Source organism: Callospermophilus lateralis, chromosome 3 (genome assembly GCF_048772815.1).
Source record: "Callospermophilus lateralis isolate mCalLat2 chromosome 3, mCalLat2.hap1, whole genome shotgun sequence".
NCBI lineage: Eukaryota > Metazoa > Chordata > Mammalia > Rodentia > Sciuridae > Callospermophilus > Callospermophilus lateralis.
This window is the reverse complement of record NC_135307.1, coordinates 151,631,121-151,919,478: the sequence shown is the minus strand read 5'-3', so window position 1 is coordinate 151,919,478 and position 288,358 is coordinate 151,631,121.

Genomic DNA, 288,358 nt, shown 5'->3' with positions numbered 1-288,358 from the left:
GGATAATACAAGAAGTATTAAAATATTGCTTCTTTCTCTTAGTGAGGAAATATTAAGATGGCTCAAAATTCCATGGAATTTCTTATTATGTTTCATAACAAAACTTCTAACAACTGTATTGGCTATTCAAGTTATGGTAAGATATATAACTGGAAGAACGTGGGAGAAGAGAACCTTCATCTGCAGCTGGTGGAAACAAGGTCAATTTTTTGTTGTTGTTGTTGTTGTTTTTGTTTTTGTATAGAAAACAAATTTCTCAGAAATTCCACTTTTGGGAATTCATATTACAGAAATAATACTATCCAGATTATAGAAATGTTTTACATTTAAGGATGTGTTATTGTAGGCTTGTGTTTGGAAATGGGGAAATAATATCAATATTGTGACAATGTTGATAATGAATCATATTTATCCACACTAGAAAATTATAGAGTCATTAAAATGAAACAAACACTCATGAAGGCTTTTTATTGAGAGAGACAAAATGCAAAGAAGTGTGGTTGAACTGTGATTAGACAAAAGAGGGCAAAGGCCCAACATATAGACAGCTCTGTATGTGCAGTTTGTATGATTTTATGAATAAAGCCATTTAGTAATGGGTAGTGGAATGCAAACCAATAACATAGCAGGGTCACAGGTTTTTTTTTAATTGCTTTTAAGATTAATGAATAATTAAGTAATTTATAGAAAAACAACAGGTGTATTAATCCTGAGAATAAACAGCTGGAAACAAAGGAAATTGATTAAGAAATTTGTCAAGAAAGAAAGATGGATGGGGCTAATTCCTGACAGGGATCATTGTTAAGTTAGGATGTGTGACCATTGGGTTCTCAAAGTATATTGGAAGGGAAACTTCTTTACTAGCAAAATAAAGCAAATAAGATGAAGTTTACTGGTCATTGACCCCAGCACCCTCATTAGCATAGAATTGACTTATAGTTGAAGCCCCTCTGGATGGGATGGTCACCAAGGCAATTCTGGAAAGGACCAACTAAGGTAAAAACTTCCCTGTCTGTTGTAACTCCTTTGTGAGTTAAACATTGGCTTGGTGGAGACTGCAGAAGGTGGACCCCAACTCTCCTGGTAAACGTCAAATAGTCATAAATTTGTAAGCAGTATTAATTTTCCTTTGTTGTTCTCTGCTCAGAGATGATCCACTCTCTCTTGAGTGTTCTTTATTTGACTCTCATTTTGTTCTTGCTCATATCAAAATTATCTTGCTTGGCTTTTCATGTCTGACTCAAAATTTTCTTTTGTTGGGACACAAGAACCGAGGTTTGGAGCTGCAGCTCCCCATGACATGTGCATGTGCCTGGTGATCCCAGGAGCTTGGAGAGGTTTACAAGAGCCAATGTGGGATTGGGGAGTAGTTCCAAGCAAAAGGAGAGGAGAAAAGGAGGAGGTAACTAAAAAGGGAAATAAAAATAAACCAAAAAAAGATTGTGCATTTATGACATGATTCATTTCAGCATAATTAAGTTTGTGTAGAAATAATCATCTCCATGGTCACTGTAGGGAAGTTTTAAATTTTCTCTGCTGTCTGAAATTTTGATAATTTAATCCATAAATAAGCTAATGATGCATAATAGGAAAAAATAAAGAAGAATCTTATTATGTGTGTGAGCCCGGGAGCTCAAGAAAGGCAAGATGGCTGAACCTTGCATGGAGATGAACAAGTGTCCAGGGCTTGGGTATTTGGAGAGAAGGATTATGTGGAAGGCTGGGAAAGCCTTGATGTGAACAGCAAGCAAGTGTTGCCTCCTGATGCAGATGAAATCTCCCTGGTAACATCCACCATGGTCTTATGCTGTCAGATGTCAGAACTCCAATCTCTTCTTCCTGTGAAGAAGATCTTTTTCCCAACCAGAAAGGAAAGGTCAGATAGAAAATTAATTTTCCCCATTTGCTATTCACTAACACAAATAGTGTTAAACCTCTTTTATAAAAGGAAAACTTTTCATCTCCGTTTCCATGTCTACAGAGGTCTGCTTTATTCTAAATAACCAACTAGAAATAGGCCAGAGAAATATATTTGGGATGGGATATTTTACTTTTGTACACCACTCACTAATGAGGGTGTCCATGACACACTGTTAAAAGGAGAAAGCAATTAAGTGATAGTGTATAAATGTGATCTGTTTAGTAAAAAGGAAATGGAGAAGCAAATAGAGAATGAATATTTCAAAAAAAAAATCTTGAAAAAGATGAATGAAGTTAAAGTTCTCACCATGATTTAAAAATTTACTGTAAAGTTACAGTAATCAAAGCAATGTGGTACTATCATAAAGACAGACACATAGACCAGTAAATAGGAGGACCCAGAAATAAACTTTCATATATAGTCAGATGATTTTCAACAAAGGTGCCAAGATCATTTAATAGAGAAAAACAGTCTTTTTAACAAATCATGCTAGGAAAACTAAATACCCACATGCAAGAAAAAAAGAAAGAAAGAAATTGGACCTTCACTTTACATTATATACAAAAATTAACTTAAAATGGATCAAACACCTAAATCTAAGGTCCAAAATTATAAAAATCTTAGAAGAAAAAATAAGGGAAAAGACTTATAACATTGAAATTGGCAGTTATTTCTGTATTATGATACCAAAAGTGCAGAAAACAAAAGAAAAAAATTGGACTTCTTCAAAATTAAAAAATTTTGTATATGAAAGCATACTCTCAAGAAAGTAAAAAGGCGACCTAAAAGAAGGGGCAGAGACATTTGTAAAGCACTATTTGATATGGAACTAATATATAGACTACAGAAAGAACCCCTACAACTCAACAATAACAGCAACAACAAACCCAGTGAAATATAGACAAAGAATTTAGATGAACATTTCTCCAAATAAGATGAACAGATGACTAACAAGCACACATCAAGATATGCAACATCTCTAATGATTAAGGAAGTGTAAATCAAAACCATAAGATATCACTTGATACTCAGTAGGACAGCTATCATTTAAAAAATCAGAAGATTACAAGTGTTGGTAATGATGTGGAAAAATTGGAATCCTTGAGTATTAGCTGTAGGAAATAAAAAGGTGCCTGCTACAGAAAACGGTATGTGGTTCCTCCAAAATCCAAACAGAATTACCACGTGATCCAGTAATTCCACATTGGAGTATTTACCCAAAAGAATTGAAAGCAGAGATGGATACTTGTGCTTCATGTTCATTGTTGCTTTATTCACAATAGCCAAGATGTGGGATGGATTTAAGTCTTTCATTGGATGAGCAGGTAAACAAAATGAAGTATTTACTTAAGTGATATATCATTTCCCTTTAATAAAGAATGGAATTCTGATATTAGCCACAATATGGAAGAACCTTGAGGAAATTATGCTAAATGAAATAAGGTCACACAAAAAGATAGAAATTGTATGATTCTACTTATATGTGGTACCTACAGTAGTCAAATTCATAGAGACATAAAGTAAAATAGTGGTTGTCAAGGACTGGGAGCAAGCGAAAGTGGGGGAGTCACAGTTTAGAGTATAGATTCATTTGGGAAAATGAAACAGTTCTCCAGATGGAAGGTGGTGATAGATTGTACAGCAATGTGGTTGAAATGGTAAGTCATAAGTTGTGTATACTTTAGGATAATAAAAAAAAGTGCCTCAGAGATGTGTGCTCAGCCTTCTGTATGTGTGTTTGAATCAGGGAAGGGGCTCAGAGTGGGATATCTTCATGAGAGAATAATACACCTGAAAGGAGACATTCTAAAAAATTCAATATTGGCTTTGTTTCATGGGCCATAAAATATGACATAATTTCAGAAATTAAAATATCATATAAGAAACATTTTTTTTCTTTTAACGACAGGGTAAAGGATGCATGTATACAACCTAATAAAGGATTAGTTTTTCTTTTTCTACTATGCATGTGAAATAATTATTATGTCCACATTAAGAGTTTTCTTAACCCTGTAATGAAGCTGCTGAGAGAACTTGATTTACTTTACATTGAAGACTGATAACAATCAGGGCAAGGACTAGAAGCTCACTCTGGGTTCCTGTTGAAAGACCTGGGCTCCCTGCAGCCTGACTGGATAATACAGTTACTTCTAGTCAACAGAGAAGAGTCCCTGTGCTCACCCGAGATACAAGATCAGGGCATGCATAACTGAGTCCTTCCTCTCAGGATCAAACCCTCTGGAAATTACAATCTGCTATAGTTTGGAAGATCTTGAACGTCCCTGAGAGGCCCATTTGATGAAGACGTGGTCCCTGTCCTCTGGCACTACTGGGACACAATGGAACCTTTAGAAGCTGAAACCTGCTGGGAGGAAGGTAGGTCACTGGGGCATTCCCTTGAGGGGAATTGTGGGACCCTGACTCCTTCTGGTTTCTCTCTTGGCTTTCTTGCTGCCATTATGTGAGCAGTTTCGTCTGCCACTCACTTGCACCATGATGTGCTGCCTCGCAACAAGACCAAAGCCAATGAATGGGGCCAAGCAAGCATGGATGGACACGTCTGAAACTGTGAGCCAAACCAAACCTTTCTTCTTTATGCACTGATTCTCTCAGGTATTTGTTACAGTGATGGAAAGCTGACTAACACACCTCTATTAAATGAAATGAGAGAGAAGTTCAAGGTTCATGAATAACTAAGCACAATACAGGGCCATATCTATTAAGGGAATCCATTGGATAGAACAATATTCTGTGTCCAAAGCAGAAGAAGAAGCCAGGACTGGACAGGGTTGAAGAAGTCATGAGTTGGGAATGGGATTGCAGTTGGAAAATCAGAAAGATTTATGTGGATTGAAATGGGGAGAAGGATCATGTAACAACAGCACATTCAAAGGTCAGCTCTGGGATTTGTGTTCCTGGTCAGGGCACTGTGACGAATGACACTGAGTACAAACAGGTCCTTATGACCTAAGGAACACATGGCTTCTAGGAAGGTAGGGTCCAAGTATCCACCATATAAAAGGGCATGACAGCTTTCTATATCTTGAACTGAAAATTTCTGAGTGAGCTGAGTAGTTTGGGAGATAGAGAATGTGCAGAAAACCTTTATAGCTTAAGGGAGCCTATTTTTTTTTTTTTTACTTAAATTCTAACAATATTTCATTTTCCTTCTGCCATTGCTTTGTCCTTCTTATGGGTAAAAAGTATTTAGAATAATTGCTCTTAAGTGTAGAATATGTTATTTGGTAATGGGGAAAGAGTTATAGGAATATGAAAAATATAGTACACCTGAAAAGGTTATGATTTGAAATTGTAGAGGTAGTGATCATGCCTGGTAGTGTTTTTCTATCTAAATGAGAATTTGTGAATTCTGAAATTGGAAACAAAAATTAGAACCAGATAAATAAGTCACATTGATAAGGATGTTCTAGAAGCATAGTCTCTTGTTATACCAAGTGCTAAGATACAACATAAATCTACCCATATCACAGCTATTTTTATTTTATATCAAATTTAAAGACCTTCTTTTTTATGCAACACAATCTCTTAAATTTATAATTTGATGCACAAATATTTGTTAATATTTTACACCTGGGGCTGTGGTTGTGACTCCATGGCAGAGCTCTTGCCTAGCATTGTGTGAGGCCCTGGGTTTGATCCTCAGGACCACATATCAATAAGTAAAATAAAAGTATTGTGTCCACCTACAACTAAAAATAAATAAATAAATATTTCACATCATGTCAGGGGTTATGAGATATGCTAAGAAAGTTTAAGACTGTGCCTTTTTACTCAAGAAGTTCAATATTTAAACAGGGAGTGGTGGTGTACACCTGTAATCCCAGTGACTCTGGAGGCTGAGACAGGAAGCTCATAAATTGGAGGCCAGGCTCAGCAATTTAGTGAGGCCCTAAGCAATCTGGCAAGACTGTCTCAAAATAAAGAAAGGGGAGTTGGGGATTTGATTCAATGGTAAAAGTGACCCTGGGTTTAAAAAAATGTCTAATATTTACAGAAGAAAAAATCACAAGCAAACCCAGCAATTTTCTTAGGTTCAGGAAATTGGATTCTGGATTCTGTATCCTTTTTCCCCCAGGTTCTTGTGCACCTGCACACCTGCTCTTCCTTGGTGTCCACCCCACATAGTCCAGGCAGATACACATGATATGAGCTGAGGGGACCTCACAAAAGCTGACAAATTCAGAAACAAGAGTGGTGCTTGGGGCAAGGGCAGGAAGCATGCTCCATTTCTCTCAACTTGATCAAGCCGCATCCTAGAGTCTAGCAAATGGATTTAGAACGTTCATTTAGGTTTCAGTTTTTTGAAGGAGATTCATATTGGTGTGAATTGAGTCTTGATACACTTTGGGGAGAAACACTGAAGAATGCCCACATAATTGCCCATGCAGACATGATGACCTTCTCCCTTCCTTCAGTTGAAATGTGTCAACAAATGCCATTATTTCCACTGGTTCTTACTGTTTGCTTCTGTATGTGACATTGAAGGCCAGGCTTTTGAGTTGGGGCTCAGCGTTGCCCCTTTAGGGACTAATAAGTCCTGGAGCCTTTTCTTCAGTTTCCCAAGATTTTAAAATTGTTTTTGTGGGTCACATTCTATTTTGATACAATTCAAACTTTCAGGAAAATTGCAAGAATAATAAAAGAAATCTCCATTATATGCTTTACCCAGATTCATGAAATGCTTGCAATTTGTTTCGTTGGCTTTACCATTCTCTCTCAATAAATATGTAAATACAATATGTAAATATGTACTTTGCACAATATATAAATCTTTATTTTATGTAAAAGATAAAAATAAATATGTATTTACATATTTGTGCATACTTATGTAGGAGATGTGAACATGTATTTAGATCTCATAAAGGTATATATATTATACACAGATATATACTCAAAATGTGCTTTCTACTGCCACAGTAAGTCCATTACTACAAACTTTAATGGCTTAAAACAACATACACTCTTTCTGCTGAAGATGTGCAGGTTAGAAATCTAATGCTCAGATGTGCTCCTTCTGGTGAGCGTAACTCTGCTAAATGGTTGTCATGTCCTGAGCAGCTTTCCTCTGCCATGCCCTTTCACCATGAAGTTCTATCCCACCTTGGGCCCAGAGCCGCAGAGTTGGCCAACCATGGACTGAACTTTTGAAACCTGAGCCAAAATAAACTTTTCTTCCTTAAGTTATTTTTGTTGGCTGTTTTGATCACAGCAGCACAAGCCTAACAGATGTGCGTCTCTTCCATCCATTCATCTTTTTACTCAACCATTACCCACCCTTCTAGTCTTCTATCTATTCTATCTCTCTTTTTATCTGTAGATTTTGATATATACTACCTACACCTATGTACGCACATGTAGATAAATGTGAAATAATATCCTCCTCCTCATCCCCCTCCTCCTCCTCCTCATCCCCCTCCTCCTCCTCCTTTCTTCTTTTTGGCCCTGTGTATTGAATCCAGGGTCTCATACATACCAGGTAAGTGCTCTACAACTTAGCCATATCCCAAGCCTCATCTGCATCTGAACACTGTAATGTAACCATAAAAATGCAGCATACATTAGTAATGAGCAGGGAACTTTTGGTTAGATTCAAATCTTGGCATTGCCACTTACAGGCTTTGTGATTTTGAGAAGTCTTTATTCACCTGTGCTTCAGTTTCATTGTTTTTCATATGGAGACAATGCCTACTCTGTAGGTTTTATTTTCAGTAGATTAAGACTTGATAGAATGGTGCTAGGCACATAATAAGTGTGATGCTATTTGCTAGAATACTAATTTAACGATCAGGTTTTGAGATGTGACTTAGTGACAACTGCCTATTTCAATTATCTGCCTTTCTTCAACTACTCACATTTTGTTGAGTCACTTTGTGTGTGTGTGTATGGGTTTACAGAGTGACTTCGTGGAGTCACTTTGTGTGTGTGTATATGGGTTTACAGAGTGACTTCGTGCTTTACTGAAGAGAAGAATTCAGCCTGGGCTGACTCATTTCTTATGAAGTCTGCAGACAGATCCTTCTGGGAACCCCAAACAGCAGGTCTGGGACTACCAGCTAGTATGTCATTCCTGCCTGCATTCTTATAACATCTGATAACTAAGACTCCCTCTTCCCAGTATTCTGGATATGCTGGGTAGGCAACCCAGACTAAACAACAACGAAGTTTTCTGTGTGTGCATTTATTGTTTTGACTTTCTAATCTCATGGGACACTAATGTGCTAATATGACATTTTTGCTAAAAAATGTGGCTATTAATATATCTGTCTTTAGATTTCTCTCGCTCTCTCTTTCTTTCTCTCAGTGAAAAACCTCTATGGGAAATAGTTTCTAAAAGAATTTTATATATTTGCTGGAGAAATAAGATTCAAGAGAGCAGATTTTCACACCACAGCTCCAGCATATGGTAATGGTTTTCTTAGAGGATATAGGCATGGTGGAGGGTTCTCTGTTCTTGGGATTTACTTATCTTATTGTGACCTGGGTCACCTTTACTGCCCCATCTATAATCCACACAAAAGCCTAGGATGTCATTGATCCTATTGATATTCAATGTTGTTGAGGTAAAATTTACTTTTAGTAACATTTCATATATTTTCCTGAGCAGTTCTGAGTTTTGACAAATGCACATCACCTGTAACCACCATGATGAAGATGCATTCTATCACCTCAAAAGTTAACTTTGTCAGGCACAGTGGCATATGCCTGTAATCCCAGTGATTTGGGAGGATAAGGCAGGGGGATCACAAGTTTAAGGAAGCTTAGCGAGACCATTCCTTAAAATGAAAAATAAAAAGTGCTGAAGATGTTGCTCAGAGGTATTTCAATCCCTAAAATTGCAATAAATTATTTTTTTTAAAAAAGTCAAAAGTTACCTTATGTCCTTGTGTAGTCTAATCCTCTTCTCAGCTGGCAACCACCAATTTGATATCTGCACCTTATAGTTTCACTTTTTATGAAATGTCACATAAACAGTCAGTGGACATTTTAAACGAAGTTGCCTAATAGTAGTGTGACTACTATTGCTTTTTTGATATTAAAAAATCCAGTGGTACAAGAAAATAGGGCTGGGCTGGGATTGAAGCTCAGTGGTAGAGCACTTGCCTGGCATGTGTGAGGCACTGGGTTAAATCTTCAGCATCACGTATAAATAAACAAACAAACAAATAAATAAATAAATAAATAAATAAATGTCTTTTAAAAAGGAAGAAAATAGGGCTTTGCCTGATTCTTACTCCCAAGGGCTGAAATTGTTAAAAATATATTTTTCTTCCTTTTATCAGATTCATTGAGTTCAAATTCTAGTACTGCCATTCTAGTACTGCTTGTATTTGGGTATTTTACTTTAAATCTCAAAAACTTAGTTTCCTGATCTATAAAATTGAAATTATAGACACCAATATTTGGAAATAATCAAATAAATAAAAACATCAAAGCAAAGAGCAATAAATCCAAACAAAATGCATTGCCTTTGGGATCTTAGAAAATAGACTATCTGGAATTACTTTATTTCAAAATTTCTTCAATTGGTAACAGAGAAATGGTACTTGATGACCTTGGAAAACTTAAATTCTGTAATCGTCAAATTCTGTTGTGTAAATCGGAGGAAAATATATACCTCTGCATTGGATTGCTGTTGTGAGAGTAAACGAGATCCCTCCCCCCCGCCCCAGCTTCTTATTAGTGTATTATAATAGTGGGATTTATTGTTACATTTTTGTAAATGCATGCAATATAACAGTGTACTTTGGGCTTTTTATTAATTTTTTTAAATAAAGTTGAGTTTTAATGCAAATGTTCCAAAAGTCATCCTTTTAAAGTATTCAGTTAATTGTAAATATATTCAAAGAGTCATGACCCATCACCATTATCAAATTTCTAATAATTTTCATCATGAATGCAACCCTTCCTATTAGTGGCCACTCCCCATCCCTGTCTCAAAACAACTCTTAACAATCACTAATCTATTTTCTATTTCTCTATATTTGCCTATTCTACATATTTCATAAAAGGAAACATATTTTATGTGGCCCTTTGTGTCTGCCTTATTTCACTTAACATATTGTTTTCAGTATTCATGCATGTTGTAGCAGGTATCCATAATGCATGCTTCTTTACGGTTGAACAATACTTCTTTGTTGCATATACTACATTTTGTTTGTCCATTCACCAGTTGATAAGTATTTGTGTTCTTTCCAGTTTGGGGTCATTATGACTAATGAGTGAAAATTTGTGTACCTGTTTGTCTAGGGGTAAATGACTCAGTTCTTTTGGGTACACACGTAGGCATAAAATTGCTGGATCATATGACAATTTAATGTTTAACTTTGTGAGGAGTTGATGACCTGTTTTTTAAAGGATCTGTACCATTTAACATGTTTTACAAGTAATAAAGGGGGGTTTCAATTTTCCCACATCTACTCCAACACTTCTAATTTTCCATATTTTGTTGTTTGTGCTTTTGGTGTCATAGTTCAAAAAATATTGCCTAAATCCAAGCTCATGAAAATTTACAAACAATGTTCTCTTCTATTTCCTTTTAAGGCTTTATAGTTTACATTTAGTTCTCTCATCTATTTTGATTGCTTTAGTATAGTGTGAGATAGGGTATCCTCAATGAGGACCTCCAATTATCACAAAGTTATTTGTTGAAAAGACACGTCATACCCCATCAAATGATTTTGACCCTCTAATCAAAAATTAAATAATTATTCTTTAAAATTAAATAAATAATAATTTAAATTAAAACTCATTTTAATTTCCACCTTATTGATCTATACATCCATTCTCATGCCACCACCACACTGTGTTGATTATTACAGCTTTGCAGTAAGTTTTGAAATTGAGAAGTGAATCATGCAACTTTCTTCTTCTCTCCACTATTGAATGTGGCTCACTGGAGTCTTCAGCTGTTAATTTTAAATTGTCTGTTCCTCCCTTCAATTACAACAATTGCTATCTGTTTTGTGTATGTGTTGTTTGGGGCTGTTATTTTCACAGTTGCTATGTCTTCCTTTTGATTGACACTTTTCTCTTTATGAAATGTCCTTCTTTGTCTCTAATAACAGTGTTTGTCTGAAAGTATATTTCATATGTTATTAGATTAGGCTTACCTGTTCCTAGCCACTGTTTGCATAGCAAATCTTTTCCCATTCTTTCATTTTCAAGTGATTCCCATTTGGGCTGTTGTATTTGGATTTAAAGTGTTATCTCTTGTAGTGTGTTCTTGAATCATGTTTTTATTTTTTCCATTCATTTTTCCAACTCTAGCCTTCTCATTAGAATATTAATTATATTTATTGAAATTTCTACTATGGTGAGTTTATATCTCTCTCATTTTGCTGCTTGTTTTCTATATATCTTATGTCTTTTCTGTTCCTCTATTGACTTTTTATTGCCTATTTTTACACTTGATTTTCTGAAGTTTACCACTTAAAATTTCTTGTCACTTTCTTTTATTATAATTTGAATTATTTTCTTAATGGTTGCCCTGGGGATTACAAGTAGCATCCAATTTCATAGCAATGTAGCTTGGATTAATGCCAATTTAACTTTAATAACATATTAAAAATTTGGTTCTATATAGCTCCATTTTCCATAATTTTGTGCTATTATTATCATAGAAATCATATCTTTATACTTCATAAGCCTGTTAAAACAGTTTTGTAATCATTTTATGTAGCTGTATTTTAAATAAAATGCAAGAAAAATAGCTTTATTATACTGTCTTTTATATTTACCTGTTTCTACCTTTTCCAGTGTTCTTTATTTCTTCCTGTGGATTTGAGTTACTTTCCAGTGTCATTAATTTCTTTCTAAGGATCCCTTTTGTGTGTGAGTGAGTGTGGTCGGGGGAACTGGGCATTGGACCCTGCACTCCCACATACTAGGTAAGCACTCAGCTACATCCCCACCCCTTTTTATATTATTTCATTTTATTTTGAGTCAGGATCTGGCTAAATCGCCAGAGCTAACCTCAAATTTGTGATTGTCCCACCTCAGGCTCCTGAGTATCTGGGATTCCAGGCGAGTATCACCACACCAAGCTCTTTTTTTGGTATAATATAGATATACTATTTACAACTCTCTCAGTTTAAAAAATAAAACTGGGTTTGTCTTACTTTACTATTAATTTTTGAAGGATAGCCTTCCCATGTAAGGAATTCTTGGTTGACCTTTTTATTTTTTGCTTGATTGAAAATGTCAGTTGGCTGCCCTTTGGCTTCCATGATTTCAGTTGTGAGCTCAGTATTAATGCTACTGGGGACTTCCAATATATCATGGTCACTTTTAGTTTTCTATGTTCACAGTCCCTTGTCTTTGGCTTTGCAATTTGATTATAATATGTTTTGATATGAACTCACTGAGCGTAGACAGGCAGATTCATGTTTTTCATGACATTTCCTAAAGTTTTGGTCACTTTGAATTATCTTTCTGTCCCCCTTTTTTTTCTCCTCTTCTGTGACTCCCAACATGTGTATGCTGGTTTGCTTGATGGTGTCCCTCAGGTCTCTCAGTCTCTGTGTATTTTCCTTCAATTATTTTCCTTTCAGTCACCTGGCATGTATAATTTCAACTGACCTGGTTTCAAGTTCTCTAGTTATTTGTTCTTCCGTTTTAAATTTACTTTTGACACCTTTTCAGTAAATTTTTCAATTAAGCTACTTTGCCTTTCAATTTCAGAATTTCTAATTTTTTTAAAAAAATAATAATTTTTGCTGGTGATATGGACCACTCTTGTAATTCCAATATTTGGGAGGCTGAGGCAGGAGGATCACAAGTTTAAAGTTAGCCTCAACAACTTAGTGAGGTTCTAAGCAACTTAATAAGACCCTGTCTCAAAATAAAATTTTTAAAAAATATTAAAAAGGACTGGATGTAGGAGAAGGGATGAAGAGATGTTTGTCAAAGAATATATTATTACAGTAAGATAAGAGAAATAAATTTAAGAGATCTTTTGTAGTTTAGGGAAAAAAAAAAGGACTGGGGATATTGTTCAGTGGTTAAGCATACCTGGATTCAATCCCCAGTCTCAAAATATAAATGATGATGATGATGATGATGATGATGATAATCATAATCACATTCATAATCATAGTTTTTATTTATTGATGTACTTTACCTAGTATGACATAGTTCTCATACTCGCCTTTATTCTTCATATGAGGCTTCCTTGAGTTCTTTGAACATATTTGAAGCAGATTATTTAAAACCTTTTATTAAAGCAATCCAAGGTCTGAGCTTTTTCAGAAAGTTTCTATTGCTTTCTATTCCCTTTGTTTATTGACCACATTTTCATATTCTTTGCATGTCTTTTTTTTCCTTTTGATTGAAAACTGGACATTTTATATATAGTTCAGCAATTCTGCAAATCACATGCTTATTTTTTTCATAATTCAAAAATGTTTTTTTATTTATTTAGTGACTTTTTAGAACTAATGCTATAAAGTATATTGTTTGTCAATAGGTGGCCTCTGAAATTTCTGCTCAGTGAGCTTAGTGGTCAGCTACTGGTTAGACAGAAGTTTCTTTAAATGTTTCTTTAGATTTAAATCAATAAGTCTCCCAGAGTTTGCTGGGTGGTTCTATGTGTGTCTTGAGATCTGTCTTCCTCACTCTGGTAGGTAGTTTGCAACTCTGCCTTGGCCTCCACCTCCTGGTTGTGTGTACCTTTGAGGTCTGCCAGAGCTGAGATCCTGGAGTCTCTCGGGTTTTTTTCTGGGTGTGCTCTCAGTTCTGCACATGCACATGACCTTCCCCACAGCCAGGAATATTTTGAGGTTCTTCTAAAGTCCTTTGACTTTATTTCCCATTTTTCCCTTTTAAGTTTTGTGATCAGCTTTTTTTTTTTGCTTCAGCTGTATCATCACCTTAAACAATTTAGGTATGAAACAATTGCCACCAAATGTTTTAGAAAAATACCTGAGGTGGGGGATAGGAATGTTGTTCACAATGAGTGAACGCTGCCTTAGGTCCAATAAAGACAGATGTTGCAAATGGATGTTTCCTGAGAATTGCCAGGCTGGTCAGATAATGGAAATTCTCTAGGGTGAGACTTTGGGGAGTCACAAATGCGTCCTGTCCCTTTTCAGTGCCTGCATTTTTTTCACATCTACTATGATTCAGAGGTCATGGGTTTAAAGGGTACCACGGCGCTAAGGAGAGAGAGATGTGATTAGGCCAAATTAAAAACCATAAAAGGCACTGTTCTTACCAATATTCACCTATTTTTCTTGAATACACATTCCCTGGATTGCTATGAGCCTTTGGTCGATTTATAGAGTTCTGAAAAAGTTGATTTTAACCATGTTGGACAATGTTCACATTAATTTTGTGGAAGAAACTTGGAGATCTTTATGGTAGGTAATAGGAATAAGTATTGAAATGTGAACCCATAACATAGCAGGGTCATTGGTTTCTTTGAAATTGTCTTTAATGAACAATAAAGCAATTTATAGAACAACAACGGGTGTACTAACCCTGAGAATAAACAGGAGGAAATAAAGGGAGACAATTAAGAAACACAGCAAAAAGGAAAGATCAATGAGGCTAATTCCTGGCAGGGTCTACTGAGGTCGTTGTAAAGTTAGGATTTATGGCCACAGGTTTTCGACTTTTTTTCAGAAGGGAAATGTCATTTATAGTGCAGTTGCACTAATAGGAATTTTGTCTCGTCATTAATTTCAGCACCTGAAGTAAAGTAAGATTGACTTTGATGAAGGCCCTGATGGGATGGTCACAGTTCTGGAGAGGACAAATGAAGGTCAAAAACTCCTCACCCAACATGAAGGAGGAGATAAACATCTGATTGGTGAAGACTGCAGAAGGTGGAACCCAGTTCTCCCGACAAACATCCAACAGCAATAAATTTGGAGGCAGCATTGTTTCTTTTGTCTTGCTCTTCTCCATGACAACCCACTCCAAAGGGCTCTCTGCTTGAGTTTTATTTACTGTCACTTTACTTTCACTTATTAACAAATTCTCTTAAAGGGATACAGATAGGAAAAGAAGAACTCAAACTACCACTGTTTGCCGATTCTATATTTTGAACTTTTAAAAAATCTCACCAGAAGACTTCTAGAACTAATCAATGAATTCAGCAAAATAGCAGGATACAAAATTAATACCATAAATCAATGCATTTTTACACATCAGTGATTAATCCTCTGAAAGAGAAATTAGGAAAATCACCCCATTCAATAGACAACAACAACAACAATATATATATATATATATATATATATATATATATATATATATATAGAGAGAGAGAGAGAGAGAGAGAGAGAGAGAGAGAGTAAACAGTATTGTAAATCAATCTAACAAAAGAGGTGAAAGACCTTTACAATGAAAACTGCAGAACACTAAATTAAGAAATTGAAGAAGACCTTAGAAGATGGAAAGATCTCCTATGCTCTTGGGTAGGTAGAATTAATATTGTCAAAATGGCCATACTACCAAAAGTGCTTTACAGATTTACTGCAATTTCTACTACAATCCCAAAGATATTCTTCAGAGAACTAGAAAAAGCAATCATGAAATTCATTTGAAAAATTAAAAACCCAGAATAGCCAAAGCAATTCTTAGCAAAAAGAATAAAGCAGGAGGTATCACAATATCAGAACTTAAACTATAATACAGAGCAATAGTAACAAAAACAGCATGGCAATACACATGTATACCAATGGTACAGAATAGAAGACACAGAAGCAAACCTACATAAATATGATTATCTCATATGAGACAAAGGCACCCAAAACACACATTGGAGAACAGGTGGCTTATTCAACAAATGGTGCTGAGAAAACTGGAAGTCCAAATGTAGCAAAATGAAGTTAAATCTTTATCTCTTACCTTGCACAAAACTCTAAGTGGATCAAAGACTTAAGTACTAGAACAGAGACCCTGCACTTAATAGACGAAAAAGCAGACACAAATCTTCATCATGTCAGCTTAGGACCTGACTTCCTTAACAAGACTCCTAAAGGGAAATAAATAAAATTAAGAATCAAAAAATGGGATGAATTGATACTAAAAAGCTGCTTCTCCACAAAGGAAACAATCAATAAGGTGAAGGGAGAGCCTACAGAATGGGAGAAAATCTTTACCACATGCACCTCTGTTAAAGCATTAATCTTTAGGATATATATAAAAAAAAAAAACTCAAAAAAACTTAACACCAAAAATCAAATAACCCAATCAATAAATGGGCTAAGAAGCTGAACTGACACTTCACAGAAGAAGAAATAGGGCAGAAGAATAAAATAGACACTAGTATTGCTTTATGTATATACGTGGCTGTATAACCAATGTGATTCTGCAACCTGTACATTCAGAAAAATGAGGAAATTATACCCCATTTGATTCAAATGTATGATATGTCAAGATCATTATATTGTTATGTGCAACTAATAAAAAAAGAAAAAAAGAAATACAATTAACAAACATATTAAAAAATGTTCATCATCTATAGCAATTAGAAAAATGAAGATAAAAACTATTCTAAGATTTCATCTTACTCCAGTCAGAATGGCAATTATTAAGAATACAAAGAACAATAAGTGTTGAAGAAAAAGATACACTCATATATTGCTGGTGGGACTGCAAATTGATGTGACTTCTATGGAAAGCAGTATGAAGATGCCTTAGAAAACTTGAAATGGATCACCATTTCACCCAGCTATCCCACTCTCTGGTTTATACCCAAAGGACTTAAAATCAGCATACTACAGTGACACAGCCACATCAATGTTTATATAAACTCAATTCACAATAGCTAAACTATGGAACCAACCTAGATGCCCTTCAACAGATGAATAAATAAGGAAAATATGGTCTATATACACATTGGAATATTACTCAGCCTTAAAGAAGAATGAAATTATGGCATTTGCAGGCAAATGGATGGAGTTGGAGAATATTACGCTAAGCAAAATAAGCCAAAACCAAAAGCCAAATATTTTCTCTGATAAGGAGATGTGATCCACAGTGGAGTGTAGGGAAAAATGAAGGAACTTTGGATTGGGCAGAGGGGAGTGAGGGTAGGGGAGGATTTTGGGGGTGGGAAGGATGATGGAATGAGACAGACATTATTACCTATATACATGTATGACTATACTACCCGAGTGACTCTGTACCATGTACAGCCAGAGGAATGAGAAGTTGTACTCCATTTGTATACAATGTGTTAAAATGCATTCTACTGTCACATATAACTAATTAGAAAAAAATTAAAAATCAAAAAAAATTCTCTTGCTTGACTTTTTTTGCGTGTGTGTCTGACTTTAAACTTTCTTTCATCAGGACACAAGAAGCAAGCTTTAGAGCTTCCGCTCCCCACTCTCCTGTGACACTAACTTGCTGACATAACTCTTGCTTGATTTTGGTGTCAGGGTAATGAGGGTCATTATTCCTGAGTTACTCGCTCTGATATGTTATGAAAGCCACATCTAAATAAGCATGGGAGAAAACTTTGTAGTTTTAAAAAAACTCATCTTGTACTTAAAACAAAGGGTTCAAGGAGTGATGGCTTTCCGTTCCTCAGGAGTCAGTGGAGGGAGAGACAGGGGAGTTTTGTGGTCCTGCTCTCGTCTCTCGTAAGTACACACGGTGAGAGGTCTTTGAAGACTTTCTGACAGAATATGCTATGGAGGTCATAACTCAACTCCTGCGCCCTGGGTACTAGAGAAAGAAGAATAGATCTCTCAGTCATCACTCTGTGACAGTTTTTACTTCTTGAGAGATAATTTGACAAAACATATACTTCTGTACAATGAGATGAGATATAATAGTAAATATATATTATATTATATATATATATATTATAGACATCCTGTAACAGAGTTTTATTTCATGCTTTGCACATGACCCTTGCTGCTCTGCCACTGCAGCTTATTTTAAAGCTGTTACATATTTTTTTCCTTTCTCTTCGCCTTCCCCTCTTCCCTAGTCTTAGGAGAAGAAAGATTAGCCTTCTTCCCATCCTAGGCCGGGTTATCTATCCTTAAGCACACAGACCACAGAAATGAAATAATTCAGACTTCAGGGGTGGTATCAGAAGACCTAAGAAATAGTTTTATCTCTCAAGGCTACAAGTGAATCATGACCCCTGACAGGGCACAGCTGGAATGGAACCTTTGAATCACCTCTTTAAAGGCTCTCTGTTTCCCCTGACGGTTAGAACCACAGATTCTGCAACAGGAATCCCCTGTGTTTCTTCTTGGCTAGCAAAGCAATCAAACTTCCTTTTCCCCAAATCTTGTCTTTGTTATTGAATTGGCTTTGGGAAAAAAGGACTGAGCTTTCAGTAACAATCGCTTTACTCTATTTTCCCCTTAGAAGATACTTCTTCAGTTTTCCAAATGATTTTCATTTCTTATATAGGTTTTATATATTTATAGAGCAAATTTCTTTGTTTGCAAAAATGCCTGAATTTCTCAAAAACTTTACTGTTTCAGGCATCCTAAAGAATAAAATTCAAAGAAACATTTCTGTTTGCTAACTTCTTTGTGGCCCATCTTATGCAAAGCAGTGAAAGGAGGGGAGATATTGCAAGTGGAAATGTACAAATTAAAGCTGTTGTGCTACCATGAAAAGAAATATTTTACAGGTGATCTTTCTCAGTGATCTCTAAGCAGGGAGTTCATATTCATTTTCTCAGTGAACACTACCCAGTTACTAAGTTCCATGGGTTTTGGACATGGGTGGTGAGAGCTCCGTGGCACCATTTAAATGAAGATGAAATCAAGAAACACGGGTTCAGTTGTGTCAAGATCCGTGCAGACCTTCCAAGCAGCCAGTCAGGGGATTTTATTTATAGCCTCATCTTCTTTAGGCCATGGTTGAGATTATTTTAATGTTGAGAATCAAAGAGAGTGTTTTAATTGGATCGTCAAAAGGGTAAAGAAGGATATTTTTGGCATTGAAATCTGGTCATTGTGATTTAGTCAAGACTTCCGTCTGCCATTTGAAACTTGCCTATTGGAACAATTGCCATGAATTGCACAGAGTTCTCCTCACAAGTGAACCCTAAGGAGAAGAGGACACAGGGGCAGCCTTGCTCCGCTTTGTACGAAGATCCTTTTGAGGTTTCTTTCTTTTTACTTTCATTCTTTATCAAGAGCTCTTAAAATGCTAATGGGTCCTTGAGATCAGGGGCTACTTCTATTTTTACCTGAAGTGCATGGCAAGGAAAAAATTGTATAGAAGCGTATGAGTTTGTGGAATAAGTGGCGGCTTGTGGTCAGGCAGAATACCCAGTGGCAAATCAGATCCTCCTCATCTAGGGGGCTCCTTTGCTCTGTAGCAGCTCAGTGACTGACAATAACCTTGGGGTGGTCTGCTATGGTTTGGATCTGAAATGTCCCCCAAAGGCCCTATGTTGAAGGCTTGATCACCACCTGCAAATTATCTTTCAGGATGACATTCAGAAGGAAATTGTATACAGATGGTTAATAAAAGTTTTTATTAAAAAGCAAATTCATGAAAAAAAAAAAAGCGGTGCTATCGGGTGGTGGTAGAATCTTTGTGAAGTGTGACCTAGTGGAAGAGGTTAGGTCACTGAGTGTGTGGCCCTGAAGAGAATGTTTGGATTCTGACTTCTTTCTCTCCCGCTCTTTGCTTTCTGGCCACCATGGTGAGCAGTATTCCTTACCAAGAACTTCCCACCATGATGTACGGCCTCATAACGAGCACTAAGATAACATGGCCAAGTGACTGTGAGCTGAAATCTCTGAAACCATAAGCCAAATAAATCTTTCCTCTTTTTAAGTTGATTTTCTCAGGTATTTTGCCACAGTGATGGAAAACTGGCTAACCCAGAGTCTGAGTGTGCATTGACTTACAGTAGTAGGAACCAATTGATCATCTGGTCTTTTGCTAAAGATATATTACATTGAAATAATATTTCCTTAAGAAGGTAGTGCACATTTTTTTTTTTTTTGGCAGTGGTGGGGATTGAACCCAGAGCCTTGTGCGTGCGAGGCAAGCACTCTACCAACTTAGCTATATCCGCAGGCCTCCATACCTCATCACAAAATATATTACAGCAGAGACTCTGTGTCAAGACCAAGTCACTCAGGACCTTTATGGAGATAATTTGGGGGCAAGTGACAAGGAAATGGTACTTACTCCTCCATAGGTTATAATCACTTGAGACCATGCCACATGAACCATTTCCAGAGCTTCTCAAAATTTGCCTGCATTGGAATCACTAGGGGTTTCTTAGAACAGATTGCTGCCCTAGCCCTAGAGTTTCTTATTTAGTATGTATGGGTAGGGGCCCATGAATGTATGTTCTCACAAATATTCTATGTGAAATTTTGCTGGTCTAGTTGCTGTACCACTTCTTGTTTCAAAGGACCTGGGAAATACTCCCCACAACCTGCACATGGCTCAGGCCTGAATGCCTATGAACCATGCTTCACAGATTCCCTCTGCTGACATTGTCTCTGTGGGGGAAGGACCACAACCTAGACTAGAGAAATCACACCTTCCAGCTGTGTCCATGAGTATCCCAACAGGGGTTGACAGGCAGGTAGAAAGAGAGTGAACCTACCTGTGAGGGAATCAGAAACTGGAAAATTATTAAGAAGAACTTACAAGGGCTGTGGTTGTGGCTCAGCAATAGGGCGTTCTCCTAGCATGCGTGAGGCACCGGGTTTGATCCTCAGCACCACATATAAGTAAATAAAATAAAGGTACTGTGTCCATCTACAACTAAAAATGTATTTACAATAAAAAGAAGTACTTTCAAAATAAGGGAGTGTATAAATTGGGAATTTTTCACTTTTCTAAAAAAGAGAGAACTTGATAGAAACATACCTGTATTCCTCAAATTCTGGGAAGGTACCATGCAGAAGATCCATAAGTCTGTAGAGTCCCAGAGGAAAGGGCCAATGCATCCTCAAGGCTCCTGGGGTAGGTTCTGTGACTGTGCTAGGAAAAACCAAACATGCAATGGGTTGTCCGCAGAATGACTCACTGTACCTTAGAGTATTCAGCTATTAGCTAGAAAATTATCTTTCAGGATGACATTCAGAAGGAAATTGAGGCCCTTTCCATGTATAAAATTTGATGTTTCATCAAAAGCTCATTTGGCTATGATTAAAAACAAATTGTGAATTTAGAATGAAGTATTGAATTTTTATTTCATTGTATACAGATGGTTAACAAAGTTTTTATTAAAAAGCAAATTCATGGGAAAAAAAGAGAAAAGCTTAATTAGCTATCAAGGATTGTGGGATTCTTGCTAAGCTAGTGTCACACAATTCTTGCTAAAATCAAGTCAAGGACTTAGATATGAAGAGTGGGAGATGAAGAACTTAACCAGTTTTCAAGGGAGAGGAAATTGGCTCTGACTTTGCTGTAGATTATTTATCAAACTCTTGATAAATTGACCTAGAGGATTCTTGCTAAAACTGAGCTCCGCAGGCCAAGATTGAAGATTTGTTGAAAGTTTGGTCAAAGAAGTAGTCTTTGTCAGAGAAGGCAAAGAGACTAAAAACCAGAGCAGGTGTACCATATATTTTGATAAATGGAGGACTTTTCCAACACACTTAATTCTGAGTTTAGGGAATCAAAGGAAATGCTAAATTATCTAAAGGAATATTATAAAAATTTAAATGAAGATTAATTTTCTTTGGTTCTACAATAAAAAAAATATTAAAGCTACATATGTCCAGAGAAATCTTTTAAGATTGATGGAAGATGTGGTTAAATCAGCCAAATGACAAGTCATTAAAATTCCAAGAGAAGTTTGAAATTAGCAAGTAAGAATGGGACTGGAAACTGTTGGGCAATCAGTCTCAAGAGGAGATTATACCTCTTGAGATATTATATCAAATTAGATTGACTCTCAAGATATTTTCTGTGCAGCTGTAACTGTTTTTATGAATGGTCTGAACAATAAAGTTGAAATCGCCTTATGAAATTTTCAGATGGAAGCAATTTGGCCGTGATGACTGATACTTCAGAGAATTGAGTTGGCTTTCACAATGCCCCAGTGAGAGAGCAATGCAGGGTCCAAATCAAGAGAAATGACACATAATGGAGCCTGGTATGGAAGGTCGCTCTTGGAAGAGACACAATAAATCCCAAAATAACATTTCACAAACAATGAGTGGGTTATGTTCACAGGGGGTGGGGGGGGGAATATCTGTGGGTCAAAAGAGGTCACAGACATCTCTGAAATCTACTTGTTGAAATTCCCCAGGTAATGCTAACAAAGAAATTGACTTGGAGGACCGTGGAATGGAGGAAAGGTGGAGAGAAAATAATCCTCATCCACTTTGAGGTTTTCCTGGCCCTGGTTTTACTCAGAAACACTCTTGCTCATTGTCAAAGGAGGGATTGGTCAGTCTTCTTGGCTTTGCAGGTTTTATAACCCTCAAACAAGTCGATGGTGCCACTTCAAGCGTGGATGTTCTACTTGCCCCCATCTCTGGCCTAGGGATGTCAACATCATTGGCTCTGACTTTGCTGTAGATTATTTATTAAGAAGTATCTGTAGAGCCGTGCGTGGTGGCCCATGCCTGTAATCCCAGCAGCTCGGGAGGCTAAGGTAGGAGCATTGTGAGTTCAAAGCCAGCCTTAGCAAGTTGAGGCACTAAGCAACTCTGTGAGACCCTGGCTCTAAATAAAATACAAAATAAGGCTGGGGATGTGGTTCAGTGGTTGAGTGCCCCTAAGTTCAATCCCTGGTAAACCCCTGCAAAAAAATAAATAAATAAATAAGAAAAGAAAAAAGAAGCATCCATAGGACTAACTCCTGTGGCAGAATGAGAAGGCATCTGGACTGGGCAGAGAAGAGAAGTGGAGCTTAATATAGCTAGAATGGCCCTTCAGAGTGGTTCTGGGCTGGGATTAATGCAGTCAAGTCTTTACATCTGCACATCATTGAGTCCTAGGAGTTGATCTGTGAGCTGGGTAGGCCGTCCCTGCAGGGAATGACTCCCTCTAGTGCTCAGTAGCCTTCACTGAGAGACATCTTATGGTGTCTATCACAGTCAAATCCTTCACTTTCAAAGCTAACTCAAACTCCACCAACTACAAATGCTACTTATGTCTGGGTCAGCTTACTGTTTTAATTTTTTTCTGATTTATTGTGAATTTAAAGTGTGTCTGTTTCCCTAGTCTCTTCTCTTGAGCTGTGGGGAATGAAATTGTGGTTTGTTTTTCTTATGTTTTTTCTCTCCTTGAACTATTCACCTCTGGAGAACGAGGTGAATATTTGTCCACTGTGGACTCTATCCATGAGCACAGATCTAGCATGGCAGAATGCATGCTTCATAAAACACCTACCCTTGAACCAACATTTTTTTGGTAATGTCCTCATATTCCTAGTGCTCTGGGTATGCAGTTGATGCATTATTATAACTGATTGGAAGGCAGGTAATAGATGGGCATAGAGGTATACCTGTGGGACAAGTGACTTATCTCAGTAGTGAGAAGAGACACCTGATGAAATATTGATGACTTCTCACTGTAATTCCTTGCTCTGGAGAACATTTTATCAGTGTCTATGGAATGCCTGCATAACAAGGAAGACGAGTTGATTAATAAATCACAGACTCAAAACAATGAACCTCAGCAGGGACTTTCTTCAGGTTTGAAGAAGATAAAGCACTCTGATCCTTCTTGGTAAATGAGTGCCCTTCAAAATGAGGTTTGATGGAGTTGTATTGGGACAGGTGGTGATGGGCTGTCCAGGTTTTCATCTCTTCCAGGAAATTGCTACTTCCTGATGTCTCTTTGCTTTAATAAAAAGGGGTTTGGGTACATAGTTGGCATTTTTTTCCACAGAGCTTTGAGGTCAGGTAATATTCCAGTTCTTGGTAACTTAAGACATTCATGCAAACAGGATAGAGAATGGCAAGTCTCCTACATGCCCTGTCTGATAGGTACTCTTGTCCTGGGAAAACTTCCCTCTTTCCCACACGATTTTATCTCAAGGGGTCTGGAGCTCTGAGTTTTATATGACTAGCCTCTTCTGCACTGGCTTGTGGGTCATAATCTCATGGCACACAAGTCCTGGTAGTACCTGTGCTCCATAGTGCTCAACAACTCTTGTTCTTTTCTTCTTGCCTTGGCTACACTGGACATGTCCAGAATGCCTGATATTTGTAGCCATAACTCAAAGCAAAGACTTTGTGTTAGCTAAGGAATATGTCTATTTGATTTACAAATGAGCACACACACACACACACACACACACACACACACAGAGAGAGAGAGAGAGAGAGAGAGAGAGAGAGAGAAGATTTCTCTATCAACCTGTCAGTTCTGTCTTTTCTTTGCTTTCCCTTTACCATCAAGTGTGCACATTTGCACACACACACACAAAAAAACACAACAAAAAAACCCTCTTACTTGCACACATCAAACAACAGGACTCACAATGTGAAGAGCCACACTACTGTATAACTGCCCCTGGACCATGGGTTTCTGATCCTCAGCGACAAGAAAGGGGGAGATTCCTTGGGACATTCCTTATCTTCTGCACCTGTGGCCACAAGAACCAGTGTCTACCTATCTGATAATCCCACCTGACCTTCCCATGCCCTGATTGCAAGGGACCAGACACATATACATAAAGCACACAGTGATTCAAAAGTGATTCTGAATTGTGGCCCTTTCAATTATGGAAAACTCTCTGCCATGTGGCATCTATTAAACAGAGGTTTCCATTAATGAAGTCTTCTCCTTAGCAACCAAGCAAGGATAAGTGATGTTTTAAATGATAACCCAAGAACTGTGAAACTCTGAAGTGCTTTCTGAATTATCAAAGAGAGATTAACATTCCTATAATGTCCCTGCAATTCATTTTTATAGGGCAGCACAAAGAGCAGAGAATAGAGATAAGTCGAAAAGAATGCTTAGGAAACAAAGATGATGTTAACTATTAGATTCATAGGTTTAGAAATGGAGAAGCAGCTTAGAAGAAAAATCAAACATAACTTCACAGAAAAGAAAGTGAGGCCCAACATTTGCACAAAAACTAAAGCCAAATTTTGAACCCCCATTTCCCATTCCTTCTTTAACAGTGACCCACGTGTGTCACATAATTCATTCCTCACGGTAAACTTTTGAAGTAGAAAAAGTTGCTTTGGCATACTTGGGTCCTCTCCCCCTCCTTTGTTCCCTTTCGTGATTGTCCCACTGGGATAGAAAAATCAGCCCACAGAGCATTACCATCATACTACTGGTGACATAGAACCCAGGAGTGAAGGGTGCAGACTCAGGAGCCAAGTTGCTTGGCTCTCGAGCTGTGGGATTTGGGGTGAGTTATTTGATTTTGCTGGGTCTTTTAGGATTATTGGAAAGAGGAAATAACTGAATATTTATAAAGTGATTAAGATAGCACTTAGTATGAACAATACCTTATGTTAGTATTTCTTCAATAAATCACACTCCTAAGTGTTTACTTTAGAAACAGGAGTTGGGCAAGGAACAGCATTGCCTTGTTTAATGACTCATTTGTGCTGTGAATCCTGGCTTCAGTCGGGAGGAAATCTGGTCTGAGTACCTTATTGATTACATCCCAACCACACTGCTCAAGTGACTGTCCTGTGGGTCCAGACGTGGGCCTTGGTGATCACTGTTGAAAAGCAGGTTTTGCTAGAAAGAGGGAGAAATAATAAAAAAGGATTGCAACTGTGGGAAAGTAGTTTAGTAACTGCAACTTTATTTTCCTGCCTAAAAACCCTTCAAGAGAAACCTATCAATCAATCCAATTGATATGTGGCTAGAGGACCTGCTGTAATTGTCCTCCTTTCTTTCAGGACATGCAAATAATGAACCATTTATAACATAGTTGTCCAAGCAAGTGCATCTAGCATTTTTAGAGATGGGTGCAGATGGACAAGTATCATCTTTTGGAGAATTTTCTTTGTCCTGATGATGACTGATGACTGAATACATGGTTCATAGAACTCATGCATCTTTGAAATTCTAAAAGGCATGGCAAATGCACATTCATTTGACGACTCCATTCATCTGTTGAACACAATGGATGATGAACAACTTGATATACTATTTGAAAAGAGTCTAAACAATTTTATTAAGAAAAATGCACAGTGGCACACCCCTGTAATCACAGCAACTTGGGAGGCTGAAACAGAAGGACCGCAAGTTCCAGGACAGCCTCAACAACTTATCAAGACCCTAAGCAACTTAGAGTCTGTCTCAAAATTTAAAATAAAAACAAAAATGATTCATGATGTGGCTCAGTGGTTAAGCGCCCCTGGGTTCAATCCCCAGTGTCCCCTGCCCCATCCCTCCAAAAATGTAGTTTGAAGTTCAAACTTTCCAGAACATTATCTGGCTGCCACCTCTCACAGAGAGCTGGACAATTCATGTTTGCTTATTGGAAATATGTTCTTATTGTCATTAGGCAGGAGAGTGTGCAATCTACAAGGTGCCACCAAGATTGCCAAAAACAGTGACTCGGAAGCAGACGCAGCATTTTTACAGCCCTCCTCTAAAATCCAACGGGTCCATCTCTGCTAGCTTCAAAATGGAGGTTTGGTTGATTACCTGGAGATGCATATGCTCTAGCTATAAAGTCATTCTAACAGGAAGCAATATGACATCTGTGGTAGTCAGTTGACCATTACTATGTCAAAATTCCTGAGAAAAACAACTTAAAGGAAGAAAGATTTGTTTTGGTTCATGATTTCAGGGTTTTCAGTGCATGGTTGTTTGACTCCTTAGTTTCTGGGCCTGCAGTAAGGCAGTACATCATAGTGGAAGAGTGTGGTGGAGCAAAGTTTCTCATGGCAGCCAAGAAGAAAAGAGAGAAAGGAGAGAGAGAGAGAGAGAGAGAGAGAGAGAGAGAGAGAGACAGACAGACAGACAAAATGTATCCTTCAAAGACATATCCCCACCAACCCACCTTTCCAACTAGAACCACCGTCTAAAATTTCTTTCACCTCTAAATAGCAACACTAGCCAGGAATCTAATCCTTTAACACACTTTAATGTCCCCTTTGGGGGACATTACAGATTCAAATTATTACAATACCCCCTTTTTTTCTGTGGTGTCTGGCCACATGAAAATATCTACTTAAATTTTCTAGGTCATAATCATCATTCTTGCTTTATGAAATCTTAACTGATGGTTCTTTTCAGCAGTTGAAGTAGGAAAGAATCAACTTTTTGAGAAACATATTTTTTTCGGCCACACCCCACCTTCCTGAGAAGGTAACGCAGGCTATTCTCCAGATGAGCCTCTCCTGTGCAGGAGCTTCCCCACCTTGTCTTCTGTTTCCTGAACCATCTGAATCAGGCCCTGATTCTCAGTGAAAATTCCATTTTTTTCCCCAGGGAGATTGACTTGTAATTATTGATTGATGATCCACAAGTAGAAGTAACAGAAAAGATATTAGAGAGGGACCCATTAAAAACGGTAGTTCATCTCTCTCTTCAGATATCCTAAGCCAGACATCCTGTCTGTCCTTTTTGAATTCCCTTCACTAGGCTATGCTTCCATATTCTGCCCTTGCTTTTATTTAACCCAGATGTCGGTCTAATAGCATTTGATGTGGAGATGCTGCCTAGGAAAGATGCTATTGAGATTCCCACTGCACTCTCTGTGAGGCCCCAGGGAACAAAGCATCCCTCCAGGACTCAGTGAGAGGAATCCTGCTCCCTGGGGAAAGGGGATCCCCCTTTCTGTGTAAAAGAAATTTTGTCTCTGATTCTGCTATGACTTCCAGAAAACCTGAGATGGGCACAATCTCCTATTCTGCCTCCTCTGCAAACTCTGGCACTTGTGAAATCTTGAGGTTTCTTGGTGTTTTAAATATCATTACCTTTTTTTTTTTTACATTATTGAACACTTTGCGGCAAGTTGTCTCAAAATCTTGTAACTTGGTGAGCATATCAATCATTTAAACACTCAGTAAGGATATTAAAAAGGGAATTGTAGAAAAGGGTTGAAAAATGATCCCCGAGTTTCCTTTAAGCCCAGAGATCCCATCAAGCAGTAACTTTATCAGACTGAAATGCCCTCCTTTCCCACTGGTTCTGCTGAAAATATTTGTGCCTTCAAGGTAGGCCTTGACAACTCCTGGCTGTTCACATTTTTCTTTAATTTATAAGTGGTGATAGGTTTGCTTGCCACTCCACTGTCGGTGTTCTCTCATACAGCAAGTGCGGACATAAAAACCCAATGAATAATCAAAATAAAATATCTGAGCATGTTGGGTGAACTTCCGTGTGACACCAGCTCTGTATTCTTGTTTGGTGAAGAAGACAACTGCCCAGAATATTTCCCAGCAGGTGCCAGTGCCACAGAGAAACAGCCTGGTACGTGACCTTCAGCAGGTTATGCCCATCCCAGGTGACCTTGAGAAGGTTATGGCCATCCTGGATTTACTTTCTACATCACCATTTCTGGTTGTTGTTTTTTTTTTTTTTTTTTTTTTGGTTTTAAATGTTTTAAATGTTCTCTTATATTTACAAGCATTTCATGATTCAGATTGAAAATGCGGCACCTGGTGAGAAGTGGGGGTCAGGATTTAGAGCATTTGTACAGAACAGGAAGGGTTCTGGACACTCACAATCATCATCAAACTGTATTTAAGCCATCAAGTACCTCAGGGAGCACAAATTAATTAAAATAAAATGGATTCTGCCAGGTTTTGTAATGGAGATGTCCGGAGCTTGCTCACAGCTGGCACTTGGCTGGCTGGCAGGGCAGTTCGGAATGGGAGCAGGAGCAGCAGACTGAGGGAGTCGGTGTGTGCTAATTGACAGATGGCCAGCCAGCCACAGAGGCTGTTCCCATTCTGTTTCTACCTGTTGGACATTCACACCTGGAGGCCGCATATGATAAACCACGTGAGCCAGAGTTCAGAGGTAGGTGGTTTCTTCAAGTGCTTTAGATGAACATTCTTCAGCGGAGTGAGGGTTTACCTTGAGCCATGGTTGGGGGAGGTGATTCCCCTGCTAAAACTTCTAGAGGAAGGTGGTTCTTTTCTTTCAAAAGAGAACTATGGATGGAGTTCACTGGGTTCAAAATTAATTAATGACTTCATTCTTGCAGCACAAAACACATTTTCAGGCACAGATGGAGAAGAGAAGACCCACAGAACATGGCAGGACTAGAGTTCTAGTGGTCACTTGCAGCCCTGGACACTGAAGACTCCCAGTTGGTCCCTTCAGTCCAATCCTCAGCAGGGTGCACTTTGAAAAATGCAAATTTAATCCCAACAACTCCAGATGTAAAGTCGTCTAGGACTCTTTGACATTCTAAGGCAAGAGTTTAGATACCTTGACAGGGAAAACATGGAACTTGATCCGTGTTCCCCAAAGTCTCCCCTAGAAGACTCCCATATTTTCCCTTTCCATCCTAGAATCATGCTTCTTGCCTCTCTTCATGAAATCCAAATATAGAAGTCTTTTTCTACCTCCAGTTTCTGCTAAGACAAGTTGTAGGCCTTCTCCAGACCATGTCTTAAATGCCTCTGTTCTCACATTTCTTCCCCTTAATCTCTGCCTTTGTGCTGAGTACTCTTAACAATTTCTCCATCTGATTCAGTGTTTTAGAAAAATGTCCGACATACATGGTTTATAATTTCCATGTCAAATATCAGAGGTTGCATGAATTCTGCTATTCCTGCATGCATGCATTCAAATCCTTATTTCCAAGCTCTTGCCTCTTGAGAACTAAACTTGAATATTTATCTGTTTCCTAGATATCACTTCAGAGGTTACTGAAGCATTTATTAGTCACTGTGCTGCAAACTGAACTCATTCCAAGTAGTAGAATTTCATCAGCATAGATTTCCATGCTTTGGGTTTGAATTCCAATTCTGACATTGACTTGGACAAGCTGCTGTATTCTGTTTCAGTTCTTTATTCATACAATGGAATAATAATTCCTACATTCTAGTATTTCACAAGAATTCAATGAACCTATGCTTGCAGTGACTGGAATAGAGTAAATTCTCAATAACTGTTAGTTTTACAACTTCATCAATTCTGTTCCTCCCCCCATTTTCTGAAGTTAAGTTGTTGATTTTAACCTCTAAACAAGCAGCCCATCCTATACCAGCCATACATCATCCATCTACTTATTAGCCAGCAAGTCATCTATTTCTCCATCCATCCATCCATTCACCAATCAATCAGCCCATCTATCCATCTACTCCTTCTATTCATCCATCTATCCTCCCATTCATTGGTCCACCCATTTATTTACCCACTCATCCATCTAGTTATCTAAGTTAGATCCTTAGAAGAACATGGGGTGCTAAGGAAAAGATAAATATTTAAGGATGACTGAAGTGAAGGTTGAGGTCCTAGAGTAAATGCAAAATGAAACTGACAGTGTAGATGAAAAAGAATGGTGACTGACCTTGTTTTCTATGCTAATAAGAGTGGGGATGATCCTACCTTCAACGAGGAGTAATTCAATATTGCACAACAATGACTATTGAAACTGATGGCAAAGGCACTTGTAAAATGGGGACAGTAAAGTCAGCAGCTGGGTGAATGAAAACCCGTTGGATATGGTTGTGTGGGTATAGAAACCTGAGATCAAAGAATAGTGAAGCTATGAAGTGATAGCCTAAATAAAACTAGAAGAAATCAGCATTTTTAGAGAAAAAGTATTTGCATGGACACAGTGAGGAAAGTGAAAGGTATTTCACAATATTTCATATAAGAAACTTAAAATAAGGCAGAAAGATGAAAATGTGTGAGAGCCATGCAAAAAGTCAGAGTGTGAATGGGTTGGGCCTGTGTCTATCAACCAGTGGGTGACTGGATAACATGCAGTGAGGCATTCAAACCCACTGTGCCTTGGTTAACCATTTTTGGCATGAGCATGCCTCTACAGTAGCATCTGATACCTATTAAATGACTAGATATGTGCCTGGAGTCTTGAAAGCATTCACTAAGAACTGGTCAAACTAATGTCATGCATCACTTAATGACAACGATGCTTTCTGAGAAATGCTTTGTTAGGTGACTCTGTTACTGGGTGAATGGTTGACTTCTGCAAACTAAGATGGGTACAATGACACCAAGGTGATGTGATCTTATGGAATCATAATTGTATGTGGGGTCCATCATTGAAATGTTGTATAGCCCATGGCTCTATCTACAGGTGAAAGTATTCAATAGGATTTAATGTGATGAATAAAAGGACAAGGGTATTTGCATGATTAAAATATTTTAGGGAGGTTCTTTGTTCTATAAATTTGTTGAGGATATCACCTTTAGATGTATCAGTAAAATTTTGTAGGGGATCCTACCCCCTATGAGAGGATTCCAAGGCAGATTCACATGAAAGTGTGTGATTTTGAATAGTGACTGGAGGGATGCAGATGAGAATAACTGGACTTAGAAATAGCAGGCTGACTAACCAGAAAGTATGTGGAATATGATTAAATGGTTGTCTGTCCATTACTAAGTACCATGCATTATGTTACAGAAAGTAACCACAGCTCTGGGAAATTCAGAAAAGGAGGTAGAAATTCAAGGAAAAAAAAGAAAGAATAAGAAAGTTGCACATACAGTTAGTGAGTGTTGTTCTGAGTTCCCTGATGCCCTGGTAAAATCATATTAGGACTCTGGTAAGCATCACCCTACCTACCACAGGATGGATGGATGGATGGGTGGATGGATGGATGGATGACAGAAAGGTTTGGAGAGAGGGAACAAGAGACCTACTATGCATATGATATGCCATTCCTGGTACTATCTCATGTCCATTATATCATTTAATCTCTTTATTTAATGTATTATTTAATCCAAAGTATCAAAAAAACCCATGAATTTCCTACCATTATTACCATTCCTGTGAAGAAACAGAGATGAGGAGAGACCTCCAGTAAGTTGACATTGGCTCAATCCAGAGAACTTACTCAGATTTCCCCAGTTTTACATGTGCTCATGTGTGCATATCTATGCAGGTGCACAGCTCTGTGCAAATTAATCACATGTGTGAGCACCACCCAAAATGAAACACCAAGCTCTTTCATTCCCACACAGTTTCCCGCTACTACCCCTTTATAGTCACACTTGCCCCCCGCCACTCCATCCTCATCCTCATCTTTGGCAACCTCTAATCTGAGCCCCAACTCTATAATGATGTTAGTTCATGAATCTCACATCAAGGGAATCATGCATCATGTACTATTTTCATACTATCCTTTTTTATTCAATATATAGATTCATCCAAAGTTTGCGAGTATCAATTGTCCACATCTTTTGTTACTCGTTATTTCCCCTAGTATAGCACATTAACTTTTAAAAATCATTGATTTGTTCATTAAGGCAGCATTTAAGCAAGGTTCTGTACAGTTGTTAACCCACTTGATATGAGCTAAAACTTGAACAGGTCAGAAAATCTGGAAGAAATTAATCAGGACCATGTGAGTGATGTCTTATTAATATCCTTCCCACCCCAGGTAACTGGAGGCTAGCATGGAGGAGCTGCTCAGTGGCACAAGTGGAATTATTGAGTCTGTGAATTTCAGAGCTTGTGTCACATGTGTGCCAGGCTTGGGGGTCTGTCGCAGCATTGGAGGGTAAATAGTGAAGGCAGCTGAGTTCAAGGAACAGTGACTGAGGCAAGGATCTCTGCTTAACTACCAGATGTTATGGGTGTCAAGGACCTAACCAGGCTGTCAGAGCAAACTACAAGAGCCTAAGCCAGAATCAAATATTCAAGCATCAGACAAAGGAGAAAGTTCATTGTGTGTAATTGGAGCAGCTCAGGTCAGAATTTGTTTGGAAGGTGTATAGGCAAATGTTAACAGGGCTACAGTGGATGGTTGTGCTTTCTACACACTGCACAACTCCAAGGAGTGCTATATGGAGTCCCCCAGTGTATAGTACATATACTTTACAGTGATATAAATTACTCTGAATAAGGAAGAGAGTATCAGAGTCCCATCCAAATGCACTTGATTTTACTATAAGATTCTACTCAAAGGGGCAAAAAGGTCAAAAATGCCACCTGAGAATGTTGGTTGGCAGTGAATAGGACAAATATGACAAGATCAGCCTTCTGTGACTTCAACCACATTGGGTAATGGGAGCTCCAAGGATAATCAGGACTCATCTTTTGCGTGTCTTTTTTTGGGGTAGGATAGTTGTAAAGGAGACTTGGTGTTTGGTAGTCCTCTGAACCTTTGACTGAGGTTTAGAAGTGTGACTTGATTTTAAGTTAAATATGAGTAGGCGTGGGACCCTAGGTAAAGGGAGAAGGCTTTAAGGTCTATTGGTTTAAATTCTGCTTGGGTCTACCAATGGGGTTGGTAGTGGGTTGGTTTTCAGAAGACTGACAAGGTAGGACAAGGTCAAATAGAGAGCGATGGAATAAAAGTAGCTCAACTAGTCAAGTCTCATTGTAACTAACTCCTCAGGGGCCATAGAGAGGGCCTGGAAACATGGAATCCTCACATCTTTGCATTTTCAAAAGATTACTTATAACAATAACAACAACAACAAAAACTGAAAAGGAAAACAGGTTAGGGAAAAAGTTTCCTTGGATAACCAATGAGCATGTCTTGCTGGAACCTCAGTAACAAGGGGCTTTATGATGTAAGTGTGTTTGGCTATTGGAATATATTTTGAAATTTAAAACTAATAACAACTAAAAGAAACAAGTAAACTCACCTCACAGTTTACTGGTTTGTCCTTAAATCCACAAGTTCAATGACTACTCAGTCTTCTGTCATCATTGCTGGTGATGGCAAGGGAAGATGGAGGCAATGCTAAAGGCAAAGAACAAAGAATGAGAATAAAATCCCAAGGGTTCATCCCTCTCTTTCAGCTTTGATTCCTGGCCCTTATCAAGTTAGAGCCAATTCTCACCGAGCCTCAGCAAATCCTCTTACTTAATTCAGGTGCTTCCTCTGTGCACAAGGTTATACCAGGTTATACACACCAGGTTATACCAGTTAAGTAAACATCACAGAAAGCCACTGTTTTACACTGCGCTCCTGCCCTGGGCCCCAACAGACCACACAAAAAGTCAAAATGGAGTCATTCACACCCAAGTTCACCAAAACTGGGTTGTTACCAGACCTTTTGTAAAGGTCGGGCGAGCGTCGGAGGAAGAGACCACCAAGAGACTGTCTCATGCAACAGCAAAGGGTTTATTGGGGGTCCAGCATGCTGGGGCTCAGAGGTCACTTGAATAGAGCAGAGAGCCCTGAGAACAGCTTAAGCAGAGCTTATATACTTTCCTTGGAGAGGGCAGGGAGGGAAGTTTATTGATAGGTCAGGGCGAGTGGGCAGTTTGCGTGCAACTGGGTGAGGGAGTTGGGGACAGCACATTCTGGGAACAAGATTAGCAAACAGTTCTCAAGATTTCAACAGTGTTTTGTTAAGCATATAGAAAAACAGGGAGTGACAAGTACCTATTTTATTAACCTTTCATTTTGGAGTAATTAGGAGAATATGAGAGTTTCCTAAACAGATCAGTTTCAACTAGCATAATAAAGAAGTCCCCTGTACTTTAATCCTTTGTAAAATAAAAGCAGAAAGATCTCCTGTGATCCCCATTAGTTATTTCTCTCTTGTTCTGCTTGTTCATCCCTCTCCTTGCAAGGAGATAACTTTAAAATCACCAACGTGTTTTTGTTCTTTTCTGTTTTCTTCAGCTTCTCTGTGTATAAAACTAACCCATTCTCTTCAGCCCATTAGGACATTCATTCTACTTTACTAAATTCAGTGTTGCATGATTATAGAATTGCAAGTAAGCTAATTAAGCTCTTTGATTGAATTTGTTATAATTTTGTCTTTGGACATGCCAGCAAAGGAAGACAGTCATTAGTGCTACTGTCCTTAGGGGAAAGCATAGCTCTCTGCAGGGCAGATCTTGGGATCCTATTGAGATTGACATTTCACCCTAAGGCATTTTTTTTTGACAGCAGCCAAGCCAGGGCCAGAAAAGGGTGAAGTCCTTGACCCTTCTTTCTAATCACCAAATTCTCTGCAGTCTTATTCCATAGAATGTCTTAAATACATCCTCTTTTCCCCATCCCAGTCACATATGAGTCCAGGCCTTCATGAAGGGCCACCTGGATTTCAGCAAGAGCCTTGTCACCAGCCACTGCATATTTCAACTTGACAGGAGCCTCCTCATGCACATTAGACTATGTCACTTGGCAGTGTCTCTGTCTTCAGAATATTTTGGATAAAACTACTTTTTTTTTAATCCAACACTAACCTAATTTATCTCTAACCTAATGATTCCTATCTTGCTTCTTTCTCCCAGTTCTTGTTTGGGATAATCCTTCTAAATGGCAATCCTTCTTTCAGGTTGGGATGACTAAATTTTTTCATATATTCTTTAAGAAACTTTCCCTGATCTCTTAGCCTGCTGCATTCCCTGCCTTCCCTGTGCCTTTCTATTGTACATTTTATCATGAAAATATCCTTCTGTCACAACTATCCATTGACTGTTTGAATGGTCTGTTTCCCCAAAAGGACTGAGAGGACAGGGGGCAGATCCTACTCAGAACTGTTTCTAGCGGTCTACCACTCTGTCTGAATTTAAAATGCCCTGAAAAAGGCGCCTGTTAAATGAATGAATAAATAGACCCTTTCAAAGTAACGTTTTAAAATCATTTCAGAAGTCAAAGTTCAGTGGACGTTCAGAACGATGTTTTCTCTAATTTTTGAATTTTTCTGGAAAATCTGAAACAGTATAGGAATGAGAGTATGATATAGAAAAAGAAAGGAAGTAGGTAAAGATTGATGGACACCTTCCTGAGAGTGCATCTCTGAGGGCAGAATTTTTGAGATGTATGATGCCAATTAATGATAACAGAGAAATAAAACAAAAGTCAAATTTCTCTTCTGCTTTCAGTCAAATATTCTGAAATCTCCATGTCAGATGCCCTCAGGTTCACCATCACCTCTCTCAGAATATGAAGAAACTAGAGGTTTTGATAGATTTTGTTACAGATGAGGAACTCTCATAAAACATCCAGAACACTCCTATGGAAATGCCCCCAGGGGCAAGGGACTTGACGCCCAGTCTTTCTAAGTGGATCAACAAACTATGGTTAGAGAGAATGAAAACTTTCTGAAAACCCTTTGTGTAGTAAAAGATAATCAAGCTCTCAAATCTTCATGGCTGGAACTCACAATTATCTATTATTTCTCTCTCTCTTAGGGGTGGGCAGTTCTTCTCAGTGATACTCAATGTTGGAATTTTTGTAATGTGTAGTATCTCTTATAGTTCCAAACTGATTACTAATTGCCATAGCATGGATGACATCATTGGTAGGTCATAATGCAGCATGATAATACAGTAAAATCCCCGATTGATCATTAGCTGATATCCACAAGGTGATTTTATCACTTAATTTCAAGAATTAGTCAATAAGAAGGATTGATACAGAGGCATTGATTAATTCAGGGCTTATGCCATGTGGTATACTAATAACTCACATAGAAGATTAAGTTTTTGTGGTGCTGGGACTTGAACCCAGAGCCTTGTGCATGTGAGGCAAGCACTCTGCCAACTGAGCTATGTCCTCCCTCCAAAATATTAAAAATTTATATTATAGTCTGACTAAAATATTCATACAGATATCATTGGTCTATCTGATTCATGTACTAGGTAGATCTTAATTCTTTGGGTACTAGTAGTGCTTTATCTATTAGACACCTGATTTTGGCCAATAGCAAAAAAAGATACAAGGAGTTTCCAATAAAGATCATGAAAAGATGATCATTAGTCATTAGGAAAACACAGAGATTACAACCACAGTGAAATACTACCACATGAAATACACACAAACACACACACACACACACACAGCTGAAATTTTTTTTTTGAAGACTAGTAATTCTAAATGTTGGCTAGAATTTGAATTCAGATATTTTGAAAAACAGATTGTTTGGGCTGGGGATGTGGCTCAAGCGGTAGTGTGCTCACTTGGCATGCGTGCGGCCCGGGTTTGATCCTCAGCACCACATACAAACAAAGATGTTGTGTCCGCCGAAAACTAAAAAATAAATATTAAAAAAAAAAAAACACAGATTGTTGGTTTCTTATGAAGTTAAACATGATGCTCACGGCAAAAGACTCTCTATTTCCAGGTATTTTTACCAAAGATAATAAAAGCATATACTCACACAGAGAGTTGTACAAAAGTGTTCATAATAACTTCATTCATGAAAGACAACTTGGAGAAAAATTGTGTATTGGAGAAAAATTGTGTATCCAACTATTATAAAAAAAGAATGATTTTGGATATACACAATGTGAATGAATTACACATTCTGTTCATCACATCAGATACAAAATTACATACACATAGTATATGAGTCTATTTAAGTAAAATTCAAGGATATCCAAATCTAAACTATTGTGACAGGAAGCAGATCAGTATTTGCCCAGAGCTGGGGATGAGGGTATTGATTATAAAGAGCACAAGGGAATTTTGGGAGGTGATAGAGATGCTAGAAACTTTTGACTAGGAGGATTATTACATAGTGTATATATTTGTCAAAACCCATCAAACCGTGTGCTTTATAAAAGGAATGTATTTTAATGTATGTAGATATTTCCTCAATAAAACTTATTTTTAAAGCTCCCCAAAGTGCATTTGATAGTTATAATATTAAGCAAAATTTCAAAGGCATGAGTTTGGCATCCCTGCACTGCAATGCTCTGATCAATTAGGGAGAGCAAGAGGTGCTGCTCTGGGGCCTTCAGTCTCCACTTTCCTTAATTAGACATCGAGGTTCCCTCTGTTTCCACTTCATGTCTGCTTCCTGTTCTTCTCAGGCAGAAAGCACTCTGCTAATGGGATTTAGGTCTTCTCTGTTAGATGCCAGCAGTGATCAAATGATTCCTCCACGATTAAATAAAACCTAGTCTTATCCTGAATTGAAATATTGATTATTGACAACTCTGATTCTGCTCAGTCCCCAGAAGATCCTGTTCCCAATGAGGAAATGCCAGTAGCATTTTGTCCTATTTTTTAAACCTGAAGAAAGGGATGCTTTCCCCCAAAGTTGATAGAAATAATATCACTTACATTGTATTTTTAGAGATCAGTCACAGATTCAGCTGTTTTGTGTTGAAATAATTATTCAACAATGTTAGCAGGACAGAACATGATACTCACCTTTATCTATATGACAAGCAATGATTTCAGAAAATATTCAGTAAATAATTCAGTAAAGAAGATATTCTCCTAAATCCAAATTACAAAAAAAAAAAAACCTCTTTTTTAAAGCATTTTCTGATAACATGTAGGAAAGAAATGTTTCAAATCTGAAATGGATGCTTTGGACTGTGATAAAATGACATTGCAAAATACAGATTCCCCCAGGAAGAAAAATAACCTCTCTGAGAAAATTTCATGTTCTTCACCATAACCGGAGACCAGTGGTGCCTCTTGTGATGATGTCAGTTCAACCAAGAAATTACACCTTATTAAATCTTTTCTAAGGTTGACCCATCCTAAACTGAACACAGCAGGGAAATTCAAATCTCTGGAATAATGATTCAGCCTCTGCCTCTCACACCGTTTCTTGTGAGATGGTCCATAATATTTTTCAAGATGAAAAGGTCAGGCTTCTATCACAGTGGGAGATTTTTCAAAGGAGATGGTGTCCCTTTTTTTCTTATTTGATTCTGATGGCAAGTGGCACTGTGGATGTCAATTTCCAGGTGCAGAAATTGAGTTGGCCCAGCAGGCATTACTTGTGAAAGCACCAATCAATAGAAGGAGAAGTAGGCCCCTACTGTCTGAAGGTGGAGACCTTAGCCCTGTGCTCACCAGGACCTCTGTCTATTCTTAAGCAGGTTCAGAAAAGAGAATGAGGGGCTGAGATGGAGAGATGCTTCTATATTTCTACTAAATGGATTTCTCGGGTTCTGGTTCTTTTATTTCCCCTCCCACACTGAAACACTGGTGTGATCAGAAGAGAAACCTAAACATCCTACAGTCTTGCTTGCTGGTTATTATTCCACAAATTTTAAGCAGCTCACTGCTTTCTCCTCTGACATAAGACTAGTAATTTGAGCCACTGGCACTTTTCCCCATATAGGTGAGGAATTCATTGCAGAGAGGGGTGGGGGTTCCCTCTGTACACAAAATAGGCCCCATGGTCCAAGGAGTTAGCTTCTTGTAGAAGCCAGGGACATGAAGGCAGGGGTTTGTATTCAGTCATCCCAGACATCTGTGTTGTGAGACTTCAAACTGGATCAAGACTGGCCCTGCTGACTGGAGGAATGACTCATTGTCTTGGTCAGGGTACCTGGATGTCTGTGACAGGGTGAAGAACTGGGTACCAGATTCAGTTTTTGTTACCTAGGAGCTAGTCATCCTAAGCACCTTAGGTAGGATCAGAATTTAGCCTTGTTTAAGAGAAAGCAAGACCATCAGCAAATGAGATGGCTTGCTACATAGGTTCTGTCCAATCACTGCCTGGTGACAGGGTGAACCAATCAGCGCGCTGCTTTCAGAGAGTGGGTGGACAGCAGGAAAGGCAGACGTGAGGGAAGAGGAAGTGCGAGGTGGGGGATGGCCCTGGAAGAAGTCATAGTTGTCCACCCTGGGGCAGGGAAATGATGAGAACGTCCCCCTAAGAATTGTCATGACTGAAGCCCAGATTTCCTATGAACTGTCAAAATGGAAACAACCAAACTACCATTTATTTGAAGGTGCTGTAATTATTTGTATAGAAAATCCCAAAACTCTACAGAAAAATGACAAAAAGCAATGATAATGGAATCTATGAATCTTGTTTAATACCAGGACTGTATAGTCAAGTCGATGGTATTCTGTACTCAAATGACTGTGCAAAAATCTAATTAAGATTTGTTATTTAGCATGATTCACAAATATAAGTAACCAAGGAGTAAACTTGTTAAATGTTAAGATCTTAAAATAACAATGTATAACATTTTTTCTGAGCTTTTATAAAAATCTGAAGCAGAGAGACATGCCGTATTTCTGAGCAGAAATCCTCAACATTCCATAACTGTCAAATGTCATCAGATTGATCACTCACTTTAATATTATTCCAGCAAAAACTTCACTGGAGCTTTGCACAGGACTTGGCAAGCTGATTTTTAACATGTGTGCAGAAGGGTAAGAGGCCTGAAAGATCTGGTTTCTTCCGGTTGCCCTTCAGCAATGAGTGAACTTCAAACCGCAGTGACCATGCATGGGTGCGCTGAAAGGAAACAGCCCCATCCCTCCGCTTCTTGTCCCCTGGTGGGGCTGGCAGCACACCCCCACAGCCTCTGCCTAAGAAAGATCTCCAGCCACATCTCCCAGTGACGCACAAGCTCATGTGGCAGATACCCCCAGATCATTCCTTTGACTCCTCAGTCCAAAGGGTGTTGCATCCATGGGGAAGATGGCTTTTACCCGGCTGAGGGGGAGGCTGGCCTCCTCTACCTCTGGCCACAGCCAGAACGTTGCCTCAGAACTGAGGGGATAAGAAATCCTCATTGCCTCCTTGCTTACGCTATTCTTCTGTGTATAAACATGATGAGTTGCCCCTCTGCTGGGCATGCTGAACACATACTAAATTTTCCCTGCTTCAGAGCCCTTGTTCCCAAAAATGGCAGTGACCCAACTGCCCACTGGGGTGTCATGAGGATGAAATAAAGGTGCTCAGGTCTTAGTTGGTGGAACAAATAGGTCTCCTGATCCTAACTCCAGAGGAAAGCTAGAGGCACTGTGGTGGCCTGAATTCAGAGTACATCTGCCCTATTTCCCCTCTTCACTCTCCACAAGTCTCTCCTCCCCAGCCTGAGATGTCCATCCTGTGCTCATGGGTGGTGGGGGTGGGGCACAGCCTGTGGGGTCTACCTTGTAGCCAGATGCAGGGAGAAAGTGGACTGGTTCCTGCCCAGAACAAAGCAGTCCAAAGCTTCTGTATCCCACAGATCCCATGCCTCACCTTTTAAAACTGAAGTCAGGCTCATGGCCACTCCTTGAGCTGGTCACCTGCTTCACTGGTCAAATGGGGAAACTGAGGCTGAGAGAGGGGAACGTGCTGTGATGAAGAATAAAAGTGCCTCCCTGAGCATGTACCTTCAAGGCTTCCCTGGCCCTAGGGACAAGGTGCTGATCTCTGGCACCACTGGGGAAACTGTGCCCAAGAGAACATCCCAGACAAGTCATGACTCCAGAGCAAAGCAGCAAACCTGCACACCTGTCCTGGGAGTGTGGCTGTTTCCCTTCCCATTTGCTTTCAGGACATCATGGAATCTATTTCCTTCACCTCCCTGCACTTAATTGCTTCTTTCCTAGGCCCAGTCACCTTCCAGGGGTGTTCGGTTCGTGCCTGAAATCTCTCTTCAACCATTTGTTTCCATGGCTTTCTTTTGCTTTCTAATCAAACTCACAGATCTCACGTCCACGTGGACAGTGGATAAGGCTGCAGAAGTAATCACCAGAAAAATTGGCCAGACAGGCTCAGACAAGACATTTCAGGTCAGCCTAATTTAACGTGTGAACAAAGAGAGAGACCATCACAGGGAGGCTCTGGAGATGTAAGTAGATTGGTCTAGTCACCAATATATGACTGGGCTCCACCTTGCCTGGCACAAGAATGAAGGAAACGAGCACAGGTAGGAAGTGAAGAGTGGGCTCAGAAGGGAGGCAGCAAGAAGCTGAGCCAACAAGAGAGTAGTCTTCCCAAACACCTCAACTTATCCCAAATTGGTGGACACTGACAGTGAGTTACGTTTGGTGTCCATATAATCCCTATCGTCTCTAAGAGTAAGGCACATTCATGTGGCCTGGCTAGCAGCAGCAGGGTAGAAACCTCTGCCTGCTTCTACACATTCGGGTCAGGGAGAGTCCCACCAGGATGGTCTCAGGTACAGTATCTTAGTCACTGAGGCAGAGAACTGGAAACCAGGAGGGCTGGTTCCTAGCCCCAGTTCTGTCATAGCTAACCAGCTGTCTAGTTTTCTTCAAATGTCTATTTCTTTGAGACTCTACTGACTTACTCATAAAATAAGGTAGCTCACAAACAAACTACCACAATATCTGTTCTTTTAAGCACAAACATTCTATGACCCGAAAAATGTATGAGATCATGGCTTGAAATTCTCCCTTCAGTGTGGAGAAACGACAGTGCTCAGGGCTGGGTGGTGTCAATACTGGAGTGAACAACACTGAGTTTTTGCAGGGAGAGGGCCTGCACATCTCACGATCTATGCAGGTCTTTGAAGGAGTTACTGGCACCATTCATGGAGCACTTGTCTCCCATACTCTGGACCAGTAATTTAGTGTTGAACATTTGTAAAATAAATGCTCCCAAATCAAAACTTTTGAATGCCAATACAACTCCACAAATGGAAAATTCCACACCATTAAACCTTGTTTCTTGTGCAAAATTATTAAAACAATATCCTGTAAAATTACAGTCAGGCTGCGTGTATGAGGGGTTTATATTTAAAACACATGAATGCCATGCTTAGATTTGGGTCCCAATCCCTAAGACATTTCATTCTGCATATGCAAATGTTCTCAAATCCTAAAAAATCCAAAACACTTCTGGTCCTAAGCTTTTCAGAGAAGGTACATTCAACCTTTACTTGCCTCTTTCATTTTCAGCACCACAATACAACAATTATTCCTAGACCAGCAGCAACACCTGTGACCTTGTTAGAAATGCACATTTCAGTCCTGTTCCATCAGAGACTCTGAGCTTCATGAGCCTTACAGGTGACTTTCATGCCCACACAATTTGAAGAGCCACCTGGGCTACCAATGTGGATCTTTCTTAGCCTTCCCTGTCTGACCAGTTCACCTGTGCAGTTATTTCAAACCCAACTGCCAGTGAGCCACGGAATGTCCCGTTTTGCAACTCCACAGCTGACTTCAATGTGTTCAATATGGAAAACCTCAGAGCTAGTTCTGGGCATGAGTTCTGGAGCTCAGAGAAGCTTTTGCTATTTTCTTGAGAGCTTTTTGCCAAGCAGAGGCTTAACACAGGAGAGTCAGGATTTGATCTCAGGACTGCCCAGGTACTCCCACTATGCCAGTACTTTCCAAATTCAGATTTAGGAATCAACTTGATCTCTTGCCAGCCTAAGTCTTTGTATCCTCAGGTGAATAAATAGGATGATTTTGTCTCAGGTATTGGGTTATTGCAAAGAATAGAGACGACTTCAAAATCAAGCACTGCACATGGTGCCTAATAGAAGCTTTCTATCATTGCTAATGATAGGACCACCTCTCAAATATTTCACTTATACTAACTTCAAGCTAAGTGAAGAAATTTTGTTCTTGGAGACATTTAACCTTCTTTTCCTGGAGCAATCCAGGGGATGTTTATAGTTCTGCAAAGAACACTATTGATTTGTGTGATGTTGGAGGAAGGGGAAGATTTAGATGAAAGGAGGAAACTAAGCTGTCACAGTTGTCTGTGTTTAATAAACTCAGGAAGCTGATATAGCCCAGGATAGCTTCAGGTAGGGTTTTGGGAAAGGAAAAAGACAACAGTTTTAGTCAGCTTTTATAGTGCTATGATCAAAAGATTTGACAAGGCAGCACATCAAGACAGAAGTTGAGGAGGAAAGCAGTCCAGGACAAGATAATTAGGAAGAAGATAGAGATTCTCCTCACCAGGGACATACATACATCCGTACCCCAAAGGCCTGCTCCCAGTGATTCATCTCCTCCAGCCACACCTTACCTGTCTACAGTTACCATCTAGTTAATCCTTTTCAATCGATTAACACACTAATTAGGTTAGAACTCTCATAACCCAAAAATTTCATCTTTAATCTTTCTTGCATTGTCTTGCAATGAACTTTTGAGGAATACTTACTATTTAAACCATAACAACAATCCTATATAATGCTATGGTTTGGATTTGAAGTATTAGCCCACGTAGTAAAACATGTGGTCTCCAGTCTGTGGAATTATTAGAAGGTGGTGGGACCTTCAGGAGTTGGGGCCTATAGGTAGGATGACAGGTCACTGAGGGTGTGCCTTGAAGGGGATATTGTGTCCCAGGCTGACTCCTCCTCCTCTTCCTCCTTCCCCTCCTCCTCCCCCTCCTCCTCTTCCTCTTCCCCCTCCTCCTCTTCCTCTTCCCCTCCTCCTTCTCTTCCTCTTCCCCCTCCTCCTCTTCCTCCTCCCCCTCCTCCTTCTCTTCCTCCTCCCTCTCCTCCTCTTCTTCCTCCCCTTCCTCCTTCTCCCCCCGTTTCTCCTCCTCCTCCCCTCCTCCTTCTCCTTCCCCTCCTCCTTCTCCCCCTCTTTCTCCTCCTCCTCCCCCTCATTCTCCTGCTCCTCCCCCTCATTCTCCTGCTCCTCCTGCTCCTCCTCTTCGCCTGCTCCTCCTCTTCCTTTTCCTCCTCCTCCTCCCCTCTCCCCTCCTTCTTCTTTTCCTCCTTTCTCCCTCTCTTTCCTTCTCTCTATGCTTCCTGGCCACCATGAGCTGACCATCTTTTCTCCACTACGTGCTCCCGGCCATGTCTTTGCCTTGTCACAGGCCCTAGACAATGGAGTCAAATGACCACGGACAAAACCTGTGAAACCATGAGTCAAAATTTTTCTTTCCTCCTTTAAAGTTATTATCTCAGCTATTTTTCACATTGATAAAGAGTTGACTAATACAGAGACTCCCACTCCCACACACTCCTGCCCCCCAACCTACATAAGCATGCACTTGTGCACACACACACACACACACACACACATACTCAAACACACAGTCTCCTTAGGCTTCTTTTAAACAGCCATTACCTATTGGTATGGTTTGAATCTGGAATATGCCCCCTAAAGCTCACGTGTCAGGCAATGAAGCAGTGACCAGAGGTGAAAAGATTGAATTATGAGGCTCTGACCTCATCAGTGGATTAATCTATTTGATGAATTAATAATGTGAAGGTAAATTAATAATGTACTGGGAGATAATGAAAAACTATTGGAAGATGGGGCATGACTTGGTGGCTATAACTTGGCCTAGTCCCATGAACTAATGAACTATGGTGCTCTTCTGCCTTGAGGTTCTGACTATCTCAGGCCCACAGCAATGGAGTCAGCTGACCATGAACTGAACCTCTGAACCTGTGAGCCAAAATAAGCATTTACTCCTTTAAGTTGTTCTTGTCAGGTATTTTAGACCCAGAAGTGAAAAGCTGACTTACACGCCTATTGTTATGGTTTAGATAGTAGGTGTCTCTCCCAAAATCTCATGTGTGAGACAATGCAAGAACATTCAGAAGTGAACTGATTGGGTTATGAGAGCCTTAACCCGATCAGTGAATTAATCCCCTGATAAGGTTAATTGAGTGGTAACTGTAGGCTGGTAGAGTATAGCTAAAGTAGGTAAGTCTCTGGGGGCATAGCTTTGGGGTATATTTAGCATAATATCTCCATTTTCTGATTGTTATTCTTTAGCCACTTTCTTCCATCCCTCTTATGTTATGATGTGCTGCCTCACCTTAAGCCATGAGGAATGGAGCCAGCTATGGATTGAGTCCTCTGAAACCAGAGGTTACTGAATAAATTTTCCTCCTAAAATTGTTCTTGTCAGGTCTTTTAGTCACAGCAGCAAAAAAGCTGACTAAAATACCTATACTTGCTTTATTTTCTTTCTCAGGAAGCAAAATAGCATTCTGATAGAGGTTTGGAAGTGAATTTAGTTTTCTCCGACAAATGTGATTTCTCCATCAAGCCAGACAAACTAATTTCAGTTTTCCTAATACAGTATTTCCACTGTGTATCAAGGCCATCAGGTTTACATGAGGGACACCTCAGGAGCAGATTCTATTTGCATGGTCCATGCTGGCCCAGTGAGAACCCCATTAAACTGACTGTGGGACCTAGTTGGATTAATCCATTTGATGAATGGATTAATTCATTCATTAATTCACACACACACACACACACACACACACACACACACATTTCCTATTATTTTAACTTACTAAGTATGTGGGGATTGTACTGATTTCACCTAAAAAAATTACAGGGATAAGTTAGGTAACCACCAGCATCAAAATCCTGTGATTGTCAGAGAGAGAGCTGGGACAGAGGGAGTGAGGACAGGGATGCCTCTTGGCAGCAGGTGAGTAGACACCTCTAATCCCTTTCAAGCTGACCTCTTCCTCTCCTGAATTAACTCTGCCTTCAGTTCCTCACGACAGGATGGAGAGAAGAGGGATTAGTTTAGAAACTCAGTTCCCTTTTTTATTCTGCCTTTAACTACATAGCACTGTGGCCTTGGAGACAGTACTTAATCCTTCTGAGGATTTGTTTTCTCATTTGAAGAACACGTGGCTTCTGTATCCTTTCTATTTCTGACATTCTATGAGTCCCTGGACTTAAAACACTGAATCACAGAGCGATCTGAACTGTTCACTGTGTCAGAGATAAAAACCTCAGGGTTCCTGTGACAAAAAGCTCATCCCTGACTAAAATAATAAAAAGGATTTCTGTGAATACACCTCTCTGGTTCAACGAAAATTTCAGAGCAGATTTTGATCACTATCATGCTCAAGGAAGTTATTTCTGATATCTTGGGCTCTTTCTGTTCCCCCGGGGCTATCACCCTGGGGTTTCCTACATGCATAGTTTCAGAGGACACTGTGTTCTTGAACCTTTGAACTTCTAGCCTTGCCACTTTCTAAGCTTTCCAGCGGGAGACTGAATCAGATCACTGAAGTAAGACACATCGGCTCTCACCTGCTTTCTCCTTCCTGTTTTTCCCAACCCTAGCCCCAGTCTTTGTCCCAATGTGTGCATTGCAGAACCTCAAGGGAAAACTGGTGGGAACATTTTTCTGCCAGGTGAAGTACAGTTCGCTAAATTGAGTTATTGAGCTTGAATGGATACAATTCATGTGTATCCATTTTTTTTCTTTTTTTAATCAGTTCTGGCTGCTCAGCATTAGCACATTTTGTGGCCTTTAAGTTAAACAAATAGGAGAAATTATAAACCAGAGGATTTTTATTTCATGGGCTGCTGGCTAAGATGATTATGGACAGATGTGTGGAGTTTGGACTTCATTTATGTGAAAGCCTCCTGTTTGTTTCCTGAGCTATGATATTTGATTGTGTTTAACAGTTCCTGTTCACAATTTGGATTCTCATTTTAAAAAAAAATGGACTTAAATGCAAATTGTTTTATGCTCACTCCCTTACTTACATTTCATTTTGATGTTTAAATTTTGGCATTGAGATGTCCTTTAGAATTTATTGAAAAAAGATAACGAAGGAATGTATTTTACTTTTCCCATGGGCCATCAGAGAGACAAGTGATTAACATCTGCCATTGAGGCCCTCCAAGGACAGACATGCAGGTAAAGCATGACCCTGCCGAGGCCAGGCACTGTGGCAGGAGGAGGGGTCAAGCAGATGCTGTGGTCTGGTTGCTCTACGTATGATCCCTGGACCAGTCACTCCAGCCACACCTGGGATCTTATTAAAAATCAAGAAGTTCGGGCCCTGCAAAACAGCAGGTGTCAGATCTTGCATCTTAACAAGCTCCCTGCATGATTTATGTGCCCATTAAAGGTTGAAGAACTCCGGTCCTGACACAAGAGGACCAACATCAACAAGTATGAGATGACTGAAGAGGACCTCCCTGGGAGGTGAAACCAGAACTGAGTCATTAAGTTGGAGAAGGAGTGGGTGCTTGTCAGGCCTAGAAAGGAGAAAGCCACATGTTGGCAAAGGAAACATCTTGTGCAAAAGAAAGACCTTGCTAAAGAGCCTGGTTTGTTCTGGTAACTGAAGGAGTGTGAGGTAACAGAGCAGAGACTATTTTGTGGCAGTCGAGTCTGGAAAAGGGAGGTGAGCAGGGGCCACCCTCTGACGGGTCCTTGTGTGGGCAGATGGTGTTGTGGAATGTTGGATGGTTGGGACTCACTGCAGCCAGAATGGCTATTTTCCTATTCTGATATGGTGACCCACTGGCCGTGTGAGCATGGGAAATTTATGGAGCCTTTCTTTGCCTCAATTTCCTCTTATGTAAAAAAGGTGGTCATAGTAGCACCTTCCCAGAAGAGCTGTTCAAAAAATTCACTGAGTGAATAGACGTAGATCCTCAGAGGACCACATTGCACACCGTAAGTGCCATGTAAGTGATCAGTATTATTAATCATGCTGGCTGGAAGCTGGTTAGTCATGAGCCACGTGGCGAGGGTTAGTTGGTTTAATTTGTTTATTTCTTTAGAAAAGGTTGTGCTGGTCAGGTCTTTCAGTCACTACAACTAGAAATCTTACTAAAACAGTGTGAATTTGGGATGACTCAAGGAAAGTGAAAATCACCTGCATAAGTGAAACCATCTGTTTTGAAGAAGAGCAGGATTTCAGGAAGCTGATGTAAGAGACCGTGGCCAGAGAGCAGGCAGCTCACCAATGGCTCTGTCAGAGCTAGGCCTGGCAGGGCTAGAAGGGAATCTTGCTAAGACTGACTGCATAACAGTCTTCAGGAGAGAACGTTTTGAACATGGGTGAACTAAGAGCAGCTCCTGGGAAAATAGGTGAAGCTCTGAAATATTATATCTCATCTCCTAATTTCTGTCCTTTGCATAGGGCTATGAGAATGCATAAGGTATTGTTCTTCCTGGGCATGATGTTATTTTTTTTTTTTGAAAAAAATTATCTTCACATCCCCATCCACTCTTGATTCACTATTTGTTCATCTTATGAAGTAGATCATGGTTATAAAGAAAACTAAATTTTAACATAAGCCCAAATCAACCTGTTGTAAATTTTACTTAATTATTCACTATATTATACACATATGTTTGGCTTAAACTATAATTGTCTTGAAGAGACCTCTTATGGGGCTGAGTATATTGCTCAGTGGTTCAGGGCTTACCTAGCATGTCTATGAGGCTCTGGGTTTGATTCCCAGCACTGAAAAAGATGTCAGGGGCCTTATGATACAGGCCAGCCTCCAGTATTCAGAAACGGAAGAGGCCAGCTCAGTCTCTAGCTTGCAGAAGAGGAATTTCATAAATGACAGTTCCTTTTGCTATTGCCTCACTTTCTTTAGGACAGGAGGGAAGGAAGAGATGGCAGATATGGCAGCATAAATTGAAAGGGCTATGGAGACATAAAGAAAGAACACATCAATAGGAAATGCATGAGGTATTTTGAACATGCTGCAAGGTGCCAAAGAGAGGCTAACTCTCCTTCCTATTAACTTCTTAACCGGAAGTTGATCTACAATCTGTTTGATCCAAAAAGGTAGAGATATCTCTTTTAAATTCTGAAGTTTCTGTTCTAACTTTTTTTTTTTTTTTTTGTCACTGAGCATTAAACTTAAGGGCACTTACTCACTTAGCCACATCTCTAGGCCTTTTTATTTTTTATTTTGAGACAGGGCCTTGCTAAGTTGCTTAGTTAGGGCTTCACTATATTACTGAGGCTATCCTCCAACTTGTAGTCCTCCTGCCTCAGTCTCCTGTGTCGCTGGGACACATGTACCTGAGACCACACCCTTTTGTCTTCAGGTAAGCCATGGAGTCGGACCTTAGAATTTGGCTTTCTTCTCCCTTTTTAAGCCATGTGTCTTTTGAATTTTCTTCTTTTTAGAATTTTCCAGAGTAAAGATAATATCAAAAAGTTCAGCACTTAAGAGGGAATGGATTACTTGGAATAAACAAGCACAATTTTTTAAAGTACCAGGGCAGTGACACAGTCATTAATGAAAGACTGTGTCTTGAGATGACTAGGTCATCTCTCCCTCTCATCACTGCTGGAGGGTGGGTGAGAGCAGTTTTCTGATGAGGTTACTCTGCTGGCACCCCAGCATGTGTGACAGTTGCAATTTCTCTGCTAATTTGCAGGATGGGGGGAGGGGATGGTGAAACCCGTTGGCTGGATATGACAAGAGGGATTCTAGGATTCTGTGGCTGCTATGCTCATTCACAGGTTCTCTAAATGGGATGTGGTAGGTGTACAGAGGGGACAGAAAGGAGGGGATCTTGCATTAATTTTCCACTGAGACAACACCCTGACGTTCATTTGAGTTAGAAGTCAGGACCAACCATCCTGTTGATAAAAGTTGACTTACCGTGTAGAAGACACAGTACAGTGACAACCTAACCACCCATTTAAATGAGCAAAAAAGACCTGCTGTAACTGTGGCTGGATTGAGGGTAATTAAAACAGGTGCTGATCATTTGAAGGTATGACATCTCACCTAGGAGGGATGGGAGGGGAGAGGAGGAGAGCTGAAAGTGTGTGTAGAAAGTCTGAATAACTTGGGGAGAGATCAATGAGATACATAGCTAGTTAGTGGTGTAGCTCAGTGGTTGAGCACTTGCCTAGCATGTGCAAGGCCCTTGGTTTTATCTCCAGCATCACAAAATAAATAAATAAATAAATAAAGTGACCAGGTATGCTTCTTCCTCAGCCCCCATGGGTATATCAAAGTCTCATTTTTTTTGTTGTTATCTGAACTACTAACCACCTGCTAAGATGTGTGTGGAACCCAGCTCCAATCATATCTGTCTATATAAGAATGGCCACCATCAACTCTTGATGTTTGAGGGACTGTTGATGTCATGTGTGGTCAGGAAATGTGAAACCCTGGGACTTGGGCTAGTTGGGTTTTTTGTTTTTGTTTTTGTCTTTGGCGCTGAAGCTGTGTTGTGTTCTGCTACCCAGGTGTTGAATGCCCTCCTAGCTGGTTTAGTTGGTACAAAGCGCTGACCAAGTCTGTGTTACCATGGTGATTGATGCAGGACTTCCTACAGAGGTGCTGTGAGGTAAGAACACGGCAGAACAGATGTCGGTATGAAGAGAAAGATCAGTTGTACAGAGCTACTCCTCGCTCGCTGGCCTTTGCTCTGCTGGGAGCTGCCTGAGAAGAAAGGAGGGCTTTTCACAATGAGCATCTGAGAGAAGAACCCCAGACAATACTCCTCAGCACTGCCCTGCCTCTGTAGGAGGGACATTCTGACCCATCAAAGGGGTTCCTGCTAGTGGCAGAGTGTGGCATGTAGGAAGATTTGGGGTTTGCATTGCCCATGCCATGCCTCAGCACTCATCATTTTCTTCTTGTCAGTCAAATCTCTTTCATTTCAATTCAAAGTTTTCTCTGAGGATCAGCAAAGAGCAGCCACAAGCCATGCTTGCAAACTAATATTTAAATATCCCAAGAAATTAAATCTATACGTGGATGGATGCCATTTTCTATATAACAAATTTTACATATTTATTGATCTTCCCTATCTTTCACACCCTGTTTTGATCTCCTTTTATGCAGCATCATTCATCTTGTATAAAATGCAAAAACAATGCTGATCTCTTGGTTTCGTAAAGAAATGACTTATTGCCAATCATGGAAATGGAAACAAAATTTCAGGAAGGATCTTCAATCATCTTCCCCCCCCCCCTATGAACTAGAATCACAGCAAATGATAATACTAACAAGAAGGGACAGAAGAACCACTCAGGTCCCTCTCCCATCTCAGGCACTGTAATGGGCAAAAATACACCTTGTGTTAAGTCTGCACAAAACTGTAAGGATGAAAGAAGTCGGCCACAAGACATGAGAGCAGTGGAGATCCCGCAAGGACAGAAAGTATGCTGCTTCAGTCTCGCTGAGTAAATTCCACCTTGACATGGTCTCCTCTGTATCTGAGACTGGATATGATCCTAGGCTTCTGTGGGATCTTTAGTTGCTGAAAAGTTCAGCAATGACCTATGGATGAAAAAATGAGTGTAGAAGTGGTTGAGCGTTTGTGTGTGAAGTCCACCTAGCTATTTCCCACATTTTGGTATTTGGAATGCTTTCATATGGTTAATGACACATTTCGACCACATGTCAGAGTCGCAGGGGAAGTTCTCCTTTCTGCCGAGTCCAGGCTCTGTGATGAGATCCACACTTTTGCAGAGTCCAATACTGGACTCAAAGGAGTGAGAGGAAAAGGAAGAAAGAGAGACAAAGAGAGAGAGGGAAGGATAAAACCAACAAGGACAGAGAATAGGTTGCTTGATTTTTAGAACCAAAACAAAATGTAATGAAGTATTTCTAGTGATATTTGATATACACTGATGTGTTCACTAAATAGAATATTTGTGTGTGCAAATGTGTGTGTGCATGCCTCTGTGTGCATTTATGTGTGTTCATATGGAGGCATGCTTGTATTTGTGTATGTGTCTGTGCGTCCATGTCCCCTTGCCCCCAGCTGATACCAACTTGTCCACTGTGGAGTGTTTATTGGTGCCTCTTGCCCAGGTGGCTATTACTTGGCGACTAGTAAGTCCTCAGCTTTACTTTCCCTGGTGTCACCCTTGGCTGAGGGATGATGCCTCACCTGGAGAAGCTTGATGCCCACCCCCACAATCTTCCTATTACAAAAACTCAAACCTGGTGCAGAAGGGCCTAGTGTGCTGCAGCAGGTAGACCATCTCTCCAAGGCCAGCTGAGCTCCAGAGTTCTCAAGGACTCTAGTTTTCTATATGGAGTAACAGCCACCCCCAACTAAATGGCTTAACACAAGAAATACTTTATTGCATACCATGATCTTGCTGGTATCTGGCAGGGCTCAGTGAGGCGATTCCTCTGTTCCATGTGGTATTTATTGACTATGATTTCAGGGTTTAGCTGGCAGCTGGACAGGCCTAGAGTGTCCCAGACAGTTTCCATCATATGCCTGGAAACTTAGTGGGAACAATCAGAACGGAGACCCCAGCAAGAACACCATCTCAGATCCTGTTTCTAGGCACTAAAATCATCAATCTAACGTCTGTCTGTCATCCTTCTTGCTATCAGAACCACACTTTTATTGTGACTTATTGATGCAACCTCAAGCAACAGGTCATCTTGTTTCTGACTCTTCCAGTTTCTCTTGTAAGGAGGTGTGGGTCATATGACCTGGTTCTGGCTAACGAAAGGTAAAGGAATTCTGCTGTGGGACTTCTCCCAAAGTGTTGCCTTCTCAATAAAACGGAGCAGATCCAGCTGACATTCCCTTTTCCTTGCTTCTTTATTTCACCCTGAATATGGTTGTGAGAGTTGGAGCTACAGGAGCCATTTTGCAAATGTGAAAGTGGACTCAAGGGAATTCAAGAACTTTTAGCTTCGACTTTACCTAGATACTGAATCAACAGCAAAAATCACTTGCCTCCAACTTTTGATGTGAAGAGAGGAGAAATGAACTTTTTGTTTAGAGTTATATGATAGATAATCACATGAAACTTAAATTGATCATTTAAGGAGGATAAACCACCCAAATTTAAAAAAAAAAAGGAAGAATAAGGGAGACTACTTTTCTACAGTTCAAATTGTTACCTACAGAAGAGAGGTAGCTTTGCAAGATGACATTAATGAAGCAATTTGAAATATTGGCCTCATTTTGGGGACATTTTTCTCTTGAATCTCTATTTAAAGTTGGCATAATGCAATAGAGAAATCAGTCTGCTCCACTTTCCTTTGTCATTTGAGAACTTTTTTTTCCCCTCTATTGAAAAATCACTGATTGTCATTTCCACAGACGTGTTAGAACCTAGATGTCATTTTCAAAACATGGAAGAACAAAGTTTTGTTTCAAACTGATTCATCATTCTCCACTTAATTCTGCTCTTTACTCATCCTGTGCAAATGGATTTTAATAGGGTTCAAAGTCAGTATTAAAAGTGATTCAGATTCAGTGCCACCATTGGTGCAGCTCTTTTCCTTTTAATATGCAAGCTGCTGAGGGTATATTTCCCTGTGACAGTAACTTGCTCAACCAATGAAGAAATGAACTTGGGCTTACCTTTATGTCCCCCAGGGAGGTGAGGCCAAGGCCTGGCCACAACATCACTTCTAACTATATCCCTGTCATCTTATTTTCTCAATCTTTCTCAGTCTCTCTCTCTCTCTCTCTTTTTTTTCCCCAGTGCTGAGATGGAGCCCAGAGCCTCACGTGTGTTAGGAGCTATCCCTCCAACCACTTTTGTTTAATGCAGCACTCAGCATTGTGCAGATACCTTGGGATCACCAGGCACCACAGGACAACTGTCGACTTAGCTGGAGTTCCAGGCAGGAAAGCTGAGATGCTGAGCTAATAGTCTGACAAAGGATAATTTATTCGGGGAAAGTGATGCTTAGGGAATAAGAGTAAAATGAAGGAGAAAACCACACAAGCAAAGAAAGAGGAAAAAAAAAACAATTTTTGAGCCAGTTACCACGGTGAACAACTGGGGCTCATTCTTACTCAGCTTTCTCTGGGAATTTCTGAGGAATCTCACTCAGAATTGTTCACAGGAAGGATGGAAGGGGGGAGAGCTCCTCAGGGCTGCTGTACTCCAAATCATTAAGGGTACCCCTGGGACACCACTTCCTGGCACGGTCAAGTAGCACATCTTTGAATGCCAGGTGAGTTCTACAGGTGGCACTTGCCCTCATGCAAAGAGCAGGACTTTTAGGGCTCCAGGAAAGGGGGCCCTAAAGGGGGCAGTGCATTTTTTTTGCAGAGTTGATTGATGCAACAATGGCTGAGCAAGAGTGGGATGAGAGGATATGAGGCGACATTCAGAAAATGCCCAATACAGTATCTAGGAGGAGAATTTTTAAGACATCTCCTAGAGGAAACATCCATACAAAGATCAGACAGCACAGAGAAGCTCGTGAAAAATAAAAATCTTGTAGCACAACTGCAGCATTAATGGAATAGCTAAAAGAAAAATTGGGGAAACCATCCAAAGGGTAGGGAAAACAGGGAAAAGGATGTAAAAGAGGTTATAAATATTGGAGTTCTGAAATCAGAACCAAAATTATTTCCAAGAGAGCAAGGAAGGAAAAAAATGCACCGCAAAAAAGTGGCTTTGGATATATCGGCAACAATATTGGAGGATTGAAAATTCTGAAGAAAAATTATTTCCTACCAATAATTTTATTCTTTGCCAAAGAGGCGATAAATACAAGAATAAATACTTTGTAAGAGCAAATCTCAAAAATTACCTATCATATAACCTTTTGTAGAAGGCTGCTAAAGGAAAGGCTCCTACAAAACAAAGGGCTAAACCAAGAAATTGTGAGATAAGAGATCCACTGAAAAGGGTACAACTTGAGAGAGAGGTGAAGGGGATCCCCAGAATTATAGAGTGATCCAAAGAGGAGGGCTCTGCTCCAATCCCAGAAGATGAGCAGTCCTAAGAGGGCAAGTTAGAAAGTCCCTGAATTTGATTAGACCACACTATATGCATGCATAGAATATCTCATTGAATCCCATTAAAATGTATAATCAATATGTATTAATAAAATTAAAAAGCAAAAGAAAACGTAATTGATGGAATACTTGTTACTTTTCAGAATTTATTCCAGGGGTGGCAATTTTATATTTTCTTAAGGATTCAGGTAGTTTTCACAGGCTATGTGGTTTCCATTGGAATCCACTCACATCTCTCCTTCTGGGGAAAAAAAGCATCTGGAGACAATCCACAAACTGTCATTGTTCTAGTAAAACTGTTTACTGAAAGGGAACAGGTTTTACCTACAGGCCATTGTTTGCCGAGTCCTGTTTTGAACAACAGGAGGAGATTCAGGATATGAATTATTGGGGATTTCATAGGAAACTGAGCCCACAAAAAGCCAGCACAATTTTTAACTTTATGGAAAACAGATTTTTCAAAATTCACTGGAAAAATAAATTGCAAGATAATTGTGCATATCGCATGGCTCCCCAGTGAATGATCTTTATATAATCACATTTGTATAAACATTGAATACTCATCTATCCCAACTTTTAGTCTAACCATATGGGGGTATGAGAGATGGAAATTATGCATGTGTGTGGGGGGGTGAAAGTGGGTGAGAGAAGGAGCCCCATCCTGTCTGCTTTGGTGGGAAGCCAAAAGGTGATGTCTAGAGTAGAGAATCAGGAAGTAGTAATAAAACTACAAAATTAATTGTGGATCCTCACCAAAAAGAAATTCAGGGTGCGAAGAGCTGTCTCTTTGGACAGGAGTTTGAGGAAGTGTGTGATATCCTGGAGGGAGCTGTTCAAACTTTCCAAGTTCCCCCAGGGCTTCTTCAGGATCCTCCCCCAGAATATCCCTCCTGATGGTAGAACACACCTCCAACCTGCTATTATGTCATGTGTACCTCCCAAAAGGAGGGTAGCCACTGGGTATGACAAAACTGGACCAGGGTGACCACTTCCATGTCGGCGCCGCAGCCTACAGTGCAGGTGGGGCTGGTGGTGAAAAGAGAAGACACCTATGCCCACCACTGAATGCCACATTCTAGTATGATCATTCCCAGGGCCATAAGAATTCTAGAACACTTGAAGATGTATTTGAGGGCATTTGAAGATGCATGAGGACAGAGTACATTTTATCTCAGTTTGTTTAATTGATTTATAACCTTTGTTTAAACCTCAGGTAGATGAACTCTCATCCAAGACCCTGCTTGGTTGTCTTCATCCACTGCACAGCATGAAGGCCCATCCAGGATGTCCAGGTGGGTAGATGGGGTCCACTGGAACAGAATCTGGGGGACAGAACTCAGGCAAGGGATTTGTTGGTTTAATCACTGGTGCAGAGCCTTGGCCTATTCAAAGCAGAGATGCACTCCAGGCTGTGGAGAGGACTACCTCTATCTATTACCCTTTCTCTCTGTCTAGGTCTCATCCAAGGCTGTATTGATAAGTCCCTGTTGAGTCAGAGGCAGCAACACAGACCCCTGGAGAAGGCAGAGGTGAGCCTGAGGAGCATGGGTGGGCAGAATCCTCCAGCAGAGGCCATGAAACAGACACGATTCAGCTGGGGTCAAGTACTAGATCAAAGCAGATACATTGAGGGACACTGTGGGTGGAGTCTGCAGGCATATGAGAGCTGGGGCCATCTGAATCAGAGAAGGAGTCTGTGTAAAGTCGAAAGACTAGTCACATGCTTTGCGGATCTCTGCCCCTCACTGGCAAAGAAATCATAGCTCTGCTTGGGCAGTTTTGTGGGTCAAGCCCTGCATCTATGTCTTCATTCTGTCCTAAAGTATTTTTGTCCCCACTGCACATATAAGAAAACTCTGGTTAGAGAATGGAAGAGCATGCTCAAAGAGAAATGAGGAACACTGACCCCACAGCTGTCCCCAGCGGCCTCCAGGGGGTCCACGAGACTCAGAGCCTCACCTGGTAGCACTGGAAAGAGCCAGTTTCTGCCTGGGCACTGCAGGTCTGGCCAAGAGCTACAGATCACACTGCGACATTGGATGAAGCCCTCGCACAGCCTACAGGGGGTGGAACAGTGTTTCTCTTTGGTACTCCCTGCCTTTTATCTGGTTTTCACTTCCTCTTCATTCAGGGAATCATGACTTGGACAGTCTGTGTAACATAAACATCTTTGCTCAGAACCTGAAAGAACTGATTTAAACATTTTGGGTCCTTTATTACGGGAAATTGGGAACAAACCGATGCCTAGTATCACTGGGGAAATTAAACTATAAAAATATAAACTGTCTTACCCAGAATTAAACAGCCAGCCAGGGAGCCAAACTAAGCTGTATTATGTAGAAGGTGGACAGCATGAACTCTCCCTGTGTACCTGGCTGTGTGTGAGCTGTTCTGTGGAAGACCAGCAGCCCTTGTCTCTGTCCTAAGGAAGTAATGAGCACCCTTTTGGCCAGAATGCATTAGCCCAGTTTCCTGGATAATTATTGGGGACAGAACCAATAGTCAGTGATGAGAGTCTTAATTGAATATTTCACAGGGCTCAGAGAGGGGGCAGAGCTGGTGCACAGTCCAGTTAAGTAGTCTATGATGGCATCACTTTTCAAAACTATAAAGGAGGCCGTAGCACCTTGTTCTGAAGACATTGAGGGATTCATAGGCACTACCAGTAATGTCCCTACTGGGGACATGTACCAAGAATGCTAATTTCTTGCTGTTTTCTAAACCTCAAGGTGAAATAGCAAAGAGTTATAAAGAATCGGGCACTTCCAGGTGTGCTTTTTCTCTGTAGACCTTAGAACCAGCCCAGAGGATCCCTGATAATTGAAGGGCAGCATGCGGAGTCTGGCACTGTCCAGCAAACTAGCCATCAGTCCCATGTGGCTATAAAGTCCTTGAAATACAGCCAAGTACAACTGAGACAGGGCCTCACTAAGTTGCTGGGGCTGGCCTTGAACCTGTGATCCTTCTGCCTCAGCCTCCTGAGTCTCTGAGAATACACACATATACCACCATGCCTGGATCCAGGGCTTGACTTCAACTTAATTTCAACTATTTCACATTTAAATTTGAAAAACTTGTGTAGTGGCTACCATTTTGTACTGGGCCATTCTAGCATATCAATGAAGGGGCACCTGTAAGTTTTTGGTTTGATTCTTTCTAGGATGCTATTTCTGTGTCATGGGTCCCATTCTTAAAAACCCAGCATCATTCTGGTTCCACAGGTGGCAGCAGAGCTAACCAGGCCCCAGCCATCTGCTCCCAGAGCATGTGCACTGACAAAGGAGGGAGGGAATGTGCTGAGCCGCCGTGGGCGTACCTGCACATGTTATCCTTACTTGTGTCCTGATCAAAGGAGGGAAGGTGTGAAAAATTCATGAAAAGTATAAAGTGTTGGGGAAATATTAGTTACTATGATGAATAGTAATTATCAGGCTGACCTACTTTCCTGTCTTTCCCCTGTTTGTATCTTATGTTATTTTCACATCCCTTTGGTGGGGCCTATCTCCAACTTACAGAAGTAAAAACAGGCTGAGAATGAGGACATGGCTCAGGACCCACAGTGATTGGCGCAGATCTTAGAAGAGCCAGATCTCCAACGCCAGCAGCCTACAACAGCTGGATGGGGGATATGGGTCCCAATATCTCCTCGCCCATCCTCCTGTTTTGTCAGCTCCATATTAGGACAGTTTGTGCCAGGGTTTTTTTTTTTTTTCCTTCTTTTTCTTTTTAAATATTCTTTGAATGCCAGGTGCAGTGGAGCATGCCTGCAATCTCAGTGACTCAGGAGGATGAGGCAGGAGGATGGCAAGTTCGAGGCCAGCCTCAGTAACTTAATGAGGTCCTAAGCAACTTTGTGAGACTCCCTCTCAAAATAAAAAATAAAAAGAACTGGAAAGCAGCAGGTGTGGTGGTTCATGCCTATAATCCTAGCAGGTTGGGGGGCTAAGGCAGGAGAATCCCGAGTTCAAAGCCAGCCTCAGCAATTTTGCAAGCTTTAAACAACTTAGTTAGATCCTCTCTCGAAATAAAAATTAAAAATAAAAATGATCTGGGGATGTAACTCAATGGTTTAGCACTCCTGGGTTCAATCCCTGGTAACTAAAAAAAAAAAAAAAAAAAAAAAAAAGAGAGAGAGAGAGAGAAGAAAGAAAAAAAAAAATAGGAATGCGGCTGAGTAGGAAAGAGCCCCTAGATTCAATCCCCAGTACAAAAAAAAAAAAAAAAAAAAATCCTTGAATGAATTTCTTCTTCTATTTTCCAAAGATCAAATATATTATATCTTTAATTTTATAAAGCAGGGGTATGAGTCTGGTGCTCTGTGATCCTCAAATTCTAAATGCTTAAGAAATTATATGAGTTTAAAAGCTTGAATGAGGTTAAAAGCTGCTAGGCATACAACTCTTAAAAAAATCTCTTTAAAGTGGAAGATTTCTGGGCTGGCATTTTTCACTGTATTGGTTGGAGCCCTTTACAAGTTATAATTTATTAAGTTCAAATATCAACTCAAAAGCTTAGCAGTCATTATCCTGATATTAGTGAGAAGAGAACTATGCACTTTGCATAGACAGGTCCATTCTGGATTCCTCCTGTTTGTATGCCAAGAATGTGGACCTGGAATAGCCTGACACTGTGGCTTATTTTCACACGAGTTAAATGGCCTTTTTGGTGTCTTTGGATCACATCTCTCCCTGAGCCATCACTTTTCTTTATGTGGCTCCATGGGCTATGGACTGATGAGATATTCACTACCAGGGTGACAAGACTTCAGCCCTCTGTGCATGTCCCAGCCAGCACCATCTCAGGGTTTCCACCCAGATGATACACCACCATCCTTAGGGTTGCAGTGTTGAAAAGGCAAACAGATTCATTCCTCTGTGGTTCAGTTTCTACCCCCAGAAGCCAATGGGTTGCTGCCTGAGGCTTCTGAACAGGGCTTCCTGTGCTCTCAATACCTTACCAAGACCAGATGAAGTTGGGGCTCTTATGCCTCAGGTTGAATTTCATTTCCTTTAATTTATAATCAGGAATGTCCTCAGGATTTGGCAGGTGTATACTAGACGAAACAGTGCCCACTGAAAAGGGTTGTTTCTCCAGAAGAGTAAACAATACCGGTGCCTGGGAAGAAAAGGCTGTGAACTAGTCCAGGGGACAATGGAAGGAGAGAGATCCAGGACCTTCGCTTTGTTCCGGTATCCAGCAAGTCTGCCTGAGACAGCCTTTCCTTGGATGGTAGTTCTCACACTGGGACCTGGAGTGCTGTTAGCACAGTCAGTAAGTCACGAGTGGGGCCCAGGAATTTGCATCTCTGTCACTCTCTCTAGTGATGTTCATGCTGCTGACCTGGGAGCCACAGTGGGAGATCAGTTGCTCTTGGTCAGTGTGTTGCTCTTGGACAACACTTGCATAAGCAGAACCCATGGAAGTTCCCTGAGCCTGCTTGAAGATGAGCTCGCTGGTAACAGAGAGCGGGAAAGATGGAGTTCCAGTCCCCAGGCCCCAAACCATTCCCCACAGCCTGTGTCCCTGCCTCTGCTGTGGCTTCATCACCATCTTCCTGTCAATTAGGAACACCAGCCTCCCCTCAGCCCTGCATTCAGGGAATCCAACCCTTTGCATCTGATGGCAGACATTCTTCCCAAAGTCAGTCCTTGTCACTGATTCCATCTTACCCCAGGTCTCATTTCCATGCTTTCTTTTCTGGACTGGTCAGAACCTTCTATTTGCAACTCAACCCATTTTCTATCTCTCCCCCCCCTCCTGCCTGTCCAATGTGATGGCTTTCAGAAAACCCAGATTCCCTGTCTGGCCTGCCCTTGACAAGACCTCAGGTCCTGTGCTTGTCCCATGATGGCAGTGGTTCTGTGATAGAACAGCAAGCTACCCCTGCCTTGGTCATGGTCCTCCTTCACTATTCATCTGGCCTGCTATCCACACAGCACTCCTTTGGATTGGATGTGTCCCCATTTCTCCCCACTTAGAAAATATGCCTTCTCCCTGCAGAAGCTGCCTCAGATGTTGTGGGGTGATGGGAGGCTCAAACAGTTTGCCATTTCAAGGAAAAGTGGGTTCCAGCCACACCATCATCATTTAGGACCACGTATGAAGCTGGCCCTCAAGTGTCTTGTCTAACTGCCCACAGTGAGGGCTTCCAAGTGTCCTAAGTTATATATGCAAAGAGAATGTCCATGCTGGGAGGGAAGAATGGGGTTGGGCACAGATCTAGGTTATAGACCCAACCAGATTTGCAGGGTTACTCCAGGGACACTGTGCTGAATATCACTGAGGGACCCAGAGTCAACCAGCTCCCTGCACAAGCCAGGTAGGCTCACTTCCAGGAGGACACATCCTGGCTCCCACACAACTCCCTGTGCTAGACATGGAGATGGCCCACTCTCAAGGGGCCCTCGGAGGACCCCGGAGGCTGCTTCTGCCCAGTTCCTGTGGTTTGTCATCCTCTTTCCCCTTCTCCAAGGGCCAAAACTTAAAGCCTGGTTAAGCTGGGTTCAAAATCAAGGTTATTTTGAAGGTGAAAGAATTAAGGCCAGAGGAGTGGTGATGTGGTGGTCAGCAGTCACCATCTAAGAGCTTGGAGCCTCATGATGGAGGGAAATATAGGAAAAGTAGATTCTACTGCCCCAGAAGTCACCCACTGCCAGAGTTATGAATTAAATTATGTTTCCACAAAGATATGTTGAAATTTTACATCTGGTACCTCTGAATGCAACCTTATTCTGGAATAGAACATGTGTAAGTGTAATTAAGTCCAGATGAAGTCATTAGGATAGGTTCTCATTGAATGACAGTAGAGCAATAGTTTGTCATAAGCTATTCCGTTTTGAGTTTAAGTGCTGAGGTGGAAAGTCTCTACACCTTGTGTGTGTGTGTGTGGGAGGTGGGTATATATATATATATATATTGTGAAACATCAGTGTTTATAGCAGCACATCTTAATATCCAATAAAGGAATCAGCCGAAGTGCCCATCAATAGAAAAATAGATTAAGAAAATGTTATATATATATATATATATATATATATATATATATATATATATACACACACACACACACACACACACACACACAATAGTTTTACTCAGTCATAAAGAAGAATTAAATTATGGCATTTGCCAGTCAGTAGATGGAAATGCAGAACATTATGCTGGGTGAAATACATCAGACTCAGAAGTTCAAGGGTTCAAATTTTTCTCTCATATGCAGAAGCTAGAGCAAAGCAAGGCGGGGAAAAGGGGGAAGATCAGATATCATAAGGATATAGGGAAGATCAGTGAAGTAAAAGAAGGAGATTGAGGGGAGGGAAGAGGGACAGGAAAATGGAGGAAATGAAGAATATATTTTACAAAATTATCTTATGTGCAAGTATAAAATATACCACAGTGAATTCCATCTTAATGTATATATAGAAAGCATCAATTAAAACTAAATAGATAAACAAATAAAAGGGAGACCAGTAGAGTAGAGGAAGAGGAATAGGGGGAAGTAGGAGGGGAGGGAAAGAGAAGGCACCAGGAACTGAAATGGAGCAAATTATATTCCACGTCAAAATGAACCCAACTATTACGTATAACTGTAATGCTCCAATAAAAGAATGAAGAAAAGAAAAAGTGGGCACAAGTAAGTACATATTTATGAAGTAAACATTAATATTAATGGAGAATAAAGTACTATCAGGCAAGCTGATCAGGTGACCTGTGAGTATTGCCACCACGGCAAGTAATGTAACGTGTGAATTTACTGTTACTCAATACATTCTGACATTGTGGAAAGACACACACAGGTTTGGCCTACGTTAATGATGGAGTTCACTCACAGCACTGCCCCCTCCCCCAACCCAGCACACTCATCCCAAGCATTCCACTGTCTTGTGTCTGCTCCTTAACCTCTTTGCTCCCGGCTGCATACACCATTGCATTGCAGCCATCTGTGTTCAAAACAACCTCCCCTTTGAAGGGATTATTTGGGAGCAAACAATCCCACATTTCCTCTTTGTGCTTCCAAGGGTTGGAGCTCTGCACTTGTTTTGTTGTTTGTAGTTTTAGGAGGACAAACACCTGGAATTGGTCTGTGGATTGCAGGGACTCTGAAGGGTCATGAAGTTCATAGCTCAGGGAGCCTGTGGGAGTGGATGGTGGCTGGCCTGTGAGGGCTGGGTCCCAGGGGAAAGAGCAAACATTCTGCCTGGGTGCTGTCAGCAGCCCCCAGGACATGTAGCAGCCTGGAAGGAAATTTCTCTTCCTCACTCACCAGGAAGCCACCATGTTTCTCTTTGCTGTCATGTCCTCCCTCAGTGAGGAGGAAGATTAGCTGACCCAGTTCCATGTAAACTCTGCATGACCTTAGGCTCTGCTCAAGGCCTATCTCCCTGTCCATTAATGTCCGAAGGGGCCTCCCGCAAGGGGACAGAGGTACTGGCAGAAGAAATAGTTGCCCTGTCCCTGCCTTCCCTAGGACAGAAAAAGTTTCCACAAAGATCAATCTGAATTCCTATTTATTCCTTCCTCATTTTAGTTACAAAATTCTCATATTTTTAAAGGTTACTCAGGTTCTAAGTCTCAAGGGAAATATTTGTACCTACGCCAGCTCCCCTCTCCCTTGAACTCCTTGGAGGAAATGCTCAGCAGGGACACCCCTTCTTCTGCTGGTTTCCTTAGGGAAGTATCCTCTGCGCCACATAAGGAGAGCTGACATTCTTCTAAATTCAATCCCTTTCTCCTATATTTTCCTTATTTCACAATTTCTGAATTTGCTCTTATTTTTTTTAATCCTTGAGAACAACAAAGACATGTGTAGCTAAGACCCACCAGTCCTTGATCAGAGAAGCCAGATGGTGTGGTTAAAGCAGGGCCCCAATCGCTGATACTGATCTAATTCCACGTTGTCTCTCTCTAATCTGTTCCTTTCTGAAGTATTCTTTCCCTTAGTTTGTCTTAAATTCCAGAATCACAGGTCTGATAGACAAACATCCTGAGATAGAAATCAAAGCTGGCCATCTCCTTGGTGCTGATCATACTCTGCATGATTAGCTTCAGGGTAACAGTCAGCCAGGAGGAGACGTGACCAAGGTTGCTAACCATGCAAACTTTCTCAACTCTGGCCTTGATTCTTTCTTTATAAAACCCCAAAGCTATGGTTACACTCTGAAGAGGGATTTAGATCTGTCTTTTTGCTGCATAAAGACACTGCATAAAGACACACTGAATAAAGACTCCTTTTCTACTTCACCATTACTTTTTCTACTGGATTTTTCCTGTGGGATGAGTGACCAGGCCTGCTCTGTTGGGACTCTCTCAAGTCCAGGCCTTTGGCTAAAACTCAGGTAACAGACTCAGGATACCCCTGACCTGCAGTCTGACACCATCCTGTGGGAAAACCTGTCCCTGAGAAAGTCAGAGACCACTACACAGATGAAGTTCAAATGCATTCCCAAGGCCTTAACTCCATGGCCTGTTGTTACCAATTTTTGACCCTAAAGGCTGGGTCCTTTTTCCATCCCAGACCCGTGGAACCATGACCCTGCGCTGATGAAGCAGTAAGGGAGACTTTTATTCTTGGCCAAGAACTAGAAAAGCGGGAGACAAACTTTCAAGTCAATTTCCATTCTCCGGGAGGCTTGGAGTTTATAGGTATAAGGCAAAAGAAATAAGGGGGAGAGATTGTTTAATAAGGGGGAGGGGTATTCATGTATTTTATTATAATGAAGTTAGAGGGTGTCTGGGGTCACTCTAGCAGACACCTTAGACCAAACTGGTTTCCCCAATCCACCCAAAGGAAAAGTTCTGGCCTTCAGGCAGCCTGTCCTCAAAGACAAGCAAGATTAGGGTGGGGTAAAATTTCAGCTAGTCTACCGCATCAGTATAAGACCAGGGTAGGGTAACACTGTTACCCAATAAATGTATGGCATCTGTTCATTGTTACCCCCTTATTCCCTCCTAAAAATTTAAAAACAGGTGCATCTTAAAAACAAAAAACAAAAAAACAGGATGCCTTTGCTATAACACCTCTAAAATAAACTGAATGTGAAAATGTGACTGTTAGGGATTACCACTAAAGACAAAAGGCAAACCCTGGGACCTTAAACTGTTACTTATTAAAGCTGGGGTGTGTTTTTTCTTCCACCACCCCCCCCCCCCCGCCAAGTGCTCTCTTAGCAGCTACAATAGCCCTACCATTTTATGAGGCCAGGTTGTTCACCCAGACTGGCTGCACCAATAGCAGAAATACAACAGTTGCTGAGGGAAAAATGACCAGCTATTCCTCTAGGATAGGATGTTGGAACACACACACACACACATACACACACACACACACAAATTCCAAACTCTAGTCACCTGTGCAACTTCTACACATGGGTAAAAGCTTGCCCCTTTCTTTGTACAGGAAGCATCCTGATCTATCAGTGCTATCTCCCCTGTCATTAAGGTAAAGTTCCCAATTAAAGCTTTGTCTCTGTTCATATTCCTTGACTTGCTTTCATTTCTGTTGTTACTGAGTAGAAGTTCCCATCTCTGACATCATCCCTACCACTGGCTGACCATAACCTTGAGCAAATCATGCACAACCCTTCCCCTGGTTCTTCATCTGGGGATACACATCACGTCTAACGTGTTCTGAGGGCTGAATAATGAATGACCTACATATCAGGAATTCCAGAAGTGCCTGGAATTAGGTATGTTTCAATAAATGTCACCTATAATAGCTGGATAGAAAAGTAGACGGCATCATGCTTATTCATTTATACTTTCATATGTGTTGTAGTAGGAGACTAGGGGGTGTGTTAGTCAGGTTTTTGACACTATAACAAATGCCTCAGATAAACAACATAAAGGAGGAAAGGTTTATTTTGGCTTATGGCTTTAAAGGTTTTAGTTCATGGTTATATCACATGGCTTCATCACTTTGGGTCTTGCAAGAGACAGAATATCATGGCAGGGTACACGTGGTAGAAGAGAACTACTCATCTTATGATAAGAAAGAGAGTTAAAGCAAAGGGCCAAAAACAAAAGATACCCTTCAAGGGCACACACCCAGTGACCTTCCTCTATCCAGACCCCACCCACAGAGTTTGCACCACTTCTCAATAGCACCACAGTCTGGCAATCCTCCTGTAGTACTTGGCCTTTGGGGGATTTTTCTGATCCAAACCATAATAGGGAGTGCAAATTCTTATCCAAACAAAGTCCTTGACCAAGCAGAGCCAATATCAATCAATATCCCAGCCTGTAGTTTACTACTATCTCAGTAAAGTTAGAAACTTTTCATAACTTTCATGAACTTTGGAGAAACCCCAGTAATTGCCCAGCCCCCCTGGAAAAGGGCACACCAGGAGATGCTGAAGTCAGTAAGGAGTGTGGGCTGGCACATCTGGTATTTGTGCATGTCATTGCTCTCCCACAAGCTCTGCTAGCGCTGGGACCTCAAATAAATAACTTCATTTTTTCTCTTCCTCAATTTCCTCAGCTTTTCAATGGATTAATAACAGTTTCTACCTGACAAAGGAAGCAGGATATGTGAAGTAAACAAATATTCCATTTTTTACATCCTGCATCTAAGTATCAGAACAGCACACCTTAGGATTCCACAAACCTCCCTCCCATTTGGCTCATTTCCCACTCTTCATTTGATACTACTAATGCTTTCTGTGTCCCCCAGCCCCAGAGCTCTTTCCTACCTCACTTAAGAATCCATGAGGGCAGAGCTGTTTCCTAGGGTCTGGCTGGCCCCAAGTCCTCCTGCAGGAGGTCTCTGCACATAGCCATCAGGCCCCTCTGGCAGCCTGATCCCCCTTTCCCAAGACAGACACATGCTGGGTTCTTTCAAGGGTAAAGGGCTTCTTTTCTCTTGCAAGAAGAACAAGATCTTCCCCCCCTCCAGCAAAGTTGCTTTGATGTAAATGAATACACAACACTGTTGTTTGATTCTATTGATCTTTGCATCAGGCCCCAGAGGCTCAGATTTGCAACCAGATGCTGTTTGCTGGGCTCCTCCCTCACCAGGGCAGTGGAAGTGATAGCCTCCTTAGAAAGTGTTTCTGGAAACAGTCAAGAAAGAACACATTTTTGTGAAAGAAAGGGAGATGCAGGAGAATAAAACAGACTCAAAGGAGCCAAGGACTCAATCTGAGGTTAACAATTTATGAGACAGAGGTGTATGGCTGGGATAGCCACACCTGTCATTCCACAGTGTCACCTCCACTCTCCTGAGCAATGTCTCAGGGTCTAATCATTCATTCTAGGCTCTCCCAGACCTGGACCAGCATTGCCCCCATGGCACAGCACTGTGACTGTTGTCCTCTGGCCCCACCCCTTTTCCTCCCTAAGTCAGTTATAAATACCATCCAGCCCACTATGGTGTTAGGAAAAAGTCAGGTGTCTTCTAAATAAGGTGACTTGCTTTCTTCTTTCTCAAGACTGCATAGGTGAGGTGTAGATCTTGAGACTGAATTAATTACCATCATAGCTATAAGCAAGATTACCTCTGGTATTGTGCTCTCTCCCAGCACACTTGCTCACCATTCATGCACGTTCCAGACCTGTGCTCTTATCCCACCAGGAGAACCTCACCAGAAGCCAAGCAGATGCTGGAACCATGTTCTTGGACCTCTAGAACAAATTTCCCAGTCCCGGGTATTCCGTTATAGTAACAGAAAGCAAACTAAGACATTTACCAATGTAAAACACAATCTGGGTACATAAGAATTGTGTATGTATGACATTGACCCTACAGATATTTTACATTTAAATGATCAATTATTGTAGGTTCTGATGTATATGAGGACATTAAATATCCCCATTTCTATGGTCTTCCATTAAATTTGGTGTCAATGAGCTAGAATGTTGCGTACATATAATCTGATTTAGTGCAACTTAATCTTATTTGAGCCTCATGACCCTGTGGAGTATGAGGAAAGCTACAAACCAATACTCCTAAAAATGGCATGCACGTACAATATTGTCTACAGATTCACAGTATTCTTAGAATCCTTATCTACAGCCCACAGATGTGCATTTGTTCAGTTACCCTGACTGTAGTGCAGTTTCTCTTATGCAGGTGAGTAAACTGAGGCCCAGGTTGGAGAGGAATCTGTCCATACAACTCAGTCAGTGTGCTGCCAGGAAGTTTCCTGACTATCACTCCAGTCATCTTCCCACACCACACCCTGTCGGCTGTATTCTCAAGATAAATGAACAGCACAAACTGAAGGCCGTATTATCATCTGCGATGTAAGTTTATTACATTTATTGATCATGAAGAAAAATAAGTTCTCTGCCTGGTTTCCCCATTCAGCATTCATTTGCCACTCCTGAGCAGCATGTTATATCTCTGCAATTCAACTGAAGGGCTTCATTATCTTATTGTTACAGTGCCACCCACAGTGAGCTGCATCCTCCTGGTTAATCTGACAGGGCCTGTTCTGTACCAAAGCCTTGTTCAATTATCCAGCTCTTAGTTCTATTCAAATGTATTTTTAGGGTATTTTTCTTTCTACCTTCCAACTGTCCTCCACATTTTCTGCTTTTCTGGGGCCATCGTTTTAATTTCAAAATGAGCCAGTCTCTGTTATTTATAACCCAATTTCCTGGCACCTGTCCAGAATTTTCAGGATGGTGTTTCCTTGCAATGGTGAGGGCTTAGATTAAGATTTTGAGGAAACCTGACTTTTAAAAATTTTTAACTGTTTCTGAAATATTTTTTCTCTAAATGTATTCACGTTCTAAGCATCCAAGTCAGGACATTACCTTTTCTAAAACAAAGGTTTCTTAAAATAAATCACTAATTACATTACTTCTCTCCTGATGTCATTGTTGTTCTTGTTTCTTGTTTTTGCTCAATCTTTGTTTTCAGCTGATGTGTGTTAAGATTTGATTTCCCTTGAAAGGTATAACAGGTGATGATTGTGTGTTCCACAAGCAACCCAACATGGCAGATGAGGATGCTCATACCACTGGCAATGACTCATATTGAACTCATTTCCATAGAAAAGTCACAGCAGGAGTGGGAAATGCTTTCTAAAGGTGAGGGAGGTGGGAGCATGAAAGAAGAACCTCGGGAATAGAATCAATGTTTGCACAGATAATAAGCTCTTATATGACACAGATTTCTGTACCTTGCCTTGCCCAATGACTAGAACTTTGGTCCACTGTGGAGTCTTACAGTCAGAAAAGACATTAGAAATAAATAGAGATTCTTTCAGCCTCTCTAGAATTCATCTGCCAGATGACAGGTCACTCAGGTAATGTTTGAACCCTTCCAGGTGACCTTTGACCTTCAATACGTTGGAATCACATTGGCACATAACAAATTACCACTCAGGACTGTGGAGTAGACTGATAATCATAAAAAAGAGGATGCTAGGGTTTGGATTTATATGTGTGTCCCCCAAAGGTTGGAAACTTTCATCCCCAATTTAGTGATTAATGTTGAGATGGATCTTTAAGAGGTAGGACCTACTGAAAGGTAATTAGGTCATGGGGGTATCATTCTTAGAAAGGATTAATGGCTAATTCATGAAGCAAGTTAGTTCTCAGTAAAGCAAGTTTCTATGAAAACAGCAAGCCTGGCTCCTCTGTATTTTACTTCCTATCTCATTATACGATCTCTTCTACATGCATTCCTACCCTGATGCCATCTGCCATGTTTTGATATGGCCAGAAGGACCTCACTAGAGCCAAACCAATGATGGTGCCATGCCTTTCAACCTCAAAACTCTGGACCAAATAAACCTCTTTGTAAAGTCATAGTTTCAAGTATTTTATGATAACACAGAGGGACACTCCAATCCTCCAAGACCAGAGGGAAGGAGACAAGGATGGAAAAATTGTAAGACTTTAGGCCAAGGGTTTAAAAACTTGAGAGAGACTTCAGAGTCACAGTTGACCTCTGGGAATCAATCAAGCATCGTTTATCAGTCAGCCTTTTGTCTCTGTGACCAAAATACCTGACAAGAATAATTTAGAGTAGAAAAGTTTACTTTGGACTAACAGTCAGAAGTCTCAGTCCATGGTTGCTCAACTCCATTGCTCTGGACCTGATGGGAGGCAGAATACCATGATGAAGGGCATGGTGGAGGAAAGATGCTCAGCTCATGGTGCTCAGGAAGGGGAGGCAGGGAAGGGGGAAGAGAGAGGGGTGGGAGAGGGGCTGAGGACAGATATAGTCTCCAAGGCCTTATCCCTAGTTACCTACTTCTTCTAGCCACACCTACCCGCTTACAGTTACCACCCAGCAGTCCATTCAAGTTGTTAATCTAACAAACGGATTATTCACAGATGGAGTTACAACTCACAATCTTGTAACTTCTGTACGTTGCTGCATTTGCTGAACACAGGAGATTTAAAGGGGGATACTGTAAATCATAAAATCAGGAAGAAATGAATATTTTGAAATAAATCAGGGGTCTGACTAAGGAAAGAAAAAGGAGTAAATAGAGATAGCTTTAGGGATCCACCTGGAGTTGGGGTATGTTTTAATCAGCTTTTCACTGCTGTGACTAAAGGACCTAACCAGCACAATTGTAGAAGAGGAGAGGTTTATTTAAGAGATCACAGTTTCAGAGGTCTCAGTTCATAGAAGTCCAGCACCATTCTTCGGGGCTCCAGGTGAGGCTGAATATCATGGTGGAAGAGTATGGCAGAGGGAAGCAGCTCACATCATCAGGAAGCAGAGACTCTATTTGCCAGATACAAGGATATTCCCCAAAGCCACACCCCCTCCTACGGCCTTCAGCCACACCCTACCACTTCAATTACCATTCAGTTAATCCCTGTCAGGGGATTAATTCATGAATTGAGTTAAGACTCTCACAACCCAATCATTTCTCCTCTGAACCTTCTTGCATTGTCTCACATATGAGCTTTTGGGAAACACCTCACATCCAAACCATAACAAGGTGAATTTTGTTTTCTAATATGCACAGTTGTAAGATTTCTTCCAAAATTATTAACCATTGCTCAGAGCATGTATTTTCTTAGGATGGAAGGAAAAATGATACCAGGGAGAAAAAGGTACTTTTTAATATTAATTTAAGTGATCAACCATGCAGTATAGTCTAGGTAAGAGAAGAAAGTCCTGGAGCTACCGAAGAAGAGAAATCCCAAGATATTGAATAACCAAATGCAATCACAGAACAAGATATTGGGGAAGAAAAAAAGCCAGAAAGATAAATGATTCTTCAAACAGCGTGCATTGGTTTTATGTTTTCTTAAGTGGAGCCACACTGAGTGAGAATATGTCATGTTTTTATTTATGTTGCTCAGTGTAAGTATATTTGTCCTCTTTTCTCAAAGGAATGACATTCCTATTTTTTTAGATTTTATTTGTTTTGCCTTCTAAAAAATTGTCTTCCTTACATTGTTTGATATCTATTTGGAAAATAGTAACATCCAAATGTTAGAGATCAAATATGTAGAAAATTGTCACCGTAAAAACAATAGTAATGTCTGGGTAAAGTCACTCCTCATACTGAATGGAATTTTGAAGCAGTCACTTCCTGCTGAACAAGGGAAAATAGAGACATATGATATGACTGCTGTCACCTCACACTTGGAACAGCAGGGGCATCCCAATAGCAATTAAATAAAGACTAGCAAATCAGATTCTTTGCTTCATATTCATCAAGAACAAGCACAAAAGTCAAAACACTAAAGTGAAACCCGCATCTTCCTGCAGTGTCCTCTTCCCATCTATCCAGTGAGGTTGAGTATGTGCCAAAAAATGGCCCTTCCCTTCTGCTGGCCCTTCTCTGGATCTGACTTGTAGATTGCACCTAAAGTTGCCCTGACCCGGCTCCATGGTCACTGTGCAGAAGGAGCCCCTATCAAGCATTGCTTTGTTACTGGTCTACAACAGTGCAGATTCCCTGAATGTTATCAGACTTTTCTAAATCCTGCTGCTGTTTGACTGTTCTTGAGAACTTACATATATTTTTCTGGAGCCTAATACTGAACAATCTAAGTTAAATCCAGCTGTTATGGAAAAATCTGTCTTTCTTGTCAAATTGCAGCCATCCTTGAAAGTCAAATCTAGACTGCTGCAAGGGGTGCTTTTCTCCTGAGGGTAAATTCATCTGCCATACAAGCATAATCCTGGCTAGACACAGTTCTTTTTCTGAAAAACTGTTTGAATGGGTCTTATTTCTTGAACCCAGCTTTAAGCTCTAGTGAATGGAGCCATCCTGATGTAAAGATCCTCTTCAGAGCTAACATGAGAACCATGTTGCTTTGATGCTTATTGAAAGTGAGAACTCAACTGTTTTACTTGTTAGTGATGATCTGGGAAAAAAGTAGGAGGAAATAGATATTTACCAGATCTAGGATGTTAAGAAAATTTCCAAATGTTCTAGACCACTTGCATGTATCATATCCTTAGAGTCTCAGTCTTGGTCCTTTGCAGAACAAGCAAACACAGCTGCTCAAAGATCTCTGTTTGAAGTTTGGGCAGGGCTGGGTGCACACAGCTCATCTCTGTTCCTATCACCTTAGCTGGTGCAGCTTAAAAACTGGGTCCTCCATCACATGCCTAGTAACTGATGTTGGCTGTTGGTGGCAAAGTCTGCTGGGATGTCTTTCAGAAGATCTACACATGGCCTCTCCTAGTTTTGGCTTCCTTCTAACAAGGAGACTGGGTTCCAAGGGTGGAAAGAGAGAGATGGGAGGGAAGTCTATGTTACCTTTTATAACCTAGCCTCAGTAGTCACGTGGCATCAGTTCTGCTGCATTTTATTGGTCAAAGCAGCCATAAAATCCCAGCTATTTTTTTGTTTTTTCTTGCTTTGCTTTGTTTTGTGTTAGTGCTGAGAATTGAACCCATTCATCTGATTTTGAGGTGGAAGCATAGACTCCACCTCTTGATAGGGGTGAGATAAGGTTCTGGAAGAGCCCAGAAATTTTGTTGAGGTCACTTTTAGAAAATACAGTCTGCCACGGGGGGACATTAACACATTGTGAAATAACCCTGGATGTGAAATCATTTTTGTCTTTCATCTTCTGGAGGAATCATGCTGAGAATAATTTGAGTGACACACTCATATAAATAGTTGCCAATTGCATAATGAGTCATGACATTCCAAACCCAAGACTTCTGCCCCTTGATTCTGCACTGTAAACACCCATCTCGGATAAAATAACTGGTCACATATAAGCCTTTGCTTTCTGAGAAGTACAACTAAGGCAATTAGTACCAGAAGTGGACCTTGAAAACAGTGTCAGGATTAATTTCTGAGGCTGGATATGTTTTCACGCAGATGTGCCTAAGGATCCTGCTCATGGTTATAGGGTTGTGATAACTTTGGCACAGAGTGGCATCAATTAGGAAAGCTATCCCCTGTGGTTGTTTGACTTAAGGTGCAGATGGAGGGTGAGTAATGGGCTTATTGTCTGGGACAGGTAAGCTGTTTGGGGATAGGATAATAATAAAATTTGTGTAGTCCTTTAGCTTTTTGAAACTGGGTTAGTAAACTTGGAAAACATATGCTTAGATATCCCAAATGTCAACTCCAGGCATGTTTGAGAGCCTGAGGTTTTATCCCTTGTATTTCAGGGTATAAATCCCATGTTCCTCCTGTGTTAGGAACCCTCATAGGGAAGGACAGAAACTTGAAATGTGCAAATTTGCACAAAGGACTTTTGTGCAAGTGATCCTTGAAATCTAAGCTTGAGAATTGCCTGAATCTTTCACACTGACAGATGCAGTCCCTGTGGCTCTGTCAGAAGAAAACAGCCTTCCTTATTTTGCAGTGGAAAATGGGGATTTATCAACATGTCCTCACACATGGGTCAGCACTGACATTCAGTCAGGGCCCCGAAGTCAGTGCTAGCAATCTGCTCAGACAGCTCCTTGAATCTCAGGTGCCAGGATGAGCACAGATATGAAGTAGAAATGTTGAAGCTACACTGTCAAGAAGCGAAGAAGGCCTACGACAGCCCAGGAAGGCCCACAGAAAATGATTTCCAATGAGCAACAGCAAAGCTAGAGAGCAGACACTAACTTGTGAGAGACTGGTATCCACAGGGAAAGATGCTGCCATGGGCCAGCTGAACAGAAATGTGGTGTAGCCAAGGTCAGAAGCAAGAAGGAAATGACTGTCAGAGGCATGGAGAACATAATTTACCATAATGAGTGGAAAGGCCAGCAAAACAATCAGGGATTTGACTTACAAAGGCCACGAGTGGAGACTCAGGGGATGGGAGGGGATGTTACTTGCCAGTTGTTCCATGGATCAGTTCACTGGCCCAGGGCCCAGCACTAAAGAGAAGGAAAGGTGAGGAAGGACTCGCAGTGCCATCCTAAGCACAGATGACACATGTTCCTGCAGTCAGTTCCCACAGGCATCTGGAAAGGGGAAGCTCTGGAAATTTCAAAGGCTTTTGTATGTGGAGATCCTGAAATGTCCTGCTCCCCTGTGAAGGTGGGCTTATAGAGGTCAAGTGACAAGTGGACAGCTGATTTGAGCTCATCTCACACGCGTACTGCTGGGTATAGGGACAATCATTATCTGGCAGAAGCTGTGATTGTTCCTCTGTCCTGTGATGATAAAGTCATAATGGTAAGAAAGGTGAAATCAAAACCTTGATATTACCCATAAGCTCTCACTCTGGTCCAAAATGGTATATCAGAAGTTAAGCCACACACTGGGAGGATTTTTAAAGTTTAGCATTAAGTGGAAAACAGGTTATAAGTTAATACTAACCAAAATCGTTGGGTGTTCATTACCTATCAGGCATTAGACCAGGAAATTGAACTGTCTTGACTCACAACTGTGAGCCCAGCTCTGAAGTCACTGTTATAATCCCAGGATCGAAGAGTGCAGGAAAGCTGAAAGACCTTGCCTGAGGTCACATGGCTAAGAAGCTTCAAATAGGGCTCACAAACCAAAACTGGACCCCCCTTTGGATTCTGCAGCTTGTGCTCATCTGACATGTGCATCCAGGGGCAGCAGAGTCTCTCAGAACTTTGCCTCAGAAAGGGGCCTGCCAGGACATATTTCTGCCAGGCCAAGTGGCCTTCCACAGATGGTTTCTGCTGTGGGTGCTGAGTATCATGCAGATTTCCCTGAGAAGCAAGAACTTGTCTCCTTGCCATGACTTCTTCCTCAGTGCTTGGCAATCAGACATCATGTGTCCTCTGCTCTGAGTTTCAGAAGCCTTGTTTCCATCTTCCTCTATACAGTGGTTGGTCAAAGAGTGGTACATGTTTTACACAGCTGCCCAGCTACAGTCATAGGATGAATCTGAGGATGGTGCCAGGTGTCAATCTAACTCAGATACAAACTGAATTTCCTGCTCTGAGAACTGGCAGAGCTGAAAAGGGACCCATTCAGAGGAATTAATTTGGGCTTCCTGGTCACACAACAGATCCTGATGGGAAGGGGTAAGGTAGAGTGAGGTGTGGTTAGAGGAGTTGTCCCATGGAGGAGCAGCCCAGGTCCTGGGGCAGGGTCCTAGGGTGGACCTTGGCCTAATATCTATCCAAGAAACCTGAGCTTTGCTCCAGAGGTTCTTAGGTCATGCTCCTGAGGTACAGATGGGAGCAGGAGGTTTGATAGGGTCTGTCCTCAAGAACAATTCTGGAATCAAGGAGTGAGGAAGCAGAATTTTGCAGAAGGAAATGCTGTGGTACAGTTGGAACAGAGGCCTTGGCTGATCCTGTGGGGAGCTCAGAGCTAACTTGGTGTCCATGGAAGCAAAGGACCTGCCTTATAAGTCTTCATCAAAGAGGCACTGGATGCAGGGCACCCTCAGAGAAGGGCATGCTTCTGAGCCAGACAGCTCTCCTAGTCTGGGGTCAGTTCCCCAAAGCCTCCATGGTACGCTGTGTAGCCAACATTCCCAACATTGAGTTCTGTCCTGAAGGGCATCCAAGTGGCATCCAGAACCTCTGTGATTCTCAGCAAGTTCTCAGGGACACGCAGACAGCAGACTGTGACCCCGAATTCAGTGAAGAGTCCATAGCAATTTTGCCCTCTGGTGTCCTTGAACTTCTAGCTGTCCTTGAGCTTCTTGAATAGATTAGCCTGACATGTAATTGTGCCGGTGGTCCGCTCTGATGCCCAGAAAATGGTAATTATTTCTTACTAATTTTTTTTCATTGTTATAACTCATTTAGGAAACCACAAGTGAGAGGTCAAGAAACCCACCAGCTGCAGCAGACCATGAAGGTGTAATGTGGCTATGCTGCAATGTGGCCGAGAAAGGGGGTGTTCCCAACTCCCACCTGCCAGAGCTCTTTAGAAGCACACACAGGCATGCATCTGCAACACACACACACACACACACACACACACACACACACACACACATTTTTCTCTTTTTACTTTTGTTCCTCTGTCAAAAACTGTTGAAGGAAAATAAATGTTAAAAGCCCTTAAATGTTTTGGTGAGGTGCTGGAGTGCCTGTTGGGAGCTGGAGTATCTCTTTCCCAGCACCTTTCCTGTATCTGTGATGTGGCTGCTCTGGAAGAGGTAGCCTCAGATGGAGCTCCAGAGAGCTCTGGAAATTCCATAGACCTTAAGTAGGATCTGGAGCCCATTCTCAGAGCAGACAGTGCTGAGAGGGCCTGATGGAGACATCTGTCTACATCTGCCATCCATCTCCTTTGCCCTTTTATCTCTCTGCCTCTCTTCCTCCAGTCCCACAGCAAAGGGCTGCATGTGGCAGGTGAGTGGGGTCCATGTAGATCCCTCCTCCTCTCCATTGGACAGGAGACAGCAACTCATGTGGCTTTCTGTCTGAGGTCTTTCTCTTGGGTGGGGTCTAGAACAGTGTAGAGGTTCCAGAGGAATTAACCACCCTAGAAACAGCCCTCAGGCAGTAAGTGTTGTGGGGGTGGTTAGGTTAACTCAGGTGCAAATTCCATACCACCTCCTGGGATCCCAATGAGATAGAGCCCAGCCACCAAATGATATCCTGTGAGCATACATTCTCTAGGCCACTTTTCCTCTTTCCTTCCCTCCCCCCAGTTCACTTCCAGACTCTGTTCATATGTGTTCTGGGGGCACTTCCCAAAGGAAACTCTAGCTTCTTGTCTAAGATTCTGCTCCTAGGGAGTCCAACCATGGCCGGTATGTTTGAGACAAATGGTTGCATTAATGTTGGCATTTCTTTCAAGATAGTTAAAGCATAGGAAAAAGATAAGAGTATGTGTGTGTGTGTATATATATATATATATATATATATATATATATACACTTAAAACTCATCATTATGTATAATTACAATGCACCAATAAAAATTTAAAAAGACAGAGTCTGAAAGGAAAAAGAAATAACCGCATTGTGGTTATTCAGGATTCTTTCAAATGAGAAAAAAATAAGCACTATAAATTTAGTTTGCCTTATGAACATGAAATAATGACACTCTTTGAATACTAATATATCATAGGTTTTACAACAATGCCATGCCTTTGAATGAACTAGATTCTCACAGAAGCCAGAACAAGTAGAGTGGACGTTACTAAACCCATTTCTTAGATGAAGAGCCACAGTGGACTTAGTCACAGAGAAAGATGGATGGCCCTACAGTTCCTCACCCCATCCCATCAACACAGGTGCTTTGGTTGGATGACATATATCCCAAGAATATTCCCATTCATGCCACTGATAAACCCTTTCTCCAAAACTCCACAGTCTTTTGTCTTTACCTCTATTTGGGCATTTACCTTTTTGTTATGAACACATCTAATTCAAGAATCTCTTGGCAGAGGCTGGGTGTGGCTCAGTGGTAGAGTCCTTGCCTACCATTTACAAAGCCCTGGATTCAGTCCTTACATCAAAAAAAAAAAAAAAATCTCTTGGCAGAATGGCAGGATGTTCCCTTTCAGTAATGGCAAGGACTCATCTTCCCCTGCCTGGTTCTCCTCACTGAAGTGTGTTTGCCTGTGACAGGAGGCCAGTTTCCTACTGGCCCCTATGTCAACTTTGCTCACCTGCCTAACCAACATGTGGACCCCAAACCTGCTGGCAGTTCTGCACTCCACCTCTTTCATCCTTTTCCCTCTTTGTAACATTCTGCAACTCCTCCTCCCCCTTCTTTTATTTTTAAAAGCAAAAAAAGAAAAAACAACAACAACAAAAAAACCAGGAATATGAGACAAACATTTTGGGGTAACAGCAGCAGGTGACAGTACACCAGAATAGGAAAATGCTATCATATGTAGACTACACCAAAATTATTTAAATTTCCCTAACCCTCTAAGCTGTGGGGCATCTCTCAGGATTGCCTTCAAGGAACAGGGATGTCCTTCTCCCATGCTGGGCCCTCTCCTTTCTCCTAAGCCCTCTTCCACTTCCTCCTACAAGCCCTCTCTTTCTCAAACTGCTTAGAGATAATTTGCAAATTAACATGATTTTATTTTTCACAGCCAACTACCAATTACCTCTTGGAACGCCTTATCCCCCTCTCTCCTGCCTGCTCCCACATGCTCTTTTCTCCAACAGCCTCAAATAGCCTTTATTAGGGGGCTCTCTAAATGTGTCGAGTTCTCTTGCTAAGGGGAGCCCTGCAGTTCTCGGGGACTTTCACGCTGTAATCTTCTTTCCAGTAACAGGTACAGTTTTTCCACGGCTCATGGGTTTCCTCCCAGCTGTCTTATGCATCTTCCGAGTACACCTCTGGGCCATGGACAAGCTCCCATTCCCTACTTCTCAGAGAGCACTTTGGGATTTGTCATTATTTGGCTCTAATTTTACTTTGCCAAATATGAGATGTTCCCATGGCTCAGGACCTAGTGACCTTCCTCAGAAGACTCAAGCTCTCGTGGGCAAGGTGCATGGTGCTGGCTGTTAGACCCCCCAATGCCCACTCCAGTGCTGGATGCTCACAGAGGTGATAAGGGAAACTGTCTATGAATTGAAACCTGAGACCTGATCTCCAAAAATCACACTTCATGCCATTACACGTTATTTCTCTATGAGCCAATGGAGACCATTCTCTATAATGTTTTCAGAGATTTCAGCCAAGAGCTTAGACCTTAATTTCTGCAATAGTCTTTTGTAACAAAAAATTCTGAAATGAGTATTCTCACTTCACCCTTGGATGGGTGCACAGTGTGCAGCTCTTCAAGAGCCCCTTCAAAAATAATAACCAAAACCCCTTATTCCCCAAACATATTTTTTCGTGTAAAGGACACTTAAGGCTAAATTGTAAAAATAATAACCAAAATTCTTCTGAGAAAACTTCAAATCTTTCAAAAAACACAACACACTTTAATCCTTGCTGTTAATGTCACCAGTTCTTTGTAGTCCAAATTCATAATGTTGGAGCAATAGAAACACAAAATGCAGTCATCGGGTTCCCACTCTGTTTTGTGCAAATATAAAAATAAGAATGGTTTGACCTGATAAAGGGAAAATAAAAGGACATTGAGATGGGTCTCATGCAGTTGTTCTGAGAACAATATGTCTTGGAAGAAAGCAAAGCAGAATGCCCGTGGTCATGCCATTAAGTGTTTAAAGGCAATGCAAGCCTAGGAAATGGGTAGCAGGTGAGGCTCAGTGTTGCACAGGACCCACCTGGGATCCCAAAGGTCTTCTTCCTTTTCCCATTGTTAATATGCAGCAATTGCACAAATGATATTCATGAGCCTCACGTGTCCAAGGTATAAACAACAAACTTCTTTTCCTCTTCTCTCTCTCTTTCTTCATCCATCTGTCTGTCTATCCATCCATCCATCCATCCATCCATCCATCCATGCATCCAGAATGAGAGTTATGTATTCTATTGATTTTTGATGGTTTCACTTAAAACTGTAGCAGGAGTATTAAGTTGAGCGTATCATTCAGCCAAGCAATGAGGATGACCAATTATCCAAAGTCTGCAGAGAGGAGTGCCACATTGTTACTCTAACATAAAGGGCTTTTCAAAATATTGGGAAGTGGGGTAGATCCTTGGGGTCTTCAAGGTAGCAGATGGCACCTGTCAAGGCAGGGCTAACTAGACATCAAGTCCTGATAGAGGGGGGGTGGTGGTTGGTGTTTGGAGACTTTGTGGGTGTTTCCATCTCTGCATGCACCATTCATGTTATTGCATGTGTGTCTTGAGGTAGAGGTTGGAACAGTTTTATGTCCTCTGGAGAAGTTCCAGTGAAGGTGGAAAGTTTGCAGATACCAAAAATAGAGCCACTCTTATGTGGAAAGAGGTAAGCTGGAACAGGGACACAGTGCAACTGGCAGAGGTTGTACTTACTAGACATGTTAAGACTGCCTCTTTTACATTGCTCATTCATGAATTCCTAGAGACAGCCTGCATTCATTTTTATCTAAGAATGTTTTGGTCTTCCTGGCATTTGGGGATGGGTTGGATCTGGCATTACGAATGTTCTAAATGTGCTATGATATGGATTTCCCCCCAAAACTCATCTGCTGGAAACTTGATCCTTAGTGTAGTGCTATCGGGAAACGGGGGCCTTAGGAGATGTTTAGGTCCAAAGAGCTCCAGCCTCACAAATGGTTAATGCTGTTATAAAAAGGCTTCATTCTCGTCTGTTCTGCCATGTGAGGGCATAGTGTTCTTCCTCTCTTGCCTCTTCACCTTCTGCCATGGAAGGACACTGCAAGAATGGCCTCATTGGATGTCAGATCCTTGACTTTGGACTTTCCAGCCTCTAGAACTATGAGAAAATAAGTTTCTGGTTTTTTTTTTTTTTTTTACAAATTATGCAGTCTCCAGTTATTTTGTTATAGCAGCACAAAATGGATTAAGTCAAGGTGTTTGCTATGAATAGTTTGTTGTATTTTTTAATCATTGGCCTCTCTGACTATATGTAGTCTCCCTAGTGCTAAGAACTTTAAGGACCCTGAGAAGCATTCTATTGAATGACCAGTGCTCACCTTGGATCATTAGATCATCCCATAGACACACTTCTGTTGTAGGCCTGGGTCTCTTTGCAGACATGTCCTAACTATCCTAGTTAAGAGTCTTCTTATTATAAAATGTGACTTGTTATGGGCAGTGAATTCAGAGAGAACTGAAAAGGCAAGAAAATGGGTCAAATGTAACAAATGTCATAAAATTTGAGCTGGTCTTGAGCTTTCTATTTCCAGCTCCCACAGCTCTCTGATATTGAGAAACTAGAGAGGTATACTCAAGATCCTTGTGGCCTTCCTGATTTGGGTCTTTACTATGTATGAAGGAGATCAAGGTTAGGAGGTGGGTGTTGGTGCAGGATTTTCAAAGTGCCCACACATCCAAGTCTTCATGCTGAGCAATTAAAATTAGGGAGGGGAGAGTCATAACATCATGCCTCAGAGCAGGTCTTTAGGGTACCAGATGCACCTGAAAGGTGTATTCATAGCCATCCATACCATTTCTAAAGGATGCATTGAAAAAATAGTAAGATTGGCCACAGAAATGCGGTGCATTTAGCATCTATTATTTCTATAAGACTTCAAGCCTTGGCCTGTATGTTTCCTTTCTTTTGAACCTTACACTTTTCTTAGCTCAAGAATACAATATTCTTAAATAAAGATGCTATTTGGCAAGGAGACTGTTGCCTCTGTCATAGACTATGTTTCTTCAAATTTGGGGAATGTGAAAGGATGAAAATGGAATATTGAAATAGCCTCACAGGAAAGAGCATAATAGTTGATTAGCAACAAACAACATGGGCACAGGGACATGGGTGTAACTGCACATAAGCCTGAGTTCTCCCTTGTTAGAAAAGATAATAAGAGTTAGAGCCAGAGTATCAAGCTCTATACTAAATTCTGGCCTCAGGAGGGGGACCAAACCTCTTTAAAATTTATCTTTTTTTTTTTTTTTACTTAACTTGAACTCTTGAATATATTCACCAATTCTAAATGTCTCTGATACATTTCCCACCAAGTTTGTATCATCTGTTTCTGTCAGTGGAAAGAATCTTGGTTCCTAATGGAATCATTAGGGATAGTGTACCAAGGGCAGGATTTCAAATGGATTTTAGTTACTAAGTAGATTAAAACTTATGGTATATACTTAAAGTGACTGGCTGTAAGCCCGAGTTAAAAATTAGGACTATTTTCTAATAGCCTTTCAAAACAGTGATGAATGATCGTGAATATTTGGGGACAAATATTCAGGACTCCATATGAGATAACCTTAGGGCTCTACTGGCATCAAAACTACTGTGGAAAAAAGAGAGGAAAGAGAAAGGAAGAAAAGAAGGAAAAAAGAAAGAAGAGAGAGAGAGAGAAAGAAAGAAAGAAAGAAAGAAAGAAAGAAAGAAAGAAAGAAAGAAAGAAAGAAAGAAAGAAAAAGAAAAGAAGGAAGGAGAAAGAGTGATGGAGAGGGAGGAAGAAAGGATGGAAGGAAGGTCGTGGGGCAAAGGGAGGAAGGATGATAGAGAAAGGAAGGAATGGAGGGAGGGAAAATGTAGCTAGTTAAAAATCTAGCCAGCTGAGCTCTCCAAATAATTTAAGAATACTCAACAGATCATTTGATTTTCTTGCAAAGTTTGGGTTATGTCAGAGAATACTTCCAATTATAGTACTGGAAAGAAGTTTCAGTTGCCAACATGTTTTGTGAACACACCATCTCATCCCAAATGATATTTGGCAAGTCATGTGCAAAAGAATACATTCAACTGTCAATTCTGAAGTGGCCCTACAGCTGACTTTATTAGTTTGCTGTTGCCATAATTAAACAATGCAATAAACAACTTTAAGATTTAGCAGCCTGTAACAGTGATTACTGGTTATTGCTCATGTGTTCATGGGGCAGCTGGGGATTGACTGGTCTAGGCTGGTCTTGGCTGAGTACTTTGCTTCAGGTTATAGCAGTTAGGATACCTAGAGTTCTTTTCATTGCACTCTAAGTCATGTGTCATGACTCCACCTCAAATGTCTCATTCTTCTTGGGTTCCCCATGGAAGAGTCATAAAAGTTAGTGAAAAAAGGAACATGATCATAAAATAAGAAATTTTACCCACCTTCCATTGGCAGAAGCGAGTCACGTGGCTAACAGGTGTAACTGTCACTCCATGCACATTCCATTGGATGCAGTGAGTCATGTGGCTGAACACAAAACCCAGGGCTGAGAAATATATTCTGCTCTTTTTTTTATAGTGAGATGTTGAAAGTAAAGCAAGGTGAGATGCAACTAGAGAAAGAGCTGCAGAACACTAATAAAACACAAATAAGATCAAAGTAAACAGTGTGCTATGGTTTAATGTGGCCCCCCCAAAGTTCACTCCTTAAAAATTTAATCTCCAAATTCATAGAGTATGGTATTTGGAGGTGGGGCCTTTGGGAATTAATTAAGATTAGATGGATTCATTATGGTGGAATCCCTGCATTGGCATTTGTAGATTCATAAGAAGAGGGAGGGAGAGTCAAGCTGTCACTCTTGCTCTGCCTGGCTGTGTAATGCCCTGGTGCAGTAGAAAGGTCCTTTCCAGATGGGGCCAAATATTCAGAATTCCATATGAGATAATCTTAGGGCACCACTGCCCATACTTCTGAACTTCTACCCTCTCGAAATGTGAGGAAATCAATGTCTCTATAAATTACCCAGTCTGGGTTATTCTGTTATGGTAACACTAAATGGACTAAGACACAGGATTTTGTATGGACATTCTGCATTCTCTTTTGTATTAGTAGCAAGTTTCATTTAGCAACATAGGGCCTGTCTCATGCCATTCTTCCAGCTTTATCTAGGGTTATTTTGCACTTTATAAATTTCAGAAATTACTGCCAGATGTCCCAAATTTTATTTATAGAGTTTCTCTTTGAAAAGTAGATTGTATTGTTCCAATGTGGATAAGGGAGTGGATATAGAGTGGGATGACATATAAAGAGGACCCTTGTGGGTATTGATCAAGCCCCCAGTTATTTCCCCTATGGTTATTTTACCTGGTGCACCATTACAAAAGCAAATACTCTTTGGGTCAGACTGATAAGTCTATGAGGCCCATCCCTGTGGCTGCAAGGTAGAACAAGCTCACTGGTATAGTTGGAGTTCTAGAGCTCCCCAGAGGGCCAGACTAAACTTAGCCTCCAGTAGACATCATGTCTTCGTTCTTTCTTCCCCTTCTTTATCCTCTTCCTCTTACTGTGGTGCAGGTTACCTGTGAGAGCCTTGTCTCAGTGAACGATTGCCTGAAGATTTCCATCTGTGCTGGGGGGAACCTGTCCTTTCTGTTTATCCAAAAATAGACTACCATTTAGGTAAACAACTTGCCCACAGTCATATAAGTTGATAATGGTGGAGCAAAGATTCAATCTCAGGTTCATTACTTACAAGTCAAGTTCTGTTTTCAATCTTTATCAAGACTTCCTTTCATAACTCATCACATGGATGGCTCCATGCAACCAGCTGTCAGTACCGGACTTCAATCCAAGCAGTTAGGTTCTGATCAGATCATCTCCTAATGCATGACCAAGTGTATGAATGGAAACTATACCCATATAATTTATTGACAGAACACTTACCTAGCAAGCTTCAAGCCCTGGGTTCCATTTACAACACAGAAAACACATACACGTACACACATACACACACACACACACCCCAAAATGCAAGAGTACAAATGGAAGCCCATGTGCCTTATGTCCAAATATTCAAAATTATAAGCAAACCCAACACATTGCTAAATAAAATGGATCCTATCCTCTTACCTGGTTAAATATGCCTTTATAAAAAGAGATTTAATTTAAAACTCTCAGACTCCATGGAGTTCTAAGACAGAAGGGATCATGTGCCTTTAACCTCTGGTCCTTGCCCACTCTGGCTCTACATGCGTACAACAGTCTAAACATCCACATCTTACAAAAGCCACCATAGCCTGAATATACCTCCAATTCAGGGTATACACAGTAGTGGATATGGCCATTGAGCAGGCAATTCTGAGGTTCTGGGTACCTGTAATGTAGGTATAGACTACAGCCTGGCAGATTGTTTGGATGTGAACTTCACAATATTTTGGGTAGAACAGCCATCCTGGAACCCAGAGTAGGGCCCCTGGAATCCTAGTCAATGTAGTCATACTTCCTCTGACAGTGTCAGCACAGCAAGTCACTTTCTCTGGTGTCCAGTTTACGTTTATAAAATGAAAGCATTGGATTATACAGTGTCAAGATTCCTTTCTTACCTGGCATGTTTGTGGTTCTGTTCTCCATCCACACATAAGACTGGTAATAGCTATCTAAATAAACTGGTTTAAACAAAAACAACGGGGGGAAAGTCTGATACTCTGTAAATAAAGGACTTGGAGATGAGCCACTGAGTCCGTGAATTTTTTCTAGAATCACATGCTCAGCATCTCAGTATGAGACCTTTTTCCAAAACATGTGTTTCATGTTGAGAACCTTCTACCCAACTGCTGCCCTGCAGAAAGCCTGTGGGCATGTGGCTCTACTCCATGTGTCCCTGGATGTTTGGGAAGGGGAATGCTTTTTTCAATACAGGACTAACATGTAGAGTTCTGATAGTGCTGCACTGTAATATTGAAGGCCTGCCCATCAATATTTCATGTTAATTCAGTCTACTAATTAATATTTAAACCTGTTAAGCTGATCCTTAAGTAAAACATTTTTATTTTCACACTGGGTTCTTCAGAATCAGTGTTTTTGCTTCATTGAAGTCTATCATACATGTCAACAAAAACCTTGACAGTGTTGCTGGGAAATGCCATCACAGGACCATTAACCAGGGAGGGTAATGTAGCAAGGCTCCCAACACTCAAATTGTGCTCCAAGTCCTAGAGTAAGGATGTACGTGAGAGGAATGATGATAGGATGGAAAGAATCAAACATGGCATGCAAAAGCTACTGAGCTGTGGCTGCTATGGTCATCTGAGATCCCTTGTCAGAAAATAAACAGCCTATAGGTAGTCTGGGAGATACTGATACCTATACATGAAGCTGGGTGGATATCAGTGCTGCTTTTCTCCTGTGCAATTTCCCAGCACTGCTTGGATGGAGAGACCACATTAGGGATGGCTTTGTTGGCCAGAAGACAGTGGAAAGGCATTTGGAATAATTCAGTTCAAACCTTCCTCCAAAGAGCTGCATTCAGGGCAGAGACAAAGATCAGGAAGCACAGAATATAGGCAGAAGGTGGGAGCCAAGTTTATCTGCAAGCAACGCCACCCCATCTATATCAGCTTTTAAATACTGGTCATTCTGGTGGGGAACATTGTGCTAAGAAAGGGTTTCTGTTGCTCAAAATGAAAAATTGAAGTTCTGCAACTTTATTTCAATGTTATTACAAGGCAATCGAATCCTACAGAAGGGAAATAAATAGCTGGATATAGCAAGTCATATTAGAATGTCTGACCCTAACAAATGGAGAGGTCTCAGCCATATGAGAGAGATTCTGTGCATTCCTACGCGTCTCTAAAACAAACACTGCAGTGATGTTGGCAAGGACTGGGTTCCCAACTGCAAGGCAGTGGGTTTCCTGCATTACCAGTGTGTTTTAACACCACCTGTACTTAGGTGACTGTACAGACAACTTGGAAAGGACACTAGGACGTCACCTGTTCCAACCCAGCAAAGTAAGCTTTCAACTGCAGGAGACAGGGTAGTCAGTCCTATCATTAAACACCCCCAGAGTTTTGGGACCACACCAAAGCCCACTCTCATAGGACTCCTTAACATACACGGCCATGACTCTGGTGCCCCCTGCTGTTGGAATGTCATTAGGGCAGTTTTCTTCTCCAGTGAGGTTTAGGATTTCAATCTTCTCTCCCAGGGTACTGGAGTCTTCAGGAAAAGCCAAGCCAAGGTGCTCCCGATCATTGGCATAGCTTCTTAAGTCTGCTTCCCGCTGGGGGTAGGCTGAAATCATGATCATTTTACTGTTGTGTGTTTTTCAGTATTTCACAAAGAAATGCAAGACAGAGTCAAGACAGAAGCTATTTTCAATGTCGTATGTGTACGTGAAATAGCTTTTCTCACATATTGAAAGGATTTTTCACAAAGCTGTCCTTAGAGACCAACTCAAGGCTGGATATCTCTAGAACCAGCTCTGCATGGTTACTCAGCAGTTTGGGTTTGAGTGCTCAGGGTTCACTCTGCCCCAAGCAGAAAACTGCAGACTCTGCAATCATATGAGTGGTTTGATTTCTGATACTTTCCTTGAGTTTCAGGAAAACAACTGTGATAGAAATGTGTATAAAGGTATACCCACTGTTGGCAAAGTCAGAGAACGCACTTTTTGCACAAAGCTTGTTTTACTCTGGGACCCTGGGGTCTAGAAAATGGATGAGCAGCTGCTGTGCAGGCAAGAAATGATACTCATAACCTTGTCAACTTCATCTCCAGTCGGTCAGAGGCACAGGCATGAGGGGTGGACAGCATGGGAGGCTGTAGCACACCGTGCTTTCTTAGGAAAGCAAAGAAGCAATGTGTGACTTATAAACTTGGTCATTTTTCTCTCCTCACAGTCTAGGTTCAAAGCAAATCCAGGTGATAGTTGATGAATCTCCTACAAGAAGCATCATTGATGAGAAACTGGACTCTGACACTGAGCAGAGTTGAAAAGTTACAGAGTGGAAAAGGAGAGACATAGTTTAATATGAGGGAGCTGATTTTGCCTGCAAAAAGCAAGATTGAAAGAACATTTTTTTATCTTGACATTTCCCCAGGATATAATTCTGGCCTGTATTGTTTTATTTCAGAGCTTGCCAAAACAGAAAACAAACAAAAGAAATGACAGAAGAAGGAGAAGGAGAAAGAAAAGGAGGAGAAGAAGAGGGCAAAGGGCAGAAGGAAAAAGCAAAGAAGAAAAGCAAATAAATTCAGGGGCCTATGGTATGACCTGTCACTGGTATCCTGATTCTCCCCTGGATGAGGCAGAGCCTGGAGGTCCAGCCAGCTGGTCTGGGTGCTTAGAATAGTCTCCAGTATTATATACTATTGTAGACCCATTAAGGTACTCCAAAATAATAGAACATCTATTTATGTTTTATCTCAACCTGTTACATATTATAATGTGTTGCATACTTTATAAGGTATGTGAGTAAGTAAGTAAGTAATATGTAAGTAAGCAAGCAGGTTCAGTACTTTATGGCCATAATGAATTAAATAGCAAATACACACACATTGGACACATTGGAGTGTGTTACAACCTAGACGGGAAGCATCAAAGTGATTTGGGGCTTTGTTCTGGAGAGTCATCTATGATAGGGTTTGTCTGCTTGACTAAAGTTTAGAAAGGTTCCAAAAACTTCTCCTAGGCCTATCTGTGCATTTCTTAAGATAGGGCCTTGCTAAACTGCTGAGGCTGGCTTTGGGCTCATGATCCTCCTGCCTCAGCTTCGTGAACCACTGGGATTAGAGGGATGTACCATGGTTCCCTGCCACATACACTCTTGACACCTGATCATCCTCAATATCTAATCAGGTTCTTCATCCTTCACCATGTCCTAAGTGATGTCTGGCCTGCTTGCAGGAAATCTCATATTAGATCCATTTAGCCATCTTCCTTATTCTGATGTTTCCTCTTAGTAATTTCCATCCATTGACCCAGCTCCTTGGCTATCAGTTTCTACTTGTCCATGCTGTGTTCAGAATTGAGCCTCATTCTCTCCTTCGTTGCAGGACCCCCATTGCATTGGTCCCTATATTTATCATGATGATCCTAAATAATGTCTTCCCTACTATAGTTGAGCAAATATCATTAAATATTATTTTAACACCTGGCTGGTTGTGTGTAGTCTTGGAAGCTGGTCTCATAGCTCAGAGACTTTTGGAATCAGCAGAGTATTAGAGTATTATCTCCAACCAGGGCTTAACTCAGTGCCTCAAAGTACGATGACGAGATTAGAGTGGAAGACCCAGGAGGCAGGTATCCGTATGCCTGTCAGGACCACTGTAGACAATACATTCCAGCATGGGCAGGCATGCACAAATTTATTAACCAACCTATTGGTTGAACAAATAGGATTTTCCACTGCCAGTCCTTTCTGCCAACATATTACAAATGAAAAAAAAAAGAGAGAATATTACTTCAGTATAAAAGCTTTTGTCTATAGAAGTCATAAGCCTTTCGGTGTTGACATAAGCAGAAATGTAAAGTGTTTGTCTTTGGGATTGTCACAAATCTTTTTGTCCCCACTGCCTCACCACTATTTCCATCACACCTGTCCTGGAATGCTCTATCCTGCCTGGGCCTCCCAAGACTGTGCCTCATAAGCACTATCCTTCCCCCCCCCCAGGTCTTTAGGAGAAACTTTCCTGGAGGCAGAGGCTGGGGACAAGGACCCTGAGTCAGGGGTGTGACTACAGAAACCACCTGAAGTGCTCCAACTCTTTCCATCCTAGACACAGAGTAGCAGTCTCCAGTCCCTGGTGGGAGGCTACACCTTACATTTCAGATTGAAAGGGAAATAAATGGGGCCCTGTCCAAGCCCAGAGCACACAATACTGGAGGGAAGCAAGCCTTCAGGGTTCAAGGGGGCTTTGAAGGAAGCAGGGATACAAAGTTTATTCCCTGAACCTATGGCCAAGAAGTCCTCTGAGGCCCTCTGCCCTCTCAGTTCCTAAATGGAATTGCCTCGACTCACCCACCTGCTTGTTAATCCGCACTGTGATTGTTCTGGCTCCTCCCTGATGCCTTCTCCTCCACCTGCTTCCCTAAGGATTTGCCGATACTCCTCTTGCTTTCCCTCGTCTCCCTGACTTGGCTCTCCAGCCTTTCTCTTCTGCCATCCTGCCATGGGGCAGCCAGATGGACACGACGTGGGCTCCAGAGTCAGAATTCTGACTTCACTTCTTCCTCAGGCAAGAAACTGGAGCTTTTTGCCTCATTGTCCAGGTCTATAAAATGGGAATGATAGAGTCCACCCCACGAGGGGAGTAATAGAGACTCCGTTCCAGGCAGTCAGCATACCAGTGAGCACTCATGAAACACCAGGTGGTTTTTACCTCACCCCTATTTCCACTCTTCCCTGAGTCTTCCTTGAGATGATGTCAGACAGCCCAGGGCAGCACCCATGGCTCCCGGGCAGGAAATGTACATATCTGTATCAGCTGTTCTCACCTCTTTGCTGTGTCTTAGCTTTTCAGCTGCACACACTGAACACCCAGGAGCCCAACCTTTTTTCCATTGTTCTTCATCAATACTAGGCTGCTTCTCCTCAGAAATGGGGATGAAATCAGCTCAAAGAGTTCAGACGGAGACCTCAGAGTGGCCTTAGACATTTCACTTTTCACCTTCTCCACATTCAGCTGATCCCCAAGTCTTTTCAGCTCACATGCCTCCTAACCTTAAACCCTGCCCCGACTCCACCTCTTCACCAGCACCTGATTATCTCTGACCTCCTATGTCATACATGTATCAGAAAGATGGGGGCTAATACATGAGGAAATAAAATGCCAATACCTCCAGAGCCCTTCCCCTCCTCTACCTGTTGCCACAGATACCCGCCTCCAGGGAATTGTTCCTCAAGAGCAGGGAGTTGCAGGGGCTGTTAATAATGCCTCCTTGGGCCCCTCTGTTCCTTTCCCACCCAGGATTACTCCCCCTTTGGCCCACCTTTTGGCCCACTAGTCACCTAGACAGGATGGGGAGAAGGGAGAGGCACGATGGGAGAGAGGAGAGAGCATGAAGACCAAGTAATTCTAAAAAGGTATAAAAGGGGCAGGACACACTTACTTCCTTAGACTCCAAACTCTGAGGCTCCTTCTCTGCATTATCTGATTACCCTTTAAATAAAACTTGCTCTCTATGCATGCCTTGGCATTTCTCTGGTGTTCAGTCTTCAACATCCGGGGAAATGGGACTCAGCCCTGATTGATTCTCATCACCAGTATCACTCTCATCCTAGTCTCCCAGGACCATTTGGTTGTATTTTCATTGTGGTTAAGATCACCCTACTTTATCCTAAGATATTATTTTGAAACCTGGATATTTTGTTTCTTTATTATGAGATTCTACATCCTATATAAATATTGGTTTATCTGGCTTTCCATGATACCATTCCTATAATAAATGGTGTGCCTATATGTTCAAAAATCCAGGTTCCACACCAACAATATAGAGGGTGGGCTTGGTTACCACCTAGCAAGGATTTCTCCTTACATAAACTTTTCTGACACTGTCCTAGTGTATGTGGTGGGAGGTAGGGGTCATTAAACCTGAAAAGAGTGAAGTCTAAACACTACACCCAGTCTTCTTTGATAGGTGACACTGCAGGTAAAGGCTTGTATATGATGTTTGGCTGGAGTGGAGTGTAATGTTGTAAGATTACTCCTTTCCTAACAGTATGGAGATTACTCAAAAGACTAGGAATAGAATTACCATATGACCCAGCTAACTTACTCCTTCGTATTGTTAGATACACCAAGATGCTGCAAGAAATCAAACGTGTGCTCAGAAGGCATGTGGGCAAGGAAAACTTTACTTCTGCCAGAGGGCATACTACTGAATCTAGCTAGCAAATGCATATGGGTGGGCAGCCCTTCCTGCATTTATCCCTAAGGCAGCACTTCCCCTTACCCTGATAGGAAGAGTTACAGTCTAGGCAATTAGCTAATTTTAAAATTGGGGTGGGCAAAGGGAAGGGCTAAAATTAAAATGGTTGCAATTAAACCTTACATTCCAATTAAGGTTAACTACTATATTCTAAAATTAGACCATAGAATTTCTGTTTCCCACAAGTCTTCCCTATTTTTTAACACCTTTTCATCTCATTTTAATTTTTGTTTCTGTGTCCTTTGGACCCTCTAGTATTACTATCTGTCCTAGATCTATTAACTTTTTGAGGTGGAAATCTCCCATGACAATGAGTTCTCCCCTTTTTAGCATTTCAGATAGTCATCCCAGTGATTAGGAGCACCTACCTGTTGAGCTCAGCTGAAGCTTGTATTATTCCTAGTTCTTGGTTAAAATCAAGTTGCCAGTGTGGAAATGATGAATTGCAAACCCCAAAAGGGGAGTCTGAGAATAAGTTCATAAATAATATACCAGCCAATAAAAGGAACACAGATTGGTCTCAAATTCACTCAGAACAAACTTGTGACTTTGGCAGAGATTTTGTGATATCAGGCAGTATCAGGCAGTCCTATTAAAGAAAAAAAAACCCACAAAACAAAACAAAACAAAAACCTCTTTCTTTATAATCTCTCAGTTTACTACTTTTAGGAGGACTGTCACGAATGTACATCTCAAGTAGAAGAACCAGTATGTTATTTGTTAATTGTTCATGTATGACTGGGTTTTGGTTCTACTCTTCTGCCAGGTGTTTAAGACCAAGTTGATCAAAATTGACTGTTTTCTTATCTACTTGTAAGTTGAGATCTGTCAAGAATCATTCTTGGAAAATTGTGAGAAGCCTCTTGGCTCCAGTAGCTTTTCCTCTAGCAGTTGTGCCATCTATTAGGATAGGTCAGCGTCTTCCTGACCACATGAGGCTTCCCTTGGAATCAGAAATGTTTCCCTTTTTCAAATATGCCCTGGTTTGCTTCCTGTTCTCTAGGGTCCTCTTGACCCTCTGATTGGGAAGTCAGATGACTCACTGGAGTCAAAGTGCCCTTAAAGAAGTTCCATGGTTCCCTGAGGGTTAGCACACCCAAGAGTGCAAGAGCCAAAATATTGGCTATTTTTTTCCTTAGTTCTTTTACTTCTTGACTTTGGTCTCAGAGCTTTGGTTCTAAACATCTAGCAGGTCATTTTCACCTGTCTTATTGTGGGACTCATTTTCAGTACTAGAAGTTAACTTTATATCCTCCTTTCCTATAGGTGATGTCTTATTGTCTCAAATCAACTCAAGTTGTTCTATGAGAAGGAGTGGTTTAGCAAAACAGTAACAGGCAACAATTATATTTTTATAAGGGAAATAAAAACAAAAATTTATAAGAGCAAAAATATTCAGTTTGTATAATAGCTATAAACCAAGAAACATGATTTTTATAATCCTAAAACTTTACTTAGTTAGGCATTATATCCCCTGTTTATTTTGAAATCACAGTAATCTTTACAACAAAAATCTATCTTTTGAACGTAACTTTAAGACTAACTGATTTTGGAGCCATTCTGTCATGGAGTAGGATGAGAGGCAGAGCCTTATCTCAGGTAAGGCAGGACTCTTCACAATGATATAATACAAAATTACATCTGAAACATGACTCAAACAAAACCTAAGATATCACCTAATTTAAGCAAATTAGACTCTCCTTATTACCTTCCAAAACTACTTTTAAATTCCAACCCCTGTATACAGAGTAATACAAAGATATATATATATATATATATATATATATATATATATATAGTGTGTGTGTATATATATATTTTATGTATTTTTATATCATATATATATAATATTGGTAACAGGGTACTTTTATGCAGTTATAAAATATTAAATGACATAAATACCAACCAAATTAGTTATTTCTATATAAATCTGAAGAAAATTATTGCTACAGTCAATTTTAGTTTGGAGAACTTGGTAAAATGTTCTCCTAAGCTTTATACTTTAAAAGACAAGTATACTAGAAGAACATGAATACATCTAATATACTTAGAAGCCAGTAATGGTTAGGGTCACAATTACACAGATATCCTTATTAACTAAGTTCAAATTTTACATTAAAACTTAGATAAGGCAGTTCTGATGTGTATATGACAGTTGTTTATTTAGCCAATTGTAAAGTAATCATTTAAAAGACTATAACACCTACAAAACCTAAACCCTCTTAAGACTTAGTTTCCCTAAGTAATAAAACCTAACAGACATAAGAAATTATCTTGGTGAGAATAGATTAATGTTTGTTTCTAAATATAGAGAATTAGCATATTAAAAGTTAATCTTTAGGGAACTGGGGTTAGCTCAGTGGTAGAGTGCTTGCCTCGAAAGTATGAGACACGGGGTTCCATCCTCAACATTACATAATAAATAAATAAAATAAAGGTATTATGCACCTCTACAACTAAAAAAAAACTTTAATAACTTTAACTGTGCTGATTATTGCCAACTTAATCACATAGACAAACTTTTTGAGATTTACCTTCCATAATTTTTTGCAACTTAAGTAGACATTTTACATTGTGTATTTTACAATACAAAATAATTTCTCATTTAGAAACATTTCTTTTTGTGGAAAAAGCAGCAAAATGCTTCAATGTTTCATAATGTCAACCTTTAAACAAATCTTACTCCTTTTTAATAAGATGAAAAACATTTTTTACAGAAGTTTAATCAAAACACAGCTGAAACTTTTTGTATGCATGTAGAATTACAACTGCTATAATTTTAACTCCTAGTAACCTTGCTTTTAAGATCCAGAAGCAAGCAATCTTCAACTTTTTTTTCATTTACCAATTTATAAAAACACATTTAATAGACCCAAATATATGCTACTTTATGGAATTCAAGAAGCCAAGAGTACTTGAATTTATGCTTAGTTTATGTTTTAATATATTAACTTTGCGAATTAATCAGATGTCTCCTCTAATGCATTTATGAAGATTAATCCCACTATGTTAAAATTAGTTTACCTATTTCTAAATTAGGCTACCCATGAAAACCAAGGTATCAAACAAGTCTAGTTAATACTTTAAGTCAGCTATTCCTGCCAAAGAAAAATCCTTAGAAGCAATAGACATTGCACTTTAAACATTTTATAGAAACCAACACTCTGATGGGCTGTTAGCCTAGACAAAATGTGTTTCAAAAGAGTCTTTACTCTTACCAATTAAGATTGATACTTTCTGTTAAAGTTTTATTTAAGTCATATGAACCAAGACATTTGGATCCATTTATTAAATTTATGAGTACTCATTTATCTATGAGCCAATTTTGATATCGTGTTCATAATATATGGACACAAGTACGTAGGGATAAACAACAATAAAATATACAGATGGGCACACATATATAGAAAACAGACAGGAAACAAAGATACTGTAGTTTTTTAGCAGGTATTAGATTATCCATAGGTAGGAGACAATAGCAACAGATGTTTATTATATTCTCTTTTAGATTTAACCCTTTAGAAATTAAAATAGGACCTATCACAGATTTTTACATTATCACTTAAACATAGGGCAGGTCTGTACTGCTAGAAACATTAAGTGTGGGGCCTGGATGCCCTGGTGGACATCGAAATCAAAGGCGCAGGTGGCCACTCACCCTCTGTGGCAACATATTTACTCCCATCATAACTGCTATTTATTTTCCCTCCTTAAGACTCTCCAAAGGAAAAGGAGACATGTACATACAGGATCTTTCTATTGTTCTTCCCTGTCCCTAGGCCTAGAGTTTTTATTTGCCATTTTTGTAGGTTCCTGTAATTAAGTTTCCACCTGTGTACTTGACCCCTGCCTCCACTTAATGGAGATTTCTCATACACCCAGGCCCCGCCCTTCTAATTTCCTAGGTGTGATCTTATGTTTCTCAATAGAATCTCAGTTACTATCACACAACCTCTGCAATGTCCTGACCACAAAAGGAAAGTACAAAGGAAGTACTTCTCTCTTGAGCTCAAGCATAGATTTTCTCACCATATTCTATTCTTAGAGTTACCTGATCACTGAAGTGTTTTCTGGGCACTTTTCTGAAATGACAATCCACATTTTTTAAAAAATATTTTTTAGTTGTAGTTGAGATAATACCTTTATTTTATTTATTTATTTATATGTGGTGTTGAGAATTGAACCCAGGGCCTTGCACGTGCTAGGCAAGTTCTCTAGTGCTGAGCCACAACCCCCAGCCCTTGCCAATCCATTTTTTATTTTTGGTTTATATTTGGCTTCAGGGATTGCAGTTCCTCCCCAACTCTGAGGCCACCACAAAAAGGCAGCAAGATGGATCTCCTCTAAGAAGAGGGTACACACAACCCCCAAGGTGACATGTGGAGCCTCCCATCGGGTACCAAAATTATTAGAAATACCAAGGTGCCATGAGAAATTAAATACGTGCTCAGAATTGGGTGGGAAAGCAAACTTTACTTCTGCCAAAATGGCAAGCTACCAAATTGGCTATCAAGTGCATCTGGCAGGCAGTCCGCCTGCTTTTATCCCTGATGCAGCGCTCCCCCTTGCCCTGATAGGAGGAGCTCCAGGTTACCATCTAGGCAATTAGCTAATTTTAAAATTGGGGTGGGCAAAGGGAAGAGCTGTAATTAAAATGGCGATAATTGATCTTACATCCCAATTAAGGATAAATGCTATATTCTGAAAATGGACCATTGAACTTTCTATTTCTCACAGTGTTTATCCAAAAGTACTAAAATCAGCATACTACAATGATACAGGAACATCAATGTTTATAGCAGTGCAGTTCACAGTAGCCAAGTGATGGAAAATGCCTGGATGTCTGTCAACAGATGAACAGAAAACAAAAATGTGGTGTATGTACACAATGGAGTTTTACTCAGCCATAAAGAAGTTATGGCATTCGCTGTTAAATGGATGGAATTAGAGAACATCATGCTGAGTAAAATAAACCAGACTTAGAAAATCAAGAGTTAGAGGTTTTCTCTCATATGTAGAAACTAGAGCAAAATAATGGGGATAAGAGGGAGTGGATCTCACATAAATAGAGAGAGATTAGTGGATCAGAGGAAGGGATGGGGAGTGAGAAGAGGGAGGAACTGTGAAATGAAATTTACCAAATTAGATGATATAAATATATGAATATACCATAGTAAGTTCTATGTTTAGTATACACCACAGTAAGTTTCCATGTTCATGTATATCTATAAAGCACCATGTTTTGGTTGGCTTTTTTACTGCTGTATCTAAAAGACCTCACAAGAACAACTTCAAAGAGGAAAAGTTTATTTAGGGGCTCACAATTTTAGGGGTCTCAATCCACGACAGCAGGCTCCATTCCTTAGGGCTTGAGGTGAGGCAGAACATCATGGTGGAGGACTGTGGTGGAAGGAAGCAGTGTACCTGATGATCAGAAGCAGGAGAGAGAGAGAGAGAGAGAGAGAGAGAGAGAGAGAGAGAGAGAGAGAGAGAGAGAAACTGACCCACTCCACTTGCCAGATAAAAAATACATTGCCCAAAGGCATGTCCCCAAATGCCCACCTCCTCCAGCTACCCCCTACCTGCCTTCAGTCACCACTCAGCTAATCTCACCAGGGGATTAATTCACTGATTAAGACTTTCATAACCCACTGTCTCACCTCTAAACCTTCTTGCATTGTCTAACACAGGAGCTTTTGGGGGACACCTCACATCCAAACCATAACATACCCAAAATAATTAGAAGGAAGACCAATAGAATAGAGGAAGAGAAACAAGGGAAGAGAGAAGGAGAGAGAAAGAGGAAGAACTGGGTGCTGAAATAGGTCAAATTATGTCAAAATGAACCCCACTATTCATGTGTAATTATAATACACTAATAAAAACATTTAAAAATTACTTCTTGCCTTCTCTTTTGTCTACAAAGAGCAAGTTCTTTTTTAAAATTTTAATTGTGGTAAAATACACATAAAATGTACCATCTTAACCATTTTGAGTGAATAGTTTGGTAATGTCAAATATATTGATGTGCAACCAGTGTCCAGAACTTCCAAATACCTTGAGAAACTCAAACTTTATTCTCACTTAAACAAGAATTCCATTGTTCTAGCCATCCGGTCCTTGACAAAAACCATCCTACATTCTCTCTGTATGAATTTGGCTACTCTAACTACTTTGTATAAATGGAATTACATATTATTTGTCTTTTTGTGACTTTTTAATTTTACTTAGCATAAGTCCTCAATATTCATTTGTGTTGTTCAATAATAATTTTCTACTGTATTTATATGTCACATTATCTATCCACCCATCCATCAATGGACAGGAAGAAGGCTTTATTTTTGCTATTATTTTATTTTCTGCACTGATTGGCATTTCCAGGTTGCTAACTTCAGTTCCAAGTCTGGAATATAAGGCAAAAAGAAAACCAAGTCAACTCCTCACTGCCTGGTTATTTTTTGGGTCCTGAAGTCCCTAGCCAGTGTGCCTTCTCTTTACTTTTCAAAAAAATTATATTTCTTTTACACATGATTTCATGGTTTTAATTATGCCTCTTGGAGAAATATAGCTAAATACATCTGCTCCTATGTCCCAGAAGTAGAAGTGTTGTACAATTGATTTTTAGGTTAGTTTATAATGTGCACATTCTACTATTTGAAAATTTTGATGTTTTAAATATTCTTAAAAAAATCTGACTCACTGGTAACTCTAACAAGATTTGCTTTCTTTTTCATGTAAAGTATATATAGGTTTGGGGAGTTTTGGAAGGAGAGAGATTAGTTTATAAAAGGATTATAACTCAAGCATCCGTCTCCTTCCACTATTTACAAATGTTCATTTCATTTGCTAAAACTAACTGGTGAGTGTCTCTTAGTCCTTCATGTCTGTCGAATTTGAAACCAATGACACAAATATGTTAATAGACTGTGGTTTTCAAAATAACTAGGGGATAAATTCTTTCAAGAGTCTCCTAGAGTACTTAAGAGTCATAAATTTTGCTGACTTTAAACACTTCATAAAATTTAAACACTTTATTTCATTTGGCTGAGAAAACGATTTGTTATTTACCTTTAGAAAAAGTGCTGGGTTTCCCTACAAAACAGAGACAGGGCCTCATATTTCTCCCCCAACCTGTGAAGGTCCTGGATGAAAAATGGGAAATAGGGTATTTAACTAAATTAAGAACCCACTCTGACCTAGCACAGATCTTTTGGGAGCCCAATAAAATTGACTCTAAGTTAAAAATTTTCTATTTGAAGGACAGTAAGGAGAAATAAATCCTTAATTTATAGATTATTTTCCATAAAGATCACATGAATTTTAAAAGAAAACCTTCCTCAACTGGAAAATATAATTTGAGGACACTATAAAATAGTTTGAGGCATTACAATTACAAAATTTTGCCCATCATTCTGGGTAAAATGCTATGGTAAAACCCAAAAGGCAACAGGCATTATAACAGCTCAAATGAGTAAGTGCCTGGCTCCAAGGGAAAGATGAAAGTAAAACTAAATCATAACAATTTTCCTTGCTTCATGCTCCTTCAAGATAAAATAAAATAAAATAATCGAAATCAAGAGTGTCATAACTTTTATTCCTGTAGGGCTAATGTGAGAGAAATATCTCCATGTTGTCCTTATATAAGGCAGGAGTCACTAGGAGCCCAGCATCTGATTTTAAGTAAAAGGTCACTCCTAGATACCATGTTTAATAAGCCTCCCTTCAGATCATTGCTCTCAAAACAAAGTGGTCTTGAACAACAAGGCCTGGTGATATGGAATATCGACTAGGTATAAATCCCAATGCTCTCATGCATGGAGTTTAAAATAGAACTTTTGTGAATTGTGGAAACATCTTTATGTGCCATAGTTCCCAGACAAATGGCTGAAAGTCTGGGCTAAGACATGATTTCATGGTTTTAGTTTAATTTAAATGAAACTATTTGTGTCCCTAGTCAGTTATATCTCACTATATAGCAAACTATACCCAAAATATAGTTTATAAGAACCATATTGTTATACCTCACAATTTCGTGAGCCAGCAGTTCAGGCAGAGCTCAGAGGAGAGATTCTTCTGCTGCATGTGAAATGCCTGGGGGACTTGATGGAATTCAGCTGGCCAACTGGCTGGTCTGAAGGGCTGAAGACAGGTTTATTTATGTGTCCACCTCCTTGGTACACATGTCTGAGAGGCCAAGGTTAGCTGAGTCCCCTCTGTTCTTCCAGGTCATCTCAAGGTCTCTTCTCCTGGTCTCTCCAACAGAGGGTTCAGGCTTCTTCCTCAGCCATCCAAGAACAAGCATCCTCAGAGTCTCAATTGGAAGCTTCAAGACTTCACACGACCCAGCCAAAGAATTCCAGAACATCTCTATTGGCCAAGTAAGCATTTAAATGGCCAAGTAAGTTGCTAAAACTAGCTAACATTTAGGGATATGAGAACTTGATCCCACATTTCAATAGAAGTGGCAAAGAATCTGTGACCATCTTGAATGTCATAACTTTGTTTTCATCAACACAAATAGCAGAGTAGTTCTAACATTTATTTTTCTTTAAACAAATCATTATTAGTAAAAATTTCATCATGACATGCAAATATACATACTCTGTATTCTTGGTGAAATCCAGAAACTTTCAAATATTTGACTAAGCCTGAGAAAGACATTCACTGGAGATGACATTCCTAAGCAGACTATTATGATTGATAAGACCTTCCACAAATGCCTTAAAGGCAGAATATCTGAGGAATGTTCTGTTGGTGAGGAGGGTGAGCTTCTGGTGATATGACAATTGAACCATCCACCTACAGCTACTGCCACTAGTAGTGTTTGTTGGAAATTTACTGCAAAAACGGCCAGCGACCAGAACCAAAACAACAATAACAGCAACAGCAACAAAACCCTGATTCAGGCTAAGGGCTTTACTCTCATTATCTGTTTCTTAAAGTCTTTACAACACCCCTGTTGAATTTGAATGCTGTATAAACCATTTCATCAAGTAGATATTTACAATATAATGTTTCCTCTTTTCACTGAAATGTGAAGTTCTTCAAGAAAGCTATTAGTTAGCTTGAGCTGCTATAACAAGATGCCATAGCTGGATAGCTTAATCAGCAGACACCTAATGCTCACAGTTCTGGAAGTTTGGGAGTTTGAGATTAGTCTGCCTACATTGGTTTCTGCCTGTCTTCTATGCCTATCTTGGGTATGGCTGCCTTCTCCGTGTAATCTCACATGAAAGAATGTCACTTTAGTGTCACTTCCTCCTCTTCTCATCAGGATCCTAATCTCATCATAGGACTCTATCCTCAAGATTTCATCTAAAACTTATTAACTTCCAATGGCCTTTAACTTCTAATACATTGCATCAGAGGTTATGTCTTCAACATGAATTCAGAGAGGCACAAACATGTAGTTCTATTCTGTGTCTTATTCCTGTTGAGGTTCCCAGCATCCAGCATGGCATCCAGTCTATCAGTCAATGTTAGTTGAATTAATAAATGAATGAAACTCAAAAAAACAACAAAACAACCTGAAGTAGTATCTATTAAAAGTAATTGCCAGTTTCCAAATTGCAGGGCTGATGGCCAATTGAGATGGGCAGTGTGGCTGCTAGAAATAGGCTACACTGGGGCTAGGGATGTGGCTCAAGTGGTAATGTACTCACCTGGCATGCATGGGGTGCTGGGTTCGATCCTCAGCACCACATAAAATAAAGATGTTGTGTCCACTGAAAACTGAAAAATAAATATTCAAAAATTCTCTCTCTCTCTCTCTCTCTCTCTCAAAAAAAAAAAAAAAAAAAAAAAAAAAAAAAGGCTACACCTTTGAGTCTGCCCCAAGTCTGAACTGTGACCATGGTCAGGCCAGATGTGTGCTTTGGAGCTCAGTTGTACCACCTGTGAAGAAAGCATATTAAGATGTGTTTATCAGTTGCATTTTAGGCCTATGTGGTGAAGAACTTGAGGAAATCATAATGTTAAGAAGTATTAAATGGCCTTTGGAATTTCAGACAGACCTTGAGTGTCTTTTCAGATCACCTTAATGTTCTGGGCAAGGTAGGAATTTCTATCAGGCAGCAGCCCTGCTATTATTCACTCATCAAATGACCTTAAAGTCACGGAGCCCAGTCACTATGCAGCTACACCGTTTGAACATTTTATGAAGCCTTAAAAAATCAAATTTCATTATTAGCAGAAGTTTGATTTTAGTAGCTATCTATTTCTAAAATGTCAATGCTATTCTAAAGTAAACGGAAGCAGAATTTGTCTTCCCTGAAATTGAATTCTTGTTCAATAGATAAATCTTTATTGATGCTGCAACCTCTGAGGAAGCAAGAGTTTATGAGGCCTGGATGTGATGAGCTCAGAAACAGAAGTGATGAACAGGGACAAGGACAGATTTGCTCTTCAGCAATTAACACTGAGACTAAGTAAGACAAATAAACAAGGAGTGGAGGTTTCTGCCAAGGCTTCCTGGTAAGGTTTGCAGCTGTATCTCAGAATGATTTGGACGTGGGGAGAATGTCTTGTGGGATCTGGGACCCCAAACATCTAAGACCACCATGTCTTACAGACACAGGGTCTGTAAGGTATTAGGAGAAGGGTATGAGGGAGATTCCTAATTTGAAGAAGTTTAGCCTGCAAAGAGGAACTGGTTCTGGGGGGGCTGGTGCACACACCTCTGTCTAACACTCAACTTCAACCTCTAGTTATTGGCAGCTTTTAATATCTCAGACCCCTTTTGTCAGCACAGCAATCTCTCTAAGTTTCCATTCACTTATCACACTCATGCCTGACCTGTCCACCAAAGATTGGCAGGATATAAACATGGGTACATTAAAGATGAAACCTTCCTTTAGATCCATTGACTAATCCTGAGCTATCCTCTCTCTACCCCAGAGGTCTTTGCACATCCTCCTCTCTGTGCCAAGCATAATCTATGCCTGCAATGTCAGTACTGATTGCCAAGAGTGAGCACTGCTGGCCCATAGTGAATTCTCAACAAATTTAAATTGAATGTGTCAGTGGAGTTGGGAGAGTAGTCTATATGTTCATTATAAACTTAGGTCAAGAATAACATTAAATTAAATGATAACTGGAACCAATATACAATTAAGAAGCAGAGCACACTGGGATGAAGGTCCTCAGAGCTTCCACAATACAACTGAAGGATAAATGAATGTGATGGATAGCCCAGGTTTCTAAATCCTTGATAGGATTTTATGGCAATAACCACATACACGATCACCTTTTACAGAGTAGAGTACTGGCAACTGCGATCCCCAAGTGTGTGTGCATGTGTGCACACAAATGACCTGGATTTTCAAATTGAGAGATGGGTAAAGAGAATCTTATTTTTAGCTCATCTTTTGACTTTTACTGACTATAGTTTCAAGCCCTGCTCTTTTTGGGATCATCTATGTTATATATATATATACACACACACACACACACACACACACACACACACATACCCATGCATAACTATATATATGTTAAATATGGTAATAAATATATATACAAATATATATCTATTATATATATACACCCATATATATTTATTACTATATTTAACACATATAGAGATGTGTGTGTATGTGTGTATATATATATATATATATATATATATATATACACACACATAGATTTACCATACTAGAGATTGAACCCAGAGGTTCTCTACTACTGAGCTACATCTCCAGCCCTTTTTGTTTTTATTCTGAGACAGGTTATCACTAAGTTGCCCAGTGTTACCTCTAACTCATTATCCTGTCTTAGTCTCCTGAATCCTTAGGATTATAGGTGTGTGACAAAATATTAATGCTATGTTGTGTGCATGTGTATGGGTATGTGTGCCCATGTCTGTGCACTGTAGCTAAGCTGTTTATGTAGGTGGGTTGATACTAATAGTGGCCTAGAAAATTATTGATTTTTCCCTGAAGCCCAAAACATGATGTCCTAATTGCATCATTTACTTTCTTCAATAGTTGTAGTCCTTCAATAAAATTTCATATTTTTCACAATTAAATCTATTTTTGATGAGATATAACCTGAATATCACATCATCTCTTTATCCTTATCTCTTCTCTCTTTGACCAATGTAACCATAACATGTTTCAAGGTTTTGTCAGGATCAACAACGAACTGCGTAGCACTGCCCATTCCCAGGGCTTCTTGCATCCAATCTATCAATAAGCATTGAACAGGGAATGTCCACAATGGTAATCTGAATCCCCACACTACTCTTCAATCAGCTCCTGCCCAGAATTCTCCATTTCAATAAAGGTTACACAATTCATTCATTTGTTCCAGCTCAAACCCTAGAAATAGTCTCATTTTTGTTTCTCAAATCACATCCAATACAAAAGTAAATCATATTGGCCCAAACTTCAAAACATTTCCTAAAGTGGAAACTTCCTGTCACATCTGCATGCATAACCTTGGTTGATTCTTCATCTTTTCTTTCCTGGACAAACTCAGTAGCCTCTAGTCTTTCTTTTCTATAGTCAACTTCACACACATCACCCTAAATGAAATTCTTCTTTTTTTTTTTAATGAACACATTTTATATTTGTCAATCTCTATGTCAACAAATAGTGGCTATAAGCCTTCAAGTACAATTAGGTTATACTTAACATTTACAAATAATCTAATAAGAAAGCATTACTTTGGGGGATTTTTAAAAAGAAAACAACTGGAAAGAAATCTATATTAAGATTTAAATTTATGGCTAGTTCAGTATTTTTCTAAAAATGCTTTCAGTTAGTCCAGTTACAACCTTCTCAAGGAAAAAGTCAAATGAATTTCTATCTTCAAACCACTGAACTCCTCCTTGTAACCAGTTCTGCATCTTTAAATAAAGATATTAGATGACAAGAGTAATTTCCTATCTTGAAACAGAAATCAGAATCTCTAAGGTTGAGACCAATTTTTAACAGCATCCTGGTGATTCAGATGTACATTTCATTTTAGGTTCCATTGGATTAGACAAAACAGTGATATACTATGCATATTTATTTTTTAAATAAAGCCATGGAAACCCATTTTCAATCTTTTGTAGCTTTTTAGAAGTATATAATTCTACTCTGCTGTTCTGCTGAAGAACTTCCACTGAAAGAGAAAATGGACATAACCATGTGACTGCTGGAAATGTGATTTCAATGGAACTGCTGGGCAATTGTTCTAGAGCAAGATATGAACACTGCAAATTTAAAAAACGTACAAAATGACCTTTAAAATATTGAAGTTATTTAATGTAGAACATTTGATGAAGCAAAGAGTGCAATTTTTCTAAAATGAATTGTGTGCTGTTTTCTGGAGTGATATAGTGTGTAGACAAGTAGCTCTTACAATATTTTTCTTTCCACAGACACTTGCATGCTATGCAACATAGCACAATAGATAAGAGCATGGGCCTAAGTGATAGAACATTTGCATGCACGTGCACTCACGCACACACGCACACACACACCACACACACACACACACCATGGAGAAAAATGGAGTAGTTTGAGCCAATAGATTTTTTCAGGGGAGGCAGGTCCTAGGGATTGAAATCAGGGGCACTCAACCAAAAATTGAACCACATTCTGGCCCTATTTTGTATTTTATTTAGAGACAGGGTCTCACTGAGTTGCTTCGTGTCTAGATTTTTGCTGAGACTGGATTTGAACCTGTAATCCTCTTGCCTCCTGAGCCGCTGGGATTAAAGGTGTGTACCACCAGGCCCAGAAATAGTTCTTATTAATTGCACCTTTGATCACTTCTAAAAGTGGAAATCCTGACCTCTGGTGAAAACATGCATTTCCAAACTATTGTAAAGGGAGCTCTTTTTGGATGTTAAAATTATGAAACTTTCTGGGTGGAATATAGCATAGAGGTCATTTAATCCAACTTTTATTTACAGGAGTGGAAATTGGGATCTAAGATAATCTGCAACCCAGATCGCTTGTTTTTGAACTCTGATTTTTGTCCTTCTCACATACCATTCTTGGTCTTTGATTCTTGATTTTGAGAATTTATAGTGTGTTTGTGCGTGCGTGCACGCACACACACACACAAACACACACACACAAACACCCTCCTCTGAACCTAGTTAAATTAGACTACAGATCAAAAGTTCCAAATGTGTAACCAGCAAGTGAGCCTTGCTTGTCTCACACTATTAAAATATTTTCTAAATTAGTGGTCAACATTTAAATGTGTGAGATTTCATATAAAAATACATATTAAAAGTATCTTTTGGAAAAAAAAAAAAAAGAACTCATAAGTCTTCGTGATGACCAAAAGTAGGAAATGAGGAGCAGCTGCTCTTCCTCAGACAGGACATTTGCCCTCCATTTACCCTGGACCCACTGGGTCTGCAAGGCTGAGACCAAGTGGCAATTCTCAATGTTCCTCATTCCTTCACCTTTGTTTAAATTTTTTTTTTCTTTAATAGTGGAGTTAAGTGGAAATGGAAATATTTCTTATACCCATAATTCTCTCAAAATTGAAAAAAACAAAAGCATATTTCAGGGGAGAAATGATCCCGCCTTCTCTGGGCCTTTTATTTAGGTGGTGCGCAGCCCTCGCAAGCGCTATGGTTTTCAGGGCCTGCTAGACTGAGGGGGAACTCGGATCTCTGAAGCATCATCACACTTAAGGTCAGCGAGGATTCCGACTAGTCACAGCAGTGGTATCTGAGCTGGGAAGTGGACGTGCCAAGAAAGGGATGTGTTAAGTCCTTGCAGGATGAGGACTCAAAGTCGCCCTTCCCCTCTCATTGACTTCTGTGGGAAGAAGGTGCTTTTCCTCCTGCTCTATTTAAAAATCACTGTCTTTAATATCAGCTTCGAAACAGAATTTCAAATCTTATGCTCCATTTATGTATAATTTTAAGTCACCTATATTAAACTCCTTAAATTCACAAATTCCGTAAGTGAATTTCTAAAACTGCAAATCTGATCACTGCTACATCCCCATCCAAACCTTCCAAGGGTTCTTTTTCTGTTTTGGTACTGGGGATTTAACTCAGGGGTGCTTAACAATGAGCTACATCCTCCCCAGCCCCCCCTCAAAGTTTTTACTTTGAGACAAGGTCTCACTAAGTTTCTTCAGGCCTCACTAAATTGTTGAGGCTGGTTTCAAATTCACAATCCTCCTTTCTCAGCCTCCTGAGCTGTGCTAGGATTCTTATTACATTTGTATTAAAATGTTGACTCTTTACTGTGGCCCATTAGATCCTAAATTATGTAACTATGTGGAACAGATTGCATTTCCAAAAATGGTCAGACCTACATGTTCATGTCATCCTGCATGCTTTCTCCATGAAGAGACTCCCCTACCAACTCTTGAGGATTGGTTTGGTCTCTACTGGTCTGTACACAAGGAGTATACAGCAGAACTCATATTGCTTGACTCCTGATGCTTCATTAGTTAAAGATGCACTTCTGCTGAAATATCTCTCTCTCTCTCTCTCTCTCTCTCTCTCTCTCTCTCTCTCTCTCTCTCTCTCTTCTCTCTTCTCCTTTAGATCTCAGGAACCATGTTGTGCTCAACTAAGGCCCTGGCCAACAGTCAGGACCAACACCCCACCCACATGAAGGAGCTCCTTCTGCAGTAGATCCTTCAGTCCTAGTGAAGCCATCAAATGACAGAAGCTCCAACTGTTCTTTAACAGTAGTCTCATGTTAGAATCTGAGCCAGAACCACACATCTGAGTGACTCCTGAATGCTTGATCAACAGAACTCATAGACATGATAAATTATTATTATTATTGTTTTAAGGCACTGAGTTAGGGGCTGATTTGTTATGCAGCATTTAATAACTAATATTTTTCTATTCCTTGACTCAACTTCAACCACCCTCTCCTGCTGAAACAGTGGAAACCTGTTTCTAAGTCATGGATTTTGTGTTCTTTTTGTTTGTTTGTTTGTTTGTTTTCCCCAAATAAAATTTTCTTTTCTCTTTTCATTACATGGTTTCCTCATTAAAATACCTGAACAAATGATAGATACTAGGAAAGACCCCCCACCTCAGCACCCAAACAAACAAACCAAATGTCCCCTTTCTACCTACACAGTATTTTGTAGACCACTGGCTTGTTATTTTCTTCACTGCATGATGGCTAAGCCTTCACATCTATGTGCAGGTTTACATGTGACCTGTCTCTCATTAGAATGTAAACTTCATGAAGGCAGGGGTTTTAAATTTTTTTATTCAGCAGTAGATCTCCAGTAAAAACCTGAAACAATGCCTGACACATAAAAAGACATGAATGAAAAGCCTCAATTATTGCATGATAAATAGATACTGAAATAACTTTTTGTTATTTCTTTTTAGGACAAACTGAGTAGAAACATTTCTCTGGGGTGTATGATGAATTTCTCAAATGATTTCATTCAATTTTGTTTATAGTTAAGCACAGAGTTAGGTGATATATTTTCACCACAGTCCTTGAGATGTAGATTCTAAATAGTTTTTTTTTAATTAAGGATTTCTGAAATTATCTATGGGACAAACAGAGGCAACTATCAAACTTTAATCTTTCTGCTTGTCTAGTCCCATGCAAATGAAGGGCAACTAGGTGTGCTCTGAAAAGGACTAGGATTTTTATGTATCAACTTAAAGATAATAATAGTGAGACATGTTGTCCCTATGGTTAATACGCCATAGTGTGATACACCAGATTCAAGACACCACACATTCATACTCCTTCCATCATGAGGTGGCGTCTATTGCCCCTTTCTTTGAATCTGGTTGGAGTCTGTGGATACTTTAGCTAAAAAATTGTGGCACAAGTGATATTGCAACAGTTTGGGGGTTCAGAGCTTAAGGAACTGGCAGTATTCACTTCCCACGCTTTTGAACATTCCCTCATAGAACCCTCTAGTTTTCATGTGAAAAGTCCTTCTGCAGAGACCTTGAGATGACTTGGAGACAGAGAAAGTACCAACCAAGCCCTTTCTCTCAGTCTCTTCACTCACATGTCCCCAGGTACCAGACATGCAAGCAGATGCAGCAGACTTGACCCCCTACAGATCAAACCAGCTACTAGCTGAACACTATCCAGTACCCCCAATCAACTTTAAATAGAGCAGAAGAACCACCCAGTGGAGCTCAGCCAGTATCCCTTACCCACTGATTATCAGCCTAATAGAGCAATTTTTTTTATGGTGTGGGGTTGTTTGTAATAAAACAATAGTGGACAGGAACAAAGAGCTTCCACCTTTTCATCGGTAAGATTAGTAATCAACACTATTAATATTCTTACCATTCATCCAGGGAGCTGAAACCAAGGACAACCCTGGGAACCTCTGATAGAAGCAATTGCTTTCTTACTTTTTTTTTTCCTGGCAAAAAGCATAGATACATCAAGAAATAATTAAAGTCACACTCCCAGTTCTTAAGTTCTTTTAATTGAGATCATCAAAGAGAAGCAGATTTCATTACACACACAGCATGAGGCTGCATTCTCCAGAGTTCATGCTTTATTCATTCAAATGGTTACATTTCTCTGAGTGTTTTGTTGCAAATAAGTGACTGAAATTGGAAAAGAAGAGAGGAGAGAGTAATTTAAACTGAGCAGTAAAATCTAATACTTGAGAAGATTGTCCTGTCAAGAGTAAGACTCTAAAACTAAATCTTTAATGACTAATGTAAAAATTTAATATGGTGCATGTACCTCTAGAGAGACAATAAATTTAATTAAAATCGGACAACCAAGGCAATAGCATTCACTATAGAGATATGCCTTTGCAGTAAGTCTGCTCCTCTTTCGTATTGTCTCTTTAGGATTTTTCCCTTCTATTTTTAACAACATATTATTTTTATATTTTACTGTATCCCTGGCACTTTTATTGTTAGAAATGTTGGAGATTAGTGTAATGAAGGAAATGAGATTAATCTATAATTCTAGTGCCTTGTGCTAATCACAGTTAACATTTTCTTCTTCTTGTTATATTTCTATGTCTATTCATGCATATCCCATCTTCCCTTTTAGAGAGTGAAAGAATATATGTGTTGTCTTAAACATAAACATAAATGATTTTGCTGTGATTTATTTTTCCACAGATAAAATACACATTTATTCTATTGTACATAAAAAAAAAAAAACAAGTCAAAGTGGGTTTTCAGCCAGAAAGATAATTTGTCCTGAGCTGGCAACCATCATCATGCTGGGTGGGCTAGGCTGAGAGCTGGCCTGAGCCAAGCACCAGTGACCATTGCTATAATCAACAATAGCTATTTAGGCATGTGTGTGCTCTGCAAGGCAATGTAGAAAGTTATAGGTATGCCTAAAATCTGGCTTCTGCTTTTAAAAGACCAGAGAATCGATGGGAAAACACAGGCTAGAATAAGAGGATTTTATCTTAATGTGATAAATGCACGAATAGAAATATGTCCCAGTTGACAAAAGAGGGGAAGAAGGGATCGTTTCCTGCCCTTGGCATTGTTAGAGTTGGAACATCCTGGTTAAATGATATTAATTATCTATAATTAAAAGAAATAATTATTCCCAAACGGTTTAAACTGGAAAACAAAGGACATTAGACAAGAGAACAAGGCAAAAGTAAAATGTCAGACACAGCCTGAGACGACGTTAATCCACAAAGGACACACTAAGGTCCTTCCCGCCATCTGCAAATAAACCACACCTTAGATTCTGCTTTTCATCTTTCCATGTGATGTGACTGTGCGCACAATAACCAGGTTTATATGAAATGTACAAACCAGCAACTCCAGAGAAACGCCATTTTTTCCTTCTGGCTACTAGGTAGCGACCATGCACTTTAGCATATGTATCATTGAACCTCACTCAAAATCTCAACCAACGTCAGGATTTGGATTGTCTTTCTACTTTTGCTATCAAAAATTGCCTGACAACTGAAATGCAAAGTTGAAATCCATTTTAAATTTAAACTGCCACTTCAATGATTGACTTTATCCATAACAAGTATTTCGAACTTAAAGACACTCTTCGGTCCATGTGAAAGGTTTCAGGTTCTGGAATTGTATGACTGGGTTAGGAATCCTGTCCTCTAAAACCCTGTTGGAGGTGTACAGAAGGTCTTTTGTCTCAGCTTCTTCACCTATCAAAGGGGTAGTGAGAGATAGGAAGGATGTTATGGGTGTTGCACAGATCTGGGCTGGTAGAAGTTGGACAGTATCTGGGCTTCTCTCACTTGAAATATCTCATGAGCATCGTTCCCTATACCATTATGTCCCTATACCAAATTAGCTGAGATTTGCTAACTGACAAAGAATGAAGTTCTATTTGGCTCATATTATGGAGGGCATGATGCCAGCATCTGCTCAGCATCTGGTGAGGGCCTTCTTGCTGCATTATAACATGGCAGAGGACATCACATGGGGACACAGTTCAGGTGTACTAGTTCATGTACCTCTTCTTCTTCTTACAAAGACACTAATAACTTCAAGGGGGCCTTGTCCTCATGAGCTCATCTAATCCTAACTGCCTCCTGAAGACCTCACCTCCAGATACCACTAATGAATTATTTTGGGGATTGCTGCAGTCTGGCTGGGCACAAAATAACCGGGAGGTCACGAGCCACTTGTAGGTTCAAACAGCAACTACTTTATTGCCTGAACCCAATGGGAACTCCCCAGAACTCCACCGAAAAACTCCACCGAAAAACTCAAAAACTCTGCGAAAACTCAACGGGAACTCAAAAGTAGCGGGCACCCAAGGTAGCAGGAGCAGCCCTATTGCCGGACAGCAGAGTTCTACATATACAACTGAATATACAACTTGTTTCAATTTAGCATCATCCAGTTACAGCAATCAGTCATTATTTTAATAATTATACACAGCTTAACTTAATTATCATCATCTTAATGTCTTCCCGGTGTCACCTCTCAACCACTCCCTCTGGCAAAACGCCAGGTGCCATCCCGACCTGGCCGTGGCTCCCAACAGGGGATTAAATTTCCAATTTATGAATTTTGGGGGGGACACATTCAAATCAAAGCACACTGCCAACCCAGGCTCTGTCTGGAGACTTAGAGGTGGTGAAAGAGGTCCCTAAGGAGAGTTGTTCATCACAAGAACAGACTCAAGGGACCAGTAGCTGGATCTCTCCTGTGCCATCCTTCCTGCATTCTTCAGAGATGATTTTTTTCTTTCTTTCCAGCATCTATTCCTGCAGAGCCATTGCTTTCACTCTTAGAAACTGGAGAAACTGTTTTTGCTACAAAAGCCACTTCACCCCCTTGAGGCTTCTTCGGCAGCTCCTTGTGCCCAGACTTCAGAATTCTAAGCAGATGAATTAGACCAAGATGGTCTAATTCACCTGCTTAGAATGTTTGGGCATCACTTGCCCAGAAAATTTCCCAGACAGGCCACTGGAAGTGAAAACCTTATGTTGAAATATGGGTTCTCAGAGCTCTAATCTAAGTGAATTCCCTTCCATTGCTTCCTTGGTATTTAGGCACAGTTACCCACCTAGAGCCTCATGGAATCCTTAATGAATCTGCATTACACCCCCTCCACTTCCTTCATGCATTGTTGCTACAGCCTGCACCTGTGCCATTTGAGCTGGTAGAACTACCTGGAAGTTCACAGCCCTCAGCTCTTCCACCCCAGATTAGTGCTTAACCAATGACTGACTAGAGCAGAAGCACAAATCTCTTAGCCCTGGCTTCAAGATGGGCCAGACAAACCCTAAGGCACAATTTATAATTTACCCTCCAGCTCAGGCTGAGATTGGGTCTCCATTGCAATCACACTCCTTCCTTATTACATCTTATTCCATTACTAGTTTCTCCTGGGAGCATTTCCTTAGTGTATCATTCACAGCTGAACCCTCAGCTCAGTGTTGGCTACAGGAAAAATCCTAGTCTATTCCAAGACCATCAGTCTTTTCTATTTTTTTTTTCCCTAAAATCCTGCACTTTCTCCACCCTCGCCCTGATTCTATAGCCCTCAATAACATGAAGTGACAACTAATTTTATCTCTTTAGCCTGATCTCCTGGCACAACGGCTAAGTTTTAATACACGGGCAAATGAAGACACTTCTTTATGGGTAGTTTTCACTTGAATCTTATCAGTAAGTCACATAATTTCAGAGCCAGCAGTGGGCAAAGTCATCGAACAATAAAACATCTACTGTTTTTAAGTGTCTAACTACATGCTAGACACTTAACCTAGTTTGGCAAGTTCAGGTACTATTTATCAAATTCCCCTCCAGGTAAGATGTCACCCTGGGAAGCAAAGTATATGGTGATAAGAGAAAGGAAATATAGCCACTGCCTTTATGGAAATAGCAATGTGAAAAATTGATAAACTGTGCTGCATTCAGTCTTTTTGGTAACCTTGAAGAGCAGCTATTATCTCCCCCATTTTGCAGTTGAGGAGACAGTTTTCCCAGATTGATTTCCTGGTAGTCATTCATCCAGGAAGCACCCCAAGATATGGGTGGGTTCAGAGCTCCTAATCTTCCACTATAGGATTCTGATTTTCTTTTAAATTTACTTTGTCCCTTTAAGACCTTTTTGTCTGGCCCCAGCCTCCATCCCATGGCCACTGCCCTCACCTAAGTGAGCAAAAATGAATCTCAAAGAGGTTAAAAAAGAAAGACAGGAACATGTCATTGGCAGGGAAGGATGCTCGGATCTTCTGACCCCCATCTAACCCCATAAAGATTTGCTTCTGAAAAGCGCTATTTTGTGTCTCTTCAGTAAAACTGTAAATTCTTGAGAATGAGGAAAAAGCATCATTTTTATCCAATCCTAGAAATACAATAACCACCAAAAGTGTAAGTTGAATGTAGTAATGAATGAAGGGAGGTATGGATTACTAGCTTCATTGGTGCTTGAGAAAAATAGACTCCAATCAAAGACAGAGTTTACCAACATGGGGCAATAATCAGAGGTCTGTCACTAGAAATCTCAAGATCTATGCTGTGCTCCCTCTATGTATTATCCAATGTAAGTAACAGTGGAGGAAACTGAAGTAAGAACGAACTTCCTTGTCCAGGGAGCATAGTCCAATGGCAATGAACTGAACTCATCAGGAGGGGATTTTAATGAGGAGGTGTGGACAGTTGGCCAGAAACTTTCTGAGCCTGGGAACCAAAGAAACACCTTTTCTGCATCTGTATAAAGACTCACTTCAATGACCTCTCCTGGGGTAATGCTAATCTGAGAATGAGGTCTCATGCACTCTCTCCTGGGACCCCAACACACTGAATTTGCTGTATTTGGTTCATTTGGAGTTCTCACCCTAAATTAATAGTTGATTATTTTTTACATTCATTTGTTCTTGCATTTCACTTATGTCCATGTAGAACCTAATATGGGGCAAGCATTGCACATTCTTCTTCTGCCTCTCCCTCGGCACCTGTCTCTCCTTAAAGACATGATTTCCCACCACCCGACACTCAACAGCTTTTCCCTGCTCAACACTTTTCCATCTCTCCTCACTTAAATTAAGATCCTGGCCTTTACCCCAGGGATTTGCTTGGTCATGAGGAAGGTGCTGGGAACTCAAATCATCGCAAATATAAAACCACCTCAAGCATCAGGCTTATATATTGAACCTTAGGTAATAGGGATGGAGACACAAAAATTTAGTCATTCCTCAACAGATATTTGTAGTTGTTGACATTTAATTCATAGGATAAAATGAAATGATCTGCATTTCAGACATCCAAGTCAGACAGATATAGGAGATATTTAGTGATACAGTTTCTTCAGGATTGAAATTGAATTTCCCCATGAAAATGAACCATCTGCTACTTCTATTAACTAACAGGTGTTGATAGCACATGCTCAGCCCTGTTCTATATATTCTACCCTTATTAAATAACTTGATCTTTTTGCAACATATGTATGAGCTTTCTGTAATTATTATTCCCATGTTATAGATGAGGAAACTAAGGCACATGTTATAGAGTTTGCTCAAGAGACACAGATAGCATGTAGCAGAGTCAGGATTTGGAGGTAAACTGCTCTAAAGATTATGGCAGAAGGAATCCATATAGATTCCCACCAGCACCAAACACTGTGTGCATGAAGTACCCACTACTAGGACCAGATGGTGGATTCAAAACTAACATTCTCTTACATTCCTGACCTGCCCTCTTCTCAGGGAATCTACTTTAAATCTTATTAGGAATTTAAAATGTGTGTATATAAGTGATTTCTACAAACATATCTAAAATTGATGGAATGAAGATAAACTTGTTTAGTTCTGAAAGGAGAACTTATTGTGAGGTGGAATTGAGCAACAGCAAACTTGGTGGAGATGGTTCTTGAGAGTGAAAGGAATTTTTTACCCCCAGTTGCAGTCTATCAGATATCCTAATCATCAATTTTGATGTGGAAAACTTAAGATTTTGAACCATAAATATCAAAATATTACTCAGAAAGTTATGAGAATTTGAGACTATAAGCAAATACCAAGATTCCATTTGGGGTATGTTAAAAGATCCTTTGGTGTAAAAAAACTTCTTTGGAAATCACTATGATGAATAACTGTTGGATCCAATTGCTGGGTTGATTTTGCTCAGAGCAAACATTCTCAAGGGACATCTAACTTCCAAAACATGGGACATTCTCAACACCTCACTTACTCCCTCATTATTCAAATTAGCACACCTCTCTCCTATTTACTTTACAAATTGAGTAAGCCAAATATTCCCTCAGGGTCCTAAAATTATGCATCAAGATGCAGGGCCCAAGAGAGAAAGCTACAGAAATACAAACCAATTGGACCAGTGCCCATTGGCAGAATGTCTCAAAGACAAGGGCAAATGGCCACGAAGGAAAGAGGTACTTTGGTTTTTGCCTTAAAAACTAATCATACCCACTGCAGTAATGCTACTGGCAAATGTTCCCTTTCACAATTCCATATTTAAGAATATTACTTTGGAAGTTACAAATTGCCAGTTATTATTTGATTATCTCAGCTTGGAGCTTGCTACATAATGACTTCCTCAGTAGGATGCTGAGCTGCTAATTCGTAACCTCCTTCTGAAAAAAAGCTTTTCAGGAAATTTGTAACAAATCCATTAAATTAAAATGAATTTCTGCTATATTGAGAAGTAACTGAACCATATGGGGCCAATCCAAATGACATTCTTTTTATTTATGTTTTTCTCCTAACCGAAGAATATTCCATTTACTTCTCTTGAGCAAGGGGTATGCCCTATTCTTCAATTGTCAGGATCATTGTGATTTGTGCAGAGAGAAATAGAATCCTTTCATAAGATGCATTTAAAAGTATTTCATGTAATTACATATTTGTCCATAAAAGTCTGCCAAATTTTGGAGAGAGAGAAAACTGAAAATACTTCAAAAGTGCATTAATGATTGGGGGTTATCATTCTAAAGGGCAACCGTTTACAACCCTGGCTGCACCCGGGAACTCTCTCCCCCACCACTTTTCATGGTCCTGAGGATTGAACCCAGCACCACGTACATGCCAGGAACGTGTCCAGCCACTGAGCTACATCTCCAACTCCTGGGGACTTTTTAAAAACCCAGATGTCATGGCCACATTCAAGAACAATTATATCAGAGCCTTTGGGGGACCCAGGCATCAGCATTTTTTAAAAAGCTCATCAGGTGCTTCACGGGGCAGTAATAGAGCAGTGTTCTTTATCCTATGTGCCAGTTATCAGTATTACAAGGAAGATTTGGTAAAATACGTGTTTCTGTTCCCTTAGCAGGGTTTGGGTGAGGTTGAAAATTTTGCTATTGGTGTGTGGATCACATTCCCTATAGGAAAAACTGTAGATTCACTCAGAAAACCCAAGTTCAAATACCTAAAACCACTTGTGCCTCATTTTCAATATCTGCAAAATGAGACCAAGCAATTGATCCTTCCAGTATTTTCTGAAAAAATTGCGTGTAATATTTGTGAACACTCTTGATAAAACTTAAGGTTCACATTACCTGGGTTTATAACAGAGAATTACAGGCTGCTTTTTCTAAGAGCACCAATTCTTCACTTGGGCCTGTAGATGTCCAGCGGGTGACTGGAGGAAAGATAAAAGTCCGACATCTCTGCCTTCATTTTGTAGCTGTCTTTTTTTATTTCCATGAACTCTGGATGGGATTCCTGCTCAACTCTGCATTACAGGTATGTTAGTTCTTTAATGAGCCTCTAATCCACCCCCTCCAAGGATGGAGACAACAAGATAAGAGTAATCATGGTATTTTCAAAATTTTCAGGGACATTCAACTGCCAGCTTTTACAATGTCTGGTTCCAGAAACCTGGAGTGGTACCTAGAAGTCTGCAGCTGCTACGCTACACTTCCCAGGAACAGCAAACCTTTCCAGGAGATCCTTCCAGGATGAAACTGCCCCATGAAGCAGAAGAGATCATCTCACAGGAACCAAACTGCCCCCTTGCTGGATCACAAAGTCTGGTAGGTGATGAACATCATGAGCAGCAAACAGGGATTGCCTCCTCAAACGATAAGGACTTCTCCAGAGCCACCTCACAGAACCAGAACAGATAATAATCCACCTGACCACAGTTTTGTCACAGGAGAACAGACAGCTGAAGCTCCAAACCTTGGTTCTTGTGTTCTGATGAAAGAAAATTTAAACCCAGACACCAAAAGTCATGCAAGAGAGAATTTTATTATAAGCGTAGCTAAAGTGAAAGTGAGGTGAGAGTAGGGTGAAAGCCGAGTAAGACTCAAGAGAGAGAGATCACTCTCATGGGAGAGAGTGAGTGGTCTCCAAGCAGAGAGCAAAGGGAACAGGGATGACTCCAGATTTGTTACTGTTTGATGTTTGCCTTGAGAACTGGGGACCACATTCTGCACTCTTTGCCAATCAGGTATTCAACTCCTCCTTAACATGGGGCAGTGGAGTTTTTGACCTTAATTGGTTCTTCTCAGGGCTGTCATAGTGGTCATCCTATTCAGGGCTTCATCTACAAGTCAATCCTGTGTTAATGTGGGTACTGGGGTCCGTGGCCAGTCAGAAGTTACCTTAGTGCACCTGTGCCACTAAAGAAACCTCCCTTGAGACACATGGGAAGCAAGAATTAAAGAGAGGCAGTCAGTGTAAATAGGTAATCCTGTGGGATCCTGAAAATGGAGGCCAGTTTGGATCCGGGAAGCTGGAGACCGCCTCTGGAAGATGGGAATGTTAATGCCCCCAGAGAGATTTGATTACCAAGATTACCTGCCTATATTACCCCCGACCCCAGGAGGTTGTTAATGAAGCACCCCCTGAGCAGAAAGAGAGATGCTTAATTAATGCCCCCTGGACTGCTGCTCCCTTCCTGCCCTGATCACTCCACCTTGGCCCTTCCAGCCCACCTGCATTCTCACCTGTTGGCCATCCCACAGGCAGCTTCTGGGCCTGTTCACCTATGCAGGAAGGAGAGAGATAAGGGGGGAGAGGGCAGGAGAACAACAACAACAAAAAGTGTAAAAAGAGAGGATGCCCTCACTTGTTGGGATACCAGAATACCAGCTGTGGCCCCTTCTCTCTGCCAGGAGGAGTCTGTGCTACTGTTTTCTAAATAAAACCCACTTTATATGCGTGTCTCGGCATGCTTCTCTAATGTTCAAACTGCAACCTCTGAAGAAGCAGAACTGGTCAGCGATGATCAGTTGTATCATATGTATATGCCTGCAGCACCTCTTGCCATAACTCCTAGCTTTACCCTGACTAGTGGACCCCCGTCAGGAGTTAGTCCCTTTAATTCTTCTTTCATGATGCATCTCCTCCAGTAGTCCCTCCCCAGCCCCAGTTAGCTCCTTTGATTTCTATTTACCCTCAATGTCTGTGTACCCCAATGATTTTTACAGGTTCTTTACTCCAAGTTATTTACTTATGTGCGTTGAATGTAGTTTTTTAAAGACATTAAAAGTAATTTAAAGAAAACCTGTGACCTTGCCATGCATCTCACTGCTCCTTACTAACCACCACCTAACAGTTTGACCAAGACTGCTTAATTATGCATATCTCTTGCCCCTTTCCCCAGTTCTTCCCCTTTTAAAACCTAAAGCCCCAAAGTCAGGGCTGAGGCATTTGATCTCACTTGTCTTCCCAATATAGCTATATTGATTAGCGTTCCTTTCCTCCTTTTTACAATGACTTTTTCCAATTTAACTTTTGCGAGAGTTGTTGGACTTTATTTGTTGGAACCTCCACAGACAGGCCCCTGGCCTAGGATTTGAGTAACAGATTCTTTCTAAGCAGAAATGCTTAAGGTGTAATATGTAGAAAGATAGAATCATGACTTTAATGCAAATATGAAGTGTCGGTGATTTTATTTAACTCATCAATTAATGATGTAAGTTACAAAAATAAGTTCAAAGGAATATATAAAGAAAAGACATGTATTAGGTTCCAAGATCTGAGATGATTTTTTTAATAGATGCAAAATTGGATAATATTTTAAGCACTGAAATAGAATGTTTGAGAAAATAATAAGTATTTGAATCATCTTTCCCACAGGCCAGAAGTAGATTCTGCCTCCTCGGGGTGGGGAGATATTTGCATTGCCCTGAAAGGGAATCATTTGCATTGCAATGGACATAAAAGGTCTTTATTACCATCACCCTCTACCCCTACCTCTGCTTCTGTGGAATTGTGGAATAACTCAGGCAAGAATTGATGAAGAATTTTACCCCATAGAATCAGATAAACCTTGAAGGAGGAGAGTCAACCATTACAAGACACCAGTGATCTTTTCTACCCCTTTCATTGTATATCCAAATCTGCTATCCCTTGTTCATTGCAGCATTATTCACAATAGCCAAAATAAGGAATCAAATCAATCAAGGTATCCATCAATAGTTATAGATAAAGAAAACGTGGCATATGGTGGGATAAAATGGAATATTATTCAACCATAAAAAATGAAGTTCTATCATTTGCAACAACATAGTTGGAAGAGGTGGACATTATGTTAAGTGAAATAAGTCAGGTGCAGAAAGTCATGTACTGCATGTCCTCATTTGTGTGAGCCAAAACACTTGATCTCATAGAAAAAGGGTGAAATAGTGGTTCCTGGATACTAAGAGAGGAAGGAGGGAGAGGGAATAGATTTTAGATAATAGATACCAAAACAGTTGATAGGAAGAATTAATTCTAGTGTTCTATGGCACAATAGGGTAAATATAGTCTAGAACAAAAGTTTCCCAAATACTTAGAAATTATAAATGTTAGAGGAAATGAAAATGTTAATTACCTTGATTAGATAGTTACACATTGAATGTTTATATCAAATTATCATACTGTATCTCATAAATATGTACAAACATTACCAAATAAAAATTAAATGATAATAATAATTTTTAAAAGACATCATGATAAAAGCTACATAAAATAATGATGTTTTCCTGTTTTTCCAGAGGTTAATTACCTTGGCTTTGTTTACAGTCTTCTCCTTTCTCTAATTTTTTGCAAATGTCATGAGACCCTATACTTGATTTTCTACCAACAGGACTGGGAGGAAGACAGGAACGGAGAAAAGGCATGTTTAACCCCAAAGCACTACTTCAGGGGCATCCTATTCTAGCCTCTAGGTCTCTCCCTGAGACAGTAACTTCTTGCATTTCATTAATGCAGTATTTTTGTAAAGCAAAAAACAATCAGTCAGTTATCTGAGAAGAGAAAGCAACATTTCTATTTTTTAAAAAATAAATCACAGTGGAATGCATTACAATTCTTATTACACATATACAGCACAACTTTTCATATCTTTGGTTGTATATAAAGTATGTTGACACCCAATTCGTGTCTTCATATAGGTACTTTGGATAATGATGTCCATCACATTCCACCATCCTGGCTAATCCCCTGCCCCCTCCTTTTCCCTCCCACCCCTCTGCCCTATTTAGAATTCTTCTATTCCTCCCATGCTCCCCGTCCCTACCCCAATATGATTCAGCCTCCTTATATCAGAGAAAACATTTGGTATTTGTTTTTTGGGGATTGGCTAACTTCACTTAGCATTATCTTCTCCAATGCCATCCATTTACCTGCAACTGCCATGATTTTGTTCTCTTTTATTGCTTAAGTGCACAGAATCTCAAGAAAATCTAAATGGAGGGAGGAGAAAAAAAATAGATAAAATCATATAACTCTGTTACTTTAAAGAGGAAGGTGAAGAAGTTAAGCTTCTTATATCTACAGGATGAACACTTTTTGAAGGTAAAATCCTGTCAGAATTCTATGAGAGAAGCTGGTGTTTATTTTGTATAAAACCCCTCTGAAAACCAAAAAAAAAGTCAGAAATTCCCAAAAGAATTTGTACTTGAGATTTCAATGAATTTTTATCATGTTTTTCTTACAAGAGGAACGGTTGAGAAAAATATATTCCTGAAATTATTATAAGTAATGAAAACAATCACATCTTGCATTTATTGAAATGTCTTCCTTTTAAAAATTGGTTGCTGAGAGTGTCTTTACAATATCCCATAAATAATACCATCGTGAAAAGTCGATTCTTGTCTCCTGATGCACTGGGAAGAATTTTTCTATAATGTGTAATTGCAATGGATTTCCTGGGTCTTGGGCTATGCACATGTTCAATTTGCAAGAAAACAAACACTAAATTATTTTGAAAGTTCTTGTTTAATTTATACCCCTGGCAGCCTCTGCCCTCCATGTCTTCGGCAAGGTTATGCCCATCTAGTGGGCATCGCCCAGAATCATAGTGCAGCAGCTGAGGGTACTTCTCTGGCCAACTTTTCATTTATTTGACTATCTTTGCATCAATTTCAAGAAAAAAATAGCTCATGCATTTTAGTTTTTTTGTTTGTTTGGGTTTTTTGTTTGTTTGTTTGTTTGTTTTCCTTCTTGCCTCTAGAAATTCCTCCTGGTTTCTGAATACTACTTCCTTAGTTTCTATTATTTCTTTCATATATTGTGCAATTTATAGCTTATGTTTACTTTCTTCATGGGGTGTTTTAATAAATAGAAGTTCTGAGTTTTAATCTAATTTATCAGTTTTTCTTTGATGGTTAGCACTTTATATGTTTGCTTAGAAAGGAAAGCTTCCCCTATCCCCAAATCTTAAACATTTTCTCTATTTTTCTTCTGAAAGTGATTAAAATTTACCCCAGGCATTCACATCTTTTAACCAATTATCATTCATTTTTTGAATAATATCAGAAAGGATAAAATTTACTCTCCTCCTCTATGTGTATAATTTTATTAAAAACAGTTCATCCAAGGCACGGTCATTTCTGTCTTAGATTACATTTTCACACATGCATACATTTCTGGGCTTTCCATTCTGTTCCCTTAATCGCTGTATAAATGGATGTGCTAATGTCATAGTGTATTCGTTTACATAAAGCTGTAGTCAATGGTGATCACTGGTAGGTTAAGCCTTCGCTATTTTTAAATGTTGAGTCCTGATCTATAGAAATGCAATAAATTTATTTTATATCCATCATCTTGGTAACTATTACTAACTCTTGTAAATTGTTCTTTCCATTTTATTTTTTCACATTTAGTTAGTTTTCTTTTTTCATTTCCCATTTGTAAGTCCTGTTATTACTGTGCCCAGGCAAACCTCATTACAATGCTGAATAAAGGTACCAATGTGTATTCCTATTCATGCTGCTTATTTTATAAAGGATGTAGCTAAAGTTTCTCCCTTCAAACTGATGCTTGCTGGAGGCTTTTGGGAGATCCTTCATATTAGTTATGGGAATTTTCTTCTATTTTTCAAATAGAGATTTTATCATGAACAAATATCACATCTTATCAAATGCTTTATCAATATATATTGAAGCAATCATGAGAATATTTTTTAATACAGTGATGTAGTAAATTCCATTACAAATTGCTACATTAACTTTGTACTATGTTTTAGAACATACGCTTCAAATTGACTATGATAATTTAACATTGTAATAAGTTTCTCTATTTGATTATAGGTTGTTTATAGAGTTTTTTTCTATCTATGAACATCTATGTTCATGATTATGCTTAACCAGACATTTCTTGTTCTTATGCATTTTTTCTTACATTTTGATATTAAGGTTACCGTTGTCCAGGAAGGATTCTTATTTTTCTCTGCTCTAGAAGAGTTTCTTCATGTTAGAATGGTGTGTCCTTCAAAATTTTGATTCAACTTTTATATACTCTACTCTTTCTTATTTCAAGAAGATTTCAAAATCTGGAATAAAATTTCTTAAAACTTAAGTATTTTTCAGGTATTCTCTTTTTGAGACTCTTTTGTAAAGTTTGTTTCCTCTAGACATTTCCCATTTGATCTAAATTTTAATGGCAGAGTTTATAGTAATATTTTTACCTTATAATCATCCTTTTTATTCCCTGCTACATGCATTGCTATGCTGCTTTTTCATTCTTCCTTTGGTTTTCCAAAATGTTTTGAAATGCAAAACTTTTATTATGTTTAGTTGTAATTAATTCAAAAGTTTCTATTAATTTTTTTCTTTGCCTCATGGGTTATTCAGAAGTGTTTTACTTAATTACCAAGATTATAGCATTTCATTTCTTTCTTTTTTTTTTGTAATTCACTTCTAACTTAATTGCTTTAGGTCAGAAAATGACTCTGTGCTACTGGTTCTTTGAAAATTGTTGAGCATGTTTTTGACCTAATCTATGTTTGATTTTTAAGAATATATATTTTCTATCTGTCAAATTAAGAGTACTAATTATGTGGTTCAAGTCTTATAAATTCTTACTAATTCTCTGTGTAGTAGATCTATTAATAATTAGAAAATATGTAAATATATTCCATTATATTAGTAATTTGTCCTTTAACCCTAGAAACTTAGAAAATATATAAAATATATATCTTAACATACTTCATAGGTATGTAAAAGTTTTAATTTATTGTATATTTATTATTGTTGAAACCTTATAATTATTTAGTATTCCATTCTAACGTAACATTTTTGTAGCACATTTTTTTTAATATTATGATAGTGACTCCAACTTTCATTTGGTTAGTATTTGTCTGAACTATCTTTTTCTATTCTTTCCATGACCTTACTCCAGATCAAGAATACTGGTATTTAGTAGAAATTTCACATCCTGGGATTTGTCTGATGTTTTTTTCATGATTAAATTAGAAGTTCATTGGTTTTTGACAGGAAGACTACGGAGGAAAAGAAGTGACATTTTCATCACACTGTATCCAGGTGAATTATTTCAACATGACATATCACTCTTGTTGATGTGACTGGGGTATTGTTTGTCAAGTTTCTGTGCTGCAAAGCTAATTTTTCTCCCCTTTTTACTGAACTGTTTGGAAAGAAATCATTATTCATGTCTCATGCTTAAGGGACCAGGAGTTATGCTCCATCTCCTTGAGAATAGAATGTCTATATGTATTGCTTGGAATTCTTCTGCATGGGAGGCTTGTCACCTCTTCACCATTTATTTATTTATTCAATCAAGTCTCTTACGGACTCACGGATATTTATTTTGTACATTGAGTTACACTCCAACTCTGGTTTTATTTATGCTGTTATCAAACAGTTCCAGCCATGGCCATCGGGAACTCTTTTCAATGGCTCCTGTGTTTCTTGACAATCTTCACGTGGTTTTGTCTATTTTACCACTTTCTTACTTTCTTCCATCACAAGATGCTCCAGTATTAAATCTTCCTTGTCAATGCCTTAGAATCAGCTATTTTTATCAATAAGCCCTGGTTTCTTTTGTTGTAGAAAGGTATTTGAAACCAAGATCTAGGACTCTTTAAAGTGTGCTCACTGCTACTGGGATACTGTTTCTCCTAAGTGACCTCAGCCGAGAAAGCAAGGAAATGTGTGTCTATATACTACCCGCCTGCACACACCTATAAATACGTTTATGTAACTATTTGCATCTGTATTAACCAATTAAGTTCCAAATTTTTAATTCGGAAAATATTGAAATAAAATCGACACAGGTGCATTAAAATAGACTGGAATTCTTAATCTAGAACTTATTGATCCTTCATATAGTTTTCATATGTATATGAAATATGTATATATCTATATCTATCTATCTATTTTTCAAACCTTCTCATCATTCACCTTTTACTTTTCTCAAAAGAATGGAACTCTAAAAACAATATGTATTTCAAAAGTTCATGTAAGTGGTTTATTTGTTGCTCAATTTAAATATTTATAGGTGTCCCACATCTGGGATGAGAGGATTTAATGGTCTTTGTTGAACATGAACTACTACTGATGTTTCCAACTGAATCCAGTGTCATATGGATCATTCTAGTCTCCTCCCTTTACTTATCTGTAAACTCCCATTCACAGTGGGAAATCTGGCTTTTCACCATTCACCCTCTATTCACAGAAGTGTTAAATTGGTTAACACACATCAGAAGTGTTAAATCCTACTTACATGGGAGATAGTTTTATCAACTGGAATACAGTGCTTCAGGTAGACTCCATAAGGTAGAGCCTTCCACCTTATGGATTCTACTTACTCCCCAAGTTACTTAGGTCATTACCTTTCCCGACATCCCCTCATTTTAGACACTTGTATTGCTTTTATTCTTTTGTTATACCTGAATTCCATTCCAGGACTTCCCCAATCTTTAAAATAATTTTTTAAAATTTTTTGTATTGTCACATTCTAAGGATTTTGGAATATGTGTAGTATTATGCATCCACCATTACTGTATAGTGGCACTCAATAGTTTCACCCCCCTAAAATTTCACCTGGGCTTTACTTATTAAACCCAGAAGCCAGGGAAGCCTTTAGATGAGCAAGAACAATGAGGGAGTCCACAAGCCAGATGTCTATCAGGGAAGTGGTATAGAAAGACAAAGCAAGGCACATGTGGGACCCGCACCTATCAGAGCAGGACCATTAGGACATCATCTCCATTCCACTAGGAGACCAAAAAAGAAAGCAGTTACTCTCGGCAGGGCTTTAGCCCTAAAAATTACCTGGAGGCTAGGATAGTTATGGCAATGAGGCAATCTCTTGAGCAAACAGAATTCTCCTTGATTGCAGGTTCTTGAGTTTACAGAATATCATATTTCATTCTGGAGACAGCTGGGAAATGTTCCTTTTTAACTTAGGAGAGTCTTACTTTGTAGGAAAGTTATAAATGCTATCAAATTACATACCACAGCAAATTTATTGGTGATTATATTGGAAAGTTTAGAAAGAAAAATAATTACATGCTGTTGTGTGTGTGTGTGTGTATGTGAATGTGTAAAAAGAATGTGCAAGGACAGTTGTGTCGTTGAGATAGTCCCTCTTAATTAGGTTACAAACAATCCTCTTTTAAATATTCTAAAGGAGCTCACATTTAAAAGAACATTTAGGAGAGTCCTCTTACACAATTAGCAATTCCTTTTTAATGTGATTATCATTAAAATTACTGAGGATGGAATTTAAATTTTTTATTCTGGTTCTGAATTTGTTTCTAATTAGCTGCAAACCAGGGCAAGTGACTTTGACCTCATATAAACTCAGTGTCCTAGACCATAAAATTGGAATGTGAGACTAGGTCTTATTTCAGATTCCTTCCAAAATTAACATCCCAGTGGGAGATTAAGGTCAAAATCTCTGTCTATAACCATAAAAATTCTTCTATTGTCCTATAGTACACTGGCTGTGCTCTAGTAATGACTCTATGTTGTCTTCAGCTATAACGGGTGCTTAGGATGTTTGTTATGTTTTCTAGCAAAAATGAATGTTAATTAATATATTTATATACAAATTGATGTCATCATTTAAAATTTGTTTAGTGAAATGTGTGAACAGTTATGATTTTCCCCTAAAGTTTAACAGTTGTCCTAAAGATTGATATTGAGTTATATGATATTTAAAAAATTCTTCTTCATGATTTCTAATTTTACCTTTATGATCTGTATCCCATTTCAGAGCCTCTATTTGTTCCACTAATTCATGTTCTTTTATGCAAATATGCAAGTATTTTACTCATTATATCTTTATAATACATTGGTAGTATGTATACAATATCAATTTTACTATATTCTGAATTGTTTTCCCGGTTGTTTTTGTTTAATTTAATTTTGAGTGGGGTATTGGGGATTGAGCCCAAGGGCACTTTATCACTGAGCTATATCCCCAGACCTTTTGATTTTTTGAAACAGGGTCTTGCTAAATTGCTTTGAGTCTTGCTAAATTGCTGAGGCTGGCTTTGAACTTGTGATTCTTCTGCCTGAGGCACTGGGATTACAGGTATGCACCACCATACTGCCTAAAAAATATTTTTAACATTTAAAAAAACATTTATTTAAGACCAGAAAATTTTCTTCTGTTCCTTCACAGTTGTCCCTAACTACCACCTTGTACTAGGAACCTGCTTTCTGTCACTATTCACTGGCTTTCTCTGTTTTAGGATTTGATGTAAATGGATTCATACATACAGTGGGTTCTCTTTTAAGACAGGCATCTTTTACTCAATGTAATGATTATTGAAATCCAACTGAATTCTTATAGCATTGGTTAACTATGGTTTATTGATAAGTAGAATTCCATTGTGTGAATTTACAACAAGTTTTTGCACACTTGGGTTATTTTAAATTTGGGGTGGTCATGAATAAATCTTATATTGATATTATTATGCAAATTTTATTGTGATCATTTTATTTTATCTTTGAGAATAACTAAAAAAGAAGTTGCTAGGCCACAAGGTAGATGTTAACTTGTGTTTTTAACAGCACTATTAAAATATAACTCATACAATTCAACCATCTAGATGTATAATTCAATAAGTTTTAATGTATTCACCATTGGTCAATCATCAGAATGATCCACTTTAAAACATTTTCATCGCTTCAAAAAGAAACTGCATGACCTTTAGTAGTCACTCTACATTTTCCCCTAATCCCACAGCCTTGGGCAGTAACCAAAATTGGTTACTTTACATCTCTCTAGATTTACCTATTCTAGCAATTTCATTCCAAGGGAATCATACCATGTTATCTTTGGGGACTGGCTTCTTTTATATTTTCAGTCATATTGGAGAATGGACAGTAATTCGTCCATTTTTTATGTCAAATAATATGCCATTGGATGGATATAACACATTTATTTATCCATTCATCTGTTGATGGACATTTGGTTTTACTCCACTGAATTTGGTTTATTGCTATGAATAATAGAGTAAGGACCATTTTTACCAAGGTTTTTGTATGGACAAATGTTTTTATTTCTCTTGGGTATATACTTAGGAGTGGAACTGCTGACCACCTGATGATTCTATGTCTAATATCTTGAGGAATGGCCAAACTGCTTTCCAAAGCTACTGAACAACTTACTGTCCACATCAATGATGTGTAAATGTTCAACTTTCTTCACATTTTTATAAATGCTTGCTATTATTTTCCATCTTTTTAATTTTATCCATCCTAGTGGGTATGAAGTGGTATCACCCAGTTTTAATTTGTATTTCCCTAAGGAGTTACGATGCCAAGCATCTTTTCAAATGCTCACTGATCATTAGTTTATCGTCTTGAGGATCTATTTAGATCCTTGACCCAGTTTTTATTTATTTATTTAATTACTTATTTATTGTGGTACTAAGAATTGAACCCAGAGGTGCTTTCTCATTTACAGAGCTATACCCCAAGACCTTTAAATTTTAGTTTAAATTTTATTTTAAGAAAGGGCCTTGCTAAGTTGCCTAGACTGTACTTGCAATCCTTCTGCTTCAGCCTCCTGAGTAACTGGGATTATAGATGTGTGGTATTGGACCTGGCATTTGTCCACTTTTAATTAGATATATGTTCTTTTTATTAAGTTGAAATAGTTATTTATATATATTTGGATACTAGATACATAGACTCATATATGATAAAGTCAACCATCATTCCTCACACATTTCATAGTTTTGAATTTGTGTATTTGCTAAAATTTGATTGTAACTCCCAAACCAATCTTACAGTATTTTCACAGTTATTCATGGATATGTGCAAAGTTGTAAAATATATATATTGGTTGTTTGACATGCTCCCAAGCAGCTTGATCCAAGCTAAAGCTGAACAAAGCATGTTCTACCTACCTTGTTTTAGCTTTTATACTGCAAATAATTGTTCTTTTTGTGAGTATTTAGTTCCATGGTTTTTATATTTTTGTGCTTTTTAAAAAAATTTTTCTGTGTTTTAAATAACTTCTATCACAATACTGATAATGTTGCCTAGTGTCCTTAAGTGCAAGAAAGCTGTGAAGTGCCTTACAAAGGAAGTATGTGTTAGATAAGCTTCATTCAAGTATGAGTTATACCATTATTGGGTAAGAGTTCAACGTTAATGAATCAACAATATAGGTTAAATAAGACATCTGTGAATAGTAACATCCATAAAACAAGGCTATGTATTGATTGGTTGACAAAAATGATGAATCCAGAGCCTTTCAGAAATATGACCTTGCATTTCCTCTTGGAGCAACGTTTTAGTGTTTGCCCATTCAGTTTCATAGAGACAATTATGGAAGAAAGTTATTGCAAGCAATGATAAAGGGTCCATAGATGATATGTAGTTTCTTCCATCACAAATGTTGTCTTTTCACATTCTTTATGCTATCTTTTGAAGCACAGAAATTTTAAGTTTTGATAAAACCTAAGAAAACTTTTTTTAAGTCAAGATAATGAGATTCAGCTTTATATTTTCTTGTGTAAATTGTTGTGCTTTTTGTTGTAATATGTAGGCCTATGTATTTGTAGTTAATTAATTCCTGTGTATAGTAGGAGAAGGAGGTCTGACAGACCACAGTCCTATCTCATTATTGCCAGCTGCAGTATACAGCAGACACTGACTGCTCCGGAGTCAAGTAACCAATCCCATGTGTGGTATGAGGCAGGGATCATCAATCTTTTGATGTGGATAGTTGATGGTCCCAGGGCTATTTGTTGGAAAGACAATTCTTTTCCCCATTGAATTGTTTTGGCACCCTTGTTGAAAATCAATTTATCTTACACATAAAGATACATTTTGTACTTACTACTGCAATAAATACACATATACATGTATTAATGTAATGCACCACATTAATGGGATGGGGGTGTGATGATTAATTTTATATGTCCACTTGGGTGTTTTTGAATGAGATTCACATTTAAACTGATGAATTTAAAATAAAGCAGATTGCTCTAAATAATGTGAATGAGTCTAACTCAATCAGCTGAAGTCTTACAGAAGAATTAAACATCAGCCTCTCCCATTAGCTCTACTGGGTCTGTACCAGCTGGCCTTTGGACTAGAATTGCACCAACTCGCCTAGAATTGACCCTGCTCACCTACACTGGAAATTTTGGACTTTTGTGCTCCCATAATCATGTAGATCAAGTCCCTAGATTTCTTCTTACATATGCACATGCTATTGGCTCTACTACTCTGAAGACTTACTATTAATAGAGAAATTACTACCAAGAGTAGAACAGAATCTTAAATATTAATTTTCTGGATTAGTTCTGGTACTTCTGGAATTTGCTCTTCAAAATAATTATATTTAAGGCACTAACAACTCCAATTCTAGTAGTGAAGGGAGCACTGAGCATCCAGAGCATGATTAGCAATAGAGATACACACAGTGTCACCACTGGATACACCTAATGAGACACTCATAAGAAGCAATGATCTGAAAGACTGTGTATATGATACTTTCAACTATTTTCTGCCAAACTAACAAGCCTGATGAGATTGGCTGGTTGCTCCTAGTGTTGCTGGATTAGTAAGGAAAGAAAAGAATGTCACATTCTAACAACAGACACCCTGCAAGGCTAGAATTTAATTTACTTTATAAGTTAACCACTCACAAGATAGATTTTCAAATATCTCAGCACTGCAGCTAAAGAAAATAAGTTGTTAGAGCAGACAGATGATTTCTAGTAATTCATGCAGCACTTGAGCAGGAAATTTGAGTCCCAGAGTCCATCCTATCTTTATTTCTCCAGCTCTGTAATGCATGAATATAACAGACATACTCAGCAATTGCAGAATCCCCACATCAATTCTGTGACCTATGAGATGAAATCTTTAATGGTGGAAAAGCCGAATGGAACCCACTAGAATGTTCTCTACCTAGGAAAACAGTAATCCAAGATCAAGACTGCACTCTAGAAAAATTTCAGGCATCAATACCATCATCAAGGACTTGAAGACACAGGGTGATTCCCGATGTACCTCCAAACCACCTATTTGGCACATGCAGAAGACAGATGGAACGAGGAGAATGACAGTAGATTATTATAAGCTTAATTAGGTGGAGACTCCAATTGCAGCTGTTGTACCAGATGTGTTTTCACTGCTTGAGGAAATTAACATGCCTCCTGATACCTGGTTTGCAGCTATTGATCATGCAAAAGCATTTTTGTCTATTTTTCTTAATAAAGATTATCAGAAGCAGTTTGCTCTCAGCTGTAAAGATTAGCATAGCACCATCAACTGGATGTACTGGAGCATATCAAGTATCCAGCTCTGTCATAGGTTAGTTCTCAGGGATATTGATCACATTGTTCTTCCATGAGATATCACACTGGTCCATTACATTGATGACATTACACTGAATGCAGAAAGAAACAACTTCTCAGGACTAGTTGCTAAGACATTTTCATTCCAGAGGGTTAGAAATTAATCTAGTAAAAATTCAGGGGCCTTCTATCTCAGTGAAATTTCTAGGGGTCCAGTGTTGTGGGGTATGTCTTGATATCCCCTCTAAGGTGATGAGTATGTTGTTGCATCTGGCCTATCCTACCACCAAAAACGAGGCACAATCCACAGTGGGGCTCTCTGGATTTTGGAGGCAACACATTACACATTTGGGTGTGTTACTCCAGCCCATTTCCTGTGTAACCTTAAAAGCTACTAGTGTTCTGTGAGTCCCAAAATAGAAAAATACTCTGCAATAAGGGCAGGCTGCCATGTGAGCTGCTTTTTTCACTTGAGCTACATGATTCAGAAGGCCCACTGGAGCTTGAAGAGTCAGTGTCACACAGGCATGCTATTTCAAGTCTTTGGCAGGTCCTATGAGGTCAATCATAGCACAGACCCTTAGGATTTTGAAAACAAAACAAAACAAAACTTGCCACCATGTGTGGATAACTACTCTCCTTTTGAGAATCAGCTTTTTGACTGTTTCTGGGCCTTAGTAAACAGAACAATTGGTTGTCATGTGACCAGAGCTACCTACCAAGGACTGGGTGCTATCTGACTCACCAAGCCATAAATTTAGACATTCACAGCAGCATTCTATCACCAACAGACATGGTATAAATGAGATGGGACCCAAGAAAGCCCTGAAGAAACAAATAAACCACAAGAAGAAAGTGGCCCAAATGCCCATGGTTCTTACTTCTGCTACTCTACCTCTATTTTCCAGTCTGTACCTGTGACCTCATGAAGTGTCCTTGACAATCAGGTGACAGAGAAAGAGAAGATTTGGGCCTGGCCTAGGGGCTATTCTGCAGGATATTCAAGGACTACCCCAAAGTAGGCAGCTCTAACACTGACAGTGGTGAATGAAGTCTTCCCAGTAGACAGAACTCTGGGCAGCGTACATGGTTGTTCACTTTACTTGGAAAGAGAAATTCCCAGATGTACAATTCTATACCAGTTGACGAGTTATAGCCAATGTTTTGGCTAGATGGTCTGGAATTTGGAAAGGATGTAATTGGGAAATTAGTGACAAGGCAATTTGGGGAAGAAGTAAATGGATAGACCTTTAAATATGGGAAAAAAATGATAAGATATTGGTATCCCATATAAATGCTTATAGAAGGGTGACATCAGAAGAAGAGAATTTTAATAATGATTTCCTCTATGGAAAATCAGCTTCTTTTCTCAACTACCTCTTTCATCACCCAATGGGTTCATGAGCAAATAGTGACAGGGATGGAGGTTATGCATGTTCACAGCAATGTGGGCTTCCATGCGTAAGAATGGAAACCAACACTTAATTCTTGATATGGCACCATTTCCCTGGGTGATCAGTCAGCTACCTGGTAGCAGGTAGTCTTCCATCATGAAAGAGGTTCCTACTGGCAAGACACTTACTCTGGATAAATATTCACTTTTCCTGCATAGAGAACTTCTGAAAAAACTATCATCCATTGGACTTACTGAGGGACTAATCCCCTATTATGGTATTCTACACCATATTTATTCTGATCAAGGAACACACTTCACTAAAAATAAAGTGTAGCAGTGGCTCATACTAATGGAATTTACTGGATTTACCATGTTTGTACCACCCTGAATTAGCTGGCTTGATAGAATAGTGGAATAACCTTTTGGAGACTCAGTTGCAGTATCAGATAGATAGTTATATTTTGCAAAACTGGAACAAAGTTGTCTAGGAGGCTCTCTATGCTCTGAGTTAGCATCCAGTATAGGGCACAGTTTTTCTGTTGGAAACTGTTATTCTGATGGGTTTACCTTTATAAGTGATTGGGTGCTTTTCTCTGTAGGCCTTTAAGTCTTCCTTTGTATTGAATTGTTGGCATTTTAACTAAATAATGTTGTGGAGAAGTTCTTTTCTGATTTATTTGGAATTTAAAATGCCTCCAATACCTGTATTTCATCTCCTTCCCATGATTAGGGAAATTTAATGCATTATTTTACTGAATAAATTTTCTGTGCCATTAGTCTGCATCTCTTCTCCTTTTTCAATACTTTTGATCATTGAGTTTGGCCTTTACATGTTGTCTCAATGCTCTTGTACTTTGTGTTTATAGTATATTATTTTTTAGCTTTACTTAATTATTGTCTTTATTATAAGCTAATTATTTATTAATTCTTAATTAAAGAAATTATCTTATTTATTATCTTTATCCCTGTAGTTTATTTTGCAAACTTGATATTCTTTCTTCTACTTGATCTAGTCTTCTGGTGAGAGTCTTCATTGTTTTTTTTTTTTAAATTTAATTTAATTGAGTTTTTAATTTCCAAGATTTCTGTTATTTAAAAACATCTTTTTATTGAAATGATCTTTCATAGCCTACATTTTCTCCCTTAGTTCATTTCTTAGATCTTCCTTTAATTCACTGACTATTTTATCATTTTAATTTTTTGCCCAGCATTTCCTCCACTTCAGTGTCTCTGGGTTTAATTATTAATGAGTTTTGAACATTTGGAGGCAACTCATTGCCTTATTTTCTCATGTTATCTGTGTTTCTATGTTGCAATTTGCTCTTATTGAGTTGGGTATTTTACTATTATATGAGTGTAATGGTTAATCTCAATTGTCAACTTGATTGGATTAAGAGGTGCCAAAGATTAAGAGACTTCTGGGTCTGTCAATAAAGGTGTTTCTAGGAATGACAAACATATAGGATAGCAAACTAAGGGGGAGAGCCACCCAAATATGGCCAGCACTGTCCAATACATTGGGGGCCTGAATGGAACAAAAAGTTGGAAGATAAAAGGAGCAGAAGCAGATGCAAGCCCGATTCTTCCTGAGCCAGTGCTTACATTGCTGCTGCAATTGCCTGAGGATGTTAGACTCCAGTTTCTTCAGTCTTCCCAAGTGAACTCTGATGGATGACTCTCCGGGGAGTTTCCAGGCCTTTGGTTCTGGACTGTGTTTGAATCACTGATTCCTCTTGTTCTGAGATTCCAGCTTCTTGAATTAAGCAATTACTGATTCCTCTAGCTCTCCAGAATGAAGATGACCATTGTGGTACTATCCAGCTTCTGGTCATGTAAGCAAATCTAATAAATCCCATTTATACACACACACACACACACACACACACACACACACACACACACACACACATTCTGTTCCTCCAGAGAACCTGACTAATACAATGAAGGTCTTTTTAGTGAGCTGCTTTCTCTTTATTATTTGTCCTGTTCTGGGGGTTTATCTCAGACTCAATACACACACTCATGTGTTCAAAGTGAAATATTATAGCCCCAGCCTATCTTTGAGAGAGAGAAAAACCATTAGTAACAGCTACACCTGGACAGAAACCCACACAATAAAAAACTTACTGAAAATGTTCTCTACCACTCCATTAACCAACAAGAAGAAAAGTGGAGTGATTATATAAAATATCCTGAATAATTAGGTTATATAGAAAGTAAAATTAATATTGAACTACATAGAAAGTATCAGGGAAAGGGAAAGAAGTAGGGAGAAAGGGAAAAAAGGTAGGGGAGGGAAGAGGTACAGAAGAAAAGAGAAATAAAAAAAGAAGAAGAGGGAATACAAATGAGAGAGAAGAAAAATGATAAAAATATGTAATTAATGGATTAAAAATAAAGTTACATAAAATATGAAAATATAATTAGTGATACAAAGTTTAACAAACCAACATGTAAGATAATACAAGAAAATTCAAAAATTCACACGGAAAAGACTAATAGTCATCTTTGCCAAGGTGTTTCACATGTAGAGATTTTTGTCAGCTACTTCCAGTTTGGAAATCTACCAGGTATTAGAAGCAAGACTTGCCTTGGTTGCTATATTCTGGACAGGCTCTAGGAATGGAGGCAGCATACTGACAACTCAGTTCTGCATTAAAGTAGAGGTTGTATTTTTCCCACATCTGTACCAGGCTCTTGCTTCCAAAAACTGGGCAGCGCTCAGCCACTCTAGCCTATACATCCAGTCTTTTTGCCAACTTCCTTTTTAACTATGATTACCTAGTCAGTTCTAGATGCTCTGCTGACCTGTGAGCTGGCAGTAACTCAGGGGACTGTGTCATTCCCAGCCCAGTATCTAGATCCCTCTCTGATGCAGGTGGTAAGTTTTTGTGCTCCCAGGATTGACTCAATGTGGAGGAAGAAGCACCACAGACCAGGGTTAACCACAAAGATTTCACCCCACCCTCTTTCTCCAGTGTAGACCTAAGTGGCTCTTGCAATTCCACAGCTGGCATAGGAAGTTGTGATCCCCCTGTTTTTGCAGAGTGGTCTATGCCACGGTGTCTCCTGCCCAGCTGACTGAACCATCTCTGGTGTGGACTGGGCACCTTGTGTGCAGGCATTCAGGAGACTTTGGTATGTGGGAAGAAGCACTGTGCACCTGGCCAGTGGAATGGATCCAGCTCCACTCCCTCTGCCCAACAGTGGTTTCCCTGGCATGAAGCTTGGAAGACTTCATGGGCACCAGCCAGTGTCTTTCCTCCTCTTCCTCCTCCTTCTCCCCTTCCCCTTCCTCCCTCTGTATTCTTCCTCCTCCCTCTTTCTTCTTCCTTCTCCTCCTCTTTTTCTTCCTCTTCTTCCTTTCAGCACTGGAGGTTAACCCAGGGGTGCTCCGCCACCAAACTATATCCCCAGTCCTTTTTATTTTATTTTGAGATTAGTGCTCACTAACTTGTCCAGGTTGGCCATAAACTTGTGATCCTTCTCCATCCTCCTCCTCAGTCACTGGTATTATAGGCATGGGCCACAGTGTGTGCCTTTTCCATTCTTGATTTAAGTGACTTATATGTTCTTTTCATTAATCTAGTTAAAGATTTGTCTAATTTGTTCATTTTTTTCGAAGAATCAACTGTTGCCTTATTTATTTCCTGTATTTTCATTTTATTTATTTATTTTTATGTTCGAGTCCTTATTGTTTTCTTCTTTTCTTTTGATTTCAATTTAGTTTGTCTTCTCTTTAAGTGTCCCACCCTCTAAAAGTGTTCATTGATTTGAGGTTCCTTCTCTTAAAAACAGGAATTCCCAGCAGAAACCATCTCACCACTGCTTTATCTCTTTTTCATATGTTTTGGTACATTGTGTCATCATTTTTATTTACGTCAAAGTATTTTCTAAGTTAATTTTTGATTTCTTCTTTCACATAACTTGTTATTTAAGAATGTGTTCTTTAATTTCCACATATTTTTAGTTTACTTAATTGATTGTTAATTTCATTCCCTCATGGCTGGAGAACATATTTTGTATTATGCAAATCCTTTTAAATTCACTGAATCTTCTCAAATAACCTACCATGTAGTTTTTCTGGAAAAATTCTCTTTCAACATACATTTGAGAAGTTTGTATACACACACACACACACACAAACACACACACACACACACACACATATATTGTTGGGAAAACATATAATGGCGGAAGCACCCCAGAAAAAACCCCAACATGGCGCCTAGTGAACTTCTTTCTCCTTTTTTTTCCTTCCACTGGAGTGAAACATTCCCGCTGGCGCCAATGTTAAAACCCTGCTGGTGGGAAGCCTTAGCTCCAATAAGAATTAACTTCTTGAGCTCCGGAATTGACATATGGAAGAGCTTGCCAATAAATGGGCGACCTGTTATCTACCTCAGCCCTGCTACCTCTCCTTAGACCTATATAAACACACAGCCTTTTGTAATAAAGCGGAAACCTCTTTGGTGATCTGTATCGTGTGGTGCGGCATCTTCCAGTCTTACACATATTCTGATGTTATGTGTTCAAATGTTCTGTAAGAGTTGTTGACATTTACAACTATTTTTGTTGAATTTTCTATTACTTCTGAGTTGTTATTTATTATGTGTTTAGGGGCTCTGTTTCTATGTGCGAATACATGTTTCTATTATATCTTTTTTATGATTTATGCTTTTTCATTTTAAAATATCTTTCTTCAAATCTAGTTACATTTTTTTGTGTGTGTCTAAAAGTCTATTTTGTCTATTAGCATAGCCACTCTTTCTTATGATTGTTGCTTAGGAGGTACAATTTTTTCTGTACTTTTATTTCCATCTTATTTGTATTATTCAATGTTAAGTATGTTGCCCATACACAGTGTATAGTTGGAGATTGGTTTTTTTACACTATCATTTTATGCCTTTGGAATACAATTTACATAAAGATGTAAGTTGTAAATTTTGAATAAATTTACATTAAAAAATCCTGTCACAAAGTCAAGCACAGTGGCACATACCTGTAATCCCAGCAGCACAGGAGGCAGAGGCAGGGGGATCAAAAATTCAAAGCCAGCCTCAGCAATTTAGTGAGGCCTTAAGCAACTTAGCTTGTGTCTAAATAAAAAATTTAAAAAGACTAGAGATGTGGCTCAGTGGCTAAGGTTCAATCTCCAGTACCAAAGGGGAAAAAAAGCTAAAAAATAAAAGAAGCCCTGCCATAGAATACTTACAGGTAATGGTAACACATCTGTACCAGAAGGGTTTGATGTTCCTGCACACACCCTCTGCCTTCCTGTTAGCAACATCTACTTGTAATCTATTTCCCTCAGGTTTTATCTTCACCACTTCTATTCATGGCAGACGTCACATGCAGCCACGTCATTGTTCTCCCTTCTCTGAGATTATTAAGACAGGTTCCTATTACACAGATTTCCTTTTATGACTTGTGTCCTTTGAGGGCCGGCACATTTCAAAGCACATAATTAGCGAGGGACATTTAAGAAACGATGGTAAGAGCAATGATATGTCCTCTCACAGTGAAGAAATTGATCAATGCTTACAGAAATCAAAGCCAGGCATGGAGTGGTTTCTATGATTTTACTATTTTAATAGTTGACCACTATTGAATCTTTCTCTACTAACCAATTGACTGCTCCCAGTCCTGAAAATTAAAAAAAAAATATTTCACTCTTGGTGCTGAATGATCTTTGGATGTAAAAATAAATGTGATTACCAAAGGGGCACTCTGTCTGCTTTCTCCCAAAAAATACATACAGTTTTACGAGGCAGATGTATATATATCAGGGTATTTTCAAAGGAAAATCCTTAGAATCCTCCGCAAGCACGTGACCCTCTTTTATGTGTTTCTGTAAACTCCTTTGCACTGATGTCTAGCCTCAATGCCCTTCTAACTGTAATTTAAATAAAATTTATGATTCAAGTCAAGATCCTGATTACATTTAGTTTGCTGGTGACAGAATCAATTCATTTTGGCCAGGAAAAATGATGCATTGGCTGTCAGGCTTCCAATCTCTGGGACTTCAAGGTTTCCCAGAGCCATCTCTCTGCATTTTGGAGTGGCCAGCCTTTCCCTCTTGACATTTCCCAATGAGTAACGTTACCAATCCCGTCTCACCTGCTCGTAGATCAGGGGCAGTATATTCTGATCTATCATGGGGGAGAGCAAAGCACAATGACTTTATCAACAACAAAACAGATTCTTTACAAGGAAAATGGAATGAATAAGAAGAGGTTGTTAGTTTGTGGTAAAGCATTTTTTTTTTGATATGTTGATATTCTTGCATATTGCTGCTAGCCAGGATAAAAGGCTTACATAAGAACATAATAGAAAGCACGTGTGGTGCAGGTGTATGCCAATGGCCCTACCCTCAACTATTTTTTTTAAAAAGAGAGAGAGAGAGAGAGAGAGAGAGAGAGAGAGAGAGAGAGAGAGAATTTTTTTAATATTTATTTTTTAGTTTTTTTTTTTTTCGGCGGACACAACATCTTTGTTTGTATGTGGTGCTGAGGATCGAACCCGGGCCGCACGTATGCCAGGCAAGCGCACTACCGCTTGAGCCAATCCCCAGCCCCCTCAACAATTTTTAAAAGATTTTTTTCATATGGGTGACCACTCATCCAATTTTCACATAATTGTGTCAACCACAAACACTACTAATTTGCAAACAAACCTTACTTCAGGGCTTTTATGTTTCATAATGAGTTTAAACCCACAAAAGTTGAGACTCTTCACAGACCTAAAACAGTTAAGTGCACTTTCTATTTTCCTTTGAAAAGAGCTAAGCTGCCTCATTGTTCAGCAAGCTATGAGAGTGAACACTGATGACAAACACCTGGAGGAAAATAACACTGTCACTCAAAGGACAGGCCTTCCCTTTTCCTTTTCTCTGTCCACACTGGGGTAGCAATCTGCAATCCACTGTGGATCTCACGGTCAGTGATAAACCCTAGGCTCTCCTGTCAGTTGCCTGCCTGTCAGAAAAAGATAAGTTCACTGCATCCATCACAGGTATTGGGAGGTCTAGCAGGGGCTTGGGGACACCAATAAAGAGTCAGCCACAGAGACTAGGACATGGAATGCCTGCTGGCTGTTGAAGACAGGTGGGGATCTGTTCTCAAACATCACCTGAGCTGCTCTGTGGTGCTGATGTTCTGGTCAGCGTGCTGGACACTTTGTGTGCTTATTATCACATGTCCTCTATTAGAAATAAGGAAGATGGTTCCTCAAGGACAGGTTCCTGGGAAATGGAAAGTGAAGGAACTGGCCTTGAGTTGAAGTCTTCTGGCACCAAAGCCTGTCTGTCCTTGCATTGCATCACCTGTCAAGCTGCAACCCTGGGGCCTGAATACAGGTGACCTCACTCTAAAACCTGAGGTTTTGACCACCACTGGATTGCACTTCCTCTAGCAAGATGAAGATATTCAACTTCCCCAAACAGGAAGTAGGGAATGAATCCTTCAAGACTTGGTTCAGTTTCAAGGGATAGCGTTCCCAATTTAACAGAGGCATAAACAAGACATGCATCTGTTCCACCCTCACATGAAGACCCAGCTGCTCAACATGGAAAGGACACTTTCCCTTACCAGCAAACCAGGTTTCCCTACCGGGTTTCTCAAATTCACAATTCACGGTCCACGGTAGGCCTTCAGTCTTCCAGACAGCAAGATAAATGGAATAAGGAACACAGTAGAAGTATCACAAAGACCCACATCAAGGTCATCAACTGTGTCTTTGGTAAGTCCCCATATGCTTCAGCCAAGCTGAGACTTTTCCTTAATACCTCCTGGCCACACCTACCTTCAAGGGAGCTGGGAAACATAGTCTTTTTTATGGATGGCCTTGTGTTGGCTAAAAGCTTAGCATCTTAAGGAAAAAGAAGAGAGCTAGCTGTGCTGTGACAAATGCTAAGGGGAATGGCGGGGCAGGGGGGTGTCTCCACCTGCAAATAAATTAGAAAGTATTATCTCTGGAATCTCTTAAAAGAGAGACTCCACTCCCTGAACAGTGAAAGTGACTGTTTTTATATAGCATCTAGTAAATTGTTACTTAGTCTGTGCAGTGAATAACAGTGACTGCTTTCTGGATAACAGATGAAATAGGAATGGGATAGGGGCAGGGTCTTTGGCTGTGGGTCAAATTTTTTGGATGCTACTATTTTTTTTTTCATGGTATTGGTGGCCAGTTTGGTCAGGGAGCTTGTGTCAGATTGGGAAGTTGAGCCCTAGAATTCGTGTTTGTTTTCTGGAGATAGACAAAAGGAAGGAACATGAGTAGAGCATACCCAGCCAGCCACAAATTTCTTCGCCTCTCCAATAGCTATTGCTATTATCTACTCACACTTGGGAACCCCATGGACTCCTGGATGAAGGCCCATTTGCAAGGCTAAAGTAAATGATATTTGCATCAGCATAACCATATTTTGCCTTGAAACAAGCAACCAGGAGCACACCCCATCTCCTCCTCAGTCTTCTCTTCAACAGTTGATTGGGCCATGGTCCAGGCTGCTCCCCTGAGATTCTGCTTCTGTGGATGCTGGTGTCCTACGAGATGCTACTAGGCATGCTCTTTAGAGGCATGCTCATTAGAGGGGAGATGTTCTACATAACCTTTTTGAGCATTCACATGCCCCTGGGGTAAGAGTCTCTGTTTTCCAAGAACACAACATCTCTTAGAACGTCGTGGACCACCTGTGTGCTGGCTGGCACAGCAAAAAGTTCCTGCCTCAGTGTGGATGCCTTAATTTGCAAACATTGTGTTGTGTTGTGTTATTTATTTAAAACAGGAAATAGGTCACAGAGAATTTGTGTTTCTGTCTATCTTGGTGAACACTGTTACCCAAGCATCCAAAGAATAGTGTATGTGCTGGCAGTTAATTTCTGCAAGTTTAGAAAAATCACAGATAAAGGTTTGCTAAGGACTTCATACACCTAGAAGCAGTGGGAGAAATTCCACAAGAAAAGCCAAAAATCTTAGCTTATTCAACCTGTCCAGTGTCTCATTTTGTCAGCACAACACCTACTGGGAAATTCCATCTCCCTTGAAGATAACTTTTATTCCAATATTACCTCTGCTTTGCTTTACTTTCCTTGTGGCAGGTGACTTGGAGGGGCTCGCTATGGTACACACAGGCTCATCCTGTGGTACACAAAGGCAAGCACATTAAAAACAAGACATGGCTCAGGGACCAACCCAGAGGTGATTTGAGACACCTGCTGTAAATAACAGGACTGCAGGTTGACAGCAATTTGCTTTCAGTAGACTAGGATTTGGAGAAGAATGTCATCCAATGACATCACTGAGCTTCTGGTTCTGGGAATACTGAAGTTGGATACTGGGAGTTGTGTAAAAAGGTTGGATCTTGAACTCTGAACATTTGATCATCCTTTTTTTTTTTTTTTAGAAGGAGAGAGAGAGAGAGAGAGAGAGAGAGAGAGAGAGAGAGAGAGAGTGAGTTTTTAATATTTATTTTTCAGTTTTTGGTGGACACAACATCTTTATTTTATGTGGTGCTGAGGCTCGAACCCAGTGCCCCGTGCATGCCAGGCGAGCGCATTACGGCTTGAGCCACATCCCCAGCCCCCATTTGATCACCTTTTATCTTAGCAGCATTCTTGCAAAGTTCTAAACAGCAATGATATTGCACAGAGAACAGGTCTACTAAATACACATGTTTATTTTCTCTTAAACTTGTTGGGTCTTAGAGAAAACTGTTTCTGCTGATCCAGAGGTAGGGCCAGGGCGTGGAGCCAACCCACCTACTGTCCTCTTTGTCCCTGTTCACCCTGAACTACAATATTCTTCATCCTTCTGTTCTCATATTAGAAAAGGTCTGACCAGGAACAAGAAGCTCTTTTCTCACACACTGATGGGCTTTGTTAACATACAGAAATTCTTACCAGGCTGCAGGTGTGCCCAGCACAACCATAGAACCACCCTGCTGAGGAATTATTTCTGCAGATCAAGCCAAATCCAGCTATGCTTGAAATTCCTGCATCCTCAGAGAACAGACTCTGAGCCTCAGATGAGCACTTTTTCCTAAGGGCCGAAAGAAATGCAGGATTTTCACTTTGCTCCTGTGGTTTGTAGAAGCGATGGTGACGTAAACACTTCTGTTTTCAATAATGACTAATCTTAGGATACACCAAGACAGCCCAATCTATGCTGAAATTTGGATGAGTACCACCATTGCACCTTAATGAATGACATCCCAGTTAAGCTTTTTCCCTCCCCTATATTAGTCTTATGACAAAACACCTCATTTTGTATGGCTTTCTTCAGTAGCTAATGTAAGGTAAAATTTTAGAGAATTTGAATATTTGTCCTGTTTCTTGTCCTCTAAGCTGGATTTCAGCTTTGTGATGAGATAGCTCACATGTCAGGGTATCCCAGCCCACATGTCAGGGCATCCTAGCCCACCACATCAGGCCATCTCAGCCTGCCACATCAGGATATCCCAGCCTACATGTCAGGGTGTACCAACTCACATGTCAGTGCATCCCAGCCCATAGATCAGGGCATCCCAACCCACCAAATGAAGGCATACTGGCCCACTTATGTCAGGCATCCCAGATCACCATGCCAGGGCATTCTAGCCCACTCATGTCAGGGCTATCAGCCCACCATGTCAGAGACATCATCCTACTCACATCAGGACATCTAAGCCCACCATGTCAGGGTTCTCAGCCTTCCTTGTATTGGGGCTCCGAGCTCAATTTCTTAGCATCTCTTAAATCCACTCCCCCCTTCCTTACAGACATGATGGGTTTGCTAGATTTCTAGAATAAAAATAGATTAGATTCAGGTCAGTTCCTCTGATAACACAAGACTGCTCACAAACCTACATAGCCCGTGGAATGCATGGCCAGGAGGTGCTGCTGAGCTCACATGGCATTTCATCAGAAGTCCCTTTAGACTGTGCAAAAATATGAGCAGATCTGGTCAATGAGACACACTTGTAATAAATAACTATATCCACTACAGTCCTTTAGTACTGGTCCTTTTGATTAATAAAAACAAGTGGTGAAGAGCCTTTTTCTATGGCATTTCTCCTCCTTTAAAAACAAGAACCTTGAAGGCACAAATGAGTTGTCCCAGGGGAGCATAACAAGGCCCTCATGCAGATGGGAAATGACAATCTCGCCGGAGTGGGTAGTTGATATTCAGGCTCTGTATTTATTTTCTCTGACTAATGGGGCTCATTGCCGTTGTTCTCACATGGAGGCCCCAGCTATTAGTTAATGGTGAGCTGTAAAACACTCTGCAAATATGCAGTGCTAAGTTAGATGAGGAAAATCAATATTTGTTCCTTGTACTATTTTTTTTAACTCTGCATAATATAAGTGATTTTAATTTCAAAACCCATGGCTTTGAGAGGAGAATAACCAAAGACTACATATTTGCTGATTTTGGACATCAAGACAGAGAATAGATGAGTGGCTTCTGAATCTCAAATTATTTTAATATGAGTCAGTCCTTTTCTTACTTTGATGTGTCTAGAATTAATGCCACAGGACAGACAAGTGGGAAACTGTAGGCCCACTATAATAAAAGCAGCAGCAAACCGAAGCCAGAAAATGGATAAGTCACACAGCTGAAATGGGTTTCAAGAAAGCTTTGAATCTTCACTTTGGGTTGGTTTATCACCTGTGGTGATACAAGTGTGAAGTCAAGCTGCCCAGCCCATTAGGGCCCCCAGTTAAATTGGAAAAACCAAGGACAAGACCACAGACATAGAGAAGCTAAGACTGTGGACAAAGACTGTAAAAACCAGAAAGAGTAGAGAAAGAAGAAGCTGAGACTATCTAGAAAATTCCCAAATATGTAAGGTAGCAGGGAGCCCCTGAGCTCCAGGCTGTGAGTCACATTTAAGCTTCCTGCTGTCTGTGCTGGGACTTGAAGCTGCTGCCTGGTCCCTGACCTGACTCTCTGACAGACACTCAGGCTTGGCAGGCAAAAAAGGGCCACCACTTCTTGTCATCTGTGTGGACTCAGCCTGGAGGGACTTTGAGCTTCCTGTTGGGCTCTGGTTCTAATGAAAATCAATCACAAGAAAGACAAGACCATTAGATGAGCAAAGAATAGATTTCACAGGACTGAGGAAGTCTGTTGACAGCCATGAGCTTAAGGATTTAGTTAAGTCTGAACAGATTAGCCTCCAAGTTCTAGTTGAGTCCTTGGGAGCTCAGCTCAGCAGTTGGTGCTGCCATCCAAGATGAGAAGATGTCTTTGTCAACCCAACATGGCTTCTTTACACTTAAATGACCACAGAGTATATATCTAGCAGACTGAAAGTCTGAAAAAGTCAGATAATCTTCCAGAAATCTCATAGTTAAAAAGATAAACCGAGACGATAGAGTAAGGAGATAGGAAAATGTGATTTAAAAGCAGAATTGTGACAGCCCAGAGCAGAGCTTGATGATTGCTTTTCCCTTCAGATTTCAACTGTAGCATCTTGTTTTAACAATAAACCATTCCAACAGGTACTTGCTGAAGGTTATGCTGTTCAAAGCCATATAACAGGAGCTAGTCGAACTGTCCTCAGGGAACTCAGAGATTCTGAGTGCTGTTTGAGCTAAGTTTTGAAGTAGGGGCAGAATTTTGGTGAACATGGAAGAGAAAGGAGATGCTATCCAATAAGACCATTGTGAACATGTCTTGGGTAAAACATCCCTTTCATCTTTTCTTGATCTATAAACTAACATTTAATTCTCAGAAACACTGCACGGTTTGCTTCTCTCTACCTGTTTGGGGGCTTATTGTGGAATGAGGAAGGACGCCCCAACTGGCCTTGGGTTCAGAGTCTTTCTCTTACAGGGATCAAAATAGGAGGGTTAAAGGTCATCACTTTCTCACAGTCTGTAACTCTAGCACTTTCTCTGTTTCATGAGGTTTGGTACAACTCATAGGCTCTGTGCCGCTGGAATATTGAAGGATGTTTTTAACCCTACCTGACTCTGGTGGGAACTTACTGTGATCTCAGAATTCGGAGGTAGAGAGGAGCGTTAAGTGTCATAATCCTCCCAACTATCCTGCTGTCTCTCCAGATTGGTTGGGTGAGGGGGACACAGTCCTAGAAAACTTTAACAAATAAGTATCTGAAATGGGTCTCAACTTTCTGTGTGAATTTTAATTTTTTTCCCATGAAAAGGCATTTGGGATGGGCTGGAGGTGTGGCTCAGTGGGAGGCTTCTTGCTTAGCACATGTGAGGCACTAGGTTTGATCCTCAGCACTATACAGAAATAAATAAATAAAGGTATAAAATATTTGAAAACAAATAAATAAAAGGGGTTTGGGAGAAGTTAGTTGTTTCATATGACAGAGCTCATGTTGGTATAGAGATACACTTAGGGAGAACCTCAGATACAGAGATCTCTCAAGAATCCAGGCACAGGCTGGGGTTGTGGCTCAGCAGTAGAGTGCTGACCTAGCACGTGCGAGGCCCTGGGTTCAATCCTCAGCACCACATAAAAATAAATAAAATAAAAGGATTGTGTCCAGCTACATCTAAAAAATAAATATATAAAAAAAAAATCCAGCACAACTACAGACAGATAGTGGCCCCAAGGTGTGACTCTGCAAATGATGAGTCCTGGGGTCAGAAAGGACCCAACAACAAAGCAGATTTAACGCACTTGTGGAGATTAGAAATAAAAGCAACAAAAAACCTGTAGATCCATGATCTTGTAAGAGAAATGCTTTTCAAAATAAATTCAGATAATATCTGCTTCCTGTTTAAACCCCCCAGTGGGCATTCTCATCAATCTGGATTCAGTCTAAACACTGTGTCTCCTTCAGGAAAAGCCTTTCCATCACATTGCATTAACTCATGCCTCTTGCCTCCCTTCTCTCATTCATAGCCTCAGCCCCATTGGATAACTTGCAGCAGTACCTCAGGCCAAATTCATTATGGATCTCACATCTGCAGAACCTGCTCTTCTCAGAGGCAACTGAGTGAGCCTTTCTCACTCCCCACTCAGGCACACTGCCCATGGGCAGCCTTGGCAGGTTTCTTGGGTGCGGAATGGAACCCTGGATTCCTCTGGAGTCCCTTGGGAGCGCAGGTGCCTATGGAACCACATGGTAAGCCTCCAAGTGCATGTTTGATAGAAAAACAAACCTGCAAATAGAATTTTGTTGGCTGTAGGGTGTCCAGACATGAAAGAAGTCCCTGGAACCAAATGGTGGTCATATGATAAAAAGATGTGCATTCTTCTAGAGACTCTCATCAGGAACTCCACTCCAACTTGGGCGGAACACAAGTCAGTGCGTAGAAGGCTTGTTGTTTCTCAAGGGCTCTCAAGAATGTGTTGGGGGTACAGGAGGATATAAAAGGGTATAGACAGCCAGGGCAAGATGGCAAGTGAATAGGTGGGGGGCAGGCCCAGAACAAAGGAACATGGAAAGGGTCTTCTAACGAGGTCAACTTCCTGGTTGACAAAAGTACTTGTGAATACGAGTGGGACCCATTCAGACAGACACTTCTGTACTTGTGCTGCTGAGCAGGGAATCCAGTAGGGAAACTAAAACAGACCTATGAACAGAGGGAGCACTAATCAATAAAAGTGAAGAGAGCATGGACAGGGGAGGAGATAAGGAAAGGAGGAAATTCAAAAGACTAAAAAGAACAGGCCAAAACTCTCCAACCAGATTTCCAGCTTTAGGGCCACTTCTCTTTGGAGAAATCTTTGTCACTTTTGCAATAAACCAGATGCTTACATGCTATTTCTGTGGCCTGTTCTCCAATTCTTTGCTGAATGGAGACAACAAATCCAGCACCCCTAGATGGTGACAGGGGGACAAAGAGGAGGAAAACTGGCCACTTACCTTATCTCCAATTTTGGGTGGGGATCAAAGCACAAAGACCTTGGTTGTGAAGTAAAGACAAGTACTCAGAAAAAAATCTGAAGAAACCAGTTGGCCTGAAGTCTGTCCTTTCTATATTCCTCCAGCTTACAGGCATGGTGCAGCCCTGCATTTTGTCCTAGTCTGCTGCCACCAAGGAGTGCATGAATCATGAAATGTCCAAACCCTCTCCAGTGAGTCCTCCAAGTTCTTTCTTTGGAATCTTTAGAAATCAGAACACTTGGGCTTTTGCAGCCTGGTGTTGAATACCCACCTAATTCTTCTCTGACTGAGGGTTCTTCAGGGATCTACAACTGGAGGATGAGACAGGGGTGTGGTCCACCTGCTCAAACCACGCGTAGGGCACTCAGCGCTCTTGCCACCCATGACCGTGCAGCACTTCCTCTCCATGTGACTGACCTGATTTTGCCACTGCAGACAGATGCTAGAGGAGAAAGAGAGGGAAAAACAATCCACCACAAGGAAATTTTAAATTTAAATTTAAATGTGGAAACATTTGAAACCCTCTAGGAACTGAGACGTCAAAATTGAAGCTCTAAGGTACATCTTTGGGATAATACCTTTCACAGTTTTAGAAAAGTATAAGTGCCTGAAAGCATTAAAACAAGGCAATTTTCATAGAGGAGTGAACTTATGGTAACTCTCTGATTTATAGATTTCTCAAAAATTTAGGAATGACCAGCATGGAGGAAGAAACAAGCCTGGGGAGTAAGGCTGATCGTGGGGCTTATAGGTTTAGAGCTACCCTCTTTTTCCTTCCCTATGTCTCCTTTCTAACTATCCTATTCCTTTCATCTTCCCTCTATATAGGCAAAACTGATGTTTGAACTGTATTAAACAGTGTCTGCTTCTCTGGCCTTGACAAAGTTGTCATGTTTAAGATCTGAGCCCCTTCCTGTGTCTTTCTGCCCAAACGGAAGGACTGAGTGAGAGTGGGTGGCTATATTAATATATTAATGATATATTAATATCATGGCCCACCTGATATTAATATGTCCCTGACCTGCCTTAAATTGAGCTCCTTTGCTTTCTGTGGGATGAAAGGTGAAAACAATAGCTTCCCTGTGAAGTCACTAATTCTTGGCCACCCCCTATAGTAGGGTTCAGCTCACCAGAGATAATAGCCCCAAAAGGCAGGGCAAGTGCTACCACCTCCTCCGGAAAAACGTGCAGTACTGTCCTGTTTCTATTCCTGTGGACAGGGCAAGGTGACCACAGCAGACCAGATTTCCCAGGCAACTGCTGTTAGTCATTGAGAGAAATCCAGTGATCTGTCAGAGAAATCAGGTTTCCTCTTTGGGAGCAATTCTTCCCTCACAGCACTCTGGAATCTCCACTGATCCTCACCAGCCTTCCTTTGGGTGGGCCAGGGCACCTCCTCCCTAAACCATCTTCTGAAGGTCCAAAGAGCCAGGTAGGAGCAACTGATACAGTGATCTTGGGATAGAAATTTAGCTTCTGTCTTATTTGCCCGTCATATACTGTGGCTGGGAATATTTGCTGCTGTGGGTTACAGTGAAATAAATAAAGAAAGAAAAAAAAAACCCTTGTGTTAATACCTACAGCAACACCTACCAAAAAAAAAATGTATGCTATAAATGTTAGATCCTAAAACTTTTCCTGAAGTAAGGGGAAATAAATGGCTGAATGAAGGGAAGGACTCAGGACCAAACCTCAGATTTCAAAGGTCCACTTGGGTCCTCAGTTTGGAGAAAAGTCAAGCTCACTGTACTATTAAAATGGTAGGGATGTGGGTTGTGTATGTGAAGGTGAGTGTGTGAGAGAGAGAGGCAGAGAGAGAGAGTGTGTGTGTTATTGAGACACACAGAGATAGAGGGGGGAAGATGAGAAGGGAATAGACAGAGGGAACAGAGAAGTAGGTTGCTCTTTGGGATCATTTAAGGCAAAGTCTGCATCCAGGTTGTTTATTTGGGAATTTGACCCCCGTAGGCACAGGTGCAGAACAAGAAAGATGAGTCAGGAAAGAAGGCAAAGGTGACAAGAGAACTTGCCTTGATCATGATAGAAACAAAAACAAGTTAGGAAAGAGAACAAACAGGAAAGTATTTTATTAGGGGCTTCTCCCAAGAGAAGAGAGACACAGCACTGGCCAGTGTCTGCCTGGCTCCCCAACAAAGGGAGAGTTAATTTTATTCATATGAAAATGCTATTTGCAGCTGGATTTGGGAGGTGCATGGACATCTGTAATCCCAGCAACTCTGGAGGCTGAGGCAGGAGGATTGCAAGTTTAAGGACAGACTCTGTAATTCAGAGAGATCCTGTCTTAAAATAAAAACTACAAAGGACTAGGGATGTAGCTCAGTGGAATAGCATACCTGGGTTCAATCCCCAGTATAAAAAGGATGGGGGGCGATTACAGAGGGGTTGCTAAGGTTTAGGAATGTTAATTGTCCTTAGGTACATTTCAAAGACCTGTTTCCTTTTCTGTGGGGGCACTTTAACTCTGAGGCAGGCATGGTCGGATGGTCATTCTGAAGCCAAATGTTAGTTTCTCATATCAAGACTACAGGGTTCTCTGTCTGTGATGAGGTTCTGGTTGCTGTAGCTGTTCAGAGAACCCATGGGTGGGAAATGGAAGAGAACACACATCATAGCAAGTCCCAAGTTAAGGCATTAGGACTTTGCCATATTGATAGCTCCTCAATACTCCTTATCCTTTATGTCTGTTGTCCTCCTCAGAGTCATGGCAAGGGGACCCTGGCCCCAGTGAAGCCCCCGATCTCTAAGCTGGCAAGGTTGTTTAAGGGAGAGGGTAAGGCACAGACCAAGCTGTTAAGACCTAACAAGCTGGAGTTAAGATGGGAGAGCAAAGACTGTCAGGCCATGAGGTCAGGCCCAGGATCACACTTGTCCTTTGTCCCTTTGGTGGCCTCTGCCACCCACATGGACAATCATGTGCCCAAGGAGCCTATGAAAGCTGTTCCAGAATTGTCTTCAGGGAGATAAAGAGGGAAGACATTTTCTTTTTCTCCCACCCCCGTGGGCCAGGGTCCCTCTGTTCTTCCAGGCTATGCCCCCATGCATTCTTTCCCCACCTGGCCAATTGAGCACCACAAAATACAACCTTCTCAAAGACAAGGGAAGGAACACAGGGCATATCCAAACTAAAGCATACGTGACTGCGTCTGAGGAGTCACACACTCAGGACCCTAAGACAATGTAAGAGGGACAGAATAAATCTGAGGGGTGATGCCGGCCAGGGATAAAATGAAGTTCTCTTCCTCACAATGAAAAATACAAGCGTCCTAGAATCCAATGAAGAGTTAAGCTAAGCTAGGTGATAAATTTGTTTACAATTCCTCCAGGAACTGTATCACTATTTCTTTGGAGCTTTGGGAAACCTGAGATTTCTATATGTCCTGTTCTATTTGACCTTGCTTTTATGTGAATATTCTCTAATACTCCAGAAAGTGTCTGTGGGAAGTGAATGATCAAGACACACAGCAGGTTAATGGACTTGGGAAAGGCAAGACTTGGGACTTGGGACCTGGGAAAGGCAGGAACAGGCAAATAAACCTAATAAAAAAGCAACTCAGCCAGACAGGAACTGCACCCAGCCAGGTCCATGTAATGCCCCAGGTTCACTCAGCTCACCTACCCTGGTGTTGTTTACTGAAGAGAGTGCAGGTGGTTGCCATATCTGTTTCCTCTCCCAACCCCACCATGAAGACCTTGGGTAAAAGGAGAGATCTAGTAGGTCTCCATTATGCCCCAAGGTGGCAAGAACCGCAGTAGCCGCTGTGCCTTCTTATGATTCAAGGAGACTTTGGAAGTTCTGGCTTCTCCCACTGCTGAAGGACACAGAAAATTTCCTACTCCTTGGGAGCAAGCCTCTGGCTGTCCCAGGCTGAACTGGAGGAGGAGAAATTTTGTCTCATGAGAGCAAAAGCCAGGAGGACACAGGCAAATAAATTCTTTTCTCTGCTTTACTGTGGCAGGTTCTCCTATGTGGCCTGTCTGCACATATCTCACATGACAAGAAATCAGAAATCAGCCATGTTTCCTGTAAAGCTGTTTAGAAAGCTCAGGAACATTTCTCCTTCGTTTTTGCTCCTCCTCCATGAAGTGGTAGCCCATGAGCTTTGCCTCTGTCTTACTTTTTTTTTTTTTTTGTGCTGCCATAGTAAATACCCTAGATGGGAAAATTTATTTAAAAAGATAAATTTTTTCTTTTCACAGTTTTGTATTTGCTTGGTAAAGGCTGCTCTTTGCTTCCAAGATAGCTCTTTCTTGCTATACTTCTGAAAAGGAGAAATGCTTGGTCCTTACATAGCGGAAGTCAGAAGGACAAGTAGTGAAATGCTGTGTGAAGCTCTTTCGTCAGGGCTTTCATCTCATTCAGGAGGAAGGAACGCTCACAGCCTAAGTATATCTTAGAGGCCCCATTCCTTCATCCTACCACGCTGGCCTTTCAGCTTCAACATCAGAACTTTGGTGGGGACACACTCAAAACCATAGCCTCAATCTTTGATTTTTGCGAAGTTTGGTCTAAGACAAGTCTGAGAGTATAAATGGATAAAGAGCTGGGGAGCCAGGGTAAATCTAAGTGTTATGGGAGAGTGGAGAACTGAAGCTTTGAACCTCAGTTCTTGAGTCCTGAAAAAGGAAAATTTAGTCAGACATGAAAAGCCAAGAAATAGAAGTTTTATAAATAAGCGAAGGTAAAGTAGGTTCTAAAAACACTCTCAGAGAGTGGATCCTCTCTGAGAAGAAAATGACAAAGGAGTGAAATGCTACTTACAAATTTATTACTGTTTGTTTTTTACCAGGAGGACTGGGGTCCACCTTCGGCAATCTTCACCAATCCCATGTTTAACCTCCCCTTTGCATTTGGTGGGGAAGCTTTTGACCCTGACTGGTCCTTTCTAGAACTGTTGTGGTGACCATTCCATCCACCAGGGCTTCATCTACAAGTCAATTCTATGCTGATGTTGGTGCTGGGGTCAATGACAGGGCAAACTTCATCTTAGTGCACCTGGGCTGCTGCAGAAATTTCCCTTCTCACATTGAGAAACCTGTGGCCATAAATCCTAACTGTACAATGATCCCAGTTGACCTTGTCAGGAATAAGCCCCATCAGTCTTTCCTTCTTGGCACCCTTCTTAATAGGCTCCCTATGTTTCCCCCTGTTTACTCTCAGGATTAGTACACTTGTGGTTATTGGACAAGTTAATTGAGTGTTCATTAAAGGTGATTTGAAAAAACTTCATGGGCCTGCCATGTTATCCGTTCACATTCCACTGCTCATTACTAACTACTGCCCAACACAAGATAATAAAGGAAATTGACAGCAAGGCTCTGTGCTCAGAACACATTCCTTAATACCAGAAAACCAGTCTTGAAACCCAAGTTCTGCTTTTTCTTTTCCCTAGTTGTGAGAGCCTGAACCCTTCTCTGAGGCTTCTCCTTTACAGGTAAACATAGAGAAGGAGTGACACCAGCAAGATGGCAGGCTAGATAGCTCCAGGTCTTTGACTCCACTGAAAAAAAAATTAAAACAAATAAGGATGATGGCCTGCTTTTTCTTCTATCAGATGCAGGGTCTCTGGTTTTATTCCCAAGTCCTTGATCCACTTTGAGTTGAGTTTCGTGCATGGTGAGAGACAGGGGTTTAATTTCATTTTGTTGCATATGGATTTCCAGTTTTCCCAGCACCATTTGTTGAAGAGGCTTTCTTTTCTCCAGTGCATGTTTTTGGCACCTTTGTCAAATATAAGATAATTGTAGTTTTGTGGGTTAGTCTCTGTGTCCTCTATTATGTACCATTGGTCTAGCAGGCTGTTTGGGTGCCAATACCATGCTGTTTTTGTTTCTATTGCTCTGTAGCATAGTTTAAGGTCTGGTATAGTGATGCCACCTGCTTTACTCTTCCTGCTAAGGATTGCTTTAGCTATTCTGGATTTCTTCTTTTTCCAGATGAATTTCAAGACTGCTTTTTCTATTTCTATGAGGAATGTCATTTGGATTAGATCAGAATTGCATTAAATTTATATGGTGCTTTTGGAAGTATGGTCATTTTGATAATATTAATTCTGCCTATCCAAGAGCAAGTTAGATCTTTTGATCTTCTAAGGTTTTCTTTGACTTTGTAATTTTCATTATATAGATCTTTCACCCCCTCTTTAAAGTTGATTCCCAAGTTTTTTTTTATGCTATTGTAAGTGGGGTAGTTTTCCACGTTTCCCTTCCTGTGGATTTGTCACTGATATACAGAAATGCCTTTGATTTATGGGTGTTGATTTTTATATCCTGCTACTTTGCTGAAATTGTTTACTAGTTCTAGAAGTTTTCTGATGGAACTTTTAGGGTCTTCTAGGTATAGAATGATATCATCAGCAAATAGTGCCAATTTGAGTTCTTCTTTTCCTATTTATACCCTTTTACTTTCTTTTATCTGTCTAATTGCTCTGGCCAGTTTTTCAAGAACTATGATAAATAGAAGTGGTGAATCAGGGCTCCTTTGGCACAATAATCAAGAATCAATAAATCAAATAAAGAATCAATAAATGGAATAGACTCAAACAAAATAGTTTCTTCTCAGCAAAAGAAACAATCAGTGAGGTGAATAGAGAGCCTACACTTTGGGAGCAGATCTTTACCCCTCACACATCACATAAAGCACTAATCAAAAAGCTAAACACACTCAAAAACAACAACAACAACAACAATAACAACAACAACAAAAAAACAAACAACCCAATCAATAAATGGCCAAGGACCTGAACAGACAGTTCTCAGAGAGGATATACAATCAATCAACAAATACATGAAAAAGTGCTCATCATCGCTAGCAATTATAGAAATGAAAATCAAAACTACTCTAAGATTTCATCTCCAGTCAGAATGGCAGCTATTATGGAGACAAACAATAATAAGTGTTGGCAAAGAGTGGGTAAAAAGGTACACTCATACACTGCTGGTGGGAGAGCACATTGGTACAGCCAATATGGAAAGCAGTATGGAGATTTCTTGGAAAATTGGGAATGGAAACACCATTTGACCCATTTGGTCTATACCCAAAGGACTCAAAAACAGCATACCAAAGGGACACAACTTCATCAATGTTTATAGCAGCACAATTCACAATAGCTAAACTGTGGAACCAAACTAGATGCCCTTCAGTAGATGAATGGAATAAAAAATGTGGCATTATACGCAATGGAATATTACTCAGCAATAAAAGAGAATAAAATCATGGAATTTGCAGGTAAATGGATGAAGTTAGAGAAGATGATGCTAAGTGAAGTTAGCCAATCCCCAAAAAATCAAATGCAGAATGTATTCTTTGTTATAAGGAGACTTATTCATAGTGGGATAGGGAGAGGGATCATGGGAGGAATAGATGAACTCTAGATAGGAAAGAGGGTTTGAATGGGAAGGGAGGGGGCACGGGGTTAGAAATGTGTTGGAGGGTCTGTGGATGTCGCTTAAGCGGTAGCGTGCTCACCTGACATGCATGGGGCACTGGGTTTGATCCTCAGCACCACATAAAAATAAAATAAAGATGTTGTGTCCACCAAAAACTAAAAAATGAACATTAAAAAATTCTCTCTCTCTCTTAAAAAAAAAGAAAGAAATGTTGGAGTGTGATGATCATTACTATCTAAAGTACACGTATGAAGACAGGAATTAGTGTAGATATACTATGTATACAACCGGAGATATGAAAAATTGTGCTCTATATGTGTAATAAGAATTATAAGGCTGAGGATGTGGCTCAAGTGGTAGCGCGCTCGTCTGGCATGCGTGTGGCCCGGGTTCGATCCTCAGCACCACATACAAAGATGTTGTGTCCGTCGAAAACTAAAAAATAAATATTAAAATTCTCTCTCTCTAAAAAAAATGAATTATAATGCATTCTGCTGTTGTATATTAATAATAATAATAATAATAATAATAATAAAACAAATAGAGACAGGCTAAATTAGCTTTAAAGGAACTCCAGAAAAGAGTAAAGAGGTTATAGGAAGTAGATGCCCATTTAAGAACTAAACACATTTAAAAGCATAGGAAATGTGGTACCCTCACCCTACAACCTCGAAGGCCTGGTAGAGTCTGGAGGAAGTGAAAGTCCAATTCCTAATGTCTTTCTCCTAACACTAGGGAGAGGAGCAGACCTTATCGGAAGTGGCTTTACCCATCTGGGGGTGCTGGAAGAATTAATTTCTGTTTTGCTCAACTCAGAGCTCAGAATGGGAGAAGCAGTTTTGCTCAGATTTCAGGGAGGAAATATCTATAAAAAGCAGCAGGAATTGTCCTTAAAAGCTGCAGGGAAGCTATAGAGAGTGCAGATGCCTGGGGCAACAGATTACAAGTGGAGGCACACAACTGAACAAGAAGCAGCAGTGTGAGGGAGTTAAGATGTTGGGGGAGTTAAGACATTTAGAAAGAGCCATGCATACTAGAAAATTGTGAAAGCCACATGAAGGCTGAGAAGATACATGCTCAGGAAAGACCTGAGAAGACCTTTAGCTATTCCTTGGGCTGTTTCCAAAGCTCAGAACATGTCCTGCTAATTAGTGAGTGTCTTTTCCAGTACACAGCCAGAGAGAAAATACTGGGAGAAGTGTCTATTTTTTAAATTCCCAGTTCTCAACAACAACAACAAACCCAAGAAAATTACAACTCATTCAAGGAGGAAAAAAAGTGGGCAGAATATGTCCCTGAAAAAACATTCAAATTATTACCAAAAGAGAGTATATTAACTATATAACATCAAACAAAAATACATTTTGTGCAAAAAACTGTTACAAGAGACCAAGAAGGACATTATATATCTGATGAAAGAATGAATACATCAAGAAGCTAAGCTGGGGCTGGGATGTGACTCAGTGGTAGAATGCTTACTCAGCATGTTCAAAATCCTGTGTTAAATCCCCAGTATCACAACTTTTTAAAAAGATATGGCAATTTTAAACTCATGTACACCCTACAATAGACTCCTTAAACATAGGAAGTAAAGAGTTGAAAAAAGACAACTCAATAATAATAGCAGAAAATTTCAGTATTCCTTTTGTGAGAAACACACTCACCTGTCTAACCCCAAAGAGACAAGGTACAGGAAAAAGCAAGCTTTACTTGAATGATGATTTGCAAGGCCATGTGCTTAGTGAGGGACTCACATACAGATTGGGTACAACTAGCATTTTAACCCCTAGAGCGCAAGGTTCCTCCCCTAGTTCCTAATTGGCTGAGTACTGTGAAATATACAGTCCTCCAGAATATCGCCTAGGTTTTGCTGTCACCGATTGGGTCATTTAAAGAAATATACCTTTAGTTGTAGCCACCTTCCACTCTTCTTTCATTGTGGGAAAGTCCCCTTGGAATGAGTTCCTTTTGGAACACATAGTATATCTCTGTCAGCCCTTCCTTCCCACCTCCTACTTGTCAAGAAGCTGTGAATTTTTAAAATCTGGTGTTAACTGTTTGCAACTTTTCATTTTGTTCTCCCTTTCAGCTGCCTTTCTTATATCCCAACTGATTTTACATTTAATAGTAAATACTGTACTTTTAAAATGGCCCTTGAGACTCTGTATTTTTCACACTTTCAATAATGGGTAGAACAACCAGACAGAAGATAAATAAGGAAGCGGAGTGCTTGAAAAGCAGTACAGACCAACAGGACCTAACAGAAATCTACAAAACACTACCCAAGGGACTGGGGTTGTGGCTCAGTGGTAGAGCACTTGCCTAGCACATGTGAGGCCCTGGGTTTGATCCTCAGCACCACACACACACACACAAAAGAATAAATAAATAAATAAAGGTATTGTATCCATTTATAACTAAATATATATATACAAAAGAAAACACTACCCAAAATAAGCAGAATACACATTTTTTTTTCAAGATAACATGAAACGTTGTCTAGCACAGAACACATATAGGCCACAAAACAAGGTTTAATACATTTTAAAAGATTGAATCATATAAAACATCTTTTCAGATGATGATGGAATGAAATGAGAAATCAATTACAGAAGGGAAATTAAAAAGAGACATACAGATAATTACAACTTACTAAATGAGAAATTCATAAGCAGCAACCCTCATGGAAACATGTAAATTATAATTGACAAATTGCTAAAGTCTGAGGGGAAAAAATTCCCGAGGGACCCAGACCCTGGGAGATCACCTCCATTAGCAAGTCTCCTCTCCAAAATGTAGGCATTGACAATATGATATCGATACTGCCAGTTATCAGTGACAAGTTCCGATTCCTCAAATGTTGAAGTTTGAACATGAGAGAAGCACACTGAGATAAGCGTGTAAAGCAGGTTTTATTTAAAAAATAAGAACACAGACTTCTCTCAGGAGGGCAAAGGGGGCCGTAGCTGGTGTTCCGGAATCTCAAAAAGTGAGAGCATCCTGCCCCTTTTATACACTTTAGACTTTCTTTGTTCCCCTGCCTTCTTCCCTCTTTTCTCTCTCCTTCCTGAATAAGGGACTAGGCCCAGGAGCTGCCGGTGGGATGGCCAAAAGGTGAGAAGCAGGTGGGCTGGAAGGGCCAAGGTGGAGTGTCACCTTGGAGGAAGGGAGCAGCAGCTAGAGGGCATTGATTGGCAGCTCCCTGTCTGTTCAAGGGTGCTTCATTAACAACCTTCTGGGAGAGGCAGGATAGGCAGGTAATCTTGGTAATCAACGGGCTCTGGAGGCATTAACATTTCAGTCTCCCAGTGGTGGTCTCCAAGTTCCTGGACCCAACTCAGCCTCTGTTTTCTTGATCTCATCTGATTAACTATCTACACTGGCTGCTGTCTTTCGCTCTTGCTTCAATAGTACTAAAAGGTAATTAGCCGTGAGGAGTTCTCCCTTAGAAACAGGACTAAGGTCCTTATAAAAGAGGCTTCACACATTGTTAGTTACTTCTGCCCTTCTGTCTTGTGCTGGGTGAGCACACGGGATTCCTCCCCTCTGGAGGAATCATCTTGAAAGCAAAGCCTTGATCCTCACTAACCTACCAGTTCTTGAAATTCCCAGCTTTCAGAACTGTGAGAAATGTTTCTGTTCTTTATAATTTACCCAGCCTCAGATATTCTATTATAGTAGCATAGACAGATTAAGATACTATCCTCTGGAGACCTATCCAATTCACACAGTTAATACTAGAGAAAAATGCCCTCATGCTTCTGGCAGGAGAAGGAAAAGAATTACTTCCAAGTATATCAGAGCATTTTGTTTTCTTAGCATGGTTTACCCTTAGTTGAAACTGTTTAACCAGAGCATAATCTGCTGGGACATTATCAGAGCCTACTTCACTGGGGGGAAGGAAAATAATTAACCACTTATCCTGCTCCACCTAATGGTGGGAGAGAGACTGAGCATCACATGTGAAATCATTCCACAGAGGTACTGACTTACCCAGAGACTGAGAGCTAGTCATCTAATTATAGGACTCTAGACTATTTTCCTTCCCCCAACATTTCACCATCTTGAAGGGCATATTTACGGTGACTTACTGCAAATACCTCATTTCTGTCTAACAAAGCATACTAGACATTAAAAGGTTAAAAAAAAAGTTTTAAGAGATGGAGAAAGCTTCAAAACCACAATAAAAAATGGCAGGGATGTTGTCATTATCAGACTCAGAATTTAAAACAACTCTAACTGATATGCTAAGGCCTCCAGTAGATTCATCTAATAGATGTCATGAAAGAAGAGATAGGCAGTGGGAGCACAGAAATGGACATTTTGTAAGGAACCAGAAAGAAATGCTAGAGAAAAAAACCACTTTAAAAGAAATGTAGAATGCCTTTGATGGGCTTTTCAATAGGTTGGATACACTCCAGGACCGAATCTCTAAGCTTGAGGATAATGCAACGGAAACCTCCCAAACTGACAAACAAAAGAGAAAAAGAGTGAAAAATACATAGAACAAAATAGCAAATAATTGTGGGACAACTACAAAGCTTTAACAAGCTTACAATGGGAACACATGAAGGAGAAGAGGGAGAAAAAAGAAGAAATATTTGAATTAATAATGACTGTTAATTTTCCAAAATTAATAATCTGCCATTGAACCATAGATCCAGGGAGCTCAGGAAAGACCAAGAAGGGTGAATTACAGAAAAACTATACGTAGGCATTTAATTTTCACACCACATACACACACAAAAGTCAAAGATTAAAAGAACGATTTGAAAAAAGCCAAAGGAAAAGAAATTAGCCACAAAGAAGTAAAGGTGAAAATGACAACTCACTTCTCCTGAGATTCCTCTCAAGCAAAGAGAGAATGGATTTAAATGTTTAGTGTTGTAAGAGAAAAACATGGAGCAATCTAAAACTTTATTCCAGAAAATTGTTTTGCAAAAGTGAAGACATGAAAAAGACTTTCTCAGCCAAAAATTGAAGGAATTTAATTTTTTCCCAGTGGAACTCCCTTATAAAAAAGTAAAGTTGTTTAGACAGAAGGAAAATGACAAAAGTCAGTGTTATGGTTTAGATATGAGGTGTCACCAAAAAACTCATGTGTGAGATAATACAAGAATGTTCAGAGGCGCCATAATAGGGTTATAAGTTTTCATCACATTAGCTTGTGGAGGACATTTGAAATGCAAATCATAACAATGATCTGCTACTAAACTCACTTTAAATTTTAAAACACTATAGATTTAAAGTAAATGGGTTCAGAAAAATATACTATGCTAACAAATATCAAAAGAAAGTGAAATTAGTTATATTAATTCAAAAGAACACTCTTCAGAGCAAAAGTCATCATAAATAGAGGCATTACAAAATGATAAAAGAGAAAATTCTAAGAAATAGCAATCTTTCCTATGTGTATACCTAACAATGTAGCATCAAAATACATGGGACAAAAACTGATCTAACTCCAAGGAGAAATAGATGAGTCTACTTTTATAGTTGCAAAACTTCTCATCACTTTATCCAGTAGTCAGATAGTCATGAAGGACATAGTCAAACTAAACAGCATCAACTGATTGTAATTGATATACAGAGTGAAACATTCTGTATATGGAATACATGGAACATTCACCAAGATAGACCATATTCTAGACCACAAAACTCATCTTTTTTTAAAAAAGAATTTTAATTGTAATTGGACATAATTCCTTTATTTTATTTATTTATTGTTATGTGGTGCTGAGGATGGAAACCAGAACCTCACACATGCTAGACGAGCACTCTACTACTGAGCTACAACCTCAGCCCAGTTATACCAAGGTTGCAAGATAAAAAGTTAATATATTAAAGTCAATTATTTTTCTATATACCACTAATAAACAAATGGAATTTGAAATTAAAAGTATAAGACATCCTACATTAAAACCCAGAAAATGAAATATTTAGGCATAAATCTGACAAAAAGTGTACAATGTCTATTGAGGAAAACTAAAAATCTGATGAAGGAACCCAAAGAAGAATTAAAATATATAAATATTTATTTAAATATATTATATATTGTATATTTTTATATATCGTAATATATATTATGTTATATATTTTTATGTATTATAATATATTTTAAGTACATTATATATCTTGAAATATAACATAATGTATGTTATACATTTATGATATATTTAAAATTTATTATATATTTATACATTTATGTATATATACATGTATTCATGATATATAAATATATTTATTTATAATTAATATGAGATAAATATTTATATTATTTATAATATGTAATAAATATATGATGCATATATGGAATAAATTTCACATATTATAAATATAAATATCACATATCATAATATATGACAAATATAATATGAAAATATACTAAATAATACAAATATAATAAATAATACACACTTAGCCATAAGGAGATTTTATATTGTTAAGATGTCAGCATTTGCTAGCTTGATCTACAGCTTTAAAACAATATCAATTTATTTTTAAAAAGGAAGTTATTTAGTAGATAATGATAAACGAATTCTAAATTATATGGAGAGTCAAAAGACCCAGAAGTGTCAACACAATATTGAAAGAGAAGAACAACCTTGGCACCTGGAGATGTAGTTGTCATAGAGCATTTGCTTAGCCATGTGCAAAGTCCTGGGTTTGAGACCCAGCACTGAATAAAATAGAAGTTGGAGGACTAAAGGACTGACACCACTTGACTTCATGGCTTGCTATAAGGCTACAATAATTATGACAGCATGATGCTTGTTGAGAGTCGCCCCGGCTCCAAAGACTAACTTCCCCATTCCCTGTGAAGAGCCATCCAATGGTGAGCCCTGCTGTCTCACATGATCCTTACCCACCAATCAGACTAGCCCTGCTGGCTCACCTGATCCTTACCCACCAATCAGAAAGCACCCAATGCCAACTGTCAAACTGTTCAACCATTAAACTGTCATAACTGTCAGACCACCCCCGGCTCTATAAATATGCAGAGCCGTTCCTCAATAAACGGCATTTTCTCCGACAACAAGTCTTGTTCCTTCTTTCAATGCTAGTGAAAGAAAAGACAAATAGATAAATGGAACAGAATAGAGAGCTCAGAAATAGACTCACATTCATTCTGTCAACTGATCTTTGACAATGAACTCAAGATAAAGTAATGCAGAAAAAAATGATCTTCTTAACAAATGTTTTGAAAAAGCTCGGCATCCACATGTAAAAAAAATCTAGATATAAACTCTTCTAAAAATGAATTTAAAGGAATCATAGACATAACTGCAAAATGAAAAACTATAAAACTCTTGGAAGTTAGCTTAAGAGAAAATTTTGAAGTTTGGTGATGATTTTTATTTTTTTTTATTTTTTTATTATTTTTTTTAATACTTAAATTGGCTTTCTTTCTTTCTTTCTTTCTTTCTTTCTTTCTTTCTTTCTTTCTTTTTTGGTAAACAAAATTTTAGTCCCAGGGATTCTTACAAAATATTACAAATGAAAATGACAGCATGAAGAAAAATATCTTCTACAATATACCTTTAAACTGGCATTGGTATTTTGAATAATCTCAAATTTAGAATTAAAGAATGATAAACAAAGATATGTATTCATATATATCAGTTACATAAGCATCTTGCATGATCTAAAGTAAACATAAACTTTCCTGAAGCTTTTCAAATTCTATATCAACTGGACAATATCAACCTAATGTGAAGACTAGTTGGATTTTTCAAAAAGCTATAAGCTATTTTGATGGTATAGCTTTTATTCTAATCTCCTGGCTTATGTTCACAGCAACTTTTGAAGACTGCTTTATTCTTTTTTTCTTTTTATTACTCAAACCTAAGAGAGCAGAAAGAGATAAATGACTTATCATATACATATACAGTTATAACTATAGCTGTCTACCATATCCCATCTATGGAAAAAAGTAAATCTTAATTCAATGTTTGCCAGTTTTATTTCTTTTTTTTTAAATTAATTTTTATTGTAGGTTGTTCAAAACATTACATAGTTCTTGATATATCATATTCCACACTTTGATTCAAGTGGGATATGAGCTCCCATTTTTACCCCATATACAGATTGCAGAATCACATCAGTTGCAGAACCATTGATTTACATATTGCCATTCTGGTGTCTGTTGTATTCTGCTGCCTTTCCTATCCTCTACTATCCCCCCTCCCCCGTCCCCTCCCCTCTTCTCTCTCTACCCCCTCTACTGTAATTCATTTCTCCCCCTTATATTTTTCCTCCTTTCCCCTCACTTCCTCTTGTATGTAATTTTGTTACCCCTGAGGGTCTCCTTCCATTTACATGCAATTTCCCTTCTCTCTCCCTTTGGTGATGATTTTTATAAAACACTAAGACAAGGTCTATGAAAAAAATAAATCAATAATTGATAAGTTGAACTTCATTAAATTAAAAGTTTCTTCTCTGAAAGACAGTCTCAGAAGAATAAAAAGACAAGTCACAGACTGGGAGAAATTATCAGTGAAAGACAATATGATAAAGACTATTATCCAAATTTCACACTGAACTTTTAAATCTCAACAGTAAGAAAAAAAAATCAACTCATTTTTAATTGTATTGTCAACATGTAATATTACTCAACTCTAATAATAAATGAGCTGTCAAACCATAAAAAGAATGCTGGAAACTTAAATGTGGATTACTAAGTGAAAGAGTCCGACCTGAAAACCCTACGCACTACATGATTCCACCACTTAGTGGACATAATGGAAAAGGCGGCACTATGGAGACAGCCAAAAGGCCAGGGATTCCCAGCTGCTCTAACAGAGGGAGGAATGAGTAAACTGAGCCTGGAGGAGTGGGGGCAGCTAAAACACTCTATATGACACAGTATTGATTAACATTTATCTTTTACAAATGTTTCCAAAACCACAGGATGTGCAAAACCAAGGGTGAACCCTACTGTGCCTAACTGACTTGGGTGGTAATGATGGGTCAACGTGGACTCATCAATTTTGACTTTTTACAGAATTTAAAGCTGTAGATCAAGCTAGCAAATGCTGACATCTTAAACACATTAACACTCTGGCTTAGACTATTGAAAATAGGGAAGTCTATAGGGGGCAGGGGAGAAAGGGATATGGAGAATCCATGCATATTACTCAATTTTCCTGAGAATCCAAAATTCTCTGAAATATGAAGTCTGTTAAGCAAACAAATCAACACAGGAGAGTCAATCAATGGAATGCACCACATTAAGAGAATGAAGAGAAAAACCCACACACATGATCATCATGATTGATTCAGGACAAAAGCATTTGACAAAATTCAATACCTTTTCATGATAAAAACACTCAATAAACTAAATATTGGAAGGAAACTCCTTTCACACAACAATGACCATATATGAAAATTTCCCAAATGATGCCCCAGTTCATCCTGAACAACTGAAAGATTTTTTTTACCATCAGGCAAGAGACAATGATGCTTCCTTTCACCACCTCTGTTCCACATATATTCAATAACTCACTTTATAACAACCTGTCTTGAGGTTCCAGTCTACTGAGGGCAAAAATTTGCTTTCACAAGAAAAGCATGAATTCCTCTTAATCTCCTTAAAGACACTTCCTCCCAAAGCCAGGGTTTAGCTTTTCATCACTGTGACCAAAAGACTTGTCAAGAACAATTTTAGAGGAGGAAAGTTTATTTGGTGCTCATCGTTTCAGAAGTCTCAGTTTATACATGGTTGGTTTCATTCTTTGGGGCCTGAGGAAGGCAGAACATCATGATAGAAGAGTGTGGCAGAAGAAAGTAGGTCAGGATAAGGTGTTAGGATGTAGAGAGAACACTTTCCCCTTACCACATGCAAAATATATACCCCCAAAGGCACAACCCTAATGACCCACCTCCTCCAGCCACACCCTACCCAGAGTCACCACACCTAATCCCCATGGAGGGATTAATGCACTGATTAGGTTAACGCTCTTAAAACCCAATAATTTCACCTCAAAACTTTCTTGCATTGTCTCACACATGAGTTATTGGGGAGCACCTCACATTTAAACCATAACAGCTACAACATTGGGGACCAGGTGTTCACATGAAGTGTGGCAAGGACAAGCCAAATTAAAACCATAGCAGATATCTTTGCATCCTCCTGGGCTTCTGAGATCACAAGATCACATCATGGAGCTAAGTAAGGGTGAAGCTGATTAGCAGACACTTATCCCCAGTTCTTTGAATAACACAGGGAAGAGACCTCTGTGCTCCTAATCCTAAGGTTTTCTGGAACGTACCTTCCTTCTCCTGAAATATTGACAGTCTTTATTGCATAAACAAAAGTTTTATGAGAAAATGAAACACGATTTCCAGGTCTCCTCCCCATCCCACTCCTACTCTGGAAACCAACATGATGAAAAGCTGCCCCATCTTTCTGGCTCCTAAAGCTTCCCTTCCCCTCCTCCTTTACCCTTCCCATTCTTTAAAGAGAACTGGGAAGAATCCTTTGAGCCCAGTGAGCTCTGCCTGGAGTTGCCACCAGCTCCTTGCTGAAACCATCCAGACTTAGCATGGGCTTTATCATCTTCAATAGCCCAGAAGTTATGATGCTGTTGCTAGGAAGACAGAAAGTGAGGATGTGTCCCTCTTATCCTGAGGTGTTCGGTTTTTCTTTAACATGAAGAACAAGAACTTCCTTTACCATCAGGGTAGACACCTGCCAGAGCCCAGCCTCCAGCACAGGACCCTCTCTTCCAACCAGCAGACTACCAGGGGAGCCCAGGCTTATCCCAGCTCCGCCCACACCAACTTGTGCAGGACCCAGGTCCAGGTTAGGTCCAAGTTTCCCCCGCCCCTGATAACCACCACCAGGGAGCCTAAGCCTAACTCACTTCCATCTTGGGACACTGCAGTCATCACCATAGACTTCCCCACACAGTAACCCCTTTTCGACAGTAGAGAGAACCTAGAAGCAGCTGCATCTCAGAGCAGGCATCCCCAAAAGAGTGTGAGGCCCACTCTTTCAGCCTCATCTCTATAAGACATTGCTTCCGTCTTGGGGCACCTGAACTATTATCCCAAGTTATCTTAGCCATTGCTGCCCCCACCTTTAGATGCAGTAGCATCCATTGAGGAACATCATCAGGGTCTGGAAGCCCAACATCAAGGTAAGGTACAGACAGTATGCACAGGTACTACAAGAATATAGGGAAGAAACTGTAATATCTCAGATCCACACTGCAAGAAAGGAAGACACATAGACAACATGAAAAAACAAGGGTTCCTCCCTAAACAAACCAGGATACTATAAACACAGAACCTGGGGACAGCGAAGTTGAAGATATGTTAGAGAAGGAGTTCAGATGGTTCATAATTAAAATAACCTGTGAATTAAAGAATGACCTAAGTGAGCAAATACAGGCAAAAATTGATAAGAGAGCAAATACAGGTAGAAAAAGATTACTTCAAGAGAGAGATAGAGACTCTGAAAGAAAACTAGTCAGAAATCCTTGGATGAGGGATACAATAAATCAAATAAAAAATCTCAATAGAAAGTATAACCAACAGACTAGATCACGTGGAAGAAAGAACGTCAGATAATGAAGCCAAAGTATACAATCTGGAAAATAAAGTTGATCACACAGTGAAAAAAGCTAGAAACCATGAACAGAACATCCAAGAATTATGAGACAGCATCAAAAGACCAAATATATGAGTTATTGGGATAGAAGAAGGCACAGAGTTTCAAACCAAAGGAATGCATAATCTCTTCAATGAGCTTATATCAGAAAAATTCCCAAGCATGAAGAACAAATTGGAAAACCAAATACAAGAGGCTTACAGGACACCAAATGTACAAAATTACAACAGATCTACACCAAGGCACATTATAATGAAAATGCCTAGCATACAGAATAAGGATAGAATCTTGAGAGACCCATGAAAGAGAAATTAGATCACATATAGGGGGAGACTAATTCGTATCTGCAGATTTTTTAACCCAGACCCTCAAAGCCAGGAGATCATGGAATATCATATACCAAGCTCTGAAAGAAAATGGATGCCAACCAAGAATCTTATATCCAGCAAGACTAAGATTTAGATTTAATGATGAAATAAAACCAAAAATTTAAATAATTTACAAGTAGAAAGCCTGCACTACAGAACATCCACAGCAAAATATTCCATAAAGAGGAAATGATAAAACAATGATGAAAATCAGCAGAGGGAGGGATTACACTAAAAGAAAATCTAACCAGAGGATAAACCAATCACATTAAATACCAAAAATAAACAAAAATCATGCCTCAATAATAACCCTGAATGTAAATGGCCTAAACTCACCAATCAAAAGACATAGACTAGCAGATCAGATTAAAAAAAAAAAACCCAACAATATGCTGCCTCTAAGAGACACATAGAAAAGACATCCCACAGACTAAAGGTGAGGGGTTGGAAAAAATCAAACCACTCAAATGGACTGCAGAAGCAAGCAGGGATTTTCATCCTCGCAGCAAATAAAGTAGACTTCAAGCTAAAGTCAAACAAAAAGGATAAAGAAGGACACTATATACTGCCCAAGGGAACCATACACCAACAAGATTTAATAATTATAAATATATATGCCCCAAACAATGGAGCATCTATGTTCATCAAACAAATTCTTCTCAAGTTCAAGCGTCAAATAGACAACAACACAATAATTTTGGGTGATTTTAACACACCTCTTTCATCACTAGATAGATCTTCCAAACAAAATCTGAACAAAGAACTCAATAATACAATCAATAACTTAGACTTAACTGACATATAAAGACTATTTCATCCTTCAAAGAGAGAATATACTTTCCTCTCAGCAGCACATGGATCCTTCTCTAAAATGGACCATATATTATGTCACAAAGCAACTCTTAGCAAATATAAAAAGATAGAGATACTACCCTGCATTGTATCATATCCTTATGGAATAAAATTATAAATTAATGATTAAATAAGAAATAAAAGCTACTCCAACACCTGGAGACTAAATAATATGCTACTGAATAAACAATGGGTTGCAGAAGACATCAAGGAGGAGATTAAAAAATTTTTAGAGTTGAATGAGAACACAGATACAACATATCAAAATCTCTGGGACACTATGAAAGCAGTTCTAAGAGGAAAGTTCATTGCATGGAGTTTATTTCTTAAAAGAAGAAAAAGTCAACAAATAAATGACTTAACATTACATCTCATAAGCCCTAGAAAAAGAACAAACCAACACCAAAAGCAGTAAAAGACAGAAAATTATTAAAATCAGAGCTGAAATAAATGAAATTGAAACAAAAGAAACAATTAAAAAATGACAGAATAAAAAGTTGATTCTTTGAAAAAATAAATAAAATTGGCAGTCCCTTAGCCATGCTAATGAAGAGAAAGAGAGAGAAAACTCCAATTACTAACATGCATGATGAAAAAGGAAATATCATGACAGACACTATAGAAATACAGAACATAATTAGAAATTATTTTGAAAACTTGTACTTTATTAAAATAGCAAATATTGAAGGCATCAACAAATTTCAGGAGTCATATAATTTCCCCAAATTGAATCAGGATGATATACACAATTTAAGCAGATCAATTTCAAGCGACAAAAATAGAAGACACCACCAAAAGTCTACTAACCAAGAAAATCCCAGGACCAGACAGATACACAGCTGAGTTCTACAAGACCTTGAAGGAATAACTAATACCAATACTCTTCAATTTATTTCAGGAAATAAAAAAAGAGGCAGCACATCCAAACTCATTCAAGGAGGCCAATATCATCCTGATCCCCAAACCAGGCAAAGACACATCAAAGAAAACTTCAGACCAATATCTCTAATGAACATAAATGCAAAAATTTGCAATAAAATTCTGGCAAATTGAATACAAAAACATATCAAAAAGATTGTGCAGCATGATCAAGTGAGATTCATCCCAGGGATGCAAGGTTGGTTCAACATACGGAAATCAATAAAAGTAATTCATCACATCAATAGACTGAAAGATAAGAATCATTGGAGAATAGGGCCTACTTTTTCTTCTTTTAGATGCAGATGTTTGGTTTTGGCATCAAAACAGACTGATAGACCAATGGTACAGAATAGAGGACACAGAGACTAACCCACAAAATTACAATTATCTTATATTAGACATAGGCACAGAAAAACATGCATTGGAGAAAAGACAGCCTCTTCAAGAAATGGTTCTGGGAAAACTGGAAATTTATACGCAACAAAATGAAATTAAACCCCTATCTCTCACCATGCACAAAACTTAACTCAAAATGGATCAAGGACTTAGGAATAAAACCAGAGATGCTACATTTAAAAGAAGAAAAAGTAGGCCCTATTCTCCATCATGTGGGATTAGACCCCAACTTCCTCAATTAGACTCCTTTGGTGCAAGAATTAAAATCAAGAATCAATAAATGGCATGGACTCAAACTAAAAAGTTTCTTCTCAGCAAAAGAAACAATCTGTGCAGTGAATAGAGAGCCTACATCATGGGAGCAAATATTTACCCCTCACAAATCAGAGAACATTAATCTCTAGGGTATATAAAGAACTCAAAAAGTCAAACACACACACACACACACACAAAAAAAACCCCACAAATAACCCAGTCAATAAATGGACCTGAACAGACACTTCTCAGAAGAGGGTATACAATCAATCAACAAACATATGAAAAAATGTTCATCATCACTAGCAATTGGAGAAATGTAAATCAAAACCACTCTAAGGAGTGGGAGGGCAAGGGAGTGGGCATGGGGTTAGAAATGATGATGGAATGTGATGAACATTATTATCCCAAGCACATGTATGAAGACACGAATTGGTGTGAATATCCTTTGTATACAAAGGGAGATATCTAAAATTGTGCTCTATATGTGTAATAAGAACTGTAATCCATTCCACTATCATATGAAAATAAAAAAGTTAATGAGAAAAAGCAATAACTTAATGAATTTCTAAATGGTGGATGTAACTTGTGCTGATAAGGAAAACTGATCCAAATTCAGTATTCTTTAGTGCTTTGCATACCAAGTACTTCAGTCCTCAGTTAGTACAATATTATTCTCTTTGCAGACTGGAATGGATGAATAATCTGCACCAACCTGAACTGTATATATGTGGTGGTTTTTGGTTAAAGAGCTCTCATTGGATCTTGGGTTCAGAGAACTAAATGTCTCTGGGTTGGGAAATGCCCAGGTTATTTGCTTCATGTGCTTTCTTGCCAGTAGGTCAGCAGGACAGGCTTCACTGTCCATTGCCAGTATCCTAAATAGTATACACGGTGACCTGCCAAGCCCCTATTCTGAGAGGGATCAGAAGAAAGTCTGTAAGTGCAAGCCCTGGGCTAGCTCCTGGTCAGCCACTGCACAGCACTCAGCCCTGGTCCATTATGGAGTCCCAAGGAACTTCCTGAGAGGTGTGAGAAAGGGGTTAGAGGAGAACTTTGGGATTATGGGTATTAGATATAGAACATGGCAAACTCCAAAACAGTGTAGCCTGCAAAGAGGGAGTGAGGAAGAAAGCAACACATTAATAACATTGATTCTTTTCCAACACAATCTTTCCCAGTGACAAGACTCCTGGGGAGGAGATCTCCATCAAACCTGGAATGACAGTCTCTGGGAATAGGCCAAAGCATTAATCCTTCCCCAAACAAATCCTACCCAGACCTTCCATCTGGCCCAATAAAGATAAATTTCAGATACTGATCGCTAACCCCAGACCCTCCCTATCTCGCCCAGTAAAACAGATCCCAAATTCCTGAGTGCCCAAACTGACAAGTTCATTAATTAATTTACTTCTCAGTATAAACCTATATAAGCACAAACTCTCCCTTTAGACAGTGGCTCATTTTCCACCAGGAAAGTGGTTCCATCAGAGACATAACTTCATTCCTGAATATAGGCTTCTGCTGATCCATGAAGTTTGCATTTGGCTGTGCCCTTTTGTCCTAACAATGGGAAGTATGTACTTTGGATTTAAACAAGCTGTACATGTGTAAGAAAGGTAGAGATGCAGACGTTAACCAGAGGCCTAGTATCTATTATTTGGCAGAAAAATCTCTGTTCAGGAAACACATGTCATGCTAGTATTTTCTGTTGAAAAACTGCATAGACAAAATCCATCATTTAATAGAGTGCATTGGGCTCCTTGTTATCAAACAGTGTCATCAGTATGAAGGGATATACACTTTCCCTGCTCACAAAACTTTAGCATGAATTGAAAACACACCACCATTTCCCTGAACTAACTAATCAATTAATTTGTTTCAAACTGTCAATTCAAATGTAAGAAGTATATCAGGAAGTTTACTACACATGATTGAAAAGACTTACAAAGGAGGAAACCATATGAAAGGTCTGTTTTTTGATTCATTTGCTTATCAATAAGAAATTTCTGTTTCATGAGAAAACTTTCTGTTTGGAAATCAGTTTTATTATTTGACAGTATGTGTTACTACATGAATTCACCAACCCTAAGACATGGCCCTAAATAATTTATGTTCAGTCAAGAAATATACTGTATTTTTAAATGTATCAATGCATTTTATTCAAAACTTTTATGATGGAATACTGTATATACAAAAAAAATTAAAAAGATGAACTTGATATAGGTAAATGCAGGTAAAGTCACAAAGATTACATAATATTAAGAGAAGAAAGACTCAAAATAATCCTCGTATAATTTTATTCATATGAAATTTTAAAACAAAAAAAAATAAAACTGTATTGATCAAAAGTATTCCCCCCACATCAAGAAAAGTAAGGAAATGTTGATTTTATATATCAGAAAACTGCTTCATTTGGGGTTAAGTAAAGCTGGAGTTTTGAAATACATAGTGCAACTAGTTATTGAAATGTTAATATAAGTTTAGTGCAATTTTCTGTATGAAAGTCCAAAATTATTAAGGCAAATGAATGTAAATATGAAACGTACATTGAGAGGATGCAGATAAAAAATGTGCAAACTTAATGTGGAAACACGAGGGTTAGTGTATGATAACAAAAGAAGACAAAGAAAATTCACATATATATTAGGTCATATATGCAAAAAAAATACCTATTAAGAAAAAAGTATAATAAATATAAAATTATAATTATACCAACTTAAATATTATAAATCTCAGATACATTAGCAAATTCTAACTGTGGTTTGAGAAAAAAATTAAAAATAAAAAAAAAGTCTTAAATAATATGGAAAAATATACCTGATAATATGGAAACTGTATTACTTTTTGATAAAGAGAAAATATGTCAATACATCATGGAATGATAGAAGTCCATTATAAATTGAGTGTTACAGAGAATGAAGATGCTAGAATTATCAGAATGTGTTCGCATTGGCTGGGGATGGGGCTCAAGTGGCAGCGCGCTTACCTGACATGCGCAGGGTGCTGGGTTCAATCCTCAGCACCACATACAAATAAAATAAAGATGCTGTGTCCACCGAAAACTAAAAAATAAATATTAAAAAATTCTCTCTCTCTCTGTCTCTCTCTTTAAAAAAAAGAATGTGTTCCCATATAATATTATATACATATTTATAGGAAATAATTGTAAGAAATAATGAAGAATTGTGGATACAGATAAATTACTCCTACCTATTCTTTCAGAAATGATAAATCAAGAAGACAAAATTATAGTGATATTATAAAATGAAACAGTCAGAAATTACACATATCCTGGTTTTGCATTGTTGAACAGAGAAAAAGCTATAACACTAGAGCAAAAATGAGTCCACAATGAGGTTATGAGCTTTTTGCATTGCCTATGGTTGTGTGTACATTAATCTGCTGGAGAAACCTTTATGACAAGGGGTCTGACAGCAAATGAGTCCCTACAGAAAACAGTTTAAAAGAATACTGTCTTAATTTGACTAAGAAGGTTTATTATGGTTTAGATGTGGTGTCCCCCAAAAAACTCACATGTGAGACAATGCAAGAAGGTTTGGAAGACAAATGATTGGGTTTTAGCCTTAACTTAATTAGTGAATTAGTCCATGATGGGGTTAACTGAGGGGTAACTTGCGGCAGGTGGGGTGTGGCTGGAGGAAGTGGTTAATTGAGGGAGTGACTTAGAGATATATATTTGGATCTGGCAAGTGTTGTGTTTCTCTCTGCTTCCTGATCGTTATGTGATCTGCTTCCCTCCATTCTTCCTCCATGATATTCTGCCCCACCTGGGTCCCTAAGAAATGGAGCTGGCCTTCTGTGGACTAAGGCCTCTGGAACTGTGAGCCCTCAAGTAAACATTTTCTTCCCTAAAATTGTTTTACTCAGATTCTTGAGTCCCAGCAGAGAAAAAGTTGACTAAACCAAGGTACATAAATGGTAGCTGTGTAGATGTATAAGCCCCGAATAAGATTCGCACAAGTCCCAAATAAGATACAAATTAAGTCCCTTGCCTGTCATTTCGAGATATGAATAAGTCTGCTTGGCTCTTTCATGAAATCTGGCTGGGAGAGGGACAGGGTGGGAATCATGCAGGGATGTGAATAGCAAGTTGACCTTTTTTTTATTGTCTGTTTCATTGCTGGTTGGTTAAAATGCACAGAGCCTGGGCCGAAAACTATGAGCAGAGGAAGTCAAAAAACTTAAACACAGAGGAAGTCAAGCCCTGTGCTGTGCTGTCATTGTCACCTGTGCCCGCCAGTTGCTGTGGTGGGATTCCAGGCAAGCCCCTTCCTCACACCACTCATAATTCCACAGACCTAAGCTAATACATAAAACACTGCTTTATGTGGTTATGTGAATCCTATGAAGAATTTTTTTATCCCATTTAGCAGAATTAATCCTGAAATATTTATGCATTTGAAGAAACCAGGGATAAAAAATGGCTGTTAATTAAAATGATTACTTCAGAAAGAGTGAATCATGTGATGCTAATTTTTTATTATTATAACAGTGTGGTCTCTTTGATCACAGCAGCTCACTCGTACACAGTTGAGTAATCATGTATTCTTTAATTCTGTAATTTCTAGTGCTACCAGATAACTATGGAGAAATTGAAAGGCCCATCTTGTCAGAACTTTTGGAATTACAAGGAGCTTATGAACACTAATTGCTTTTAATCATCCAATGTAATGTTTTGCCATTCTCCTTAACAGCTTTCAAAATTGAGTCAAAGCACAATGGGTTGAAAACAGGAGAGAAGCAGGATCCTGATATCCTTGTGGGGAGGATGGGGCAGAGTGGACAGCATGCTGGCTGAGGCTAATGTGGAAGGAACTTGCAGACACAACTTTAAACTTTAGTCAATGCTTTTATTATTTTTTACATCATCTGCTTTTACCTATTTTTTCCCTCTGTCTTGTCTGGTGTTTTGTCTAAAATTTGTTTGTTTATTTATTTATTTATTCATTTATTTAAGGTGGAGTAATATTTTGTTGTACCTTCTACTGTCTGGTGTCCTGCTTCTATTTCCATGTCTTCAAAGACCATGTGAGGACACCCGCATGGGCACACCTGCCTGGGAGCACTGCCCTCCTTCCTGTCTGCAGCTTTCTAGTACTCCTCACCTGGCCAGATGGCTTTCCCACCTGATACCCTTCTTGTCCAAAAAACAGCAGCAGATGGGAGCAGGGGTGCATTCCTGTGCTTTGTTAGACTTCATAAATCTAAGCCAAGGGCCTGGACAATCTGGTTGGCCACACTGGTCTTTTCCTTGTCAATAGAATTAGTCTTGGTCTCCTTGCCCAGATTTCAAATTTGCCCTGTTTTCTGTATGACTATATTTTGCCTTTAAGCTTGTGGTTAGTGATCTCATTCTTAGTTAGTATTTAATATTGAAAATTGGCTTTATTTAATAAAAAATATCAAATAGAGCCAAAGTGCATACTATGACAATTAGCCCAGTTCCACCTTGGTAATAAGGTGCATAGTTTCCTCCCCAGAGACACTTAAGCCTATCAGCTTTGTTTTATGTTTTGTTTCATGTTACTTCACAGTTTTTATTTCATGTTTGCTTAACTTTTAAGAAATAATATATGAAAATACAAGTACTTTTATTATGCAAATTTTTAGGATAGTATTTTTCTATGCCCAAGTAAATTTGTTATGCAAATACTAGTATGCTTTTACTTCTACATCAATGAAAATATGTGTATTTTTCTGTATTCTACAGTTTTTATACTTTAAATTACATTTTAGAGATAATTCCACTGTATCAAAAATACTTTCTTTTTCTAACAAATGCTTGATGTTTCTTTGTAAGAACAACCCTTAATTATTAGCTAGTTCCCTACTGATTGTTTGCTTAGATCCCGATTTTCTCTTTCAAACTTATTCTTGTACATTAGTCTTTGCATAGAAAATACTATATCTACTTATTAAATTTCCAGACTGGAAATATATGTAGACCTGAAACCACCTGCCAATGCTCTGCCTGCTCATGCCTGCTGTGAGTGAGATCAATAGAGCTTTACCCAAACTTTCCCTGGACAAGAGACTGGTGTCTACTCCTTCTACCAGGGTAGGCACCATTCCTTGATCAGTTATTCCCACTGTTCAGATAGAGGGTCTTGTTTACAGTCCTCTGCCGGTGATCTGATAGTCTCTGAATGCTGAATGGAGTCAGGTCTGTGAGTTTCCTGAACTGAGTTTCTCCATTACAACTTTTTGCTCCCTTCTTTGTCTTTTCTCCGAATCTGTTCCTTGCTTCAGCTTTTAGATGTTTCCCTATATGGGCATACAATTTCCTGAAATATTTATCCTCTATATTATTATCTTCTTGTCACAAGTTTCTTTTGGGCAGGATAGCCCTTCTTCTGGCATATTTCGATAGCACATCTCAGCTCAGAGAGAGGTTCCTTAAGAATTTAATAAACTTCACAGCAAATAATTTTCCTTTGTCTCTTCTGTGACATATCCCTCTCCTTGCCAATATTCCAGAATTGATCTCCTCATGCCTTATTTTCCTGTGGTTTTCTGGCCAAGGTATTGTTTCTACCATCTTTAGGATTTTGTTATCCTCTCTAATAATCAAGACTGGGTGCTCTGCAAAAACCATCCTTGTATTATCAAGGACCTTCAGGAACCCAGAGAATACAGCTCTAATTCTTGTAGGGTCCTCTATTTTCTAGAATATCTAGGATGTCTTTCTTTTCTAACTCTCAAAGCTTTTAGTAAAATGTAATAAAAACTCCCAAATTAAAACCACATAAAAATATATAGATTTCAACAACTCTGGGAGGTTATAGGACAATATATGGAGTTATCTTCTCATTAATTTGCAAAGTGATAAGATAGATTTAGTATGGAAAATTGAATTTGACTGTAACAATCTGAAATTATTGTGGATAACTAGACACTATTGCCTTTTATTTCCTCTTTCACCTAAAGGCCAGCAAACACACAGGTCTATGAATGCTCATGAGAGCTGGTGAACTATAATCATATTGCTATACCATTTCTAAGTCATTCCATGGGTCAAACAGGTTCCAAACGTAGAAGAAAGGATTTTAAAAAATTTCACCATAAAGAAATGATACTTATTGGAGGAGATAGATACATGTAAGCTAATTTAGCATTACACAACGTATATATGAATTAATTAATATGTACAATGTTTATGTTTTTATGTACTAGGTAAAAAGAAACATAATTAGAAAATAAAATAATAAAAATATAAACCTACCCAATAAAGTAAAAGATAAACTGAATAGCATGAAAATGAAAATAGAACATATCCAAATTTCTGGGGCACAAATTTGAGAAAGATTTCTATCACAAAATGCAAGTATTAGAAATGAGAAAACTTGAGTTCATGTAAACCCTTACCTTAAAAACAAAGAAAAAGATTAAAGAAACCAAAAATGGTGAGAAAGATGAAAAGACTAAAGATGAGAAGGAAAACCAGTGAAATAGAACAGAAAAATAACAGAGAAGATCAAGTAAATGAGAATTTTATAGATTGGAAACACCAATGAAACTGACAAAAGAGGGAAGACTCAAATTATCAGTATCATAAGTGAAACAGTGGCCATCACTACAGACCTTTCAGACATCAAAAGGAGAAGAAGCCAATACTTAGAATAGCTCTGCACTCAAAATTCAACCAATTATAAGAGTGAAGCATTTCCTCAAAAAACATAAACTACCACTGGGTACAATGATGCACATATGTAATACCAGTGACTTGAGAGGTTGAGGTAGGAGAATCACAATTTAGAGGCCAATCTAGGCAACTTAGTGAGACCCTGTCTTAAAACGCAAAATAAAAAGGTCTGGGGATATAATGCAGTGATAGAGCACCCCTGGATTCAATCCCCTGTACCCACACCACATAAAACAAAACAAAACAAAATCTATGGCAACCAACTCAATAATAAATAGAAAATTCACATAGCTCTATTACTATTAAGGAAAGAGATTACAATTACTTATTCATTTTATGAATTAACCTAATAAAAAATCAGACAAAGTACTAAAAAAGGTAAAAATTTAGATCAATGGATTTAAAAACTTAAACAAAGTAAGAGCAAATACACAAAAATAATTAAGCACCATCAACAAGTGGGGTAGATTTTAAGGATGTAATCTGCTTCCATATTCAAAAATTAATCCTTATAATCCAACACATCAACAGACTAAAGAAGAAACCTGGCTTGATCATAGCATCCCATGCATACAATTATTGAACAGAATGGAACACCCATTCATGATAAAAGCACTCATAAAATATTTAGATCAAAACATCCTCAATTTGATAAGAGCATTTGCTAAGAGTAGCAGATGAAAGAAGCAGGATGAAAAGTGATATATTATGCAAATAGAAATCAAGGAAAAGCAGTAGTAACTTTTAAAATATGAGATATTATAGATTTCAGAGCAAAGTTTTTTTGTTTATTAGTTTGTTTACTTTGTTTTTGTTATTTTGTTTTGTTTTTGTTCTCTTAATTTGCAGTAGTGAGGATTGAATCCAGGAGTGCTCTACCACTGAGTTGTATTCCCAGATTTATTTTGTATTTTGAGACAAAGTCTTGTTAAGTTGCTGAATCTGTCTTTAAACTAAGGGTCTACCTCAGTCTCATGATTTGCTGAGATCACATGCATGTACAACCATGCCTAGCTCAGAACAAAGATATTAAAAGCAGAATCAATGAGTTAGAAAAAATAAATATGGTAGAAAAAATAAAAAAGAAATTAAAAATTTGTCTCTTAGAAAGTATCAACAAAATAGATAATATACTTGTAACCTTGGGAGAAAACTTATATAAACCAAAAAGAAAATGATAATGGAAAAATAAATGTTAAAATAAATAAAAAAATAAAGGGATGCCCTAATCCTCAGTTCTATACAGAAAGAAAGACATACAAATTGAAAATCTGAAGAAATAATTAATTTCCCAGGAAAAATATTATTTTACCAATCTGACCATGATAAAGATAAAAAAATCTAAAGAGACACATTTATCTAGATAGGGAACATATTCAGTGAGTCTGCACCCCACTTCATCCAGCACACCTACAAATTCTCAGCCCAGATGCTTAATAAGATTAACATAGGCAAATAAAAGTCAATAATGGTTAATACTAAAATGTCAAGGGTAAGACATTCCTTTACTATTTGAATTGTTCTCAATCATAGACAAAGAAGAGAATATCCTAACATTTTTGTCATGAAGCAAATATAATTTTGTACAAAACAGGAAAATACAAATAAATACCACTTATGGGCATAGTTACAAAAAATTCTAGACATGATGGTAGCAAACAAAATCTAACAGTTCTGAGATGAAATTCTAATCCACTACATTTCAAGAAAAATTACAATGAACCATGCAACAACTTCTGGAGAAAAAGCAAAACAATATTACCTTATGCAGAAAAACTTGTCAATAACCAATAACATTTTTTTTTGCATTTCCTTTTTGCCATCTCAATTCTAGGACTTTATCTTGAAGATTCCCCTGCAGAAATATGCATCAACTGATGTTCGTGTGTATTCATTGTGGCATTATATATTGCACCCATATATTGTGAACAATCCACACATGGACCACCTGAGGGCAGATACCTGCCATGGATGACAGACAGAATAAAGAGTCATCTCCAGAATGTACTGAAAAGTGAAAAAATAGAATGAAAGTAAAGCAGGTATAGGGCCATGTAAACAAAATGCCTCATTGTGTGTAAAATAAAAGGGGGAGATAAAATGTTGTGGTTTGGATATAAGGTGTCCCCCAAAACTCATGTGTGAGGCAATGAAAAAAGTTTAATGGTGACAAGAGTCTAAAAACAACAATAACAATAAAACACTAGGAATAAACCTAACCGAGGAGGTGAAAGAGCTCTACAATGACAACTATAGAACATTGAATAAAGGGAATAAAAAACTGAAGAAGACCTCAGAAGATATAAAGCCCTGCCATGTTCATGAATAGGCAGAATTATTATTGCTAAAATGGTCAAACTACCAAAAGCAATATACAGTTTAAATGCAATCTCCATCAAAACACCAATGACATTCTTCACAGAACTAGAAAAAAGAGTCATAAAGCTCATTTGGAAAAATAAAAGACTCATAATAGCCAAAGAAATTCTAAGCCATAAAAGCTTAATAAGATTAACATAGGCAAATAAAAGTCAATAATAGTTAGTAATAAAATGTCAAGGGTAAGATATTCCTTTACTATTTGAATTGTTCTCAATCATAGACAAAGAAGAGAATATCCTAACATTAAGTTGCTTACATTAAGATTTCCTAACAAAGAAGAGAAAAACATGCAGCTAGAGAGTATTATGTTAAGCAAAATAAGCCAGACCCAGAAGGTCAAGGGTCATATGTTCTGTTTCATATGTGGAATCTAGAGAAAGCAGAGTGGGGGATCCGGGAGGCATCACAATGCCTGACTTCAAATTATACTACAGAGCTATAATAATAAAAACAGAAGACACAGACTCATATCTAATCATTTGATCCTTGACAAAGATGACTAAAATATTAAAGAAAAGACAGCCTTTTTAACAAATGGTGCTGGGAAAACTGGTTCGCCATATGTAGAAAAATGAAAATGGACCTTTATTTCTCACCCTGCATAAAAGTCAATTAAAATGTATCAAAGATCTATGAATTATTAACAGAAACTATGAAACTTCTAGAAGAAAATATAGTCAATAATTCTTGCATATAGGCAAAGGCAACAATTTTCTCTGTAATACCCCTGGAGCTCAGGAAATAATACCAAGACTTAATAAAAGGGATAGCATTTAATTAAAAAGATTCTGAACAGCAAAGGCAACAGAAAATTAATAGAGAACCTATAGAATGTGAGAAACGCTAGCGACTCTTATGACAAAGGATTAATACCTAGAGTATATAAAGAATTCAAAAAACTTTACACCAAAAATCAGATAGCCCAATTAGCAAACGTACAAATGAAATAAACATACCCTTATCAGAAGAATAAATGCTCAACAAATATATTAAACAATGTTCAGCATCATTAGCAATTAGGGAAAGACAAACCAAAACTACACTGAGATTTCATCCTACACCAGTCAGAATGGCTGGGGAGGATGTGGGAGAAAGGGAACATTAGTATATCCACTATGGAAATCAGTGTGGAGGTTCCTCAAAAGACTAGGCATGGAACCACAAGATGACCCAGCAAGCCACCGGGTATTTATCTTAACTAAAGTCATCATACTACAGTGACACATGCATACAAATGTGTATAGCAACACAATTCATGAGAGCCAAATTATGGAAACCCTTGATGTCCATCAACAGATGGATGGATAAAAAATGTGGTATATATACACAGTGGAGTTTTATTCAACCATAAAAATGAAATTATATTATTTGCAGGAAAACGGATGCAGCTAGAGAGCATTATGTTAAGCAAAATAAGCCAGACTCAGAAGGTCAAGGGTCATATGTTCTCTTTCATATGTGAAATCTAGAGATTAAAAAAAAAGACAAGAAAGCAGGGTGGGGGGATCTTTTGAATATACAAGGGAGATCAATAGAGGAAAGGGACCAAGGGATGAAAGGTGGGGAGGGAGGGGATGCTGGGGAGTGATATTGGCCAAATTATATTGTTATATTGTGCCCATGAATGAGTCTGTAACAATAAACCCCATCATTGTGTACAACTTCAATGCATCAATTAAAAAAAATTTAGGAAAAAAAAGAAAATTCAGAGGTGATATGATTGGGTTATGAGAGCGCTGATCTATTAGTGCCTTAATTCACTGGTAAGTATTAACAGGGCAGTAACTGTAGGCAAGTAAGGTGTGACTCGAAGATCACTGAAAACAAGCCTTTGGGGTTTATATTTTGTCCCTGATGAACAGAGCTCCTTGTTTTATCATTGCTATGCCTGCCATACCTTCCTCCACCATGTCCTTCCACCATGATGTTCTACCTCACCTCCAGCCCAGAGCAATGAAGTCAGTCATGTATGAGCTGAGACCTCTGAAACCCTTCTCTACATTGTTCTTATCAGGTATTTTTGATCACAACAATGAACAGCTCAATATATATATATATATATATATATATATATATATATATATATATATGATTTTTGCTTTGTTTCAGCAAAGAAATACTGACAGAATACTATAGAATAGTCCTAGGCCAAATGGTAGAGTATAGAGAAGAAGGATAGAAATTAAACTTCTTGAAGTATATGTTTTTTTTTGTAGTTTTTACCATTTGAACCATGTAAATACCTTTTGTATTTGAAAAACAAGAAAACATGCTAAATTAAAAATGAATATACCCTAGTGTACAGGCTTACCTAAGGGATATTGGAGATTTGGTTCTAAATCACTGCAATAAAGTGAGTCCTGTGAATTCTTTGGTTTCCCAATGCATGTAACAGGTATGTACATACTACACAGGGTTCCATTAAGTATGCAGTAGAATCATGTCTAAATAATTACATACCATAATTAGATAATACTTTATTATTGAAAAATATTAACTATCATTTGGGCTTTTGAAAAAACAGTGCCACTGGACTTAATCAGTGTAGAGTTTCCATAACTTTCAATTTGTAAAAATGCATGATCTGTTACACACAATGAAATGAGGTGCAATAAAATAATGTATGACTGTGTATCAAATTAGAATCATCACCACACTGAGTAAATGTTTATTTCAAATCAATTTGAATACATCCCTCTAAGCCTGATTCTTGGTGTAATATATTCTACTGACAAGAAAAACTGCAAAGAAAAAATGTTCAGTCTCTGTTTCATTAGTAGCAATACTGATATAGAAATACTAATGCTATTTTATGTAAATTGCATGAAAAAAGACATTAACAAAGATTAAGGTTGTTGATTGTACTCTTAGGTGAAACACACACAACTCTACACACAACTGTAAAAGTTTAGGAAAAAGCCCCATAAGATAACATTTTAACTGGAAAAATTAAAAAGACCAAAAGCAACAAAACTTTGGAAGTAGGCATCTCTGTGTCCAGACTCTGAATTCTCAGTACCAGCCCACATATGCTGATTCCAAGTCTGGGGAAATGTTGATGCAAAGAAAACCTGGAATGTCTTGTTATGTTAGAACTCCAAAGGACAAATGGGGCATGACAAAAACTGCAGACACAAGTCTCCTACCAAGTAGATTTGTGACAATTTGAACAGCAAGAAAAATTACTATAAACAATTTTAAAACTTTGAATAAATATATGTGTCCTTAGTGATGGAAGTGGGAAAGAGCGAGAACAAGAAAGAGAACAAGGAGTGGGCAAGAAGGGAGAGGGAGGGAGGGCAGGAGGGGAAGGGGGCCGGGAGAGAGGTCTTTTGTTCTTAAGGGAGGTGACCTAGAAATCTCTTCTAAAAAGTGATTAAAGTAAAAACTTAATTATTCACACTGCCAGTTTAGGAAGACTTTAGTCATCCACAGTTGGCAAGGACAAACTCTTCTTCCTAGGAAAGCACCAATTAAAATAAATGACAGAATCAGAAAATATAGCCCTCAATAAAGTGATTGATTCAGGAAAGAATCACCAACAGATGCTTAATCTATTGGGTTATGTGTTATGAGGAAACTCCACAGTTAACTTGTTAATTCCAGTGGGATACTTAATTTTGCAGTGATGAGATGTGACTATCACCCAGTGAATCAGGTGACATTAGATAATGAAATGATATTAGCAATTAAGAGATGCAGAATTAATGAGATAGCATCAGTCATAAAATTTTCTTGCCACAGACATACAGACTAAGTCTATTCAAGCCTTTAGATGAACTTCTAATCTACAGGAAATAAAGGGAACAAAAGAATAAACTAAATGACACCACAAGGGAATAATCAGGTAAATATGATGTAAGATATTCTCCACATTCTGTCTTTTCAAAAAGATTGCTGTGTCATGTAAAAAAGAAAAGATAGTAGGTCTATTCTAGATTAAAGAACAAAAGTGACTACAACCAAAGATAATTGGACAACATTGATTGAACCAGACATTGGCCACTGGTCAGTCATAGGGCAGCACAGGGATGCCCTGTAATGATAGACAACTGCTATATTCACCTTGTCAGTCATGGGAAAAATTACCAAGGGAGGGATAGATGGGAAAGTTATCAAGGGAGGGGGAGAGAGAAATAACAGAGTTGAGAATCATAGGAAAGTTTCTAAATTCCTGAAGATTTTTTAGCAGTCTCATCATTTCTCCTCTTCTTTGAAATTTGAATTTTTTTTCCCCCGGGGGAGGGAGTTCTTTGTGGTGCATGCATTGAACCTAGGGCCTCATGTATGCTAGGCAAGTATTCTACCATAGAGCTATGAAGTTCCTCTTTGATTTTGACACCTGAGCCCCAATGAAAGGTTGAAGGACTCTTCATTTAAGATCCATCACATGTCTGTGGAGAACAGCGACAGTGATTGGGAGAGGAGTGTCTAAGACTGGGGTCCCTGATGACTTCATTACTGTGGCATGCTTGGTGCCTGGAAAAGTTTTTGTGCCTTGACCTAGCTCTCAGGCACACAGCTCCTGGGAATGAAGGAATTTTCTTGCTAAGACAACCACAATGTTTCACCGGTTCCACTGCTCCTGAACCTACCCTTGAAATAGTAACTTTAAACAGTGGACTTTCTTGAGAACTACAAAATGCCCCTAAAATTGTACATTGCAACTGAAGAATGTAATTAAAAAAATATCTGCATAATGTTGCTAACTCTGTAACTTTCATGAATACAAAGAATATTGCTTGCATAGTCTTTAATCTGGTTAATGAGATATATATAATAAAGATTGCTGGTGTAATTTTTTAGATCTGTTTCTTCATCAGAGAGCATTGCTCCACCTGATCCTAGCTGTTTTATCTTCAAGCTCTGCTGCGTATGTGACTATTATTTCTTCTAATCTCCCATTGCTCCTCACCAGAACCTGCTAGTTTGGCCATGCTGGTTGCAGCACATATCATTTTGAATAAAAGATTGAGATTTGAAGTCCTGTAGTTTTTTTTTTTTTTTTTTTTTATGTTCATGGTGTTGTTCATGGGCTGGTGTATTATTAGTCAGAGTTCTCTAGAGGAACTGAACCAAGAGACCTGTTCCTACATGTTTTGGCATACCCTCATTTGTCCTTTGGCTATCCTTCAGAGTTCTAACATAACCAGACATTCCAGGATCCCTTTGTATAATGAATCCCTTTTTTTTAATTAGTAAAAAAGGGATTTATTACTTTGGCTTACTCAACCAGAAGGTGGATAGTCCTACAATGGCCATGTGCATGCTGGAGAGCTGGAGAAACCAGTAGCTTTATTGTCCAAGATGCAGAAGTCTTAGAACCAGAAGGATTAACAAAGCTACCTCAGGCAGGACTGAAGACCTGGAAACTCCCTGGAGAATCACTGGCAGAGTCCACTTTGGAATAGTGAAGTTTGATGTCCTCAGGTGAACTTTAGATGTCCTTTAGATGAACTTCTAATAAACAGGAAATAAAGGGAACAAAATAATAAACAACCAAGAATTAATTCAAGAAGTATCAAACTTGCATCTGTTGCTGCTTCCTTCTTCTTTCAAGTTTTATTCCATCCAAGTCTCCAACCTATTGGATGGTGCAGCCCACACTTAGGGAGTGTCTCTGCTTCAGTTTGTCATCTCATATGCCAATTATTTCTAGACACACTCTCATTGACACACCCAGAAGCCTCTCAATCTTAGGCATCTATTAATCCAATCAAGTTGACAATTCAGATCGACCATTACAGTTGGCAATGTCAACATCACCTGTGTGCTTGTTATTTTAACACAGTCTCCAGAGGCACATTAAAATTCAATAAGGCCTAGACTATATTAAAATTCAGCTGTTCTGACCAAGCATTAGTTTTTAGAATTAGAGAGAAGGTGCAGTTGTTCTACTGGGGAGCTCAGATTGAGTATCACGATGAGTACACTTTCCAAACATTCTAAGAGACTGTATAGAACACACCTCAGGTGTGTCGGCCAGGATAAGGAAGAAGCTGATGTTTATTTGCCATCTCCTGTCCATGTTTGGTTGAGGGCTGCTTGGAGAATTAACTCCCAGAATTTCTTGCTGATCCCAAACAAATCCAACAATTCCATCACAAAGGAATTGAAATGTATGCCAAATAAAGGTCTATACTCCCATGTTCATCGCAAGCATTATTCACAATAGCTAAGATACCTAAATGAACTAAGTGTCTACCAAAGGATGAATGGATTTTTTTAAAAAAGTGTTATAAACACAAAATGAAATATTATCCAGCCTTAAGAAAAACCCAGAAAATTTTGTCACTTGCAACAATATGAGTAAGTTAGAGGAAACTGCATGTTAAATGAAATAAGCCAGGTACAGAAAAAAATGTCATATGAACTCATTCATATATGGAATCTAAGAGAGCCAAACTCTAGGAATAGAGTTCAGAATGGTGGTAGCAAGGCAAATGGAGAAAGGGCAGATTGCAATCAACAGGTTCCATGTTACAATTAGATCCAGTGAAATAAATTTGCATGTTGCCTATAGTTAATAATAATGTATATTTCAAAATAGTTAAAAATAGGATTTTAAATATCATTACTACAAAGAAATCACAAGTATTTGAGGTGAAGTCTATGTTAATTAGCTTGATTTGATAATGCTATAATGTATATACATGTAGAAACCATAAATATACATAATTATTATTTGTTAATTAAAAATGAAATAAAACTTGAAAAGATGAAATTTAATTAAATTTTTAAAAGAAATATGCAAGATGCTCTCAGGCTGTAGATAACTGTCTGAAGATGAGCACTGGGGAGTCGGAGGAGATAGTGCATGTTGTCAGCACCTGATACTCCTTGCATATACAGCACATCAAGTCAGAGAGTCCGGGAATTGTAATCAGGAATGGAAAGCTTGCGTAGATCCCTAATAGAGAGATGTGAGATGTCAGCAGAGGGCCTCTCTGACATCTGCCTTGCCCACAGCTGCATGGCTGGTGCAGTGGGAGCTAATTTGACAGAGATATTGGCTCATTTTCATCAAAACTTTCCAGCAATGGCCTACACACTACTTCTGTCCTCATAGCAATTACCTACCTCATGGGGTAATCATACCTAAAAATTATCCAAGAGAATTAATTTGGCACATTTCTAGTTGGAATCAAATATTGTCTCCAAGTCAAGTAACTGTAAAACCAAACATTGCTTTCATTTTTTTGGCACTTAGAATGATGTGTCCACAGCCCTAAAACAAGAGGAGATGCTGGTGCCTGTTCACAAAAGAAGGAAGAGAAAAGACAGAAGAAAATTCTGGCATTTCTATACTTTCAAGAAAGGTTAATTCACAGGTATATAACAAGCAGGAAAAAGCAAGATGGTATTTTTTTTCTGAAGTTGTTTCTGAGCCACTTTTAAGTAGGTTTGGCTACTTTTCTCATCAGCCACCTTTTTCAATAAGGGGGGAAGCATCGTCCCAATCTGCACCAAAACTCTAGAAACCAGAACTGACAAAAGAGGAATATCATCTCAGATATCACAAGAATGGATGATCGTAGTTTGCAGTTTATGGTAGATTTTCTAAAAGTAGTGCTAATGAAAGACCATCAGAGCTAGGCATGGTGGTGCAAACCTGTAATCCCAGAAGTTTGGGAGGTTGAGGCAGGAGGCTTACAAATTCAAGGCCAGCCTCAGAAACTTAGCGAAGTCCTAAGCAGCTTAGCAAGACTCTGTCTCAAAATGAAAAACACAAAGGGCTAGGGATGTAGCTTAGTAGAAAAGTATCCCTGGTAAAGTGACCCTCCCTGCCCACCCACAAAATAAAAATCCAGAGAGAAGAGTGTTCTATCCTTATGGACCAAGTGCTAGCAAGTCTATGGCATGCAGACAGTGATGGAGTAGCCTCAATTCACAGCATTTCCTCTCATGATGTGTAGGTCAGGTTGTTAGGGAAGTAGACATAAACACACGCTCTGTAGAGGTTCCCTTTGCTATTTGTTCACCCAGTGATCACAGTGGTAATTTCTCTTTTACATAGCTTTTACAACCTGTGGGTCTAATTCCTGTCATTAGAAAACTAAGGAAATTAGAATTTACAATCACTAAGGTCTATTCTCATGCTAATTATCTCAACTTTATGCATCCATTATTTACTGCTGTTGATATAATGGAATAGATAGTTATTTATAAAATAGGATACGGACCCATTGACTTTCACTCAGTGATTAAAGAGAATGAAGAGGGTGTAAAGACAGGAAGACAAAAAATAAACTAGGTCCAGAGACCTTGACAAAGGTGGTGTAACAAAGAAGATATAACAATAAAACCAGGACTTCCTGGCTACCCATTGAGGTAAATTCAAAGTTACATGGTCATAATAAAATGTTTTGGATAAACAACATAGAGAAAAACATGAGAAATGAGAGGAGGCAGAAATCAAGTCAGTATGAATCCAAAGACAAGAATTTTATTGTCATTCTATATTAATTATAGCTTATTTGTAAAACTAAATTTATTTGAAAAGGCTCTGTTAGTCGCTGATGATTCAGGAGTCCTCGGAGACTGAAGAAAAGGAAAAGTTGGACGAAACTGGCCAAGAAGGATCTTAGGTGATGGAGCCCATTGTGGGGCAGCAAGCCCTAGGAAGGGCCGAGGAGCTGAGACGCTAGGCAGCAGGAAGTTCCTAAAGAGAGATGATTGCTGGAATTTTGGCTTTTTTTGTTTGACAAGAAGCCCGTGAATTGACCAAGGCAAAGGCAGGGGTTTATGAATTCTTACCACCCATCTGCAGGAAGGGAGCAGAGCACCTGGTCTCAGGCAGGACAAAACTAAATCCTGGATTCCACAAGGGTGTTTCATCCTCCACCTCAGGTTTCCAACTATTGATGCATTGCAGTTTTCATTCCTTATTGACTATATCCCTCCCATGGTGGACAACTTTGCTACCAGAAACTCCTCGGACAGACTTTCTACAGCCTTGACACTCAAGTGAGCCAGAACCCACTGCCTCTGTTTCTTGGTGGTTATAATGCCCTGTGGAAGCTTCTGGTAATCCAAGGTCTCCATGGCTGCCCAACTCCCAAAGCAAAGCCTGAGATTGAGGTGGGATTGAGAAGAATTGGAAGATTTACCAGGAAGCAAAAGCAAGTGAGTTCAGAGGATGGAATAAAGAGGAGAAGCCACCCATGTATGAGAAATAGAAAACCCTCATAGTCCATTTTCAAATTACAGTGTTTAGCGTTCAATATAAAATGACTTGGGATATAAGAAAGGCAGCTGGATGAGAGAGAGAATGGAAAGTTACAAGCAGTTAACACTGGTGGAGTGTAAAAATTCACAGCCCCTTGACAAACAGGAGGTGAGAAGGAAGGTCTGACCTGACCAACAGAGATAAACTGTGTATGTGCCAAAAGACATCAACCCAGGGGGAATTTCCCATCACCAGGGAACAAAGAGAGGTGGGGACAACTAAGAGATATATTTCTTTAAATGTGAAGTCATACTGACCAATGAGAAGTGGGCAAGTACCCTATTTTCTTAATAGATGTTCTTGCCAAAGATTGTGCAGACTGCCCTGACCAATGAACAACAACCCAGTACCCTTGCATCAGGGATAAAGGCCAAGGAGATTGCTTGCTTGGCATTCCTGCTCTCAGTTTTGATTGCTGTATGCCCTTCTGCAGGTGGAAGTAAAATTTTTGCCTTGCTGACAGAGCTAATTAGTTTTTGAGTATTAATTTTTTTTCTGGGGGTGCCCAGGGCCCAAAATATTTGCAGCACAAGGTTGACCTGACCAGTTACTTGGTCTCAGCTTCCAGAATGCCTTACAGATATGCTCCTCTGAAGGATGGCAGGCTGGGGAATGGGTTACAACTCTGTACAACCTGTACAACTCTGTACAGGTTCTGGGATTTCAGATGAAAAGTATCCAGATGAAAAACCAAGACACTGCCACTACAGCGTAAGGCAGACACTGTCTGGGCACAGGGAACTGGCCCTGTACAGCAAGATCAGTAGCCTGATGGGCCACATAGATGGGATTCAATACCAGAACCATTGATGACATTCAATTTGAGTATAATGCTCCTATAGAAAAAGTCACTGCATAAACCCCATTAACTGGAGAAGGGCAAGTTCACTGGGTAGGTAACTGGTAGGAGATAAATTACTGGCTCAAAGAAAAGACTCTAGGTAGAAAATATGGGGTTCTACCCATTTTGGCCTAGAAGAGCAATCCCCAATCTCTGAGGTCCTCTTTATATAGAAAATGACCCAAAGGAGTACTGTAGGCCGTAAGTCCCATGAAAGACTGGGCTGTAGTGGCTAACTGATCAGGCATTACCTGTTGAAGGTGTAACATGCTCACCTCTGGCTACTGCTCCTTGAAGACCAAGGGGAAACCTCTCCACAGCAAGATATGAATTCAGCAGGGTTGGAGGGAGATGGCAGAAATGTCTATGTTCATGTTCTTTGAATGGCCTCTTCCCTGTGTGAAGGTTTTGACTTTATTTCTTCAAATCAGCAGAAATGAGTATTAGAAAATCCATCTCAGGAGGTATATGGAGGCTTCTGTTACATTTCCTACTTTGCATCTGGAGGTTGAGGATTATGATGGCTGCAGGTGACACACACAGAAGACAGCAGTGGAGCCAGTCTGAAAATTGTTGCTCAAGCTTCCTTTGCAATAGTTGTTATTCCATCCTTACATTCAGGTAAGGGCTTTTAAATTAGAACAATTTCATAAGCATCAAAGATGTATGGAAGCACTTCTGGCTCTCTGGGGAAATTAGGCCATTTAACGCTTTAGACACACATGCTGATTCTTCTCGTACAAATGCAGCATTTCCTTAATGGATTCCTTCCCACTACCCATGAACCTTTGAAAGATCACTCAGGAGGGACTCCAGTACTGAATTGAATTTTGGTCTCATGTCATCAGAACTCTCCTTTCTAAATGGTAACCTCTGGATTTTTTCCAAATATATGCACTTAATTGAATGATATGATTCAAATTCAATCATGGGAACTAAACGTCTCTGTCATTCATATTTTTGCATTTTGTAGGTCACTGCTAAAGATCATTCGAGAGTGGACAAGTAATCTTCCTGGAGTAAAGAAAGCTATATACCATCCTACCTCAGAGCTTGGACAGTGTCAACACACTATGAGTCTTTCCTTCTTAAGTTAAACATGAATAGACACTATTCCTCTGTCTGATATCAAGTGAGCTCCTGGCCTGGTACTAGAGAAGCATAATGGGAGTAGACTCACTTGACCCTCTTGTGAGAAGCTTGGGGTTCTACAAAGGGACAGTCAGTGTCCTGCATGATTGATCTCACTGCTGCTCTCTCATCCTTTAGCTTAAGAACAACCAGGCAATACAAACAGGGTTCTACCCATCCCAGTAAGCACAGGGACCATGTGGTCTACACAGTCTGTTATTTATACTCTGTGACTCTATTCAGAATGAGTTTTTGACCCCTGCTCTGGGCACAGTAGAGGCTCTTTTGGGGACATGGTTGTTCTCTCCTTGCTATGCAAATTTAGCCTATTCAAGATGTCACCATTAATATTGTTTGACAGTAGGACTGACAGATTGATAGAGACCAGTGTCATATAGAGAAGAAAAGACAATTTCTGGGAGGTCTGGTCACCAAGGGAGGCTTAACAGAGTCTATGGGTGTTGTCCAGTAATCAGCCAACGTGGGGAGAAAGTTAAGAATGGGCAGAAATAGCTGCAAGACTCTGAGAGGCAAAGGTTGGAAATGAGTTGGAAGTTTGATGTCACTTCCGGCCTTCTCACTCCCTACAGTCTCGTAGCAGGATTGCTTCCTCAAACTGGAAATGGTGGTATCCTGTACTCTCTTGGGGGGTTGGAGGGAAGCCCTCATTCTAGTTTATTTGGGACTTAATAACTGCTTGGGAGGCAGTCTTACATTGTTAAGACTGAGAAGATTCTGGAAAACCAGAATTTCTAAATTTAAGTTCCTAAGGTTAGCAAAGTAGGCTGGCATATCACCAGTGGGGCCCCCCAAAATTTGTGTTTGGAACTGTCCCAGGACAGAGGCTACTGTAGCTCCAGTGAGGCATAATTCCAGGAGTCCTAGAGACATGAATTTTGTCCCCAGTTCAGCTAGTTTGTTATTCCTGAACAACTAAAATCACAGAAATATTTTAGAGCAGGTTACTACTCTACTTCCTATTTCTTAAGGTTAATTCTCCTTATTTTAAAGCAAAGGTTAAGTTTTTTCTTTTTTTTTTTTTAATTCTATATCAGGACAGCTAGGTGGTGGTACAGTCAGATGTGAAAACTGAATCGTTTGGTTTCAGCTCCCATGTTGTCATCCCCAAAACCCACTGTCTCATAATTTAGTCTTGAACGGAGTTTGTTCGAGTACTTGGTATATACATGTTGAGAGCACTGGCAAGAGCTTCTGTGGCTCTCCCACATCTCTCCTAGTTTTCAGTGATGCTTGGCAATACCAGGCATTATTGAACACTAGGGTATACTGTTAGATTTACATATAGATTGAACAACATGAAATTTATCTAATACAGTTTGATCTTTATCTGAAATGCTTGGGACCAGAAGTGTTTCCAATTTCCTTTTTTTTTTTTTGAGTGTGGTGGGGGGATTCAAAAAAAATATTTGTGTTAGTCAGCTTTTTGCTCACTGTGAGTAAAATACCTGACAAGAACAACTTGAAGAAGGAAAGGTTTATATTGAACTCATGGTTTCAGAAGTTCAGTCCATGGTTGTCCCACTCTAGACTCAAGATAAGGCAGAACATCATGGCAGAAGAGCATGTCAGAGGAAGACAGCTCACCTCCTGGCAGTTAGAAAGCAGAGAGAAGGAGAGAGAAAGAAGAGCCAGAAGGATACAATATAATCTCCAAAGATATACTCCCAGGGACCCATATCCTTCAGCCATGTCCCACCTGCCTACAGTTGCCACCCACTACAGTAATCTTTTCAAATTATCAACCCATCAAAATAGCTTAATCCACTAATTAAGTTACAGCTCTAAAGTCCAATCATATCACCTCTGAACATTCCTGCATTATCTTTCAATGAGCTTATTGGGTGACATCTCATACCCAAATCATAACATAAATAATGAAATATCTTGGAAATGAAACCCAAGTCCAGACATCAAACTCATTTACCTTACACATATATATTCTGAAAATAATTTTGTATAATTTTAGTGTGTTTGCATTTTGGCTGAGAACCAACACATAAGATGAGGCATAGAAATTTCCACTTTGGGCATCGTGTTCTCACTCTAGAAGTTTTAGAGTTTGGAACATTCCAGGTTTGGGATTTTCAGATAAGAAATGCTCACACTGTAGTATCTTTAAGTAGAAAGAAAGAAAGAAAAGAAAAGAAAAGTGTCCATGGGTGGGGGTGGGGCAGCAGAATACGTCTATTTAGATTTTGTGCCCTAGAAACTGAGAGTTATCACTCCTATGGTAGGTACCACTCTGAAATATGCTTTCTATTTAGAGAGATCAAGTATAAAACACAGAGGCTGTAGTATAGAAAACGTTCAGCAGCATTTTGACTTGAAAAGTGCCTGAGTTATGAAAGAGAGCCAGAACCAGAGGTTTTGAAATTGCCATGTGATACATAATCAGTGCCCAGCACTGCATGCCTTAGAGCCTTGTTGCTAATCCACTGAAAATATGTGCTCAGAATTTTACTTTTAGGCACTGGACTCTCCCTTCTGTTGCTACCACATACTTGAATAAGGGTACCTCATCTTTCCACTTTGCACCAGGCATTGTACTTGATTCTGGAAGTAAGAAGAGAAACAAACCATATTTTGTGTCCTCAGGGGCTGTTACGTATGTTTTAGAAGGATTTGAATCAGGGCTCCAGAGATTATCACCAATTACTTCAGAGTACTTACAAGGAGTAAGAAGCACAAACTTCATAGAAGTTCTTCATAGAGATTGGTCTTTGAGCTGATTTCGGACAGAAAAATGTGTCTCCCAAGAGGAAGAGACAAAGTGAAGGTTGATCAATGTATGGAATTGGGGGACATCTTTCTTCTCATATGCTAATTGTTTTATTCAGCTTTCTGCTGCTAAATAGTTTGGTTTCAACTCCCATGTTCTCATCCTCAAAACCCACTGTCTCATAAAGTAAGTAAAAGAGACTTGACAAGGACTATTTTAGAAGAGGAAAAGATCATTTGAGGCTCACAATTTCAGAGGTCTCAGTTCATAAATGACTGACTCTACTGCTTTGGGCCCAAGGGGCAGAATATCATGGTTGAAGGGCATAGCAGAGTAAGATGCTCAGGACTTTTCACTGGGTAGTAGAAGAGGGAGGGAGGAAAGTAGGGAGAAAGGGAGGGAGGAAGGGAGGGGAGAGAGAGAGAGAGAGAGAGAGAGAGAGAGAGAGAGAGAGAGAGAGAAAGAGAGAGAGAGAGAACAGACAAAATATATACCCTGAAGGCATACACCAAATGACCCACCTCCTTCCGCCACACACTACCTATTTCCTATTTACAGTTACCACACAGCTAATGCCTGTCAGTAGATTAATGCACTGATTAGGTTAAAGTTTTTATAACCCAGTCATTTCACTTCTAAAATTTCCTGCATTGTCTCACGCATAAACTTTTGAGGGAACACCTAAAATTTTATCATAACATTCTGACCTTGGCCCCCAAAAGCTCATGCTTATCTCACCATGCAAAATATATCCAGTCCATTTTCAAGAGTCCTCATAGTCTCAACAGTTTTAGCATTGCCCAAAAGTTCAAGTCCAAAGTCCAAAGTCTCCTCTGAGACTCAGGCAAATTCTCATTGTGAGCTCCTATAAAAATTAAAAGTAAGTGATACATATTTATATAATAAGTATAAATTATTGATAATAAAAACATATAATAAAATTGCTATGTATGTATGCACAGAGTAAGCATTTTTATTCCAAAAGGAAGAGATAGGGGCACAGAAAGAAGGGGTGGGACCAAAAGCAAGTCCAAAATCCAGCTGAGCACACAAGTCCTGTAGTTCCATGTCTGACACCTGGAACACATGGCATTGTGACGTGTTCTCCAAAAGGCTTGTGTAGTTCCATCCCTATGGCTTTGCTGGTTGTAACCCATATGCACTCTGTTGGCTTGTCTCTGCTTGGTTCCTGCAGCTTTTCTCAGCAGACTTCCCATGTTACTGGCATTTTTTAATCTTGGGGGTCTCCACTGCAATTTTGTCTTTTTTCTCATTTCTCCATGAATTGACCTCTCAGGGAGTGCTGGCAGGGACTCCAACCCTGCTGCACTTTGCTTGGCCTTCAAGGTCTTCCTTTGAAATCTCAGTGGACACCTCCATGACCCCCTAACTCCAGCATCTTGCAGTCCTGCAGAACTAGCACCACATGGGTGTGGCCAAGGTCTGCCACCACCTGGAGCAGTAGCCAAGTCTCCAGGGATCATAGATGCAGCAATCTCTGAGTGCCTGTGTGGTCAAGCATGGCAAAACACCTTCCTAACCCCCCTGTGCAAGCAGGGTGCCTCACTAATCCCTTCCCAAAGGAATTTTCACTTTTATGCCATTTAGTCTGAGATGGTATGATCTTGTCAATTTCTGAGATGCCCTCAGGAATTTCCTTTTGTCTCTGGGCAAAGTCTTTAGGATTTCTTTAGTGGCTTTAATATATATATATATATATATATATATATATATATATATATATATATATATATATATATTTGACAGAAGAATGCATTACAATTCTTATTACACATATAGAGCACAATTTTTCATATCTCTGGTTGTATACATAGTATATTCACACCATTTTTTGTCTTTTTACCTTTCATCACATTCCACCATCATTAGTAACCCCATTCCCCTTCCCTTCCCCTCCAACCCCTCTGTCCTATCTAGACTTTGTCTATTTCTCCCATGCTTCCACTCCCTAACCCATTATGAATCAGCCTCCTTATATCAAAGAAAACATTTGGCGTTTGGTTTTTGGGGATTGGCTAATTTCACTTAACATTATCTTCTCTAATTTCATCCATTTACTTGCAAATCACATGATTTTATTCTCTTTTATTGCTGAGTAATATTCCATTGTGTATATATGCCACATTTTTTTTTATCCATTCACCTATTGAAGGGCATTTAGGTTAGTTCCACAGTTTAACTATTGTGAATTGTACTACTATAAACATTGATGTGGCTGTGTCCCCGTGGAATGAAATTAGAAATCAATGTACTATATTGCACATATTGTATAATGAGTATTATTATATTATTTTTATTGTATAAAAATAAGAAATAAACTCCACTCCAACACCTGGAGACTAAATAATATGCAACTGAATGAACAATAGGTTACAAAAGACATAAAGGAGGAGATTAAAAAGTTTTTAGAGGTGAATGAGAACACAGATACAATATATCAAAATCTCTGGTACACTATGAAAGCAATTCTAAGAGGAAAGTTTATTGCATGGAGCTCATTCCTTAAAAACAGAAAAAGGCAATAAATAAATGACTTTTAACACTAGATCTCTAAGCCCTAGAAAAAGAAGAACAAATCAACACCCAAAGCAGCAGAAGACAGGAAATAATTAAGATCAGAGATGAAATCAATGAAATTGAAACAATTGAAAAAATTGACAGAACATAAAATTGATTATTTGAAAAAAATAAATAAAATTGACAGACCCTTAGGCATGCTAATGAAGAGGAGAGAAAAAACTCAAATTACTGACATCTGCAATGAAAAAAAATATCACGACAGAAATACAGAAGATAATTAGAAATTATTTTGAAAACTTGTACTCCATTAAAATAGAAATTATTGAAGGCATCAACAAATTCCTAGAGTCATATAATTTGCCCAAATTGAATCAGGATGATGTACACAATTTAAACAGATCAATTTCAAGTGAGGAAACAGCAGCAGACACCATCAAAAGTCTGCCAAACAAGAAATGCTCAGGACCCGACAGATACACAGCTGAGTTCTACAAGACCTTTAAAGAAGAACTAATACCAATACTCTCCAATTCATTTCAGGAAATAGAAAAAGAGGCAGCACTTCCAAACTCATTTTATGAGGCCAATATCACTCTGATTCCAGAACAAGGCAAAGACACATGAAAAAACGAAAACTTCAGACCAATATCTTTAATGAACATAGATGCAAAAATTTTCAATAAAATTCTGAAATATCAAATATAAAATCATATCAAGATCATGCACCACAATCAAGTGGGATTCATCCCAGGGATGCAAGGTTGGTTCAACATAAGGAAATCAATAAATGTAATTCATCATATCAATAGACTTAAAGATAAGAATCAAGTGATCATCTCAATAGGTTTTAATGTCTTTAACAACACATACTCCTTAGCCCCAGTTGACTCAGGTTTCTCTGGCCAAACTGCAAGTTTTCAAATGTTTCTGCTTTTCATTCTGCTTCTGAATATTACAATAAACTTGGCTAAAAGCTACCAGCAGTATCCATGCTACTGCCTGAATGCTATGCAGCTTAGAAATTTCTTTTGCCAAATTAAGAAGTTTCTCAGACTCACAGAAAGTCTCAGGACATTGGCAAAATGTAGTCAACATCTTAGCAAGAATGTAACATGAATTGTCTTTAGTCCAATTTCTAGTAAAATCCTTCTTTTCTTCTGAAATCTCATGAGCCCTGTCTTAACTGTCTGCAGTCCTATTAGTATTTTGGTCTTCTGAAGCCCCACCAGAATCACCCATTAAGCTCCTCCTACAATATTTTAAAGATTTTTCAGCTTGCATCTCTATACTTTTTTAAAGTTTCTCCCCAAAGTTCCAAAACGTTCCAAAGCAATGACCCCATTCTCAGTACAAGTTTCTGTTTTAGTCAGCCTTTTCACTGCTGTAACCAAAAGATCTGGCAAGAACAATTGTAGAGGAGAAAAAGTTTGTTGGGGGCTCACAGTTTCAGAGGTCTCAGACTCTAAATGGCTGATTCCACTGCTTTGGGCCCATCATGAGGAAGAACATCATGGTGAAAGAGTGTGGCAGAGAAAAGGACCCCAGGACATTATACTAGGAAGCAGAGAGCCAGGCAAAGAGAAGTCTCTCCTCACCTGTGGAGGAGAACATGCTCAAGATTAAGTGCTGAAGGATTGCTGCTCCCCAGCTTGTTTGTCTCCATGTCTCCATGCTCAAAGCCATCCCCCAATGACCAACCTCATATAGCCAACGCCCTACCTGCCTACAGTTACCATCCAGTTAATCCCTGTTTACTGTTACCATCAATAAGGTTAAGGCTTTCATAACCAATACATTTCATTTTTAATTCTTCTTCCATTGCCTCACATCTAAAATCTAACGATAACATTAATCAAAAATTATTAGAGCTTCTATTATCAGAGCTAGCAGAGAGGGGACCCTATCACAGACAAGAGTTCAGATATGCTATAAAATTCTTCTTTGCTGCAGGGGCTCTTTATGCATTTCTTATTTACTGCCACCCAGGATCCCAAGGAATGAGCTGGAGGAAGAGTTTTAACCCCCCCTCATCCTCTATTCTCCACCTTATGAATACACATAATACATGCTGACAACACATAGCAGCTACAGGATAAGACTCTCTTTGTCACTCTTGTAGCCATGCCAAGTCCCCTTTGTGGAAATTCTGGAATGCTACCAAATTTCACTTATGAATTCATTCTATCGCATAAACTCTTCAGTCCAAATGTATGGCATTTTTATGCAACTGCCATACTTTGGGCAGATAACAAAGGCATGTTTCCTGTAAGATTCTCTGGATTATACCTGAGTATTTTGAGTCTTGATTCAAAACCCATCCAATCCTCATCTATATTTTTTGTTTTACAGAAGCTTTAAGTTAAACTTTTCCAGGCAAAACTGAGAAGTTTGCAATGTTGTGCCATAAGAACTGTGCTTGTGGTGTGAAAACACCCCTGAGAGAAAGTCAAACTTTAGCTGGGTGTTTGGATACATTTGTACATACTATGGAGTACAGGACACCAGGGGAGCTGGAACTTTCCATCCACTGATGGTGCCTTCCACTTTCCATCCAGTGTGTGCTACTGCATGCAAGCATGTATAACTTCTGACTGTTTAGCAAAGAAAATCTCTGGGAGGGAAGCCACTGTAACCTTTGGGAATCTTATATACTATCTGTTAGACCCAATGTGTCCTTTATTTCTTAGGCTGCCCCTTTAAATTGCCACCAGTTTAAATTACCAGCAATTCCTCCTTGATCCAGCTCTCCCTCAGCAGCAACAAATTAGAAAACGTAGCTGATGCTTGCCATAATTATTTTCTTTTATTGACTGTGTAGAGTATTTCATTTTTTCTTTATATCTGGAACTCCATTAAACACAATTCTTTCTATGGAGACAAACAAGCTGGGGAGCAGCAATCCTTCAGCACTTAATCTTGAGCATGTTCTATCTGGTTTGACAGAGTCTGGCTCCACAGGATAATGTTTAGCGCCTGTGTCCTCCTCATTTATCTTCCCTTGCCTGGGCAGCTCCTCTTAGCTTTGAAGACCTGTCTTTTTGTCTTCCTTTACACAGACAGTGGTAAAGATTTAGGACACCATGCTGAGTCACAGTATAATTTGATTTGAGAAGAATTTGCCTAAGGTTTAGGAGATTCTCTATCCAAGCAGCAGGAAGATGTCACCTGAGAGGAACCTGTGCTGATAGTGTTGGCAACTCAGCCTGGGATTATTTTTTTCTCTCCAGATCTTGCAGAAGCCTCCCTAGTGGACTTCTGAACTAAACTTCTAGTTTCCCCACTTCACTGTTTATCTTTTACAAATAAATTTTTTTTCCTTTTCTGTGATTTTATTCTTTTGCAAATCTAAGAAGTCTCACAAACCAGTCCTTCTTTCTATCTTAGATTTTACTTTGACTGCATCTTTAGATAGCACTAGTAACAGGACAGATGTTTCTTGATTTGTGATGATAGGGTTATGTGCCAATAAACCCCCTGGAAGTTGAAAATATCATTAAGTTGGAAATACATTCCATATATCTCACCAACTATATACACATCCTAACTCAGCAACACAGTGTACTGTAGACTATGGATTGTTTTCCTCCTCGTGATCAATGGGCTGATTCGGTAGCTCAAAAGGATATCCTACTACATATTGCCAGCCTTGGAAAAGATGCACATTCAAAACTTGAAGGCAAGTGGTGTAAGCCTGCAATCCCAGCAGCTCAGGAGGCTGAGGCAGAAGGATCACAAGTTCAAAGCTAGCCTCAGCAACTTAGCAAGGCCCTAAGAAACTCAGAGAAACTCTGTCTCTAAATTTTATATATATATATATATATATATATATATATATATATATATATATATATATATATGGGTTGGTATGTGACTTAGTGGAAAAGAGCCCCTGGTTTCAATCCCTGGTACCCCAAAACAAAACAAAACAAACTCAAAGACAGTGTCTACTAAACACTTGCCACTGTCACACCATAACAGAGTTGAAAAATCACATCATAAGTTGGGGACCATCTGCATTCGGGGGTTTGGTAGCCACAAACAGCATTAACTTACTGTGTAATTTTTCTGTATTTTAGGCTACCTACTGTACATACTCTCCTTTTCAGAATTTGACAGGACTTTTGAGTTCGTTCTCCTGGGAACAACCCCCCCCACCACCACCACCAAACATGTGATGAGAAAGCTTGTGTATAAACACCCCAGTTCCTTCACCCATCAGAAGGAATAATGCCCAAAAGGGTGTTTCATCTGGCTTCTTTTTTTTTTTTCAGTTCCAACTGGCTTTTATTTTTCTTTCAATATTTTTTAAATTTGTGCATTATAATTGTACATAGCAAGGTTTTTTTGTTATATATTTATACAGGCACACAATTTAACAATATAATTTGGCCAATATTGCTTCCCAGAACTTCTTCCCTCCCTGCCTACCTCCCACTCCTTGGTCTTTTTCTTTAATTATCTCCCTTTGATTTTCCTGAGATCATCCCCCCACACCTTTCTATGTCTTTTTCCATTCTAGCTTGCACATATGAGAGAAAGCATATGATTCTTGATCTTCTAAGTTTGACTTATTTTGTTTAATATTATGGTCTCCACCCATTTTCCTGCAAATGACATAATTTCCATCTGGCTTCTTGAGGCTGCCCAGTGAGGCAAAGCCCTGGTGCCCACCATGATGACTGGTTTGTAATGTATCCTTCACTGGCCCTTTGCCTGTTCCCAACTTTTCTTCCCATGCACAAACCAGTTCTTTCAGCACCTCCCAAATAAACTATGTGAACTCATCTCCTTGCTCAGGGTCTACTTTGGAAAGATCCTAAATTAAAACAGTGGGGCAACCAAGTTCTGCCTTGCTTCAGGAGCTATGGGTTTTAAGAATGTGAAATTTCATCTGTAGACTCATAATTGTTCAAATGGAATATATAATGCATAAAACAGGTTAAAGCAAAGTAACTGTAGAATAAATGACCCAATAAGAGATTCATCTATTACATATTTATTATATATGCATGTATCATATGTATATTATATATTTAAGGTATGTTAATATATAAATGTGTATCTGAAACATATGTGTAGTATATAATATATAGATATTAATATATACATACCCATACAAACATACACTAAATTCCAAAGATGCTAGTTCAAAATATTAATGAAAGAATTTGGTAAAGTTGCTGGACACAATAGTATATACAGAAATCTCTAGATATGATCCATTCCAGCAGTACGTAATTAAAAATAAAATAGGAAAAGTATTCCACCTATAATGTAAACAAGTATGTATAATAATTAGAAATGTTGTATAACAGGAAAGAACAAGGACCAATACGCTGAATAAGCTGTAGAATTTATACATAAATTCCTATGATAGGATGTGAGAAAAGAATAAAGTTAATAGGGGACATAAAATGGGAAGATTGAACATGGTAATAATAACATCAGTGCTCTCCAAACTAGTGTGTGAACAATATCATTATAATTGATGTCTCAGAGAGGTATTTTATTTGAAGTAGATAAAAATTAATGGAAAATGCATGTTTGAGAATAGTAGAGAGCAGTATATTTTAATAAAAATATCAGTTAGCATGGTTATGTTTTGCTAATTATTAGATGCTATAATAGAGACTAGTAAAATGAATGCATCACTGGTGGATTGTTAGAACCCTAAGAGCAATCAAATATCAGTCTTGTGTGAATATTGGGTCTGTCCCAAAGCACAATTCAGTAGGAAACATTAGATCACTAATAAATAGGCCTGTCACACCTCTCTGCAAGAAAGTGAAATTAGAGACCAGCTAACATCTTCTACATAACAAAAATCTAGCTCAATAATAGGCTTTGGTATAAACAATTAAATGATTAAAATCTTTTGAGAAAACCTGGAATAATACATGTGTATTTTGTTTGTGCCAGGCCATGATGAAACTCAAACGATATAAAAGAAATGATAGTGATATATTATTCAGTTGTTCAAAAACTATGGGAAAGATGTCATAAAATCATCTAAAGCATAGATGAGATAAATTGCTAAAACATGATATTAAAATGAAAGTTTTCAAATGGACCATAAAAAGAGAATACTTACTGAGAAAATGGGAAAAGAAGAAAAACAGAGAAAATGAAAACCACTCCAAATGGGCAACAAATATATGGAAATACGCTTACTGTCAGTGAATATGAGAGAAAGGTATGTTTATTAACGGTCAAAAAATCACTTGCCACTTTCATTAAAATGACAAGTACCACATATTTGGGGCAGTGTTATTGGGGAAAGGACTCTAGGGCACATTGCCTTGAAAATATACTGTGACAGAATTTTTGAAACATGCTGTGTTTAATTGCAACATGCATATAACACATCTCACCACTGGAGACAAATGTTCCCTTAGTATAGTCAGTAAAAGACTAGTGAAGGCAAAGTATCCAGTATTCAAACTCTGGAATGCAGTGTAATTATGACAAAGAAGGAAGCAGAACCCTCTATGTTGATAAGGAACATCTCCAAAGTATAAGAAATGGCATGTACCAAGGGGCTCCTCATAGACATAGACCTGTGAATCAATGAAGAACACCAGAAAGGGTTAATGTAAATGGTTAAAGATTTTCTGTGGGTGGAGGAATAGGACCTGGAAAGGGAAAGAAACTAAATTTTTATTTCATTTTTTTTGGTTTTTATTTAGTTTTATATGTGCTGAGGATCAAACCCAGTGCCTCACATGTGCAAGGCAAGTGCTCTACAGCTGAGCCACAACCCCAGCCCCTTTATTTCATTTTTCCTTGTAAGTTTTAGAAACATTTTGTATGTTTTTGTATGTTTTCATTTCCATTAAAAATAGTTTGTTTTTAAAAAACAACATATAAAGGCTAAACAAAGATGTCATAAGGAAATGAAAATTTAAAAACCAGGTCTATTCATGTTTCTACTCAGTGGAAATATGAATAACAGATCATAGGCATTGTGGATTGGATATAAGTTATTCCCCAAAAGCTCATGTGTGAGGCAGTGCAAGAAGAGAGGTGAAATGATTGGGTTATCAAAGCCTTAACTTAATAACTGGATTAATCTCCTGATGTAGATTATGTGAGTGGTAACACGGGAAAGTAGGGTGTGACTGGAGGAGGAAGGTCACTGGAGATGTGACTTTGGAGTTTATATTTTGCCCCTAGTGAGTGGAGTTCTCTCTGCTTCCTGGTCACAAAATGCTGAGTTGCCACACTTTTCCACCATGATGTTCTGGTTCATCATGGGCCCAGAGTTAGGGAGTCACTGGATCATGGACTGAACCTCTAAAACAATGAGTCACAAATAAACTTTTCCTCCTTTATGTTCTTCTTGTAAGGTCTTTTTGTTCACAGTGATGAAAAGCAAACTAAAATAAGGGGAGATAGTAGGAAAACAGTAAATACATAACTAGAGAGGATGAGCTTTCTGATCCTTCTGATTTAAGGATAAGATCAAAAGAGCCAGCCATAATACCAATGTTCCCTACCCCTGAAACAAATTGGCAAAAAAATGAGGTGGAAAAAAATAAGATTATTGTGTAGGTTGGGACATTGTGGGGGTTATGCCCATCAAAGAATATAGGGAAATAGGCGGGCAAAGTGGGGCATGGCTGGTATTCCACAGTATAATAGAATAATAATGGTCTACAATAATTTTTGATATATTTCAAAACAAAGAAGTGTCTATGTTTTCCAACACATTAAAATTATAAATATTTAAGGAGATAGAAATGCTAATTTCTCTGATTTTGTCATTATACATTGTATACTTATATCACATTATCATACTTTGTTTTATAAATTGCACAAATATTAACGTGTCAATTAAAAATATCAAAAGGTCATAGAGACTCACAGCCCAAGAGTTGTTGGGGAATAAACAGGTTGGCAATCGAGAAACGTTAAGGGGACCACCAGACTATGCCCCCAACAGTCTCTGAAATTAGAGCCATTCACTTGCTTTGAGAAGAGAGGAAAATGAGACACAGACGATTGCTTTTCAAACTTTAGTGTACAAACAGGTCTGGGATCTTGGTAGTATGCAGAATCCTATCAATGAAGTCTGGTTGGGTCCTGAGAGTCTGAATTTCTAAGGACCTCTAGATGCTGCCATGTACTAAGGAGTAGAATTTCCACATTCTAATTAATTTTCTTAATTAAAGGTGAAGGAAAGGGTTAATATAAATTAAGGATAAGATAAAGGGTTAATATAAATTAAGGATAGTACTTAATATAAGTTAAGTACTATCGAAGTCCTGTCTGTAATGGGAAAATATGCAATTTAATGGGATGGTTGTCAGGATCATGTGTTGTCCACCACCACCATCTACAGTCCACACTTAGGACACACCTAGAGGAACAAGGTGTTCAGATGGATTCAAAGAAGGTTAATGGTAACAGAGGGAGGTGGAGAATAGGGAGGCAATGAGTATAGATTTGATATTCCTCCCCCATGTTATCACTGCTGATATACTATGTTTCCTTATCCTCTTTACTTTCTTCCACTTTTTGTGTTTTGGCTCCTTGCTTTAATTTTGTGTTTCTCCTCTATGAGCCAGCTGCCATTCATGTTTGCATGTTTATAATGAGACACTTATGATACACCTCTCTTCATTTCTCAAGTCTTCCATTTAAACCTGTCAAAATAAATTCACGCATTCCTTTTGTAAAACAGAACCCCGTGTTATTAGTTTTGCAGTGCCTTTCTTCATTACTTGTACCTTTACAAAAATCTCATTCAACAAATATTATTGAGTACCTACAATATGTAGGCGCTGTCCTAGGTGCTAGAGAGTCATCAGAAAATAAAACAAAGGACCTGACTGTGGAGGCTCCCTTAGGAGATTCCACTGAAGATGAGGTTCCCTCAGGATGCATTTCTTCAGGTTCATTGAACACATTAATATATGTCATCTGTCCATGGGTACAATGGGTAATTCATCTCAGTTAAGGATTTTTAAGAAGTATTTTTAATTTTCTTGGAAGTATTAAGCTCAATCTTTCTGTTTTCCATAGTTTGATTAAACAGTTATGAAATAAAAGTTAAGTAATACATGCATCCTCTCCTCGGTCTCGTCTTTGTTTGATTTTTTTATTCTGACATGTATGTAATTGGTTAACTTTGAATGTCATTGCATGCAGATTCTCTGTTCACAGTTGCTATTTCTAGGCACATTCTGTTTGTTGTTTTTCTCTGAATTAAAATAATACATACCTAAATATATGACCATCGACTTGGTATCATTTGTCCCTTAACTTGCTTAGAGTTTTGAATTCCTTCAGTTCTAGATTGTAGCACTTTGTCTAAGGTGGCCTTTCACTTACCTGTCATCAGTTCCCTTCATCCTTGCATTTGTTATATGCTTTTCAAATTATCTTGTTCTCAAATATTCTCTGGCTCTTAGAGCTGCACCACATTTCTTTTCATCTCCATTTGTTTCACCTTTAATCTATTTCTGAATAGAACTTCAACCTTGGATGGAATGTGCATGAAGATATTTTGAGGCTCTTTTTGTTCTTTTCTCTCTATATATTTTTTAAAGTGAGGGCCAGAGCTGGGGATGTGGCTCAAGTGGTAGCGCGCTCACCTGGCATGCATGCTGCCCGGGTTCGATCCTCAGCACCACATACCAACAAAGATGTTGTGCCCGCCGATAACTAAAAAATAAATATTAAAAAATTCTCTCTCTCTCTCTAAAAAAATAAAAAATAAAGTGAGGGCCCATTTTTATTTTTTTTGTCTGTTTGTTTCTCTTTATTTTGTACTGAGAAATCCTTCTTTTCACCGCAGGGATGCAGATGATTTCTTCCTCTCTGCCCACTTCTTTTTGGTTTTGATTGCTTGTTTTAAAGATGCTTAAAATTGCCTGTTTCAGATATTTTGGGTAGTTTCATGGCACACTGCATGGGAAGCAACTATATTACTTTTGCAGAAGTCATTTATCCTAGGTGTTAATGCATTTATGTTTGGCAGTCAGGGTAAGATCATATGTGTATGTGCACAGGAGTCTCCTATAATAATGCAAAATTTATCTGACTCTCAGCATTTGTTGATGTGATTATGCTCCTTCCTTTAAGCCTTCAACAACCTTTCCTAACTGACTGTTCACTATCTCCTTCGAGGCATGGGCAGAATCACTCTATGGAGCCTGCCCACTTCATAGCTCTGGTGGACATCAGCCTTGTGTGCAGCATCAGCATCTGTCCTCAGAAGCTTTCAGGGAAGACAGGGGTGGCAGATGCATGAGGAAACCCCTACTCCAATGCAAAGGGAACAAGCCTGCATGCATGTGACTTTGTGTGAGTGATCAGAAATGTAAACTGTAGAAATGACATATGACCTAAAAAATGAGATTCCCAGAAAATAAAGTTTAAATGTTGCTTGACATACAGTAGACACATGGAAAGGAAAAAGAAGAACACTGCAATTAGAACAGGGAAAATGACAACCTTTAGAGCCACATGTTCTGCAGATTGTAGCATTGATAGAGCAAATAAATGGTACTTTGGAGCTTCCATAAATTTGGATCATCTTGCTTCTCTTTTTTCCACAGTCATTTAACCAAAGAGGAAAAGTCACAATAATCAATCAAGATATGATAAGAAGATAGATTTTTTATGGATGCAGAAAGATTACTCAATGTGTTGTATCTTTGAGAAAACGACCACTCTGTGTTGGTTGGGGAAAAACCCAAGAACTTGTTCATCCATCTATACTCCACAAAGTATCAGCAGCCAGAGATGGGGTAAAATTGTGTTGCACATTTAAAAAGCAAAAAAAATGAAAATTAAAAATCAACACTATCACTAACAAAACAGTTTGCATACCCTTAAACATGTAATAGGGATTATGTTAGCATTCCTTTCACTAGGAAAATTGTCCTGATTTGGACAATAAATTGAGGACTCTTAAATAAAATGAAAATCTGAACTTCAGAAGCTTGGAGTTCTTCCCAAAGTCCCTAAAATCCAGCAAGAAGACCAGAAAGCTCAACAAGAACAAACAGAACATATGTCCATGCAGACATATGACAAACACAAGCACACAAACACACGTGTGTACATGTATGCACACACATAAAAATGGCACACTTTTTCACACACACATATGCCCACGCACCCACTTATACTGCACTCATATACAAACATGTACATGCTCAAAATCACATATATAGAAATGTATATGTATGCAAACATCAGTATATGCATAGTTTCATACATCAGTACAGTAGTTTCTGGTGTAATTTATCAGAAGACTGTTAGTGACATTGCATGTTCAAGAGGCATAATGAGTTTCTCAGGAGAGACTGCCATAGTAGGACAGAAGGACTCCATCATAAAGAACTGGAAAATAATAAGCAATTACACAATGCTTTGGAAATTGCAACACAACTCTCAAATGGCATTTAGTTTAATCCTCATATCAACCTTAATGATGGAAAACAACACCCCATGAGGTGAAGTTCACACAGCTATAAATGGTTGAATATTAGCTTTACACAGAAATCACAGGTTCTACTTCGTGTGTCCTTTCTGCCTCCCAGGGCTGCTGGGCTGGGCTTGGAAGGCAAGAGAATAGCAGTAAAATTTTCACCAGCTCTCTCCTTTTTCTCTGCCAATATCCACCATCCAATATTAATCTTCCTAATTTTGGTCCAGGGTGATGAAGGTATATAACAAAGACAAAGATAACCCTAATGAAGCCTTAATAAGGGCTTAATTCCTTCAAATTAATGGCCCCTGCCTGTGTCTGAGGTGGGATAATAAAACCCTGGCATGATTGTGTGTATTCACACACACATTTGTACACCCATATACACCAATGTATTCATGCATGTGCATATACACGCACACAATTGCAAAAAACATAAATACACATGTGTATACATGTGTGTACATGTATGTAACTGTGAACATCCATGTACACACTTGCATGTGTGCATACACTTGAAGGTATGTGCATACACATGTGGATATGTGTGAATGTGCTTGTATGTGTGAAAATATACATGTACATATGTTTTTGAATGTATGCACTTATAATTGTATACATGTATGCATGTGTGCATATTTGTGCATACCCAATGTGTGCACACTCATGTGCGATATATGTGTTTTACACATGCATATATTTTTGTGTTCATGTGTGCATATATGCATACATGTACGCATGGTGTGCATATTATGTGAATGTGCTAGTTCATATACTAGTGTTTGGATGTGTGCCTGCATGCATGTACTGATGTATGCATACATGTGTGTTCATATATGTTTGAATCTGAGTACATACATGTTTGTATATGAGTGCAGTATCAGTGGCTGCATGTGCATATATATATAAGTGTATGAAAATGTGTGCAATTTTTATGTCTGTGCATACATATACACAAATGTGTGTATGTTTGTCATATGTCTGTATAGACATACGTGAGCATACTGATGTAGCCAGAATTAGACAGGCAGATAGGCAAGGGTTGGATCCAGAGAATGGAGGAATTGAAATTTTAATTTCTTCAGAGCCCTTCCTCCACCCTTATCAAGATAACCTGCCCCTGCTCCAACCTGTTGCTAAGGTAACCTGTCCCAGGGATTGTCCCTCCCTACAGGGAGTTGTTAATTATGTCCCCTTCCTTCCTGAGTCACTCCTCTCTGGCCCCTTCAGCCCACCTCTTTCCCACCTTGTGGCCCTCCCACTGAGCATTTCCTGCACCTAGTCACCTACACAGGAAGGAGATAAATAAGGGGAAGAGAGCAGGAGAACAAAGGAAGCATAGGACATATACAAAAGACAGAACACCCTCACGTCTTAGAATACCAGAATACCAGCTATGGCCCACTTCTCCATCCTGGGAGAAGTCTATGTTTAAAATAAACCCTGCTTTATATGCTTGCCTCTGTATGCTTCTCTAATGTTATACTTCAACAAGGAGGAAGCAGAACTCATCACCAGGAACCAGCAGTATTTCTGGTGATTCACATCTGTGCATGTACATCTGTTCATATGGGTACAGATATGCCTGAACATATTTCTGTGCATATGTTCCTATGCATACACTTATGTGAGTGCACACATGCATGTGTATGTATAGGTATACATGGTACATGAATTTGTACATGTGCATAGTTGCACACGTGTTTTCATATGTGTATACTTGTTTGCATGTGTGTGTACATTGTCATGATACATACATGTTTGTATCATGTATTTGTGATACATTAGTATGCATATGCAGGTATGCACACATTTGCATGCACATATAGATGCAGGTGGGTTCACACATTTTTTCATATGTACATTTACATGGTGAGTATGTTTCTACAAGCATGTGCATAGGGTGCATATGAGTACTCATGAAAGCATTCATGAGCATGTACATGTATACATGCACATAGGTGTATTTGTGTGTTTGTGTACATATGTGCATGAACATATGTGTACAGGCATGCAGTTGTATATTTGTTAATGTAAATGAATTTGTATATAAAATACTTGTATGTTTTTATGCAAGCAAATTGTATTCATGTGTATTTGTGTGTATTTGTATATAGGTGTGCTTATTTGCATAATTTGCACATGTCTGGACATGTATATGCATGTGAAGATGTGTGTGAATGTGTGAGTATTCATACCAGTGTGCATATGTTCTATTATATTCCTGTTTGTAAATGTGTCTGCTTGTGTGTACTTGTGAGTTTATTGTACACACTTGAGCATATGTGTGTGTTTATACAAATGTAATACACGAAAACGTGTGATTCACTCTCTGTGTAAATACATGCACATACATGTGAATATGCAAAGAGGCACACATGTACACACACAGACACACGTGCACATGTGAGCCATAAACTCACATAGAAATACAGTGGTACACACACATATTGCATGTTTATGCACTTACACTCTCATATGCATACATGGAGGTGTGGACATGAACACACTTTGTACACACATTCAAAATCATACACATGTGTACAAGCCATGCACCCACATGTGCACCACAGATACCATATTAAAAGTCATACATGTAAACATGCATATACACACACACCTATGTACCCACATAGGCATATATGTTTTCATGCATATATGTGTGTGCAGGTCCACATGCATGCCCACACATGTAAACAAACATGTACTTCTCCACATGCACACACATGTATGTAACCTCTGTACTTTGTGCCCACACATACACAGACATTAGTATACACAGGCATATCCTCACTCATACATACAATCACACATGTTTCTACACATGCATGCACAAATGTACATGCAAATATGTACATCTTATGTGCATAAATGTCAGTAATTCTTGTACATACACATGTATACTCATTTTGTAATGCTCATGTGGTATAAGATTATGCATGTACTTATGCACACATATGTACTTATGTGTGTACCTGCATGCAAATATACATGCATGTGTGTATATTTGTGTTCCTGTATGTAGGTGTGCTCTGATACCTATTCATGCATGTTTGGTTCACATTGACATATGAACATACATACATATACAAACACATACACATATGCACAAACATGTTCATATATATGCACACATGTGCATACACTCACATTTGCACAACAATCCTAGCCCTTCCAATTCTGGCTAGCTCCTGTCTTACACACATATATCTTCTGCATAGTTCATTTCTGCTTCCCTGCCATCTTATGACACAGCCAATGAGTCCTCATTCAGTCACAGAATCATGCTATTTGGTCTCTTTCCTATAAACAAATAAATAAACTTGTTGAGCCAAATAAACCTCTTTCTTTACAAAGTACCCAGCCTCAGGTGTTTTGTTATAACAACAAATAACTGAATAAGCCAGATGGTGTGGTTGAGGCTCAGAAGCTGTAGAAGATCCAGGTAACTGGATGGTAGTAGGGTCATAGAAAAGAAAAAGATAACTGGAGGGTAGGAGGAAGTCATAGAAAAGAAAAAGGTCCTGAATTGGAACTGGGGTCACTAAATAATGCTGAATAAAGACATTCAGCTACCCCGCAAGTCTGATAATTGGAATAATATAAGCAATTCTACTGTGAACTGCTTTTCACATTAAAAGTTTAACTGGCCTTTACTTCCTCATCATTAACCCCCACACTGAAGCACTACTCAAGAGGTTCAGAATCAGACTGTGGCCAGGCCACCTGGGTTCCCTCTTTTCATCTCTGATATTTCATGCAGATTACTTAACTCCTCTGTGTCTTAGTTTCCTTGTCTGTAAAATGGCATACACTAGTATCTACCTCAAAGGATGGAAATACTAGTGAGTAGATACATGCAAACTTCTGTTTTTGTTTGTTCGGTTTTGTAGTATCGGGGATTGAATCCAGAGCCTCACATATGCTAGGCAAACACTCCTACAACTGAGTATATCCCCAGACCACATGCAAACTTAAAACAGTATCTGGTACACATAAAAACACTAAAAAATGCAACCTATAATTTAAACAAACAAGATTCAAATGAATAGCTAAAGTGAAATAATTGAGGGAAAAAATAACAACAGAAGTTTTCATAGGGTCCTTGCAGTCCCATCCATGAGAAGATAGAGCTGGGTCTGTAGAACAATTAACCCCTAGAGAAGTCTTCTCCTTCATGGTGCACTGTTTTAGTCAGCTTTTGTGTCATTGTGATCAAAATACCAGACAAGAACAATAGGAGAAGGAAAAGTTTCCTTGGGGCTCATGTTTTCAGAGGTCTCAGTCCATGGACAGCTAACTCCATTGCCTGGGCTCAAGATGAGGCAGCCCGTCATGAGAGAAGGGCCCAGAAAGGAAAGCTATTCATCTCCTGGCAGAATAAGGAGAGAGAGAGAGAGAGAGAGAGAGAGAGAGAGAGAGAGAGAGAGAGAGAGAGAGAGAGATATTGAGATTATAGGAAAGACATACCCTTCCAGGGCATGTTCCCAGTAACTCACCTCTTCCAGCCATGCTCCACCTGCCTGCAGTTGCTACCCCATCAGTCCATCCAAACTAGGGTGAACTGATTAGGTTACAGCTCTTGCATTCCATTCACTTTACCTCTCAACATTACTGCATTAACAGGAGTTAATACACACATAAATATCCAAAAGATAATACACACATGTTCAGTGGAGGATCTAGAATTTAGGCTAGCTCCCTTGTTATGCTTACCAATCAGCATGGTCTCTGACAAGAGGAGTGTTTGAGATGATAACATTATATTTTTCAGAAAAGAATGCACTTCATTAGGAATCACCAGAATGGCATGATGACTTATATATGTGAGTTTACATATTATGAATCTGTACTGAGAGACTGCATATGCCTGGATTTAACTCAGGCATACTTTCTACAGGTATGGATCAGAGAGGCAAAGACTTAATATGATGATTCCACCATGTTGCTACTTTAGAGACCCTTCCTCAGTCCTCCACTTCTTCAGGGGTCTTCAGTGTGGAGGAATTGTCATATGGTTCTTAAGATGATCCAAGTAACCATGAAGAAAATCTTAGAACATCAGTGTAATCTATAGTATTAAAAATCACACGAGATTTAAATATTAAGTACATGATAAACCCACATGGAAGAGGTATTCACAGTGGTGTTCTTCGCAGCCCATTGTGAGACACTACAGTTTGTTGTTTTCAGAGCAATAGATTTTTAGTTTACATTATCATTTTTTTTTCTTTTTAGTATTAGAAATTGAACCCAAGGGTGGTATACCACTCACCTACATCCATAGCCATTTTTAAAATTTTTTGAGACAGTCTCACTAAGTTCCTGAGGTTGGACTCAAACTTGTGACCTACCTGCCTCAGCTTCCTAAGTAGCTGGAATTATAGTTATGCACCACTACACCCCATGCTTTATCAAGTTTCAATGAAACTAATATTTATAAAATGGAATTGTGGCTCAAATAGATTTCTGAAAATGTAGAGATAAAACTAATAACACAAGTCTGAGAAAGATAGACATTGACAAATGTGACTAATTCCTTCTACACTTACTATAAGTACTCATTGACTGTGTTACAGAATAAAAATAAAGACAACCTAATTTGATCAGAGGCTGACTATAGAAATGGTCAACTGTGTAGAGGGCCTCCCAGGCTGGGGCCCAGCATGAGTGAAGACAACACTCAGGAGGAAAACCAATGTGGGTACAGGGCACTGAAGAGAATGTCCAGGCAGCGGTGTATGAGAAGCAGTGGACTTCATGGTTGGTTATGCATGTTTGTGATAAGTTAAATGTGGGACACGTTCAGAGCAGAATACAGATGAAACCTTCAGGTGTCAATGTCAATCAGATGGCTGAGGAGAAAAAAACTTGGAGCTGAGACAGGAGGTCTTGGTGCAGGTCATGGATTTGGAAATCATTGTCAAGTAAATGGAAGAGGATGCCACTCACATGCATAAGACAGCTTGATGAGAAACCATCTCTGGAAGTGCCCACAGGGCACCATGTAGGAGACTAGTAGGAAATGATCGGAGAAAAGAAAAGAATGAGGAAATAAAGTTTCAGAGAAAATGTTCCTCGAGAAAACTGGCCATAACAAGAGGCAAGATGTGCTCCCCAGATTTAGCAACAGTGAACTCATTCATGGCTAATATCTCAGTGAAATGGATGACAGGAAAACCATATTTTACTGGGTTGAGAATTAAAAGGGTAGGAAAGGTAGACCCCATTGTTTACCATATTGAATACCCGGAGGTTACGTTTGCATAAATAAATGACTGAATAAATGCCACAGCAAGGATAAGATAGAAAACAAGATAAAGAGCTGGCTTCATAAATAGAGGAAATAAACTTTTTTAATGTGAAAGGACTTGATAAGCTTCTAAAAATGGAAGAGATAGTTGACAATACAGAATACAGGACGCGAGGACCACACACATAAAAATTTAATATGCTTGATTTCACGAAACGTCTGACTACTTATGTGTCATTCCCTCACAAATTCCCATGATTCTTTCATTATAAATTGGTGGGGAGTGATTAACTTCCCCCCAAAAAATATTCAGAGTGTTTTGGCAATTTATTGGTGTTCAAGGTAGATTCCCTGCCAGGACATCACCAGCTTGGAGGGGCATGCAGAAAGATAGGCCAGTAATATTAAGGAAGGCAAAGGTCTCCCAGAGGAAGGCCAGGGGATGTCATCTTACCAAAAGAGGTCACTCCAGGATATGCATAGAGTGGGCATGGAAACTGACTAGGGGAAGAGCTAGCATGACTGATTTATCAGGCTGTTATGCCCTGTAGAAGCTCCCTGCAGTTGGTGAGTGCAAAGTCTGCAATTGTGGGTAGCTACAGTTTCTGAGATATGAATGACTTGGCTTATGAGAAGCCAGAGGAGAGAGAAAATGATTCCAGACCACATGGGGATGTCCTGCAGAGACTCAGACCCTAGGAAGAAAGTTTGGGATTCTGTCAGTTGAAAAAAAGTTGCGAGGCACATTTGGGATGGTAGACCTGCTTCGTTCAGAGGCAGCAGTAGTCCCCAGAGTCCTTGCAATAGGCCTTTTTTTATGTGTAGGCCACACAAAGGTCAGATGACAACAGGTTGTATAGGTGAGCACATGCTCACAAGCAGATATTTATGGCATTGAGTACATATGTTGTATTAGAGTTTTATGACCTTTTTACATACTAAAACAGAGCAGGCTGGAAGTCTCATTGAGGGAGACTAACTATATCCATCTTGATCTTGCCCCTCATTTCAATCTTTAGGATTTCTCACTGTACAGTATACATAGTTGATGTCTTCTACAATGATTCCTTAGCAAGGAGGGAAGAAACCTGCATCCAGAGGCCACAGCTTCAGCACAAGCTGCAACAGCATACAACCAGAAGATAAGCCCCACTGCCTGGGATTATTAACAGCCAGGGTAATCTAGTAGTAGAACTCACAGGCACTCACTCACTCAGTGGGCAGATGCTTTTGCTATTCTGGTGTAGATGTATACCCAATCCATGACGGTGTTAAAGAGGACACATCTGTGAACAAAAGTACAAAGCAGTTACAGGCACTAGTACAGGTTAATTATGTCCATCTGGGAGAATGCAAGCCAGCTTTGAGTCCCAGGAAAGCACAGTCACCACCTGCAGCTGCTTCTTTGAGCGGTAATTCCACACTCTACAGCTTGGGCCCATACATCACCAGACTCTGTGTGCACCAGCACTGGAGAACACATAATTATCCAAAGGGAAATGCTAAAAATGCCCTTTAAAATCTGTGCCCCATATGTGGGATCTGGGCAGATAACAGGTACAGGGGGGCACTCATTGGTCACTCATAAAGTTAGTAGGAGATCATAATCCAAACTTCTCCACCATGGGGCTAACAAGGCTTCCCAACAGAATATGGGGAACTTTGTTGTCCAGAGCCATGGGTTCAATCAGTGGGGGCAGGCAAGAGAACAGTTTCTTGCTGCCTGAACCCAGACTTCAGTACAATGTCCTTTGTTGTCATTTGGACCAGTATTGGTGCTGTTGTATGGTGTAGCAAAGTTTTCACAGGCTGGTTCCCCTCGTTGGGATGCTCATTCAGAGTTTACTCAACTGCTCACAATATCTGTGCTCAGGAGGTGGGTTGATTGCAGTTTTAGGTCCTTGCTTAAGCAGGGCATTATATATTTTTTTCATGCCTGCAGCCCGTGGGTGATATGGGACATGTACCTTTCATTGAATCTGTAACTGAATTGCCCAACACTGCAATTCTGACTGTGAAACAGGTGCCTTGATCACTCTCTAATGTGATGGGCTAGCCTCTCAGGGTGCAATTATAGTATGCTGATTCTCTTGGCCACTGGGTCAGACAAACAACAAACCAGTGACCATACCAATCACCATTAAGGTGAGTATCCCCACTACCCGACTTCAAAAGAGGGTCACTGTAGTCAACCTGCCATCGTATCAAGGGGATATACCCATGCATTAACATGACCATCCATGATACCAAGGCAGCAAGGGTGAAGAAACTCCTGAGCATGAGTCACATGTGCCTGGCAAGCTTCTACCAGGGCATTCCATGTTAAATGGAGTCCCCACTGTTTGACTACATAATTTTCACTCCTGCATGCTATAGGCGGCAGTGCAACCAAGCCTTCAGGTCAAGGGAAGGTGCATCTTTCAAATATCACAACCCAGCCAAAGGATCTGCTGCATCATTCCCTCGGGTAATCAGAGGGACATGACCAGTTACCTGCCCTATAGTTACCTGTTTCCCGTGGCCTAGCTTCCAGAGCTCTTGCCACAGAACTTACCCCCAGTATAAAGTACAGCTTTACATATCACTGTGGGAGATATTTCATTTGCTACAACCATCCAGATAGTGTGTAGCTCAGCCCACTGGTTACTTTGTCCTGTACAAGTATCAAAGCAGACAGCATTTGCTCTACAGCCACCACTGTCCATGCAGACAGTTGTCATTGGCTGGATCCATCAGTGTACAAAGCACTGGATAGTATAGATACCTTACCTTCAAGGTATGGGCTTGTTTCTGGCTCACTTATATAGCTTTCAGGGTATAGATGGCCTCTACACCCTTCAACAGTTGGGGCCAAAATCCAATAGGCTATCTTAGACATTCTGATTTCTGCCACAGTCCCCATCCAAACTTTTCTTGTGTTATGCACACATCAAAAAGTTTTGAAGGATTAATAATGTGTAACGTATGGGGTCTTCTACCCTACTGGTTCCCAGAACCCTCAGGGTTTCTTCTCCCTGCCAGCACCTGGCATACTGAGACTCTCTTGGCCCCTCTAAATACCTCCATGGAGTTGACTGTTTTGCAACCTCTGCTGTGAGGAGAGTGCTAACCTCTCCATTTTTAGGGCACTGTACACAATGCGACCCACCCCTAAATCTGACAGGCATAACAACAAAGTAGTCAGGGGCTCTCCCAGTCTCTGTCTAAATTGCTTTCCCAAGTCCACCAACACTGCATGATGAGAATGTGGTGAACTTAGTTTCCTGGGCCTGACTTGCTGTTTACCCACCCAGAATCATCAGCTGCTGTAGTTTCATTTTCTGTATTACCATTGACCAGGCTTGCAGATGTTGATTCCCCTTCTCCTCCTCTTCTGACTGCATTAACATTATGGGAGAACCCAAGGAATCCTTCTAAGATATGGAAATCCTCCTCCAGTGACCTGACTCTTGAGTGCCACAACTCTCCAGTAGTTCCCAGTACTGCTCAAAGGTGACATACTCTTTGCCATGGCCCAGTTGTTCTTCCAATTAGTGCAAGAGCTCACAATGGCGCCTCAACACCATCATCTCATAGGGTAAGGTGGGGCACAATGAATTTGTTGCTTCTTGCATCTGGGTGGGTTCACTGGTGGGCAGCAGCATGAGGAGCTGAAGGGTTTGCTAGTGGTCAGGCTGAAGTCTGCAGTCCAGTCCTGCTGTGGGCCCCAGCCTTTGTTCCCAGTGGTTGCTGCATCATCTTTACTACTATTACTCTGAGTGTCCCTCCAGGAGTGGCCAAATAGTTTGTTAATAGCGTTGGTCAGGCTCCAATTGCCCAGTGGAAGAGGCTGACAGTGGCTGTACTTTGCCTTCTCCATTTGCACTCCCCAGGGCAGCACTGTGTGGATCCTCAGATGACCTTTCTGTCCTGTCATTGTCATCACTATTACCTTTGTCCTTGGCCACCAGCTGGTGCCTGCGCTCAGCCTCTCTGTTTGTAGCTCACCCTGCTGGGTTCATGTTCACCTCCAGGGCAGTGAGAAATATCCAATGCACTTGTCCCATTGCCTTCCAAGCAGCATCTCTCATAGGCGATAGCTGTTTGTAAAGCCTTCTCTATGCTCACAGAGGCTCCATCTATTGTATCTCAACTCTCCACAGGAGTTCATGCTAATAGAACCAAAGCAACTGAGTGCCACCTACTGCTAGTGGCCACATATCCCCAGTACGCCAGGGCAGAGACATCTCTCACTTACTTGGGATTCTGATTACTACACCAATTGTGCTGCAGGGTCTCAGACCCTGGAATGAAGGTTCCAGATTCCTGCAGGTGAAAGAAGATGTGAGGCACAATTGGGATGTTAAACATGCTTTATTTGGAAGTGGCAGCAGCCTCCCTGAGTCTTTGCAATAGACCTTTTTTATTTGCAGGCCTAACACAGAAGGTCATGCCAACAGGTTATATAAGTGAGACTATGCTCACAAGCAGATTTTTGTGATCTTGAATACACAGACTGAATCAGAGCTCTTATGGCCTTGACTGCCTACTAGAAGTCTTGATGAGGGAGCCTAACTAAAGCCATTTTAGGCCGACCCTACACAGGGTTTTCCAGAGCTTAGGAAGAAGGAAAATTTATCTCATAATAAGAAACATGCTTTCTCTTTCTGCAGAGTGGGTGCAACTATCGGCTTTCTGCTCTGTCATGAGGATATGAATGTGCCTACATTCCCTCCTCCCTCCTATCAACTTCTGTCAACAATTGTCACAGGTGAGGTTCCCAGGGAAGCAGCCTTGAAGACTAATTTGCAGGAAGTTTCCTAGGGAATTCTCCTAGGATCGACACCTGTGGAAGGGAAGGGGGTTTCAGGACAGATATGGCCAGAGGCAGAGGGAATGTCATTAAGAAGGAACTTTGAACCAGAGTGGCGACAGTGGAGGGTGGAGAAGTCATCCTATTCTAGATGTGTTTTGAAGGAGACAACAGCATTTACTGATGAATTGAACGTGGGGTGTGAGATTTTTTTTTAAAAATCAAGGATGATTTCCCTGGAAGAAAAGTAAGGATTTGGAGGGGCAATCAGCCATGGTGACACACACCTGTAATCCACTTAATTCAAGAGGCTAAGGCAGAAGGATTTCAAGTTGGAGGCCAACCTGGGCAGCTAGACTTTCTCAAAATACAACACAATACAGTAAAATAATACAGGCTCCGTGGCAGAGAACTTGCCTAGCATTCAATTCTCACTACTAAAAATAAATAAATAAATAAATAAATGAAAAAGATTTGGGAAGGAGCACAGAGGCAGCAGATTTGGGGAGAACTGGCAGGTCTGTTTTAAGCACATTCCACATTATAATGATTTCTCTCCATGGAGATCTAAAAAGTTTTGAATAATGTGGAAATATTTTCAAATCATTCCAGTAACAGTCCCAACTTCTTGCCTTCATTTCTTTACATAGCTCAGTGTTATACAGCTTTCTAACAATAACTCCAAGAGGTGTCCTTCGTTTCCTGAAGCCATTTAGGATTCTATTTTTCTCCTCCAAAATGATGGCAATAAAATTCAGGTTACTTCTTGTTCCTGACTGTGAGAGATAGATCACAGTGTCTGAGATCAAACACTACGCAGATGGAAAATGGAGCTTTGTCAGAGGGAATGTGTGTCCTGGGTGGAGGAATCTGTCGCCTCGGCCCCTGGCTTCTAATTTTACACAGCGAGAATCACATCATTGGTTGAATAAAACTTTATCTTGGAAGCTCTGCAATAAGGCTCAGCATGATATGGAAGACTGGGAGCTTGAATTATTTACATTTGCCCACGGCCTGCACCCCACATCCCTCACTTAGCAGGATTTCTGTCCAAGATGGCAGCTTGAGCCATCTGTTCAGAAGCGGCTAGTTTCCCATTGGTGGGTCAGACTGTGTCTCCTAAATGGACTCCAAGGAAATACTTAAGCTTGCTTCACTTTAAGAAGCCTTGGCATTCTCGGTCCTCCCACTACTAGTTTTTTGTGAAGGGCACTGTCAGCCCCCACCTGGGATCACAGACCCCACAGAGCTTCTGAGGGAGCCCAGGGATAGAATTTAGAGATGCCCATGAACTTGAAAGGAAAAACATGTGACTTTCTTTTCAGTTACTTCTAAGTGAGAATTCGAATATCCTTCCATTATAATTGTCATTCACAAAGGAAAAAACAACTTGAAATAGCAGTACCCGTGTCTTAATCACCAACAAAAATCACTAACTGGGTGATTTGGAAAAAACTCTGTTTCATTTAAAACTGTTTTTTGCTGGCTTCCAAGATCATCCTGCTTGCTTTTCTAAGCTGCCCTCATTCCCTCTGCCTCCCAACCCAATGCTTGTTCTTATTTTTCCATCCTTACAAGACTGGTAAACCTTAGGCAGCCCATGTATATAAAAAAGACAAGGAGCAATGTGACCAAGCCAACCCAAAGGGAAATGACCCCTGGGGCAGGGTCAGAAAGGGGCAAGCTATACTCTCTCTACCACTTCTTTTCTGAAGTTAGAGACAGGATCAAAGCCTATAAGAGTGGCTTATGACAGCATATGGAAGACACACACACACACACACACACACACACACACGCACACACACACACGCACTCTTTGCAGGACTAAATTGAATAGAGCATGGCAGGTCTCTGCGCTGAGAGTGAGTCTGGGCTCACTAGATGCTCAGCAGAAGTCTTGTCTGCTTCAGGATAACACAGACACTTAAAAGCCTCTGTGGGATGCTGCCAGTCAATCTGACAGATGACCAATCACACCCTTGAGTGATGTCTTTTGACTTCATATAAAAGAGGCAAAGAGCCCATCTGGAAATAATGCAGCCCATGAGGTAGAACTAACTAGGCAGAGAATTCTCTGATGTGCATCTTCATCTTGGGCAGGGACAAAGGGGAGACAGATTAGTCTTCCTTCATGCAAAAGCTCAGATGCACATTTCCACCCTGAAAGACATGAACACTCAGAAAATGCATAGCCGATTTGTAGGGGGAAAAACATTTTTTGGTGGATTTGAGAAAAAGTAGGAGATATGCAAATGATTAATAACATCCATGTGCTTTTTATCTCCAAAACTGCTTAAATTCACAGAAAGATTATATGCTGATTCCTCATCAATTATACAATGACAAGAAGTTTCACTTATGCCAAAGAATCTCATCTTATTTTAATCAGAGATGACAACTGGCCACTGTATGCATGTAAAAATGACAATGAATTAACTCAACAAGAAATGCACATGTGTATTATGTGTGACACACACATGCAGTGCTTTCTATATTACATTGGGGAGAGGAGTACGTGGTGATAACCTCACTGTTTTCACCAAGAGAAAATAAACATTGTGTGAAGTATACTGAGAAGCAGGGAGGCATGTGTGGCAGTCTCCTCTTCTATACAGGGACACACAGGGACTTGGATCAGAATGCAACCTCATTTCCTGCCATGTCAAGGGTCTGTATTTTGATGACTGGGCTGTTTTTGTTCTCCCTGTGCAGTTTTTCTTTTCCTTTGGTGGGGCTTATTTATTTTTTTCTACATTTTAAAATTTAATTTGTTATATATGACAACAGAATGCATTACAATTCATATTACACATATAGAGCACAATTTTTCATATCTCTGGTTGTACACAAAGTAGAGTCACACCATTTGTGTCTTCATACATGTATTTAGGGTGATGATGACCATCTCATTTCACCATCTTTCCTACCCAAGGGCCCCCTCCCTTCCCCTCCCTCCCCTTTTCCCTTTTTCCCCATCTAGAGTTCATCTAATCCTCCTATGCCCTACCACCACATCATAAAGCAGCATGCTTAAATCAGAAAAAGACATTCAGCATTTGTTTTTTTTTTAAGATTGGCTAACTTCACTTACCATTATCTTCTCCAACTCCACCCATTTACCATGGTTTTATTCCCTTTTAATGCCGAATAATATTCCATTGTGTGTATATATATCACATTTTCTTTATCCATTCATCTACTGAAGGACATCTAGGTTTGTTCTACAGTTTAACTATTGTGAATTGTGCTGCTAGAAACATTGATGTGTCCCTGTGATATGCTGTTTTTAAGTCCTTTGGGTATATAGACCAAGGAGTGGGATAGCTAGGTCAAATAATGGTTCCATTCCCAGTTTTCTAAGGAATCTCCATACTGCTTTCCATATTGGCTGCACCAATTTGCAGTCCCACCAGCAGTGTATGAGTGTGCCTTTTTCCCCACATCCTTGCCAACATTTATTGTTGTCTGTCTTCATAACAGCTGCCAATCTGACTGGAGTGAGATAATATCTAGGAGTAGTTTTGTTTTGCATTTTTCTAATTGTGAGAGATGATGAACATTTTTTCATGTATTTGTTAATTGATACACTTTTCTGAGAAGTGTCTGTTCAGTTCCTTGGCCCATTTATTGATTGGGTTATTTGGTTTTTTTTGGTGTTAAGATTTTTGAGTTCTTTATATATCCTAGAGATTAGTGCTCTGACGTGTGTGTGATAAAAATTTGTCCCCAAAATTGTAGGCTCTATATTCACCTCACTGATTGTTTCTTTTGCTGAGAAGAAGCTTTCTAGATTGAATCCATCCAATTTATTGATTCTTGATATTAATTTTTGTTCTGTAGGAGTCTTATTAAGGAAGCTGGGGCCTAATTCAACATGAAGGATATGTGGGCCTACTTTTTCTTCTAATAGACGCAGAGTCTCTGGTTTAATTCCTAGGTCCTTGATCCACTTTGAGTTGAGTTTTGTACATGGTGAGAGATAGGAATTTAATTTCATTTTGTTGCATATGGATTTCCAGTTTTCCTAGCACCATTTTTTGAAGATGCTCTCTTTTCTCCAGTGCATGTTTTTGGCACCTTTGTCTAATATAATTATAATTTTGTGGGTTAGTCTCTGTGTCCTCTATTCCATATGATTGGTCTACCAGTCTGTTTTGGCGCCAATATCATGGTGAGTTTTTTTGTTGTTGTTGTTATTGTTGTTGTTACTATTGCTCTGTAGTACAGTTTAAGATCTGATATAGTGACACCACTTTCTTCAGTCTTCCTACTAAGGATTGCTTTAGCTATTCTGGGGCTCTTATTTTTCCAGATGAATTTCATAACTACTTTTTCTATTTCTATGAGGAATGTCATTAGGATTTTTGATCAAAATTGCATTAAATCTGTATTGTGCTTTTAGTAGTATGTCATTTTGACAACATTAATTCTGCCTATCCAAGAACAAGGTAGATCTTTCCATCTCTTAAGGTTTTCTTAAATGTCTTTCTTTATCATTGTGTAGTTTTTATTATAGAGGTCTTTCACCTCTTTCATTAAGTTAATTCCCAAGTGTTTTTTTTTTTTGAGGTTATTGTAAATGGGATAGTTTTCCTCATTTCCTTTTCAGAGGATTTGTCACTGATATACAGAAATGTCTTTGATTTATGGGTGTTGATTGTGTATCCTGCTACTTTGTTGAATTCAATTACTATTTCTATAAGTCTCTGGTGGAATTTTTTGGGTCTTTTATGTCTAGAATCATATTGTCAGCAAATAGTGCTAATTTGAGTTATTCTTTACCTATATTTATCCCTTTAATTTCTTTTGTCTGTCTAATTGCTCTGGCCAGTGTTTCAACAACTATATTAAAGAGAAGTGGTAAAAGAGGACATCCCTCTCTTGATCCAGTTTTTAGAGGAATATTGTATTTTAACTAGAATTTATCTTAAAGGTATATTGGTTTATTAATCCAGTTAAGAAATGTAATGATGTAATTTTGGAGACCTGGCTCCCATGTCACTTTGTAAAGACATTCTCAAGTCAGGAATCACCTATTCAAATTTTGTTACTTTCAAAGATGTTGAGCATTCTAGCTGGTATTGCAGTCTTAGAGAAAAGGAATAAGAAAAAGTCAGTAAATACATGAGACTTTCCACTTGCTTTTGCACAGTGTGGAATTTACAGTCATATGGTTCAACTATCCTGCTTCTTAAATTTTAGGGTCACTGGTTTGAGAAATACAGGAAATTGAAATGGTCCCAGAGCCTTTGAAAATAGTATTATTTATTAAAGTAGAGAGGCACCCTGTTTTTTCTATTGTGCCTGGTAATCAGGCCCAATATGTGATTCTCTAGTGTCTTCAAGAGTGCCCTCCTGGAAGCTGGCACTAATGGACTGTTCTTGCAAAGTGAACTCTGCCTTTGAGACACATATCTTGTTCCAACCAATCTATGGAGAGAGAAACATAAGTTCATTACTCACTACATCCAAAGTGAACAGAAGATATTGAAATTAGCTAGCATGGGAGAAAATCATTCTAGTTGGTTCTTGGGGGCTGAGTTTTAAGAATATTCACAGTCTTGGAAAAGATTGCTTTAGCTTTCCCAAGAACAGCACAACCACTCAAAGCAGTGTGACTTTCTGCCTTAATGGAGAAATGCTCTCTGCAGAGAACTCTAGGGTCTTAAATGGGGTTATTTCATTACTTCAGAATGTTCTGAATCATTTGTATACATAACAGCTGTAGTGTCAGTGTGGAAAACCAAGTAATTCCTAAGAATTGTAAAAATGGTCAAAACCTGGATGTTGAAGCAAAGAATTCTGTGGCTCCTTTCAGTTGGCAATGATTTTCTTAATACCCAAAGGGAAAAGACAGCTGATTACTGGGTGGGAGTCACTACTGCACCTAGATAAGTTTAGATGATGTAGAAGATGGAGCACTGACATGAAGGGAACAATGCGAGATTCATACCATTGAGTGTAATCTGAGTGGCCTTGGAGGAAATTGTCTGATAATGTACATCAGTACATTAACTATATGATCCCTTAACTTTCAACTTTGTTGATATGGATTAACTAATAAAGAGGACATCTGTAAAATAGCCAAGTGCCATGTTGTCTCATATTGTATATCTCATTTAATGCTCTCTAATATTATTTGAGACCCAAATATCATTATATCAATATTTACAGAACTTGTAAGACATTAGATCTATTCACTGAGTTTATTCTAAAATTACTTTTAATTGAATTAACATGCTTCTGTATTTAATATTACATAGCTATTGAATCATATGTGTGTGTGAGTGTGTGTGTGTGTGTGTGTGTGTGTGTGTGTGTGTGTGTGTGTTAAAGTAAGCAATCTCACAAGCCTAGTGGTTAATGGTAGGATAGAAAGGAGACAGATGGGAGATGAGCAGGCTTTAATTTAAAATAAGAAATTAGAATATAGAAAACTATAATAATTTGGTGAAAACTATCACTATATTTGTCTTGGAAAATGGAACTCATAACTTTAGCAATAGGGGATTCACAAATTAAAGGCATCAGAATGTAAAACAAACATCATTAATAGTTGATTCTAAAAGAGAGTTGAAGGAAGTGGTACTTGATAAATGCATGTGTCTAGTGTAAACATGGAAAGTCAATACAATTAATAAATCTTAGCCTTATGCATAAAATGGAAAAGATCAAAGGCTTCCTGGGATTTCACTCAAAACATAAAGCCTCACTGTGAATCTGGAAAATAGTTCCTATGACGGTTTTCTTGAAAACAATTCTTCAAGGCAATGCAAATGCAAATCAGAGGAGCAGCTTCATCGTCTGCTTCCGGCCATGCACATGTTTCTGCTTAGAACATCAATCACATATGCCCACATATGACAATTACTGGGAGAATTTCATATATATGCAAAGAAACCTTTATTATAAGTAGGAGCTCACAAAAATTATGTCTTCTTCCTGTGTGCCCCATTCTATCCCCTCTTCTTGACTCTGCCCCTTCGTACACCTACACCTCCATCAAAATGTACCATTGCGTGAGTAAAAGAAATATAAACTCAAACCATTAACTACTTGCTAGAATCTCAGGTGAATGGACCTGAGAAACAGGAAGCTCACATCACATGAGTTGAAAAGCGAGTTCTGATGATGTGTGGGATTCTCTTGTCTTTACTTCCCTGATCCTGCCATAACCACATATAAGCATTGCAGGACTTGAATCTGACCATTGTTGCTATTCTTTTGCATTTATGATTGCAGAGATTTATTGGGCAAGCATACACCATGTTTGTAAGTCCAAAAAAACATTAATGTAACTGAGAAACTCACTGGGAGTCATATTTAAACAGATATGCCATGTCTTCAATTTTGATGGTCTCTTGGAAGAAGGGTCAGTCAGTGAGGCCAAAGCAGCAGTAGGCACTGAGGATCAACAGTGGCCTGTCCTGGTCAAGCCTGGCTCATCCCTAAGAATTGAGGTGGATTGGTCTATCCCTGGGCACTGAGAATCAGCAATAGACTCTGCTGGGCCAGCCAGGAGCAGACTCAGACTTTAAATGTCATCTACAGGTTGAGTGAGACCAGTTGTGAGAGACTGGGACAACCAGTTGGCTCAAGTGTCCCCAGGCAAATTATTCTGTTTCCAGCACCTGTGATATACTTGCTCACTCTAGCAGTGTCTCAGGCTTAATGACCCAACTTCTACTGGATTGCTCTTTATCAGCTTCTTTCATAGCTCCCATTAATACACCGTAACTATGAAATTTCACCATTTATTAACCCTGACGTATCATCTCTGTCCATTCATCTAACTTCTTCTTAGGGTAACCACCATGATTAAGGTTGCAAATTGTTTTTAAAAATAAAAAAAAAAAAGTTTGTTTTTGTTGTTGTTGTTGTTTTTGATGGGGAGTGGTATTATGGGTTGAACCCATGGAGCTTCACCAGTTAGCCATATCCTCATCCCTTTTCATTTTGAGATAGGGTCTTGCTAATTTGCTGAAGCTTGCCTTGAACTCATGATCCTCCTGACTCAACCTCCCAAGTCATGGATTACAGGCATGTATCACCTCAACCAGAATCAAAAATGACCATTTTTAGTTACTATCATGGCATTTTCAATAGACACTCTTTCCCTGGGCTCAACAATACTGAAGTTTTGTATGACTTCCCATATTATCATTTTAAAACTGCCTTTTCATTGACTCTTCTCTACTCACATAAACTATGACTCATTTTACCAATCACAAACAACACTTTCCCTGGAAAATGGGCAAAAATTTTCAAACTCAGAAAGAAAGTCAGGCAACATGAGTAATGGATAGAAATGGTAGTTATGCACTTCCTTGGTCTTATTTTAAAATCATCTTACTAAGTCATTTAAAAATACATTATAGAATCAGCATCTGTAAGGGAGAGTCACGATTCTGCCTATCAAGTGGAAATGCCAGGGTTTCCCAGGTGGTAGAATCACAACCAACAACTGGCCCCTTGTATGAAAGAGTACACAATACTTTCCTGCATTCAGGCATACAGCAGGATCCTCCTTTCTGTCAATCAGTGCACAGGCTCTTACAGCCAACAGCAGCATTGTTCCATGATCTTTCATGTGTAAGCATGCAGAAAGCAAACCTGCATTTTCCAAATGTAGTGATTACTACATTATTTAGAGCCATATTTTCTTCCAAAGCCAGGGCTTCAGGCCATTTAGTGCTTTTTTAAACATCAATAATCAAGAAGAGGTTTAAAGTTGAAGTTGATGTAGTATCTGCCAATAATATCTCCAGGGGAACATTCTAGAAACATCAATTTGTCTCATTTTTCCATAAAGACTTAAGTCCATTGGTCTAGATTGAGATGCTATACTTACTTCCTCAATATGAGGTTGTCCATCCTGGGTACTGTGCCAGATTGCTAATGGAATGGGAGGGCTCAATGTAGCTATGGCATGGGAATATTTGGTCCTATTCCTTCTTGTATCCCAGGTAAAGGCTATCATGGAATTCTCATGCTGTTAATACACTTCATAAGCTATACCTAGGTATCAGCTATAATGCTGGCAAAGAAAACTGCAACCCTATGAGAGGAACACAGTGCAGGACTCTAAAATGCTGTCACCACTCACTGTGATCAAATGGTCCTTAATTCGATTTTAAATGCCAGCCCAGCTCATGTCAAGTTGATAGAGTTACAAAATCAAGACTTAGAATTTTCTGTGATTGCAATTAGTTAAGCAAAGCACACTACTTTCCCAACTCCTTCATATGATTCCATCACCTCTTTTCTACACGGAGGCCAGCATTTGATCATCTCTTTCCTTATGCTGCTGAATTCCATGGAAGCTCATGGAGAAGACCACATGTCATGGAATTCTATGGAATTTCATGAAGAAGACCACATCAGCCAGAAGAAAATAAGCATTATGATAGCATGGTATATGGAAGGCCCTAGCTTCCTCCTCCATGCTGAGGCCTAAAAGCTCCCCTAGATATTTTTGTGGGGCACATTGTATACTTTGTGGGTATACAATGGGTCACTTCAAAAACTCTTCCGAGAACCCTTCACCACATGCTCCAAAGGAACAGTTTCTTGCTTATAGATGTTTGTCTGAGACCAGTAAAGAGACTGCTGTAACTTCTCTCATATAGGGACAAGAGAGCTGTTGCTCCAAAAAGGCAGCCAGGCACTTCAATCTGAGTCTGAAGATACAATCCTCTCTTTTACTCACACAGTGCCTTGAACTTAAAAGGGATACTGGTGTATTCAATCACATGACTCTCTGCTTCCAGTCTCCACTCTGCCTCCTGCTACCCAGTGCTTCTGCAAGACTTGGTCCATGACACAATTGTTTAGGCTTTTTACTCCTTTTCAATGGATGCTGGTTGCCATGGAAACATGGATGGCATCAGCTTTGGACAAGACTCATTTTGGAGCTCTTTATGGAACCAAATTACTGTTGGTCATTTCTCTCGGCTTTCTGCAGCAGTGGCTGACATACATCTCACAGCTGAACAAATGGGATTGGGCAATTAACCTAAGAGTGGCTGTGCTGATGTGGCATAAACACAAGGAGTTTGAGTTCTGCTTTTAGACAGGCTTACCTAGGGCCTGCAGACCTTTTCACCTTGTGGAAAAAAACAACCCTGTTGAAAGCATGTGAAGACCTCCACTCCTGCAGGAGATCTGCAGGGGAATTTTGCATTCAGTGGGAGCAGCGATTTCAGTAGGTAGAAAATGCAGCCTCTCTGCAATTCCCATGTCCGAAAGCTGACAAAGTGCAGCTCAGCACATAGAGGACTGAGCTGAATCAAGGAAGAAAGCTAGAAACCCCTAAAGTCGCAGCAAAAGAGACTCTACTTTTTCCTGCAAAACTTAATGGTCTGTGAGCCATGTGAGGAAATACTGTCTCCTTAGAAAGATCCTTTTATATATTTGGTAAGGCAGTGCTTCTGTATACACAGAAATGCTATTGTTATGGTTTAGATGTGGAGGCCCCCAATAGCTCACGTGTGAGACAATGCAAGAAGGTCTGAAAGAGAAATGACTGGGATTGTAAAAGTCTTAATCTAATTAGTGAATTAATCCCCTGACAGATTAACTGAATCGAAATGGTAGGGTATGGCTGGAGGAGTTGGGAATTGGGGTGTGGCTTTGGGATACATATTTTGTATCTAGAGAGTGGCAACTCTCTCTGCTTTCTGATCAGCCTGTGAGCTGCTTCCCTCCGCCACTCTCTTCTGTCATGATGTTTTGCCTCGAGCAAATGGACTAAGACCTCTGAGACCACGAGTCCTCTAATAAATGTTGTGCTGGTTGAGTCCTTTAGTCACAGCAGTGAAAAAGCTGACTAAAACAGCTACTAACTATAATGCTTTAAATCATAACAAACTCAAACTTATTCCAAGAACTACAGGTGAGTTTACATCTAGACATATGTGTGTAGCAAGGCCATGTTGTATTTCTAGAATGTGGCACAGTGGACCTTCTGGGATGTGGTATTATACAGAGTTGTTCCAGTAGCCTTCAGGTACATCAGGGTGACAGAGGTCTGGAGTCCGGCCTGAAAGAGCCAGACCAGAGACTTGTAGCCCACACTCACCCAGGACTGAAGCAGCAATGTGAATATTGTAATGAACACATGGGGGCCAAGATGTAGATGAGGAGTTTGGATTAAATGAGGGCCAAGGCCATTTTCAGAGTTGAAATTCTAATATGGGTCCTTGGTGGGGATCCTTAATTGGACAGGTCTATTCGGATTGTGCTGAATGGGTGTGCTAATCTCATAGGGCTGATATTGGTTGACAGGAGGAGACGTCTGAGGAGTCCGATTGAGTTTACTAACCTGCCAAGCACTGCTGCCACCTTCCATCTTGCAGCACCCATCAATCAGTCTTGTTTGGGAGAATGAATAGCCATACATAGAACAATTAAGTGATAATTAATTGCTAAACTCTATGGTGCTGACTGCAAATACCATGGCCTGACTGGATAAATTATCATGACAAATGGATGAGACCACATTTTTTTTTTCCAAATTTGAATGCGCTCACTGAGAAATGGGAACAGATGGCCTAGCACAGCTCAGAAGTGCATGCCACGACCTCCCCATTCTGGTGATCAGTGGTAATGGTGACTGGCACCTCCATGTCATGAAAAGTTGCTATAATTACAAATAGGTATATATTGAGTCTCAGATGTGAAAGCTATTATTTTATATTATTATTCTATCATCTCTTTTTAAAATGACTTTTTAGAAATATAATTCATATCCCATATAACCCACCCATTTATGGTGCATAATTCAGTGGTGTTAGAGCATCTACCACCAGAATCAAGTTTAGAACATTTTCATCACCTCAGAAATAAATCCTACACCCATTAGCAATCACTTCCAATTATTAATAATTTCCCTAAGCCCTCAGAAACCATTACTTTTCTATCTCAATAGAGTCTCCTATTCTGTGCAATTTATATGTGTGAAATAATGTGATATGTTGTCTTTTGTGACTGGACTCTGAGTTCTTTCATTTAGCACAGGTTACTAAACTCTATTCATGATATAGCATTAATTCATCTCATTTTATTATTTAACAATATTCTGCTGTGTGCATATGTTACATTTTATTAATCTATTCAATTGGTAAACATTTAGGCATATTTCACTTTTGACTATTGTAAATAATGTTGATACAAAATTCATGCATAAGATTTTGTGTCAACACCTATTTTCTTTTATCTTGGGTGTATAACTAAAAGTGAAATTGATTTAGTTAGGTTCTATACTTAACTTTTGAAGAATGGCCATACTGTCTTCCAAAAAAGCTGTGCCATTTTAACTTCCCAACTGTTAATTTGAATCTCTGTCCATTTTTAGATTGGCTATTTGTCTTTTTATTGTTGAGTTGTAAGAGTTCTTTATATATCCTATATACAAGTCTTTTATGATAAAATTATATATATATATATATATATATATATATATATATATATATATATTCCAATTTGAAGTTGGTTGGTATTCTGAAATATAGTCTTTCCTGTTCTCATTAGACTTTGAGCATCCATGTTGGTTTGGTTTTGTCCTGTTCTGCTTGCTTTGTGGAGAACCTGGAAGGCACTTAGTCAGGCCAGCATAGGTGATGGTGATGGGTTACAGAGAAGCATGAGGGAGCAGAAGCCTCAAAACAGAAACAGTGACTGTTCCTGACTCCAGAATCCTGCTAGACTTGTAAGTGCTTTTAAACTTCTCAGTTCATGAAATAGGAGTCTAATTCTTTACAACAAGAATGAAAATGCATTGAAGCCACAATTCCTGGGCTTATTTCCATGCAGGATAGGCCAGTAAAATCTCATGTAGAAATATTACAGAACAGTTTCTGGATAATTACTATAGATCTTTTATTTGTTTGTTTTATTTCTTTTATTCATGCATTGTAATTATATTTAACAGGAGGAATCATTATGCCAAACCTGTAGGTGCACATGACATAATTTGATCAATCTTATTCCCCTGTACCTTCCTTTCCCCTATCCTTCTCCCTCTCCCTAATCCACTTGTTCTACTGTACTGATCTCCCTTCTGTTTTTAAAATTATTATTTTAATTAGTGCATTATAAGTATATATAAAAACTACATTCATTGTGATATATTTGTACATGAACATAGCATGTCATCAATACAATATTTTTAAATGAAATAGCCTGTCTCCTTAATAACCAGGTTTATATTTTTCTGCATGTGAGTGAATCAATCAGTAAAATTGCTGACATGGTGAGTACAACCTCTATCCTAGCACCCAGGAGTAACATATTCAGTCATTTCCCATGCGGGGAGTGAAGTAAACTGAGCCAAATGGGAGCAACTATTAGTAGCACTTGGTAGCATTTGGGGAAGTGTTGAAAGATGCAAAGTTGAGGCCCTTGGAGAAGGAGAGAAGAAATGGACAAAGGAACTTTAAGTCCAAATAAAACCATGGGAGCTGCCAGCCCAGTTTCAACAGGACTGAAGAAATGTCCCCATGCTGTAGGGGTGAAGTAGGATGCCAGGGAGGGTGGAGAGTGGTTTTCCCTGGAATGATAGAGCTCAATTCTCTGAGGATGACACCTGACAACAAGAGAGAGTGCTGCTGCATTCACTGCATTAGACTGCTCTTCCCACAGGGCATGCAGGTGAGGATGATGGTGCCCCTGTTCCTCACGGCAAAAAGCTATTCATAAAGCCTGCTTTAATAAAGAGAACTAACTTTTATTTTAATTGACATTTATTACATTCCAGGTGCTGTGCTAAGCATTTTATAGACATGTCTTTTAATCCTTTTAAGAGCCATAAAAGGGAGATGGCATCCTTGTCCCCATCTGAAAGATGAGGAAACTGAACTTCAAAGTCTATGTAGCTTGTCCAACGAATGCCTTAGTGCTGAGCAACAGTGAAACCTGAAACAGGCTCTTGAGAGTAGAGCTTATGCTCTAATCCTAGTTGCCTGCCTGCTTTCTCCTGCTCACTGTAGCAACTGCTACTCTGCTGTCTGTCCACAATTGTAGACAGGAGGATGTTGGGGCTGGGTTCCATGGGATATAGTGGTCAGCAGCCCCAGAGCCTGCACACAGACTTAGAATCTGCAGCCATCAGTTATTTTCCTTTGAAGAGGCAACTAAACTTCCAGGATTCTTGGTTACTTCTTCTGTCCAAGGAAGGTAACATTAAGACATCTATTCTCATAGTGTCACTACAGGGATGCACAGAGGTAATTACATAAAGTAGAGAGCGTGTTAGCTACACAAACCAAAAGCCCCATAAATGTCAATGTTATGATTAACATGATTATTGACATGGTTGTTGATGTTTTGTTTGCAAATTATTATTACAGCTGGACCTGGTCAGAATCAAGAGCTGATTTTGTGCCTGTATCTCTGGATCAATAGGCTGGCTATATTAAATATGTTTTATTGCTGCTTTGAGGGATGAGATTGTTTTTGCAGAGAATGAAATTCCTCTCTCTGGATCTCCATGAAAAGGAGGGGGTAGCAGAGAGCAAGGGCATCCTGTTCCATTGTGTGCTTTGGGTACTCCTGTTCTCATCAAGGGAGCTACAGACTTTGCCTCCAAGTCCTGAGAGGGGGGTCATGCATTCCAAAAAGCTTCATCTAAATTCCAGACCATCATTGACAGAAGACAGTTGGACCACCTTTGTCTTTTTTTCCTCCTGGATGTCTTGGTGCTCAATTTATTATGACAAGACTTGCTCTGAGAAAGTAGATAAGCAGTGAAAACCAACTCTATGGAATGAAAGAAAAGGGAGGAGGAAAAAGATGGTTTTTGAGTGGGGTTGGCAGAGTTGCCAGTTACTGGCTGCTTAGGCAGAGTGCTTTGAATAATCTTTCTCATTCTAAGCTAAAACTCACTCTCTGTGACTTTTCAATAAAGGAACTTGCCTGCATGAGCAACAACCTTTACTTATCAATGTAGGCTCAAAAATTTAGAATATGGAAGGTGGAGAAAGAGACAGAAAGAGTGGATCCCAAGTGCATCCTTTCCTTACTACCTTCACACAATAGAATGTCTCCTTAGGAAAAAGCACACGAACTGGCAGAGGGTGGGTGGTGGTGTCTGGGCTAGATATCTGGGGCTGTTGTAGACTTAGGATAAATGAGCCAATCAGATGTGATAACTCACAGGATCTGTACCTGAGATTCAGTCCAGAGTGTAGAGTAAACACAGACAACCCGCAGCCTGAGATTGCCAATGGCCTGAGCTGGAATAAAACCTGTCCTGTAATGGAGCTTGAGACTGCTGTTCTCAGACTTAGGAACTCCACTGCCAATTCCAAGTAAGACTCACAAATCTGTGATCAGTTTTAGTTAATATTTAAAAAATGATTTCATCATGAACATCATACGGTGCTAATTGAATTGGTCTTTACTAGAGAAAGCCAAAACCTGAAATTTAATTTTGCTTTAAGGAACCTAATTCTTCAAAAACCCCTCCCAATAGCTTCCCATCATTGGTGGAATAAAATCCAATGCCATTCCATGGCCCCAATAAGTTTTGTGATCCTAATGCTACTTGGCCAAGCACACTTACAGCTTTCTTTTCTGTCCTCTAGACTGCTTTGGCCCTACAGAGAATGGAGGATTCAGTTTTCCAGCTTCTTCTCAAGCACAAATATTTGCAATGACCATTCCCTTTGCTTGATGGACACTTCTGTCAGAGCTTCAGCTACCCCATACTTTATTCAGGTGTCTGCTTAGATATCTCTTTGCCAGAAAGGCCCTTTGGCCACTGCTCCAAAATCATGCCACCACTGCCATTATCATCCCAGTTCTCCCTGACTCTGCTTTCCTTACCTGTCATCATTGCCTACTACTTTGCTTGTCCATGGCATGAGCTAGACCCAGCGTGGTGTCAACACCAAATATATACGCTTAGCTCACTATTAGTGTTGGTGAAACCTTTAGTGTTGGGGGTTTCTTTCTGCTTCCAGTCCTGTCTTGACCCATTATTGAATGCCTGGAGTTGAGAAACCAGCACTAGTGGCTTTTCTGGTATTTCCTAGATATACCTCAATCTCTCAATTGCTAACAGACATTTATGCCCCTCAGGGTTGAAAGAGAAGAGAGGAAGACTCCTACCTACCTCATACTCAAGGGCTAGCCACATCTTTCATGGAGAATGTAGTGGGTGCCTCTGAGTCCCTGAGATTTCCATCATATCAGCTATGCCTCCTCCATATAAGCTTCCTTCCTTCCTTCCTTCCTTCCTTCCTTCCTTCCTTCCTTCCTTCCTTCCTTCCTTCCTTCCTTCCTTCCTTTCCTTTCTTCCTTCGTTCTTTTTTTTTCCTTTCTTCATTCTTTCTTTCTTTTTACTTTCTCCTCTCCTTCTTAGATAGTTTTGTAATATTCTGCATTCCAACCTTATATCTTCAACCTCACTAAAAATATTTTCTGTATTTTTCTAATTTATCTATATGAGGTTTCACTTTTTGCTCTGAAAGGTTTTGACAAATTCATGCTATGTGTTCACCATTACAGTGGCATGCAGAAATGGTTTTACAGTCCTAATAAAAGTACTTGTGCTTCAATTATTTGATATTTTCTTCCTCCTGAATCCATGGTAACCTTTTTATCATTATTTTATTATTTTTATATTTTATATTATATTTTTATAATTTTTAATATATATTTTATATTATAATCTTATATTTTATTTTATATTTTTATAGTTTTGCATTTCCAAAATGTCACATTACTGGATTCATACAGTATGCACACTTTTCAGACTGGCTTCTTTCACTTAACAATATGCAGTTAAAATTCATATATGGTGCTATGTTATGGGATGTGGCTTGAGTGGGTGCTCCAAAGAGAAACTGGGACCCAGGTGTGGTGGTTTTGAGATGGTGGAAACTTTAAGTTTCCTAGTGAAAGATGGTTAGATCATGAAAGAGCCACTCTAGAAAGGGACTGATTGTCTTGCATAGTAGATTAATCCTTATGAGAATGGGTTGTTACAAGTACGTTTGAATGTTGTAGTGGTCTCTCTCTCTCTCTCTCTCTCTCTCTCTCTCTCTCTCTCTCTCTCTCTCTTCCTTTCTAGCAATCTCTCCACATTTCCACATGCACTCATTCCAACCATCATGATGCCATATGCTACAAGACCTGATGCTCTACCAGAGTCAAGTATATTCTGGTGCATTGCTCTTGAAACTCCAGAACTATCTTCTTTAGAAAGTAACCAGTCTTAGGAATTTTCTTATAGCAACAGAAGTTGACTAATACACATGATTTGATATCTCATTTAAATAGTCCTTCCATTGTATTGATTTACCAGTTTGTTTATTCATTCACCTTTGAAGGATATCTTGGTTACTTTTAGGTTTTAGTGGTTGTAAATAAAGCTGCTATAAACATTGATGTTCAGGTTTTTGTATGGTCATCATTTTCAATTACAGCAGGAAGATACCTGAAAATGTATTTATTAGCTTTGTAAGCAACTGCCAGACTTTTTGCATTCCTGCAAACTCTATACTCTCAACACCCATGAATACCATGAGTTTTGGGGGGTTTAACTATTCTAACAGATGTGAGGTAGTATCTTGTTGCTTTAATTTGCAATTGTCAGTGACAGATAATGTTGAGTGACTTCTGTGTGCTTATTTGCCATGTTTATGTCATATTGGTAAGATATCTACTCAAATCATTTGCCCACTTTTTAAATGGGGTATTTGTTATTTTATTGATAAATTTACTAATTCTTAGGATATGCATCCTTTATCAGATATGTGCTTTGCAAACATTTTCTCTCTGTGGGAGCTTTGTCCTTTCATTTTCTTAACTGTCTTTCACAGAGCAAAGGTTATTAATTTTAATGAAGTTCAATTTATCAACATTTCTTTCACACGTCATGTTTCTTGTGTTACATTTAGAAATTCATCAGTTAACACATTGTATAGATTTTTCGCTGCAGTTTCTTTTGGAAGTTTTATGTCTTACATTTTACATTTTGACATAGGATTAATTTTAAGTTAATGTTTGCAAAAGGTGTATGGTTTGTGCGTAGGTTCATTTTTTAAAAAATATAGATGCTCAAATTTCCCAGAACCATTTATTTTAAAGACTCTGCTTTCTTCAGTGAATTTTCTTTTCTCTTTTGCCAGAGCTCATTTTAAAATACTTGTTTGGGTCTATTTCTGGACTCTCTGCTCAGTTCCATTTATCTATGTGTCTGTACTTTCAGCAAGACCATGCTGTCCTGATTACTATAGCTTTATAGTGAGTCAGATAATGTACCTTGCCCTGACTTGGTTATTCTTCTTCCTCATAGGTATTCTGAGTCTTTCAGCTTTACATATAAGTGTTAAAATCAGTTTGTCAATAGCTTCAAAATCCCTTCCTGGAGTTTCGATTGAAATTATGTTGAATCTATAAATTAAGTGTATAAATTAGGTTATGTCTTGACAATGTTGTGTTACCCAATATATTAATGCTGAATACCTTTCCATATATTTAGATCTTTAATCTCTGTCATTGGAATTCTGTGGTTTGTCACATATAGATCCTGTAACCTGGCCATTTCTTGCTTCTCTCCGTCTTTGGGCTTCTGTAGGTCACTTCTCTAAGGTCCCTTCATCTGTCCCTGCAGTTCTCTTGGATGGGATCCTGTTCTGTTTTTCTTAATTGCTGGGAAATAGTTTTCTTCTACCTCCATGGGAGCATCCAGTTGTCCCCCGTAGAGCCACCTTTCTTCAGTCAAAAGTAAGGCCATCTCTTATGATTTGGATCTGGAATATCCTCCAAAGGCTCATATATCAAAGTTTTGGTCCCCAGTGCAGCAATGTCCAGAGGTGGGGGCTCTGGGGATGAGATCGGACCATGAGGACTCTGACATCTTCAGTGGATGAATCCATTGATAGCTGAATGGACTGCTGGTGGGTGGTAGAAATCATAGACAGTTGGGTCATGTTTGAGGAAGCAGGTCATTGGGGCATTTTCTGGAAGGGTTTATTTTCTATGTATAGACTTCATCTCCCTCTTCTCTCTCCTCTCTCCTTTCTCTTCTCTGCCTTTGCTGTTGTCTTCTCCTTCTCCTCCTCCTCCTGCTCCACCTCTTACTTCTACCCTTCCTCTCTCTCTTCCCTGGATGCCATGAATTGAGCAGTTTTCCTCTCATACATCCCTCTTCCGTGATGTTCTGCCTCACCTCAGGCCCAAAGCAATGGTATCATTCCACCATAGACTGAAACCTCTGGAACCATGAGCCAAAACATATATTTTGTCCACTAACTCGTTTTTCTCAGATGTTTGTCAGTAACAGAAAGCTGACCAACACCCTTTTCGGCTCTCACCTTTAGATTCCTCCTGGTGGGAGTAAGATTCTTATCTCCTCACCTGGACACTCTCCACAGGACTTCTGTATGGGTTTCTATGTGGTCCTTTTGATAATGGAAATCAAAAATTTCCCTTATCTTCCCTTCCTGGAGTAGAGATGAACATTCAGCATATAATTCTCTAAAGTGATCTTACTCCTCTGCCTCTGCTTTTTGCACACATTTCAATGTTAGTTTCAACCAACAAACAATATTCAAAATGTCTTCAGAGATCTAAGACGTGAAAGACTTTAGGCTGTTGGCTCCTTAGACTGTAGTACTAATGGGCAAGAACTTGGAGGTCTCAGATAAAACTGAAACAAAGTGTTTTAACATCCTGTTATTCTGATTTAGCATCTCTGTCATAATGAATAAATTATCTACAACTAAAGAATGGGGAAAAGACGAATAGTGACTGTAAAATATTATCCTAATGGCACTTGAGGAGAGGCAACTCAACTTAAGTAATTAGGAAAGAATACAGGAAACAAACCCTAATCATTGCAATATTTTCAAAAAGACAAATAGTGATGAGAAATGCTAATAAAATAATAACTCTATAGTAGCTTCTTAAATGGAAGTGGACATAGAACTGTGGACTTCAGTGAAAATAATCCCTGCATATGCCCTGGAGGGAGAAGTCATGGACAGTTTGCTCAAGTAATAGACATCTGACTTATGTCCTCAAAAATGAGCCAGATTTGGGGCTGGAGGCATAGCTCAGTGGTGGAGTGTTTACCTAGCATGCCCAGGGCCCTGGGTTCTATCCCCAGCACCAAAATCATGAGCAGAATTTCAATAGATCAAGAAGTGATGGACTTGGAAGTAGAAAAGAAGTAAAAGAAATAACATCTGCCAAAGAAGAAGGGGGAGAAAAGAGGAAATAGTGTGTTTTGTCCCGTGTTCACGAAAAGAACAAGAAATTTCCAGTGTCTGGACTAAATAATTTATGTTATAGAAAAGATGATGGAATAAAATTAATCCAGGCCAAATGACTGAAAGCCTTGTATATTCATGTGTGGGTTTTATTCTGTAAGCAATAGGAAACCCTTGAAGACGTGAAACAAGGCAACAGGAAGATGTGCCGGAGGGAAAGACCCAGTACAGGGAAGACTTGTCAGTCAGTGAAATGACACACATTGAGCAGTTATTGTGTTCTAAGTAATGGACTGGAAACAAGGGATACGTCATAAGTGAGAAAGAAGTGTTCCTGGATTACAGAAATTGGGTCATATTGGGATCCACTGCCATTGAAAGAGTAAGTGGTCATGAGGGTCTGGCAAATGGATGGAGAAAAGGGAATGATTAGGAGATAGAATGATTGACAGGGTATGGACTGAAACACAGACCAAGACTGAAGTTTCTAGCATGGGCTAATCAGATGTCAAGATGCAAACTGCAGGATAGATAGTGGAAAGAAGACTTGAAGAAGAGAAAGGATCAGATGTATCCGAGGAAATTATATAAGAAGTTGACTGAAGAGTGGTGAATCAGTGAAGGAAGAATAGACAATACATTGAAGTACAGAGAAAAGGAACAAATATTATTTCCACAGTACATCTTAGGAGCAAAAGTAATAATTTAAAAAAAAAAACCTGAGCAAAAGCAATGAGTGATTGTCACAGTGTTCAGACTTGCATAAATGTTCCCAGAGTCTGTAGATCGCTTGACAAAGGTCTGTGGCTTTGTTGGAATTTCCTCCACAAATCCTTACCAGCCCATCTCCTAACTAACTGAAACATGCCAATCCAAAGCAGCCAGAGAATGAGTACACATTCTACATAAGCTAAATGCAAGTTGTGAAAGTAAATATGGGTTAAGGACTTAGCACTTAAATCCAGGATATCTGCCACTGTTCCATGGTCCATTTGTAGTGACTCAATGGCAAATGAAGACAGAGCCCACAATGTTTAAATCCAGAAAATACAGCTCTGCCCAAACTCTTCATTCCTAATGCTCTTAGAGCTTTTTTTTCCAGTTTAGGCTTCTTCTGTCTTGTCTCATATCATCTGGTAGGACCTACATTTTGGTAAGATCCACTAAGGCAGGGAGCCTTATCAGGGAGCTGGCTAAAGGAAGGCAAAGAAGAAAAGGTACAGAGGGAGCACCCATGAATGTGGGTGAAATATCTTATATATGGCCATTTCTCTCCCCTTTCTTAATTGCTTCAAGGGTAGGATATTCCATGGAACAAGGAGCAATCATATCAAATTTCTACATTTACACTAAATCAGAATGAATGTTGAATAAAACAAATGGCATAGATGGGAGTCTAGATTCAACAAGTCTCTATACCTCAGCATCTAGCCAGATTTCATGGCTGTTCATCAAAAGTTACACTATAATTGCATATTAATAAGTCTCAAGGAATGTAAAAATACATTAATTCATTAAACAATTACATATTGAGTTCCTACTATAGACCATACATTGTACTAATACTGGGGATAAAACAGTGGTGAAAGACTTAAATCAACAAACACCAAGACAAGATTGTTGCCCTCATAGAGACTATGTTAGAAGGGATAGTGAAAAGTATACACAACTAAATATAAATATTTATGGCTGTACTTTAAGTGATACAAAACAGAATTGTATGGGCATTAATTATAAGATTAATTAATCTTATAATTAATTAATTGGAAGCCACTAAAGACTTAACAGCAGTTGAGGTAGTCATATCTGCACTAATACAACAGAAACAAAAAAGCTGTAGATTGTTGAGACATTGCAAGACCTCCTCCATGACTGGAGTTCAGTTATGCTGGGGGAAGATAGATGCTGATCATGGAAGACTCTTAAGCTAGACCAGTGCAATTTTTGCTGCATACTCAGGGAATTGAGTCACCCTAATTTTAAACAAGAGATGAATCATATTTGTGTAACATAGATTCACCCTGGCTGCATGAATGGAAAAAGGATTATGATTACAAAAGAAAAGAAGTGGGATTTTTTTTTTTTTTTTTTTTGGTGTGTGGTGCTAAGGATCAAAACCAGGGCCTTGTGCATAAGAAGCAAGCATTCTACCAACTGAGCTATATCCACAGCCCTAGAAGCAAGATCCCTACTGGGAGAAAAATGTAATAATTGAAGTTGAAGATAAGGATTCTGCTAAAGCCATATCAGTGAGGACAGAGGGAACCGGAAGTGTTTGAAAGACACTGAAAGGATGTGGTGTTGGAGAGGAGGGGACCCAGTGGGTGGTCATGGGTGATGACTTCCTTTTTCCAGTGTGGGTGTCCTGCAGGATAGTGCTACTCCCTTTGAGTGAGAAGGGTAATTATAAGACATAAACAGAGACAGAGACAGAAACAGAGAAGCTGATGATTCATAGTGCTACCTGTGAATACAGGTCTTCATATGTAAGTAAAAACTTTGGTACAGTGAAAAATAAACTAAATCCCATAAACCCCCATTAACTCATATGAAAACTAAAGAGCCAAGATAAAATCATACTTCTCTTTGTATTTTAACTGGGAACTTTTGCATCATGTAAAAGAGTTCAAGGGTATTTTTTAAAAAGAATGAAAAATTAATAATTTTTCCCTCCTTTTCATCAGTATTACCATTAGTTGACTTCAAGTAACTTAAATGTGATGTTATTGCCTTGTATGTGTTTTGCAGGACGCACATAGGTACTCATGGGGGCAGGCATCGGGGGCAATTGTTTTCAGCTTCTTGAGGCAATTGATTCATTTTCACCTTTCCCTCGCTAACTATGCCTCTGTGGCATCCTCTTGAGTTGTCGGTATTATTAAGGAACACTCTAATTCCCACAGGATTTCCTTTTTTCTCCAGATGGGCACAGGAAAATAAAATGAAAAGATCCCATATGTGCAAGTTTTCTTCCTCTTAAAAAAAATCCTGAGAAATTCATTGTCTTCTACATTCTCTCAATATCTGGGATAACTGTAATAGGATTGCACTCTGGTTGAATAAAAATGTTTTCTAAAGTAATTATGGCCATTTCTTTTTTGGGGAAAAAGCACAGTCTTTCTGAGCTCAGTTTTCCTGGTGAATTCACCTTTGGTCCTGAATTAAATTACTACATTTTTATTAAATTATAAAATGTAGCTTAAATTACTAGATTTTTTTCTCAACGAGTCTTGTTTTTGTCTAACAAGATTTTTAAACTCCTGCCTCAACCTTTTCTGCTGTTTTTTATTCAGAGACCAACTTTTCAAAGGTTAACTCTCAAATACATTGAACAAAGGAAGATCTCTTTTTATAGACTCAAAAGGAGGGAAATAAATAGTGATGATAATTGGAGTGAATCTGACCCTCATGGAGGATAAATGGGTACTTGAACCTTTGATTTTGTGTCCACTATGGCTAACAGACTATACCTTAACATTTCTAACTGTAAAGGCCTGTCCTATTTCTAAATCATAGAGTTAAAGTCTGGGTCAAGTTCCATTTTAACTTCCAAAAGGTTAAATCTAATAGAGTCTAATAAACATGTATAGTTTTTTTTTTTTTGTAGTTGTAGATGGACACAAAATCTTTATTTTATTTGTTTATTGTATGTGGTGCCAGGGATCAAACCCAGTGCCTCACACTTACTAGGCAAGTAAGTGCTCTACCACTGAGCCACAGCCCCAGCCCCTATATAGTTGTTTTATCTCCTACCTAAGGAGATCTAATGCCTGCTAAAAGACTATGAGCTTTGTTTCTTGTCTGTTCTCACGTATATTTGTGCACACTTGTTTATTGTCTACTGTTTCTACTATTTCTACGTATGTGCTTGTGTCCATATAGCATGTGCATGGTATCAAAGTTGGCTTATAGATAAATGAGTACTAGGTAGCCAGAGAATCAAAGCACTTATTTCTATAAAATGTTTGAAGTGCAATGTCCATTGCTTTAAAGAATTTTTCTTCATCCAAAACCACCATCAATTTCCCTCATCATGCAAGAGTTTTATCTATTCTCAATTAAATAAATCCTACTTGATTTACTCCTGTATTCTGTTATTGTCCATAGATTTTATTATTCAAATTTGTGAGACAAGAACCCAGAAAGAAATTGGTGAAGCAGAGAATCTAGTTTCATTTCAAACTCTGGTTTCAGTGTTATGTTATGGTTTAGCTATAAAATATTCCTCCAATAGCTCATGTATAAGACAATACAAAGATGTTCAGAGGTGAAATGATTAGATTATGAGACCCATAACCTAATCTTTGGATTAATCCACTAATATGGATTAACTGGTTGGTAACATTAGGCAGATGGGATGTGACTGAAGGAAATAAGTCACTGAGGGTATACATTTGGGATTTATATTTCATCCTTGCTGAGTGGAGCTCTCTTTCTCTGCTTCTTCACAGTATGGAGATTGCCAACCGTAGATTGAACCTCTGAAACCAAGAGCCAAAATAAATTTATGTTTTTCTTGTCAGGGCTTTTGGTCACAGCAATACAAAGCTAACTAAAATAGTGCATATTGGGGGTGGAGGGGGAGAGAGAGAAAAATCAAAACTTTACATATATATATATATATATATATATATATATATATATATATATATATTTTTTTAGGAAAACAATAAAAGACCAAGTTTCAATGTTACATACAGCTGTCAGATTCCAGAGTCAGGCTGGACCTGTTTACAATCACCTCTTACCTGGTCTCTTTCAGATTAACCCAGCTCAGAAAACTTTCCTTCCTTCTTTTGCTGATGACTAACAGAGAAGCTTTTCTCCCTAATGCTATGTGGTTTCAGCATACTTCCCACCAAGAGCACAGGAATTCCCTGAGAAGTTTAAAAAAAAAAATCTCGATCAGAAAAACAACAATTAATAGGAGTCATTCCCATAAAACTGAAGCTACTTATCAGCACCCCATCCAGTGTGCACACTTAATTGCTGTGATTGCCAAGACTTGGATTCTCTGTAGAGCATGTTAATGACTTGCCTGGATAATTGATGTTTCTGGGTGACTGCAGTGTAAGAAGGAGTTCCAGCCACACTTACTCCTGCAGGTCAGCTCCAGGTGCTAATGGTGCCCTTTCCTTACGGGGTCTCTCAAACATTTAACAGACAAAGATACTATTTGCCCTGCTGAGGAAGGTCAAGGATGACTTTCCCCTCTTCTAGAGCCATGAGAGCAATTACAGTGGAATATAGTTTTCCCTTTTACAGAGCTGCCTGTCCCTCATCGCAGGACAGCTTAGCAAGCCCTTGTTTTTCCTGCATCTTGTAGGATTTTTTTCCAGGTCTGATCTAAACCATCAAAAGCCAAGAATGAGAACTCCAATCAAAGTAACTAAGCCTTTTCTGACATCTTTATTCACAGCCAGGGATGAGATGAATCCAAGCTTTCTGACTAAGGATAGAAGATTTCCAGAGTTTCAGGCAGGAGGCTTTGCTTGGCTTCTCTTAAGACCTATACCTTGAATTTTGATTAGTGGAAAATTACAAAGTCTTGCTAAAGCCATGACTTCATCAGATCTTCCCTAAATACCACTGTTCTTTTCATATTGTTTTTTCCTGGCTTATTGTATCAAACCTGCAAGACTTCAAGAGAAGGAGGATCTGTCTCAGATTTTTCTCTTTACACAAAGTCAGGGACAAACATGTTTCTTGATTTGACATTTTATATTTCAATACCTCCTCCACAGGTATTAAAGTTGCAAGTATTGGAGGTCTGCCCATCAATAAATGGGGTTGCAATGCATGTGGCTGCAACTCCAGTAAAAAAATGCAGAATCCCAGTTCCAGTGTGGAACATTAGGATGCTCTACCTTGAAGATCACCCTTTCAGGTGGCTAGCTTACAAAATTCCTTTCCACAAGTCCAGTAGCCATCTTTTTCAAGACAGATGTGGGAAATGGAGATGCCTCTTTGAGCTCCCCTGGCACATGGGCTTCCTAGACTTTCAATTGCTATTTGCCTCTCTTCTTTGATGTGGCTTGGTAAACCTCACCCTTTTCTTCTGACCTTTCCCCAAAGTCTGCAGTTTTGAGAGATCCATGTGGACTGTGTTCAGAGGAAGGGCATGGTCCACATGCTCAGGCCTGCACTGAAGAAATTCATTTTCTGATTCTGTTTCTACAATTTTGCTGTGTCAATACAAGGGGATCTTTTTTCTTTGCTCTCCAGATACTGGAATTGAGGCATGTCCCTGGCCATGTATGTTAAAAAAAATAAATAAGTAGCAGATTGACTCAGAGTACAAACCTTAAGGACTGGATTAAACGGATATTAACAATGGGAAGCAGTTGTAACAGACAAGATATTTCTGCTGAGATTATGAAATTGCAGCCTCAACTAGGAAAATCTTGGGCTTCTCAGTTTATTATTTGAAAATTAGATGTACAGCCCTTAAGTGAGTGCTGTTTCTTTCTTTCATATAAGCCTGATGGTAGTAAAGGCACTTTAGTCTGGGTTGAGATATTATAGGTAATTGACGTCATTAAGAGAAATTTGATCTATTTCATTTAATCCAGCTCCAAGTACCATGATACAGTTTGGCTTGTATATTTGCTTCAGTGAAATAGAGGAATCTAACAGGGAAAGCATCTCCTGCCTCTCCTGGGAGCCACTGCTCAGAGGAGTTCCCTCAAAGCTATATCTCATCCTACTCTGAAGGCACCATTATGGTGGACGCTGGGTTACCAAGGATTTCTTAGGTAGGAACAAACCTGTACAAAAGGACCAGTGCACAGGCTTTCTGGTCCTAGGCAACAAAATGATTCACCTATGGACAACTAGAGATACACATGAGCTCAACAGTTATTTTGACTTGGAGCCCTCAGGCTGAGTGGATTGCTACCAAATTCATTGATTCTGGCATCACAACTCTGAGCAGGGACTTATAGATCCCATTAAATTCTACGAAAAGCACTTATTGCATACCCAGAAGACAGCCTCACCTCCAGTTTCTCCTTCTACTAATGTTCTGGGCAAGTCTATCATTCCCCTTCCCCCTAATCCTCTTAACAATGCCATGAAGATCATTAACATCCTATGACTAACATATTTTAAGGACGATTACATAGGCTCACCCTATTCCAGGCACAGTTCTGAAAACCTTACAAACGTCGACACAAATTTCAGAAACATCCTGTCAGGTAGGTTCCATTTCTCCAACTTGCACCGAGGAAATGGAGGTACAAAAAAGGTTAAGTAACTTTCCCAAGGTTGTGTATATGACTAGCATAACAGAATCATGACTGTGAGGAGACTTGGTAAACTTTAAACAATTTAAGGTAATAACCGTGATAGCTAATGTGTATTGATTACTTAAGCACTTATTTAAGCTAAATTGGTGGTGTTCAAATTTTTAAAAGTCAAATACTGTAAAAATTAATTTACTTTGTAACCTAGTATGCATACTGAAATAAAAATTTCACATATGTTACTAAGCTGGTTGCTATTGTATAACAAGTTATCCCCCAAATGAAGCCTTATTAAAGCTACCATTGTATTTTATTGATAAATTCTGGGGGTGAGGATTCAAGCAAGATATAGCCAGACAACTATTTCACTCCTGGGATATAAGTTTGAATTGGAGGGTTTCAAGATGGTTCCACTCACTTGTCTGGTGCCCAGGCAGGACTGGCTGGTAGCCTATAAATGCTGACTCTAAAAACCAACTTTTGACCTCTCCCTGTGGTTTGGGCTTCCTTGCACAATTGCAGCCTCCATGTCCTCTAACTTGCAACATGGCAGCTCTCAGGGATTCAGGCTTGAGTTTTCTCATTAGCAAGACAAAAGCCAATTTTCCTTTTTTTACTTTTCCCTCTTTCTTCCTCTCCTGCCTTCTTCTTTATATAATACAGCCTTAGAAACCACAGCATCACATCAAGTACATCCTATTGTTTAAAGTAATCTGAAGTCTGCCCAGATTTAAGAGCAGGAGAAATAAATCTCACCTCTTGATGGCAGAACAGGAAAGTCCTATTCTAGAAAAGCACATGAGATAGGGAAAGAATGTTGTGGCTATTTTTGAAAATAGAACATGCTATAAATACTTAGTCTCATTATGTTCAACATACTCTGATATTTTCTATTTTACACTGCCACCTTTTAAAAATTTTGGCCACAATGTGCTAAATTAAATTTATGACCCTTTAATGGGTTTTGTACAGCATTAAAAAAAGGAACAAGGCAATGTATGATATGCATATAGATCACGTAATGATTTTCACAATCAAATTAACATACCCATCATGTTATATATTAGATACTCAGAATTTGTTTATCTTATAATGAAAGTTTGTACCCTTTGGTCAGCATCTCCTATTTATCCCACCTCCCAGCCCCTAACAAGTTTAAATAAGTATTGAGATGTTTCCCCTTATACAGCAAATGCAGTGAGATTCAAGAGGTTACATAATGTAAGAGATGCAGTACTGAGCTCAGCTCAGGCAACATCCAAAGCAGATGTTCTCAGCAACCATGCATTCACAGTCCTGTGCACAAGATGTTGCTAACTTCACCCTGACATCACAGATTGCACCATGTGGCACCCAGTGTGGATTACAGGAGGGACATGTTAAAGTTGCTTGTGCATTTATACATGCTGTGTGAACAAATGTGTGTGTGTGTGTGTGTGTGTGTGTGTGTGTGTGTGTTTGAGCATCCACATGAATGTGTTCTTCCCAATGTGGGCCATAAGTTCTCACTACTAGCATGAGGCACAGAAAATATAATGCGGGTCAAGAGTAGAAACTTTCCTTCACAAAGAGTTAAGGGCCCCACTAGAAATCACAGACACATCACAGATCATCTGAGAGCACATCTCAGCCCACTGGCTGATCCCTGGAAGAAGATCAAGCCAACCATCGTGGGCAGAACTGCAAATGGAAAGTGCCACAACTCATTGTTTATCCATCTGAGCTATTTATAACATTTAAATAAAGACTGAGAGAAACCACCACCCCCAAAAATCATATCAGATGCAAAGTGACATTTTCTAATTGCTGGGTCTGGGCAAATGTCAGCTCTTAGGACACAGACATAATTATGAGATTGGTAAAACAATGGCAACGACAGCCCATGTGCCGGGAGGGAAAGTATTCACTGTTCAATAAATGTTAGACTCTGCTGACCATTCATCATGTCCACTCCTCACTCTTATAAGTGTGCACTCTCCTTTGGAAGGTTACTTGGTATCCCTTGGAAAAATTTAAAAACCATATTAATTACAGAGAAGAAATATTACTGCTATCCTGTGAGGTGCTTCTATCTCTCTCTTTCTCTCTCTCTCTTCTTCTTCTTCTCCCTTTTCCTCTCTTCCTGTTTAATAGAATAAAGGCTTAGGTGACCCCTACGCTTTCATGCAATGACATCAGACCCAAGACTGCACCAAACTTGGAATGTGCCAGCTGCTGTCCATTGGTGGCAGAGCTCCTCCCTGGTGACAGTGCTTTTGGATCCTGCTCCATCTTCATTCTTAGCCAGTTTGGGTTACTTTTTCTCCATGTACATAAAAATGCCTTTGATAAGTTCCTCTCCTTCCTCTGCCTTCATCCCTGTTCTCCTTTCTTCCTCCTTAAATCATAGTTATGTGAGATTTCTGTGTTGGTCTGGGGCATTCACCTCCCTTAGATGAGCTCCTCAGCCATCTCAGATGCTTCAGTGCCTGCATCCCTCTCAAAGTGATCCTTCAGAAGATACAGATGGGCCCCCAGCTGCTGTCATGCCACTCTGCCTTTGCTACCCTGCCTCTCCCACCTCCCTACGGTGCTGGGGATAAAACCTTTAGTTTGTGACTGTGAGATGTTGCCTTCCTCAACCTCAGGCAAAGGTGAATTTTCTTAAAATCTCTGTCCATCCAGGCCCTGGCACCATCGGTCACCTAGACACAAGCAAAGGAGGAGTCCATCCCCAGTAAGGGCAACTACAGTCTATCTACTGACCCATGACTGGCCTGGTGACATCTCATTATTCAGCAAGTTGTCCTTTTCCACAAAGACCACCTATGTGGACCCAGGTCAGGATTAAGCTGTAGAATGTTCATTCTCCATTTCCTGCCAGGTACCAGAAGCCCATACTGAATTGCAACCCACTAGCCAAGGCCCCAACCAGTTTAGCACTGCCACAGGGTTAGACCTGCTCCCTGACCTCTTAGCTCTGCCTGGAGGACCACTCCAACCAGATGGCCCACCTGGAAAGCTGGTGTCACTGCTCCAGCCTGGTCCCAGAAGCCAGCATGCTAGATACTACAGACATGCTGTCTTTGTTAGGATTAACCACAAATAGATCCAGAAATGAGGACTGATGCACACAAAGACTGTTACAAAGATGCTGCTAGTCAAGCACTGGAGAAGAGTAGGGAAGAGAGTCAGGGCAAGACCAAGGTCAGTGCAGGGTGTGCTATCAAGTAGCTTTCCACTGTGACAGCTGCAGGTCAGTGGAATACCCCAGGGAATGCTCTGTCTTGAGGTTTTCCCACCTAAGGGATGGAGTCTGGACAACTGCTCACGGATTTCCTTGTCACTGGTCAAGTTTGCCTCTAAGATATGTTGGCTCCTGGCCCTTCCAGTTGCTAGGTAGAGGAATCCCCTAGCCAAAGAGGTGCACTAGCAGGTAGCTGATGGCCAGTCTCCAAGGTAGGGGTGCAGGCAAGGCCCTGTCTGGGCCATGCATAAAGTCTAGAAACTGCTGGCATGGTAGCAGCGTGGGCCCCACAGATACTCCTACCTGTTCCAAAGTGTTCTCCTTATGGACTTTATTGAAGCTAGGTCCCTTGTAGCTCCATTCTAGACTTGACCCAGTTTTTCTCAATAGCCTCTCAGTTTCCCACTCATTCACAGTCAAGTTCTTTGGAAAAAAAAAAACTAATGAAAATAGGGTATGTGTGGAAACAGTTCTAGTGGACAAACTTTCTGTTGTTTATCCACATTGAATCCTCCACAGCAGATGTTATTAACTAGAGGATTTACAGGAACTATGGATAGACTTCAAGCAGGATCAGAAACCCTGAAATTACAGTGTCTACACATTTTTCAAGTTTGTGCATTTTTCTGGAAATCCCTTGCCTGGAATTTGAAAAGGAAAACCTTATTCAGAAAAAAAAAATAAGAAAAATTCAAGGCACATTACTTTCAAGTGAAGCCATATATCAAAATATACCATATAAGTGCAGTGACTGCATATTAAAAAAAATAATGCAAATAACAAACCAAACTCATTAGGACAAGAGTTATTCTGTTACTCCAATAAGAAGCATGGTGCCCAGTTCCAATCAGGCTCCTACATATTGTTTAAATGGATGTCCTGAAGCTGATCTCACATCATGCAGACATTTATCTTTTCTGCTATCCATCTATAAACTCCTGATGCCAGAGAGGCAAAAACAGTGTTTCATATTGGGTCAGAAAAGTTGATAACCTGTTTCCAGGGTCTATGATCTAGGCTTTAGTCCCCAGGGACTTAAAGACTAAAAGTAATCATCTGTATTTGTCAGCTTTTGCTGCATAACAAAGCACCCAAAGTACAGTGGCTCAAAACACTAGCTATTAATTTATTCTTCTACAAGTTGGCAATTTGGAGTGGTCAGCAGGGTGATTCCTCTTGGCTATGTGAGCTGAGTTGATCTCTGATGATAGGTTTTCTTATGCATCAGTTCTCAGTTGGCCAGTTGTCTGAGGTTGGTGATTTAGAATAACTTCAAATGGGATGGAAGGAATCAATAGGGCTTCTGTTAATTGGGACTTTCTTTCTCCCAACAGGTTTCCTTGGATATGATTAAGTGGTGGTAAGATTATAAGAACACAGGTAGAAAATTTCAAGTCTCTTTAGGCCTGAGCTTAAAACTTGCACAGCATTGTTCTGTCACATTCTATCTACCGAAGCAGGTCTCAGGGCCACCCCAAATTCAATGGGTAGGGAAATTAGATTTCACTTATTCATGTGAAGAGCTGCAAACTGTTGTGGTTTATTTTGTGGTCTACTACAATCTATCAAACTAGAAAAAAAATCTTCCCACTAATCTCAGCATAAGTTGCCAGCCTGCAGAATCATAAGCTCCACAGATGGTGGTTGTTTTAAGCCTCTATGTTTGGGGGTCATTTGTTACACAGCAAAAACTAACTGACCATTTGTCTTGTCTTCAGTTCCACTGAAGTGGATACTACAATAAAGATCCATGTAAAAGTGACTGATTAGGAAGTATTGCTAGGGAATGCCAGGAGTGAGTGAGGATGAGGACCAGGAAGAGAAAGAAGTCCAGCATAGTGAGATGTCAATGAAAGCTCACAGAATTCTGAACTTTGCAGGGAACTTCCGTGGACAGTGTCTGTCGCACCCCCAAAGTTATACAGCTGGGACAAAGGGAGCTGCTATGTTAATGTCTCTGCACCATGTCAGTCATTGGATCAGTCCCAGAAGTGGGTATTTCTATGCATTCCCAAGTCTCTGTCACAGGAGCAAAGTGAGCCTTGCTCTCAACATGGTGCATCCCCCTCTGATCAGGACACCAAGTGCTGACTCTTAGGAGTTAAGGCACACCAGGACCTGATGTACACAGGTGAAAAGGCATCCAAGATATGTGGCTAGAGCATTAACATGTCTGTCCCAGTATTCAAGATTTGTTATTTTTTTTTCCAACTTCTGGAGTCTCATCTTTCGAGATTGTTGCGTGATTAAAATGCTTTTACTGTCAAGAAGTTCTTTCTTGTGTTTCTTAACTGAGCCTTTTTGCTATAGTTGTTACAATGCCAGTTCATTTCTCCCTGTTTGTGCCTCTGGGGAGGAAGCAAATCATTGTGAAGTGTCCTCATCATAACCTTTCATGCACTCAGAGACTGTCACTAATCTGCCTCCTGGACACTTTCTGGTAGAGAAGTGGCCTCAGCTCCATTAACCTTTCCCCATAATTGCCAGACTCTCTGCTTTTAATCAGTTGTTCTGTTCCTCTCTTAATCCTCTCTTCAATCCCCACCTCCTCCCTATAACAATTTCCTTTTAAAAGACAAAAGCCCAAACTAGACATTGACCTCTTAGAATTGTTTCGTCGGCTTTAGGAAGTTGGAATGAGCCTTTGCATCCCAGACCTGGTATTCCTTACTCCAAACATAGCATTTGTTGTCTGAAGATCTGCTTTGATTTGGCAAAAGAATGTTTCTTGTACATGCAACAGTAATTGCTACTATAATGCTATATGAGAGACAATCCTTTTAAGGAAACTAATGAAAACTCAAAAGAAATATGGGTCCCAATAAATTCTCCATGCCATGGGGAGTCTTCGCTTGCATACACCTGGGACTTGTGTGGCCTTTGAAACCATGTTGAGAGACAGTTTATAAATTTTCTGAGTGCACAGGCATGGCATCATGGACATCTTCCCATGCTCTCCTTTGTGACATTCTAATACTTTGATCCTAAATATCCAATATGTGGTAGTAAATTAAGAACCCTTACTGGAAAGGAAGTACCTCAGGCCCTAACCTATGACATGTCTACTCTTGAGTACCAAGGCCCCTAGACTGAACAGAGATGACAATGATGGTAGAAAAAAAAACAAACAAACCCAGGACTCACTCTGATATATGTGAAGTTCTGTCACAGAACAGGAATTACACTTAGGCTTTTTGGTACAAGGTTTGATCCAGAATTGGTTAATGAGGTTTTTCAGAGAGACAGAAGGCAGCTGAAAATGTGGAATAATATTCTAGCACATAGGAGTGTTCACAGAGAGAGAGAAGAATGATTCATCAACAGGACCAGTAAATTTAGTCAGAAAGTCCCTCATCTCCTAAGGTGTTTATTACAAGTGTTCCTGGAAAAAAAACCAGAATTGTAGAACATATGACATATTTTAGAGCAGCAGCTCTCCAACTCTAGCCTGAGTCAGAATCAACAAGAGGGCTTGTTACAATACACCTTGTTGCCCCCTCTCCAAGAACATATGCATCTGTAGGTCTGTTATGGAACTTGAAAACTTGCATGTCTGGTGTGTTCTCAAGTGATGCAGATGTTGTTGGTCCAGGAACCACACACTGTCAAAGATCACTTGGTGAGTTTACTAATTGCAAGAACAATATGTCTTATGCCTTTACTATTCTCCACATTGGAACGACAATGTTGTTATATTGGTCCTGAGACTCAGTCATGCTACAATAACAAGTAAGTCCTGACTCCCCCTTCCCAATAGCTTAACAAAGCCAGTACTTTTTTTGTTGTTGTTGATCATTTAAAGTCTGAGATAAGCCACTGAGACTTTCCTTCATTATATGACTCTGCAGGGATCCAAGCTCCCTACAGCTTGTAGCTTCACCCCAAAAATAAATGCCTCCCATGGTCACTGTGCAGGACAGAGTTAAAAGATGGTGCAAAAACTCTTAAATGTTTCTGTTCAGAGGTGATGGGCACACTTCTGATCTTAGCTCGTTCATCAGAAATGATGGCTTTGTCCCAGCTGAGAGCTAGTGGTGCTGAGATATGTAGAAGAACATGTGGAGCATCTTTAAATCATTTCTGTGTGTCCTAGAATTGTACACAGGTCAACAAAAGACTATATGGTATGGAAAGGCATTTCAGTAGCCCACCCCACTGTCCCCCACATGTGGCTGCCTCCCTTCCATACACAGTGGTGTGCAATGAGTACAGACAGAGAAAGGAGATTGATCCCTGGACTTGGATTTCTTCATAATGAATTTAATGGCCTTGAACTTCTCACCCCCATCCAACCTCCAGCTTCCTCATCTATAAGTGATGGGAGGAGATGTGCTCAACTCTTCCATCACTATGTCTTACAGCTGACTTCTCTTTCTCAAGTTCCAGAAACCTGAATATTGTATCGTTTTTACCTGAGTAGAAGACAGATGTAGATTACTTCCAAAGGCCAATGGAATAGTTCACACACAATTTGACATAGCTTCCCACTGAATGAATGTGTTGATCAATTTATAAAGGATATTCTTGAATTGTAAGTCAAATAACAAAGTACCTCACATGAAGAAGTCCATTCATTTTGACTGCTATTATCTTAACTTATATAATTTAATGATACTATTAATAGATTTTCTAATAAATAAACAAGTGCTAAGCTAACAGCAACATCTGGTCCAAACAGATGCAACATTAGACTGCGAGGTTTTCAGAATAAATGCCAACCATATGATTTTTTTATTGAAGCTCAGAGTCCATTGCAAGGGCAGCTATTTCACTGGATGCTTAGAAACATCTCTCTACAATAGATTAATGAATAAAGAAAACGTGGTATATATCCACAATGGAGTATTACTTAGCCATAAAGAAGAATGGCTTTATGACCTTTGCTGGTAAATGGATAGATCTGGAGACTGTCATGCTGAGTGAAATAAGACAAACCCCCCAAATAAAATGTCAAATGTTTTCTCTGCTGTGTGAAAACCAACCCACAATGTGTGGGGGATGATTTTTAAAAAAGAAAGAAAGAATAGAAGTTCAGTGGAGTACACAAAGGGAAATGAAGGGAAGGGATGTGAATGGGAAAAGGATAAACAGTAGAATTAATCTGGCAATTTCTTCTGTACATCCACAAGAAATTAATTTTAAAAAATGACGGGGTAAATGGCAGGAAGACCAGTAGAGGCAAGAGAACAGGGGTTGGTAGGGAGGGAGGAGAAGGAGAGGTTAAAAAACAAAAGAAACATGTCTCTAGGATTATTAACTAGCTGGCTGTTATTGCAAAAATCTAACAAGGCCACAGACTTTTTTCAGCTATCTGGATGAAGGAGACTCATGTGACATGGAGGAGAGAACTATGGTTGGGATCAGGGAACATGGGCCATGGCCCCACCTCACCTTTGTTAGCAACTGGTGCATTTCTGGGGCAATCATTTCACACCTTGTGCTTCCGTTTTATCCCAGCTAGGAAAAATTAGTGTCTGCCCAACAATCTGGGAGGGTTCTGGGTGCGATTTATTTCTTTCATCTCATCCTTCAAACCTACTGTCCTCAGAGAGTTCAAGTCCTTTATGTCATTCCTTGGCAACCCTTCATCTTTCACTGATCTTCAGCATACATAAGTGTTACCCTTTTCCTCTGAAACAGTTGTGGAGAATTTCCAATAATGAATCTTTGAAAGAGCAGATTTGTCCACATTTCTCTGTAGACGAAACTGACATGAATTAAAAGTTTCCCAAAGTTTTGACCTGGTAGGGATTAGGGCAGATTTTCCTTTTCCAATATGGGCAGTGAGTTATATCTTTGAGAATAAACCTTGTGTTGAGCCTCATTGGGTGGTGGTTTGGGAAGTATTCAACAGGTATGATTTAAGTCTCTACTGTGGTCTTGAGATAACAGTCATGGGCTCTGCCATGTTTCTGGTCCCACTCAAAGAACATTCCCAAAGGGTGTAATTTAGAATATGCACTCAGAGTTCACAGAATCATGGCCCACTCTTCATGGTTCAAGTCCAAGAGTTACAAAGGGATGGGTCAGGAGCAGAGGATGATATAGATTTAGGTGACCAAGCCCCTTTACTTCACTAGACTTTCCTACTGGACATTTGCATTTCAATCCAACTCTAGGGAGAACTGCAGCCAATCCTTCAAAAAAACAAGAAATAACCCCTCAAACACACACCTGTGATGAATCCTCTCATGCTTTGTTCCTTCCCTTATCACTAGGTTTCCTAAAAATATTGCATTTTGTTAAATTTCTTCTCTTTCTCAGTCATCGGAGTAGACTTGATGGTGTCTCTCCCTACTTTGTGAAACCAGTATGAACTCCAGCAGACAGCAGATGGGTGCGTTGCACTGAAAGAACCAGGATTCTTTGCCATTGCTGAGGTTCTTCATAGTAAGAACTATCCCAAGGAATCTTCTGGGAGGAAAGCAGTGACTTTTCCAATACAGGGTGATTAGGTCTGTGAACACTGGTCCCTAAAGCATGTTCCCTCTTCCCTAGAATGAGGTTTTTTTTTTTTTTTTTCATTTGTGCATTTTAGATTTACATGACAGCAAGTGTATTTGACAACCTATACACACACTTTTATCTCATCTGGATACTTTCCATTTAACAAAGCCAAAGATCTGTGATATGGGTTTGGATGTGAAGAGACAAATATGGTATGGAGGGAAGACCAAGGGGCAGTGTGAAGTGAGCAAGCAACCCACATTTCACACTTTGTGCTTCACAAAGGTCCTCTGTGAGAACATCAATCCCAGACATCCAGGAAAGCCCCTTTACTGCCTGTTCCTCCCTTCATGCTGTGACCTTGCACAGCTCCTCTGAAACAGCTTTCTGACTCAATAAACCAGTCATTGCATTTGAATTTTTCTTGAGGGTTGGATAATATATCAAAAAGTATGTATGTATGTATGGGTATATATGTATACATACATACATATATATGTATATATATATATATAATATCAAATAGTATATATATACACACACACATGTGTGTGTGTGTGAATTCATTATAGAAAATATATAGAAGATAAAATAGGAAAATGAAAGTCTCCAAAAATCACATGACCCAAGGAATTCTTGACATTGTTGTGCATACCTGAATTCCCTTTTTATAAATGTATAAATATATTACAATTAGTGATTTTTCCAACCTGTTATTTCCACTCAGTGTGTAATGTTTATTTCCTCTTACCATAAATATTTTATATTAGATCATTTTTGCACTTGCTTAGTTTTCTGCTGCTGAATTTAGCAGAGCTCATTTATCCAATCAGCAAATATACCACATTTGGGTTGTGTCCAATTTTTCCTATTATATATTATGCTGTAATTATCTTTCTAGATAGAACTTTATGCTTACAATATCCATTATCAATAATGTTTTTCATGTAGGGGCCAGCTCTACATATATCAGAGCTATATTCATGTGGATTGTCTATCCATCTCAGTGAAATAGGATTCGTTTGGTGTTCACCATGCTCAGCATATCTGATTCTAAAGCCTAAGTATTGCCTCACACTAAGTAGGTCACGGGAGACCTCAAGAAGGAGGAAAGAAATTTAGATAAGCTTTAAGTCACTTACAGCCCAATTCCAATCCATCTTCTCAGTTTTCTTGCTGAGAAATTTAGTCAATCTCTTCAGAGGTGTGATTTTCTCAACTATAAACCATATGAAAATATTAAACTCATTCCACTTTTATATGGATTAAGGGATTAAGCAAGACTTAACAATAGTAACCTCATAGTAAGTGCCATTGTTACTTTTGTTATGCATATTCAAAATTCAGGTGAAATAAAAATGCAGGGTCTTCTCCCTGCTGCATGGACCACACCCCCTCTGCCTGGATTCTAATAGATGCAAGAATGCCTTAGTGTCTTACCTTGCACAATCTGCCTCTATTCATGCAGGTTCCCCTGGAAGCAATCAGTTTATTCAATAAGCAAAGGAAGCATCATTAACAAAACATAAGGTGGGAAAGAGAGAAAAGTAAAAGAAGGAAGCCAAGGAAGTGTACATTGCTCAGTCAGTTACAATTTTGGACAACAGGGGCTCAATCCTGCTAGGAGCCCTGAGTATCATGGTAGAGTGCATATTTCAGAGTTGTTCCACCTGAGGGGCTAGGGAGCTGGGATATTTATCTACCAGCTTCCAATGGCCCTGGGTTATAGGCGGTTGTCATCAGGAGGTGATTACCAGCACTCTAGAGAATGCACTAGGACCACAGTATAGGAACTGCCTCAGAAGTTGAACCAGTGTTTTGCGAAGCCATATAAATGAGTGAGAGAAAATTACGGTCTATAAGGACATATGCTATACTGCCAATGTACCCCTGTCCAGCTTCTTATAGAACTCATACAGTTCCTTGATCAACTTGTTTATGCTACTAGATAGGAGGGAACAGCCAATGATCCAAGGAGCAAGAGGGGAGTCAAGCATAGGAGAAGCACTGAGAACTCTCCCCCTGGAGCTTGTTAATTGATAGCCAGACACCTTGGCAGCTCAGATCATCAGCATGGCACAGCTAAGAAGGGTCACAGTAATGCAGGCTTCAAGTCTGCGATGGGTCAATGGAGTAGGCCCTTTGCACTGTTGAAAATGTGAGGCCAGTCTTTACTAGATGTTTCTGCTCCATTTATCTGGGTTAGCCAAAGACACTTCGAGATGATCTCCCTCTCACTGAGAGAGAGGTCAGGAAAGGCTTAACTGATCATTCTCTCATTAGTCATGGATCTCCAGAGAAACAGAACCCATAGCAAATCTATGTATGTATATATCAAGAGGCTCACTTAAAGAAGTGGCTCACACAGTTATGAAGCTAAGATATCCCGTGTTCTGTAAGCACCAGGCTGGAAGCCAAGGAGTCCACAGTGTATAAGTTCCAGTCCAGTTATTTGTCCAAAGGCAGAAGACTCATGTCCCAATTCAAAGACAGACAAGAAAAGAGAATTCTCACTTACTCTGCTTTTTGTTCTATTAAGTTTTTCCATAGATTGGCTGATTTCTACCAATCTTTTGTAAGGAAAACTGATTGGCTCAGCCCAACAAATAAAATGTGAATCTCAATTCAGCCTCATGCAACACCCTCAGGGACACAGCCAGACATAATGATAAACCAAATATCTAAGGACCCCATGGCCCTGTTAGCTTGATGCAAAAATTTACCCTTTACCCTTAGCACTCCAACCATTCTCAGGTTGCACCTACCTGCATCTCTTTAAACATACTTAATATACAAGTAAAGACAATAAGAAGGTCATAATTCAGCCTAACATGATTCAGCCATCTTGCATAAAACCAAGAAGGCACTAAATATTAAAAAACTAGATGTGATAAAACTTTTGAATGAGGTTTACATTCCTTGATATCCAGTAACATAAACATTAGTGGGTTCTATAACTGAGTCTTCAAAAGGGCGGTTCACATTTTCATCAAATTGGTTTTTTTAGACAGGCAGGAACTAGGTAAACCCAGTGCATTCCATGAGCAAGAGTCCATTTCTTCACTTATTATTCTGTGAAGTAAGTTCCTTAATTCAAAGCAATGCTGTACATCATATGGTGGTAGATTAGGCATTCTCACAATCCAAGGATGGTAGCTTGCCAGGAACATAGCATAAAAGGAAGGCAAATCTGTATTTAGAATAAGTGCTGTTTCCAGTAAGACAAAATGCTGCCCATTCTGTGATGTAGGCAGTCTACTCTAATCACTGTGCTACCAGGTCACTGACTGATCATTCTGGAAAAAGTTTCCAAGTTAGTGGCTCATGGTTTGTCTCTGATGCTGATAAATTAGTCATTTGGCAGTGGCTACAGGTAGGTCTGCCTTCACAAGTGGAAATCCATGTTGTTGAGCCCATGCATAACCTTCAACCTTGTCACCATTTTGTTCATGAGCCCGTTGGGCAATAACAGAGTGGATGGCGAAAGAGGCAGACTGGTATCTACAGAACAAGCCATTTTATCTATTTGATTATTAAAAATCTCTGTTGAGGTTGCCTTTGGTAAATGCTCAAACAATATACAAATATCTATATTATTTTTCAAAAGAGGTATGTCATATACTTCTCCTGACTTGTCATTGATTTTCCAGTCATGATCCTTCCAAGTCTCTAACCATTCAGCCAAATAATTGGCTACAGACCAAGAATCAGTATGGAATCCCATATTGATTTTTTTTCCTCCAAGAAGTATAAACAACCAGGTTCACTTCTCTAGATTCTGTTCACTGGGAGGATTTATTTTCTCCACTAAAATTCAGCATTGTGCCAGGAAAGGGCCATAGTGGTACAGCTGCCTGCTTCTGGGTGGTGCCTGCATGTTGTGCAGAATCCTCTGTAGAGTAGGCCCAAGCCTCTTCCACTGCAACTGACCGTAGAGTACTCCCCATGAAGCCATGGTGCAAGCTGGGATAAAGTAGGAACTACTGACATTTGGGCTACTTCTTCACATCATTTACTTGTTCTTTAGCGCCTCCTTGGGTCCAGTCTCAAATATGTTATTTCCATTAGGGACAGAATGTTCTGGTGCTGTGTTGAATATTTAATGGGTCAGATACCCAGTTCATGATGGACAGCTTAAGTTGCCTGGTAAACAGCTAAATGTTCAGTCTCTACTAAAACCCACTTACAGGCCAAAAACTGTTTCTCAAAAAGGAAGTACTTATCCATACTGCAGTAGGGCCTTCCTCCAAAACCATAAGGGCTTGAACTATAATTTACCTATAGTGATCTGGAACAACTATCTGCCACCAACAAGTATCATTGGATCTGCTGGATCAAATGGATTAAGTGGCAGGGCAGCTGCCACAGCATTCTGGACCTGTTACAGGCTTTTCTTGTTCTGAGATCCTCTCAAAACTCTAACTTTGGGAGGCCATCATAAATATGAGCTGAGGAACACTCAGATGAGAAATATATTACTCTAAAATCTGAAGAGGCCTATGATGTATTGCAAATTTTTTTTGATTGTAGAGGGAGCCATATGCAACAATTCATCCTTTACCTGAGAAGCAATATCTCAACATGTACCACAGGACTTCTAGAAATTTCACTCTGGTAGAAAGCCCCTGAGTTCATTTGATTTATTTCCCACCCTGAGACATACAAATGTTTTGCCAGTAAGTCAGAGTAACTGCTACTTTTGCTCACCAATTCCAGTCAGCATAATGTCATCAAAGTAATGACTAATGTAACGTCTTATGGATGGGAAAAGCAATCAAAACCCTTGTAAACTAAATGATGACCAAAGGCTGGAAAGTTGATATACCCCTGAGTTAAGACAGTGAAGGTGCATTGTTGATCTTCACAACTAAAAGCAAACAATTTCTGGTGAGGTTTTTGGACAGATATGGAGCAAAGGCTAGACTAAGAAGTTCACACCAGGAATCAGAGGATATGGTGGTTAGCTTAAGAAATGAAGCCACAACTGGTACAATAGCTGCAGCTGGGAGTCACTACCTGATTAAACTTATGATTATCTATGATCCCCTGCGATTCTCCAAGATCATGTTTTATACATAGGTCAAGTTGGCCAATGAAAATAGACATGGTAGAAATCATCATTCCCACATCCTGAAATCCTTGATGGTGGAACTAATTTCTGTAATGACAGAAATGTGGAATTAGTTTTGGTTTATGATATTTCTAGGTAGAGGTAGTTCCAGTGGCTTCCAGTTGGCTTTTTCTATCATAATAACCTACATTCCACAGGTTAGGGAACACATATGGACATTACGGAAGCTACTGAGTATATCTCTTTTAATTATCCATTTCAAAATGGGGAACAGGATGGGCTCAGGGACACACCGGTGGAACACAAACCTGAGCTGAAATTCCATTAATCAACTGTTCTTTATAAAGAACAGTTATATCTAACCATATCTAACTGGTGGGTCACAGTGACATTTGAGTCTCCTGGAATTAGTGTTGGCTCAGGGCCAGTGTCTACAAGCCTCCCAAAGTTCTGATTATTTCCATTTCTCAATTCACAGCTAACCTGGTAAAAGGGACATAGGTCCTTTTGGGGAAAATTCAGAGAAAAATAAATGAAATGAATTTTTATAGTGTACAATGGTCCTTTCTCAAAGTGACCTGGGCTCCTTTTCATTCAGTGGGTTCTTCTTGATCTGTAAATTGGTTCAAGCCTGAGGGTTATAAGTCTGTATTTTTATGATTCAGTTTGAACTTTTGCTCAGTTGGCTTGGAACTTTTCTGCCTGTTCATATCAAGTAAGACTTTAGTAGGCTTACTGATTTACTTCTGGAAACATTGTGATCAACTAGTTAATGCCATAGATCCTCACAAGTTAAGCCCTCGGGTCCCTGCTGTGACTCTGCTATCCTTATGGTATACCTTGTCTTTAGTGGTTAAGTGCCTTCACTGTTACTGGGGCCTTGTCACCCTGGGATCCAAGTACTTCCATTGCATTAAAGTTTCCAAATGGAGTGCATTATAATTCTCAGTGTAACCTCTGGCCTTCAGAGAAGAGTGGCTACAGCATGCAAGGGTCTTCCTCACAGATTTATTTCACAGAGTCATGGCAAAAGGTGTACATTCTATACCTTCCTAGCATGGGTAAGTTGGCCTTAAGTGATAAAGCCAGTCTAACATGCCCTTTGCTGAAACATGCACATTTTCATATTAGAGCATTGCTGGCTCAGGCAAGCTCACCAGGCTTTTGTTAGATGCTTCAATTCCTAAGTTCAAAACCCCTCGTGGATTTTCACCCAAGTACCATATTTTTAGGACGGCACCAATCCAATTTTGTAAAAGTCAAATTCAGAATAGTACACGCTTCAGACTAATGCTTGGGATAACATTTCTAAAATGAAATTCTAATCCCAAATCTCTTCTTAGTTGAGAGAGGAAGAACTTAAACATCCTTTTTGCATCTTTTTCTATCTTTCTGAAAATCAAGTATGGGATTTATATGGCAAATACCTTTTATTCCCCACTCTATAGCCCCTCTGCTCAGGTAATTTCAGTGCAACTATGTAGGGCAGATCTGCTCACACAGCCAGATCCACCACATGACCACTCAAAAGGCTCTCTGCTTTTCAGCCTCAGGCTTTCTCCATGCCAAAGAAGACCCCTCAGTCCATCCACAGGTGTAGCCTGGGAGTTGGGGGATTAACTGGAGAGTACTGTATGGTGATGGGGTAGTGATGGTTAATGTCCCTATAGACAATCCCTCCCAATGAAGATTAAACAGCCAGTGAATAAATTACTAGTCTCCCATTCTTAAGAGTATAATTTTAGATAAAATATGTTAAGGTCCTTCCACAGGTTCATTTTTTAAATATTTCTTAGTTGTAGACAGACACAATACCTTTATTCTATTTATCCATTTTTTATATGGTACCGAGGATCAAACCCAGTGTCTTACATGTGCCAGGCAAGCACTCTACCACTGAGCCACAACCCCCAACCCCCTTCAACAGATTCTTAGTAAACCTTATTGCCCACCATAGTAACCATCTCGGTAGTGTACTCTATTGATTTCCTATCTGTTCCTGTGTCCTCTCCCTTATTTATTCTTCCAAGGATCACTTCTCAAAATTATGTACCTACATTGAGAATAAAGTATCAGGCTTTGCTTTGGGGAAGCCCAGATGGAGACACTGGTTTGCCTAATGTCTACAACAATGTGAAAATCCAGGTGCTTGGTTTTCCATGTGGTAAAATGGTGAATGTGTGTTATTTGTGTGTTGAGTAAGACCAGGATATGAGTATTTCATAGGACAAGGACACCATTCCCTGATGGAGAATTGTCTTGAGTAGGTAACTTGCTATTATCAATATACAATAATTTACTGATCACTTACTACATATAAAATTTCAAGATAAGCACTGTGAGAGATGAAAAGGAGGAGAAATTGATCCTACCTCTGTTTGTGGGGCCATATGATAAAAACATGGAAATGTGACCAGTATTGTAACATGGTACTAAAAAGATTCAATTGTTCAGCACAAATAGCCATCCCTGTAAGAATTTAGAGAAGGAAAATATTAATATTAGGGCAGTGAGGAAATATATAATGCATGAAGTTTGAACGTGGCTCTGAGAAATGAATAGGTTTCTAACAAATACTAAGAAATACTAACTCTGCGATTTTGAAGAATCATTCTCTCAAATGAATGGCTTGGAGTCTGGTCATTCCATCCAGGAGTCATGTCTCCAAGATATGCATTGGGATAGACAGGTTACCTCCAACAAGCAGGGTCAGGACTAATCCTAAAAACAGTGAACTGTGGAGAAGAAAGGGAGGAATTTATGGGTCTCTAGCTGGAAAAGCAGGCATTCTTTCTTTGATTTGTTATATTACAGCACACTATTCTTTAGTACTACCTTTTGAAGACTTGCATATACTACGATAAAAGAGCATGCTTTCAAGCTGTGCTTGGGCTATTAGGCAGACAGGCATGTGAACAAATTCTGTTAAGATTTATAAGATAGGTATGGTTTACAATTTAGGAATAACAGTGGGATGCATCTATCAAGGACAGAAGAGGGCACACAAATAGCCAGACTTGAAAAGAAAGCAGTATCATACTTGGAACAGCTTGATTTTGCTTAGCTTGTGAAGGTAAAGAAGCCTAAGACTTTGGGGCAATGATTGCTTTCACAATAAGCTTTCAAAGATGACTCGGAGTTCAATGGACAGTCAAGATGATAGTGGTCACTTACCAGGTGTATGGTCTGAGCTGTTGGATTATTTTTACTAATAACATGCCTCTACCCTCATGGACCCTCATATGCTGGTTTTCTCATCTTATACTCCGATTTCAGTTCTTTATATTCAAAGGGGATAGAAATCCCAGAATTAGATTCAGATAATGTAAGAGAGAGAGAGAGAGAGAGAGAGAGAGAGAGAGAGAGAGAGAGAGAGAAGAAGAAGGAGGAGGAGGAGGAGGAGGAGGAGGAGGAGGAGAAAGCTTCATAACAAACACATGCATGTAATGGCCTCAATTGGAAGGTATAGAGGTAAAAGGTGAAGACTGATGTAATTTCATATAAAAGTAGAGTCTGTAATTCAAAAGGCACAAGAAACTGCACATAAACAGCACACTCTATTTGGTAAAGTTGTCCCCTATGCAGATAGAGGTAAACGGTTCTGAAGCCCTTACACATTATAATCTAACAATTGAGGAAACTGATGGCAGATACTGGGTGCCTGGTTTCTGAAGGAGTAGAAGATTATTTACAATCAAGATCTAGCATTATTCTTACAGTTTAGATATTAGCTGTCCCCCAAAAGCTCTTGTGTTAATGTAAGAATATTCAAAGACAAAAGGATTGGATTATGAGAGCAGTAACCTAATCAGCCCACTTAGTTTTAAGAGGTATTAACTTAAGCAATGGGGCATGGCTGGAGGTTACCCTGGAAGGGTTTATCATTCCCGTCAGCCCCTTCCCCTTTCTACCTCTGCTTCCTGGCCATCACGACTGGAATAAGACTCCTCTGCCATGCCCTTGTACCTTGATGTTCTGCCTCATCGTGGGCCTAGAACAAGGGAGTTGGTCAACGATGGGTTGAACCTCTAAAAGTGTGAATGGATTTTTCTCTTCAGGGGTTATTTTCCCATTTTTATTTTTCTAAGTTGTTCTTGTCAGATATTTTGGTTATAGTGACAAATGACTAATAACTATCCATATGATACTGAGTTAGAGGTAGGAGTATCCATATAAATTTATGTTCAATTTAATACAGATGAAGGGGGAAGAAGAGAGAAATGAAGAGGTTAGTCCATATACATCTGTTTCCTCATTCTGCTGAAAGGCCCCCAAATAGTGATACTCCACTAGCAATAAGTACCATTGAATACTCATTTTTTTTTTTGTTTGGTAACAAATTAAGTTTCCCCCATGAAACCCACATCCTAATCTTTAGAAACTTATGGATATATTAGGTAAGCAGACTAATGGGGAATCCAGGGTGTAGATGGAATTAAATTTGCTAATCAAACAACCTTGGGATGAGGATATTTTGATGAATTATGTGGGTGGGTCCAGAGTAAAGAAAAAGGTCCTCATAAGTAAAGAAATGGGTAGAAGAAGACTCAATTGCAGACTAATGCAATGTGAGACTCAAACAGTCTTTGGGGAACTTTGCAGATGGAAAGGAACTATAAGAAAAGGGGTGCAGTGCAGATCACCTCTAGAAACTGGAGAAGGAGGAGAAGAAAGGATTTTCCATGATGGAAAGTCATATCATACCTTTGATATGACATAATGATAATGGCACTCTGACCTCTGCTCTCTTCCTCCTCAAAACCCATTAACCCACTAGTGTGACATTCTACAGAATTGCTAATCAGGTAGTACTCAAATCTGCCAAGTAAGCCAGGGGTACAGTGACACACACCTGTAATCCCAGCAGCTCAGGAGGCTGAGGAAGAAGGAGATCAAAGCCAGCCTCAGCAAAAGTGAGGTGCTAAGCAACTCAGAGAGATCCTGTCTCTAATAAAATACAAAATAGGGCTGAGGATGTGGCTCAGTGGTTGAGTGCCCCTGAGTTCAATCCCTGGTACCCTCCCCCTCAGAAAAAAACTGCCAAGTGAAAAACAAATTCTGAGAACTTTTCACATCCAAGAGGAACCTAAGAACCACACATAATTACAAACTGCAATATGTTACCCTGGAAGAGAAAAAAATGACATTGGGTAAAAACCAAGATAATCTGAGTAAAGTACAAACTTTAGTTAATAATAGTGTGTTAATACTGGCTCATTATTATAATAAACCTTTGATATTAATATAAGTTGTTAAAATATGAGAAACTGTGTGAGGACTCCCTGCATTATCTTTGAAGCATTTATACATCTGAAATTAGTCTAATACCATGTGCATTAATTAAAAGGGTGAGCCAGAAGAGAAGCCTCACATGAAGTGAGGACTAATATGGTTTTACAGAGGTAAAGTACCAAAATACTATCTCAAAAGGAGAGGGGGGAAAAAACAGTATTCCCAAACCCTAGAAGATTTTTGCAAGGTTAACTTAAAAGATCTGTAAGTCATCATTTAAGTGAAAGTTCTAAGCCGTCACGTAGCTGGTTTACTTTTTTCCCCCTATGAAAGTAGTTTAGAAAATGTACTTCCAAGGGGACTCAGGGGAGGGCTCTGAGTTAGTTCCGTGTCACACTGTAAGTAGCTTTAGTGTGGAGTCTCTGGTTTGAAAGGGGTGATGAGATTGTTTCCCACCAGCATTTATTCTCTTTAGTTGAAAGAAAATGGTCCCTTCAGTTCAGAGTTTGTGTCTTGCGGGGAGCCTCAGGAAATGAGAAGCACGTGAGATGGATGAAACGCTCTTACCAGGCCTCCCAGCAGCACTGTGACCTCCAGGTTCCGGGAGACTTCACTCAGCCTGTAGCTGAAACTGAGGGCTGGAGAGTGTGTTTTTATAGGGTGGCTGCAGGCAAGGCTGCAGGACGCCCCATTTCCTTGAGCTGGATAGTCTTGAAGCAGTGGGATGTCACAAAACACAGAGGAGGGTTAATGGGAAAAAATAGCCCCTGAAGAGAAAGTTTTAATCCACAGGAGGAGGCATTTAAAAATAAAGCAACTGCTTCTGCTGGTGAAAACCGAAAGAAAGTGGAGAAGCAGAGTTCTTTTATTTCCACATTGAAGAACTGAATTTCCTTTCTTTTCCCAGCCACGAAGACCTCTACCCCATAATGACACTGACTCTTATTTTTCTTCCATCCCAAAATCATACGCTGCAATTTCAGTAGCACATAATTCTTTCAGTAGATACAGGGGTACAAAGCAAGAAAAAAGTCCTGCCCACTGCTGGCACCTGGCTACTGCAGCCAGTGACCTATGTCACACTACCCTCAGCTTCCCAGCTGGATCAAAAAGAGAGCAGGACCGCAATGACTGGCCACCTAACACAAGCCCCAACAAGCCCTCCACCTAGATTATGTTTCTTATCAGGTGACTGAGTGTCTTTGTAGTGGTCCATTTTCTGCTGCTGTCACAAAGCACCTAAAGTTGAATATACAGAGGTTTATTTAGCTCAAAGCTCTGGAAGTTCAAGGATATGACAGGAGCATCACCTTGGCTCTGAGAAGGCCCTTCTTGGGTGAATCACACAGTGAATGATGTCATGGTGGGAACATGAGCGAGAACAGGACATCACAGAGCAAGACAAGAAGCCAGGGTGAGAAGGGGAGTGCTCTTTTATAACAACACTCTCCTGAGAACTAACCAGGGTGTTATAAAAAGTGATTAAATCATTCTAAAGGCAATACACTTAATGACCTAATTATTTCTCACTAGGCCTCTCCTCTTGAAGGTTCCATCATACCACTACACTGAGGACCAAGCGTCCCATTCATGAATCTTTGAAGAAAACATCTAAACCATATCCAAACCACAGTAGGCTCCCATTCTCAGATTCCTTGTCATTAAAATGGGACTATTGATGATTGAAGATTTTCATGATGATGAATTATCAAAGATGCTTAGCATAAATCCTGGCCCAGAGTGGGTGCTCAAAACACTGTAAAACCGCCTGCATCCTTTAGTTGGTCACTTGAGGACTTGATTGTGTACACCTTTTTGTGTTCTTTTCCTAGTATAACAAGTTCCAAATAATTTGGGACTTTCATCCTTTGGGATATTGAATATGGAATATTGTATATTAATTCCCTTTGGGAATTTTTTATCCTTTTGGCTGGCATCCTACTGCTGATATAAAGAATGCTAGGGCTAGTTGATGCCTAAAATTGTTTTTGCTTCTTTGTAATTGTCAACTGAAACCCATTAAGTGGCTTAGTCAATAAATAAAAATCCCCCAAAACATTGCAAATGTAGCTATCCACAAGCACCATGAGAAGTCATAAAATGATACAGCTCCGAAGCTCATTACATTATTTTCATATTTATGAAAACAGTAATAATACCACTCAATTTCACATTTATTAATCACAGCTCTGGGCTTTCCATTCATCATTTTATTGGCTCCTCAAGCAATACTATGAGTTAAATATTACTGTCCACACTTTAAAACGAGGAAATGGCGGTGTTGAGGGGGGCGGTAACTTCCTCAAGATCAGATAGCTCTACACTTGGATAATAGGACACAAATGCAGATGAGTTCACCTCCAAAGCCAATTCTTTTACTTACCCTCTGTCTATCCCTAGGTATCTAGCTTCATCAGTCACTAATAGGAGGCCAAACATAACCCAAGTGTTCATTTTCACAGGCTGAAATCAAGTGGTTCAAATAAATTTCCAAATTAATGAATTCATTTGATGTGGCTTGGTAGCCCATCCTGCTGTCTTGTGCCAATCTCAGGTTTAGTCCTTGTTCCCACTGAGAACTACCTCAATGGGCAATGGTTTTTAAGGTCTAGCAGCTTTAGGTAAAGCACAACTTTTAACTTTCCTTGATGTCAGTTTTTAACCTTGAATTTGAAGAACTACATCCTTTCTCATATATATATATATATATTTCAATTTCTCTACTTTAAATGACTCAATTCCACATGAAATCTTAAGTCCTCAGAAAGAAATTCGCATGCTGTCTTTCTCATCCAAGTGATGTTGATTCCATCCATTCTGTTATTCCAAAAAGCTTGGAGTCTTCCTTGATCCATTTCCTTCTATTACACCCAATAACAAAGCCATTAGAAAAGGTGATATGCTCCACCTCTAGAGAGATTTTTATATATGATATTCCATTCCACCACTCAATATGGGCCATTACCATCTTTTTACTTGATTAGCCAAGTGGCCTACTAACTGATCTCTCTTTTTTTCTGATCCTCCAACCCACTCAAGCCAGCATTGGGTATTTACAATCAAACATGTCAAACCTCTACTCAAATCTTCCACTGAATTTTGCATGTTTTATTCAGATTGAAGGCCAAAGTCCACAGGCAAGTCCTGCCCTCCCTGGTCCCCTCCTCCTCTCAAGTGCTTTCCCCTGACTCTCCCTTTCCTCTCATGCCCAAGCCATACTGGTCTTTTTTCTTTTTCTTCTTGAAGCCAATCCTGCGGAGGTGATGGGATATTGCCCAGCTGTTCCCTCTGTCCACAATATTTTTGTCCTACATTTATCTACATGACATCTCTCTCACTTATACAAAATAAAATGGACCTGGAATCCCTTCTCAGATTCTCTTCACTGCTCCTTTCTCATAGACAACAATATGGACATTGCTACTGCCACTACTATCAATGAGACTGTGCTAACAAGGATCCCACCTATACCCCCAGGCCCACCAACTGCACATACTCACTTAAACTCTGTGCTAAGCAAACACTTTTGAACTTAGATTAGACACCCTCTGTGAACTATTAGTCTGGACTAGGGTGAAATGCCCAGTATGGGCTGCTGGTCTAAACTAAGGTGAGATTCCCAGTGTGGGGCTGGTAGTCTAGACTTGGGTAAGATACACAATGTGGGCTACTAGTCTGGTCTAAAGTGAGCTGCCCAGTTGGTCTACTGGTCTGGACAAGAGTGAGATGCATAGTATGGGCTGGTGGTCTAGACTTGGGTGAGATGCATGGTATGGATTTTTATTATGATCCCCTGAGTAGCCACCAAGGATGGTCAACCAGTGGATGCTAAAGGTTAGCTACCCATGACTTAAACATGCACCACAGAGTGAGGATCAGTAATAGAAAACAGCATAGCTCCTTCTCCTTTCCATGGATGTTCCCGAGTATAGCTTTTCCTAAGGGGAGTGAACACAGTGCTGAGCTATGTGCCACTTCTCAGTGTGATACTTTATAAGGTAGACTCCTCAGTGACTCACCTCTTCACATTGTTTTGCACTCTCCCCAACCTCATGCCATTCTCGTGGGATTTCATCTTCAAGTTGTCTCACTTTATCCCTTTCCACAGATTCTGGTTTTTGGAATACTTGGTTTCAGCCATCTCCTAATGCTTTTGCTTTTCTTTCTCTTTTTCTGTCTCAAAAGGTCCTATTATGACTGCACTGTTTAATACCCTCAGAAATCCACCATACTTCTGGTGTTCTTGATTGAGCTGCATTTTTTTTTGTAGCAGGGATTGAACTCAGGGGCACTCCACTACTGAGTCATATCTCCAGTCCTATTTTGTATTTTATTTAGAGACAGGTTCTCAATGAGCTGCTTAGCGTCTCACTTTTGCTGATGCTGGCTTTGAATTCTTGCTCCTTCTGCTTCAGCTTCCCAAGGTGCTGGGATTATAGGCGTGTGCCACTATGCCTGGCATTCTTTTTTAAAAAACTGTATTTAGTACCTGCCAGTGTGCTATATGTTTACTTATTTATGATATGTTGTTTGCATCTGTCCTCCCCTGTTAACATCTGTCTTCCCCTGTTAACATGGAAGCTAAAGGTAAGAATCTTTGCTTTCTTCAGTGATCTATTTCAAGCATCTACAACAGTGCATGGCACTCAGTAAATATTTATTCACAATTAAATCAGGTTTTATTAGTTTAAATGAGAAAATGGGAGAATTGCCAGGCATGCAACATTTATGATGGATTGTAACACCAAGCTGTTTCCAGGCAAAAGTCTTCCTCCTAACCTCTCATTGGCAATAAGACAATTGGGATTTATATCAATTTTTTATATACCAAGTGTTCCAGTTACTATGGCTTTCTAACAACCCAGACTTGGGTCATAAAAGATACACTGTATTTATTCTTCTGGTTTTTGTGTGTCAAGAGTTGGAAAGGACATGGTGGGGTTGGCTTGATTCTTCTATGTTGTGTCTGGAATCACAGCTAAAGATGTGCTGATAGGGAGACTCAATGGTTAAAGTTGAAATTATCCAGAGCCATCTTTAGACCATGTCTGGTGACTGATGCTGAATAGTGGCTGGAACCACAGCTGGGTTGTCAGTAGAAATATCTCCATGTGGTGTCTCATGTGGAATAGTTTGAGCATCCTCACAAGTAAGACTGAGTCCTAAAAGCCAAAATTCTCAAGACATGGATGTGACCTTGCATCAGAAGCTACAAAGAATCCTTTGTGCTGTAGTCACAAGCCTGCCAGACTCAGAAAGGGGGACAGATTCATCTCTGGGCGAAGTGTCACATGGGAATATCACAACCCAGAGGAGGTAAGGAGTCATGACAACAATATGGAATCCTGATTGGAATCCTGGAACAGAAAAAGAACATCATATAAGGGAATATCAACAAACAGAATAAGAGTAACTCAATAAAAAACAATGCATGATCTGACAATTCCTTCAGGAATACAGCCAGTTCATCACTACGTGTATCATATGCATGCAGAGGCTTCCCCAGGTTTAATTGCACAGAGTTTATTTATTTATTTCGTCAAGATTGCATAAGTATTCACTGATGACATAAAAGCCAACCATATGCAACTTTAAATGTGATGAATATGCAGTAGCTCTTTTTTGGTTAAAATTGCAGATACTTCTGGAAATTTATTTTCATCTCTTAAAATTAAGTTTAAAATTTCAAAAACATAATTGAATTAAAAAATAAACCTAGGATATCAAAAGGTTTGAAAGAAGGAGTATAGTAAATTAATGATGGTCACTGATGTCTTGCTCTTTACCACAATGAGAGGTGTAACCTAGTCTCCCTCCTTTGATAGGGGCTAACCTTAACAACATACATGACCATGGGTAACAGCAGGAGTGACTTTCTGGATTTTCCAGGGTTGTATCATGAGACCATGTGCAGGTTCTGCTCTTAGAATCTAACCACCATGCTGTGAGAAGCCCAAGCCACATAGAAAGTTCAACAGGTAGATTTCTTTATTTTTTTTAGGAGTCTTTTTATTATTATTATTAGTTGCTCACGACAATACAATGATCTTGACATATCATACATTTAAATCACATGGGGTATGAATTCTCATTTTTCCGAGTGTACGTGTTGCAGAATCACATTGGTTATACGGCCACGGGTAGATTTCTGAGTGATCCACCCCAGCCAAATTTCCAGCTGAGCCAGTTTCATCTGTCAGCCACCTTAGATATCCAGCCCTTAGATATCCAAGATACCTGCAGCCATGGCCACCCTCTGACTATAACCACAGTAGGAACCCTAAGTGGTTAAGGAACCCCACCCAGCTGAGCCTAAGTCAACTTGAGGAGGTCTGAAAGATAATGACTGTGTTTAAACCAGCAAGTATTAGAATGGTTTTGCAGCAACAGATAGCCTACACATAGATTAATAGATATTTAATCATTAATATTTTACAAGCCTTAAAAAGCTTAAAATTGGCTAAATGCCAGTAAGAATTGTGGGGAAATGTAAAAAAAAATGCTAGTGAAAGACAAAAAAATGTTTGAATTAAATTTGAATTAATCAAATAGAAGGGTAAGATGTGAATCATCACAAGTTGTCATCAGTAGAAAAGTACAACAGAACACAGTGAATGTGGTGGCACATTTCTGCAATCTCCTACTGGGGAGGCTGAAGTAGAAGAGTTGCAAATTAAAGACCAGCCTCATCACTTTAGCAAGACCCTGTCTCAAAAAAAAAAAAAGATTGGAGATGTAGCTTAGCGGCAGAACTCCCCTCAGTTCAATTCCCAGAAACATAAACACACACGCACACACACAAACACACAAATTATAACATGCATTAATGTTGAGTACAGGGCAATAGATTTGAAATGATTTACTTTTAGACCCTTCACACAAAACATACCACTCAACATAAAGTTAGAACCTTAAAATTTTTCAGTATTAACTCTGTGGACCATCACACCCTGTCTTGCCTCTCCCATAGTCCAAAAAAGATGATTTCCATATCTTTTCCTCATTTTTTTTTTACAGAATCTGCTTATATTGTCTAAAAACTACATTTATTTTCAGAAAAATTCATGTTGTTTTCTAGTTAATTAATCAGTAGGCTCATTAGCAGGTATGTCTAAAGAAGATGAAGAAAGATTATTAACAAAAAAATAAAGATTGTTATTTTACTATTATTTAATAAGATTCAACAATATAGTTACATTACATTGGGTGCAACCAGAACCTAATTTAGCCTTTCCAACAATCTTCACAAACAGATTCCATTAGGGTTCTCTGTGAGCTTTCCTGGTCCTGAGTTTAAGATCTAGAGTCATTTATTCAGCAGTAATATATGATAGTACTTATATCTACTGGGAATGTAAGCATGATATACTTGTTTATGTCTTTAAAACACTCATAGCAGAGAGAAAGACATAAAATCGAATAAATGAAATAAGATACTAAATTAAATGATCTGGACTTATAGACATAAGTTAAGGGTACAAATAAGACAGTAAGTAAAATGACCTGGAAGCCAGAGTATAAAACTTCCCAGGACTTTTGACCTTAGATTGGAACAAGAGGTGGGAGTACAGTGGTAGACAGAATGTTCCAGAAAGATGAAGCAGAAAATGCCATTGCCTGCAGCAACATCAAGTCTGGAGAACCCTTTTGGGAGCAAGCGACAAACTGAGAAGTGACTACTGCAAGAAACAAAGAGATGTCTGATAATTATTTCTTGTAAAACTTTGCTGCTCAAGTCTCATGTGATCACTGAGCCCTTGAAACATGGCCAGTCCACACTGAGAAGTGTTGTGCAGTGAAGTGCACACTGGATTTTGAATACTAAATATGAAAAGAATATTATAGAGCCCCTTAATATTTTTACACTGATTACATTAAAATAATAAGGTATTGGATATTCTGCATGAAATGAAAAGTATTCTATATATATATATATATATATATATATATATATATATATATATATATATATATATATGACAGTGGAATGCATTACAATTCCTATTGCACATTTAGAGCACAATTTTTCATATCTCTGGTTGTATACAAAGTATATTTACACCAATTTATATCTTTATACATGTACTTTGGATAATAATGTCCATCACATTCCACCATCACTTCTAACCCCATGCCCCCTCCCTTCCTCTCCAACCTCTCTGCCCTATCTAGAGTTTGTCTGTTCCTTTCATGCTTCCTCTCCCTATCCCACTGTGAATCAGCCTCCTTATATCAGAGAAAACTTCAACATTTGATTTTTTGGGGGATTGGCTAGCTTCACTTAGCATTTTTATCTTCTCTAACTCCATCCATTTATCTGCAACAGGGACACAGCCACATCAATGTTTATAGCAGCACAATTCACCATAGCTAAACTGTGGAACCAACCTAGATGCCCTTCAATAGATAAATGGATAAAAAATGTGGCATATATATACAATGGAATATTACTCAGCAATAAAAGAGAATGAAAAGTATTCTTAAAATTCATTTAAACTTCCTTTAATGTAGCTACTAGAAATTTAAGGTTATATATTCAACATGTGTTGTGTTTCTGTTAAACAGCACTTATATAATATAGGTCCTGCATAGTATCTGTCACATCCTCCTCTAAGATTGATTTGAATAATCTGCAGTTTGGTTGCATTTTTAATGTAGAGGACTGTAAGGTCTTTAAAGAATGTAAACTCATTAATCTGTAAAAACCACTAACAGTGGATTTTAGATCAAGCATGATATAGCTTATAACTTGTTTTTTAAGACTCAAGGAAAATATCTTTTCAAAATCTTCATGTATCATCCTCAAAGAAGAAATGAAATAGTTTTCTAAATGCAAAATTCTAACACTTAAATAACTGTTATAGGGCTGGGGATGTGGCTCAAGTGGTAGCGTGCTCACCTGGCATGCGTGCGGCCCGGGTTCTATCCTCAGCACCACATACAAACAAAGATATTGTGTTCGCTGATAACTAAAAAATAAAATACTAAAAATTCTCTCTCTCTCTCCTCTCTCACTCTCTCTTTAAAAAAAAATAACTGTTATAGAGACCAAACACAACCTAGACTAAGGTTCCAAATTCACCTGGTGGTTCTTATATTGTGCATGGTAAATAATATGCTCAGGCCACACTTCTCAAATGTATGTTATAATTATCCTTCATGTCTCTTAAGTAGATTTCTGCGTGACTGCTTAAGATCAAATAAGAGAGGATTATCAATGGAATGTGGAACTTGATTGTTATTAAGGACAATAACAATCACACCTTCTCAGAAGATGTGGGAGCTCCTGTCCAAGGTGGTACTCTGAATGCCAAAGCAGGTAGGAGAGTTATCTCCCAAGAAGCAATTCACATGTAAAGACTTCAGTGTCTGCGGCCTTCATGGGCATCTGGCAAGATGACCTCTTAATGCCAGAAGACATAGCTTAATGCTAGTAATCATCAGAGTTCAACTTTAAGCATCACTGAGACCTGGGGATGGGAGAGAAAGGAGCACTGAAAGGCCCTAATTTTAAATAAATCTTCTTGAACATTGGCTATCCATTTTCCTAAAGGATATTTCTAATATGTGTAGTCCATCTGTCCATGCCAATAAAAACTGAGTGGGCAGATTCTCATTACCATGAGATGAGATTAAAATGTGTAGCTAGAAATAGGAATAATAATGATGTTGATCATAATAAAGAATAATTAGAGGGCTCTCATTCTATGCTGGGCATTTTATCCCCATTAGCTCATTTAATTGTGAGACACAGTTACAATTATGTCTTATGTTTAAATGGTAATGGAGCAGACTCAGAAGGGCTAAGTGGCTTGCCATATTCCCACAGCTAAGAAATCATGAAGTCAATCACAAAAATGGGTTGTCTCCATTCAAAGTAAGCATAGTCCGTGGTTATAGAATAATATCACCAATTAATTATACTCTTGTCTGGATTTGGCAAAAGGAGAGAGGCATTGATGATGGAAAGCAGAAACCACAAAGTCAGCATGACAAGAAACCATGGCCAGTTCAGCCATGAGGAAAAATGAAATTGTGTCACTTTCAGGAAAATGTATTAGACAAGAGAACATTATGTTCAGTGAAATAAGCCAGAACTAGAAAGTCAAGGGTCATATGTTTTCTCTCCTATGTAGAATCTAAAGAGGAAAAAAATGGGGAAGTCTTATGAAAATGGAAGGGAGAAAAGTAGAATAGAAGATCATCTGTGGGAGGGAAAAGGGAATTACTGGGAAATAAAATTCAAAAAAAATTATGTTGTGTGCTTGAATGAATATATCACAACGAAACCCACTATTATATGTAATTATAATGCACCAATAAACTTTTTTATCTTTAAGGAAAACCAAGGCCAGTGGCTGTCAGAAGCCCAAGGCTCAACTGAGAAGATATGCTCAACAATTCCCCTGGCAGTCGGGAATAAGGAAGGGAGAATCTCAAACTGTGGTGATATTTTTTCTAAGGATCCAAAGAGAACTTAATAAAGAGGGGGGAAAAGGAAACTAACTGGAGGAAACTGTATCAAAGTGGGTTATGTCATCCTGCTTCCATGGGTACTAATGAATATCATGTGGATGCTCTAGTAAGGTCAAATCATGTCTTCAAACAACCAAAGAGGGGACAGCACTAGCTGGAGGGACTCCAAATGGAACTGCAACAATATTCCCATCTTTCTATACAAACCCCAGGGATCTCCTACCTGGAGGAAAGTTGGAGTCTTTTATCCTATTCCTCCTGATCTATTAAACTGAGCCAAAAGCAGCAGTTAATCCACTCAATGGACTTCTGTGGACATAGGTCTCTGTGTGCTTGATGGGGACAATTCAGTGAGGAAGAAGGAGTGAAGTTCTGCTGCAGGAGTGAAATCTCTCAGAAGCCAAAGAGGTGCTGGCTACAAAAATAATTTCTGCTTCCTTGGGTACATACGTGGAATTTCACAGAAACAAGCCTGTAGATGAGAGGGTTTCACACATAAGCTGTGTTGTGGTTTGAAAATCTGTCCCCTCCCCAGATCTTGTTGAAGTGTCATGCTATCATAACAGTATTAAGAGATGGGACTTCCAAACAGTGATAAGGTTATGAGGGATCTTATATTATGAATGGATTAATGCCATCATTACAGGAGTAGACCCCTTACTGCCAGAGTGGGTTCCTTACAAAAGAACATATTCAACCCCCTTTGTCTTCTCTTACCCTTTCTTTGCCCTTCCAATTGGATTCCTTCCACCATGTTAGGCCCTTGCCAGATGCCACTGACTTGATCCTGAACTTCCCAGTCCCCAGAACCGGGAGTCAATAAATTCTTGTTTGTTATTAATTATCTGTCTGTGGTATAGCAGCTCGAAATGGACTTACACAAACTGGATCAGGACCACCTGGAGGGCTTACTGAAATTCAGATTCTTGGGCCCCACCTGGAAGACAGTGGCTCTGGAGACTGGAGGGGAACAGGCAGGCAAGGGGCGGGGGAAGTGCACTACAGGTCAAAGGTGAAAATGGTTGGATGTCACTGAATTAAAGGATGCCACTATGGAGATAAACTGTAAACAGGTGACAATCAGGAGGAGATTTTTCTACCTCTGTTATTTAACTGTGGCCCATGAACCAGCAATATCAGCCTCATCATGGTAGAATTTGTTTAAAATATAAGTTCTTGGGGCCACTCCAGAGCTCCCAAACTCAAATCTGAGGCCCAAGAACTTGACTATCAACAAATTCTCCAAGGAGCTCTTCTATATGCTGATATTTCAGAATCATCACTCTACAGTTATACTTTCAAGGAGAGTTTTCTTTCTTTCCGAATGAAATATTCTACCTGTAGGTTGCATGTGTCATTAAGACCAACTCTGTACTTTGACAAATCTGTTCATCATGTTTGCTCATTTTAACTCTTGATTAGCACATATGTACTGTCAGGTCAAACTTAGAGGAAACCGTTTCCAAATCAGGATCATGCGGGCAGTTTTTCTCAAATTCTACATACCTGAGGAGCCTCTGAAGTACTATAGACTGAAAATCTGATGGCATCCCCTGGGAGCAAGGAACCTGGGATGACGGTTCTTGTTACTCAAGGGCTGAACCTGGAGATGTTAACATCCCAGTCAGGCCGACCGTGGACCTCAGGCCCAGTAAGCTTCCTTGGTTAGAAAAAGACCTCAGGCAGAAAGATAAGGTACTGTGTTTGAAGTACAAAGCTACCATTGTGGAGGGGAATGATCCAACCAAGAAGAAGGGGGGAATGGAGGTATGGTGCTTACAGTGTCTTCCTCCTACACCAAGTTGTGTGGGCCTGTGCCTCTCTGCCTGTGGGGATTGACTTGCATTGTGAGGGAGTGTTACAGGCAGGGGTGGGGGAGGAGGGTGGCCAAATCAGGCTTTTCCCTACGTGTGGGTTTTGAAGTCTGGAAAGTGGGGCAGATGAACTTTAGATGATGGATCCTGAAAGTAAGATAAATGAAATAGGTTCTCAGATTCTCATTAACCAGAAGAAGGGGCAAGACATAGTACTTTGCTCCCTGGGCATGGTCAGTCATGAGGACAAGCTTGTAGGATCCCTAAGAGTCAAGAACCCTGCTTGGCCCCACTGAGACATGTCTCACATTCCAGCCTGCATAGTCCCAAGATCTCCAATAAAGGTTAACTGCTCCACCACTTGCATCAGTCAGACATCCATTCAATTAGTGTGTGTGAAGTTAATGTCATGGAAATACCAAAGGGTGCAAAAGGGCTCTTTAGTTCATGTATCTGGATCATGATGAATTCTATGTGCAATGCCACTACAAAATACAGTTGAAAATTAATTGGAAATTGCCTACTACTTTCTCCTGGCCTCCACTCCCTAGTCTCCCTGCCTCTTTCTATCCCTTCTCCATCCCAAATATCCCACCAAGAGCATGAAAAACAAAGTTGTTTTTATTGAAAACTGAATAATTACAGTTAATCTAGAGTTTAGACTAAGAAAAGTCTGAGTAATCTGAAACTCTGCCACCCCCCCAAGAGACACAATTTTGGAATGAGACCAATTTGGAGATGAGAACAAGCAATTTAGATGAGCCAAGATAATACTCAAATCAAAGACAGAGAAAAATCTTTTAAAATTTCCCTTCCAGGAAGCCAATTCCAAGGCTCACAGAAGATCTTGACACCCAGGGTCACTGAGTGGTTTCCTGTGCTGGCCCAGCAGACACATCACTCACATTCAAGTGACAAGGACAAGGGATAAGGCTAAGCTGATTCCTCAGGTGATGAAGGAGAGGCAGCCCAGCCAATGACTTTCTGCCAGAAAACCAATTAAGGTAGCAGCCCCTGAATTGGCCTTGTCTCTGGGATGTGACCTTCCAGATCTCTTGGTACCCAACACACAGGGCGCAACTATGACTCCAATTAATCTGCTCTCTCTGGTGTTTATCATAGGTTTTTTTTTTTTTTTTCAGTTAGAACAAAATGCTCCAAAGGGATTGTTCATCCATACTGGAAATCTATTCAGGCTAGTAGGTGATTTGTTTGGGTGAGAATGGAATGTTCTTGAAAACATTTCCTTCATTAGAAATGTTTGTTGCTTTCTGCAAGATGGCTGATGACAAAGCTAATTAATGTTTTGGTGAAAGTAAAAATTGAAATAACACAGAGACACAAAGCCACTGCTACAGAAGCAGAGATTTTCCAGGTCTATGGGAGGAGAAAATGCAGTGGCCATTCCCCAGTATATAATGCTGCTGGATTTCTTTTCCTGCGTAATAGGCTCAGTAGCTTAGGTGTTGAGGTGGGCAGCACTGCTGCCTTTCACATGCATTTCCTTGTGTGAAATGATTATTATCATCTTGGCTGTTATTTTGTATTATTTACAATAATCTTGACATTTTTCTTTGATTTTCACCCAGTAATGTTTGAAAGCACCTTAAAATCCAAATGGTAAGAACTCTTTGCTTTGTCATTATGCTATTAAAGTCAGCTTTTCTTAGAGTAGACAATGGCTATATCTCTGATTCTTAGACTTTATCAAAGTCATCTTTTTATTTTTTGATTAATTGTATCATCACTTTTCATGACTACTCCATGGGCACTTAAAAGCATTTATTCCATTTTTTTTTCAGAGCACATATTTCAATATATTAAGTAGCGGAATCTTACCAATTAAGTCTCCTGTGTCTGTCTTACATTGCAGATATACTTTGAAGACTCCCACTACTGGTATCTATTTCTCATTAAGCCTCTTGTAGTTCTCATATTAATAATGTGGTTGCTATGTTAATATATATCTGTCAAACTGTGTACTTCATCCCTTAGCCTTTTGAAGTGCCCTCCTTTGGCTTGATTAACAATTAAATTGACATGGAGTCAATTTAATTTGATGTTAAGATTAATTACCTGCTTTCCTTGTATACTTAGGTTAGCTTACAGCTTTGCACACACTTCTATATTCAGATTTTAATCACTAATTTTATTCATGTCTCATCACAGAATAAAGCTGGGTTTTTATTTTAGTTGATTACTTTAGCCCATTTGCACTTGTTAAAATGACAGTTACATTTACTTTTAGTTCTGTCATTTATATTATGTTATCTATTTTTGTGACTTAAAATTATTTCCATATGGTCTCTTTTCATTTTCCATATTTTTCTAATTATAAAAAGACTTGTATTTCATGTCAGTGGGATGCCTTTATAAACATAACTTTACATAATACCTTTAATTATCTTTTTTTGGATAACACCTATTAATTTACCAACTATTAGCAATGATATAATTAACATCTTCCTTCTTCGCTCACTGATCTTAATTGATTTCTGTCTCCTTCAATCAATAAAAACACACATGAATTTTTTTATTTGCCATTTTAAATATACTTGAATTTCCCCTATGTGTGTTCGAATATGAGAATATGAGCACATCTCCCTTTTCTTCTCCTCTCCCTATATTTTGTTAATGAGGCCACCATGCCATTGTCAGACCCTATGACATCTATATTCTAATCCATCCCACTATTTTCAATCGTTGCTGTAATTTTGTTTCCATGGCTAAATTAGTTCAGTTTTCACTAACAAATATTTCCTTGATTATCTAGTTATTTCCCTGACTGGCTTAAGTTTTTCACTTGGTGGGACTCTTAAAACTAGCTAATAGGAAAAAAAAAATTCTCAAGAGTTGATTTTTCTCCCCTGCAGCATGTGTGTTGTCTTTGGGCTGGACAGGGACATGGCAGGTAGATTTCAATCGTCCCTTTTGTCTGAGGATCTTTGTAGGGAACGCTCTCCATTTTCTAGCGTGGTGTAGCAGTAAGGGACTCCGAGGCCAGGCTGAATCTAAACTCTCCTTCAAGGCTGACTGTCGTCAACAGGCTGCTCCCAAATTTACACTCTTCATTTTAGAGAAGTTTGGTTTTTAATTATTCTGAGTCAATTCTCATTGGTTCATTGTAATACAAAAAAAAATCTCTTTTATTCATTTCTTTGTTTCAGAAATATTTTCATGAATCATGCCTTTAAATGTTCCTACTGTTTCACTACTTTGGATTTCTTTTTCTCCGACTCCAGGTACGTTGCGTTGGTGCTCTTCCCTATCTTTCACATCTTTTGCCATGACTACTTTTAACTCTTTATTTCTTTATGACTTCACATGGTTAATTGTCTCCTTCTTCTCTTCTAGGCTTTCACTGTTTTCTGCAATACCTACTTTCCCCGGTGCTCCCTCCAATCTTATTGTTATTTCAGGACAACGTCATGTTTTATTTTCCACTGCTTTACTGTGCTCTACAGACTCCCATCCCATTCATTCAGATTTCTCTTCTCTTGTTTTCTCCTGTCTTTCCTCAACTTTTCTATTTCTGCTTTTTGCTCTTGTTCTGAACATATGAAGTCTTCTTCAAGGTTTTTGTCTGTTGTTATTTGCTTTTCATATACAATAGCAAAAATTAATGGTTATAAATGTTTTTCCATAGAAACCGTTTTCTGTATATTTTCTTCATTTGCAGTTTGCTTTTTCATACTCTTTTTCCTCATTATTTGTTCTTACCATCTTTTTACAGATACTCTACTGATTTTGTTGTGATGATTCATTTTTGCATCAGGTATATGTTTTTCTAGATCATTTATTGGCAAATTGTTTAAACATGGAAAGTTGTAGAACCACCTCTCAAGTCAGTTGTGGTTTCTTTTACAATCAAAGATTCTCTGTGAGCTTGTTTAATTTGCTCCTCACAAAAGATCATGGGTAGGAAGTTGGGTCACCAAAGAGAGTCTCCATTCTCTTATCTAGCCACCCAGGAAGACGACTTCTTCAAATATGGATTTCCTTATTTTGTACCCCCCAGCCCCGTGCCCCCCCACACTGACTCTGGCAGTAAAGTTCAGAGAACTTCCCTCAATTAGCAACACACTCAGTTTTAACTGGAACAACAAAGGGATGCAAATTCCAATCTTAAAGCATACCTCTCAGATTTAAGAGATTAAATTTTGAAATCCAAAGCTAAGCATCTTCCCTCTGCATCTTCCCTCTGCATTTCCCCAAATGTATCCCTGCAATCTATCCCCTGCTCTTGGTAGCCCTTCCAACCATCTGGAGTTGGGGAATGGTTAAATTCCTCCTTGTTTTGCAGGAAGTAGATTCTGTGTTTCTGTTTGTAATCTGCCTTCTATTTTTTGAAAAATTTCCACAAATAAAACAAATGCAAAGTTTATATGCTTCAATCTTAAAACTGAGAGCCCAAATCTCATCTTTTTTTGTTTGTTTGTGTGTGTGTGTGTGTGTGTGTGTGTGTTTGATTATTTGTTTGGCTTTGCAAATATCTCCTGTTATTTTGTCTTCATATAATAATTTTATTAAGCCCCAATCATTAAGTTTAGTGTTTTCAGTTTCATCAAGTTTCTATATTATAGTTTGTGCTTCTAGTATCTTATTTAAAATGTTCTTTCCTTATTCTGTAATTACAATATGATAACAGTATTCTACCAAGATTCTGTTGTGGTATCATCTACCTATTTCCTTCAGTTCTCTGTTTATTAGTCTTGTAGCTATTTTCTGAATATGGTTAGAAAGACAGGAATTAAATACATTTGACATAATAGCCCATTATGATGCCCTGTTTCCCAACCTTCACATTTTTTTCAGGTCCTGACTCTGCTTCTCACTTCCTTTGAGTGCAATGCTGTCATATTCATGGAGAAATGGAACCTGACTTCCTAGCTTTGCTAATCATAAATGGTTTTACAATAATGGCTGTGTTGGGTTGGGGTTACTACTTCAGTGGTAGAACCCTTGTGTGGGTGTATGAGGCACTGGGTTGGATCCTCAGCACCATATAAAAATAAATAAATAAAATAAAGGCATTTTGTTCATCTACAACTAAAAATATTTTGTAAAATAAAGGCTGTATTCATGCATTTTCCTGCAAATGATATAATTTCATCTTTCTTTGTGGCTGAAAAAAACTCCATTGTGTATATATACATTTTCTTTATCTATGCATACATCAATGGACACCTAGGCTGTATCCATAGTTTGGTTATTGTGAATTGTGCTCTATAAACATAGGTGTGCATGTACCCCTATAATGTGATGACTTTAATCCTCAACTTGTCCTGATGAGGAGATCATTGTGACCAGTAGATTGTTGCCTAATGAGAAATCAGATCATCTTCCCTGGTCTGCACAGTTAATGAAAATGATGGACAGTTATGAAGCCCAAAGTGTTTGGATTCTTCTATGCTGCTGAACACCTGTGACCTGTCACATATCTTCAGCATCCACTCTGTACCTTCTCACTGAAACCCCTCTAGTGCCCAGTGCCTGCCCATACAACAGCTGATTGATCCTAATGCTCCTTCTCATCAAAGTGAGACCTTCACACAACACTTATTTTCTTCAGGTTTGAGAGTCATGGTGGTTGGTCATACGTGACACATGAACTAGCTTTACAAAATAATCTGTCAATACAAAATTGTTAGTTGATTGTACAGAATCTGTCCATGTAGCTCAAAAAGGTGTTGGCACCTGCAGTACAAAATTATTAATTGAATGATAGCTAGAGAATTAGAGAATTGGTTGTGACCATCCTATTGCATAATACCTTAGAAGTCCATACAAACAAATAACAAGAAAATGAGCGATATTGAAAAGAATTCAAGTTTTGCTTGATTTGCATTACCATTTGATATTAAGCCTTCACATAAGTGGATTTGAGCCCTACTGATGCTTGCTCCCTGAAATCCTGCCTGTGGGCACGGGCTAGGCTGCTGGGTCTCTTTTTCCCAGGTAGTTTTTGTTAGGCTTCTTCTCTTCTTCTTCCTCCAAGGACACCAGTGTGGGGGTAAAACATGAGTTAAAATACAATATCTTCCCGAAGATGTCCTGTGACCTTATTGTGGAGCATGATCCCCTTTTCCCAGGGTGAATTTCCCTGGTCTTTCCCCACACAGAGAAGCTGTTAAAGTGCTTTCTAAAAGGAAAAATCAAATCAAATTTAAAAATCTTTCACCCCCAATTTAATTTTCCACATTGCCTTGTAATGAAATAAGTCTTTCAAGAAGCTTTAAGAAAAAATGATGTCTTATATTCTGCTACAGAAAAGGGAGGAGGAAGGGGAGAGACCAAGTAGGGAAGGTTAGAAAGAGAAGAAAGAAAAAAAAAAGGTCTAGGAGGGGTAGAGGTGGAGGAGGCCTGGGAGAGTCAGAGAGTAGGGGAGGTAAAGAAGAAGGCAGAGGAGGAGGAGGCACACTGGGGAGGGAGAGGCAGAAGAGGGAGGATCAGGCAGGAGAGGGGGAGAGGCAGAGGAAAAAGAGGAAGGCGGGGAGAGGAGGCTTTGTAGAGGAGCAGGCAGCACCTGCAGTTCTGTCTCTTCACTTCTCAGTCTCATCACAAATGTAAAGGCTACTGACAAATTTGAAGGAGAAAAACAAGAGGAGAAAAATGAGAGTAAAAAAATCACAGATTCATGCAAGACCTGTCCTAAAAGTAAAATACAAGAAAAAATTGGATACCATTGAATTGTGGAAGCCTGTTACTTTTTCTGTCTCTGAAATCTACTTTGCTTTTAGCCAGGCAGAGTGTGTTTCGTGATTACTTTGCTACTAACCCTGCTTTGCAAGGAATAACTCATTTCCTTAGGACAGAAAACTGACTCTTATTTCATGTTTACTTCTTGGGATCTATGTTGTTAAAAGGAAGGGTGTGGCGCTCAATGTATCTGACTACTAGAACATGTGATAATCACCAGCTATTCTTATCCCTCCTTCTCTGGGCAGACAAGGGTATTAGGTAGGGGCTTCAGAAACTGAAAGATAAATGCATAGCTTGCATTTCCAAAAATTTATTATGGAATTTATTTGCAATAGCTTTGATTGATTCAAAGAATAGCAATATGGGCTGGGGGTATCAGTCATATTTGTCATTACTATAACAAAATACTTGAGACTGGGTGACTTATAGAGAAAATAGTTTCATTTAGTCCACAGTTTGGGAGGCTGAGTCCAAATGGCATACCACTTGCTCTTGGAAGGGGTGTAACAGATGGCATCATGAAAGGAGCCCAAGAGAGAGGGAGAGATAACATGGTAAGAGAGGAAGTTGAAGTGGAACAGGAAGGGCCAGTAACAATTTCCTGCTAGGCCCTACCTCTTAAATGTCCCACCACCACTTAATACCACCACACTGGGGACCAAGCTTCCAACTCATGAAACATTAGGAAACATATCCAAATCACAACAGGGAGAGTCGGTTTCAAGTTTTGCTTTATTTTCCAGCAGACCCTTTTCTTTAGTGCCTTTGAAGTGTGTTTCTCCATCTCAGAATCTTGCTGCTGGACATCTCCATAAACTTTTAAGGACACAAGGAAGGTGTATGCTCTCCTTGTAGCTTCCACAGTTCTCTGAACTTGCTGCTCATCCTTATATTTTTCTATCTATTCAGCTCATTCATTCATCCAGCTTATCAGGACTTAGTATTCCAAGTGTGGCCAAGTAGTTAACCTTACATTGGTCTCTATTTTGGAAAGGAGGTCTTTTTCTATAACTCCCACATACTAACCTACCTGGATTCTGAGTCACTACATAGAGAATAGGGGCTTTGGAGTAAATTCAAGGTCAACAAGTCCAGTTTCCCACAAAAGGTGATTTTTCCTGTACATTTCTTCCAAGGTAACTGCAGGAGAAACTGATAGAGACATTTTCTGATAGACCACTCTGAAGTTCTTGCTATCCCATCCTCCTCCAAGGACCCTGGAAACAGCTAAATAAAAGCAAAAAATTTGGGTTATGGCAAACCTAAGTAGATCTTCAATGCATTATGTATCCAGGTTATTGTGTGGGGTAGACGATCTCTTCATCTGTCAACTTCTGCTTTGCACACCACTTAATAAGACTTAATGAGGACCTAGAAGATGTTAGGAGAATATGTGAGTCTCCCTGCTTTTCCCCAAAATCTAAGGTTCTCCAGAGCTCCACGGGATCACAGAGAGTTCAGCCAAGAGTCTGCAAAAGAGCAGCCCTGGAGCATTTTCTTTTAGACCAACTTTATTGAAGTATCACTTACTGTATTTATCAGCTTTCATTCCTTTAAAAATAATGTCTGATACAATCAACACGTAAAGAGAAAAATGTAATTTTGGCCCGTAGTCCTAGAGGTTTCAATCCATGATGAGTCGGCCTGTTTCTTTTGGACTTTGTGGCAAAGGCAAGCACATCATGGTGGGAGTACATGACAGAGGAAACTGCTCTTATCATGACAACTTAGAAGTGAAAGAGAGAGGAAGTGGCTGGGGTCCCACAGTCCTCTTTAAGGGCCTGGCCCCAATGATATAATCTTTCACTAGGCCCACCTCTTAAAATTTTAATGCATGGGCATTTGGGGAATATTCCAGATCTAAACTATTGCATTTATATACATGAAAAGCACCCATTCTAAGGATAAAATTGGTGAAATTAGACCCATGGTTATCTTTATACCTACCAGCTCCACAATCAAGCTATGGAACCCTTTCATCACCCCAAAATGTTCCCATGCTACCTTGTAGTCAATCTTCTCCTCATCCCTACTTTCTCTCACTACACATTACATTTACATTTTCCAGAATCTCACATACACTGAATCCTGTGACATACACACTCTTGAATGTTTATCAGTAACAGATCCCATTCTGCTGCTAAGTAGAATTTACCATATGAATAAACAGTATGTTTGCCCATTCACCAATTGATAGACATTTGAATTTTCTCCAGATTTCAGCCATTATGAAAAAAAAAAAAAAGCTGTTATGAACATTTGTGAACAAGTCTTTGTGTGAGTATGTTTTTGTTTCCCTTCAGTAATACCAAAGCAAAGAATGGCTAAGTCGTATGGTAGGTATACATACAATTTTTTATCCAATCTGTTTTTCAATGCAGCTGTACCATTCTGCATTCTCACTGGTGATGTGGGACTCTCCTAATGTTGATATTCAGTGTGGTGCGACTTTTTACTTTTTGCCCTTCCACTGGGTGCATATTAGATTCTAGCATCTCTTCTATTTTTACGTACTTTGAAATCATACATCTTGCATCTTGTCAGATAAGTTGGTGAAGATGTAACTGAAGACAATGGATTCACCCCTTGGTGAGTGCAAAGTTTATAGGCACAACCAGAACATAAAAGAGTGAACAGAGGTTTATTAATTGCAGCACACACTGGAGATAACTAAGCAGTGACTCCCTGAACAAAGAGAACAAGGGACTTATTCTTTTAAATGTCTTTACTAGTGTCATATATTTATACGTAACAGTGGGGTTCATTCTGACATATTCAAACATGCATGGGATATAACTGCTCCATTTCAATTCCCAATATTTCTACTTTTCCTCCCCGCATCCCTCCCCTTGTCCCTCTTCCTCTACTCTACTGGTCTTCCTTTTACTTATTTGTTTCTTTTTAAATTGGTGCTTTCTCTATATACATAAGGGTGCAATTTAGACTTTTATTGGGTAAATTTATACAAAGGAAAGATCATATGTAGAGCTGCTCATTCTCTGTGAATGCTCAGTTGGAGGTCATGCATCACATGTTAAAAAAAAAAAAAAGTGGTGAATGAGAACTACTCCAAGCTGAAAATTTAGTATTAAAATGAGCAAAGTTTAATTTATCTCAAAACCATGACTCAGAGTGACTCTAGGATTTTGGCTCATTTCTTGTAAGTTTCTCTGAAGGACCTTTTTTGAACCAAACAACTACAACAATAAAAACCCCAATGGAAGGAGCACTAACCATCATTTTAGAAACAATTACCTATGATTCTTCCACTGTGAACGTCTAGTGCGTTCGGGTCCCTGGGTAAGGGTCACGAAATAACCGGGACACAGGGGATGCAGAGCAAAGGCAGCAATTGCAACTGCATGCTGAGGTTTATTTGCAAGTTCCTTTTATATTCTTCTTCTAACAAAGCAAGCAATTCTTCAATAACACTTTGCCCACATTGCTCAGATAACATGCCTCAGCGGATACACAGAGCTAACTTCAGATCGTTCCTGCTTATTTGATAAGTACCCTCCTAAAGTTCTTTGTAGACATTATCTACTCCCTTGAGGATGCATTTGTTTCTTTAGAATGTACTGTCCCTAGGACAAGTATGCAGGAAGCTTCTTCCTCTTGGCCAAACCATGCAGAACTTGTGACTTGCGATAAGGGGAAGAGAACGTTTCCTCCTCCTAACTGAGGTTTGCCTCAGCTGACCTAAATCACAGCCACAGCTCTTGCAAAGTGTCAGGCCTGAGGGAGCTAAACTCTGCACACTTGAACCCCAACATTCCACCAACCAGTGAGCACACAATATTTGCCCTAAAAGTTTCTGTGCATGGCTGATAGGGCCGATGAAAAGCTGAGAGACTGGTCCCTCTAAGGATCTAAAATCCAAGCGAAAAATAGTGACCCTCGGTTGTGGACAGCAGAGCATGAGGCATGCTGCATAACACCTCAAAATGCATTTTCTGCTGATGATATGAAAAGGAAAGTTTTAATTCTGGCAACAGCATTAAGAAAAGCTTCACAGAGGACATGACATTCGAGCTGAATCTTGAAGGACAGAGACATCTCAGGAGGCAGGGCAGGGA